The sequence below is a fragment of the Cyprinus carpio genome, chromosome A5, assembly GCF_018340385.1.
Source record: "Cyprinus carpio isolate SPL01 chromosome A5, ASM1834038v1, whole genome shotgun sequence".
Classification (NCBI taxonomy): domain Eukaryota; kingdom Metazoa; phylum Chordata; class Actinopteri; order Cypriniformes; family Cyprinidae; genus Cyprinus; species Cyprinus carpio.
Genome location: NC_056576.1, coordinates 19,555,260 through 19,829,045, shown reverse-complemented (window position 1 = coordinate 19,829,045; position 273,786 = coordinate 19,555,260). Strand labels below are relative to the sequence as shown.

At 36.8% G+C, this 273,786-nt stretch overlaps 5 protein-coding genes and 1 long non-coding RNA gene across 14 annotated transcripts in view; 3 read left to right on the top strand and 3 right to left on the bottom strand.

Annotated features, from left to right (window-relative positions):
• Window positions 1–60,333: 60,333 nt before the first annotated feature.
• LOC109080524 (protein CutA homolog) lies at window positions 60,334–66,755 on the top strand. The gene is made up of 6 exons (XM_019095577.2): window positions 60,334–60,642; window positions 61,451–61,599; window positions 64,404–64,463; window positions 64,785–64,830; window positions 65,032–65,081; window positions 66,469–66,755. Exons 1-6 carry the CDS (start codon window positions 60,547–60,549, stop codon window positions 66,569–66,571), a joined length of 504 nt encoding a protein of 167 aa, XP_018951122.1. The 5' UTR covers window positions 60,334–60,546; the 3' UTR covers window positions 66,572–66,755.
• Window positions 66,756–71,290: 4,535 nt separating this feature from the next.
• On the top strand, window positions 71,291–197,701 carry LOC109090709 (disabled homolog 2-interacting protein-like). Of its 9 annotated transcripts, none has more exons than XM_042756334.1 (20): window positions 71,291–71,427; window positions 72,372–72,568; window positions 92,356–92,477; window positions 97,676–97,781; window positions 141,696–141,808; window positions 146,008–146,126; window positions 151,302–151,496; window positions 165,975–166,128; window positions 166,989–167,087; window positions 169,165–169,719; window positions 181,029–181,173; window positions 183,025–183,169; window positions 183,455–183,691; window positions 183,948–184,149; window positions 186,267–186,445; window positions 188,117–189,002; window positions 190,443–190,565; window positions 192,825–193,027; window positions 193,552–193,639; window positions 195,119–197,701. In XM_042756334.1, exons 2-20 carry the CDS (start codon window positions 72,484–72,486, stop codon window positions 195,284–195,286), a joined length of 3,924 nt encoding a protein of 1,307 aa, XP_042612268.1. In that variant the 5' UTR covers window positions 71,291–71,427; window positions 72,372–72,483; the 3' UTR covers window positions 195,287–197,701. The 9 variants fall into 9 exon arrangements, with proteins under 9 accessions (XP_042612268.1, XP_042612265.1, XP_042612269.1 ...); XM_042756331.1 differs by having other exon boundaries at window positions 97,655–97,781; XM_042756332.1 differs by having other exon boundaries at window positions 71,426–71,499; window positions 97,655–97,781.
• Window positions 197,702–198,276: 575 nt separating this feature from the next.
• On the bottom strand, window positions 198,277–217,934 carry LOC109090156 (tubulin polyglutamylase TTLL11-like). Its single transcript, XM_042756341.1, has 9 exons — window positions 216,642–217,934; window positions 209,888–209,987; window positions 208,577–208,710; window positions 205,694–206,269; window positions 205,355–205,450; window positions 204,529–204,644; window positions 201,661–201,897; window positions 201,330–201,436; window positions 198,277–199,422 (listed from the first exon to the last, which is right to left on the bottom strand). The coding sequence occupies exons 1-9, from the start codon at window positions 217,161–217,163 to the stop codon at window positions 199,142–199,144; spliced, it is 2,169 nt and encodes a 722-aa protein (XP_042612275.1). The 5' UTR covers window positions 217,164–217,934; the 3' UTR covers window positions 198,277–199,141.
• A 972-nt stretch (window positions 217,935–218,906) lies between these two features.
• On the top strand, window positions 218,907–255,135 carry LOC109090712 (carboxyl-terminal PDZ ligand of neuronal nitric oxide synthase protein-like). Its single transcript, XM_019104545.2, is given in 12 exon segments — window positions 218,907–219,786; window positions 224,724–224,795; window positions 235,660–235,752; window positions 235,903–235,961; window positions 236,046–236,154; window positions 236,528–236,579; window positions 236,582–236,680; window positions 236,809–236,948; window positions 239,958–240,113; window positions 241,645–241,810; window positions 243,004–243,289; window positions 254,205–255,135. Coding segments are annotated over 12 exon segments (1,887 nt in total). The 5' UTR covers window positions 218,907–219,675; the 3' UTR covers window positions 254,749–255,135.
• Window positions 255,136–263,644: 8,509 nt separating this feature from the next.
• Window positions 263,645–273,786, bottom strand: part of LOC122134484 (membrane-spanning 4-domains subfamily A member 4A-like) — a 46,404-nt gene continuing 36,262 nt past the window's right edge. The window contains exons 3-6 of the mRNA XM_042756329.1: window positions 265,776–265,832; window positions 264,806–264,964; window positions 264,255–264,392; window positions 263,645–264,139 (exon numbers count right to left, since the gene is read on the bottom strand). Of these exons, the coding sequence (XP_042612263.1) occupies window positions 264,131–264,139; window positions 264,255–264,392; window positions 264,806–264,964; window positions 265,776–265,832 (363 nt within the window). The 3' untranslated portion in view covers window positions 263,645–264,130. The remainder of the gene's footprint in view (window positions 264,140–264,254; window positions 264,393–264,805; window positions 264,965–265,775; window positions 265,833–273,786) is intronic.
• On the bottom strand, window positions 265,938–267,181 carry LOC109090155. Its single transcript, XR_006160062.1, has 3 exons — window positions 267,023–267,181; window positions 266,242–266,410; window positions 265,938–266,057 (listed from the first exon to the last, which is right to left on the bottom strand). It is a non-coding gene; the product is annotated as an uncharacterized LOC109090155 (long non-coding RNA).

Sequence of the window (273,786 nt, the reverse complement as noted above, 5' to 3'; positions counted from 1 at the left end):
CCTGTTTCTGGAGGTGTGTGTATATAAATTCAAATATATTTAGAAATAAATATTTGTTTGTATATTGATGAATGTTTAAAAATTACTTTAAAAATCTCTTTATTAACTGGATAGTAGTGAGTGAAATTTGTGTGGGATGACAGTGATAGATGAGGAAGGGTGTTAACTGTACAAGCCGCATGTCAAAAACACAAGAACAAGACAACAGTGTTCTTTGTTCTTTCGAGATATGCATGCTTTCTCCTTGACAGGCCAGAAGTTTTGTTGTGATCCTGCATTCATAAAGGAATAGATGTATCATTCAAAAATGAAAAAAAAAAAAAACTTTAAACCTTGAACATCAAACAAGTTCACACTCATGCGCTTCTATGTCCATATAAACTAAAGATTACAAATCAAAAAGTGTTTTAAGAGATGACAAATCATTATCCAGTGTCTCGTTGTTTCAATATCATAACCTTTTCATGTTCACACTGAATCCAGTTTTGTTGTAGCGTGACTAGTTTTGTAGGTTGAGGGTGTAAAGGCTCTTGTCTTATTGCTGCCTCACATAGCATGTGTATCTGTGATTTTGCTGTTGGGATGATGAGAGGACGGGAAATGTCAGAGGAAAATTAAAGCGATTTTATTACCATGGCAGTTCCTTTTATGTCTTGCAGACCCGATGCCTGCGCAAGGGAACCTACATTAGCATAACAATCAATACCACCATGCAGAGGGAGTGAGGAAGAGACAGATTTATTATTATTATTCTTATTTTAGATTGAGTGTCGGTTTCTTTCACTCCGAATGTACCTGCTGGCTGTCTTTGTGGCAGAGGTAAATTAAGTCAATCATGGCGAGCACATCGAAAAGGATTTTTGTGTGTGTGTGTGTGTGTGTACATTTTATGTATTAACCTCTCTTCACCCTCTCTCTCAAACTCACTTTTTTCTCAATTTGACAGATTCTCATTTCCAGGGAGAAGAAAATGGCAAGATTAGTTAAACATTTGGTGAATCTAAAGATCTGTAAAGAGATTTTAATATCACATTTGCAAGCATATGATACATTTGCCACAATCTTGAGAACCTTGAAAAGAAAGCTCAGAAATGATGATGAATATTCATGAAGGAGTTTAGTTATATTCATTAGTTGCATTCATTCAATAAGAATTATCATGATAAATACATATTTCTAAAAACCTTTCCTTTTACTCTCTAAACACTTGTTTTTCTAGGTATTTCATAATTAATAGTTTTATTAAGGCCACTGTACAGCCACAATAAATCTGCTGGATGTTTTAGTTATTTCAAATATTTACAGCATTTAAAATCGAGTTATTAACAAACATTCCCCCAGAGAATAATGTTTAAATGATCACAGTCAGACTGAATAATCAAAATGCTTATACTAATACAGCAGTGACAAAAAAATTATATTTCAAATGAATGGTTCCTTTAAACTTAATATCCATTAAAGAAGCCTGAAAAATGTTTAGCAGTTTCCATCCAAATATTAAGCAGCAAAACCGTTTTCAAAATTGTATAAAAAGAAGAAATGTTCCTTGAACAATCAGCATATTAATGATTTCTGAAGGATCACGTGACACTGCTGAAAATTCAGCTTTGCTATCACAACAATAAATTACATTTTAAAATATATTAAAATAGTATATATATATATATATATATATATATATATATATATATATATATATATATATATATATATGGATTATCCCTTTAAATATTCTCAGATTTAGAGAAAATAATAAAAAAATGCATAATAATAATTTATAACACAAAAAATTTACTAATATTTGGTTTAAATTTGCACTTTTTTTTCAAAGCAGATGCCACTGTAAAGTAAAATTGGCTAATATTAATGATTGAGATGACAAAATATTGACTAAATTAAAATATTTTGGTCAAAAACTGACTAAAACAAAAACACAGTATAAAAATGAATACTGTTCCACACAAATGAATTACAGTAATTGAAATCAGTAAAGATTTATCTGCATGTTGCATCAAATGCTGTCATGTGATAATCTGCCACAGCAGGTACCACTGTCAGAGTAAAACAGCTCACATAAAGATGTCTGAAACTTCACCTTCCTGGCACTTTTTAGAGGAAAAGAGAAGTGTATATACATTTGTGTGTGTGCGTGTGACACGACTTCTATTTGAGCTTCCATCTCCAGCTGTCATGACTGGGTTTGATGTTCTTGGGGTGACATCCCCCCTTCATCTCCCCTGTCACAATCCCATCTCTCTGTCTTGCCTGCACTCACTTCGTTTTTCTTTAACGAGAGGAATGTGTCCATCACGACTCTCTCCTCCTTTCATTTCATCACCCCCCTGATGTGCCTTTCAGTCATTAGCTGAACATTCTCTGTGTGACTCTTTACTGTGAAAATATGCAGACCTGTTAATAAGCATATGTGTGACACACAGACCAAATGTAGGATTACATGCATTTGAACAGCATATTTTTGCTAATAGCTCACACAGTTATTAGTATTATCATTGGGCTGTGGTAGCCTGTTAAACTGGGGTGGTAATTGAAAGGTTGTAGGTTCAAACCCATCACGGGGCCATGAGCAGGACACTTAACACCAGATGAATTCAGAAAGACTGAACATGTAATAAGTAGTGGCGTTTCTACAGCAGATGCTGTTTAAAAATTAATTGCACATGATTATCGGTTTGAACAAATAATATCTGCAAACTATAAATATAGTATATACTACCATTCAAAAGTTGGAGATCAGTAAGATTTTTAAATGTCTTTGAAAAAGTCTCTTCTGCCACCAAGGCTGCATTTATTTGATCATAAATACAGTAAAAATGTAATTTATTCCTGTGATGGCAAAGCTAAATTTTCAGCAGCCAATTTCCAGTCTTCAGTGTCACATGATCCTTCAGAAATTATTCTAATATGCTTAATGACTTGGTGCCATCCTTTCTGCCATCTATTACAGCACATTTGAGTACTTTCTTCACTCTTATTCTCATTCATGTCCTTACTAATAGCAGATGAGATTGAAGGATGAATTGGGAAATGTAGGCCAGTAATCCTTTGTAAATATGAGATCTGTATATTGATTTAAGTAAATTTATTTTAATGATTGTAAAAGCAAAACTCCTAAAAATGTGTGCTTGACACTGATCAAATATGACCAAATTCAGCTTCATATTGTAATTTTCCTGTGCATGTAAACATTGTCAAAATTCTTAAAAATGTTTTTGAAATAAAATAATACAAAATATATTGAAATAAAATACCATGGGGAAAGAGGGGTTTAATGCCCTCACTATGAATTCAAATGAAAATGAATTCATCCATGAACTGCCAGATCTCAATAGGAAAATCACTGCCAAGTTTGCACAAATTCAAATTTATTTCTCAAGCACTGAGTAAAGCAACAGAAGTTGACCATAGTGCTGCACAAACAATAAAACAATTAGGAAGGGAAAACATTTAAAACCCATAACCAAATATCTACTTAAAAAATATACAAAAAGAAACAGTCTAAATGTATCCTAAATAAGGACAAAAAAGACACATTTAACAGTATAGCAACCTTCACACTTATCTCCATGTCTATCTATGTTTTCAAATGGCTTTTAAACTCCCTGAGTGTCGGTACATCCCCAGTATATAGCGGCAAGCTATTACATAGTTTAGGGGTGGCGACTGCAGAAGCGCGATCCCCTCTAGATTTCATATTCGACCGAGGGTCAACTAGAAGTTTCTGTCACTGAGATCGCAAAAGATCTCATTGGCTTTTGTTCCTGAATTAGATCTGAAATACACAAAGGAGCTTTACCATGTAGAGATTTAAAAAAAAGTAATAGGATTTTAAAATTATTCCTAAAAAACAGGCAACCAATGCAATAACTTAACTCCGGGGTGATATGATCTAATTTACACGTGCCTGTGAGCATTCTTGCAGCTGTATTTTGGACCATCTGCAATCTATCTAAAATTTTATTGCCGCACCATAATATAACGAGTTGCAGTAATCTAGTCTCTAAAAGATAAACGCATGAATAACCTTTTCCAAATCTTTCTGGGAGAGATAAAAAAAAGGCTTAAAGGGATAGTTCCCCCAAAAATGGCACCTATCTCTCAAGTGGGCCATTGACACTCCTAATTGAGACTATAGATAGAGTGTCAATGGTCCACTTGAGAGATAGGTGGTGTAATGCACTTATAAGTCTGCGATCTGCCGTAAAGCAAGAAGAAGAAGAAGATGTGTGAGGTGCTGGCTGTTGAGAACATGCCAGGGACAGTTCGGACATTGTGGTGAAAATCAGAGGTAAAAAACGATATACATACTGTTCAGTTTCTTGCACAGACCGATCATTTTGTGTCTTTACACATTGATATATCGTCACAAGCCGCAGGGTTTAATTTGGTTTTGTTTGTGTGTTTTTTTGACTCTCAAAGCCGTGATTCCCATCCATTTACATTATATGACTGAAAGACTGCAACGGTTTGAGTTAAAAATCTTCTACTGAAGAAACAAAGTCACCTACATCTTGGATGCCTTGGGGGTAAGCAGATAAACATCAAATTTTTATTTTTGGTTTATGTGTTTGTTCAATATGATATAATATGTATTTATTCAAAATCAGACCTATCAGAAGCATATAAAGAGAAAAGAAAACCGGTGCTAAAACAGAACCTTGCGGATTGCCACATGAAAAAGGTGCTGAAGCTGATGAACACTCACCCATACGAACAGCAAAACTTCTACTTAAAAGGTACGACTTAATCCAATTTAAGGCATTTCCAGAGATGTCGCTCATGTTTCAAGACGGGATATAAGAATATGGTGGTCAATTGTATCAAACGCTGCCATAACATCTAAAAGCAAATATATTGTCACATTACCAGCATCCGTTGCTAAAAAAAAAAAAATGTCAGATTAATGTTAACCTTAAAAACAATGTAATTAAAAGTGGATAGAGAGAGAGGCTCAAGTTCAGATAGCATAACAGAAGTTTCTGATGCATTCAGGGAAACATATGCACACTGCTGTATATTATTTCAAATCTCTGATACTCGACCGACAAAGAATTGTAAAAAGCTTTCACATAATTCAACAGACATATCATCCGGCACCTCTAATCTAGAATTCAAAACTCTCGGGTTTTAGCGATTTTTCTCAATAAAATTTGCGAAGTAGCTCGCCCTGGTAGATTTCACAGCCCATTGGAATTTAAACAATGAGTATTTTAACATATCATGGGAAATTTGTAAATTATCTTTCTTCCATTTTCATTCACATCTTCTACATACATTCCCTTCTAAAAGATCAGGTATGTTCATTTATCCATGGAGCTGGTTTATGCTTTCTATGCACCTGCCTCAGAGGTGCCACCTGTTTTAACGTGTCCAAACAGACAGAGTTAAAAATATTAATCGTCTCCTCCACACTAAGGTGGGGTGATAAGAGGTACGTTTTTCATTCTGCAATGATTACATAAAAGTTTAGCTAAAATCCATGTGTCGTTGATTTTATCGACGAACCAGTCTATTAATGGCACAAACTTTCTTTGGTTGACATGGAGGGAAGACAGTAAATAAAACAGGATTGTGATCAGCTACCAGGAGATTGTCTATGATTATGTCATTGACTGATAAACCAAGTGACAGAATCAAGTCCAGTGTGTGACCATGAATACATGTGGAACCATTAACCATTTGATGAACAAATGAACAATCAACTGCAATTTCTTTTCAAGTGAACTTCATTGGTGAGTCACCATGATTTCATTCAAAAACAAATGTAAAATTAAAATTATTGCTTTTAAAGTGTTTTAAATGATTCATCTTTTGACAATGTTCAGTATATTTCCTTTGTGGTTTTTGGGATACATTTGTTCATGAGTAATGAAATAATATAAACCACCTTAAGCCAATGTTGATGTTTTCAATGCTTAATCCATATTTAGTTTTTGCTTACTATGAAATAACTAGTGTCATTAGTCCATGCACTCATGGTGGGTTAGTCAACTAATTGATTGTACCCTACCAGAAATAAAAGCCTGGAGATGCCTTTGGATATAAGTGTTGGTATGGTTAAAATCATCAGCTAAATGACTAAATAGTAAGCTAATTGCTCTTTCATTCTTTCTGCCCTGCTTGATGCCTTCCATCCCTCTGTATCACATTCTTTAAAGCTTTAAATCTCAACCGATCTGTTACGAATGTCAGTTTCTGAAGTCCTGAAGGACATGAGCTAAAATGCTGGAACAGTGTAGGCTTTTCACAGCTGGTAGAGAAAGAACTGAAGAGTGAAGCGAATCTTCCATGTGAACAGCACAGTGGCAGCAGCTACAAATGGAAAGTGAGTGATAAGAAAGTGGAAAGGTGAGTGTGCCTGTTCATCCATCTTTGTGTGCTTGTGAGTGTATAACGCCGGCATGGGTGCATGACTCCATGATTGATTGTTGTCAGGTTTTGATCCTATCATCAAGATACTCTTATTCAGTCATTTGCATCTCCTTTCAGTAAATAAATGGCACGCTGTGGAAAATATGCACCAGCAATGCATAGGGGGCACTTGTGTCCAAATATAATGTTAAAGCGATTGTTCACCCAAAAATCATACTGTTCCAAACCTGTATGGCTTTCTTCTGTGTGCCACATAAGAATATATTTTGAAAATGTCTGTTTTTGTTGTTTTGGACTCCATTGATTTTGTACGGGCAATAGCAGCTGAAACTAAATATCTGCTTTTGTGTCCCAACATCCTCATTAACTAAAAGGAAAAGATGGATTTAAAATGGATGGCCTAGTGGTCAGGAGAGAGAAACAAAGAAGAAGTCAAGAGGATAGTTGGAAGCTGGAGACTAAAGAAGTGAGTTAATAAAGAAATTTAGCACCACAGGGACCAGTGGTATCTCATCAACACGGATTAAACCAACAGTGTCTGACAGGACAAGCTTCATTTCCCATATCAGCAAAGGTGCTTTTGTGCATCAGAAAGACCAAAGAGTCCAGGTGTCCAGGTTTTGATATCAACAATCCTGTCATTATTTATTAAGAAAATGAATATTGATGTAGATGCCTGAGTCACTTTGAGGCAAAATGAGTTTCTGGTCTCTGTAGACCCGGAGCTATTGACTGTGTGTGTTAGAGAGGATGATATTTTTCTTATAGGTTTGCTAAGTGTTAATGGTGTTTGCAGAGCTTTAGGCTCTCAAAAACACATGGGATTCGGTTTATTGAGGTTCTATGTTAAATCAACAGAATTCCTCGAATGGAGACCTTGTGTGAGGTGATTTTGTATTTGTAAATTTCAAGATGTTGACTTAGTGAAGCTGAAAAATTGGTTGCACTTTGTAATGTCTAAACAGATTAGACAGCTTGCACTGGTTAGTTTTCACTACAAACAAAAGACCGAAAACTATCAAATTATAAATAGTTAGTGATCTATATACCATTATATTTTTTGAAAGAAGTCTCTTATGCTCACCAAGGCTTCATTTATTTGATCAAAAAAAGTAAAACTGTATAATTGTGAAATATTATTACAATTTAAAATAACCGCTTTCTGTTTTACTATATTTTATTTATTCCTGTGAAGGCGAAGCTGAATTTTAGCAGCCATTACTCCAGTCTTCAGTCACATATGCTCTTTTAGAAATCATTCTAATATGCTGATTTTCTGCTCAAGAAACATTTATTATGATCATGTTTAAAACTATTGTGCTGCTTAATATTTGTGTGGAAATTATACTATTTTTCAAGATACTCTGATGAATAAAAAGTTCAAAAGAGCAGTATTTGAAATATAAATATTGTGTAACATTTATTTATTTATTTATTTAACCTTTATTTAACCAGGACAGCCTCTCTGAGATTAGAAATCTCTTTCACCGGAGTGTTCTGGCCAAAATGGGCAGCAATACAATCAGTTTCAACATAAATGTGTTTACTCTTACTTATGTTTACTCTCACTTTTGATGAATTTAATCCATTCTTGCTGAAGAAAAGTATTTGTGTGTGTGCGTGTGCAGGCGTATGTGGGTGGGTGGGTGTGGGGTGTATACATATATGTACATATATATGTGTGTGTTTGTACAGTCGTGGCCAAAAGTTTTGGCAGTGACATAAATTTTGTGTTTTGCAAAGTTTGCAGCTTAAGCTGTTGTAGTGTTCATTCACATTGTTTCTAGATTATTGTGTAGAGTGATCAGATGCATTTTATATAATTGCTAAAACCTTCATTGGCCAAAAAAAAAAAAAAAAAACCTTTTCACAAAATAAATAAATACATTTACTTTACTGACTTTCTTTAAAGGGATTTTGCTGTTACTCACTCCTGGACAGACTCTCAGCATATGCAATCAAGCCTCTGCAGCTGATCCGGACACCACCTAACTGGCCGATATTCAAAATTCATAGATACACGTAGCACCTGAGCTCCATTCCCTGCACTGGCTTCCATCCCTGCTCGGATCAAGTTCAAAATCACTACCATCAAAACCATACAAAGCATTTAACAGGAAAAAACCACTTTACATGCGGCTAATGTTGAACTCATCTTCTTTGTCCCAATATATTTATGCCATACACTCTCAAATCTGTGCCTACGGTTACTGCATTTCAATAATGCATTAATTACATAATGCATTAATAATGTGGGACCCATGATGAATTAACTATTAACTGGTACAGAAGAAATACATTACTGTGTGGTTTTTATAAAATACTACAGAAAACGTTTTTTTTTTTTTTTTTTTTTTTTTTTGCAGACTCCATTTAGTCTTCTCATCCTAAAACACACATTTACAAACATCCCCTATGGAGAACCACACTCTCATTAACATCTACTAACACTCTAAGATAAGTGTACACACAATTTGTGAGCTTGAAACATAACACAAATTGTAAGTAATTCTAGAAAGATTTTTTTTTTTGGATTCACAGTTAAATCCGTTTAATAATTTATGCCATTAAGCATGAAAATGTGGTCACATTGTGCACATGAAAATACTGAGTGACAGTTCACATGGATCACTACAGATGGAGATAACATCTTCTCCATATGGATCACCCACCTAAAAAAGCTGACACAGAGCAGAACAAGTTTAGCGCGTTTAGCCCATTCTTTCCCAACCCAGCAATTTGCAAACCATGTACTGTATGCATAATTTATGTGCGTATCTAAGGCTACCAGAAATTAAAGCAACAGTTGTGCGTTTATAACCAGATGCATTCAGTGCTACAGTATTTCAACAGTTTTGTAGTAAAACACTTCAAATACAGGCAAAGCAACAGCTAATTTCCAGAATAATAACAGTTTCAGTATTTGAATTAGCAGCTACAATGTAGCATGCAGTAAAACGGCCAGATAGACAGTATGTTTTGAGCAAATAGACAAGTGGATTGATACAGTGCCCCAGTGCTGTCAGTCTGTTTAGCCTGTTCAGCCAATCAAATTAGAGGAGTGGAACTAACTGTTATACAGTATAGTCAAGGGCAATCCTACACACACATACTGTGATGATAAGAATGAATGCCTGTTATGTGACTCTAACCTTTTTTTTTTTTTTTATCTGTTACTTTTACAGATAATCTGCCATATTGTACCATATTATCTTTGTAGGGCCAAATAACATTGCATTTTACTTTGTTGTTGTGTTAAAGATTCCTAATGTTAACTGTAATTGTAATTAATCTGTGCTGTAATTTGGTTTAATTTAATGTATTTGGCAGTATTGTTCTGGTCCAGAGCATTAGTGTGATGGGGGGCAGTGGATGTTAGTGGAACATCAGGACTAAAGCACTGGACCAGCTGAGAGAGGGGATTGCTTCCATTGCTCAACTCTTGGTATTGCAGGGCTTTATGATGGTAGTCAGGAAATTCAGTCGGGTCACTATGTTTTAAATGCTTCCAGAATTGAATTACCCTTTACTGCATTTTTATAATTATATTTGCCTAATTCTGGCCTGCATGCATTATTTGTTGTGTTCCCGTGGATGTGTAGAATTGTTTTTACAGATGTCTGCATGTAGGGTCACAGTTGGATGATTTACCCATTTGGTCTGTTCTTGATTAGAATTTGACAGTAGACTGCACACCTCACTGCCATAGAGGGCAATTTCCTCAATAACAGATTTGAATATTTTCATCCAAATTCTAACAGGGATCTCTTTTGGGCATTGTCATTTATGGCATAAAAGGCCCTGCATGCGTTATCTCTCAGCTCATTCACTGCCAGGTTAAAGTTACCTGTGGATGTGATTTTTAAACCCAGTTAATTGTAGTGTGATGTGTGTGTTATATGGTTAGTTCCTAATGTTAATATGTGTTGTATTCCCTGGGATCTGGATCTTTTCTGGAAGAATTTTAGTTTTCTTGAGGTTGACTGTCAGGGCCCAGGTCTGACAGTATTGCTCTAACAGGTCCAGATTCTGCATAATACACTTTTAATAATGATACAGCAGACGTTTGTTTTCTGAGTCCTGTAGAGTGAGGCCAGGAGCTGCGGATAACTCCAGACAGAGTGCCAGTTCGCTGATGTATGTATACTGTATGTTGAATAATGTTGGGCTTAAACAGCAACCTTGTCTCACTTCACACTCCTAGGAAATATTTTTTGCTGTTTTTGTGCTAATTTTCACACCACATTTGCTTTCAGTGTACACTGATTTGATAAGGTCATAGGTTTTACCACCTACACCACTTTCAGTTTGTAAAATACTCCTTGGTGCCAGATTGTATCAAATGTTGCTGTTTTTTTTAAGTCAATAAAGCATGCATGTGTTTTGCCTTTATTTTGGACAACATGTTTTTAAATTAAAGAGTGTAATTTGTAAGTATGGTCAGATGTACGGTAATTTGGTAAAAATCCAATTTGACTTCTGCTCAAGACACTATGTGCCACGAGGAAGTCCAGCAGTCTAGCGTTTATTATACCACAGAATAACTTTCCCATTTATCTCCATCTTTAAAAATGGGTGTTATCAAGCCTTGAGTCCAGATGTCAGGGAAGTGACCTGCACTCAAAACCACATTGAATAGTTTCAGAATGGCTGATAGGGCTAGTGTGTTTTATCATTTCATTTAGTATTCGATCAGGTCCAGATGCTTTTTTAGGTTTAAGGATTTTAATTTTGTCTTTAAGTTGTTGTTGTTTTGATTAACTTTTTATTGTCTTTATATTATTATATTTATATATATATTATATATATATATATATATATATATATATATATATATATATATATATATATATATATATATATATTTACTAACAAATATTCCAAACCCTTATGGTACCCAAACTACATTTCCCATAATTCCTTGCAAAGGATATAAAGGACATCAGGAAATGCTCCGCTCTTTTAATAAACCTTTGCTCCATGCTGCAGTCATGGATCCCGGCAGAACCACGGGTAAGATACACAATCATTCAAACAATTAAAGAAAATATTAACCCATATCTTGTCTAGTTGTGGTTTTATTCAATCACTAGTTTGCACTCTAGTGATGAATTATTATGTCGCTCTTTGATCTTCAATGCACGTATAAGAGACCACATACACAACTAACACAAAATGTTTTGGGTAAATAATATTAAAGAGACAAAATAATTACATAGAAATTTATAAACAAGCGAACAAACAATTAATCCCTTAAACAAAATCAATTTCTCCTACTAAGAAATGAAATAAAAAAAACAAAAAAATACAACACCCATCACACAGAGATAAGGATAAAAAAGAAAAAGTAGAAATGTTTTTTTCAGTCTCCTGATAAAATGAAAAAGTTTCCTCTTCAAAGTAACTGTTCTCAGACTTTTGATAGTGATGGTGGAATGGACTGTGATGAGGATTCTTTAGCCTCCTCACAGTCCTAGTCCTTTTAAAAACAAAAAAAAGTGGTTACTCTGTGTTGAGCATCAAGAAGTTTCTTAAAAATACCAAAGGAGCCAGGAATGTAAAAACTGAGAGTGTGTTTCCTGATCTTCAGCTGTTCGTATATAAAAATCCTAAAAGTGCTGGAGAGAAAGATTTATTGGTTAAAGAAACAGCTAGAAGAAGGTGAATATGTTTAGGTATTTTCTTTTCTTCTTCTTTTGTTTTTAAGAGGCTGTAAGGGATGTTATTAGAGATTGTAAAGATAGAGAGTTTTTGTTTATTGGTGAGGATTGGAATTGGACAGAAGATACAGTAATAGATTGGATAGAAATCATATGGAGACTCATCCTGCTTCTCGCACACGTTTGATTTATTTGATAAGGACTCATGATTTATGAGATGTCTGAACAAATTTTCATGGTAATCAAAGTCAGTACACCTAGAATCACTGTAAAGACAATCTATTGCCTATGGCCAGACTTGATCACTTTTATTGCTCTAAACATCAAATATATTTAAAAATTATTTCATTAGTTCATCAGGCTTTTCTGACCACTCTCTTGTTGTAATTTTTGTTTTGTTTTTGCCTACTGACATTTTAATATAGCACTTTTAGAGGATAAAATATTTAAAGATGGTTTTGTGTCTTTTTGGAAAAATCATCAAAAAACAAAAAGTTATTTTATGTCTCTACAGCAGTGGTAGGATTTTGGAAAAGTTCAAACAAAGCAGTTGTGTCAACAATAAAATAGGAATGTCACCAAAGTCTTGATGAATTCCATAAAAGAACTGGAGTCTAATCTCTGCAGGGCTCCAGCCCTCCAGGAATTGAGTTTGACACCCCTGGGATAGAGCGTAAAAATGGTCAAAAAAAGATTTATTCATAGTTTGAAGTTTGACTCTGCATGTGCTGTCTGATCATGCTGCTATTTATAAACATGCTGTCAGCTTTTATACTGATCTGTTCAAATGTGAATTTCGAGAAGAGCAAGCGATATATCAAGGTTTTTAAACTGGTCTTCCCCAGGTAAAAAAAAATACCTGGGGTGGGGGGGATACTTTGACTAGAATTTAATCCAACAAGCAAAGGGGTACAAATACTGGAATTTAGGAAGACATGTAACAGCCATATCAGACTCAGGGAAACACAGGGTTTAAATGCAAGGGACAAAAAAGATAATTAATCAAACATAGCTGGATACAAATTAACACAATGAGGGTAAGACTGGGTTAAAACAAGGAAACACAAGTCCACAACACTGACATTACTCCCCCCTCCCAGTAGGCACATCCTGCACAGTAACATATCCACCAGGGACAGGGGGTGGGCGCCCTGGAGGCTGGTACAGGACGGAGACACGGGAGGCATCCAGGGCGGAGCAGGGAGCTCTGGGAGCCAAGGCGGAGCAGGCAGTTCAAGGCACCATGGCGGAGCAGGTAGACTAGGAAGCCATGGTGGACCAGGCAGACTAAGAAGCCATGGCGGAGCAGACAGTTCAGGAGGCCATGGCGGAACAGGGAGCTTGGGGAGCCATGGTGGAAAAAGAAGCTCGGAGAGCCATGGCGGAACAGGGAACACAGAAGGCCATGGCTAGAAGGCCTCCATGGCCTTGGCCTCGCCACTCGGCCCATACTACCCCCCACCCCTCCCCCAAAAAAATCCTTAGGGAGAATATCGTCTTTAGAGGCCCTCCATAGGCCCAACTGGAGCCCTCACTGGGCTAAACTTGGGAACAGGAGCCCTCCGTGGGCTTAACTTGGGAACAGCAGCTCTCCGTGGGCTGGATTCTGGGGCTGGAGCCCAGACTGGAGCAAGCTCTGGGGCTGGAGCTGACACTGGAGTGAGGTCTGGGGCTGGAGCCGACAGTCTTTTCCTCCTCAGGTTTCTTTTTTGATTGGTGGTGAGGTAAGCAGTTGCTGTCAGCTGAGGGCTTGACATCAGCATGGCCGGCGGGCTTGTGTGAGCCGCAGCCAGTGGGCTTGACATCGGAGCAGCCGGCAGGCTTGTCATCTACGATGCCGGCGGGGTTGACTGAGGAATGGCTGGCAGACTTGACTCAGGAACAGCCGGTGGGCTTGAGAATGCCGCGACGGCAGGCTTGACTGTGGAACGTCCAGTAGAGGGGTTCCGGATCATGATCCGAGACTCTCCAGACACCGGATGACCACCTCCTTCCAGTTGAGGTTGGTGGTGTCTGGAAGCTCATTAGACAGATGGTATGTTATCCCGAGCCAGAACAGAGTCAAGAGGGTTTCCCCATCAAGGGAGCTGGCGAGGGCGAGCGGCATGAATGCCCTCGCATAGATGATAGGGTCGTGGCTTGCCTGAGCCACGGCGATGAACATCGCTCGTTACTCCATTTGGGCGGAGAGAAACACAAAACAAAACACTTTTCAAAAAACAAACACGGGTAGAAGGGGCGCCGCTTAAAGTCATGGTTGGCTGTTCTATCACAATCACTGTGGAAAGGAACGAGGAGACGCAGGAGAATACTTTGACTAGAATTTAATCCAACAAGCAAAGGTATACAAACACTGGAACTTAAGAAGACATATAACAGCTGACTCAGAGAAACAGGGTTTAAATGCAAGAGGCAAACGAAATAATTAATCAAACACAGCTGGATACAAATTAACACAATGAGGGCAGGAACAGGAAACATGACTAAGAAAAGGAAAACGGGAAGTAAGACAGGGTTAAAACAAGGAAACACAATTCCAAAACACTGACACACGGGTGAACTTTATGCAGCTCTGCAGAGTATGCAGAACAGAAAAATTCCTAGATGGACTGCCTGTTGATTTTTATAAATCCTTTTGGCCTGTAACTGGGGAAGATCTTTTGGCAGTATTGAATGATACCTTTGATAAAGAATGTTTACCTTTAAGCAAAAGGGTGGTCCTTACATTACTGCCAAAAAAAGGTAACTTCTAACTAAAAAAAAAAAAAAAAAAATGGAGACCAGTGTCTTTACTTTGTACTGATCATAAACTCTTCATCCTGATCAGACTTACTGCATCTGTGGAAGGTTAATTTCTGATAATAATATTTCTTATTCAAGATTTATTTGAAATCTCTAAGCTTTCTGGTCTATAAGTGTATTGTGAGATTCAGAGAGGTCCAACGAGGAGTCATACAGGGTTGCGCCCTGTCTGGTGTGTTATATTCTCTGGCTTTTGAACTGTTATTAAATAAGCTTAGATCTGACTTTCAAGGTCTGAACATACCAGGGTGTAATACACTTTTAAAGTTATCAGCATAAGCTGATGATTTAGTTTTCTGATTGATAGTCAGCAAGATATTGATGTGCTAACAAATGCTGTAGACCAATTTGGCTTAATTTCTTCAGTCACTTAAACTGGGACAAAAGCGAAGCTCTCAGTATAGGGGGAGTGTTGAAGAAAAAGCTTAAGTTGCCTACTGGGTTGATTAGGAAAGCAGAGGGGGGCTAAAATATTTAGGTGTTTTGTGTTTTTCTACTAAAAAAAATGGGATCATGTCCTTGAGAAGGTTTAAAGTCATATAGCCAAATAGAAGTGGATTTCACCAAAAATGTCTTATAGAAGTCGTGTTCTTGTTATTAATAATTAGATTTAATCTATTTCAATGCACAGACTTTGGCACAACTAAAACGAGCCAGTCGTACATGGGACTCGTTTGAGTACAACATGTCAAATGGGTCCTGGTCTACTCAAGAAGTTTTGTTTGTCCAATGTAGTGACTTTGGGACATGTAATTCAGTTTACAGGTGCAAACATGGACAATTCTCATCTCCTTGCCTCTCATTTAAAGGTGCACTCCACTCGTGTAATCACATTATTACTCAGTAAGTGGAGAGTTGCTGCATCTGTATTAACAGTTCTGTTTAACTCAGTGATAATGATCTTTTTTTTTTTCTATAAGGTTTCTTACAGATTTTAAGGATTGTACAGGACTAGTTTTAGAAAAATTTGTCCGCTGTTAATTCCACGGGGTCAAATTTGTCCACAGCAAAATGGAAACAACAATTAAAGTTCTGCACATAGACAATTTAAATGGTAAAATTGACACTCCTTGGAGAGCTTGCTTAAGTCTGATAGTTTTGGGCCTGAATGGAGAGCACTGTAGAAACCATCATTGTTGAGGAAGGTTGCAGCAGAGGGTTTTACATGCAGCTGTGGCTGTTATGCTTTTATTACTGTTTTAAAAACTCTTATGTTAATCAAAACTGTAAATTCTCTACCCTGTGTGAAACAGTTTTTCATTGTTTTATGGATAGTTGCTGTCTCTTGCCTCTGTTTGCCATGGTGGAGAATCTTTTTAATTTGTTTGGTGTTGTTTATTTCAAACAGTTGTTTGTTCTAGGTTATAGGTATTCCCAGAAAAAAAAGAGAGCAGTGTAAGCTTTTTTATTTTATTTTCAGAAAAGCAAAGATGGCTGTATATATGAGTAGACGAAATAGGGATCTACAGATGATTATGTAGTATTCATATTTGTTAAAATGTTGAAAGCTCATTTAAAAATAGAATTTAATTACTATTGTTTGATGAATGATCTGAAAAATTCTCTAGTATTTGATGCTACAAAAATGTACTTTGCTCTGTTGTAGAGGATGAATTAATTTTTAATAACATGTTGATTTTAATGGTATTTGATCAATTGTTTTTGTGATAATTGGTTTATCGTAATATGGTAAAATCTAAAATCTCCCCCTCCCCCTCTCCCTCTGTCTCTCTCTCTGTGTGTGTGTGTGTGTGTGTGTGTGTGTGTGTGTGTGTGTGTGTGTGTGTGTGTGTGTGTGTGTGTGTGTGTGTGGCAGACAGCACTCTCTCAGATATTCAAATGAAAAATCACTATGGCATTATGTATTTCTTTACATCTTGTACTGTACTCATTTCAATATTTCAATAAGAGATAAGAGTCACAATAATGTACGCTTGTCCTCACCAGAGCCCAAATGACAAACAACCAAAATGTGATTTCATGTTTTACACTGAGGTCCAAAATGCTGAGATGAAGATCAATTTGCGATTCAAAACATAAAGAGTGTCTCACACAGACTTTAGCTCATGTTTTACACTGAGGTCCAAAATGCTGAGATGAAGATCAATTTGGGATTCAAAATCTAATTTAAAACTGGAAAAAGTATGTTCTCGTATTACGTTGGAGAACATGATCATTAAGTTTTAGTAAAACCTGTGAAGTCCATGCAGTATAGCTCTGCTGTCATTAAAGCTAAAGGAAGATGAGCCAAATGCTCATTCTGAAACAGTTCAGTTCTGCTTTTACATAAATTGTTATGCAGATAATATAATTTTTAATGAAAACATTTATTACATCAGAAAAATGCAAAGCATGATGCCTTTTCATATTTGTAGCAGACATTTTGGACCCCATGCGTTCAGCACTTTTACATTAACATGGAAATAGAGTTGTTTCTACACTACAGGAAGAATTAAAATAGAGGGGAGTAAAACAACACACACACACAGAGATGAATGGAAAAGGACACCTGGAGAGAGATGGGGTAATTATGGCGAAATTTCCATGAAGCTCTTTATTCATGCTGAGTCAGTCAGCACTAGAAATCATGACTGCTGTGTGTGTTGTTACGGAGCTCGATTTACTGCCAGCAAAACACACTGGCCTTTGATACAGAAGAAAAGACAACAAAAGCTTAGCCCTTTAGCCTTGTAATATATGTGCACAAGTGTATAAGTGTGTGTGAGTCTCTTATGCTCACTAAGGTTGCATTTGTTCATTCATTCATTCATTATTTATTTATTTGTTTGTTTGTTCTTTTTGTTTGGTTGTTTTCATATCTTATGCAAATGTGGTGAATAACAGGATGATGTATAGAGAGGAATAGCAAATGACTGAGTGCCTCCCCCTTCACATCAGTCTGTAATAAACATCAGCATAACCACAGGCAGTCTGAGCTTTCAAGGGATTCACTCAATACACAATGAACACATACGCTTAATATTTACAGTCCATAGACTATATAAATACAATGCATAAACTAAAGCCTGATAGCCTGAAAGAAAAGATTAGTTATTATAGCAAATATTATTTTGTACAGTATCTGGCTGTGGAGGAACCCTAACAAAAGATTTTGCAGTTGTTTTTTGTTTTAGGCAGAAAGAATTAATTGAAAGTACACACTATTGGAAGGCTTTTGGCGATCACAGTAAAAGTGTTGCTGATGAATGAAAGGCAGTACCAACCCCCCCACCCCACCAAAGTGGTTCTGCAGAGCTAACGGAAAAAATACTGTCAATACACAGAGCGAATGATGGGAAATTTCTGTGCTGCTCTACACTCACAAAAGCATCACAAAATCATTTCATGAACACATGGTACTTCCTTTAAGAGCCTAACCCTCACCCAATTCTCTTGTAGCAAATATGTGACAAAAATACACAAGTGAGCGCACCTGCCTGCCTATCTCCTTCATAAATATGCCTTGTACACACAGTTTTTTCTTTCTGCATTACTCTTTTGCCTATGTCACCTTTGCTGAAGGTTAAATAGCATTCAGGCTAAAGTTTATACAAATTGATTGGGTTTGAATTAAGCAGGCACGACAAACAGGGTTAGATGGGGAAAAAAATAAGAAAAAAAAGAGAAAGGGGGGTTGCAGGGGGGCTAATAAACTGAAGTCGAGGATGAATGAATTTCAGGCAAAGTGTCTCAGCCTCAATTCAAAAGCACATAAGCTTTAAAATACTAACTCTTTGTTCTGCAAATTTAAAGTTTTTGTGCACAGGTGTATTTGTGTATGTGTGTGATCATCTCTATTCATGCTGTATTTTAAGTTTCAATAAAGATTTCCTGATAATTTACTCACCCCCATGTCATCCAAGATGTTCATGTCTTTCTTTCTTCAGTCAAAAAGAAATTAAGGTTTTTAATGAAAACATTCCAGGATTTTTCGCCATATAGTGGATTTCAATGGAGACCAACGGGTTTAAAGTCCAAATTGCAGTTTCTGTTCTTAATTTCATTTTCTCCTCCAACTTCAAAATCGTCCAACATCGTTGTTTTACCTTTTTTGTAAAGGGCATTTGACTTTCTTTGCATGTTCGCTTTGTAAATACTTCCGCCTTTCCAACGTGACTATGTAATGGGTGAAGTCCAGCTAGTGCAAAATGATATATGTATCTAAAAGTATTTCCATATTTTTTTATTTTTTTTTTGTTAGAAAATAACCAATCGTTTCATTAAATATGACCATTATTCCTTGGCTGGGATTGTGTAGAGCCCTTTGAAGCTGCATTGCAACTGCTATTTGGACCTTCAGGCCTTTGTCCACTATATAGAGAAAAAGGAATGTTTTCCTCAAAAATCTTCATTTCTTTTTGAGTAAAGATAGAAAGTAATGAACATCTTAGATGACATGGGGGTGAGTAAATTATCAGGAAATTTTTATTCTAGAAGTGAACTAATCCTTTAATTTCATTAGTTCAGTTTCATAATCAAAGCCATTAAACCCCATGAACGCATTTGTTTTTGTATTAGTGATCAATTTTTCTTCATTAATCAGAGTAAATTATGTTTTAACACTCCTTTTTTCTGTCAATCAATTTTCTGTCTTACACTTCCAGGATGTTCTTCACTAATAACCTTTGTGAGCATAATATTGTGTGTTTATTATCTATTAAATGTGTATCCTTGAAAATAGCTGATATTTATAAATCACATTAGGCTAGCAGAAATGTTTTTACTACAGTAGGACCAGAACATCCTTCTTCTTGATATTTCAAATACCCAGTTAATGTGATTATTCTGCACCTTCAATAATATTGTGACCAAATATGACTATTATAATCAAATGCAAAGCTAGAGGACCACATCTGAGATTGGATTTAATGCTGACGCATACAGATTTTATTTAGCGCTGCTAATCATATTAACAGTGAGCCTGTCCTAAAATCAGGCTACATAAAAGTGTTAAAGAGGGACATGTGACAGAAAGGCTTTATAGATAGGCTTGATATTATACTAATACCAATTATTATAATACTGGAAGCAATGGTAAGTAAAATGTGTTAGAATAGATGTGTGGTGTGTTTGTGAACACTATCACTGAGTTGTTCAGTGATTTTTAGAGGGTGTCCAGTGATCTGTGAAGTCAAGTTATTTTCACAGTTGATAGTCAAGTCACAGCACACACACTGTTTTCCCCAAGTAGTCTGTTTTCAGTGTCACCGGATGGAAAAGCATGACAAACATCATAGAAGATTTTCAGTACAATCAAACTATTTCTTATGTCTCAGGGGTTTTTCATTAAAACATATTTCAAAAGTTATTTTTTATATGAAGGTCATATCATTTATCTTTTGCATAATGCATATAATGTATTATTTTAGCCTTCTCCCATACCTAGACTTTCAGTCTTAAACTATGAAAATCAATTATAAAGATACTTGTTATTGCACGTTTGAAATTATGATGACCTTCACCATAGATATAGCGGACATGGCACTATGGTGGGAATGATTATTGAAACATGACAGACACATTCTTGTGATGTGTGTGTCTATTGTTTGACATTGTTATTGGACAAATCAGCCTGTGATTTGAAGGAGTTTCTCTTCTATAATCCCCACATATAAATATAATTGTTTGAGACCTTGACGCTGATTTTTTTGGCTCAACTATAGGCCAAATGCAGCAGAAACAGATTTATTTTCTGCAATACTTCGGAACGAGTTCTGATTTCCTGACTCACCAGTAAATTTTTAAGATATATTTTTGGGCTTTTTTACTTTTATTTTTGCAGGGCAGTATGAGACAAACAGGACAGGAAGCAATGCAAGAGGAGACAGGAGCAGGATAATGAAAGGCACTGCCACACCATATGTCAGAGCTCTGCCCACAAGACTATGGTTCTATCTTTATTTTATTATTAATATATTAGGGCCTGAGCACCGATGGTGTGAGGACCCTCTTGTATCTGCTTTGTTTATTATTATTATTATTATTATTAGGGCCCGAGCACCGATGGTGTGAGGACCCTATTGTGAATGCTTCGTTTATTATTATTATTATTCTTCTTCTCCAAAATGAATCGCATTTTTGAGGGCCTAAACATACTCGAAAAGTCATGAAACTTTGCATACGCATCAGAACTGGCGAAAATTTACATCTGATAAGGGTTTCAGAAATGGGAGTGGCAAAATGGCTCAACAGCGCCACCTATAAATGTTCAACGGTGTGCGCCTCGAGCTACGTTTCACGTACATGTACGAAAATTGGTCCACACATGTATCACACCAATACCTACAAAAAAGTCTCTGGGTACCATATCTGAAATCCCAACAGGAAGTCGGTTATTTTTAATTTTATGAGCAAATTTTGTGTATTTTTTGCCATTTCCATGCGTTGTACTTTAACGAACTCCTCCTAGAGATTTATTCAGATCAACACCAAACTTGGTATGCCTAATCTAAAGGCCGTTGCGATGTTAAATTGCGAAGATCTTGAGTTTTCATTGAAGGGCGTGTCCATGTCGGCCTGATGAATTTCGATGATTCGCCATGAAAAAGGAAGTTGCTATAACTCAGACATACAATGTCCAATCTGCCCCAAACTTCACATGTTTGATAATACTCCTGACCTGAACAGATCAACATGCCCATATTCAGTTATAGTCATAGCGCCACCTATTGGCAACAGGAAGTGACATATTTTACACTGCGACAAACTACTCATAGAAATTTTATGACATCAATGTCTTTTTTGTGGTCAGTCCAATCTAAAGGCCTGTGCAATGTTAAATTGTGAAGATCTTGAGTTTTCGTTAAAAGGCGTGTCCATGGCGCCGTGACGAAGTTCGATGTCTCGCCATGGAAATAAAAGATGTTATAACTCAGGCATAAAATGTCCGATCTTCCCCAAACTTCACATGCTTAATAAGATTCCTGGCCTCAACACATCTGAAGGCCAATATTCCATCGGGTGTGGAAAAATGGCTCGATAGCGCCACCTATACAGTTTCAACGGAGTGTGCCTTGAGCTATGTTTCACATACATGTACGAAAATCGGTACACACATGTAACACACCAATACCTACAAAAAAGTCTCTTGGTACGAAATCCGAATCCCAACAGGAAGTCAGTCATTTTGAATTTTCCCTGCAAAATTGGTGTTGTTTTTGCCATTTTCAGGGGTTGTACTTTAACGAACTCCTCCTAGAGATTTATTCAGATCAACACCAAAAGTGGTCAGTGTAATCTAAAGCCCTTTGCGATGTTAAATTGCGAAGATCTTGAGGTTTCGGTTAAACGGCGTGTCCATGGCAGCCTGACAAATTTCGATGTTTCGCCATGAAAAAGGAAAATGCTCTAACTCAGACATACAATGTCCAATCTGCCCCAAACTTCACATGTTAGAGATGACTTCTAACCTGAAAAGATCTACGTGCCCATATTCAGTTATAGTCATAGCGCCACCTGCTGGCAACAGGAAGTGTCATGTTTTATGCTGTAACGAACTACTCCTAGAAATTTTATGACATCAATATTTTTTTCTGGTCAGTCTAGTCTAAAGGCCTTTGCAATAGTGAATTGTGGAGATATTGAGTTTTTGTTAAAGGGCGTGTCCATGGCGCTGTGGCACAATTTTATGTCTCGCCAAAGGAAGAGAAGTTGGTGTAACTCAGGCATAAAATGTTTGATCTTCCCCAAACTTCACATGCTCGATAAGAGTCCTGGCCTGAACAAATCTGAAGGCCAATATTCCATTATAATGATAGCGCCACCTGCTGGCAACAGGAAAATTGTCACATATAAATGACTTTGACATATTCCACTTATATTTACGACTTTAAATGCATATTTCTCACCGTTCACCTTTTTACTAAAGCCACACGATGGCGGTGAGCCCGGGTGCGAGGGCCCGTTCATCGCTGCTTGCAGCTTTAATTCTTCTTCTTCTTCTTCTTCTCCAAAATGAATCGCATTTTTGAGGGCCTAAACATGCTCGAAAAGTCCTGAAACTTTGCACACGCATCAGACCTGGTGAAAATTTACGTCTGATATAGGTTTCAGAAGAAGGTGTGGCAAAATGGCTCGACAGCGCCACCTACCGTAAAGAAATCAACAATCCCTCGAGCTGTGTTTCACGTACATGCACGAAAATTGGCACACATATGTAAAGCATCAGTACCTACAAAAAAAGACTCTTGGAGCAATATCCGAAACCCAACAGGAAGTCAGTTATTTTTAATTTTATGAGCAAATTTTGCATCATTTTTGTCATTTTCATGCCTTGTATTTTAACGAACTCCTCCTAGAGATTTATTCAGATCAACACCAAATTTGGTATGCCTAATCTAAAGGCCTTTGCGATGTTAAATTGCGAAGATCTTGAGTTTTCGTTGAAGGGCGTGTCCGTGGCGGCCTGACGAATTTCGATGATTCGCCATGAAAAATAAAGCTGCTATAACTCAGACATACAATGTCCAATCTGCCCCAAACTTCACATGTTTGATAAGACTCCTGACCTGAACAGATTGACATGCCAATATTCAGTCATAGTCATAGCGCCACCTACTGGCAACAGGAAGTGACATATTTTACACTGTAACAAACTACTCCAATAAATTTTATGACATCAATTGTTTTTTTTCAGTCACTCTATTCTAAAGGCCTGTGCGATGTTAAATTGTGAAGATCTTGAGTTTTCGTTAAAGGGCGTGTCCATGGCGCCATCACAAAGTTCGATGTCTCGCCATGCGAATAAAAGTTATTGTAACTCAGGCATAAAATGTCCGATCTTGCCCAAACTTCTCATGTTTGATAAGAGTCCTGGCCTGAACACATCTGATGGCCAATATTCCATCGGGTGTGGCAAAATGCCTCAATAGCGCCACCTATACACTTTCAACGGAGTGTGCCTCGAGCTACGTTTCACATACATGTACAAAAATCGGTACACACATGTAACACACCAATACCTACAAAAAAGTCTCTTGGTATGAAATTTGAATCCCAACAGGAAGTCGGTTATTTTGAATTTTCTCTGCAAAATTTGTGTCATTTTTGCCATTTTCAGGGGTGTACTTTAACGAACTCCTCCTAGAGATTTATTCAGATCAACACCAAAACTTGGTCAGTGTAATCTAAAGGCCTGTGCGATGTTAAATTGCGAAGATCTTGAGGTTTCGTTGAAGGGCGTGTCTGTGGCGGCCATACAAATTTCGAAGTTTCGCCATGAGAAAGGAAGTTGCTATAACTCAGACATACAATGTCCAATCTGCCTCAAACTTCACATGTTTGATATGACTCCTGACCTGAACATATCTACATGCCCATATTCAGTTATCGTTATAGCGCCACCTGCTGGCAACAGGAAGTGACATGTTTTACACTGTAACGAACTACTCCTAGAAATTTTATGACACTTTATAATTTTTTTTTTGGTCAGTCCAATCTAAAGGCCTTTGCGATGTTAAATTGTGAACATCTTGAGTTTTCATTAAAGGGTGTGGCCATGGCGCCATGACAAAGTTCGATGTCTCGCCATGGGAAAATAAGTTTTTGTAACTCAGGCATAAGATGTCCGATCTTCCCCAAACTTCACATGTTCGAAAACAGTCTTGGCCTGAACACATCTGAAGGTCAATATTCCACTATAATAATAGCGCCACCTGCTGGCAACAAGAAATGGCTGGTTTTACACTAACTTTAAACATGCAATGTCCAATCTGCACCAAACTTTAAATATTTGAAAAGAGTCATGGCCTGAAGATATCTAAAGGCCAATATTCAGTTATAATCATAGCGCCACCTGTTGGCAATAGGACACCTCATGCTTTATACTAACTCAAACATACCATGTTCAATCTGCACTAAATTTCATATGCTTGATAAAAGTGCTGGACTGAAGAAATCTACATGACAAAATCCAGTTATAGTCATAGCGCCACCAGCTGGCAGCAGGAAGATTGGCACATATAAATGACTTTGACATATTCCTCTTATATTTACCACATTAAACCGCATATTTCTCGCCGTTAGCTCTTTTACTAAAGCCACCCGCTGGCAGTGAGCCCGGGTGCGAGGGCCCGTTCATAACTAAATGCACCAATAATACGTGTCAAAAATTAGTCATCAATCAACCATTAATAACAATAAATGAAATGTTCTAATTTTACGTGTCAAAAATTAGTCATCAATCCAACCTCCTTAAGAATATTGAAAGTGCAAAAGTCATGCATTCTTTACATGAGAAATGCATCCATTAGAACTTAATTAAAAATGCATAACATTAACCTATTAATAATATAGATGTCACGTTTCACAAGGAGCGGGCAGCGAGGAGATGCAGGATGAACTCAAAACAAACAGACTTTAATAAATCACCGGGCATACAAAACAGGCAGGCGAATCAATCAATCAAATACATACATACATACAATGTAAAAATATAAATGATAGCTTACCCAACCTGTTGCTGCTGTTTCCTAGGCTAACATTCATATTCTAGTTTTCCACAATTTTTAAGAAATGTGTGGTTTTGATCAAGTATTTTAAAAGATATTTATGATTATTAAACTCCAGATTTTCCACTTCTCATTCAAATTCATATTAATTGAAACGCATAAAACTGGAAGGGTATTAGGTCATAAAAGACCTAAATATAATTTGAATATATTGTGTCCAATAGAATCCCTAAAGCTCTCATTATGGTACACACAGGGTTAACTACAAAAGCAATAGGCCTACCAATTCAAGGACTTGTCCTTCAGCCATGCGTCAGACTGTGCCGGAGATGAAAATGCCCAAATCAAACTTGAAACATTTTTTAATAATTTCTCTGAACACAAAAAAGGTCACGGTTAGGCACATGTAGTGCATTGTTCAGTGAAGTCCTGCATCTGTCTGGCCATGTGAGTAGAGATAAGAGGACACAGCAGCCCTCTCCTTCATTTTAATGCACTGGTTGATAATTGATTCTCCCCACAATGTCTGTGCTCTAGTTGAAGATACAGCTCACGCAAACACATTCACACACACGTACATGTTGTTTATCTTTATCATCATTAGCATCATCTACCTTTTTCTTTATTTGACCCCTGCAGTGACTAACAAGACATAGCAAACACACCACACAGCGCTAAGAAAAGAAAACTTCTTTTTTACATGCAAACACATGCACACAGTGTTCTTGTGTATAACAGAAGGTTTACTTTAGTTTGAGATGAGAATGTGTAGCGATCGTGTGCCTTTGCTGAGGGGTTTTAATAAAGCTTGTCAGCCGGCAATACGCCACTGGAATTAAGAAAATGGGATTTTTGATGCATCCTCACACACACACACTTCTCTTCACTAAGAGTGGGAAGCATTCGCCGTTTCTGTTGTTTGTAGTCCCCAAGCAGCATTTTGGAGGATAAAACTGGCATCCAGTGATATTATGTAAACATAGATATACATGTTCTCGCACAGATGTACATTTTTATTTACACTAAAGGAGACCTAGGAAATGAAATATTGCACTGAGCTGTACAGAGAAAGAAAAACAACATCCATCAAAAGAGAAAAAAAATATATATGCAAAAATAAAAAAGGAAGGCGATAAGAGGACAAAAGTTTGTGTTTGGTGTGCCTGAACAACACTGCGCTTAAACCTCCCACATCTCTCAATGAATCCATCAGCAAAGTCATTAACAATCATTACCACAGTAATTAAATATACCAGTCGGAGATTTGATTTAGTCCCACATCTCATAATTACTTTTTAGCTTCAGAACTGTATTCGAGCAGGAGCAGCTGAGATGTATGGAGACTTAGTTAATTGAACTAATTATGCAATTATGCAAAGAGAGTGAACTTCCACTGGAACTGAACTGTAGTGTTCAGAGGGAGAGGAGAAGAGAGGACACTTACTCAGACAGTGGAAATAGATTGACAGGAACAAGAGTGGGCGGAGCAATGTGCTCATGACACATTACAGCTTTTATTTCAGTCTGGCCTACATCAAGTCTTGATCCTAATCTTCCACAACTTTCATGTTGCTTTACACTATTCTATAAACAGGCACACATGTCTGTCACATGTTGCTTACATTGCCTATTCTAAAAAAGAAAATTTGGCATTTTAAAGGCACACATGTATTAAAATTGACTTACCTTAGGTCCACACAACTCCAGTCCATTGGTAAAAATCTAATCAACAAAAAATAACATCAACTTCACATCGAAAATTTGAATCCACAAGTAATCCACACAACTCCAGTCCATTGGTTAACATCTTGTGAAGTGAAAAGTTCATGTGTTTGTCATTAACAAATCCGCATTAAGATGTTTTAACTTAACTTTAACATTGCATCTGGCCAACAAAGTCCATAATCCATAATAACATTATAATTACAAAATTTTGATTCCAGTGTTAAAACATTCATGTACAACATTAATTGTAAATGCCTTTTTCATGGTATACAGTGGAGTTAACAAGTCTAAGAACACACTAAATAAATGTATATATTTATATATTTATTTAGAACTGAAAATAAAGTTTTAATATTTCTGAAGTTGTAGAGAAAAAAAATTAAAATAAAAAAGAAATAAATAATGTAATATTCCATACATTTTATAGGACCCTAAAATTAATAAACAAATCTAAAATTAATGCATCACAGTTAAATGCATTACTTTCCATAACTGTACGAATGCAACACAATTGGTTATTTTTTTTTATTGATTTTAACACAATTATGTAGGACATTACATTTAAACGTAGCATTTCATAACACTGCTGAAATTAAGATTTAAGAATGCAAATAAAGGTATAAAATCTGTCAGCAGCTAACAAGAAAATTAATGCAATGTAGAGAAGAAAACTAAAGGCACTAAAACAAATTAAACCAACAATAAAAAAGCAGAAAATAGGGAAGTGAAAATCAATATTACCCTTCCTCAACAGAAATGGTTGTGGTCATGATCCAGTTTGTCCAGTGCTGAGCTTTACCAGCTGATGTGTGTTGGCTTTGGTCCACTTTCACAAACAAACAGCTGTTTTAGCTCTGTGTCTCTTATTGATCAGTTTGCTCTGGATAAATAGCCTTGAGGAAAGCTGCAGAGAGAGTTTTGAGCATGTGACCTCACCTATCTATCTATCTATCTATCTATCTATCTATCTATCTATCTATCTATCTATCTATCTATCTATCTATCTATCTATCTATCTATCTATCTATCTGTCTATCTATCTATCTATCTATCTATATTTCTATCTAACTATCTAGCTATCTATTGCATATGAGTTATATTGTGTACATGACAGGATAATCTAAGAGAATTATAAACATCATGTGTTTGGATTAGTTCTATTTGAAATAATTTAAATATGTGGATGTGTTTATATCCAAGCATTTTATAGATTCTCCATTCAATTCAAGAATGTGACTAAAATTATATTGTAACATTATCACACTAACTGACTCGATAACGGTAGGGAATGTCAAACCAGCTGAAATCTTGCCCTCCTCTGTATGTGGGTCTGTCACACTTACCAATTAAGCATTGAGGAAGGGTGACAAATTTAACGACTGCCTCTAAAATTTTCCTGTCAAGTATTGCACCACCCGATTGTGTCAGCAAATCAACTTGAAGCTCACTGAAATAAGAGCAGGAGCACTCTGTAAATGAAAACAGTTGTCATAGACTGAATTAGGACACAGTTTGTGGAGTGCTTTTGCCCTGTGACTGTGTTTGTGTCCCTTCAGGGCTTGCCGTAGAAAATATATGTAATTGTCAGCTTCTATGAGAAAAAAAGACATTCTTTTAGTAAACACAGACTGTTACTTTCTTATTTAATTAGTCATTAAATTTAGCCAAACTCTTGGTTTCACAATCACAATGCATCGCATTCTGCCTTACTGTTGCATTTGCAGTATGCGCCTTTGGGTTTGCAGAAGAAAAATGGCTTGTCAGTACTTCAGTGCAAATCAGAGGTGAGAAGGAGCTCACTGGTCAGTGCTAAAAGGGTGTGAGAGCATGGACCACCGACTGCCACTAATAAATTCCAACCTGCTGGATGTTCTAAGAGGCAGTGAAGACAGTCAGTAGGAGACCATTAACAGGTATTGAGTTGATGCTATTAACATTTATCTGTTCTTTTTCTTTATACAGAGAACAGAACACACCACACCACTAATGTGGTCTGAGACAGCTCAATAAACACTGAAAGACTGTTTTGCATGTATTGACTGGAATGTATTCAGAACAGCAAAAATACAACAGTTGAATATGCTTCTACTGTTACAGCATATATCAGCATATGCATAGATAATATCATAGCACAGAGGACCGTTTGCACATATCCAAATCAGAAACCATGTGTTACTGCACAGGTGCATTACAGTCTATGTGCTCGCTCTAAGGCAATGAAGTCTGGGGACTCTGAAGCCTCCAAAAAGTCAAGAAGCATTAAATCTGCCAAAGCATCCTACAATTAGAGACTGGAAACTTACTATACTGCACATGACTCAAGGAAAATGTGGCTAGCACACATAACAGACTTCAAAGGCCGGACATCCGCAAACAGCTCTGCATCTCTGCCTGATGAGTTCATCCTCTTTTATGCACGGTTTTTGAACACAGAGCCCTTGGCAACACTGGAAGTGACTCCTGATAGGGGGGACCGGGCACTGATGCTAACACCCACACAGGTTTACATGTCACTGAGCACTGAGTGAACACATGCAAGGCAGCAGGTCCAGATAACAGGCCAGGATGCATACTCAGGCTATGTGCTTTCTCTTTAAGTGTTTTGAGAGTCTTAAAAAATACATTCTAAGAATTATACCAGCCACTCTGGACCCATTGCAGTTTGCGTACAGGACTAATAGATCAACAGAGGATGCCATTTAATTTGCCCTTCACAAAATTCTAACTCACCTGGAAAAAAAAGACAGCTATGCCAGACTGCTTTTCATTGATTACAGTTCGGCATTCAACGCTTTCATTCCCACAAAACTCATAAACAAGCTGCTTAACCTGGTCCTGCCTTCTGCACTGTGTAACTGGATACTGAGCTTCCTCACCAGTAGACCTCAACATATCCGCCTTGGAAAACAGCCCTCCAGCACCATTATAATGAACACACCCCAGGGCTGTGTACTCAGCCCTATGCTGTACACTCTTTTCACATTGCTACCCATCCTAACAACGTCATCATAAAATTTACAGATGACACCACAGTCATTGGTCTTATTACAAACAATGAGGAGACTGCATACCAGAAAGAAGTGTCTGAACTGGTCACATGGTGTTAGGCTAAAAATCTCACACTGAATATCAGAAAGACAGTGAACACAGTGAAATGAGTAAGGAAGGCTAATCAAAGGGAGAGAATGTCTTTTAGGAGACTTCACAAATACTCCATAACTTCTACAGATACACTGTGGAGAGTGTGCTAACTTGCTGTATTGCTGTGTGGTTTGGCAACAGCACAAAAAATGACAGAAAGGCACTACAGAGGGTGATAAAGCTGGCTTTTTCTTTCTGGTTTATACTTTATTGTATATTCTATATTTTTATTTGTATTGTCCTAGAATGTTATGCTTGTTCCCCCACCCTGTCATTCTCGTAAGGAGTAAACAAAGGAAGAATTTCATTCGTTCAAAGCTCTTAATTCTTGAATCAGTTTTATTTAGCATGACATCTATTTATTTCTATTACAATAATATATTCAAATTATATAAGAAAATAATATAATTCACACTTTTCAGTTTTCAGTGGCTCTTTCTACTGGTTTACATAGTTATGCCAGTAGGTGGCAGTGAGTGAAAAAGTGTTTTTATTAGTGAGTTTGTTTAACTGATTGGTTCAAAACCACTGATTTATTAAGAGGTTAAAGAACCAAGCTGTCTTTATGGCTGCATCTGGAATTGCATATTGTCTGAGTTGGTACTTCTTTTGAATAAGTACAAACCTGATTCCAAAAAAGTTGGGACACTGTACAAATTGTGAATAAAAACAGAATGCAATGATGTGGAAGTTTAGATGACATATCAAATGTTTAAACTGAGAAAATGTATCATTTTAAGGGAAAAATAAGTTTACTTTAAATTTCATGGCATCAACACATCTCAAAAAAGTTGGGACAAGGCCAAGTTTACCACTGTGTGGCATCCCCTCTTCTTTTTATAACATTCTGCAAATGTCTGGGAACTGAGGAGACAAGTTGCTCAAGTTTAGGAATAGGAATGTTGTCCCATTCTTGTCTAATACAGACTTCTAGTTGCTCAACTGTCTTAGGTCTTCTTTGTCACATCTTCCTCTTTATGATGCGGCAAATGTTTTCTATGGGTGAAAGATCTAGACTGCAGGCTGGCCATTTCAGTACCCGGATCCTTCTTCTACGAAGCCATGATGTTGTAATTGATGCAGTATGTGGTCTGCCATTGTCATGTTGGAAAATGCATGGTCTTCCCTGAAAGAGACGACGTCTGGATAGGAGCATATGTTGTTCTAGAACTTGGATATACCTTTCAGCATTGATGGTGCCTTTCCAGACGTGTAAGCTGCCCATGCCACACACACTCATGCAACCCCATACCATCAGAGATGCAGGCTTCTGAACCGAGCGCTGATAACAACTTGGGTTGTCCTTGTCCTCTTTAGTCCGGATGACATGGTGTCCCAGTTTCCCAAAAAATAACTTCAAATTTTGATTCGTCTGACCACAGAACAGTTTTCCACTTTGCCACAGTCCATTTTAAATAAGCCTTGGCCCAGAGAAAACGCCTGCACTTCTGGATCATGTTTAGATATGGCTTCTTTTTTGGCCTATAGAGTTTTAGCCGGCAACGGTGAATGGCACAGTGGATTGTGTTCACCGACAATGTTTTCTGGAAGTATTCCTGAGCCCATGTTGTGATTTCCATTACAGTAGCATTCCTGTATGTGATGCAGTGCTGTCTAAGGGCCCGAAGATCACGGGCATTCAGTATGGTTTTCCAGCCTTGACCCTTACGCACAGAGATTGTTCCAGATTCTCTGAATCTTTGGATGATATTATGCACTGTAGATGATGATAACTTCAAACTCTTTGCAATTTTTCTCTGAGAAACTCCTTTCTGATATTGCTCCACTATTTTTTGCCGCAGCATTGGGGAAATTGGTGATACTCTGCCCATCTTTACTTCTGAGAGACACTGCCACTCTGAGAGGCTCTTTTTATACCCAATCATGTTGCCAATTGACCTAATAAGTTGCAAATTGGTCCCCAGCTGTTCCTTATATGTACATTTAACTTTTCTGGACTCTTATTGCTACCTGTCCCAACTTTTTTGGAATGTGTAGCTCTCATGAAATCCAAAATGAGCAAATATTTGGCATGACATTTCAAAATGTTTCACTTTCAACATTTGATATGTTATTTATATTCTATTGTGAATAAAATATAAGTTTATGAGATTTGTAAATTATTCCATTCCTTTTTTACTCACAATTTGTACAGTGTCACAACTTTTTTGGAATCGGGTTTGTAATTACTTGTGTGTTCTATGTTGTATGAATGTGTGTAGTATGAAGGTATTCCAACGCTATCTCATGACCAATTTGTACGTATTTTACGAGGTGGCTAATTCATTCGAATTTGTACCACCTCACTCATACTATTTTGTACGATATGTCTAGACCCCAGTGACGGGTAGGTTTATGGGCGGGGTTAGGTGTAGGTCATTCGTACAAATTCATACTCAGTATGAGACTTTGGATGCAGCCTATAAGCCTATTCATTCAAAAATAGGAATTAAACTCCACTAGCTGTATTATCATTCGCTGCTGCAATGGGTCTACTTTATTTGGGAATAAATTGTAAAATAGTGAAAGTGACGTGACATAAAGCCAAGTATGGGGACCCAAACTCAGAATTTGTTCTCTGCATTTAACCCATCCAAAGTGCACACACACAGCAGTGAACACACACACACCGTGAACACACACCCGGAGCAGTGGGCAGCCATTTATGCTGCAGCACCCGGGGAGCAGTTGGGGGTTCAGTGCCTTGCTCAAGGGCACCTCAGTTGTGGTATTGCCGGCCCGAGACTCAAACCCACAACCTTAGGTTTAGGAGTCAAACTCTCTAACCATTAGGCCACAACTTCCCCTAAAATAGACAAGGTAACTGGCCATTCTTTTTTATCAAACTGTTGTATAAAAGCATTCTCAAAATCATGCCTCCTAATCCAATAACTGCTCAGAAAAATACTCCATCTTTTGAACTAGCAACAGAAGATCCTGAATTTTTCTATTGTCTTTCCCTTTCCCTATCTTTGGAATGAACATCCATCTTTCACATATCAATTTATTCCAAAATATTTCTATAGACATGTTTTAATACTTGGAGATTCAGCTGACTCAGCTTCATTGGATAAACATTACTAACATCAGGGCTGTCCTTAGGGAGGGTGCAACTGGTGTGGAGATTAGTAAATGAGTAGATGCTACAGTCCATCTACATAGGTGAGCAGGTTGTAGTTGTGTGTGAGTGAAATAATGATAGATTAATTACAACAGTTAATAGAGGCAGTAATTAAGGAAACAGCAGGATGTGGATGTGTGTGCGTTGATTTATGACCTGTGCCTGAGGGGTTGCTCTCCAGTGATAGCGTGCATGTGTGTGTGTGTGTGTGTGTGTGTGTGTGTTTGTGTGTGTGTGTCTGCACGTGCATGTGTGTTTCTGTGTCTATGTGTATCACCAGGTTTATGACTCATACATCAGATTCTGTCCTTCCTTTTGCTGGTGTCATAAAACAGCTTATATTGTCACAGTGAGGTTGATAACTCACTGCTCACCCTCTGTGGAGATCTGGGTTTAGAGAGACGAGTATACACTGTTGCTGTTTTTAGTTTAGTGTGTGTGTATGTGTGTGTGTGCATCTGAGAACCAGAAATAAAGTTTTCTTAGAGAAATTTACATTTATCACTGCATGCTAAAAGTGTTGCTTGCATGGCTCTTCCGCTGAGGATGTGACCTGACAGGTGTATATTACTCTAGTTTACTCTGTAGTTAGTGATGTTATACTCTGTGTGCCAGCAAAAGAAGAAAATAATGGCTATAAAAAGCATCTGGTTTTTGGTCTAATTAATTTGATGAATTTTTTTAAATATTGGTTGAATTGCTTGTTTTGTTGCTTTATATGCTTCCCTCAGTTCCCGACGTTTATGTATTATGAATAATTGTGCACTCTTGCTTTCTCTCCCTCATTAGCTCAGCAACATCTGTGTGTTTTTAGAACAAAGAGGATCTCTAGAGAAAAACTCTGAGGAGGACACACCAGGCTAATCGGCCCACAGATGCCTTCGTATTTCTGCACATCACAAAGACCACAGCAGGGCTCCAGACAGTGACTAAAATATGCAACCAAAATAAGAATGTGGAACAAAAAATTTAAACCGGGGGAGGTTTAAATGTGTCTGTATGTGTTTTTGTCCGATATCTCGTTATCTGGTAAGCACTCGCCAGCGTAGAACAATGAACACAGTGTGAGTCGTTTCCATTTTTTTGAAAAAATGTCTCTTATGGACCAACTGTTTTTAACGAATCAGTCAAAAGAGATTCATAAAACAGTCAAACTTACTCATGCGTTGGTGGTTACAATCAGACAGTCAGTGAATCATATATTTTGGGTTGATGAGATTCAGTACTGAAGTTGTGTAAAAGAATTATTAAAAAAAAGTAATAATTAATTAAATAATAGAGTTTTGTTGTGATAAATCAATATTGGTGTTTTTTGAAGTATACAAATATTTTACAAAAAAAAATTAATATGTAATTATTAATTATTGCTTTACATATGAGAGATTCTGTAATTTGTCAGCAAAAACCTTTTTTATGCACCACAACAGTGTTTCTTTTTTGATTACATAAAAACACTTTTTATTAGTGTTAATGTACACCATGAATGTTTGTGTGCAGAACTTACCTCTCTCTCTCTCTCTCTCAAGTGTCACTTCATTATTGTGGAGGAGTGAGACAAAGTCACAGTGCATGATTGTGTTTGTATTACTTTCATTAATGAATTCTCACAGAATATTATTGTATCTAATTGTGTTTTCTGACACCTCCATCCTCAGCATGTTCTCACAGGTATGTCTAAGTGTTAATTGAACTGCAAACCAAACAAAACAAAATCTCCAAGCGATCATGACCACCTACAAAGGATCAGACATCAAGGAAAATTGAGCTAAAATGAACTTGGCAGTGCTATGGGCAATATTTTTTTCTTTTTGTTTTGTGGTCTTCATTTGGAGTATTTTGAAATAAGAAAGAATCCTAACCATCCACAGATCCTTATATCAAATATTAAGAAAGTCGTGATAAACATTTGGAGTATTTTGAAGGGTGTATTAAATATATCCTTCACATCACCCACAATTCTTTCCATATTCCAGTTCACAAGTCAGCACTGTTTTCAGATATAAAAACATTCATGATTTCATTTGTTTGTCTTTATATCAGTAAATAAAAAGGTTTTGCATAGTCTTTATGAGTGAGTCATCATTCAGTCAGCCGTTTTGTTCAAAAACATTGATTCATTCAGGAAAGAAACCAGATGAGTAAATCATTCAGTCACTGAATTCTACTTTTGAACGTCCACATCACCTACGTTTTTTGTTTAATTCGGCACTCTATTTATCTGCGATCTTGTCATATGTTCTGGTTGTTTAGAGACAACTAGCCATGCCACAATGGTGAATGATTCACCTGAGTCTGTTCTTTTCGAAGAATCTGCCAAACCAGTTATTAAAAAAGATTTTCCAGTTTGAATCATTTCGACAGCAAAGTAGAGCGGAAAACTACAACGCAATACAAACATAAATAAATGTTGGAATATTGAAAAAAGACAGGACAGGAATTTTTATGATAAACACTTACAGCATGTTGATGTCTGAGTTAAAGTCATTCTCACTACATGAAACTGCACCGTGCCTTTATACACCAAAAATTATGACAGAGAAAACATGAAATGTTTTTGGATATGTTTTACAATTTTACTTCTGCTGGAAATGTCATGGAAATAGCTTAAATGAAGCAAACATGTAGCTTGTAGTGTAATTTGCTAGTGTTTATTTATTTTTATTTTTTATTTTATTTTTATCTTACTTTCCTTTTTTTGAGTGGCTTGCCAACTTGCCAAAACTGGTGTTGTTTTGTGAGACTCGCTTTACTTCAAAAATCCAGTTCAACTTAATACTTTTCCTGGAGACCTCACAACACCACACATTGTACTCTGTACACCTCCCTTAACAGATTTTACAGATTTTAAACTTTATACAAACATATATATATATATAACACATAACAAACATATATATATATATATATATATATATATATATATATATCATATATATATATATATATATATATATATAACACATAACACTTTAATTAAACAATTCATGGCAATGAGGTGTAATGAAAATAAAACAGTTTTATACCATGCATATAAATATAAATGCTTCATGTCCATATGTTACAGTCAGCATTAAAACTCTTGAAGTATGTACCACAGTGAATAACAAGGCAAATATCTTACAAAGCATAAATCTGTATTCAGATTTCAGAATTAACACTTTGACATTTGTAAAATATATTTAAAGGTGTTTCATTCGTCCACTGATTGTACGCTACTGTAATTAAGAAAACTTGTTCACACTTTTTTAGGCAGGGGCAAATCCCAACTTTAAACAATCACATGGTTAGGATGTTTGCATAAGAATGTACAGGGAAACTTCAGATATATTTAATCCTGGCTTGTTAGGTAATGTTTATTCATGGAAATAAGATCCAATCTGTTCTTCCATCCCCATGGTGAGAGGTATTGATGTAGTGGCTTAAAAGTTGTGGTTTCTGTCCTACGGGGATGAATCACTTTGATTAATATTAGAACCTCCTTTTATAAGAACAGAATCCGATGGAGAGCAAACCAGGTGCTAATGGTCAGAAACTGCTGTCACATATGGCTCTGCAGCACTGCAGATGGACATATCTTGGTCTGTTTGCTATAGGTTGCTATACTGTCATTGCTGGAAAAAATTAATAATTTTTCTTGCTGCTAAAATCTAACATTTTCCAGGGGAAAGCCATTGTATGTATGTTGCAGCAGTGCATAATACATCATATCATGTACAGTATTAGCGATTACAAATGCATGAATCAAGCTCACTCAGAATACACTCAAGTTCTGACACAGTGTTCCATGCATATTTTTTAAATTGCTGTATGTAGGCAGAGGCACATCATAGAGATCAGTGAAATCACTCACAGTAACATTACCTTCTCTTCCATCTTGCCCACATTTTAATGTGTGTAGGCTCCTTAATGCAGAATGAAAAGTCAATGAAAAGGCACAAACATCTGTTGTGTTCTTTAACACATTTGATATTAGATATAATGAGACACTATAAGTAAAACATTTACTCTGCAGCCCACCTTTACTTACCACTGATTCAGATATTACAGTGTTCATAATCACCTCAGTTTCACTAAATGTTGAGTATGAGCAGTATTTGTTTATCAGCATTTGTACAGACATACTGCAATGTTTATTAGTGAAGCACAATGTTACATTCTGAGCTACCATCCTGTTCTTCATTTCTGAAATAAAAGTATTTCAGTCTTATAAGGAACACTTTTGATTTCTTCAGCTATTACGTCAATTTAGAAGATTTCTTGAGTAACGTGTGAACTAAATACAAACAAGTCCATTTGACCAGAAATAGCCAGTAATTATGTACGAGGCATGAAAAGTATGTAAGGTACAGTATTGTGAAAAAGTATTCACCCCCAACCAGCATTATTTCATATTTGCTACACTACATGTTTATTGATCTTTCAACAATCATGTTTGACATTAAGGAGACTTGTGTAATGACGAGTAATAAGAACTCTGAAGTTATTAATTCTCACAGGTGTTATTCTCAGGTAAAAGTTTTAACTCCCTCATTAAATCAAACTTATAGAAAAAACAAATAAAGTCATCTAACAGAACACTGTCAAGTTTGATTAGAGCTAGTCATGCTAAATATATACCTCAGTCACTAAACTGGTTGTCATTCCAATTAACCTTTTTTTTATAATGATTAAGGACAAGGAGAAACAAACATTATAGTGGACTAATTGACAATACAATTCTTCTATAATCAAGATTTAGATACCAGCCATTTTATGTACCAGAATAAAATATTTAGTTGCTATCTCTCATGTTTAATGAATGCAGAGCTGAAATAAAAAGACTTTGAAGCAGTTACAGTTTACACTTTCTCCTTTCCTAAATTTATTTAATCTGAAATGTTGATTAAACTTGGCTTTTCACCAGATGGAAAATCCTAGGAAAAGCTTGGCAAACATGGGGATATTTAGGTCACCAACTAATCCAAGAGAGGATTTTGTCAGATTTCACAGCTAATCCTGTTGCAATAAAAGGTGCACCTTTATCTGGCTTTGTAGGCAATAATGAATGACATGAATTATATATAACCTTTGGCATGAAATTATATCTCTGGGACTCCTAATACACCCTGAAAAGCAGCTAAATTTGCCATTTTCATTTTTCACTAATTCACTAATGCTGATAGCAGCTCTGTCATCTCACGTTGGTATTTAATTAGAGCCAATTCAAATTAAGCTTTAACTAAACTGCAGAACAAGATAACAAGATGGGGACAATTGTGTCACATTTTAGGACAATAAGTCTGAGCATTCTCTAAAAATCTCTAAGAAGTATGTCCCAAGCAAAGGCCCATTCACAACTGCTCTAATGGCAAAAAAAAAAAAAGAAAAAAAAAACTGTTTCTTTTCTTTTCAGAGATCTCAGCAGATTTTCCTTGATGTGAATTTTATATGTGAGATGTTTTGGCTAATTACCAGGATGGTGCATTTTTCCTCAGTGTGATGAAATTGTACATTTTCAGCCAAAAATAAATAAATAAACCAACATTACTCTACAGTCAGAAATAATCTTTACACTAGCATCATATTGCATTCAATTACATTAACTGCTTTATTACATTTTCAATCTATACAGAAGGTAAGCCAATTATTTCTTCCTCTTTTTTTCAGTCACTACACTGTGAATCATGTTTTGTAAAACGTGCTATAGAAATACAACCTCCTCATTTTGTAAAATTATTAATAGAGATTGTGTGAATATGTGTGAGCATATGCGCAGAAATATGTTTAGAACAGTTTGACAGAATGTCATGAAGTCGTGGAATTTCTCACTGCAGATGTGGAGACCTTGCAAATGGCATTTTAAAGCTTTTTGCGCACATACACACACTTACGTTCAGAAAATATTGGATGACAGGTTTTTATTTTTTTTGTGTGTGCAAAATAGAAATAATACAAGGTCACCAGAAGGTTAATTTCTCTCACCTTCATGAAAGCTAAAATTGATGACATATGTGAGGGAGAAAGAAAAAAGAAGAAAAAGAGTGTTTGATAGCATGAAAGCAGTGCTACAGATGAAGCCTAAATAAAGCCTTTTTAGTCTAAATTAGTCCATCACACATCTGCACACCAGGAATGCTGATTTTTTTTTGACAGTGCCGGGTTTCTCTCAGTGTCAAGCTGATCCTGACTGCACATTTATCACATGATAACCTTTATTTAACCAGGAGGTATGTTAGCCCACATTTTTAAAAGATGGCTGGATTTGACAGACAGATCAAATGACTGATCAAATTTTACACCCCCATCAATGAGAATATTCGCACCTAATCAATCACTGTCTGGTTTGGGGCCATGTCTGGCCACACCAAGGACAAGCCACGGCACATTATTAAATCTGTAGAGCGCATTATTAGTTTCACCTGCCTTCTCTCAACAACCTTAGGGCAAGGAAGAGTGTGAGGAGGTCCAAAGCCCACCCGTCCTCCCCCACACCAAGCGTCTTCTTTTCCAAGCTGTTCCCTCAGGCCAGTCAGAAAAAAAGGTGAGTAAAACTGCTACTTTCACAAGAACAGTGACTCATAGATACTCTCCTTTACAGTTGACATTGCTACAATCCCCTCACTTATGTGAGGCTAATATGTTCAAATAAATATACATTCAACATACTGATAAGCTCTTTTTTATCAAGGCCACTCTAGCTAAACAAAAATATGTTTTAAGAACATTTTGCTAACATTCCCATTATGAAAACATGAGATCTGAATATTCTCAAAACGTTTATCATTTTGCATTTTGGGAACATTAATTTTGAATGTTCTCTGTTTTATTAGATTTTCTAACCTTACCAAAATGTTAGCCAAAGAGCTGACAATGTTCCCTGTTAGCTGGGTTGTGTGTTTGTTTCACCACCATCACAACTAATTCCTGCATGTAAACAAGGTTGATATTAAGATTGAGATTACTGTGAAGTGGAATGATGAATGGATGCAGGTCAGAGAGTCCTCCAATCAGTCAGATACCTGAGATGATCAAAGAGATGAAAAGACCAAAGAGTTCATGGAACATTACAGCACAGGGAAGGTGCATTAGTTTCACCAGTGCTGCAGCACAGCTGCTTCAGCTTTTATGTGGCTTTTCCTTGTATTTTGATCATATTTAGCATGTTATTTATTTCTACTACTTTTCTAGCTCCATCTAGTTGTGGCCTCTTTTCATTTGGATTGATTAGATCTATAATGGACTATCTGGAAACAGCTATCTGTTAATCTTCCCCCGTATCTCTATAGCCGGAAATATGCAACCTGCCAGGATATTTTTGCTCTTGGACAGATTTTTTTTTTAAGTCAATCATCTTATACCTAAATGCAACTAATTACTCTAGCGATGCAGAAAAATTATGCAATCACTACACTGATTGACTGACAGCACTATAATTATGTGCACAGTCTCAAACCCTTCACCACCGACTTTCTTGAACATGAGTAACATCAAAACCAATGGACATGCAAAAAATCTTAAAGTCTATGTGATGGATTTAAGAGCCCTTCATAACTGGCCACATGTGAAACATCTACTACAGTATAATACAATGAAATATGAAATTCAAGATTTGATGTTGCGTGCAAAATGAGTCAGTCTTTTTAATGTGTTTATGATGCTAAAAATATCTACATTTTAAACTGTCATTAAAAATGGATTTTTATATATTTGTAATTTTACTAGGACTTTTGAAGGAATTACATGATATGTTGATAAATCAAATTAATCACATGTATAAATATTTACTGAGGAAACTGTAATGTAATTGCGATGAGAATATTGTAGTATATAGTCTGAGGCACAAATAGAGTACTGGTCTGTTCCACTCTGTCTTCAGAAAAAGTTCCTCATTACCCAGCTTTAGTGCAATCCAATATGCACAGAAATTAGATCACATATGAAATCTTGAGATGGAATGGAACTTGAAAGAGAAGTGTGCATGTGTGTGTGTGGGTGGGTGGGTGTGTTTGTGTTCTGTTCTAGAAACTAGAATATTGAATATTAATAAATAATAATTGTTTGTGTTTAGGCTGAGTAGAGCATTTAATGCCTTGTTGAATTAATATTTATAAGGAACATAGCAATGATGAAAACATTATGTTTACAAGTGAAATTATTAAATTAAATGAACAACATCTACTTACTACTTTCATATTTTACTTTCATATTTTCTATGGATTTTCATATAAGACTACAGATGCTTATTGGAATTTGATCAGATATGGTAATTATTTCTGAGAATTTGAAAAAAAAAAACTATGCAAAATATGAAGGACAATACTAAACAACATAAAAACCATTTAATGTAAGTTGTGTCAAGCTATAGCATATTACATGACATGAATAATATGTAGGCAAATAACCTTTTGAATTCAGTTTTGTTCTACTTGTTTAAATCAGTAGAAATAAGGCTAATGCAGGCTAATAGGACTTTTTGTGCCTTCTCTCATTGTAAATATAAAGTGTACATATTTTTTGCAATATATTTTGCTCATTTTGTAAAGCAGAGCTGCACACTTAGATGTACAACAACTAACTGTTTTAGTCTTTGTTGTTCATTGTTTTACCGCATTTGTTGTCCTTTTGACTGAGTTATAATGTTGGGTGTTACTGTCATAGTTGTTTGTGTGCTGGGTGTTAAATACTCTGCAAAGAAATCAGTGGTAGATACTGTTTGCACTAAGTATAGCAACAAATAGCATCTGGTTTACACTAAGCAGGTGCAGATAGGGATAGATGCTATTGACACCAAGTGTAAATTGAAGTAATACACTATTTGTGCTAAAGGTGGAATGTCTGAGCAATCCTGAAGTGAAGTAATGAATATAGCCTTTGACAACAAGTATCCATTTTTATTGGGGGGATCTGTATTTATAATGATTACTTTTTGCAAGGTCCAGGCAGACTAATCATATAATGCAGGTATAATGAAACCTGATGTATTTAAATACTGAGGTTGTAGTTGATTTGTAGATCAATAATGGTTCAAAAAAAGGCCATTATGCTTTTTTTTCAGCTTCTCAGTTCTTGCATCTGTTGGTAGGTCTAAATGAAAGTGAACTGAGAGGACATGCTCAATCAGTGGCCAAATAAATCACATTTAACCTACTTGTGCTGTGTTCACACCAGCCCTCTCATACTCTCCATTAAGACTCAGTTAGCACAATCCATCGGATTTGCCATCACTGTGCTTTTCACTTAAACTTGTGCTAAACAGATCATTACATTTTTATGAGTTTTTACAGGAGAAACAAACATTAAGGGCACTTACAGTATGACATTAATAGAATGTTCTGTCAAAGTTATATATATATCAGATCACTTACAGGTGGAATTAATGGCTAACCTTGACTCTTTTTTTTTCTTAAATACTGAGAAATGTATTCAAGTTCTACACAGCAAGCAGGGGAGGTGGTTAGTGCCATGTAGTTGGATGTCTCCTGCTGTGTCCACAGTGCATTCTGGGTAACTCCCACGATGCGTCTATGAGAGGGCAGCTGCTTCTAGTAGTTTGGAGCAAGCAGATGGTTGTGATTGTCTCTGTCAGTTATGCTCGGGTGGAAAAGGTAAAGTGGATGCTTAGCGAGTGAACAGCGATGTGCTGATCTTTTGTTCGAATACACACAGCACGCCTCCACATATTTACTCCCTACTGTTCACTAGACTCACGCAGGGAGACATCTATGTGCATGTAATACAAAAACTTCCCTTTTCTCTGTAGTTGAACACATCGCAAGGACCTGATGGTCCTCTCAGAGTGATACCACACATGCTGTTACATTGCAGTCTACAACGTTCTTCATTGTGCTAATGGAGTTTGACTTTGATACACAAACTGTATAAGGTCTGGACCCACATCAGAGGAATCAAATTTATTCTCATTTATTCTAAATTTAGATTTGCATTTTATCCAACATTTATAATTCCGGTTCTTTGATTGGCTGAGCGGCTTTTCGGAGTGCTGGTAGGCAATGCATTACTGACATTTATATTATTAGAATGTATATGTACTTGAAACCCAAATGTATAATCCACTTTCACACATGAAAGCTGTTAAATTACAGTAAAATTGCCAGATTACCTTTCCCAGTTTGTGATTCAAAGTGACAGTGTGTATCTTCTGTTCACACATGCAACTGCTTTTCCTCTCTTTCAAATACAGCAAAGCTTTTTTCGTTTTCAATATCTGTCTAATTTTACATTTTTTCCCCAATATAGAAAATCACGTTTTTCAACTCCCGTGTCACAGGTTTACAACCACTAACTGGTATCAATAATTGCATCAGCTCTTCAGAACTTGACTGGCTTAATCTCTTTGACAGTAGACCTCTTGCTTCAAAGCATCCCAATCACATGTTCTCAAAATGTAAATTTTTGATCATACATGGCAACGACACAGAACAATACAATAAATGTTCATTTACTTCTAAAACTATTGGAGCTGACACAGCTTTGAGTCCTCACCTCTAAACAGAAAAATGTGATTAATTAAATTAAATTTAAACCAATAGTTTACCAGGAAAGGATACTTCCATGTGCATTCTTTGGAGAACACCAAAAGAAGATATTTAAAAGGTCTCTGTGTTTTTGTCTACAATGAATGTAGTTTTGGACCCCATTGCCTTTCATTGTACTGTATGAACAAAAAAAGAGCTGAAACAGTCTTCAAAATCAAAGTCACCAAACTATCATGATCTGTGGGTGTGGGTGTAAAGCAGATTAGTCCACAGATCAAAGAAAATCATACAGGTTTTATTTATTTATTTTTATTTTTATTATTATGACATGAGTAAATGACCATTCAAATGATTCATTTGTGGGTGAACTATCCCTTTAAGGAAAAGGCTGTATGTGTGAAAGCATCTGTCAAGGTTTCAGAACTACCACCTCCAAAACTCGCTTGTGGTGCTACCTGTTATAGCTGTTTGTACTTTGTTTGGACATGAGAGTGTCTCAAAGGGAATCATTTATTGTGTTTGTTTATTTATTTTTATTTTTTTAACCCCACGAAAAGATTGTTCATCAGGGTAGAAACACACTGGAGACATACAGCTCCATTGCCCCCATTTTGCCCATCAATGGAGCAAAGACACCCTCCTGAGAGAAAGTGGGAGAAATTAAGGCTTTGATGTAGAAGGTGGATTTGCATCTGAGACAGTGTGAGGGTTTGTTTTAATAGAGAACTAAAAAGAGAAGTGCACATACGTGATTCCATTTAGGAAGTAATATGCACTAATTTAGTGAACATGTCCCGGTCTGCTGGTAGACTAAATGGTTTATGACAAATACATTGGTCTGCAACCATACTGTACATGCATTTAAACGTACATACAGATGAGCATTTGATTTTTCACACATGGATATTTCACACATGTATTGCCTATAAGAATATGAATATCACAGTTGTAGGTGCCATAGAAACAAATCCTTTTCCTACTGCATTCACATTTACTGCATTCACATATGCCATATTACACTCCCGTCCTATATATAGTTGAGCTCATCACTTCTCTCTGGATGATTTCGTGTGTGTGTGTGTGTGGGGGGGGGGGGGGGGGGGGGGGGGGGAGGGGGGGGGGGGGGGGGGGGGGGGGGGGGGGGTAAAGTGGGTAAGAATGTGTGAGAGAGACAGAGAGCAATGAACAGAGTGGTGTTGGGCTACAGAGTCTCCAAGGAGAAAAGAAACCTGCGATACAGCAGCAGTGTGCACACCCTTGTTTGATCTGCTTCTCTCCTTTTTTTTCTCGGTCTTCTCTTTGTCTCATTCTGTTTGTCTTTTTTCAGAAGTGAGAGAGGAAAGCAAGACTGAAGAAAACGGGTGAAGGAATTTTCTCGATATGAGACGGGTAGATTGAACTGCACACAAATATTAGCATGAACAAACAGACAATCTCAGACATGCTTTGAGACCAGGCACTAGACATGGAGTGCTAACAATGTCTAAATATACATTTGTTCAGCCTGTAACACACTTCAATGCTAATACCGTGAGGGGATTTTTCAGTGTTAATACTTTCTCAGAATTTATTTGTAGAAACAACTTTAAATGAGTTTTGAAATTGACTTCCATCATGTCAGTTGCCTTATGAAAGCTGTTTTGCTCTAATGAGTGAATTAAACATGCCTGGCAAATAACAGCAAGTTTCTTCAGTGGTTTCTTCAATGGCTTCAAAAGGTTTTGTGTGATGCTGCCACTAGGTGTCCCCATAAGTCCTCTATTTATAAAATTACTAATTCAAAAAATGACTTCTTAAATGATGATTTAAAAAAAAGTAATTTGTCCAAACTCAGAGATGCAACAACACAATTTGTATCGCAAAAATAAAATGTATGTCTCTTTCCAAATACACAGTGTTTATAAAAAAATAGTATTAAAAAAATACTTGTAGCAGCCTTCTTTCTTTTTTCTAGTGGCTAAGAAATTACGCACATGATCTTTAAATACATATAAATCAGCAAGATGCTTTATTCACTGTTCTAAGAGGCACTGACAGAAGCAAAACCACAGGGAAACCTTAAGCTTGTTTAGTTGACAACAGATTTATAAATGATTCTCTTTACAAAATTTTGCCGTTGTTTAGTAATTAAGTACATTTTGCCAATTATTGGGTCATACATCTGTCGTCATACGTCGGAAAATACAGACATCCATTTAAATAATCAATAACCACGTGCCTGCAAAAAGACTTGATTCAGTCATTATATTCATTGGTTCATGTCTCTATTTTTACTGAAACTATCTGTTCTTGTCACACACCATTCTCTTATTTAGTCATATGAAACAAAGAAAGCTGGAGCTTCTCTGAAATCTCACTGAATTTTCTATTTGATATTTTGTATGAAGACGACATTTGTGATGTAGTGGAACATTTTAATAACAGACCCCCGATCTTTATTGTTTGCCATTTTGACTGTTACCATCATTTGATAACAGAATATGCATGCATTCCAACTATATAAATATCCAAAGTCAAAGTCAGTTTATGCTGAATCTCCAGAATACCTGTATTGTCTTCTGCGTTTAATTGCATTCATGAAACATCTTCTGACCGGCTCACTCTCTAATCACTGATGTTCTCAGATCCAATTTCTATGGTCTTTTGCACTCTCTCTCTCTCTCTCTCTCTCTCTCTCTCTCTCTCTCTCTCTCTTTTCTTTTTCTTTTTCTTTTTCTTTTTTTCAGGAGTGTGGTTACCTGGGCTTGTCATTATTCCATTAACCATTAATCGCTCTCTTGTTATCAGCTTCCACTGCCATGCTAGTCTCCCTCATTAACATTGATTTCCCTCCCAAACACGGAAGGAATGAGGTCCGGCTCACAACACCACTCATCCATCTCTTTCTCACAAACACACACTCATTTGACATTTATCTTCTGCTTTTTTTCTTCCTGTGTGGCTCTTAGGCAAATGTATGCCTTGACGCAAACCTGGGCATCATTTACCTTGAACTTCTTCACTCACATACAGTGCATCATTGGATTCAGATGTGTGTATACACGTGCACACACACAGCTTTCTTTAATCACCCATCTCATTCTCGCCCCGTTCATGTTGGTATCCATATACTATGCAGATACTAATAATGTCTCTGTTCATTTCAACCCTTGCACAATTCTTTTGGCTTCCTCATTTTTGGATTCACCCCTTCTGTTGTTTTCTTCTCCCTCTGTATTCGTTTATTCATTTATTCTTCCTCCTGCTCTGTCTCTCTCTCTCTCTGTCTTTCTTCCCTCTCTCTGTACCGATGTAAAGGTTATCAGTTCCTGGCAAAGCCTCTCTGCATTATAAATGAACAGCTGAAAAACCACTCCAGGGACAATTAAACCTGAGGCTGTTTAGCATGCAGAAAGAAAAAGAGGGAGGGATTGAAGAGGCTGATGCTGGGCGAATAAGAGAAGGCTGGCAATTGAGCAGAGGATTTAGTTTGTTTGTTAGCCCTGAGTCTGCTTTGAACACAGACACCTACATTGCCCTGAACTCACCGTCCATGTGAATCATGTCTCCTTTCAGTATATGTTTACTGGAGTATTTGTGCACTCTGATTTGCAAAAATGCCAACAGTAATGATTGCATCAGTCTTGATTATATTCCAGCTATGTCTCCATCACACCATCCTCCTCTCTGCTCCAGCATCCTCATTTTTCTTCTCTCTGTTCTTCTCTAAGCATTGCTCCTACTCTCTCCACAGTGAATTCTGGGTAAATCCCACAATGTACTTATCTACCACTGGTAGTTTAGAAACCCTTGTGATTATAAAGCAGGCTTCACCCTTCTCCAAAGTTTTCTATTTGTTATGTCAATTTTAGGCTCTCGGAGGTGATGAAACTATGGAGGCCAAAGGAGGCTATGTAATATTACTCATTATTTTTCTGTATTGTTTTCCCATGATGACGTGACATGACATACAGCCAAGTACGGTGACCCATACTCAGAATTTGTGCTCTGCATTTAACCCATCCAAAGGGTTTGGTGCCTTGCTCAAGGGCACCTCAGTCAAGGTATTGCCGGCCCGAGACTTGAACCCACAACCTTGGGGTTAGGAGTCAAACTCTCTAACCATTAGGCCACGACTTCCCAAATCATGGCTTAAATGGGACCTATTTTGCAAAACTCACTTTTTACTTGGTGTTTTAACATAAATGTGAGTTGGCAGTTGTGTACACAACCACCCTATAATGATGAAAATCCACCCATTCCTTTTTTTTTAATCCCCATAAAAATAAGCAGTGTCTCGGAACAAGCCATTCGCAGAATCTGTACAATGTGACATCACATTGTACTGTACAGGCCCAACCCACAAATGTTGACAGACACTGCCCTATTAGCATAGATCCTACCCCGAGTGAGCTGCATGCAATCCGCAATATTTATCTCCACAATAGCCCTACACTCCATTCGGAAGGGTTCATCCCTATACCCTAATCCCTTCAAAGGGTTTATCCTCCAGAGTGAAGGCTTCGAAGGGATGAAGGGTGTAGGGGTCAAAAAAATTCTTTTTTTGGAATGCGCTTCTGTGTCATCTTAATGACACGATCAAGGAGGCGGCTTTGGCACACATTTTGTGTGCTGGCTGACCCCCAATCATCTTTTACGTTCAATATAATGTATATTTGTATATGTAATGTAATATGTATTTATAATGTATATTGTGTCTATGTATTGGAAACATTTGAATGGACTGATAAAGGTAGCGTAAAGTATTCTTTGTTGAAGTACGATGTCGTTTTGACCATAATAATATACCAAATCTAACTAGTATAAATATCACAGTAGTATAGAAAAATTCTATACATACATTTATAAGTGAAGGATCATAGAGGCCCGAAGTGTCCATCTGTTGTACCCTTCGAAATCCGTTTTTTTCCGAAGGTCTCTTTGAAGTGGCCAGTTTTGAGCACTTCAGTTTTAAAAGACCCTTCAGTATGGCGGCCATGATTGTTTTCACTCTGAAGTGCCCTTCGGAGGGCAATGTATCCCATTTGGAATGCACTGTAGATCATTTAAAAGCATCATTCAGGTCAGAAATGTCTTCTTATTAAAGCTACAGAAGTTATACAGTCAAGAGCAATGAGGTCATATTAATTGTTTAGGTCATATTTACATTATTGTTTAGGTCATTTATGTAACTTATGTGTGTTTTTGACACAACCTTGTGTTTGACAGTTTAAGCACAATAAGACATGAAAGAAAACTTAGTTTAGTGCTTACATGCCATGTGACAGCTGTTTTCTGCGTGCATGATTTGGATGTTTGTGCTCAGAAAACCGCATGCCAGAAGTTTAAAACTGATATAACTTTAAAACACATGCAAATAAGTTCTCAACATGATTGACATGGTAATCTAAACCAAACAGATATTTTGTTTTGTCAGAGTATCCAAGGTATCAGCTGTAAAGGCACAGCCCTATTCTAGAACAGGGAGCAGGGAACAGCAGCTCATTTGCATTTATAATACATACACAAAAACAGCGTGTTTTTGCTTCCACTCAAAATGGGTATCTTCAAAATGATATAATAAATTATCTGTGTGGTATTTTGAGCTGAAACTTCATGGACACATTCTGAGGACACCTGAGACTTATATTACATCTTTTAAAAAAAGGGGCATAGGTCCCCTTTAATGTTCTTGTTATCTCAACATAAAAGCTCTCATCCAGGTAAATCAAGCACTTTGTTTTCATATTACTTTAAGACATGATTAAAGTGATTAAAGTGTAGTAGTGTCATTTTTGTTTAGTATACAATGGGACAAAATAGACCAATATATTTAGTTAATCGCAGCAGCTGTAATTATATTTGCATTTCAACAACTCCAAATGTATAATACTTATTTGCAAAGATGTTACCCAATCATATCACAGCATTTCCATTACCATTTTAAATCAGGGGGCCTTTTATTTCTAAATTACGACTGTTTTTGGATAAAAAACCTGGACCTCAGGAAATATAAATATTATTTAAAAAAAGTGCATGACCCCTTTCCATTAGCCTTCTAGGCCACTTAGGAGTAAACATCACAGTTACATCACTTTAGTTGCATGTGAACTATGGTGGCAGAAATATGGAAGACGAATGGGGCCAAAAGTCTTTAAACAGAACATCTGAAATTTGAATGTGTCAGCACACACTGTGTCAGACTCTGTCCCATGTTTTGTGTTTTGCTCCACACGTGTTCCATATCCTGGTTTTCCCATGTGTTATGTTTATGTCCTTATTTGGTCCTTCCCATTCCTGTAGTTATTATGATTATTTATGTGCTTCCAGGTTTTCCCCATTTATTTATATGTATCCCAGGTGTGTCCCATAGCTCCCTTATTATTTAAGCTGTGTGTGTTTCCATGTTTCCTCATCCGGTATTATGATTGTCAACCTCCTCAGCTACATGTGTTTTCCTGGTACCCTTGATTTCATTAAAATCTCCTTGTTGATGTACTCCACATCTCCTAATTCCTCGCTCGGTGCTCCAACACAGTAGCTAATGTGACACACTGTTTGTTCATGTAAACGTGAAAACACGTACAGCAGCCAATGAGGTTGCTGTATTTAAGAATTAAGTTGAATATATGCTATATTTTGTTGGTTTATTGCAGGGGTAGGCAACGTCGGTCCTGGAGTCCCAATGTCCTGCAGAGTTTAGCTCCAACCTCACCTGCCTGCAGCCTTACCCTTACCAAAAAGTAGTATACTTATTAAGTATACTTAAGTAAAGTTCAAGTTTTTTTTAAAGTATACTTTATGTAGCAAGTATACAAATATCAGTATTCTAGTAGTATACTTGTAAGTGTAGTGTTTCAATACTCCTTGGGACTAATTTGGCCCACTTTCTGGTATATAAAAGTATACTTTTAAGTATACTTTAAGTATAACAGTAGCAAACATTGAGTACACAACTAGTTTACCTCTATGTTTGTAGTTTGTACTGCAATTATACTAAAAGAGAACTTATAGTCTCAGTAAACTTGTTTAGTAGATTTATACTGCAAGTATACTCATAAGTTTTCTTTAAGTGAACTTTACATCATACTTTAAGTATGCTACTATATCCCTATGTAGGTTTTAATTTGTATATATTTTGTTATATAAATATCTGAACATCCAAAACATCCAAAGAAAGAACAGGGTATCTGCTTGTAAACAAAAACATTTTATTCTAGCTTCATGCATTCTTTTTTAAAACACTTTAATGTTGGTAAGTTTCATAAAACAAGAAAGAAAGAAAGAAAGAAAGAAAGAACATTTTGAACAAAAAGCTGTGAATTGGATTCAGAATGATAATCAAAACGTAGATGGAGTCGTTCAACATTATTATTAACATTATTACCTCTTCATCAGTCAACATTTTATTCTATAACATTACAGTTTTGATGCTGTTTCATGTCAGATGATCATGTTAGATTACATGTGTTAGTAGCTGTTGTCTCTTTTTCTTCTTCACTTTTTTTTTTTTTTTGGAAATTCTGTACAGAAGATTACCTCTACCGTGTAAGAATGAAAACACGGATTCTAGGAGCATAAGTATAGTTTGAATATGTGTAGACTTTTTGTAAGTATAAGTTAAGTATACGTAAATGTCATTTTAAGTATATTTCTGAGAAGTACATAAAAAGTAAACTAAAGGCATACTTTCCTATTTTTAGTGTAAAAGAAGTATACTAATAGCACACTTGAATAAACTTCGAAACTACTTTTCGTAAGGGTAGTAATCCTGAAGATATTGATTAGCTTGTTCAGGTGTGTTTGATTAGGGTTGGAGCTAAACTCTGCAGGGCAGTGACATTCCAGGACTGACTATGCCTATCCCTGGTACATGGGTATACAACACACCAGACATCATGATTATTCATCAAGGATGTTGTAATGGTACACTGGTATGCATGTATGCAAACATCAGACGTTATATTTGTTCATGAGGGGTAATGCATCTGTACATTGTGTGTGATGTCAATCTTTTGTCACGATTTGTCATGTCCCTTTTAGTTGTTTAGTTCAACATTCTTTCTTAGGTAGAAAAGTCTTAATTTAAACTGTAACATTAATTCATTTACTCTTGCACAGTAGCTATCAGTAAAGCAATGTTGCAATAAACTTAAGAATTTTAAAGATTAATATGTGAATAAATCTAGAGGTAAATCTGCTTTAAAAAGTATTACATGTTCAAACATGGCCAAAATGTGCCTCTTAACATGTAAAACTATGCATCTTTACACATACAATGGATGCAGGAAAAAATTATGACTTAACAGGACCAGATTGTGTTAAAAATTGCCACATTAATGCAGACAAACAGTTAGTGTTGACACGGTCAAATTTCATGCGTTGTATTTGTTTAAAGACTTTTGGCCCTGTCTGCCTTCCAAACAGAGAATCAGTGGTAACAAATGGAGGAAATCAGGCGATATCTATGCAATAAGGGGGGGGGGGGGGGGGGGGGGGGGGGGGGGTGGGGGGGGGGGGGGGGGGGGGGTGGGGGGGGGGGGGGGGGAATGTCTTCTTGTGCCTTCGGATGTCAGAATCGGAATGCAAAAAAAAATAAAAAAATAAATAAAAATATAACAATAATTTTTATAGAATACCATTGTCAAAAAATGCCCTTTACGTTATAACATTAGAGTTTTAACATTTTGCTTAGTAGTTCTAGTGCAGGGGTCACCAAAATTGATTATAATAGCCTTTCCACAGGTATACGAATATGTCCGGTAACTGTAATTTTGGCCATTTAGTTGGATCCTGACCCATAGACCAGACACTGACTACGCGTCATAAAACCTCACCCCAGTGCTAAGTGTTTGCTTATAAGTGTAAGACAACCTGTCTTTTCTGCTGACAAACCATTAAAATAATTGGAGAAGGCATCCAGTTGATCTATGCTGTAAATATTTTTGGCACTCACATCTGACTGCTACTGCAGAACTGTCACTTTGCGCCACCAGGTAGGCTCTGCCCACAAAACACGTCATCACTGTCTACAAACATCTGATATTCCTAGGTAAAAATTTTTTTTAAAATAAATAAAAATACATTCAGTTGCTTTAAAAAAACAACTACAACAAAAAAAATCACGTAAATGGCATATTTTAATTTTGGATTCAAAATAGCAAGTATTCCTTTTGTTGTTGTTTTTTATAGGGTCAAAATAAGTTTATATTCCAACACAAAAACTTAACTTAGGTCAAGATCATGATAAAGTTAAATGGATCATGCCACAACAATACAGAAAAATGAATAACGCATGTCCTTTTCTATCCATAGTATTGTTCACTTGGCGTAATTAAAGCTATAATGTCCAGCTCCCCTCAATCCTGTTGGATAAACTCATTTGGCTAGAAAGGCAGGTTTGTGTTTGTGAGCAGAATCAACAAGAAGTACCCAGAAAAGCTGCACAGTGTAATGCTGTCGGCTGCCAGGAAAAAATATTGATTATACTACAAAAAACACCAGGAGTGAGCCAGGATTGCTTCAGTAGGAAAAAGACAGAAAATGAGCAGATCAGCTCTGAATGGGATGGACATTTTTGTCTTCTTTTTGGTTTCATATATGCAGCCCACACTGCAGCATCATGTTTCTGAGGTTATGCAGCATTTGAAGAAAGAAATCTCAAATCTGTAATCAATGTAATGAAAATGCCAAGCACAATCGATTTAAGTGAAATAATTAATGATCAACTGTGTTGATCATTTTATCTTTCATCTTTTTCATCTCTCTATGGTCTGTCTTCCAGTAGTCAGTTATCTTGTAAATGGGTATGTGGGCATTTTGAACTGAAATACTCTGGCATTTCCAGCATGGATTGCCACTGAACCGCAGGGCTGTCTGCCACTGTAAGTGTCCAGGGAACAGTGTGCTCAACTGGGGCTGGAGATGATGAATGCAGCCCTCGCACCACTGGAGGAAGCCTCCATGTGTTTCAAGCTCCATAATGCACCTACTCATTCATCTCTCTCCCTCTTTTCTCTCTCCCTCCCATCCAGCACAACATTCCCATATGCTCTCGGTTATAACGTCTTGTATTTTCTCTCTGATGCACAGTTAAGAGAGGAACACTCTGTGGATGCATCTGTGAAGGTGCGTATAAACGGTCTCCTCAAGCCACTCTTCCTCTTGAGTAAGTAGCAGCAGCGCTCGTTCCCTCTTCTTATTTTAGACCTGCTATCTCATTACAAGGCTCTTGGTGAATTTTAAAGTCTCAATTGGACAAGTTTAAAAAGGAATGACTAAAACTGAATGTCAGACCATTTTTCTTTTTCTTCTTCCACCTCGCAAACACACCGCAAGAGTGGCCGCCGAGCCTGGTTAAGTCTCTTAGCATCTCACCCTCCTGCTGAGAGACACGACAGATCAAAAAACCTTCTCTCTGCACTCTCTCCCTCTCTCATCCCCTCCCTTAATCCCTGTCTCTTTCTTTCTTCCACTTATTCCAATTCTCTCTTTTAATTTCTTTCCATCCCTCTTAGTCAATCCTCTCTTATTTTGGTCATCTGCTTTCATGTCGCAGTTTGAGAGACTGACTGGATAGCGTTCCTGGAGGGTGGAGGGGTGTAAACGTAAAAAAGGATGATGGATTGGTTTGTTATGCAAACCCAAGCATGTCTCATCTCTCCACCCCAGATATGCAATGTCCTTTCTGTAGTTTCTTAAACTGACTAATTATTAAAAAAACATGCAAATCCATTAAAATGTAGACAAGGCATTTGTGTAATTAATTTAACCCTTTCTTCAGGTATTTTTCCAATTTCTTTTTTTTTTTTTTTAATGCCATCAAGCTTGTTTTCCTGAGAAATAGTGGCTCAAGGAAGATTTCACTTTTTTTGTTGACACATGCTTCCATCTAGTGGCTGATGGATGGTACTAGCCTGCAGAACTATAATAAATTATCGATTTATTGTTTTTAGTTATATATATTCCAGTTAAATCCTGTATTTTACCAGTTAGGCACATTGTTAAACAATTCATGTTAAGAACAAAGTACAGCATAACCTTCAATTATTTTGACAATTCTGAGGGGGGGGGGGGGAGAAAAGAAAAGAAAAGAAAAGAAAAGAAAAGAAAAGAAAAGAAAAGAAAAGAAAAGAAAAGAAAAGAAAAGAAAGATATTAGACAGAACATCTTTATCTGGTCACTATTTATGTTTATCATCACACTAATGTGATTAATATTAATAACATGATTGGGTCTTTATATTTACTGTACGTTAATATAGAAAAGATCGATGTCCACAGTAGTGCAGAAGACTTCATGTGCTGAATGTTTGGTGGTGTTAGGGGATGGAAAGTCAATGAGATTTCCATCTTTCGTGTCATTTCACATGATAAAACCTTTTATAACTGACACTTACATTCATTCCTCAAAGTTTTTTTTTTTTTATTAGTTTAATTTAATTATTTATTTAAATTTTTGTGCAAGTTCTTTATTTTATCAGTTCTTTTCAGATAATATTCTTTATGTAATGTAGTACTTCGTATATAAGATCATGTAATTATCATGTAATTATCCTCAAGATATGATATATATATGTGTGTGTGCGTGTGTGTGTGTGTGTGTGTGTGTACAGTATATATATGTAAAAATCTTTTGTAAGGATTTTTTTTTTTTTTAATTTTGTTTGTTTTTAACCATAGGTTATGTGCTTTATTTAAAAAAAAAGAATTGCAATAATTGTTTTGTTACACCACTACATTCACTGACCCCCAGAATTTGAATGGAAACATCTGAAGCTGTAAGATGTAAGATGAAGGAAGTGAGCAGCTGAAATGGGGTCAGTGAAATGGGATCTGAATGTCACATATGTTCCATTTGCAAAACAAAGATTATCCACTTCATTTTCTGTGTAATGCACAGAAGAATACTTTTTTTTTTTTTTCTAAGTAATGCTGGTTTTGGTGAACTTGTTTGCTTGAATACACAAAACCTGCCTAATGTGGTATACTGTACAGTAGGTATTGTCATGGGAGGAATTTAAACTACTAAATATTTCATAATTGTGAATCAATTTGAAGACCGAGGTCCAGCAAAACTTCAAAACTATTGTAAATACTGGTCTAAAAACAAATATAAATAATAATAATCTTTGGAAGATTGCAAAATGAAACACTTGAGTATAAATGAAGTACTGTTTTAAAATAACACTGCTGAAAATTAAAAAAGTGAAATAACTGTTTATATTACAAACAAATGTAATAGGCATACTCTGGGGCTGACGTTAGCTGTGTGTTTGAGATTACATTTGATGCCAGTCATCAGATCATGTATTATAACAAAATTAAAAATTACTGTACTGTACATAAACGTTGTCTTCTTAATTTCACCCCAGTTTATATTGTAATAATAAAAATAATAATTTACAAAAAGAAGTTTTTATTGATGTCATTTTAGGAATAAAAAGCCTGCTTGACAAAAGCTTGGATTAACTTTGGTATTTAAGCAGCTGACAGTACATTATCCTTTACCTTAGTGTGAATTTTTATACCATTGTACACACTGAAGTCAGAGCATTGCACTCGGTGGCTCCTTGTCCGTTTGCTTCCTCGTTTGGGGATGTTCAGTGATGCATAGCAAACTTCTTTATGGACATCCTGTGGAAATTTTTTTATTTTGAAGTGGATAATAATTTTGTGATTGTAAAACTATTTTGAGTTTGCGTGAATCCTTCCCTGTTTTTGTCTTTTTAACTTTTAGAAGGAAATCAAGACTAATACATTGTTTGTTTGTTTGTTTTTGTTTTGAGGTTGCAGACTCTGCTGTGTTGATAAATTAATGCAAATGTGCAACGTATAGATGAACCAATTTCAGACTTATGTCTTTGCACTTTCAGACTTATGTCTTTGCACTTTTCTGCATATTTGTGGGCTGAGTTTGAGTCTGAGTTTACCTGTTCTTGGCTCAACTGTCTTTGCATTTCAGAACTGCTTTGATGACCTTCAGACTCCTTCAGCACTGTGAATGGCAGAATCAGAGGCTTATCTCTTATGACAGTTATTTAAAAAAAAAAAACTCCTTTTAATATAGACCTACAGGAAGCATAAACTAATCTAGCTGACTGTAACTATTAAGTTTAAAACTTTAAAAAAAAAAAAAATTAAAAAAAAAAAAACTTTTTTTTTTTACATTTAAATCTTACCTGCGTTGTGGCAAATCTGTAGCCACAAACAAAAGCCAAAATCGCAGCGAGTAGATACAATGGGGGACGTGCTGTTAGCAGTATCAGCCAGCACTGCCAGCAGTCACAGACTGGTTCAGGGAGGCTTTCTGAGGGGATAATAAATGAAAATAAATGCTAATTAATGACCATTACTTTTTAATTTAATGAATTAGCTTGATGATATGAAGTTGTTCTTTAGTTTTATTTACTGTGCTACAGTTACATTTATATGTACTGTACTCACTCAATGCAGAAGGTTTACTGTCACAGAATCCCTGACCTCCATTTGCCTTTTTAGCTTAAAGTTTTAATATCTTTTTAATCCATTTCAGAACAGCACTTTGTTTTCTGTGCAAAGTCTATTTGAAAAAAGACATGACCTACATTTATTTGAAAGCAATCTATTTATGTTGGCTCCCCCACTTTCAAAATGGTATAAAAGCTGTCACTGGGGCGATATCTTTATAAAAAGGTACACTTTTGTTCCTTTTAGGTAAATATGTACAATAATAGGTACCAATATGCACACTTCAGGTATAAGGTGTACCTTTTGAAAGGTACCAGTAACAACTTTTGTACCTTTTTTTTCTGAGAGTGTAATGAATCATTCTTCTGAAAACTCTTTGTAGATGTAATTACACCTGCTTGTTTATGTGAATATTTATATTATATCTGTAAAATATAGATATTGGCATGAGATATATAGAATTAATTATATTTTATAGTATTTTGTTTTAAACATTAGCTTTAGTCTCAGTGCCTGAATGACCTCAATGCTGCTTAAATAAAATATTCAATTTATCACAACTATTCTTTAATGCATGTAGAACAATGAAAGTGAAAGTCGTGACTTTTGCCAAGTATGGTAACCCATACTCGGAATTGGTGCCCTGCATTTAACCCATCCAAGTGCACACACAGAGCAGTGAGAAGTAAACACACACACAGAGCAGTGGGCAGCTATATATCCAGCAACTCAGGGTTCAGTGCCTTGCTCAAGGGCACTTCAGCCATGGGTATTGAGGGTTGAAGAGAGCACTGTTTATTCACTCCCTCCCACCTTCAACTCCTGCCAGCACCAAGACTCGAACCTGTGACCTTCAGGTTACAAGTCCAAATCTCTAACCATTAGGCCACAGCTGGCCATAATGGCCACAATGATTGACATTTTAACTGTAAAAGACTAAAAAGATTTGACCTGTTAATTGGTTAATGTTAATGCTTACTAATTGTTTAAGAAGACTTGTTTGAACAAATGATGTGTATCCTGAAGAAGACTGTGTAGCCGAAACGTGTAGATCTACACTTTTAACTTTTTAATGATTTAGCCTGGTTAATTAAAGGCTTTTTACCTGTATATGAGTGCCTTGGAGTATTTCATCTTTGATGTATATTAGGGTTTAATTTTTATTGCAATATTTTAGTGTAGTGTGTTTTACCATGATAATGTTTTGTATGTGTGTGCATAACCGTGCAGTGCCTTCTATATATACTGTATGTATTTAAATTTTAATAGCAGCATGTCATTGCTAAATTAGCAAGAGATGAAAATGATAGTACCCACCTTGTTGGCAAAATTAGGTCATCATAAAGTAAACAAATTTATATAAGTATTTTACATTTCTCTAATTCTTACACCAAGTGTTTTTAGGACTATAAGTCTTCTTTTAGTATATTCATGTTTTGCTTCAGCAGATTATTCAGTGCTCTTTATTTTACATTGTTTGCAGTGTGTGAAACAAGCTTACCGTATGTGAGCTTTATGAGAGTATCACCAGTGTGGTACACATCTTCCTCAAAGATTATTCCATTCTTTGTAATCTTCCTGGCCTCTACCCTTGAGCAATAGTAAAGACCGAGATCTGCTTTAGTGATGTTCTTGATCGCTAAGTCATAGGATTTTGAAGTATCATTATAGAACAGAGTGAATGGGTTGCAATAGGCTATTGTATGCAGAGATTATCAAAGGTGGTCAGATTTGTGAAGAGCAGATCTTGACCCAATGAAAGTCCTTTCCAATGACAATCTCACAGTCACAGGAACTTGCATTATCTCCAGGCCTGACCACCACCTCCACCAGCGTTCCCCAGACTCAGTGCAACTACATTCAAACCGAAATGATGGGTTACTCAGAGAAAAACTGTAGGGTAGAAATAATGCACAGTCCTTGATGCACATCTACTTAGAAAACAATATATACACTACAAATGAAATATGCATATTTAACTGAGAAATATGAGGAGAAATCACTTATTGAATGCAGTGATATTCTTTTTAATTTTAATTTGCTCTCACATACTTACAGAACACACAAAATAGCACAATTAATGTTTTAAAAATGTTTCAATGTTTGTATCGTAAACAATGTTGTTATTGTTTTTATTTTTGTTTTTCGAAATAAAAAGACAAGCCTATAATGTCTTCAATACCAGCAGATTTTGAATTTATTTAATGTTGTTTTTCTTGTTTAGTTTAATTTAATTTAGCTAATTACTGTATAATACAATGGTGTGAGAAGAAGGCAAAACTAATATAACATTCTACCTCAAAGGGTTTTGATGTATAAATAGGAGACTGTAAGTTGGTTTGAAGATGGTGGGAGGCCGAGGGTGAAATTGGGTCATTGGTTTGAGTGGCATACATGCATATGTGGACCACTCAGTAGATACACAGGCGTCAAATATTTTCCATGTTTCTGTCTGACGCACAAAGAAACCTAACCGCTGAAATTTTAACAAGAATCAGCATTTTTTTAGTCCAAGTCTACTTGCTTCAGTTAAGGTTTCTTGAAATAATACAGTTGCCATTTATTTGTGCTGTACAGTACATCAATGTTATCGACAGGCTGTTATGCTTGAATTATATGGCTGATATTGTAGTAGTAAGGTCTGACCTGCATAGTTTTAGCCTATATAAATACTACCATAGTATAGGTCTGTTTTATTATCTAATTTGAAAAGAGTGCACTAGAAGAGAGAGAGAAAATCGTTAAGCTCTTGCGTAGTAAGCTCTCCGCAACAACGTTAAAACATTACACAAAAATTTATTAACAAATCGCCAAAATTAAATATTTGTTAATTTGTTTATCGTGCTATTTTTTTATTATATTCCTTAAAAAGAGTTTATATATATATATATATATATATATATATATATATATATATTAGGTTTTAGCCTGCAGGTAGTCTGTTTTAGCAGTATTCTGTAGGAGGTGAGTATGCAAGTTTTGTAATTTTTTGAATTCTTTCGAAGGCGAATTTATATAATCAAAAAAGCCACCGTGACTTTACTTGTATGGCTGCAGTCCATAACAAACTACCAACAGTCAGCAGCAGCACTTAAGTTTATTAGGTTTCCAATCCTCTTATGATGAAACCCGTGCACCGCTCTTGATTGGAAGCCCCGGTATCCGGATATGAGCGTCACTCAATCAGCATCAAGTGCAACAGCAGCCGCTCTGGGAAATGCCCACAGAATATCCAATCTGGACTTTGATGCGAGTGAGATGAACTTGCTGGACACCTGAAGAGATGATCTTCGTATAAGTTGCGTACAGTCGCCTGCACTTCAGCGGCGATGTAACTTCTAGTGCTGTGAAATAATTATGCAAGAGAACAAACGGGATTGCTTGTACCTGCTGTACTTCAAGGACATAATGTCTTCGGCTGTTCCTCGATCGGGTTTTGTGGTCTTTTGCGTGGTAAATCCAGTTTTATTTCTCTCGATACGTGACATTTATACTGAGAGACTGAAACAGCACGTGCTCGGCAAGTTGAACACTGCTGCAGACTGTTGACAAGCTTTAACTTTATTGCTGTTATTTTGCCTTATAAAACTACGCAAACATGTTGACCTGCTTTTGGACACCAAAATAGCCGTGTGTTAACAATCAGCTGACAAACTATTAAATATAAAGAAAAAAACTGGAAAGAAAGAGCTATAGATGTGAACTGTGCTTGGTGTAGAGTTTCAGCACTTACAGTAGGCTATATCTCCATCTGCTTCTATTTTGTCAGAAACGTGTTAATAAGAAAAAATTATGGTGAAATGTAGTATTTAAATGCAATTCCATCTTCTGAACTAAATAGCAAGCCTTGTTTCTCAAAGAGCTGAGCAAGCACACTGCATTCTTGTGGCAAATACAATCTGTTATCAGGTCATCACAGGATAATCCCTCACTGTTCTTTTCACATGGAACACAATAATGCATGTTCAAGTCCCTCTGTGCTTCTGAAAGATGTGGTTGTGCATTCAGCAGTAATTCTTACTCAAGATCAGCTGCTGAGTGCCTTACAATCCTTATATTAAAGGAATAGGTCACTCAAAAAATTTACATTACAGACACATTACTGCAATTGTTGGCTGTTTTTACTCGATTTGGTTAACGGAAATAGATTCAAACGAAGATATTCATACATTCTAGAAATTCTAATATTTTAGTGTAGCATGCATTACTGCATTAATGCTCTCTGTTTACCCCCCGATTCGTTTGTGTGTTTTTTGTGTAGATTTTAGTCCTGACTTGTTCCATGTACCCTGTGCTCAAGACACTGTGTGTTCAGATTCACTCTGCTGTCACAGGAAGCTATGTGGCTGGATACCACTCTGTGCTGCTTGTGAACTGTCCCACAGAACAGACTGCTAGAGACATTGGCAGGTATTGTACTTGCATACAGTGATACAAACACAAACTCACACAAGGAAATAAATATACTAGAACCAAGAATAAGCTTCATTGTAGCTAATAAGTGACATACTTTGTCATCAGCCAACAGATGACAAGGGTGTGTAATGTTTACATAAATCCAATAGTGATGGGAAGTTTGGATCATTTTACTGACTCCGATCTTTGAATCTCATTCAGCAAAATTAACGAATCCTTTTTTAAGTAATTTTGGTCATTTCAGCAGAATATAATTAAAATGTTACATGTTCATATCCAAAGTTTCTAAACCAAAAACAGTGAAAAACCCAGACTGATTTGTAGTACTGACATAAGCAAATGCTCCACCGTTTTATGGTTGTTACACACAGTGCAGTCTTTTAAACTATTAAGCGATCCACTGTAACTTGGAAGTTTTTTGTTTGTTTGTTTGTTTGTTTTTTGTTTATCATAATCTTTAAAAAATAAACAACACAACAATTTGACAAAAGAAGGCATCTCTTCTTTTATTGGATGCATGGATGTAGAAGACAAATCTTGTACCAACCTAAGTACAAAAATACCCACTTGCTTGTTCTTTTCTCAAGCTAGAGTTTAAAAGAATCACACTTTTTGTGACAATAGGAACAATACTTGGTAAAATATATAGCTTTCATTTAAAAACAAACAAACAAAAAAAAAAAAACTAATTTGTCATGTTGCCATTATCATACTACTTACCAGCGTTAGTTGTGTTAGTGTTATTGATAACTCTCCCATAGCCTGCAGTTCTGTGGGCTACACTTCGTTCACCTGTAAAATTGTCAGAACTCAACATTTTTTTAAATGTTGTACATCTTGCCATGTTTAGTGACAAAACTGCACATTGTTGTAGAAATGTATTACTGTAATTGAGTAACATTGCCTCTTAAATAGCTTTCCCCTTTTGACAGCTTCCTTGATATGGCCAGCAGCAAGATAAATACATTGTTGTCTGCACCCATATTTCCTCTGAAGTACAATATTTGTTTGTGGATGCCATGTGGTTTGTGTCAACAGACAATTAATTGCAATAATAAGATTTAAATATCAGATGCAAAGTTTCTAGTGCCCCCAGATTGTTTTTATTATCAGAGTAATACTGTATGTAGTTATATAAAGTAATATAGTACTCTGCAATATAGTCCAGCCTTGTTTCCATGGAAATTATTACAGTAAGCTATCTGTTGCATAAACATTAATATTTTCTTTAATTACTAGGCTGTCCAATACATTTAACAATAGTTTTTGCAGAACTTGCAAAACTTCACCATGATTCATGTCATATAGCATCTCAACCTGAGCTTCATATTCCCTCTCAGTTAAATAAGGATTAATTTTCCCGTTATACTCTTGTTAAAGAGCACTTTACAGTTGTTAAGTCGTTAGAGTGCACTCCAGATGAGTAACCTCATCAAAGTGGAGCAGTCCGAGGTTCAGAACCAACCAAGTATGAGGGCCCTTTTGCTTCTTTCTGATCCAGGAGTAATAATCCATGCAGTTTCTTTAATAAAGCATGAATCAGGAACATAAATGAGGCAAAAACAGGCAAAAAAATGAGATCTTTTGAGAGTGCACTCTTGAGGTCTGGAGTACAGAATTATATGTTGCCATGGTCGGAAAATCCTGCATAGGCCATGTTGATCAAGTGAGGGAATATAAAGAGAAGGGAGGATGATCAGCACAGTGTAGTTTGGTAGGTACAGTAGTATGAGGTAATGGCAGATGCATCAGGAAAGAGGAGAGGCAGCAGGTACATTTTCAGTTGACTAGGCCGCGGCTGCACTGCACAACTAAGGGATGATGCCAAAGTGAGCTGAAAAACACAAATCAACCATAGTCCAGCATAACACATTCTAGTCCACCTCCACACCATCTGTAGATACAGATAGTGTATCTTTTTATGCAAAATGTAAGTTTTCGGTTCAAGTGTATGGAAGCTTATGTCTGCCACAAAATAGGTAATTGTGACTTTTTATCTCACAAGTATGTCTCTTGTTTCTCTCTCTCTCTCTCTCTCTCTCTCTCTCTCTCTCTCTCTCACAGTTCTGAGTTTTCTCTCACAATTTAGACTGTTTCTCACAATTCTGAGAATTGCAAGATATAAGCTCTATTCATGCTTTTTCACGTAGTTTATATCTCACAATTCAGACTTTTTAGCAGTTCTGAGTGAGACAAGACTCTAAGTCCAAATGGTAAGAAATAAACTAAGAATTGTGGGGGAAAAGTCAGAATTGTATATATTTATTTATGTATTTATTTAACCTGTGGCGGAAACAAGCTTCCATTCAAGGTTGTGTTTGTGTTAGTATGCAAGTCTGAGTGAGGTATCAAAATCTGATAATCACCCTGTCAGTAATGGATGCCTGACACTGATTTTTAATTGGTGAAATAGGCAATTGTATATTGCTGCGTAGGTTCATGTTTGGCAAATTTAAAGCTGAGTAGATTTAAGTTTTTTTTTTTTTTTTTTTTTTTTTTTTTTTTTAAAGGGTTTTTTTTTTTTTTGGTATGTGCTGCATTGCTGCTGTAGATTCTATGTCTTTCATTTTAGTTTTTTTTTTTTTTTTTTTTTTTTTAAACACTGAGTTTAAATTTATTTTAATTGAATTTCACTGTTAAAACTAAATTTTGCCCCTACGGTATTACACTTGCATTCAGATGAGCTGTGTGTGTGTCTATATATTTGAAAGAGCACAGAGTGCCTTTGACTTGTGATGCAGTCATATGCAAATACAGAGATGCTAAATTCTCTCTCTCTCTCCCTCTCTCTTTGTTAGGAGCATCATGGAAAAAAGGCTGGCAGCATGCGTGAATATATTTCCTCGCACTACCACTATGTAAGACCAGCGAGTTTAACCTTTCACCCATTATGAGTTCTGAATTCAAAACTCTGCAGCCTGAAGTTTTACTTTAGCAACAACATGCAGAGATACTAAATTGACAGTTAATATACTGTAGGTAGGATAACCTTGTCTGGACTGCAGAACTGGATTGTTGCGTCTGGTCAGCATGCACAGCAGAAAAACCTAGCTATTGATCTTTTTATTTCCTGTAAAATATCAATTAAACAAATGAATATATAAAATTATTCCAATAAGTATTAAATGCATGTATGCATTTACAAAATGTAATTTACCAAAATTGTGTATTGATTTCAGGTACTACTGGAAAGGAGAGATACGGGATACCTCAGAAATACTGCTGGTCTGTTATTTAAACTTCAGGTTTCTTATTCAAATCAAAATTCTTTTTTTTTACTATGTTGATGCTTTAATGAGAAGTTAATGAGAAATTGTCTTTATCATTTATTGTATACAGCATCTGTAGTAATCTGTATCTCTTATTATGGTTATGCTATTTTTTTTTTAAATGTTATGTATACTGAATTAATAATTTCTTTAACAGCTTGTGAGAACAAAATCGTCTCTGGTGCAGAGAATTGTGGCTTATATAAAGTAAGTACATTTCTTATAACAATTGCTTGAAAACTTCTACATATTCACCCAACATGCACAGTCGTGATTAACAATCATACACATGAATGCTTAAATGTTTGATTATTTCAGTTTGTAATAGACAATATATAGTGTGTGTAGTGTTATTCACAGTATATAGTGATGTATCACTAATCCAGGGTTCAAAATCAGATCGGCTGTTATATGAAACAAATTGAGTGACTGTTGTATGAGACTTTCTCGATTGGTGTAACCGTTTCCATGACAACAAATCATCTCAGCCTGAAGAAAATTGTGTGGATCTAATAAAATGCTCCCTTTGTGGTACCTGTAGGAGGTCAGAAGACATGTACCACTTACCTCACATACTGAGTGACACTTTTACTTTCTTTTACTTCCTGGATTGTTGCAGGAAATGTGCCATCCTGAGAACAACAGCTACCTTATTATCAATAAGCAGCAAATTAGGAGCTTATTTAGGGAAAACTCCAGTTAAAAGTGAAAATGTGTTCCCTAATCTAAAGTGTTACTGATGATACATTTATTTTCTGAATGTATGTCTGACTTAACCAAATTGTGGAACACATTTGTCCAGAGCTTTCAAAGAGCCTAAAAAGATTTAATGCCCAGTGGAACCCTCGGTGCATGTGAACACGAAGCTTTTAAGACTCAAGCTGTGGTATAGAAGCTGGCTCCTTATGGTGAAACTTCAATTTACACACCTAGAAGATGTGAAGAAAGGAAGCAGTTTCTGAATACCTTTTCTGAATTAACAAAAACTGACCAGTTTCAATGAACTTTCTGAGTTTCACTGTCATTGTACACAATCATACAAATGTTTGGGGTTGGTAAAATTTTCTGATGTTTTTAAAAATAAGTCTCTTATGCTCCCCCTGGCTGCATTTATTTGAACAAGCATACAGTAAAAAGAAGAATATTGTGACATAACAATTTAAAATAACTGTTTTCTGTTTTAATGTATTGTAAGATGTAATTTCTTCCTGTGATGGCAAAGCTTAATTTTCAGCAGGCATTCAGTGTCACATGATCCTTCAGAAATCATTCTAATTGCTTTTAATTTATTTGGTGCTCAAGAGACATTTATTATTATCCATGTTGAAAGCAGTTTTGATGCTTAATATTTTTGTGGAAAAATGTAATGCTTTTTTTGGGATATGCAGAAGGTTCAAAAGAACAGTGTTTATTTGAAAAATAAATTCGCTAAATAAAAGTATTAATTACTTTTTAAAAAATCTTACTGACCCCCAAACTTTTGAATGATAGTGTACAATAGAGAACATTATAGCTTTTTCATTTGCATTCATTTTGTTGTTGTTATAATGTTCAAATCTGTTATTTTGACGGGGACTCATTTGTGTTCCCTCAGAGCTGTGCATCCATATGACATTCCAGAAATAATCAGTTTTCCTATTGATGATGGAAGCCAGCATTACTTGAAGTGGATGGAAGATGCAGTCACTGATATTTGACACATCAGTGTCTGCAATCCAGTGGAGAAGCTCTCCTTTTGGAAGCTCACTATACAGAAACATTGAGGGGATATGAGAACATGAGCACAAATTCTCAGGTTAATGGGAACCCTGGCCCACCCAATGAATGTCTGTTAATATAAAGATCAGTGGATAGACTGTTATTGTGGTGTTTCAGTGACCATTATGGCTAATATCCACAAACCAATCTATTGACGTGGATCACTTTATTATGAAGAGTATAACTTAAAGCTCATATGAATTCATTCAATTGTTAAAATATGCTTTTTTATAATATATATATAAACACTTGAACAACCATTAGAAATAATATATATATTAGATTTTTATATTATATATATATATATAAACACTTGAACAACCATTAGAAATAATATATATATATATATATATATATATTTTCTAATGGTTGTTCAAGTGTTTATGTAGTGGTTGAGCAGAATTTGAGTTTTTATTTTGTTTTCTCCAAATATTCATTTCAAAATAAATGAATGGGACCTCTTCAACTTTGCCATCATCACTTTTTATTATTAAATGTGGTACAGTATATGACACATTAAGTTCATTATTTTGCAATATTGCTATAGAATGTAAATATCGATGTTCCTGACACTACATAAGAGCAAACAAAACATAAATCTGTTTAAAAATCATATTTAGCTCCAGAAGTTGTGTTCAGACTTCTTTTTTTTTCTTTTCACATACATGCCTAAACAAAAATGACAATATTAGGAATGACTGTAAGTTTAATTATTAAGTTTTAGCAGCAATTGTATGTAATTAGTGCCAACACATTTGTTATGAATATCTCATAAAAAATAATCACAGAGATTTGTAACTGTTGCTATAATATTTATGTAATTGTTTGGTCCATGTGGATTTAACAAAACAGATTTTTTTTTTTTTTTAATCTACACAAAACAATATGTTGTACAGTTGGTTTAGCAATCATGAGCAGATCTGAATCTTTCTGTTCCCTCAAATAATCTAAATCTTATAATTGTCACATTTTCACTGTGTGCAACTGAATAGCAAATTTTGTTTTGTTGAATGGGTTTATGTCTGCATTCTTCTTGCTTTTGAAATGATGTTTCCGGAACGGTGAAAACACAATAGAAGTGCAGAGGTAAGGAAGGGCTTTTGTATGTAGGGATTTGTTGAGATCCAGTCGTGATGAAGTCATCTATCTGACCTCTCATCTAACCAGCTATACCTAGCAAGCTTCAGTGACATACTGATTTTAAAGTATAGATACTCTCCTCTTTTTATAACGTATACAGTATATTTTACATATTGTGTATACAGCACATATTACTCCTGTTTTAAAATAACTTCACTTCTTGTCTATAATATCAAGGATAGATGTCTAGGTTGTTTTTAAAGCTGCTTATGTCTGTTTCTGTATGTTCTTTCATATGCCACATGAGCAAGAATAGTGGAGAGTGTGTTAATTGTGTGTTATTGTGCTATATGGAAGGCTGAAACAGGTATCCATTGTTTGATTAGGCTTTTGTCCCCTGCAAATTCTCATGTTTAAAATCAGCTTTCAAATAAGTAAATATATTTATTATATTTTAATATATTTATTACTAGATTATTTATAGAAATTTATGATACTTTTGCGGTTTAAAATGTTCTATTTAAGGTGCATAATTTATATTTATATTAAATCTGACTAAAATTTTACATTTTATTATGAGCCAGTGTTCATGGCTCATATTGCTTGATTGTCAAACCATTTATCAAAGACAACATCGATTATAGGACCTACTGCTCAAACGTGCTGACAGATAGTATCTTGGAACAAGGTCACTACTTTTTATACATACTTGACTTTAAGATCAACATTACCATCTTTTAAGAACAAGAACACACAGCTTATGTCAATAATATAAAATGTGAGGCTCTTTAATTGTTTCAGAAGGATGGCATGGCATAAATAGCTTGATAATCTAATTCAACTTCATTATTTACTAGGTGAGCAGGCAGTTTCAGTTATTTAATCATTGAGCGTACTCAATAAACGTGCAATTAAGAAGCTGGTTGCGCAGGAAACAAAAAGGGGGTTATAATAACACTATAGTACAAAGCTCTGCCAGATACAAATTTGCAAGCTCTGCTTTGAGATTGAAGACACTGATTTATTACTTCAGCAATGTAACACTCCCTTTTAAACTATTCAGCCTTTAAACCTGTTTTCTGATTTAACTGGAATTAAAAGCTTATGATGAAATTTTATTTAATTTGTATAAATTTGGGAAAGGCCATAAAATCATATTTGAAATATATGAATGTTCCTGCAGGCTCTGTTTGTTAAGTTTTAGAATGTGAAAGCAAGAAGCAGCTTCCATTCCCAGAGGAACAATGTATAGATTGTTAAAACAGAAGGGAGAATGTGAAGAGACTAATGACTGATGACTCCAAATAACCGTACAAGGCTTCATGCATTTAGAGGCTAGTTTCTCAAAGGAAAATCAGACAGGATGTTCCCAACAGTGCTACTGATGAACAGGGCGTGAATGCAAAAGGACACTGTCCATTCCATCACCATCTGTGACGACAACACCACTGAGGTTTCTACACAGTTATTTGCAGTGTTGGGGGTAATGCATTACAAGTAACGCGAGTTACGTAATCAGATTACTTTTTTCAAGTAACTAGTAAAGTAACGCATTACTTTTTAATTCACAAGAAAATATCTGAGTTACTTTTTTCAAAAAAGTAATGCCAATTCCCATTTTTTGACTGACAAGACTCCTGTTCCCATATTGGGAGAAATTGGAAGTATGGAGGCGTTGTGTGCGCTGTGTGAAATGATGTTACTGTAGTTCTAGACTAAATGTGAATGTGCATAAATTCATCCCACTCACAAAAAAACAAAAAACAAAACAGATTTAGTATTCATCAAAATTAATCAAAACAGTGAAATATGAATATGACGCAAACCTGCAATAACTAAATATATTAAATAACACAAATGTATCTACCTTTTTATTAACAGTGTCACCTTTAATGATCCAGTTCAACCATACTAATAATCAAAAATGACTTTAGATAAACTAACAATTGTGCTTCATTGTTTTTTTTTTTTATTGAAGAGTGTTGAACCTTCTTCTCCCGTGTTCTACTGTACAGACGTTAATTTACTTTTACTTCAGCCTGAGGTTTTAGTCATTACACTTTTTGGTGTGAAAGGGCTTTTACATTTGCTTAGAACTTCTATATTAAAAACAATCAAGCCCTGCTCATATTTAAAAAGTAATGTGAAAGTAACACACAAAAGTAATGTAACACATTACTTTCCATAAAAAAGTAACTAAGTAACGTATTTAGTTACTTTTTTAGGGAGTAACGCAATATTGTAAGGCATTACTTTTAAAAGTAACTTTCCCCAAACACTGGTTATTTGATAGAAGTGATCAGTTCTTGTTCAATGAGTAGTTCAGCCATGAAACTCTATTGGCGCTTTAATTGGGTAATTCAAAATCACGTTCCCAGCCAATCTTGTTCTAATTACAATTACCGTGTGCCTATAAATCAGACACATTCCATGCTCACCACACCTGCGTGCAGTGCATATCCTCTTCTTAGCCCACCACCTCGCCTGAATCTGCTACAGGGGGATCTTCCTCTCTTTCTAGCAGCAGCAGCAGCAGCAGCAGCAGCAGCATGTTTCCTTTTATTTAATGTGCATTTAGCCAGAGCAAGTCTACTTGTTTTGCAGCAGCAGCTAACCAAGTTTACTGAGTTTTATGATAAACTGGCCAAATAGCAAAGTTGTATAATCTATCTAATAATTCAAAGTTTCTCAAGATCAAATAAGAATTCATAATTATTCTATAAATGTTACTTTAACAGTTGCCAGAAATAGCCTAACAGGCTTTATAGTCTTCATAGTCATAGTCTTTCATGTAGATGCTCACACCCTAAAAAACAAACTCAGTACTGACTGATGGGGTCATTGTCATACTAAAAGCAAGACGTAATGCCAACAATAACATTATCTTTCAATATGGATCTTGATGTTTGCATCATAATAGTGACAAAGAAATAGCCTTTGTTTTCTCTGTGGTCTTTCTTACCAAACTACTCAAATATCTGTATCTCATGTATTGTATTAATAGAATAGAGTCTATAGACTATGGCTGCGGTCTCTTGTGGATGTTAGTGATACTACCAGAATTTTTATTTGTCTATAATAATTTTAATTAGTCTCCTTTAGGATTGGCTTTGGAAGAAGGACGTATCATCTGTGGTCATAGAAAAGTCCCTACAACAAATGCCTGCTATTCAGACAATAAATAAATAAATAAAACAATGAATTGCATGGTACCAGGAGAATATTTAATATTTAATATTTAATAAACTCAGGTTACCATAAACTGCATTCACGCCATGTCGTAATTACGTTACCATAATTCCGAGAAGCTGTTCCACTCGAAACTGTAGTTTTAAACAGTCCTTTTAAAAAAAAAAAAAAATAAATAAACCAAGTTGTAGCTCTCAGAAAACTCCCAGTTCACAAGTTGTAATTACAAGTTCTACAAGGACGTGAACGCTTTTTATAAGTTGGTATCTCATAATCAGGATAATTACGATATGGCGTGAACGTACATTCACAGCGCGAGAACACTTTCGGGTTGATAGTGTTGCCACAGAAACGCATATCTGAGAACGTCACGTGTTGTCATCTCGCAAATACACTTGATGTCTCATTGGTGGCGGTGGCTGTCAATCATTTTTACGCAGCGGTAGGCGTTGGGCGAGCCGAACTAATGTGTACGCAACTAACTTACCTTCGTGCGCGGCTGAGTTTGAACGTGCATTTTAATCAGGTAAATCCTCGGTCGTTACAAACTGTTCACATAGAAACAAGTTCTCAAGAAAATGTGAAGCCCCTGCCGATGGTATATTACACGTTTACTTCATAAAGTCTTTTAAATTAAGTCATTCAATTTTCTCAACACGCACTTGGATAAACGGGAAAATGTGGTAACTTAACATTAACGTGTTGAATGTAGTCATTTAGAAGTAACACGTTTAAGGACAATGTTTTGGCACTACAGTATGTGCCTCAAACTTAGGTATTATTGCAATATTTATTGTCTGCTATAAATTAAAATAGTTTAGAAATCTACAGCGTGTCCTGAAACTGTAAATTAATGTTTGTGCAGAGATGTTTTTGTCAATCTTAAGTTACCTCGGGATGAGTTGTGGTTGTAACACTAATTGAAAGAATTAACATTTTAAATTCTCTGCATAAATTAATTGTGCTTGTTAAATTTATGTATTAATGATGAAATAATTAAATGTATTTAAAATGATTATGGTTTACCCAATAGCCATCCCCATTTCATTTTGTATATTTTAATTCAGTTTGTAAATAAATAGGAAATAGCAGGTTGTTAGCTTATGTTATTTAAAATACTCTAAAACATAACTCTAATAACTCTAAAAATATAAGTGCATGTGTGTCTAGCCTATAGCCTAGTCACTCTAACAATTGTGGCAAATGTAGTATACACACTGTTGTGTGTGCGTGTGTGTTTTCTTTTTTCTTTTTTTTTTCAGGTAAGACATAATATTTCTGTTTACAGTACATAATAGGCACTCATTTTTAGATGAAAACCTAGTGGGGATGTTAAATCAAACTAAACAGGAAAGCCTGCTGCTTCAGATGATACCAGTTTTGTTTTTTAACTTTGATCTGCATCATTACAAATTAAATTATCAGATTCTTTGCACCCCCACCTCTCTCTCTCTCTCTCTCTCTCTCAAGCATACACACGCTGCAGTTGAGAGGACTGTACATCGGTCAGTAGCAGATAGAGGGATGCACGCCTCTCTCAGTAGATTATCCTCATGCATATTGGTCCAGGTTACCAATTACAATGATGCAAAGGAGAAGAAACACAATGGAGAACCCTTTATTCTATTCATCTCACAGCCAACATCACGGATGGATTCAAGTCTCAGGTAGGACTGTCCCGTAAGAGGGGTGGAGAGTCAGTGCTTACAGTGAGAACAAGAGGAGAAAATCTGCAACACTTTAACTTAAGCACTACTTTTAGTAATGCAACAAGATGTGATTACTTATTTGCGCTTTTTGCCCTGAAATACTTATTTGAGGAATTGTGAAGAAACACTTGATTTGATAAAAAATGTAAAACAGGAAATCTACACTGAAACAGGCAAGCTAGATTAGTGTGTTTATCAAGAGTAACCTGCTCAAGCATTTTCTACATTAGAGAAATGAGATTGGAACTCTGGGCCATGGCAACACAGTCATTTATTGTATTTTAAACAGATGTGTTAGTTGAGGCATGGCTCTACATGATACTTGTTGATGAGCTTTTTGAGCAGATCTTCTGTCAAGATCAGTTAAGACCACAGTTCAAAGAATTATGAGGATTTGGAATTTATGATATAAGCCAGATAAAACAGCTGCCCAGTAAGTCCTTGTAGGAAAGAAACTTGAAAATAGGTCTGTTTAATACTGAGCCAATTCAAAATACTTCCACTTCAGAACAAGAATGTTGGGTTGTAGAGTTGTTGTTTGATGTGTTTTTTCACTGTGTCTACATATCGAGTACAAAGACATTGAGTGCTCATAACCTATTCCTTTTTTCTCCATTTACATACATGTTTTTACTCATTCAAATGTCAGACATTTACAGCTGGTGGGTATTTTCCCTCCAGACAGGCACTCTGACACATGGTCATGTGCTGTGAATAATCACAATGACAAAAATGTATACGGAACAAGTCACATGATTACATGGTAACAGTGGCATATTATTTACTCATGTTGCACTTAAAAAGTTGCCAGGTTTATGCTTAATTAATTAGTAAAGCATATTTAATGCACTGCTGGTTGCATCTATAGGTTTGATACCAAAATATACATTTATGCCATCATTTTTTTTAACACTCCTATTGTGTTATGGTCAGCCCAGCAGTGTTCAGTGCATTGGTTTCACTCTCCATGTAGCCGTCGTCACTGCGCTGTGTGACGCCCTGCTCAATAATCTGCTCTATGAATGTGCGTTCCGCTCATGTACCTCTCATGCTCACCGGAAAAGCAGTCCGCTCAATTAACGCACCGACAGGAAATTTCTATGTAGTATAATTGTTCCTGATGGTTAGGGTTAGGTGTACAGCTGTACTGGGCAACACTGGTAAAATGATGATACCCTCTCATTCACTGATCTGCTCCCCGCTATGCTCTGCTCACATGCTCTGATAATAATGTAGGACTATTCATTATTTGGATATTAGTCAAAAAAAAAAAAAAAAACATATTCTTTTGCACAGAACTGAATAAAATTCATCTTAGAAAAGTAATGCACACCCGAGGTGTAACGGCCACTCCGCTTCGTGTCGTGGTCGCATCACCTCCTTGGGTGTGCATTATTTTTCTAATAATTCAACAGCCCGTCATCAATTATTCCTTATGTAATATCACTTTTAGCTTTTAAAACTATTTAAATTATTTTGGATTTAGCCTTTAGTATTTTATTTTAATATTGGACATAACAATCTAGTTCTTTGTGAATAAGGCTGGTCGACAGTGTTATTTACTGTATTAGAATTCCATGCTTTTTCTTTTAATTTTGTTATTCTGAATGTATCACAACTATTCAACGTTCCAAGCATTAGTAATCCTTAATTACTTAGTCCTGCTCCCCTCGATCCCATTGTTTTTTAAAACAGCACATAAAATGAAGCACAAGTGTTTGCTGTGCCAGGCTGTGTTTTATTAGCGGAAGCTGTGTTTTTCTTGTGCATGCTCTATCTAGAGTGTGTTTGATCATGTTTTTGTTGTTGTGGTGTGTGTGTGTGCTTGTGCATGTGTTCTGCAATGCTATCTCAGTTACTGTTTAAGAGCCTTGGGACTCTGTCACACACAGCTTCTCTTTAATGCCCTGCTAATTGATTTGTCCTCTGGAAAATGTCAGTGGGTGTGAATGAAGCTCTCATGCTTCCCTCAGGCTCCTTCAGGTTCTTTCCTAAAGCAGCCTTCCCCTCTCTTTAAACTTAATGACCCGTCATAAATATCCCATCATTCCGTTCTTTGCTCAGGTGAACATGCTCTTGAATTCCACTTCTGGTTAAAAGTCACTGCCACCAAAGATTAAAGACAGGGTTTGTAATTCCAAAGCAGACATCCTCTCTTTTTGTAATATGATGAGATGTATGTACTTCCATATAGCAATGGACTCATATTGCAAACTCAGATTAAACCTGAGTGTAGATGAGATTGTGTACGTAGAAAAACTAGGTAGTATTCTGGGGCCGTTTACAAAAACTTCCCATCTTGTTTACACAAAAGAAACAAGATGACTTTGAAACAAGATGAGGGTGAGTAAATGACAGAATTATCTTTTTTATTAGAATTTTCATATATATATATATATATAAATATACATACAGTGGGTACGGAAAGTATTCAGACCACCTTAAATTTTTTCACTCTTTGTTATATTGCAGCCATTTGCTAAAATCATTTAAGTTCATTTTTTTCCTCAATGTACACACAGCACCCCATATTGACAGAAAAACACAGAATTGTTGACATTTTTGCACATTTATTAAAAAAGAAAAACTGAAATATCAAATGTTCATAAGTATTCAGAACCTTTGCTCAGTATTTAGTAGAAGCACCCTTTTGATCTAATACAGCCATGAGTCTTTTTGGGAAAGATGCAACAACGTTTTTACACCTGGATTTGGGGATCCTCTGCCATTCTTCCTTGCAGATCTTCTCCAGTTCTGTCAGGTTAAATGGTAAACGTTGGTGGACAGCCATTTTCAGGTCTCTCCAGAGATGCTCAGTTGGGTTTAAGTCAGGGCTCTGTCTGGTCCATTCAGGAACAGTCACGGAGTTGTTGTGAAGCCACCCCTTCGTTATTTTAGCTGTGTGTTTAGGGTCATTGTCTTGTTGGAAGGTGAACCTTCGGCCCAGTCTGAGGTCCTGAGCACTCTGGAGAAGGTTTTCGTCTAGGATATCCATGTACTTGGCCGCATTCATCTTTCCCTCGATTGCAACCAGTCGTCCTGTCCTTGCAGCTGAAAAACACCCCCACAGCATGATGCTGCCACCACCATGATTCACTGTTTGGGACTGTATTGGACAGGTGAAGAGTAGTGCCTGGTTTTCTCCACACATACCCCTTAGAATTAAGGCCAAAAAGTTCTATCTTGGTCTCATCAGACCAGAGAATCTTATTTCTGTTTTTTAGCAAACTTCATGCGGGCTTTCATGTGTCTTGCACTGAGGAGAGGCTTCCGTCAGGCCACTCTGCCATAAAGCCCCGACTGGTGGAGGGCTGCAGTGATGGTTGACTTTCTACAACTTTCTCCCATCTCCCGACTGCATCTCTGGAGATCAGCTACAGTGATCTTTGGGTTCTTCTTTACCTCTCTCACCAAGGCTCTTCTCCCCCGATAGCTCAGTTTGGCCAGACGGCCAGCTCTAGGAAGGGTTCTGGTCGTCCCAAACGTCTTCCATTTAAGGATTATTGAGGCCACTGTGCTGTTAGGAACTTTAAGTGCAGCAGAAATTTTTTTGTAACCTTGGCCAGATCTGTGCCTTGCCACAATTCTGTCTCTGAGCTTTTCAGGCAGTTCCTTTGAACTCATGATTCTCATTTGCTCTGACATGCACTGTGAGCTGTAAGGTCTTATATAGACAGGTGTGTGGCTTTCCTAATCAAGTCCAATCAGTATAATCAAACACAGCTGGACTCAAATAAAGGTGTAGAACCATCTCAAGGATGATCAGAAGAAATGGACAGCACCTGAGTTAAATATATGAGTGTCACAGCAAAGGGTCTGAATACTTAGGACCATGTGATATTTCATGTATGTATGTGAATTATCCCCTTACATTCATGTTCTAAATTAGATCCTGAAAACACCATGGTTACTAACCAGATAAAATAAGATTGTGATAGTTGGGATGCTTCTGTAATATGGTCCCAGAAAGTTACTACACTCATTGAAGATTCACTTCAGAGCATGAAAATAAATTCAAGATTTTCCAACATGGAAAGTTTTCGAGCAATCTTGTAAATTGTAGATGTTCTTAATGCAGTCAATTGCACCCACTTCCTGCAAATATGTATATTGAATTACAGTAAGTATTCGAAACTACCTGTTTACTTAGCAAATCAGATATTAGACACATGCTTGAATTACATGCATTGTGACTTCACCATGTATGTTGAATCTACATTTACATTTAGTCATTTAGCAGATGCTTTTATCCAAGTGACTGACAAATGAGGACAATGGAAGCAATCAAAATCAACAAATTTTGAATTTTAATAAATATTAAAGGGGTGGTTGATCAGCTTTTTTCTAATGGTTAATTGTGTTTATAGGGTGCAGTGTAACGTGTTCATGCTTTGATTGTAAACATAACAAAAAACAACTAAAAATTTTTCACATATTTTACCTTTATTCTACACCGATGTTTCCGTTCTCATCAAAGTGGTCTGTTGAGTTCCTGGTTCTTTGAAGCCCCTCCATCAGAATTACGCAGTCGGGCTCAGATTGGTTAGCTGGCCCAGTGTGTTGTGATTCTCTAACCTATTGCACATTGCCTGGAAATGTCATGCCCCCTTGCCATTATGTGTAGTTGCATGTTCCCGGGGGCAGGTTTTATGTAAACATTGAGTTTAGTGATGTCACAAACCCAGGAAGAATCTTGTTGTAGTCCCTACCAGCCTTTTTTTGTAGTCCTTAAAGAGCGATTTCTTTAAAAGATATTTTCCTTTGCATTGAACTTTGAGCGTTGTATATTTGCAGACGTTATTCATGCTCTAACAGCAACAATACACACTAAGTAAAATTAAAAAAGTGAAATCATAATTGACCGCCCCAGTGGAACAATATAGCACATATAATACTCGGAGGTTATGTTAGACTTTCGCATTGTCCGTCGTTTTGGCGGACAGTGTGTTGTAAAAATTCCATCATAATCTATCACTACCTGTCATATTAATTTTCATATTTATTGATAAGACATTTAATAGATTATATTTTTGTACACCTTTTCATTTTTAATCATGAATTTACAGGACGAGCATATAGGCTAGATTATGCATTTATTTATTTATGAAGAGAACAGATGAACAGAATCTCTGTGTCACTTTTTGTGTTCAACGCCACACAAAGAAGATGAATCAATCTTTTGGTCTATGCAGTTTTCAGTTAATGAATGAACAGAGCCTCCCATCCAATAAATCGCTTTGTTACTTTTGTTATGAAACAAGTCTCAGATTTTAAATTATGTCCATTTCATAAATTAAATTTTATTTCATAACGTAAATTCAAACAATTTTGGCATTTTCTAATGTGGCGTGACAGAGCCTAATGGATCAATCAGTGTTCCAACCACAGAAAAACATCAATAAAACAGCTAGTAAACAATGTCAAATAATGTTATATTACATCAGAAAAGCCATTCGGTGGCTATCAGATGACTTCTCGTAACAGTTTTAATTTTGTTTTGGAGGCTGAACTCACGCTCTGCTGTGGCTGCCATAGTGAAGCGCACTCGCTAAAAACTGGACAGGAGTGGGAATTACAGTTCCCTCTGAGTCGGTCTCTCACGAGCATGGAGAATGCAGCTAGGGTTCTCATGCCAGCACAGGTCCCGCATTGGCCCCTTAATCTAGACCTAGAGTGGCAATCTGCTATGTACAAAGTATAAATCACTTCAACCCCTCATTCACATGATATAAACAGGCCCCTGTCTCAGTGCAGTGGTCTTTTGCATACAGAAGACAAAATTCCCAGCACTCACATGACATAAACAGCCCCCTGTCACAGTGCAGTGGTCATTCGTGTACAGAAGACAAAATGCCTGGCACTTACACAATATAAACAGCTCCTGTCTCAGTGTAGCGGTTGGTCTGTCTCAAAGCAGCGGTCTGCCATGTTCAGACTCAGGGCATGGGGAAAAGATCCAGTTGCTCACTCAAGAACACGATAACAAGCAGCCCACTGTCTCAGAGCAGCTGTCTTCTGTGTTCGGGGCATGGAAAAGCTCCAGTTGCCCTCTCTTCATGCGATAAGCAAGCCCCCGCCTCAGGGCAGCAGTCTGCTGTGTACAGAAGTAAAGTAGCCCCTGCCTCAGAGCAGTGGTTTGCACCAATCTCAGTGCTGTGACCTGCTATGCTCAGAAAAGGAATCGATTCGATCCCTCACTCACTTATAAGCAGTAAGCAGGCTCAGAACTGCGGTCTGCCTTCCATAAAGCATTGAGCTTTGGCTGCTCACTACCTTTCATAATATCCAGCTCCCCGCCTCAGAGCGGTGATTGGTCATGTATGTATGGTCATGTATTAAATTGCTTATGCAATATAAGCACCCACTAGTCTCAAAGTGTCTGTCTGTATTATATAAAATGCTTCGGCCACTCGCTTCCGTTGCCTTCTGTGTTGAACACCTGCTTTGCCGCTGTTTTCTCATACGAGTGTGAAGTATTGCTTACACTATCCATAATGAATGTCGGCGTGGCTGCCGTTCATTGCCCCCTGTGATAAGTACCGCCACTGCAGCTGTTGTTTATGTGGTTGTGGTTAGTGGTTAGATACTGTGCATGCTGGCACTGCCGCTGTTCATCGCTTTCTATACAAGCACTGGCTGTGCTGCTGCTTTTGTGAGGAGGTGTGTTGTGTACGCTACTGCTACTTATGCTGGTGCTGTGATATTCTTCTCCTTTCTACTGTGTTAAATACTGACTGGTCGTTGTTTTTCATAAAGGGGTGTAGTGTCGCTTACACTAGTCACGGTACACTCTGGTGCTGATGCCGGCCATAGCCCTCATATGTCTCTTTACACTCCCTCTATGTGACTGTTATCTAGCCCTGCCTTAGCCCCTTGCATAGGGCCTGGACCAGCAATGAATCCAAGGAATGATTGTGGCCAAAACGCTGTCTTTTGTAATCAAAAATTAGTTGCCCTTGAGCAATTACTGTTCTGTTGTGTGGCATGACAGCTGTAAGACAGAATACAGAAAGTTCTTCTGTACTGGAACTCTTTTCTCTGGTAAGATAAAGTTCCAAATAAAAGCATAAAGTGCTTCTATCCATGTCGGATTGTACAGAGGAGTGACATGCTCACTCCAGAGAGTGCATTATCAGAACGCTCCCCTGGACTGTTTGTGCTGAAACAGATCCTCTCACAGGCTGGCCAGAGGACTGTTATTTCAGTGAATCTGGAGAATGCCTGCCTCTATGTTCAGAGCATCAGATGTCGCTTCATAGAGTTGACTTCATAGAGGTTACGACAGTGGCATTCAGTTTCACCTTATAGTGCAGGGGAGCCTGCCTCTACACTCTCAGAAAAAAAGGTACAGTTTTGTACCAAAGAAACCCTTGTCACTGGGGCAGTACCTTTTTAAGGGTACAGAATTGTACCTTAATATAAAGGAACACATTTTTACCATTCAAATTCGTACCTTAAAGGACATGATTTGTACCATGGGGAACCAAAATGTACCTTTTCGTTTTTAAAACTTGTTGGTACAATATTGTACCTTCATCAAAGGTACAAATCTTGTTCTTTAAGGTACCACCCTTACAAGCCCATTTGTACCTTAACTGTGGCAAATATGTTCCTTCAAGAACTATTAAAGGCCATTTTCCTATTGAATAACATGCACATTCAACAACTGAAAGCAAATTATATTTTAATATCAGTAAATGCAAATACAACTTAAATCAGTTACAGCATGCATTGGGACAATTTCCTGGAATAACTGAAATGCAGATTAGAAAAGAAGAGTTCATTGATTGTTAATGGTATTTCTTGTTTGCCATTGTATAAAATAGCAATTCCCACATTTGAGTATTTAAGTATTTTACATGACCATAAGTATTTAAGCATACCCATGGTGAACAGGCTTCTCTCATGCACTCTTGAATTTGCAGTATAGAGCTAGGGCTACTGTAAGGTGAAAGGTAAGATGTTCACTAAAAAATAAGATGGAAAAAGTCACTTGGATGTCATTTAATATAATTGTTTACTCACCCTCATGTCATTCCAAACCCATAAGACTTTAGTTACTCATCAAAACACATAAAGATCTTTTGAATGAAATCTGACAGATTTCTGTCCCTTCACTGACAGTCCACGCAACTGCCACTTTGATGCTTTAAAATTCATAAAGCGATTATAAAACGAATCCATATGAATAGAGTAGTTTAGTCCAAATTTTCTGAAGAGACTCAATTGCTTTATAGTATGAACAAACTGAACTTAAATCTTTTATTCACATAGAAACACTGAACAAACTGATGCTGCCAGTGTATAGACATCAGCAAAAGAGACTTACTGGTTGTCTTCTTCTGGTCCTGCAAAGTCTTCAAATGGGCATGAAATAGCATCCACCCCAACAGTAGACACAGTCTTCACCTGCATATAAATGCAAAATACACATGTAATGTCAATATTACACTGCAAGATTCTATCATATTTAATGTGAATGACTTGTTTCTTTAGTGTAAAGCTTCATAAATCCCCGACAGTAAACTGCTACCGCATTCTATTTATGACGTACTGACACAAAGTTCAAATTATTTTTAACGGTCACTTTGTCGCATCCAGTGTAGACAGACTTTAGCTGTTGTTGGCGCGCCCAGTGTAGACACGGTGTTATACATTTTTGATTCAGTTAAATGCAAGCATAAAACTCACCTTTGAATTTCCTCCTTTGTTCTGATAATTCAAGTCGTGCCTCTCTTAAGCTTACGAAATTCCTCTGACAATAAAGAAGCTGAAGTCCTGCTGGTTGTGCTGGCGCTGTAGCCGCTCTCCGCTGTTTGAAAATTCCATTAATGGCTGCTGCGACTTGCACAGTAATTTCCACCTAACTTGTACGTTTGACTTGAGAACTTTTATGTACCTTCATTTCAGTTGTACCTTGAAAGGTACTAAACAGTATCATCAGAGGTCTTTACTGTACCATTAAAGGTACAGTTATTGAAAAGGTACAAAACTGTTCTTTGAGGAGCATTATTTGTACCATTGTGTACCTTTTTTTCTGAGAGTGTATTTTGTGTGCTTGAACGTCATTTGTGGGCAAATTCTCCCCCGTGAGATTTCATAAGGCTTCAGTAGATTTGAGGAAGTGAATCTTCAATGCCATATTGTCTCGTTCCCTCCTCTTAGGGAACCGAGGTTACGTAAGGTAACTGGAGAAGTTACAAATTTCAGAATTACTTCACATAACTACATGATGGTAATTAAAGGATGACAGAAGTTTTTGGGGTGAACTTTGTGATTTATGTATTTGTAATGTTTGATCAAAATTGACAGACTTCTCTCTGGTGATGCATAAAAGACTTCTCCAGCCATTTTATTCTGCTTAACCCCACCCCTTCACAATCTCCCACATCTCAAAATCCAATCAACAACCAAAGGATAGAACCAAGTTCACACACTGCTTTTTTTTTTCAATAATTTGTTATATTTGGATGTATATCACAAATGAAAGAAAAAATAATAATCTGTCGCTACTTCCATGTGGCCATATGCTGCATAAGAAAATTAGTACACTTCACCCTATCCTGATGTAGAGGTGGGTAAATGATGATAGAACCCATGATCTTGGCATTGTTAGTGCCATGCTTAACTGTTTGAGCTACATGAATGTATATTTCTTTCCGTTACTCATGTTAACATTTGTCATTGTTACTATAGTAAAGTGAGATGTGTCTCTCTGAGATGTTTATCACAACTGCCAGTGGAAGAGTAATATCCCTTCTGCTTTGATCCTTACATATAACCTATAATGATGGAGAGCTAGACACATTCTCTCTTTCTCAACTCTTAGAGCTATCAGGGAAAAAGTCGTGATCAATGTAAAGCGCCACAGTTGTCACACACTCTACAAAGAAGCGTACTTGTGCTCACTCATTCATGGACTGTCAGAGCTGCTGTATATCTTAGACATCATGGTCACACCAAACGGACAGCGACTTCATTTCAATCTTGGATAATCAAAGCATGCAAGAGAGTGAGAGGAATGACTTAAAGGGCTGCAAAGAAAGAAATAGAGAAGGAGTGAGATGCCATGAAAGTCATGAGGAATCGATCATGTCATGTTGTCAGTGCACTGTGAAATGAGTGAGTGCACATCTCATCATCATGCATATTATTCACTTTTAGCAGAAATAAACCACCATCTTCCCGTATACTCAAGCCACACAGAATGTTTACTTTTTCCTCGGAGCTGCTGCACAAATACTGACCATTGTTGTGTGTTGCTTGAATAATGTAGTTTGCTGTCAGGGTTCTGTAGCTTCGGGCAGCAATTTTGTTTTCATTGTGACTCGATAAATAGGAAAGCTGTGGAGGTTCTTTGAAAAGAACAATTAATCTGTATTCACTGCCAAAAATGACAAATATAGTCCTCATCACACCTGTCATGTCACTTTTGTTAGCTCGGACTATTGTGTAATCTTGGCTCCAGCTCAATAATAGAACACAAGCCATTCAAATGTAGGCTATATTTGCTATTTTATTTAGGCTTTTATTGAATAAGGTAAAGTTGTTAATGCAGTCTAGAAGAAAATCTGCCATAGTTTGACCTCAATACAGATAAAACAAGCATGAATTAATATTTTTGTTATTCTATGAGACAGTTGTGCTAGCTTTAATTTTTGCCAATTGTTGTAGGCTACAGATAATTTCACTGATATTTAACCCTTTAGCGCGTACGATCACACCGGTGTGATCAGTTTTGGCTGGTCCCTGAAGCGTACGATCACACCGGTGTGATTAGAACTTTCAGTGCATCACGTCATCAACTGCTAAATTTAAATCCGCTTTCACGCTTTGGCTGGCGCAGAGCCAGATCGGATGCGCTGAGCGCTGAACATATTATCACAAATATTCTGTGTTTTCAACCATATAATGCTTATTTTAGGTTTCAGATATTTAAAAACACATAAGTACTTGCAAAACCATACATTTACAGTTTGTAAAATACACGCTGATGTCTATGGAAACGGCAATAATGACCCTTTAGGGGAGTCGTGGCCTAATGGTTAGAGATTGATATCATATACAGATTGTGTAGGTAACTATAAAGTTTACTCTGCCCTTCTCCGAGTTTACCGGAGACCTACTTTAATGTGTTTCGGGAGGAAAGGATGAATTTGCGTGTTGTAAATCCCACAGCTCGGATTCAGCGCGAACTAACATGGCGGCGCCCATCACCCGGTATAGATTAACTAACACGGTCGATATAAAAGTGTTTAAACTACCAAATATATTTACTTGCATATATTTTAGAATCGGAATATCAGATAAACCATAATATAGTGAGCATGTTTGTGAATATTTTGAATAAAACAGGAAAAACGAAATAAAAGCGATCCATGTGTCATACAGATCTATTTTGGCTTTGGTGTGTCACATGACAAGCATGACGCGTCGCCATGGAAACAGTAAGGCGGCACAATGTAAATAACGGTCGCCTGAAAAAGAACTCACGCCGGGGTCTCAGCTTGAATATTTTAAACTCACGTGCGAAAGGGTTAAACTAAAAATAAAATAAAAATAAGAAACCCCCAGAAATGCAATCAATTTGAAATCATTAATCTACTATATGAATGAATACCCTTGAAAAACAAGCATTTACTTGATGTCAGCCACTACACTGTAAGCATATTATTGTTACATGTTCCCCTGTCGTGTTTTATTGACTCTTACTTTAAAATATTGTTCCTGTGTTCTGTCTTCCTGTGTTTAGTTCCTGTTTTCTTTTCCCCTTGTTCCCTGTGCTATGCTGTGCGGGCTGCACACTCCTCTCCAGTCCATAATTCCTCTCCAGATCCCTCACCAGTTTGACTCTTACTTTAAAATATTGTTCCTGTGTTCTGTCTTCCTGTGTTTAGTTCCTGTTTTCCCCCATTCCCTTTGCTGTCTGGGTTGCTCCCTCATCTGTTTCTATCTGCTTGGTCGCTGATGGCAGACTTGGGTGGGTGGGGGTTATACCCTGATGGCTGAGGTGGCCATTCCTGAAGTTAATGCTGACCTAATCTCTTTTACTCCTAGTTCCCTCGTAACAGCCATGGAGACTGATCGAACCTCCTGTTCTCTTAGTTCCCTCGTCATGGCCACAAAGGCTGATCGAATCCCACATCCTGCACTCTTCTCTCACGCACATTGACAGCCATAACGGGAACTATGTAAGGCTGCTATTTATCGACTATAGCTCAGCTTTCAATACTATAGTCCCCATCAAGCTTGCTTGTAAACTCGAAGACCTCGGTCTAAACTCTTCACTCTATGACTGGATTCAAGACTTCCTCACCGGCAGACCTCAAGTGGTGAAAGTAGGCCAGTTCATCTCCAGCTCCATCACCCAGAACGTAGGAGCCCGACAGGGCTGTGTCCTGAGTCCCCTGCTCTACTCTCTCTACACACATGACTGTGTGTCTTCCCACAGCTTCACATCTATTATCAAATTTGCTGATGATACTGTGGTTCTGGGCCTCATTTCCAACCATAATGAGACCACATACCTGGATGAGGTAGAGAAACTTGCGTCATGGTGCCAGGACAATTGTCTCTCTCTGAATGTGAGCAAAACTAAAGAGCTGATTGTTGACTTCAGAAAGAGACAGCTGCAGCCCTATACTCCTCTTATGATCAGCGGGACCCCTGTGGAGCGGGTGAGCAGCTTCAAGTACCTTGGTGTAAACATCTCCGAGGACCTGACTTGAACTACCCACATTCAAACACAGGTTAATAAAGCCAGGCAAAGACTGTACCACCTGCGACAGCTGAGAAAATTCAGGGTCTCACCAGCAATCCTGAAAACTTTCTATTCAGGGACCATAGAAAGTGTACTGACTCAGTGTATCTCAGTGTGGTATGGGAACATCTCCAGTCAAGACTGCAATCCCTGCAGAGAGTTGTGCGCTTAGCTGAGCGCATCTCAGGGTCTGCTCTTCCATCACCGCAGGACATCTATCTCAAACGCTGCAAAAGCAGAGCTGTTAAAATCATCAAGGACTCAAACCACCCTAGTAACGTCTTTTCACTTTGCTGCCATCAGAATAAAAATCTTGAATCTTGAATCTCCTGCTCTCCTAGTTCCCTTATCTCGGCCACGTAGGCCGCTTCCTTCTCGCTCGTCATTGCCATGGAGGCTGTTTTCTGTTTCCCCACCTCTCAGCCGAACCACTTGAGGTCATCAAATCTGCCAGGTCGCCAAAAGCTTTTAAATCTGCTGGCCTACCCAAAACTCATCATTGCTGCAGACACTTACCTGGTGGCTTCTTAAAGACTCTACTCTTCCATTGTCTCCTGTATCACAGGAGCCGCCCTGGAGGACCCCTATCCTACTGGCACTACCCTGGTCACCTGCCCTCTACCTATCAAAGTCCTACCTACCAAAATCCAGGGATGGACTGTGTTTGGCGCAAGGGGGGAGTACTGTCATGATCTCATTATCACCAGACACCTCTGCACTTCATTTCCCATCACCTTTCCTGGCCATCACCTGCACTTGCTCGTTCATCCCCTACACATGTCACTGATCATCACGTCATCACCACCTCCATATAAACTGTCACACACAATCCCATTGTCTGGACTACTCCTGTTACTCCCGTGATCTACTCACCTGGATACTCACCTTGTGGATTCTTCCTCATCTCTGAAGCTCCAGTCTCCTCCTCCAATCTCCAGTGCTCCCCTTGTGTTCTCCATCTCCCTGTAAGAAAATACTGCCATTTATTATCATTCTGATACTGATATCCATAAGTGTGTGGTGCTACTAACCTCCTTCCATTGACATTACTGCTCACCCTTGCTCTGTTTTCATTTCATATACTCGCCTTGTTCTCTGTTTCCCTCAATAAATCATCCACTGTTGTTTTACCGTAAAAAGTCAATAAGTCAAAACATTTTGAATTGTTGTTAGGTACCTCCTACCTTGTTGTTAGGTAGGGGGCAGTCATGGCCTAATGGTTAGAGAGTCAGGCTTGTAACCTGAAGGCTGCAGGTTCGAGTCTCGAAAGGTGCAATGAAGAAAGATTGATGCCCAATAGAGGCACAGGATCTCATGGGTGCCCTTTATTTTTGCCATTGGAGCTTGGCATTAGTATGTTGTGATGTTTAGTTTGTAAAATGGCACATGTGACTATTTTGTTGTGTACAACAGAATGTTTAATCTTGAACTGAAGCTGTGTGTTTGTAATAGACTTTGCATACCTTTTAGTTCATTTCTGAAGTGTGAGCTTCATTGCTGTGGTAGAGATGACCACACACACATCACGTCTGTGTGGCCATACTGATTGGCTAATGGAGGAGACCAATGGTGAATCTCTAGAGGCAGAGATTGTGCCTGCACAGATCTGAGGGACAGATGGAATAAATGGATGCTTGCACAACAGGCATACGCATTAACACTTCCAAGTCGCACAATCGCTAGAATGACCGTGATTCTTACAGATTCACTCTGTTCCTCCATTGTCTTCACTCCATCTTTAAAAATATACTTGCTCTTTTTTTTTCCATATGTGAGTTTACCTTGGACTCCGAGGCTCTTTTTGAAGAATTGAAAAGATGGAGAAAAACATCCTCCTACTCTGCTTTCTCTGTAAAATTAATCAACATTTGCTGCCATCTGCAATTTGAAATGTATGACAAGTGATGCACCTTGTGTTGACCAACTTTGACTGCCTTTCTACAAAACAAAAAAGGGAAAGAGAACGTAAAAATATGTTGACAGTTATGCTGCCAGAGAGCAAAACTCAGTTGACTGCAAATAGTCTACAGAAAGAACAGCACGCAAAACTCACTCTTGCTCTCACGCATATGGTAACGGCATGTTCTCACACACTGTTAGCATATGTTGCTCACGCACTGAAAGACTAACTACAGAAACTGGCAATGAACCGGAAAAAGAGCACATCCACCGATTTCTTCTCAGGTAAACACCTCTGAGTGCTCCCTCAGTCTGCTTTTTCTCCCTCTGTGTATCCTTCTTTTTAGTTTTTGCTGGCTCACCTTGTCTTTGTCTATAACAGGCTATCATTTTGTTGAACTGGCTAGTCTTTGTGGGTGTATTTTTGTGAGTTCAGTGTTTATACAGTATTGATATTGCAAGACGGTTTCTTCTCAATGCCTTGGCTGCACATTTTCAACAGGTGCGTGTTCTTTTCATCATGTATTTAAATTGCCGATTTTCTTTACTGTAAAAAAAATAAAATAAAAAAATTTTTGTACATGTATGGTAAAACTGTAAATGGTTAACATTTTTAGAAGTCCCTGTGTGTGTCCCATATGAGATTATATTTTGTTTCATGTAGTTTGTAGTTTGTAGTCATGTAGTTTGTAGTTTGCATTAGGGCTTTCTTAGTGTTTTGTTTCTGTTTGTTTTTAGTTCATGTTTATTGCATGATTTTAGTGACATGTTCTACCCTGATGATGTTTTGTGTTTGTGTGTATGACCTGCGCACTGTCTATATATGAGTATTGGCCATGTTTTATGGACAGGCCAATCTTATTCATCATGTCTTATTATTCTTCTACCTTTATTATCAGTGTATTTTAATTATATATTATAATTTGTTATAATGTGTATTTTACATGATATGAATATCTGGTTATAATTTGTAAAATATACAGGCACCAAATACTGTCCTGTAATGCATATAACATTGTCACTGTAGTTTTTACAGTGAATTTCTGGCAACCACAGCTGCTTATTTTTAAAATGTTAAATTTAACATGATATTTTTTTTTACAGTGTTTAGTAGCTGGTGTTGTTTGTGCTGACATTAAATAAGATTGATTGGATGGCAGAAAAACTTGGGAAAACAGTAAATGATCCATATGCATGTGAAGCATGTGTTTGTGTGTGTAAATGCATGAAGAAATAAGAGTTGATGTCTTATCAAGGAAACATGCATTATGAATATCAGTAATCAGTAGTGATGGATGTAGTAACAATGTGAGTGTGTGCACATTAAATTTTTGTCCACACATTCTGTAGACAAATATACCTGATCTTTGGAGCCTAAAATACAGTAGAGCAGAACACATGCAGACCTGAGCAGCTGGAGGAAAAGAGAGAGGGCGAGAAAACTGATCAGCTGCTGTATTACTCTCTGACCTACTTAGAAGAATTTATCATAGATTTTTTTTTCCCCCAGTCATTTTAGTAATTGGTTACATACAATCATATAATGAAGTTATTAAACTATGGCTCTCTTGTGCTTAAGGTCCGCTTGAACTGTAGTAAAACAGAAAGCTTTTTTTTATTAGCTTCTATAGGACTGGGAAAAAAATTTAATTTTGTTGTGAATGATCATGTAATGTTCTTCATATTTTGATAAAATCAAATGAAATGGCACATTTGTGTAAAGAACATTTCTAGTGATCATCTTTGGTTTATTTCAAAGATATTGAAATGTTAGATTTAGAAACAATGGCAAGTAAAGTTTTGTCCCATGTCATACATGCTTTGAATGTCTGTCTATAAATGAGACGGCTCGTAAAAGAGGAGGAAGGATGGCTTTTTTAATGCAATATTGTATGATGTCAGATAACACTTAATCAGAGTTGAACTGTGTCAGAACAAATTCATCTTGATAATGTCAGATAACACTTAAAAAAAAAACATGGTCAGGTCAATGTGTCTGAATAATTTTTGGTCCCAAATTTTTTTTATCAGTTTTACTGGTAGTCCACTGAATTAAGATTTTTCTGGTATAACATCACACTTTACTTTACTAACCTAACCTAAATAAAATAAATGAACTGTACTGCACCCAACACTAAAAAAAAAAAAAAAACAAAATCTGGATCCTGAATCAGAATAAATGATTTTGGGTTCGACTGTGTGTGTGTGTGTGTGTGTGTGTGTGTGTGTTTAGGTATGTATGTGTGTTTTTTTTTTTTTTTTTTTTTTTTTTTTTTTTTTTTAAGGAGTTCCTCTTTTCATGCAGTAACACATTATTTAGGCCTAGAGCTTACGGTGTTAATGATGGGCCACAGAGACAATTTCAGCCAATGTTGGTGAAAGACACTCGTCTGTGTCTCCTTCATGTCACACTTGCAATAATCTCTTTTTTTTCCCCTCTCTTGTGCCATTTGTGTTTTGGTCCCTCTCTCCTCCCATCCCTTGTGTGCATGTTATTGCACTGATGAGGGCTTTACTTTGGCAGTGGCATAAAGTAATCTCCTTTTTGATGTGACCACATCATGGATTCATTAGATTAAATGGAAAAGGCAATAATTCTAAAAATTATTAACGTCTTCTAACAGAAAATGCTATAAATAATTTGATAAAATCAAAGCAGTGGTCATTACGAAGTGATTATTTAGAGAAGTAGAAAACAGCCTGCAAAGATTAAGAGACCAATTGCCCTCTCGATAATAACATGAAGCCGTGAGCCAGTAAATGACACGTTGAAGTAACTGAGAATAAAACAAGGCCCTAATTTCTTGACCGAAGGAATGAAGCAGCAGATCACATTTAATTGCCCACCTCGTGTACTGCGTAACAACATCCTGTCAGGGATCCAGGAACTGAAATACTTAGGAGTTACAGAAACTGAAAGACTGTCTTTTCTTACTTATCTGAAGACACAAGTTTTGCTGATTTCGCTGATATTTCCCCCCCCCCAAGAAACATTAGACCTATAGACCCAACGCTATAGGCACACTGTCAATGTGAAGGCCTTTCAAGTTTTCTTTGTTTATTTTATGATATAAATAAAATATAATTAACAGTTTTATTATACATTTTCCAAATTTATTGTTACACTTTAATTTGTCTTGATAATTTTATTTTATTTTTACCGATGGTGGTTTGTTTTTCTTGGTCCATGTAGGCATTTGTGCTTTGAGGAGAACAGATTGGCCACTTCAGAGCTACCTCTATTTTGGGAGAAAAGTTACTGCTTCTACCAATTTGTATCTAGCCATATGTTCATCTTTCTAAAGCTGTGTGTGGGTTTGTGTACATGATAGACTTGTAGTGGTTGCCTTAAATGTTCTCTGAGATGTGTGTATATTCCTTTGAGGGGGCTATTAAGTGTTTTGCTCATTATCTAGCAGGCATTGATTGTGCACAGTGTCCGACATTCAAAATGCTTCTGCACTGCTAATTGCTTCTGCACAATCACACTGAATTAAAATATAAGACTTCTCTCATTGGAAGATAACAGGATTTAAATGCGTTGTATACAGTCTCACATACTCTTACAGAAATACACACTATTGCTTATGGTTACAATAATGGAGATAGTAGTGCAGTTGACTAAGACATGAGAGACAAAGCAAAGTTACTGATCTTTTTTTTTTTTTACAAGCACACATTAACACATCTGTTCTGAATGATTGCATGTGCAAGAGTTCAGTACAGTCAAATGAATCTTAAGCAGGATTTGTCTTTGTATTCCATGTTTTTACAAAACTAGTAGTTTTTAAAGGCAGGAGGTCGTGTGACATCTTTTGTTGATAGACTTATTTCCTGAATTCAGTTTCTGTGTTGTAAGTCTAATCTCTCTCTGTATTACTGCATCTCTGGAGTTTCTGAAAATAAATTAATATATTTATATTCAGCGAGGAGGGATTAAGCTGATTGAAAGTGACAGTAAAGAATTATAATGTTACAAAAAAAAAAACATTTTATTTTCAAATAAATTGTGTTCTTTTGAAGTTCCTTTTCATCAAAGAATCCTGAAAAAAATGTATCACAAAAAAATATTAAGCAGCACAACTGTTTTTTTAACAATAATAAGAAATGCTTCTTGAGCACCAAATCAGCACATTAAAATGATTTCTGAAGGATCACGTGACACTGATGACTGGAGTAATGATGCTGAAAATTCAGCTTTGCCATAACAGGAATTAATCTTCTTTCAAAAACTTGAGCAGTAGTGTAGGTTAATTGTATATTACTACTAATAATACCTCACATACCTTATGTTTCCTTAGACTTCCTGAACCCTGAACCTGTGCTCACCATTGGATGGTGTTAAAGTTGCTGTTTAATATGCAACCTTGTGTTTTGGCCTTTTCATATTCACTGTTACACTAAGATGTTATTAAACAATACATTAATCTATAATATTTCACAGTTGCTGTGCTGTGAGAGCACCCATGGACACAGATTCCAATTGTAAAGCACACTAAGTGTAACAGCTAAAATTCAACTCATGATTATTTTTTTTTTTTTGGCTGTAAAAGGCGTTTTACCTTCATTCAGCATGAGAAGCAGAGCTGAGACTGTTCTCAATGAGATTGAGAACAGTCCAGCAGGCTTGTTCAATGTTCTGAAACAAGATGAGATTGTTAACGTTCCATGTGGCACGTCAGTGTCTCCATATGACATACAAAAAAGCAAAACTATGACAGAGTTGTAATTCACTTTACTTACATTCTCTATATCAAACTCAGATTAACATGGCAATATTTCTTGGTGAAATTGGGAAATCTCATTGCCGCAATAGCTGGTGCACATGGGGCTCATTACCATATAAATGTGTTCCATGCACTCTTGTTTCATTGGGAAGACTTGTCTGCTACAGGTTCAGGAGCTGTTTGCTTTGCAGATCTGTGAGTGGAATGGCATAGGCCAGTGGCCAGTCTTTAAACACATGGTCCAGACAGGGAGTTGTGGAAATCCCTTCACCTCGGTTCTCTTCTGATTTTCCAGATGCTTTTTTTTTTGTTGTCATTCTTATCATTCTCTATTTCTGGTCTTCTTTTTGTCTTGTCAGATATGAGGGGTCCTCCAGGCCACTGGATGTCATGTGGTCACCCATGTGCTGAACATGCTGTGTGGAACCCCAAATTCTGTGTTGTCACAGACTATCAAATGCTGCTGCTGGACAAAGAGGAGGTATCATACACACTGACACAGAAAGAGCCTTTTCTCATGGTTCACACGTCCGTACAATTTTTCTTAACTGGCTATGGTATTTACATCCATTTCAGGTGATCTGATCAACTGGACAGTGATAAATATAGGTGTAAACAGGGTTCGAAACTTTTTGTCATCGGGTTACTGAACCCAGATTAGGTGGTGGTTTATGGCAAATATTTTGCTGTAAATGTCTTATGCTAAGATTTAAGCTAAAAAGTATATTTGGGAGTAACAGTGGCTATTTGTTTTGTACTTTTTTGCACGTAATAAAGATGAAAATGACTTTTTTTGCTTTAAGCTGTCAGCAAAATCAAGTTTTTTGAATTGAATACTTTTAGTAACTTAATAAAAAAATATATTTTTATATGATATATCTATTATTATTATTATCTGAATCTGTATATGTATATATAAATATACATACACACATACTATATATATATAGTGTAAGAGTATTCATACTGTAACTGTATTAAAATAATAGAAGCTAATCTGTAACTGTGCTAAATATGCATACCACAATGTGTTTTTTTTTTTTTTTTAAACATAGTTTTGCACATTTTTGGCTTCTGAAAATTATATTCATATGTTTTCTTTTAGTTTTATCGTTATTTATTTATTTATTTGGTAACACTTTCTTTTAAGGATCAATTCTCACTATTAGCTGCTTGCTTATTAGCATTTGTGTTTTACTATAATATTGGCTAATTATTAGCACTTACAAAGCACATAAAAATGTGTTATCGGCATGAGCATATTTTAGATCCCTAAATCCTACCCCATACCTGAACTTTGATTGTTTGATAAACTAAAGATTGTTTTTAGCCTTCAAAATATAATTTCTGCGGAGCCCTTTAGCACTGTATGTTGTTTCATTTAATTCAGATCCCTCCAAAGGGTACGTCAAGAAAAGAATCCGCTTACAGGCGAGTGCTAATATGAAAAGTAATATTATGAATCAAATTTCACTCCACCTTGACTTCAGACCTAAATTATATTTAGTATTTGGAAAAAATCTCAGTTATGAAACTAAAATGTCAGTGTCATTAAATTGGTTTGAATTGTCAGGAAACCAGATTGCTGTAGCTGAAATTGAATGTGGACTCTTTCTTGATGGCAAATTCACAGTTGGTAATAACAACAAAAGCACACAGGCTCAAGAGAATACACATTCTGAGTGTTTGGTTATAACACCATGAGTCAAGTCAAGTCTGCTTTGTCAATTCTTCCACATGTACAGTACATACATACAGATAATTGAAATTGTGTTACTCTCAGAACCTTGGTGCATGAACACAAAAACAACAACATAAAATAAAAAACAAATCCAAAATAAAACAAAACAAATACAAAAATAAAAACAAGTAAAAAAAAAAAAAAAAGATAAGTAAAGCAGCACAAGGCACATGGCAGATAGAGTGCAAAACAGTGCAGATATAATTGTAGTGCAAAAGAGCTTATTCAGTCTGATTAAAGTGACAAAAATCTCAGAGAGCATCTTTATTTAAACTGACTGAAGAAGTAGTTGAATGAAGTCAGTTAAATGCTGAATGAGGTAGTGAGCAGACTAGTGCTGCACAAAGTGTCTGGTGCAGGTCACAGTGTGTTAGTGGGAGTGAGGTTCAGAGTTCAGTGGTGCATGGGGTAAAAGAGGGAGGAAGTTCAGCTTCCTGACAGCCTGATGAAAGAAGCTGTCCTTCAGTCTGATGGTCCTGGCCTGGAGACTCCGCAGTCTCCTCCCTGATGGCAGCAGACTGAAGAAGCTGTATGATGGGTGGGTGGGATCACCTGCAATGCAGAGGGCTTTATGGGGTTGGGACGAGTTCCATAAATGTGTTGCTGCCGACCCGTACTGCCTGAGGTCTTCCAGTCTAAAAAGTCCAAGAGCCAGTTGCACAGCGAAGTGTTGAGCCCCAGCTGGACCAGTTTGTGAATGAGTTGTTGAGGGATGATTGTGTTGAATGCTGAACTGAAGTCTATGAACTGCATTTTGACATATGAGTCTTTTTTGTCCAGATGTGTGAGTGCTGAGTGAAGGGTAGTGGCGATGGCATCATCGGTCGAGCGGTTGGACCGATATGCAAACTGGAAGGGGTCCAGAGAGGTTGGGAGGGCAGACTTGATGTGGTGCATGACTAGCTGTTCAAAGCACTTCATGAGAATAGGGGTAAGTGCAACTGGATGGTAGTCATTGAAGCAGGATGGAGATGGCTTCTTCTGGACTGGAATGATGGTGGTAGCTTTGAAGCATGTGGGAACAACAGCCTGACTAAGTGAGATGATGAAAATGTCTGTGAAGACATCAGTGAGTTCCACTGCACAGTCTCTCAGTTCACGCCCAGGAATTTTGACAGGACCCGGAGCTTTGTGTGCACTGATCCTGCTGAGGGATCTCCTCACACTGTCTGAGGACAGCGTCATTACCTGGTCGCCGGGAGGTGGTGGAGTCTTCTGTGCAGTGGTGCTGTTTTGTGCCTCAAAGCGAGCGGAGATGAGGATCAGCTCGTTCAGCAGGGAGATGGTGCTGTCACAGGTCCGCGGTAGGGGGTTGTAGTCCGTAATAGTCTGTATCCCCTGCCACAGGCTCCGAGTGTCTCTGCTGTCGCTGAAACGATGGGCTATCCTCCTGGAGTACTGTCTCTTACCCTCTCTGATGCCGCGGGATAGGTTGGCCCTAGACATCCTCAGGCCCACCTCATCTCCAGCTCTGAAGGCAGAATTCCGTGTCTTTAAGCGATAGTTCACCCAAAAATTAAAATTTGATGTTTATCTGCTTACACCCAGGACATCCAAGATATAGGTGACTTTGTTTCTTCAGTAGAACACAAATTATGATTTTTAGTTTCAGGCGTTGCAGTCTTTCAGCTGTACAATGCTTGGCAAATGGTAACAGAATCTATAAGATAGAAAAAAACATGCACTGACAAATCCAAATTAAACCATGCGGCTCGTGATGATACATTGATTGACCCTTCTGGCCACACTTGTATTTGTTTGTGAACTGGTTTGGCGACTTTAATGAGTGGTCTGTATGCAGGCCGAGGGTTAGGAATGGAAGGAGAGCATGGTCATATTGGCAGTCAGACCTGCCCAGATCTGACGCTGCATTCCCCAGACTTGAGTTCTTCTCTCTTCCTATTTCTCCTTCTGTATTCTTCTCAATAGAACTTTTTTGCCATACCTAACAATAGTGAGTAAATTAAGAAAACATTTACAGACTTTTCAGACCGATGAGCCTTGTAAAAATCGACGCGTTTCAGAAGGCGAGGCATAGAGGAGAAACAATAATGTACAGTCGTGGCCAAAAGTTTTGAGAATTACATAAATATTAGTTTTCAAAAAGTTTGCTGCTAAACTGTTTTAAATCTTTGTTTCAGTTGTTTCTGTGATGTACTGAAATATAATTACAACTTCAATGTTTCAAAGGCTTTTATCGACAATTACATGACATTTATGCAAAGAGTCAGTATTTGCAGTGTTGGCCCTTCTTTTTCAGGATCCTGCAATTCGACTGGGCATGCTCTCAATCAACTTCTGGGCCAAATCCCGACTGATAGCAACCCATTCTTTCATAATAACTTCTTGGAGTTTGTCAGAATTAGTGGGTTTTTGTTTGTCCACCCGCCTCTAGAGGATTGACCACAAGTTCTCAATGGGATTAAGATCTGGGGAGTTTCCAGGCCATGGACCCAAAATTTCAACATTCTGGTCCCCGAGCCACTTAGTTATCACTTTTGCCTTATGGCACGGTGCTCCATCGTGCTGGAAAATGCGTTGTTCTTCACCAAACTGTTGTTGGAAGAAGTTGCTGTTGGAGGGTGTTTTGGTACCATTCTTTATTCATGGCTGTGTTTTTTGGGCAGAATTGTGAGTGAGCCCCTCTCCCTTGGATGAGAAGCAACCCCACACATGAATGGTGTCAGGATGCTTTACTGTTGGCATGACACAGGACTGATGGTAGCGCTCACCTTTTCTTCTCCGGACAAGCCTTTTTTCCAGATGCCCCAAACAATCGGAAAGGGGCTTCATCGGAGAATATGACTTTGCCCCAGTCCCCAGCAGTCCATTCACTATACTTTCTGCAGAAGATCAATCTGTCCCTGATGTGTTTTTTGGAGAGAAGTGGCTTCTTTGCTGCCCTTCTTGACACCAGGCCATCTTCAAAAGTCTTGGCCTCACTGTGCGTGCAGATGCGCTCACACCTGCCTGCTGCCATTCCTGAGCAAGCTCTGCACTGGTGGCACTCCGATCCCGCAGCTGAATCCTCTTTAGGAGACGATCCTGGCGCTTGCTGGACTTTTTGGATGCCCTGAAGCCTTCTTTACAAGAATTGAACTCTTTCCTTGAAGTTCTTATGAACCTATACATTGTTTTGATTTAGGTGCAATCTTAGTAGCCACAATATCCTTTGCCTGTGAAGCCATTTTTATGCAACGCAATGAGGCTGCACGCGTTTCTTTGCAGGTCACCATGGTTAACAATGGAAGAACAATGATTTCAAGCATCACCCTCCTTTAAACATGTCAAGTCTGCCATTCTAAGCCAATCAGCCTGACATAATGATCTCCAGCCTTGTGCTCGTCAACATTCTCACCTTAGTTAACAAGATGATTACTGAAATGATCTCCGCAGGTCCTGTAATGACAGCAATGAAATGCAGTGGAAAGGTTTTTTTGGGATTAAGTTAATTTTCATGGCAAAGAAGGACTATGCAATTCATCTGATCACTCTTCATAACATTCTGGAGTATATGCAAATTGCTATTATAAAAACTTAAGCAGCAACTTTTCCAATTTCCAATATTTATGTAATTCTCAAAACTTTTGGCCACGACTGTACAGTACGTGAAAATATATATATTTTTTTTAACCTTAAACCGCATAAACAACTTTCATTACACCAAATATACAAAATAATGTTCTATTTAGCGACAACATATGACCCCTTTAAGGCGCTAGAAGCCCTTTGATTAATATATTCACACTCTGTCCGTGTGTGTGCTTGTTTTATTTGAATTCTTTATGTCTTGCTGCCTCTGATTGCCAGACTTGAGTCTGTTCAATTCAGATGGAATATATTAATTATGAGATGAGAGGCAGGTTAATATGTGCACAATAGTGTCTTTCTTTGTCTTTCATGTGTTCCGCTCTCAGATACACCCTCTGCTTCTACAGAAGAAGAGGGCCGACACCTGCAAATCCAGACTGCTGCGTCGCACCATCAGTGTTCCTGTGGAGACACAGTTCCCAGAATTCCAGTGTCATCTCTCAGTGGACAATGGTGAGTGTACTACTGTTACTCAATATTGTTTACAACACGGACCAGGCCAGGGGTCAAGGTCTCTCATGGTCATGCGAAAACCTAGAAATATCTGGAAAACCTAGAAATATAAGGAAATGTAGAACTTTTATTCATACTTTTGTAGTTATGCTTGACTCTCAAAGTATTTTATCCGCTAGAATTAACTCTTTGTGTATGGGTTTATAAAGTCTTAGTCAAAATATGTTTCCTACCCCACAAAAAAAACTTTATAGTTATTTTTATTTATTTATTTATTTATTTATTTATTTATTTATAATTATGAGGTATTGGGCAAACTTTTGGTCACTTTATGTGCAGATGAACACATTTGTTGTTGTGATTAACGAAGAGAGCAAATGCAAATTGTACTAGTAATATACTAATACACATATACACACATACACATATACACATTTACTTGAGCCATGTCATTTCCATTGAGGCCAGCAGAGGAGGATGTTGGCTGCAAAATTATTTTCTTCAGGCAAAGGATGTTTCTTCCAGTGCTGCGTTCTTCCAGTTTGGACTAGCTTTTATACTCTGTGTTTTTATTTTGTTCACATTTTTACCTATTATCTATCATGTGTGCATACTGTACTTTATTTGGCTAATGTTGATTTGTCCAATTTGACTGGCCTACCAATGCATGTATATTTTCCCATGAACATGCTACTGCAAAATGGGCCCTGTCAAATGAATAAATTTTTAGTGAAATCCCTTTAAATGTGTGTTGAGTGGTTGTTCATGTGAGACTAATGCTTTTAGCATGTGTGGAGCATCAATTTTGGTCACACCTATATTACCTGGATTTAAAATACAGAACACATTTCTAGGAAATTGATTTAAAATCAGATGTTTTCAGTAGTGAATATAGACAAGCCTGATCTAGGATCATTGGAGATTTAAAGTAATATTCTGGGTTAAATACTATTTAAACATTTCTTACATGCTCTTGAAATTAAATAATTAAGTAGCCTAATGTTTTTATTAAGTTGTGATCACGTTAATTAGCCTACAGTTTCTGGTGTATTGAAAACATTTCATGACACACATTATCTGGTACTTGCCTAAAAAGACGGGTTTATGTTGTATGTTAGATTACAGGCTACATGATACAATATGATTTTGCTCATTTTGGTGCTTGATACGCTGCTGTTCCGAGGTTTACTGCTACAGTATGCTGCAGTGTTACTGATGTGAAACCTGCAAATGTGACAAAAGAGGAACAAGCTGTAATTGTGATGCTGATGATATAAAATAAGTTAATATATAATGTTACTGCTCTTGTGTGTATTTGTGTGAGCACTCTGTGATGAGTGTGAAAGGTTTCTATTTACAGTGTGTTTTTGCAGTGTTGAGCATTGTAGCCAATCATACACATCTCTACTGAGCGTGTGAATGTAATGAACAGACAGATTAAGTGTTTAAGATGGTCTGAATTCACTCGACACTGCTGAAAGAGCATGAGTTTGTTTAATAACCTGCCCAACCTAAATCCGAGCAGCTGAGTCCTTAGCCATCTTCAAGAATCAGCTTAAAACACATCTCTTCCATCTTTATTTGACCCTCTAACTTTAGCACTCACTATTCTAATTCTATTCTATAGCATAGAATAGTTACATTATTTTCAGGACATGTAACTTTATATTCAGATTTATGTTTTTTATATTTATATTTTATATCCAGTATATTACAGTATACTCAAATTCATAACGCATATATTAAAAGTGATTAACATATGATCAGATTTATAAATGTATTTCCAGATTTACTTTGAAAGTGTTTCTTGTTTGCCCCCACCCTGTACTGAATAACTGGTTGAAGATAAAAGCAAAACTGAAGTAAATCGCCTAGCTCACTCTTTTGCTCCCTTTGAGAACTGGAGCACCTTCTGTTGGATGTTTTGAACCAGAGGGTGAGAGCAGGAACAACCCCACTAACTAAAACAAATTCCTTTTATGCGAAGAGTGTAAATCATGTACTGTAACTCAAAACTGCAAATCGAAAGCTCAAATAATCAAATCAATACGGTACTCGTCAGAGAGCCTTTATAAAATATCTCTCAAATTCTTAATAATAGTATTGTTAACTTCTTTTTCTGTATAATCTGTTCTCTGTTGGTTAACACAGCTTCTGCACAGCACTGTAGTGCTGAATGCTGTGTACTGATGTCAAAATTCCTATAAATCACTATTAGTGCATGTAGCTTGTTAACCTCACAGACAAACATCAAAGAGAGATGTTGTCCTATTACTTATTCATGTTTATCAATGGTGTGTAGCAAAATAAAGATAAATTAATGGCTCATTAAAATGCTTAGACTGATGGTATGCTAGTAGCTCATTAATGCTCATGCACACTAATCTGGTAGTGTGCAGTTTGATACTTAGTATGTGTCATGGGGAATTTCAGAATGAGATCATAATGAATGTGAGCACATTTTTTTTTATTGTGGTCACCAGTGTTTACTTGACTCATTAGTGGGATTAGGTGTCCATAAATATTGTGCGTTTTATTTGTCCTTCTATAAACAGACAGACTGTGAATAAAAACTGCAGGCTTGTGAAAAGTCGTGTCACTGATACTGTGTCTTTAAGTAGCATGAGAAAAGTAGGAGCAAAAGAGAGATGGCAACTTACAGGAATAGTCGATCTACATGCACACCACATGCGTCCATTCTGTCTCTGTTTTTCTCCCTCTGTCTCTCTTTCTGAAGCTGTAGACAAACATAGAACAGCAGCTGGGGCACAGAGCGCATAGGGTGAAGGGAGAAGCTCTTCTCTCTCTCTCTCTTCTGTCTCCTTTCAGCACTGGTGTTCTGTTGTTGGACAGCAGTTCAGCATTCTGTGAAGTTATGGAGTCTGAGACGAGCCCTGAGTCGGAGGGTCAGTCTGGTAAGTGCTTGTGCAGGAAAGATGCTCTCGGACCTTGCCTCAGTATTGGTGGACTGGAGATGGATTGCTGTCATAATGTTTGAAATGCTGTAAGAGTACATGTATGAGTTTGGTGAAAACTAGTGTCAGCCTCAAACGGCACGCCTAGACCACCCGCAGTCCGTTCACTGAACGCCTGATTGCATATTGAACAGAAACTAGAAAACGCTTACAAATCAACACTGAATGTGCCAAAGTTCACCATATTAGTGGCTTTACAATCTTTGAAACTGTGGCAAGTTGCAGAGTTGGCAAGATTCAGAGTTGTGTTTAAAGCACTTAGTAGCATGTAAATGAGATTTTCAGGAGCTGAACTGTATGTTCTGCTATGTTTCTGAGTTTATGTGAAATAATCTGTATTTAATACTTTTGGTATTACATTTTTGCAGCTTTTTTATGTGTTTTTGTGCCGCCTATCTCTCTCTCTCTCTCTCTCTTTTTAATTATCTGTCTGTCTGTCTGTTCTTTCGTTTTATTCTATTATTGTGGTACAATACATTTTAGGTAAACCCGGTGCTAAAAGGCCCATAAAAAAAAAATAAATAAATAAAAAACCTTGGTTGATGTCTATCAGCTAGTCTATCTCCGGTCTAAGTGGGTGCATTCTGACCAAAAAAACTGCAGTGTGAGGCAGACTTCAGTAAAAAATTCTCCCTATGACTACACTTAAGAACTATGCATGTCTATATTTACAATAATCATAGTGATTCCAAAGATTGACTAAAAGTTCTTGAAGGAGTGCATGTGTGAAACTGTACTAAGGTGCTTCTATTTTCTGATTTGACTATTGTATTTCTTGAAGGAGTGCATGTGTGAGTTGTGGGTGACTGGAGTGTGCTGTGCAGACTTGATTATGTTAGGGGGAGTTTCACATTTTAAAGGAATTGTGTGTCTTGTGGGTTGTGGCTTTAGTTTGAGAGGGGGAAAGAGTAGATGTATCTGTGTGTGTGGGAGAGAGACAGAGAGAAAGTGTGAGTGAGCAGGACGGGACGGAAGGTTGACTTATGTACACAAATAAATCTCGCTTTCTCCTCTCCTTCACAGTCTCCCTCTTCTTTTCCGCTCACATATTTCAATCCCCCCTATCAGAGCTCTCTTAAAACCTAATGATTAAATGATTATTTGACTATTTTGTCCATTGTGTGTATGCACAGAGAGTACGGTGCAGGTCTAGATAAGGAGCTCTGGAAGAATGCGGTTAGCTGAATGAGCCGACCGCTAAAGTATTTCAGGGAAACAGGACATTCAGGGTCCAACTGGGTCGATTTGCTAAACCGAGAGAGATGGAGAGCTTGCAAAGAAAGCTAGCAAGAAAAAAAGGGAATCCAAATCCATGACACAGTAGTTGAGCCCAACATCTGTCTTAAACGCAGGCCAAACCTCAAAATATCCCAGAATAGCCCCAAATAACACAGTGCAACCGTCCTGCCCTGGCAGAATAGATACCCTCCCATAATCCTCAGTCATGGAAATGTATCACCATGCGATTCAAAGCAGTTAAACCCTTATACTGAGACCAATTCATAGACAGGACTCTTGATGTACCCATAATCAGTTAGTGTTGTGATAAGCGTTTCTTTTGAATGTGCAGTTTAACAGCCGAATGAAGGAATTAAAAGCTTTAGGATCCAGTGCAGCGCTGGCATTTTGCTTCATAATAGGATGAGAGATGCACTTATCCTTAGAGATAAATCAATTTATATCAGCAGAGCAAAACAGCTCTGAATGTTCATATCTGTGTATTTAAACCAATTACAGGAGTTGAAGAAAGAAAACATTTTATGAAAACAGGACTGGACTCATTCTTGTTATTCGGTGCATCTTGTGTCATCTGCTGCAGGGATAAAGTGGAGGACTATCTCTAATGTAGTGGGCATTCAGAAGAGAGGAGTAATTAAAGATAAGAGAGTGCAAGCGACAAGGGCAATGAAAGGGATAGACATAATTTGGATACTTCTCTCCCCTGCCATTCCAGGGAATCTAATCTTCTTTCTGATATTATTTCGAGTGTATGTTAGCAGGGTGCTAATTCCACACTTTACCGTCTGATTCTTAACCTACAGGGGCTTCTTGAATCCTTTGTGCTGTTTTAAAGTTGAGAGATTTCTGTGTTTCATTGACAGAGGCATGATGAAAAGCTATTTGGTAAAATTGCTGTAATGATAGGCCTCGAGTGGCTTATTGCTTTTAAAAAATGACAGTGACGGCAATAAAGATACCAATGACCATGATTAAAGAACCATTTCTGCATGACTTGACCCTTAAAAATGACTTTTGTTGGTGTTACCTAATGTTTTCAGTTTGATTCAGTCATTAAATACAATTGTTTGACTTTAATAAAACCAGTTAATTTAGATATTATCACAAGAAAAACATTGTTAACCTGAAAATAAATGCATTTATTAATAAAAATAATAATCAAAATAAGCTGTTGTAAAGCAGGTTTGCATATTAATGTAGAATCCAACGGATGTACGGACACAGTTGTACATGCTAATAAAAAAGTGATACATTTATTGGATTTATTCAAAGAAAAAATATAATGTAATAATTCTGTTTAGATTAAACTAATGAAAAGAATTATTCATTATTTATAATTTTTTTTATATTTTGCTTATTTTACATGTTTCAAGCATGGCTTGTCCGATCATATTTTAAAATAAGAACCACACTAACATTTAAAAGTTCAGGCTTGGTAAGATTAATTAATTAATTGTTATTATTATATATATATATTTTTTTATGTTTTTGCAAGTCTCTTTTGCTCATCAAGGCTGCATTTATTTAATAAATACAGTAATAGTACTGTAATATTGCTGTAAAATACTGTAATATTGTGAATATTATTATAATTTAAAATAATTGTTTGCTATTGTAATATATTTTAAAATATTGCTTATTCCGGTGATGGCAAAGCTGATTTCCAGACTTTAGTGTCACATGATCCTTCAGAAATCATTCGGATATGCTGATTTGATGCTCAAAAGACATTATCAGTGTTGAAAATAGTTATATAAACTTTTTGTTTTAACCATTATACCTTTTTTTCAGGATTCTTTGATAAATTGAAAGTTCAAAAGACAAGCATTTATTTGAAATGACAATTGTACGGTAATGTACCTGTTTTGAAAATTACAAGCTTAAAATACATATATTAAAATCTTGCTTTGGGCAAAAAATAGCAGGCCTTATTAATATCAGTGTGGGGAGATTTTGCAATTAGGTGTTAACGTGAGAGTCTTTTACTATGTAAAAGTCCTTATCAAGGCAGGTTCCTTGTCCATACAGTGCTGTATGTTCTGTTCAGCCGTGAAAACATCTGAAATAAAGCAGTTTTGGCTTCACAGTGGTTGTCAGGAAGTTGCATACGTCTGTAATTAAACAATTAAATCTAATTAGCTACTCTATGCAAAATTAGCTCATGGAGTATTTGGACTTGATGCCAAGAATGTATAGATCAGTTCTAACCAAGAAATCACTTAATGAGGGCAGTTTGCTTTCCTGTGTTGATGCATTTCCTAGTCCGAACAAGAAGTTTAAGCCCATAATGTTTGGTAATGTTGTGTAGTGGACAGCAGTTACTGACTGGAAAAGCTCATGTTGTGGACAACAAATTAAGCCTTTTGTCTTCAGATAAAATAACACTACCTCTTGTGGAGATGGGGGAGGGTGTAACATTAACATATGATAACCCCCGCTCAGGAACCGCTTTGTCTCTGTTACTCTTATCAAAGTGTGAATGATCGTAAATCCCCCTCACAGGCGAAACAAGTTTTGCCAGGTGGCCAGAGACAAAGGAAAAACTCATCTTCACATGCATTCACACAAAATAGACACAAAAGTGAATAAACCTTCTTCAAATCCATTTACAAAATGGTATATACTTAATGAGTGCTGCGTGTGATACAACAATGTATGCAACCTTACCTATTAAGTATACTGTATATATGAATGCATGGGTCAATGTTCAGCATTACCTAATGATGTCTGATCTTCATATTTACAGCACAATGTGTAGGTTAATCTTGAATTGGTTTGGAAAGTGAATTCTGCATAGGAAAAACCTTAAAGACATTGTACTAAACTTGGACTTTAAATCATGCAAATAGACCTAATGTCAGAGGGGCCATACCTTGGCCACCTCCGACAACATCGGCCAGTCAAAACGCTGGAACTGAAAGGCGCCAACTTGCAAATCCCTCCTTCTCAGGAAAGATTAAAAGGTTCTCTTCAACACAAAGAAGTGTGCCAAGCTGTTGTTGCTAAGAGAAATGTGGCAAGCCAAGATGTGCTAAGCGGCTGTTGTTGTACTACTGAGAAACAAGGAAATTCTGCAAGGAGTGAATTTGGGGAGTTTGGAAACTGCCACAGCAACAACGACAACAAGCTTAGTGCCCCCATCTTCTGCAGCAACTTCAGAACCTTCTCTTCAGTGATCCTCCGTTTGCGAGTTCCAGACTGCTAGGATCTTTTCCCACAACTTCAGAATCGTCTCGTCAAGTGATCCTTCTCCTGCATGTTCCAAGTTGTTCGGATCTTCTGTAAAGACTTCAGAACCTTCACCTTCAAGGTTCCTTCTTTTGCGTGTTTTCAGGAGTTCATCGTTCACCAGTGCTTCGTGTTCAAAACTGTGAAAGGGATCCGACTCCTTTCTTCCCACTGCAGCGTGGCCATGGTCAACAAGTGAAAGATGTCGCGGCCCAGACTCAGAACGTAACTATCACTCTTCCAAACCTCTTTCCAGAGACCATTGGCATTAGAGTGTATTTTCAGTTTATGATTATCTAATTTGCATTAGATTTTAAATAGCTCATGTCAGTAAATAACAAATAATCTCTTGATTTATTTGTTGAATCTTAATAAGGTTTACCTTATTAATTCCAGGAAACTAGTTCTAGATCTTTACATAAGATAACGTCCAAAGTAACATCCAACTCAGTTACTATCATCTATCAATCTTTTGCACTTTATCCATTCATTGTACCCCTTTAGTAGTTGTTAGTTACTGTTGTCTAGCCTTTTGTTAATAAAACCTCTTTTATTCCACTTGTGTCTTCCTTGTGTTGATAATTCAGTAAGAGGCTCTACAAGTTAACGATTCTCTAAAATCCTTCTGATTGGTCAGACTGCAATTTAATATATATTATTTATTCAACAATCTTCAATGATTGTTCTTTACTGTCAAGGTGGAATTCCTGGCTGGTGCCCCATAAAATAGTGTGACCAAAACCTAATATTAATATTAATATTAAAAGCCAAAGCCATTACACTTGTGGTGCTGCTTAGATTTGAAATCACTACATTTAATGGTACCCCATGTGAGGCTACCTAACATCTGAAAATCACTACAGTTGGTTAGGTTGGATTTGCTGCTTTCTAATCAGCTGTAGTTGCTAGAAGTGTGAGGGGCATTCTCATTCTAGAGGGCATTTGATTGGATGAAAATCTGTGTAGTGCAGGATGAGTCAACAATATTTAGCGTCTGTTTTCCTGGAAGAGAAAGGCATTTTTTAAAATGGAAATACAGTATCTTCCATATAAGACTTCCAGAATATGCTTCAAAGCTAATGAACGTGGATTAAAAGCAACTAAACTCCTACCTCGTGGGGTCTTTAAAGCATTTTAGGAGAGAGAGACCGAGAGTGAGAAAGTCATTTCTTAGGAGGTAGAACACAGAATCCCAAACCCTCATTGAGATGGAAATAGGTCTGGATGTTTGTCGTCCTACTTCACTCTTCCTTTTCTTTGAGGAGAGGAGAGAGCAAGTGGAGCAGGAGAGGGAGGAAGGGAGGGCGGGAGGATTACAAATTTTTTTCCCGAAGTGATAAACAAGAGAATCTCTCAATCATTCTCTCTGAGTCACTTCTGGCCTATGGGAACTGCATACATGTCTGCTTTGACTGGAGGGGGCTCTATTATTAGACCAAAGACAAAAGAGCATGGGTATGCATGCTCCTATCTAACTCAATATCTTGTGAGAAGAATGTCTTTATATTATCTTTAGTCTTTTGGGTGTTTCTATGAAAGAAAGTTTCATGCTTCGTCTCTAGAGTTGCTCAAAGGAGGTTTTTGTTACAGAAGCCCATGAGAACAGTAAGGGAACAGATCAAGTTTGATGTTCTATCCTTCAGCTTTTGCTAGCGTCTTATTAAGACTCTCTGGGATCCTTTGCCACCATCTGCTTGTCCAGCAGCAATGTCTTTGTATGTGTGCCAAGTATGCTGGTATTTGAAACTTTCAGAGTTATTTTTATGTGTCCATATGTCTGCCTTTATGTGTGTTGCGTGTGTGCATATTTGCATATGCTGCGCTGTGACATTTGTATTCTGAGCGCTTGAAGATCGACTTCAAAAGTCTGTGCGAAACAACAAACTTTTGCGATGTTGCTTAGTAATAAGCTGAGAGAGTGAGTGAAAGAGTGAGAAAAAGAGGGGTTTAATCAACACTGCTCTGCTTCAGTGTGGCAGTGCTATCTCATTCCTCTTCAGAAACAAATCTAATCTCCATCTGGGCAACCTTCCATTTATGCAAAGCAGTTTTCATTTCTGGAGAATAACAAACTCAAATAGGGGATCAGATTGCGTGGAGTATTGCTGCCGGTGCTCCAAAATAATCCAAATGCATTTTTAATAGGTGATTGTAGGATTTATTCAGTAAGAAGTACACTTTTTAAATCTATGAGAAGTCATCGGTTTAGAATGATAATTGTGAATCCTCAGTGCACAATTGGAAGGGTTTTCTTTTAATAGTAATAGCAAGTTAATAGCAAGTCTTTTACATCTGTCACAGTTATGGACCTTTTTATTCTTTGTTTGCATTGAGTTTGGTCATCCTGCCTGTTTAGTTTTATTGCCTTTCAGGTTATTCCCTCATTTGTCTCCTTAGTACTTAATTAGCTCCTCACCTGTTCTGTTATTCCTTGATTACATTTGTTGTGTATTTAGTCTCCCTCCACAGTTTATTCTGTGCTGGATATTATTTGTGTATGCTCATGCTGCTTATGTTTCCCTGTGTTTTGAATGGATCTTCATCATCATGGATTATTATTAAATGTTATATTGGATTACCTTTGTCTTCGTGTGCCTATCTTCTACACGAACGTGACAACATTGTTATTTTTCCCAGTTTAATGCATAAAAGATTGAGTAGTACTACTCGTTTCATCTTTATTTTCATGTTTTTAATTTTCTGCTTTTTGAATAAGTACGACCCTTCTGCAATGGGAATATGTCCCGGTTTCTGGAACTTTGGACCCTTTGATATCCGTAGACTCTTCGCAGAAGATATGACCTTCATTTGGATTCTGTTGATTAAAGATTGTAAAAGTTAGAATGAATCACAGTTTCAGAACTTAAGAATGAGTGGTGGAAGCAGTAATATATTGTTAAAGTGAATTTATACAGACAAGTTTGTCACAGAGAAATTTAGTTACAGAACAATGGAGGATTGTGTCATTCACAGGCTTTTAAATGTCTCGAGGGTTTTGGCATGGAGCTTGTAGAGCTAGTCTGTTTTCCGAAGACGCTCTCTGATCTGAGTGCTTATGTAGAGTTTCAGTTTGTTTGTTGGTGATGGGAACCCTGCTGCGTGAGTGTGTGTTTCTGTGTGTGAAGGAGAAGAGAGACTCAGAGTTCATACGAGATGCAGCTATCAGATGTTTCCTGCCTTGTATAAAGTAACATTGAGAAGAAAATATTGCGAAGGAAAAAGAAATAATATTGTTTTCTTTCACTTAAATCTCAGCTAAAGTAATAACTTAAACTAAATCTGAAACTTTATGGCCTGAAACTCATTAAAATGACAAGCTGCAGTATTTACAGTATAACCATCTGTGTCTCTGGATGTGTTTGTCTGTGTTGTACTCTGCTGTTTCACATACTGTATTCTTAGAAGGAAAGGAGTGTTGTTTTGGACTCTTGTGTTCCATACAAGAGAGGAAATCATAAAGGTTTGGAACGATATGAGGGTGAGATTTTAGGGCAAATAAGAGTTTTTTTGTTGTTGTTGTTTTTTTTTTTTTTTTTTTTTTTGTAATTGAACCAATTAACACTTAAGCAAGGATGCATTAAATTGATCCAAAGTAAAAAAATAAATAAATAAAAGCTGTTCTTTTGAACTTTATATTCATCAAAGAATCCTGCATAAGGTGCCATGGATTCCACAAAATTATTATTATATTTTATTTATTTTTGAATATTGATCATAAAGTTTCTTGCACACTTAATCAGCATATTGGAATGATTTCTGAAGGATCATGTGACACTAAAGACTGGAGAAATACTGCTGAAAATTCAGCTTTGCCATAACAGGGATAAATTATATTTTAAAGTGCCCCTGTTATGCCATTTTTAAGGTTCCTAATATTGTTTTGGGAGGCTCCTACAACAGGTTTACATACAAGCAGGGTCAAAAACGCTTTAATTTTCTCATAATATACATTTAATTTCACCGCATTTCTCAATGATTCATAAACGATTCATACAAAACAGTTTGAAGAATCAGGCTTTCTAAACCCTTCCTTTCTGTGAGCCTACTCTGCTCTGATTGGTCAGATGGCCCAGTCCTTTGTTATTGGCCTACTGCCTACAGCACGTGTCGTAAAACGAAATGCCTATTGCCATAACTGAATCACAGCTCCAGAGAGATGTATAGAGAGAAAAGATGGTATTGATTTTACCATATAAATCCCGAGTTCAATGATAAAACGTCTGATGTAGCTGATCAACCAGAGACTGATTTGTGGGGGGAAAAAAGGTACTGTGATCACAGGCTTTCCTATCCAAATGGGAGTTGGTAAAAAATAGTATACAAAGTGCTCTGTAATTTTTCTGAGGCTGTGTGCAGAAACAAAGTGTTCCATTCAGATGATTTAAAAGACAAAGTATATTATGAAACACAAATTTACCAAACCTCCTTCAGGAAAACTAGTCCCGTTAAAATAGAGCTTTACACATTGAGCTCTGTAGCTTTGTGTGCATGTGTTTAGAAATAGCATCGCTGGAAGGGACTCTACAAATTCCAATCCGTTTTACATGTTGAGATCAAAAGGCCTGAGAAGACACTTTTGTGGAGCAGTCTAAGCACTGTTGAATGGAGCAAGCATTGATTTGGATTCTTGTGAAAAGAACTTGTATGACTACTAAACGCTTCACAGATGTGGAGCTAATCACTTTTGGGAACAGCAAGTGAACAGACTCTAATCCATCTTTCATCTGACCAGTTTTCCTTTATTGTTTAGTTGATGAAAATGCAGAGGTGAAGTGAGAGCTGAGTTGTAGAAGTTCCTTATTGAATTCTGTCCTTTCATAGATCCAGTGTGGAATTCCATTCTGAATTTTTGTGCAACAACATTTTTTGACCATGTCAAGCATCTGTCATGAGCCTTGTTGGAGAATGCAAGACCTATTTTGAGGGTGTTTTAAGCCAGACCTCCTCTTGGAGGGCTTTTCTGTCTCCCCTTTTTCAGATTCTGGAATGTTGCACTTGTTCAGTTCCAGGCGGGAATTCAGGTGCTCTGTCATTTTTCAGCTTTCAGAACAGGCACTCATGAGAACCACTGGCCTTTCTCATTCAGGCTCATCCCGGACCTCCCATGGGTCATTCACAGAGTGTGCTTTGTCTCTGTGGTGACAGCTGTTGACATTCTTCCTCAGTGCTGTGGTGTTTTCTCCAAAACCTGCATTCTGGCTCTTGTGTGAGATTTCAGCTAAAGTAATGATGCAGAGTTTCTCATTTTTGTATATCATCTATGTGATGGGGTGTAATGTTACACAAAAATTACGGTTCGGTACCTTGGTTTTTGACGTCACGGTTTGGTACAGCAGAGTGAAAAAACTAAACATAAAATTGCTTCTCTTGTCTGTTTTTGTTAGAACTAGTAGTAAAGAGGAAAGGGATGATCGCACTAAAGTGTGCCTATACAGTGATCTGTCACTCTTAAAGAGCATTTCTATTTTTAATTTCCTGGAAAAATGGACTGAACTTGAAAGGTGAGACCTTGTTTTTTTTTTCTTAAAAGTAGCAACATTTAAAACATCTGAAGTTTCAAATTAAGTTCAGCACATGCAGTGGTTAAACCAACACTGTATGTTTGGCACACATGTATATACTGGACTGAAAGACAAAAAAATTTGGTATGAATATGTGTAACATTACACCCCTACTATGTGATGTTTGAAAACTATGAAAGACTCTTTTTCTTTTTTCTTCTTCTTCAGTTTCAGTGTGAATGAGCTCTGAATAGGACATGAAATCAGCACTTTAAAGGTGCAGTTTCCTTATTAATTATTTATTTATAATAAAACAATACAAATATAAAATATGTACAGATAATAATACGTTTAGAATTCTTTATAATAAATTATTCTTCTAAAATAAACAATATGCATACTAAAGTAACTTTATTACTAAAAGGAAAGGGTGCTTTTCAGCAGATCGCAATAAACAATCTTGACAATTTTTAATTGCGTTTCTGAACTGTAAGCACCTTATTTAACCCTTGGTCTAAATGTGGCACTATCAAAGTAACTGACTGTGCAGTGACTGTATACAGACTGTATAAAGGTCTGTTTTAAATGGTCTGCCACCTTAGCAGGTTAGTGTTAACTCTTTTCACTGCAACTGGATGCAATCATTAGATGCGCAATAGTTCCATTTCCTCAATGTCATTCGAGGCATTCTTGTAGACGTTTGCAAGTGATTTACTCAGCATGTAGAAACAAAACATGAAACAATGAAGCTACAGAGAAAAGAGGTGATTATTAGTGCTGAGTGCAGAGCTTGTTAGTAAGGATGAAGTTAATAATACTGAATGAGAGTATGAAGTGGTTCTGTAGGAATAATAACTGTCCTGTGATGCTGTTGGAGCATTGTCGTCAATGCGAATCTTAAATTTGTCTTAAATTTGTCTTTTGTTCCTTTCTCTTGGTAAGATTAGCTCTTTATTTTCATTGTACAGAGACAAAATATTTTAAAAAAAAAATGCACTGTTAAAAAAAAAAAAAAAAAAAAAATCAGTGACATTTACAGTAAAATACAGGCAGCTGTGGTTGCCAGAACTTCACCGTAAAAAATATGCTAGCAACATTTTAGGTTTTTTCAGACTTTATTTAAATTCACCAAAAAACAAACAAACAAACAAAAAAACTGTTTCATTAACTGATGTTATGTTAATATGCCAACCTATTGAAGTACTAATAATTGTTTTGAGCCATTGTAATACACTGATAACCACCAAAAGCAGGTGGTGATGAGAAAGTCACATGATTAATCAAAGCTCATCACAAACAACTTTTCCACAAGCTGAGGAAGGAAATACTTTTATATAGAAGGTGCACACAGTCATTCACACAAACACCATCATGGTAACACACATCATACTGAAATAATGCAATAAACATTCATTTAACAACATTAGATGTAAGATAAAATGCTAATGTACGCAACTGAGAAGGAAAAAAAATTATGGGAGTGTCAATTTCCATTTTTTTCACTGCATACAATGACTTTCTTTTTCACATCCAAATATGTAACAATTCTTCTTATGTATTTAGGCAAAAATGTCCTGCACTAGATGTTTAAATTAAAACATAGATACAAATTGGGTGATTTTTCTTATTAAATAATGTTGTAATAAATTATAATATTATTCTAATTATTTTAAATACATTTTACTTTACAAATATAATATGTCTTCAAGTTAAAGGGATAATCCACCCCAAAATGAATATTTTGTCATTAATCACTTACCCCCATGTCGTTCCAAACCAGTAAAAGCTCTGTTCGTCTTCAGAACACAATTTAAGAATTTTTGGATGAAAACCTGGATGCCTGTGACTGTCCCATAGACTGCCAAATAAATAACAGTGTCAAGGTCCATAAAAGGAATGAAAGTCATCGTCAGAATACTCCATCTGCCATCAGAAGTGCAATCTGGGTTACATGAAGCGACGGGAACACTTTTTGTAAGTCGAAAGAAGAGCATACACAGCATACGGTGATATGGAGAGACAAAGTGTTCCCGTCGCTGTGTTCTGAAGATGAATGGAGCTTTTACGGGTTTGGTACGACATGGGGGTAAGTGATTAATGACAAAATTTTCATTTTGGGGTGTAGTATCCCTTTAAACCAAACTTTCATTTTGGTGGTTTGTGTTTTTGTGTGTATAGTTTTTATCAAATGAAATGAATGGTGAAATGCTGACGAAGTGACTCTCATAGAAGCTCTGGAGAGGAAGTTCATGTGACTGTCCTCATGTAGTGAGACAGCAGACACTGAAATCAACATGAGCATCATGAGCATTCCTTCACACAGAGATCCACAGAACATGCATGCATATTTAAATAGCAGCCTTTTGCAGTTTAATATTCACAGAAACTGGTCCATATCGCATTTGATTAATTGTACAGCACTACTTTTGATTTCTATTTTGCAAAATGTGCCAAATTCTGTGACATTGCGTTTTATGCTGTAAATCCCATTTTTATGACTGGACTCCACAGTCCCATCTGCATGTTTTTACATCATGGAAATAATAGGGCCATACAAATGGGTAAAAAAAATAAAATAAAATAAAAAAAGTAATGGTATAATAGGACCTGTATGTCAGAAAAAAAAATAATTCTATAACACAAACTAAAATCCTTCTCATTTGCTCTGATGTCTTTTTCTCAAACTAAAATCCAAAAATATTTTGGGTACATGGTGCGACTTTTTCTGTGCCATTTGTTGGTGCTGGATGGATGGAACCAGAGTGGACTTTATTTTCTTTATTTGAATAGAATTCAAGTCAGTCACATTAGATCAGCGTCTAACACAAACTTTGAGACAGGTAGACTTGAACAAAAATATTGTACACCCGTTGTTAGATAAAAAATGCGTCATAGGAAAAAACATCAAATTCAGGGCTTTAAAAAAGTTATTTGGGGAAGACCCCACAAAAAGATGCTTAGCTCCCCTGTCCATGAATCTCTAGTGACGTTCCTGCTTGGACTTGCTGTTGTGTAGAGTCCTCCACACATTGGTTTCTTCTAAGCTTTATGAGCGTGTAATGATTTTTTAATGGGAGCTTGGCTTCTGTTCTGTTCTTTGTGTAGTGTGCTGCTTCTCGGCTGTAGCAGAACCCAGTCCTGATGTCTTTGCCTTCCCGACCACAGCCTGACGTCTGATTGGTCCAGTATCCGTCTGGAATTTTGCTTTCCCTGCTCTTGACCCCACCCTCCCTCTGCCCTAAGGGTGTCAATGAACAACGGCATTCCCTTACACAGCCGCGTGTGCATGTGTGTGTGTGTGTGTATGTGTGTGTCATCTATAGTGCGAGAAGAACAGTGGGAAAGGGAAATACAAGTGCTTTTCTTCCTTTTAAACACATATAAATTCACATAATCATACCTAATGACAAAATGACCTGGAAAAGTTTTGTTTTTCTAGAAATGTCTGCATGTGCTTTTAATTTGGCATATTATTTGAGCTTCTATTATTGTAATCCATGAAGGAAAGACAATCCTTTTCCTTTTGCTCTCTCTTTCACACATGACATACCTACACACATTCTCTCTCTCTTGCTCTCGCCCCCTCTTTTCTTGCATGGCTTAGATCTTGTGTAAAGGGGAGTCTCAAAACTCTTTTCACAGAAAACCCCCCCCCCAGACTATAAAAATAACACACACTCTCCCACACACACACAAAAATGCTACTACCCCCGCTAGAAAGAGTGTGTGTGAATGAAAAAAGAAAAAGAGGAAAAAGAAAGAGTTTGGATGTAGCTGGACTGTTACTGGACAGTGGAATGTGTTACTGTTGGCTCTCCATGTGCTGATGAAGTGATGTTGTGCGGTGTTTCTGCACTGTTGGAGTGATTGAGGTAAGGGATTACTTTTCATTCTCCCGCCGCTGTTTGTGGATCACTGATCAGTCTGAGTGTGTGCGTGTGTATGTGGACAGGTGAAAACTTAAACCAGAACTTACCAGAAACTAGAGGGAGTGCTTTAACATTCTGGGGTCGTGGATTGGAGTGGTGCCGTACTCAGTGTTTCATCAGCAAGTTCCTCCTGCAATGTTTTGTTACTGTAAAAGTTATCATTTTCATTCTGAAATTTGAGAGTAGGAGCAGATTTATATAGGCTTCACCCAAAACTATAACTGATGTTTCTAAACTTGTCTCTGCTCAGTGAAGGTCTACATCTACTAGCACCAGCAGAGAGCAGTTCAGAATCGTGAACCTATATTAAAGACATTAAGTATAATTTACAATCAGTGAGGTCAATTTAATTTATTAAAAACCAATTGTATTAAAAATTGAATTTGAAATTAATTGCAAATATGATTATTTGCTAAAAATAGATGATTCAAAGACATCGCATAGGTTTGGCAAGTGAGTACATTTTTAAATAGAATTAAAAAGTGGCTCTGGAAGGCAATTTATGATATAAATCTAATATAAAGTTTTTTTTTTTTTGTCATTATTTTATATTGGGGCCTTATTATTTATTGTATCCTGTTATTTATTTTTAATAATTTAGGCCTGTCATGATAATTAAATCTAATCGCGTCTAATCGCGATTATTTGATCTAACCGCGATTGTTTCAGACAACCGCGATTATTGTGCTTTTTATACGGCACAAGGGGGAGTCATACACCAAAAGAGCACCAGTTTGCTTTTCATGCACTGTATATAATCGGTAGCCATTCCATATCTTAATGTGAGGAAAATAATTATATTTACATTGTTAAATGTAAGTTTACAGAAATTGAAATCTGCTCAGCATTCAAACAGCACGTCACATTCACATTCAGTTATGACAGTCAGCACGGTAAAACTCTCTCTCCAAGATGATATATTCTCATTATAATACTTGATGTGTAGATAAAGGTCTGGGGATCTTGCTGGATTTCTCTACTCTTCTCTTTGTTTGTACCGTGTGGAGTGCAGCGCGCTGCGACTTATGTTGCTTCAAGCACATCATTCTGCACCCTAAATGTGCATAAGCGCTGCGACTCCATATTGCTTCAAGTGCATTATTCTGCACCCTGGATGTGCATAAGAGCTTTGTGCCGTTCTGTTTGGAGTGTTTCACAGTATCAAAGTTTTGCACACAGAAGGTTATCATTAGCTTTTATTGTTCTCATGATTTCTATCTTATTTTCATGAATGTATTTTGTAAGAATACAAATAGTTAACAGAATAAACATATATAAATTGTATGTGCCCCAAAGATTTTTTTTTCAAGATATTGTTTTTGCCGCTTAATTATACAGTCAGCTAGTTTAATTTCATAGCTTATATATTTTTGTTCAAATGTAGTTTTTCTCTGTAATGAGGAAGTGAGTATTTAGTGGATTACGTTTATCAAAGGGTTTAAAAAAAGAGTGACCATTAGTTCCACAAACACAATATTGATATTCTGTAGTGAAAAATAGCGCTGGTGTTGGATCGGTATTGGCCGATTCTTAGAATTTGGAATACTCTTTGTAATCTTACACTGCAAAATAATAACTCAAAAAGATTAAAAGCTGACATCATAATTATTTCCCAAACCCTTAAATTAATCACAATTATATAATGAAAGCCATAAAAAACTAACAATTAATCGTGCTAATTGGCGTAATCGTCATAATCGCCAAAGCCCTAAAACAGACAATTAATCGCAATAACCGTGACTATTTTTAGACAATTAATCGCCAGCCAAATTTAATAATCGTGCCAATCACACTAATAGGAATGCACAACATATTCAATATATTAGGCATACATATTGAAAATATTCATTGTTGATCTATTAATAGATTGAGACAGGGCAGGGAGTGAGGCTGCAGCTGAAGGGAAGGAAGTGGGCCTGGAGAGCACAGGGATTACCAGGGGTCACTGCACTAGAGGCCCCACAACAGCCATTCCCTGGAATCAGGCTGTTTCGGAATGCTAGAGTGATTGGTCTCAGTTTGAAATACTGCTTTTCTTTGCACAACTACATGTTTTCATCTAGGTTCCATGCCCCTACTGTTGTCTAACAGAACTAAACCAGAATAAAGGAAGCCATGAATAAAACTAAAGAGACAGACAGGAAGCCAGGGAGAAAGAACAACAGCATAATGCAGTACCGTCACAGCTGTGACGATATGTACGGTCAATCACGGTCTGAATAGGGGAAGGTATGAATGAAAATGAATAACTAGATCCTCAGAAAGAGAGACTAGATAAGACATTCTCATTTCACTTGCAAAACACCCGTTTCGAGCACTTTGAGAGTTTTTTCCTCATGTGAGAGTTATGACAGTACAGACTTTATGGGTTTATTCAGTAGGGGACTTTACCTGTGGAATGTTAACTGCCTGTCACACTCTCTTTCTCCTCCCGCTGGTGAAACTCTCTCATCCCCTTCTCCACACGTCTGTTTCCAGCACCACTTCTATCAGTCAGAGCTCAACCCAGCACCCGACGCTTTGACCCGCACCGTTCCTGAAATTTTTACTGTTTCTGGTGACTATATTTTATGCATTCAACAAACACTTTTATCCGAAGTGACTGACAGTACTGTTCAAAAGTTTAGGGTCAGTAAATTTTTTTTAAAAATACTTCAAGACTGTATTATGTTGATCAAAAGTGACAGTAAAGACTTTTACATTGTTACAAATGATTGCTATTTTAAATAAATTTTAAACTTTCTATTCGTCAAGAAATCCTGAAAAAAAGGAAACACAATGTGTTCAACATCATTTTCAACAAAAATGAAGCACAACTGTTTTCATCATTAATAATATGAAATGTTTCTTGAGCACAAAGTCAGCATGTTAGAGTCATTTATGAAGGATCATTTGACACTTAAAGGGATAGTTCCCCCAAAAATGAAAATTGGCCCATGATTTACTCACCCTTTAGGCATTCTAGGTGTATATGACTTTCTTCTTTCAAACGGATCCAGTCAGAGTTATATAAAAAATTGCCCTGGCTCTTCCATGCTTTGTAATGGCAGTGGGCGGGTGTTTTTGTTAAACAGTTCAAAAGAAGTTCAATAAAGCACATTCATCCATAATAAAAAAAGTGCCTCACATGGCTCCGGGGGGTGAATAAAAAACCTCCTATAGAGAATCGATGCATTCTTTTAAGAAACACATCCATATTTAAAACGTTATAACCACTTTTCTGTAGCTTGCGCTAACTGTTGTACGTGGAAGCCGTTCCGAGCAGATGACGTAGGATGTATGCGCCAGTGAGAATATGCTAATCTCGTGAAAACCAACGTTTGTTTACAGGAGCAAAGTTTCCATACTTGAGCAATTTTTATAAGACTTATTTTGGACTGTTGAACAGAAATACCCACCCACTGCAATTCTAAAGCTTGGAAGAGCTTTATAAGTCATACACACCTAGGACGGCTTGAGGGTGAGTAAATCATGGGCTAATTTTCACTGTTGGGTGAACTATCCCTTTATGGAGTAATGGCTGCTGAAAATTCAGCTTTGCCATCACAGGAATAATACATATGAAAATAAATGAAGCCTTGATGAACCCAAGACACGTCTTTCAAAAAGAAATCCTACTGACTCCAATTTTTTATTTTTTGAATGGTAGTGTACATCACATTCAAAATATGTGACACTGCTATTAGAAGAACTTTGGGGGTTTTTTTTGCAAAAACTTAAACCTTATTATACTCTTTGAAGCAGTTCTTGGCTCTTTCTTAGTGTTCTGCTCTCCTAATGTGAAAACTGACACTGCATGCTGTTTTGACATGTAGTCACATTTAAGAAACAGTATCCCATTAATTATTTTACTGGATGACATTTCAAATATCTCATTTCTGTCCCCAAATCCCTTACATCTTTCTCGTAGTGCATGTTTCAAGGACAATTATTTTCTCCCCTTCACTTCTATTCTTTATTAGCATCCTTTACTCTAGAAATGTTTCAGAAATGTAATATACATGTTTTTTGTTTGTTTTTATATATATATATATTTTTTTCTGTGAAATAGTAAAAACATTTTGAATAGGTCAACCTTTTTTTTTTTTTTTTTTAATTTGCTAGTTGACTAATGCAACCTAATGCAAGGTTTAAATGCAATCTGCCTAAAACTTTCAAGATACTATCTGGATTTGAAGCACTTGTTAATCCTAGGTGTAAATGGGGCCTTAGTTTTAGTAGTTTACGCACTGTAATATGTGCTTTCACATATGTGTAGTGTGTTTAGACTTGCCTTGTTAATGTTGGCTGAAGAAGAGGATGTGGAATTTGTCATTCTTCAAAATGACTTCTTGAAGTATTTGTTATAGATGTGGCTAAAAAAAAAGCAATCTGTGTGAAACAAAAAGCACACTCATCTCTCCCCACTAAAAACAAACAATTGGTTGGTCATCTGAACTTTTTATGATTGGTCAAACAGAATCTGTTAATGAAGTTCCGCTAATACAGAGCTAGTGAAAGAGTTATGAAAGAGTTAGTCACATGTGCACTCACACACACAGAAGCTGATGATGACAAGTATCTGTTTGTATTTAACAAATCCAGTGCTTTATGATGTGCTCTAAACAAATTTCTATCCAAAACTGTGTTTCTGTTAAAGAAAACCCCAATTTAAACCAAAAACCAAGGGACTTTCTACAGAATTTCCCCAGCAGCTGAAGTGCAGATTGTTTGTCACTGTCATGGTAACAGCGTGTTAGGGAGGCAGAGGAAGCTCCGATCGCTGCTGTGTCATGCTGTGAGTGATGTGTGCTTGAAACTTTGACCTGGGCATACACACAATGCCCAGTGTGTTTGTCCTTGAACAAAACAGGAACATACATTCATGCTTAGTTCACTCACCTCGACAAATACATATAGACTTCAACACATGTTTCTGACTCAGTAATGACTGTCAGAGTGCAGACTGTGAATTCCTCAAGGAGTGTTTGTACTTAAAAAAAAAAAAAAAAAACAATTCAAGTTTAATAGCTTAAATTTATTTAGGGAAACATGCACCCTCTCCTTACCAAACACACACGTTATTGTCGCAAACATGGGTACAAGTACAAGCACGTATGTATACTGACATACTTTACATTTTACTGCATACACACATACACTGTGTGAGGTCACAACAGGAAAACAAAATCATTTCCACTGCTGCCATCAGACTTCCTTCATCGTAGACACACAAACACCCAGACGCCCGAACAGGCATTCAGTCATACACATTAAGGCATGTGGTATGTTATGAGCTCTGACGGTAACAATAGGCTGAGAAAAAAGCGTGTCACTATAGTTAAACAAAGGGTCTGTTCCAATCAGCCAGTATTGGCCTCATGAAGTGGATTTCATGGGATGTTTGGCCATTTCTAGTGAGATTCCCAATACAAAGGATACTATAGATGGCATAGTATGAGGAGTAAGAAGTTTGGCTAATATTTACATAAAAAAAAAAAAAAAAAAAAAAAAATGTATTCTACCTGAAATGTGTTTGCTGTGCAGTCAGTATGGAGTATATGACCCCATTTAATGGAATTAATGGGGTGCATAGTCATTTATAATTTAATATAAGGGTTAATTGTAATTTTTATTCATGTAAGCACATAAAATATAATTTTGCATATGAATATGTATTTTAATTTTATGTTAAAGTATGTTAAAGTGTATATATATATGTGTATATATATATATATATATATATATATATATATATATATATATATATATATAAAAGTGCTATATTTTATTAATTTTTATTTAAATGATTTTATTTATTTACATTTACATGTAATCATCTAGCAGACGCTTTTATCCAAAGTAACTTACAAATAAGTAAATTATGAATTATAGCAATTTGTATAAGTTATATTTATTTACACCAATATATAATATCATCATGTTGAAACTAATCATCTGTGTGACTCAAGTGTTTGGTGATGGTGCAGGTTAATCCAGGTGCTCTGATTTTGTCCAGTGATCTGAACTTGCACTGTTGAGTGTATAGGGAGAGGTGAACACTGCATAGAGTGCAGCTGAAAACAAAGGCCAAGGACCAGTTTGTCAGATGTCTTATATTGCTTAGTCTGGTCCAGTATTGTAATAGAAATTTAGCGTTAAGCCATGATCCAAGTGTGTGTGTGTGTGTGTGTGTGTGTGTGTGAATGTGAAATAGTGTGTGTGTGTGTGTGTCTTTGAGTGTCATTTCAGGCTTCTACCAAGCTATTTGAGGTCTTCGTAACTTCCTCCTCCCAAAAAATACATCAAGGTGAAATATTTATGTGGCAGAACTTTTGCTTTTTACTTAAAATAAGACTTTGAAATTTCCTATGATATTTTACTGGAGTGAGACTATGTATGAATATTTATTAAGATTCTGTATATGATAAACAAACATGGTTGAGATCTATTTCTCTAATTTAGAGTTAAAATATGAAACTTGCCCAAAGCTGAAATACTTATGATTGAGATTTGTGTATTGAGTTCTGAAAAACAAAGATCATGTTTTTTTTTTTTTTTTTTTTTTTTTTTTTTGGAAAGTACCAGTAACTTACTTTCTCAGTATCTGAATATTTCATTGCGTAATACTTTAAACAGTGACATCAGAGATCTTGTTGCCTTCTTCAGTGTGACCAGATCTCTCTTTCTGCCTGCACTGCATCAGTGACTCCAGCATGTGACAGTGCTGGTCATGAGTGACTCAGTGCTTCTATTCATTCAGTCTGTTATTTTGTGCACAGTTTACAGTTCCATCATTTCAGTTACAACATGACTGTTTCAAGTGTTGTGCAACCTGTTCCTTTTAGATCAAATTTAATTTTAAAGTTCAAATTATTTTATTGGCTTTGGAAACTTGCAGACGGACAATATATCTAATAGAAAAAGCACTAAACATGTCTCTATAAATCTAATATTGCATGATGTTAGAAATAACGAGGCAGCATTGTCATCTGTGTAAAGCGCCGAAGATATAAAATATATTAAAACAATAATTGCGGCAGGTACCATTTAAAAATAGCATGAAATCATAATCAAAAAGGCTGATATGCCGACATTTTTACAGGCCTACAATAGAGCTTATATTATTCTGTGGCTTTTACCAAGGAAATAAATCTAGACACCTTTGCATCATGTTACTTTTTTTCCATAATTTAATTCACTCAAGGATCTGTGTATGATGTACTGTGTCTTTTTGCCTCTGGCATGTTTGTATGAGTGTGCAGGTGCATGTGAGCGCAAGTGTGTCTGTGAGCACATGTACAGGATTGTTGCCGTATTGCAGAGCATTGCATAACAATCTGTCAGAGATATTGATACATGACTCAGATTATCAAAGCTCTTCATCTCATCTGCATAAAGAAAAGACAGACAGATAAAAGTTTGCTCTGATTTTGCTCTGGGTAGAGATAAGAAATTAAAATTTCAAAGATACTGACAAGAGCAAAGGTTTTTGAATAGTGCATGTACACATTTCATAAAGGAAGACTGCAGCTTGGTGGGCTTAATTGAAGAAGCTGAAATGCTTGCCACTTCTTCTTGCTCTCTTGTTGTTATTTAATAGATGGATAGATGTTATGTCAAACCTGTTTGACCAACCTTAAACCTTGGATTGAATCTGAAGTAATTCTACAAAAGTGCGATTTTAAAAATGAGATATATTTAGCCTATATAAAATCAGCTTTCTGCAGGTTTTAAATGTGAGGTGCATCATTATAGAAAGGATAATAATGTCTGTCCAACAAATATAAATAAAGAGTACACTTGTTGGTATAACCTGAGGCTGTTTCTTTAAGAGTGTTGAAGTGTTTAGGATTTGGACACCTAAAATTGCTTTTAACGCCTCCTCAAAACATCGCAAAATCTTTGGGGAGACTGTGCAGAGAAAACTGGGTCAGCTGCTACTGTGAGTATGTCAATGGATTTGGGGTTTATTGTCATTCTTTCTTTTGTATAGAAACACACACATATACTGTGTAACAAATGATGACATCATCCTACAGGTTATTCTCTCTGTTTGTATGTTCTGATACACACATACATACACTTTCAGTGTTTCCTTAGGTAATGGGGATTGATAAACAAATTTATTTCCGACTTGACAGAGAGGCAACAACAGCAAAGAAACAAACAGGATTATCAGGCAAGGAAGCACATAATCTGTTGCAGAACCCATGTATGTTTTCAGTGTGCTCGATGAGTAGGAGTTGATGAGCTCATCACATCACATCACAAAATTGTCCAAATTTACCAGCTCTCCAAATTTAAAGAACGCTCTGAGCCCATTTTTAAATGCTGTCTATTTGATACATTTTTGACATATTTTTTTTAAAAGGGGCCTTTTAAAATTGTTTTATTATTATAAAATGATTGCTATTTGTTTTATTAGGCAAAGGCCATATGCACTCACTATGAACAAGCTATTTGAAGCAGATACAAGAAACAACAGTGGTTTAATCCATTTACCCTACTTTTCCAAAGGCTTTTTTTTTTGAGTCAGGTTTTGGATTATCATGATTATGCTGATCATGGGTCAAGTTTGGACTTTCTTTGTGACAGATATACAGCATCATATGATGCGAGAGGAAACAGGAAGAAATAGGAACTGATTAATGCCACAGGTCTAAAAATAAAAGCCTGAGAAAGGAAGGGTGGGTTTAAGTTTATAAAAAGGTCAAGAGCAGAGATGAAGATGATTTTTAAACTGATCAATCATTCACTGTATCTGATTATAACAGTCAGGAGGCAGTCAAGAGTGAGAAATGGACACCTGTTTACTAGATCCTCAGAGATACAGACCAGACATAAATATTTGCGCATATACATAGAAGTGTTTTGTAAAAAAAAAAAAATAATAATAATAAAAACAAATACTCATAAAAATACAAACCTACTGCTATAGTTGAACCAGTAATGGTACAGCAGATTATTCTAATGTTTACCGCTGTAGCTAGGCAATGAGCCTTTGGCACACACAGAGTCATATGTGCATATTTTTTATAGTGCCGTCTAGTGATAAAAGGAACCTTCAGAGAAGCATTTCACCTTTAACTACATTTTCAATGCAAATCTTTTAGGAGAAGTTGGCTTTTTCAGTTGTTAACAGCAGATTACGAAAAGTTTAGATATTGGGATCTGATGTTAAATTCTTGAGATTAACTCTTCGCATCTGTCTGCTTTAGGTTTCTGTAATGTATTATTACACTACTGTGCAAACGTTTGGGAGTTTTTCAAAGTCTCTTATGCTTACCAAGTCTGAATTTATTTGATCAAAAATACAATAAAAACACTTATGTTGTGAAATAGTATTATTAATTTAGCTGTTTTCTGGTTGAATGTATTTTAAAATGGACTTTATTCCTGTGAAGGCAAAACAGAATTTTCAGCAGCCATTACTCCAGTCTCAGTCTTCTGAGAGTCCTTCAGGGATCATTCAAATGCCTATTATAGAGTCCTTATTTTTTTATCAATGTTGAAAACATTTATCCTGCTTAATATGTTGTGGGAACCATAATGCAGAACATGATTTTCAGGATTCTTTGATAAATAGACAGTTCAAAAGAAAAGCATTAATCTTATACATGCAAATGTATTTACTGTTACGATTTAATGCATACTTGCTGAATTAATAAAAAAATATATATATATATATATACATATATATCCCTGACGCCTGCAAATTAGATACAAACTCCAAAAAAATATATATATATATATATACCAGACATCCCACCTCTCCAGGAAGCTCCCTGACGCCTGCAAATTAGATACAATGTCCCGGAAATCATGGAAGCACGGGCGAGAATGAGCAAGAAGAAAAAGCACCACTTAAGCAAGAGAGAGACACGTGTAGTGATACAGAAGCATAACTGTAGCCAACTATGAGATCACCATATGAGTGTATGCACGTATAATTCAGTTTAGACAGTTTGCAAGAATGTTTAGCGTACGTGGTATAAAAACGATCACTGCAAAGTGCTGGCGGAGTGAACGAACCTTTAGGGCGCGGGCGCAGCCTCGCTGTATTGCCAGATCCATTGATTATAGGCGTATGTGGACTTGTCTTTTCCACGTAATTTGACACTTTAGAAAGTTAATAGAGTGGGAAGTTGCAATTTAGGGTCAGCGATATCCTTATCTTATCTTATTTGCAAAATATTTGAAATAATTTCGGTTTATTTTTTATTTTTCAGTTTTTTTGTTTTAATGGCAATATCTGCCAATACTGCATCGCTTGATAGTATAGTTATAGTTGATCATCATTATAGGCTACCTGCTCAGATGGTCACATAAACAAGCTGTCTCTCAGTTGGATCAGATCAGCATCTGAATTGATCTTTCTCATCTTTAGTTTTATTTTTTATCTCGGCTCATTCCAAATCACTGTGTTTCTATATATGCGTGCATGAGCTAAGTCTTTGCATATTTGATCATATAATGACTCTTTCTGTTATTCATGATGACAGAAGCATAACAATACACTGAAAGAGTCGGATTAAGGGTGATATAATGCAGGTGTGTTTATGGGTGTGCATATTTATGCTTTGCATGTGTTTCTTCAAACAGCCTTTTTTTGTCTCCAGAAGATGGCGCTGTGTGCACAGTGCAGAATTGCCAAAATCCTCTCCAAGGATTTAATATAAAAAAAAGACAAGAACAAACACATCTGTTTAGTACACAAACTCAACCCCATTGCCTACAGTATAAGGGTGGATAGAGGATTGATTATACCTGTGAGGACCAGATGTTTGAAAATGTCCTCTCAAATACAGGTTGAAAACTAACTTGTGAGGGCATCCTCACTATTTTTTAAGGCTAATGAATCATGTTTTGCTTCAGATCTAACAATGTCAGCAGGTGTGGTTGAGGAGTAGTAGTTAGTAGTTGTGGTAGTGACTTACAACCATCACTGCTGCTCAATACTTAATTGTATTTTGGATGCTGGTGTACCGGCAGGCTTCTTAACTTTACCAGCAAGGTTGATCTGTTTTTGTTTTTGTTTTTTTCATAACTATGCTAACCAGTTTGGGCTAGCATGAACCTTCAGGCTGGTGTAAGCTGGTTTTCTCTCTGTGAAGCGCGGCCACATGCTGCAGCACACACAGGAAGCCATCAGGAGTCAGTGGAAGTGGACACATACATCTATCTGCTCTCACCTAATTATCCCAATTCTCTTTTTTTCACATTCTTTGAAGAGCACATGAGTTATATGTTATCCATACCTCTCCGCCACCACTTTTTCTACCTTTGTTCTTTCCTCTGCGGCAGTTAAATAACATGGTGTGTGGGAGTTTTTTTTCATTATGGAGTGGGGTGAGAGGAGGAATGCTCTTATAGCACTACCCACTCTTTCAACCTCTCACCCTCTCATTGCCCCCTTGTTTCTCTCTTTGACCTTCCCCTCTTCTCATATTGTGTCTTTCATGTGTTCTCCACTATCTCACATCTCGCTGTGTGTGCAGTTGTGATTTCTCAACAGTCATATCTGTACTACCTTTAAGGCAACAAGTTAAAGGGATAGCTCATCCAAAAATTTTCATAATTTACTCAACCTCAGACTCGACACCCATTCTGACATTCAACACAAAATACTACATCTATATAAATTTATAAATCCATTTTTATACTTATTAATCCACTTTTATATTTTTTTTTTTTTGTCTATTTAATGGAAGTCAGTAAACTGTTAGGTTGCCAACATTCTTCAAAGTACTGGTTTCAGTATTTCAGTTTTAGGTGAATTGTCCCTTTAATACAGATCAGCAAAGTCATTTTTTTAAAGTTGTGTCTATTTGTTCAACATTTATTTGAACGTTGAAACGAGTGAATATAAACACTGAAGAAAGATTATGTAAAATCAGTTATATTGAGCCAATATACAGTATAGTACTTAAAAAGGTCACTCTAAAACACTCTAAAGTTTGAAGTTTTTATCTATCCTTTTTTTTTCTTTGTTCCAGTATGTCCTACTTTGGATCTTTTGGTGATGTTATGCCCTTTTGTTCCTTCTGCAGCTTTTGTTGGAGAGTGTTTGGGGCTGAAACAGACTGTCAATAGAAAGACAGATGGCAAATCTTTTTCAGCAAAGATTTGTCTTCTGTCTGTCTGCTCTCATTCTTCTTGTCCTTTCTTTTTCTTTGGTGAAGTAGATCTTTTGATACACTTCACATACAAGGTCAGATAACTAAGTCTCTCATCAGATTAGTTGAAAACTTTATGCTTACTTTTTCTGAAACACCTCAAACACGCACACAGGGATAATAAAGGCACATAAAGAAGAAAATAATGCCACTGACCTTCACTGATCCTAAAAAAATTAGGATCAAACGAGTCTTGATTTCTGTATAGTACAAATCACACATACACCAATAAAGTCAGACAGTCCCTCTTTTTTAAAGGAGTATACCCATCAAAAAAAAAAAAAAAAAAAGTGAAATGTTTACTCACTAATAATAGCTTGACGTGCCAAACAGACTGATATTTAAGTCATTATTCACTGATAATTTTCCGCTCCAGAGAGATTAGTGGGATCATTGCATTTTTTTATTTAATTATTTTTTCTGGAAGAAGTCTCTTATGCTCACCAAGGCTGCATTCATTTGATCAAAAAATACAGTAAAACAGCAATATAATTGTTTTCATATTTAATATATTTTAAAATGTAATTTATTCCTGTGATAGCAAAGCTAAATTTCTAGCATCATTATCTCAGTCTTCAGTTTCACATGATCTTTCAGAAATTATCCTAAGTTGTTGATTCGATGCTCAGGAAACATACAGTATATTATTGTTATGCTGCTGAATATATTTGTAGAAACAATTTTTTTTTTTCTTTTTTTTTTTTTTTTATTTGGCTTGTTTGATATGTACAAATTTCAAAAGAACAGCATTTATTTGAAATATAAACCGTTTTATACATTATAAATGACTTTAACTCATAATTTTTATAAACAATTTTATGGTGTTTTTTTTTTTTTTAAACTTAACTTATGTTGCCACTATGACCCGTTGTTCTATGAAAACCATGAAAAATTTCTACTTTTATCCCACTAACGAAATAAAATAATTGTTAAGAATGATATAATTTACCCTTTTGGCCGAACTATCCTTTTGAGACTGTTCTCCAGGAGTCTAGATGTGTTTTACCTACTGTATCTGTGTGTGTGTGTTTGTGTGTGTGTTGTTCCTATTATGGCATCTGGAAGGGCAAGATTGAGCATGCAAGATATACAGTCCTTCAGAAAGTTCTCCAGTGTCCATCTCTTTTCTCTCACACTCATACTCATGCACACAATCTTGCACACAAAACTGTGGTGAAAGAAATCCCAAGAGTCACAAGTGTCTAGGTCTAGCAAAGTCATGAGAACAGGAAATGACCTTGATTCTGAGTTTGCCCCAAGTGTGACCTCGAGCAAACAGCTTGTGTTCACTGTTCAAGCAAAGAACAGTGGACCTATGTGTGTTGCTGTGAGTGTGTTACATATTTTCAGTATGTCTACAGGGACACAAGGGGGAATATCCAGCCGTAATCCTGATGCTCGGTCATAACAAGGGCTGAATTGAAGTATTTTTTCGTGTGATTCTCAGTTCAACTGCTTTATGGCACTGGGCTTATTGTCACCTGGGGAGTTACAGCAGTCAAACAGAAGGGGGTTGGGAAGGGAATCATTTGAAAGCAGGGAGGTTGAATGGATAACAATAGGCGAGTTGAATTTCTGTGTATTCAGCATTCCCTGAAAGAGGCTTGATACTCATACAGACGGCCCAACAGGTGGTGCAACGTGTGTTGCATTGTATTCACAGATATTGAGACCCTGATATTACCTTTCCCCAGAGATTTTAATGGGATAGTTTACTCGAAAATGAAAATGGTGCTATCACTTATTTCACCCTCTTGTCTTTAAAACTGGTATGTATTTTTTATTGTAATTTTTTCTGTTGCAAATAAAAGAAGGTGATTTAAAGAAATGTCTCAATGTCTTTTTGTGTGTGTCTCGGATCCCACTGACTTTCAGTAAATGGACAAAAACAGTTGAGACATTGTTCAAAATGTGTTCCACAGACGAAAGAAAATTATACATGTTTGGAATGACATGAGGCTGAGAACATGATGACAGAGTTTTCATTTTTGTTGAATCACCTCTTGTACTAAAACACACCTACTGTGATGTCACTCCGTATGTAACCACAAGAACTTGTTTAATTTCATAATTTTTTGGCCATAATCTCTAATTGTTGGTAGTACATAATTTGTAAATGAATGTGCATGTGTGTCTTTGTGTCCATCTGTTCTGCTGTATTACAGCTGCTTGACCCATACCCTCAGCCCTGGCTCCTGATTGGCTGGTGAGAATCATGTCTGGAGAAGCTAGTTTGGGCCCCTTATGAGGATTCACATCTAAAACCTGGACTGGACTTTCTTTGAGACTGGAATAGAGTCTTGATTGGGACTGTAGTGTTTTAATTTGTGTCAGCCTTGTTTTTATCTTTGACACAAACTGTATAATGGAATCCATTCAGCCCATGGAAGAGGCATGCCAGCTTATAGTAGGACTCACTGTCCATATTTGTTGAAAAGACAACACACAGTTATTGGCACAGCTCCAGGCTATCAGTTGGACAGGTTTCAAACCTCCAGCCTCTGGCTAAGCCTTTTATCTCCTAGACATCTTTGGTTTCTCTTCGCACCTGGACTGGTTTTTCCAAATTTGTCGGTTGAGGGGTTGAACTGGATAGTTCACGGTGGTAGTGCTGTAAGGATGACTTATGAGGCAGTTGTGTGTTTAGAAATACATATTTGTATTTGTTTTTATTGTATTTTTTATTATAATTGTTTTATTATAAATTTTTTTTTTTTAAATTAAAATGTGACTGAGAAATGTTGCTTACAAGTTTCATCCGATTCACGCTATATATGTTCCACCTTCTCCTGATCCAGCCCTGGTTTTCACACAGACTCTTCATACAAACTTTGTCTTCTGGCTCTCTCTCTGTGTTCAATGGCATAACTCTTCCTTCCCACTACTTAGAGACAGAGTGTGTGTTATAGAGAGAGAGAGCATGTGGCACTGAAGAGCCTTTTGAGCTTTTCCCCTCTCAGTGAGAAATCAAGCAACAGAGAGAGAGAGACAGAGAATGCAAACTTTCCCTCCTACTTTTGGACTTCTCCCAGACTTGAGTGCTGGAATGGATTTCTTCTGATACTTTGGATGTCACTGCACAACTATGGGGTTTATGCAGAGAAGGGATCTTTCAAGTTTTGTTGACTGAGCGTGTGTATGTGAGGCGTGTGTGTGACAGGAGCGTGCTCGGAGCTATGTCAGGTGTTACACGGAAAGGTTCTGGGAGACCAGGATATTACTACAGACTCCTGGGTCGCACGAGGCTACAGAGACAGCGCAGCCGCTCCAGGAGTAGAAGCAGAGCCACAAACAATAGGGGTAAACATCTCGTTATAACTTTGCTACATTGTTTCTGAAATATTCCCTCCAGCCTTTTAAAGTACTTTTATATGTTGTTAACAGTGCAGTATATAGTAATAATACCCATAACTGTTACATTTTGCCACACTTAGCTGCAGTATGTTAAGCTTGTGTGTAAGATTTCTGCTGTTGCCACAGTAGTAAAACATCATAACAGCCCGTTTATAAGAGTGCAGCTGCCATAAACAGTTATTATTACCATTTTGTTTATGGCAGCACTCTTCTGAGTACTTTTTATAAAAGCTGTTTTTTGCCTAACCCCCCCCACACACACACTTTTTACACTTCATTTTAATTCTGAATAAGAACATCATTGAATGAATGAACTCTAAGAAATGTAAATCACTTTATTTTGCATTTCTTTTTAGATTTAAAGGGGCCATATGATGCGATTTCAATTTTTCCTTTCTCTTTGGAGTGTTACAAGCTCTTGGTGCATAAAGAAGATCTGTAAAGTTGCAAAGACTAGAGTCTCAAATCCAAAGAGATATTCTTTATAAAAGTTAAGAGTCACCCACTCCTACCTAAAACGGCTCATTCTAACACGCCCCCACGTCTACATCACAATGTGGGGAGATTTGCATAACACCGCCCAAATGTTCACGGAAAGAAAGAAGGCGTTAACTTTTATTCTTGCTTTTGCTGCCAGTGCCATGTTGCGGAGACGCTGTGTGTTTCATTGTGAAAGAAAAACTATTTTGTTTGGCCTTCCAAAAGAGGATTAAGTTGTTAAGTGGTTAAGTTGTATTTATAACACTGTTCCAGAACAGTTCAACCCAAATATTTAGATGTGTGCAGCGCATTTTACGGAGGACAAGGACTGTTTCCTGAACCAGTAGCCTACAATGCTTCTGTGCCCAAACTAAATATCTATAAAGTGGGGCAGTTCCAAATTTGCAAGGACAGTCTGGCGCTTCTGACACACAGCCTGCAAGTACGTTTTCATATGTAAGGAATTTGCCACTGATGATTCAAAAGCAAATTTTGAGCAGTGTAGAGTAGCGCTTTTTGTTTTTCGTTTCTTCAATCACAAATGCAGATATGGTTTTATGTTTATGCAGCGCGATACGCAACACAACTCATTATAATCAGTAATTATGTCTCCACTGGATGCAACAAATGCCTATAATGGGTTTTATTGGTTTTGTCTCGTCGTGCCGGGAGACAGCATCACAGTATGTTAAGGGGTGTAACAATTCCGTCACATGCTTGAGGCATTCAGCCAATCACAAAGCACTGGATAGCTGGCCAATCAGAGCACACCTCGCTTTTCAGAACGATGAGCTTTGTAAAAATCGACGCGTTTAAGAAAGGCGGGGCATAGAGGAGCAACAATAATGTACAGTATGTGGAAAATAATGCATTTTTTTTTACCTTAAACTGTATAAACACATTGCATTGCACCAAATACACAAAATATTGTTCTTTTTAGCAACTTCATATGACCCCTTTAAAAAAAAAACTGGATGCAAGCACTTCCTCTTTAACCATTAACCATTTTAGAGTTGCTATTAATGTGTTGAATCTGTTGAAATATTGTTTGGGTGTGGGTGTGGGTGTGTTAAAGAGAAACATGATGTGAAAATGTGAGTGATGATCAGACATTGTTGTCTAATCACAGTTTGAAAGTTTTCAAACTATGAGTCTGTGCATTAGTAGTGGGATTCTTTTGGAGATTAAATTATGGCAGTAGGTGACAGTGTTTTTGTGTATCATTAAAAAGTAATTGAAACATTCACGCAGCCAGTTCATTCAAAAACAACAAATTCCTACAGGAACCAAGTGCCACTACTATGTGTTGCTTGGGAATGCTGAATGACAGATTTTTTTTGACTTTGGAACTATTTTCTTTTGTTTAATATAATTTCAGTCCACAAAAAAAGGTAGTAGTGACAAACACTCGTCCAAAAATCCATAGATCTAAAATATACAAAGATACAAAGATGAAAGATACAGCTCAAAAAGCTTATTCCATTAATTGTTCAGAGGTCACAAAATATGTGGAAAGAAGTGCAAAAGTGCAAATGCAGAATGTTTTCGGGTATTAACCCTTCCTCAGTGCCATGTTTAATATAATATCAAATTTGACAAATGTATTTATACATAAAGACATAGTACTGTGATGTTAGTGATGTTATGTGACAGTAGTGTTAACTTCTTTTTCATAGAAATGTATAAAAGAACCATCAACATGAACGGATCATATCTCATGTCTGTGGCCTTTTTTTAATATTAGTTACAAATGCATATCGTATTTAATGCTAATGTATTATTTTTACGTATTATTATTTTCTTCAATGTTTGTTTCCATCCGATCTGGAATATTTGGTTAAGTCCCCTCTATAAAAAAACTCTCTTGTCAGTCACTCTGTTAGTTTAATGTTAGTCGTAACACCTAAGTATGACCGGATAATACTGGAGAAGGGGTTATTATCAACTGTAACTTTACGGTTTAACAACAAGACAGGTGACCAACCACAATTATTGAACATGACACACCAAACGCTCTTACTCACACAATTTTCCAAACCAGTCAAGCAGGAACTCAGTACTTCTGCCCAACAAGCTCCTGCGCTTTCTCTCTCTCTCTCTCTCTCTCTCTCTCTCTCCCCCCCGTCTCTCACACACAAAACACACACACACACACACACACACACACACACACACACACTGAGTAATTTCAGAAGTGATGGCTGTGAATGGCTTCTTTATACTCTCCTCTAGATTATGGCTAACTGGGCTCATTACACAGGGGGTCGATCGAGATCCCTGAGTCATTCAAACTTAATTCAGTCACTGAGAGAATCGATTCATGTTGTAGATGTGGTGCTTTGTGATGGGGCTTTTTTAATGGTACAGCTGTTTTGGGGACTTGGCAGGTTCAAGGTGACATCACTGTGGTAAACTTTTGAAGTAAAATGTATGAGCAAACAGAAGCAGGGATTTATAGAGAGATTATAAAATTTTGGATAGATTTCTTAAACTCAGTATGTTGGTTTATTTGCTTCAATGCTAATGATATTTTCTGTTCAGTGAAGCATACCAAAGTATGTGTGGGTTTTACTTTAGCAAGATTTTTGTTTGACTGAGAGAATCAGGAAGTTTTCCAGTGGAATGATTGTCATAGAATATTTGACATGTTTTGTGGGTGTTATCTTTCAAGCTGAATGTTAAAAGATTAGTTCTTGTTTAGTGTTCGACCATTATTCATGTTAAGCAGGGATAATGTTGCAATGTCTATGTGGGCATGGGACATCTCTGTTACTATTATTATTATTAATAGTATTATTATTTATCTTGTCCTCCAATATGTAACCAGTATTTCAGAGAGCCAAATAAAAAGTAAAACATACACACTCATTGTTACTAGTCTGAAGATGCACGTCACTGGTGGGATCATGCAAATTGAGTGTACATGGAACAGAATTATGAGCTTTGTTATCTGTGGTGCTTGTTTGGGTTCAGCTGACTGATAGCTTATCAGGTTATGCATGACAGAACATGGTGGCACTTTGGATCTGAATATTCAAATACGGCACCAGTATGAGGTAATGGTGCCTCCATGAGCTCACCTGAGCTCATCTCTATTACACAACCAATTACACGCACACCCCTCACATGGGGTAGATAAACACACATACTGTAATAACCATGTTTGAGCACGTTTGAGAACATGCATAGGAACTGGAGAGAAAATTGTAGCCTATGTATTTACGTCCACCACAGCCAGCTGCATGTGAGTGTGTGTGGAGTGTGTTCTCTTTCTAGCTCTCCCTTCCTTCCTCCCCTCTGTTCATTTTTGATAATACAGCATTACATCACCACTATATCAGCTGTTAAATTGACAACTTATGAACCACACACACTGACACAGCTGTGTGAAGAATAACCTGTTCTGGGAACAGTCTTCCCACAGTCGATGTGTTTTGCTATGCTGTGGTTTTTAATGTCTGATTGGGAAACACATGGGATCGTGATAAGTGGGCTTAGTGGTGACTGACAGTTGCATGCAGCTGTGATTTTTACATGTTTGCTCTGCATTATCTTACAGGAACGCTACGTATGTCAGAAGATCATGGTGGAGGTTGTGCTGTACTACTGTCCTTGCTACTCTTAAAGTGGCTACTGTCACTCCTCTTCTCAAGAAGCCTGGACTAAATCCTTCTATTCTGAATAACATCTGTCCCATTTCTGTTTTACCATTTATTTTAAAGGTTTTAGAAAAAAATAAAAAATTGACCAAATGCAGTTCTTTCTAAATCTTAATTGTATTACTGAAATTTTTCAATCTGGTTTTAAATCTGCTCAAAGTACTGAAACAGCCTATCTCAGAGTGTTAAATGATACCCTTTTAGCAACCGACTCTGGTGTTTCTGTGGTCCTGGTTCTCTTAGCTTTATCATCAGCATTTGATACTGTGGACCACTCTATTTTGATATCTAGATTAGAGTCGGACGTGGGCCTAAAAGGTATGGTCCTTAAGTGGTTTCAGTCATTTTTATCCAACAGAATTTTTTTTTGTCAAACTAGGTGACTTCTCTTCCTCTGTTGCTCCTCTCACATGTGGCCTCCCTCAAGGCTCGATATTGGTGCCCTCCCTTTTCCCCCCATACATGCTTCCTCTGGGTTCCATTCTAAGAAGACATGGGGTGTCTTTTCATTTCTACGCTGACAATACCCAGATTCATTTACATATTAAGAGAAATGATCCTTCAGCACTTAGTACTTACCAAGGTGCTTAGACAAGGTCAAACTCTCGCTAGATCAAAAAAATTTTTTACGTTAAATGAAGAAAAAACAGAGGTGATTGTTTTCAGTCCTACTGATCATTCTCAGGCTACCAGCCTAGATCTGGGCAGCTTATCGGCCTTCAAATCTTCTCGTGTGTGAAATCTGAGTGTCCTTCTTGATGATTCATTAAAATTGGACAAACATATCTCTTCTGTAATTGGTTCCGGTTTTTACCAACTCGGTTTGCTGTCTAAAGTCAAACACTTTTTAAATGCTACGACGTTAGAGTTGGATGTACACACTTTTATTACTTCACAATTAGATTACTGCAACTCACTATATTGCAGTATTTCAAAGTCACAAACTACTTGCCTACAATTGGTCCAAAATGCTGCTGCTAGATTTCTTCAAAATAGTCGCAAATGTGAGCACATTTCCCCCATACTGAGGGCCCTCCATTGGCTGCCTGTTCAATGTAGAACGATTATAAAGTTCTCTTACTGGTGTATAAACCTTCACATAACCAAGCCCCTAGTTATCTCTCAGAGCTGTTGCATTTTTATTCTCCCACTAGAAGTCTAAAATCCTGTGACCAGAATCTCCTTTTAGTTCCTCAGTCCAGACTAAATCGTAAAAGGGATCAAGCCTTTTCTGTGGTTAAGCCTCGGTTATGGAACAATCTGCCTCTTGTGATTAGAGCGACACCTTCCCTATCCATTTTTAAGTCTCTTTTAAAGACACACTTGTTTGATCTGGCCTATTTATATTCCATTCTTATTACATTGTATTATGATTTATCTGTCATTCCTTGGGTTTTAAATTAATATGTTTTTTTTCTTTCTGTTTTATGTGTTTATGGTTTGATTTTAATGTTCAGCACTTTGGTCAGTCTTGTGGCTGTTTTTAAATGTGTTTTATTAATAAATGAACTTGAACTTGTTATAGGGCTAGTTTCACAGTTTCTTATTCTAGATGCGACCGAGTTTTAAACTGAGAAATTGGTCACTATGTTGGAGCTGTGACACATTGTGCAATGGTGTTAGGGGAAACAACACTTCTTGAGCCCATTCTCACCTCCTCTAATCATCATTTCCTATCTGCTGCTGTGGCCTAGTAGGTGCTAGTATTTGATGCATTGTGCCATTCTGCCCATTTGAGGGCAACATGATGTTGAATCCGGCTTTGCAGTCCCATTTTTACCTCTTCTCATCATCATCATCATCATTAATGTTAGCCGTGGTCTAGTGGCTAGTGCTTGTGATTTGATGCATTAAACTGTGGCGCTCATGTGGAAAGCATGAGTTTGAGTCTGGCTTGCAACACTTTCTGATCCCAATTCCATTACTTCTTCCCATCATTTCTAGTCATGTCTTCACTATATTTGTTGTCATGTCTCTACAGGGCTGTGCTCTGGTAGATACATTGGGCCATGGTAATCATGTAGGAAATATGTGGTTGAATCCAGTTCACGTTACTTTCTAATCCCATTCACACCTCTTCATATCTTCATTTCTGTCAACTGTGGCTTAGTAGTTGGTGCATATGATTTAATACATTGCACCATGGTGCTTTCCCATTTCTTCTCCCCATCCTTTCTTGTCATCTTCTCACAAGAATTGTTGTCACATCACTACAAAACTGTAGCTAAGGAACTGGTGCATGTGATTTGATACATTGTGCTGTGGTACTCTTATAGGCAACTTCCAGCTCCCAACATGTTCCTTTACCACCTCTTCTACTCATCATTTTCTGTAATCATTATTCATAGTTAAAAAAATAAAATAAAAAAAATTGTGATGTGGTCACACAATCTGATATGATTCACTTTTTGCACCCTCATCACGGATGAATTTATCATACTCTGTGCAGAGAAGTGAGGAAATACAGCTGCTTTACAGAATGCTGTAGGGAATGTTGATGGGTTTGAACCGGAATTCTGCTGGAGTTTCCATTAAACGTGACATCTCATCTATTTATACAGGAAACTAGGGTAAATACCATTGTAAAAAAAAACTTGCCAAGGTTACAATATGTCAGAGTGTTCTGATAAAAATGTCTGTAGTAAACTTAACAACAGATCTAGGTCAGGCTGGAAAGTCAAAACAGACAAAGGAAGAGAGTGAAAAAATGGGAAAAAGAGAGTGATGAAGACATGAAAGACAGGAAATGAAGAGAACGAAGAAGGTGAAAGGACAACAGAGATAACGTGATAAAACAGGCAGGAAAGCAGATAGCTTTGTCAGAATGGTCTGATAGCTGGATGTTGTGCTAGAGTCTGTCGGTCAGTGAAATATTTTTAACTAGTTCATGGTTCTGTTGTTGATTTGCAATAGTCGCTGTTTATATGTGCGTAGTAGGTCTCTCTTTCTGTGCGTGTTTGTGTATGTGTGTTACCTCTTGGAATGTCTGAGTTTACTTCAACCTTCCGCCTTTCAAAGTTGCAAAACAGCAACTTTCTTTTGCTGTGCTTCCCACACACATATCTAGGGATGTAACGATTAACAGCGAGCCAGTTGAAAATCGATTCAAATATGTATTGGAGTAGGAGTTTATATGAATGTATCTCTGACAGGAACTGACTATTTTCAGAAAAGTTTGTGGTATTTTCTTTTCATCTTGCCTCTGAACAATGCATATTAAAGTAGTGTTCATAAGTGCAGCTCTGCTTTGTTTACAGCAGTTACCCAGAAAACACTGTATCATTGCTGTTCATTAGCACCCCCTGCTGTCAGAGAGTGAATCTGCGTCTCATTCAGCTCATCTGCTCTTTCGTTCAGAAATGCTATTTTTTATGTAGTATAGTTTCACAAAACTAAAGTCAGACCATTCTGTTTTTGCTTCAAATTTCGAAATTATCTTATTTAGATTAAAAACTACTCATGCTGCATGTATGCTACATCTTTGTTTGGATCATGATTAAAATCCAGTCTCTAATTTTAAATGGAAAGAGCACAGACACAGCCTTAGTTCATTCATATTAAGAGATTTCTTTTATTTGTCTAGCTTAATTGTTTGATTTGGGGTTTGTTTTAAAATTTCAATTTAGTTTTATTATATTTCAATTTCACAAAGAAACGTGCAGCATTAGCCCAATAAAACAACACCTTTTCATTTACTGTATAATGTCTTCAATCTCATTTTGTTAAAAAAAAAATGTGTGAAGATCGAATCGTGAGATCAAATTCGTGAGTTGAGTGAATCCCTACATCCCTACACATATCACACATCCACAGACACATTCACAGTCTCTGTCTCTCACTCACATAGACATCTGACCATAAAAAAAAAAAAAAAAAAAGATTTTGTTAGACAAAAAAGAAGCAGATTTTTTTCAGACAAGATGTGTATTTTTTGTAAAGCCTGTGGTCTGCAGCTTGAATACCGCATTGGTTAAAATCTTTCCCTTTTTGATGTGCTGCATAATTTAATAGAGAGAGGTTTTTAGAGCTTATTTGCATTAGTTGTGCTGAACTACTCTTTTGTTGTTCTTTTAGTTACTAAAGGCTTGAAAGAGTTATACTTTCAGTTGTATCCTTTCCTATTTACCTTAGTGGAAGTGGTATTTCAATGGATCTGGGCCACTGATATAAAGGTTTCATGTTCAGTCACTTTGTAGGGATGATCCAGGAACTGAGCAGATACTGAGATAACAATTCAGCACTGAGCAAAGCACTAAACCAGATTCTGCTCCAGATGGATTGTCCCTGTTATTAGTGTTCTGTAAGTTGTTTTGGGCAGAAAGCATGCGGTGAGTGGTTTGTTTATAGGATTCGCTTCAATCATGAGTAGCCTGACGTACCACAGACCCCTGCAGAGAACATATCGAGCTCATAATGTGCCTTTACTCATTATGGACTACTGTTGACTCGTTTTATCCTCTGCATTATATTGCATAACAAATGGTCATTACTCATACAGCTAACCGGATGAGATGGTATAATGCTGCATTGTTATAATGCACACACTGGACTCTTTGGAAAAAGTTGTCTGGCTAAACAAAGATCTGAAACAAGTTTGGAAAAAAAAAAAAAAAAACCCCAGAGAAAATAGGCCTTCTGACAGACAGTTTTACTGTCTCATAGTAATAATAATGTTTTCAAAGAGCTGACAGGTGGGCATCTCTTTTGCGTATGTGTGCACTCTTTTTTTCATGGCTGTAAAGTCATTCAAGCACAGTGAGCTTTAGGAGCAGATGCAGAGAGAGTTTGATTAGAAAAAGGAGGTACTGGACTGTAACCACACACACCCTTTGCATGCGAAAACTGTCCCTATTGTTTGTTTTTTGCTCCTCATATTTGCCACATTGTTGAGATCACATGATAACGTGCTATTCTTCTCAGTAACCCTCCTGTTATTAGATTTTTCCAGTTGCAGAGTAAGCAAATCAAAGCAAATTAGCTTTGTAAAAATTGTCCAGTTTCAGAAAGGCGGGGGCGTAGATGAGCAACAATAATGTACGGTATATGGAAAATAATGTATTTTTTAACCTTAAACCGTGTAAAAACATTGCATTGCACCAAATACACAAAATAATGTTCTTTTTAGCAACGTCATATGACCCCTTTAAGTAACCTTCATTAATACCCATATTTAGACATACTTCAATACATTTTTTCCAAGGTTTGGACTTTACAATTATGTGTTTGTCTGCATGTAACAGTGTGTTTCAGTTCTTGATGTAGTCAGGTTTTGTGCAGTTGATTGTTCAGTGCTCTTATGTGTGTTAGATCATCATTCTCACGGAGGATTGTCCTCTACAGGAAAACCTGGAAACATTGTGTCCCAGCCCACAGCTCAGGAAATGTGTTTTCTGACCCGTGTGTGTGTGTGACATGCGCTGATAGTTGGTCTTACATCTGTAAGAGAGTATTCTAAGACTGGCCGAATTCTCAGCAGGTTTGAGATGTGGTTGCTATGGGAACAGCAGAGGGAGGTGATTGTTCTGTATAACCACTGGGAAGGTGCCTGTCAATCATGGTGTCGGCAAGGACAGCCGGGTCTAATGGAAACACATGTTTAGCTCAAGGAGAGAGACAGTTCTGCAGCTGTTGGTGTGTGTGGGTGGTCACATCTTCTTGCCTTATTGCACTGTTCTTCAGAGGTAACATTATAATGCTGGTTTTAGTTTTGTTTAGACAACAAAAGATATTCAACAGCAAACACCTTTTTATCAACATCTAAGGATAAATGAAATAAATTGCTGTTTGACATCTCTGACTGAAAAACATGATCTGTGGTGAAGGACGTGTTTTCATTGAAATAAAAGTAAAACTTTGTACATCAATAAAGCAGAAATAATTTAAAATGAATGAATAAATTATTTATTATTATTATTATTATTATTATTATTATTATTATTATTTTTCTAATTAATCAGTCTAAAAATTACATGATACAGTTTTTGTCAACATTGCACCATGGTAATAATTTGCAAAAAATATATTTCAATTTAAATTTAGGGTATTTATATTTAAATTGTTAAAAAATAATTATAATCACATTTTAAATTCTAAAATGTATATTTAAAAATAATTTTGTGCCATATTTTGTCAAATACTTTATATAAATAAGAATTATAATCATATCATAAATTCTAAAATGTATATTTAAAAATAATTTTGTGCCATATTTTGTCAAATACTTTATATAAATAAAAATTATAATCATATCATAAATTCTAAAATTAAATGTATTTAAAAATTATTTTGCTATATTTTTTGTCAAATACTTGTTTAATGAATTCATTGTGAATTCAATTTTCAAAAAAAAAAAAAAAAAAAAATAGATGTAATAGGTTACATGTAAATAAATGTTGTCTTATAAGACCTGTGTGTGTGTTTGTGGGTTTTGCATTTATTTATTTTTTCTGTCTGAACACACAGGTGGTTGACACCTGTGAAACGGTCTTCTCCTGAGGGGAGCAGGATGAAACCACACTCATCCTCACATTAATCTAGAACCACACACAGAGCAGCCACAAGGACTGTTTTTGGATGTCAATTCAAGCAGACACTCACTCTTACTCTCTCACAGCTGCGTTCCTTCACATCTTATATCTTTAACAAGCAGACACTCACACACTAAGAGAAAGTCAAAGCCACCTCTCCCAGATCAAACTACACCGCTCCTCACTGTTGAATTCTCATTACACATCGCCACTGGGCTTGATGGAAACTTGATTGAAGTTTAATAATCTGCGGTTGAAAGGGTTTTAGCAGAATAATGTGAGAACTTTGCTCTTCCACCTGCTTTTTTTCATTCATTTTTGTGTTAACTTTTTAAAATCTGTTTTGAAAGTGATCATGATCTGAGAGAAGATGTGTTTAGGTATGCTAGGTTAACAGTATGACAGATTATAATATACTATAGTTCATAGTTCATAATTCATTTGTCCTATTTGCCATGAGCAAAATACACAGAGCAACTTTTTAAATTCATTAATATAGGCAAAATTAATGACTTATTGACCATTGTTCAATAAATGCTTTTGGTTTTCATTTCAAAATTCTGTTTATATTAGTGTGTAGTTGTCCAGCAGTGTTAAAATGGTATATATGGTATAAATAATTAAATGAATAGTGAACAGTCATAGGACTTTCGTTATAAATTTGACACTATAGTACAATCTTGAACTTGAAGAAAGTTCATGTCCATGTTATTTCCCAGTCCACACAACATTCCAGATTTGGGAAATTGGGTGAAACAATGCTTCATGCTTTCACCTTTATATATATAAAACGGTGCAGAAACTTTTATATATGGGACAGTCATTTTAATAAATACATTTCTCCCTGTCCCTCTTGTCTCACAGACTCTCCACCTGAGAAAACAGGGCGGAGACGCAGCATGCCAGGCTCTGCCCCTGACAAACCCCCGCCCACAATGGAGCCCACTGCCGCTGCTGCTACACCCTTCAGGGTCACAGTGAGTATTATATGTGTGTTTGTCATGTGTAAGAGTGTGTGCATCTGATCAAACACAGTCTGGAATCCAGATGCGATACATACTGTGTGCACATGTATCTTATCTTTATTGCTACTACTACTTCAGATCTTTAGTATTAAAAATCTGCAGTTCTAATAACTGTTAGGTTTCAAGTCATTTTGTCAAATGCTAATTTCCTACTTGAGGCAATAAATGTGAGCTGTGGTGTTATTTTTAGTTAAAAAGCAAAAATCCAGTGCACATTCAACCAAATAACCAAACAGCTGAAACGCAAGATGAAGATCCAGCCCAAAACCACAGGCTTAAGACCAAGTCTAATATTCAAAGTATTAAGTTGAGGTCTGGATCAAGGCTATATTTATAGGCTAGATTATGCATCAGGATATTACACACAATTGCAGACAAATGTATCCCGAACAAGCTCAATTTGAAGAGAATGTTTTATTGATGGGCATCAGGGAAGATTTAACAGCGTTGAAATGCTCACTGTAATTGGCATGAAGTTGTAATGATATGTTTATGAGCCTGAGCTCTATTAGCAAAGGATGAAAAACTTCTCATGATTGAAAGGCAGTCTGTTAGCAGTCGTTTCAGATTGAGTCTCACATTATATGCCGGTTGTGGAAGTGAATCATTAGCAATCAACAGCAGGTGGTATTCAGTAGTTTCACCCTCTGTATAAAATTTAGTTCTACAAAGTGTCCATATGGGCTTTTTATGTGTGTTTGTGGCTTATCATTTCCTGAATGCAAATGTAATTAGATTCAAATGAGATCTCGGAGGTGACTCGAGGGCCACTTGACCTCTGAGCTTCTGCAGTTCCAGGCCCAATTACTTGTCTAGCCTAGAGCATAGTTTGCAAAAATCTCCTGTGAAATCAAAACATCTATGAACACTCAAGCTTCACCATAGTTCTTCCAAGTGCTGTACATGTTTGAACAGGTTCAATGTGAAGAATGGAAGCCTTAGATGTCATTGTTTTAGGTGAATGAATGGAAGATGGCACATACCTTGATTGGTAGCTCAGTACATGGGCAATTAGGGAAGTAATTATAATCCCCCTGCTCCCCCCACTGGTAGGCAATGGCACTGTACCCTTCAGAATCAGGAGCTTGTGCAATTTTTACCCCTTTCTTTCTATGAGTGCATTATTTTATCCTCCTTTCTGAAGTCTTATTCACTGTGCATGAATAACACCATTAATACAAGGTCTGGTTTTGACCGTGAGGCATGAGCAGATGTATCGAATGACCCTGAACATTCTTATATGAGAGAAATAGTGATATAATTACTGTACATGTCAAGAAAGAAGGAAGAATAGATTTGTTTTGTGAATGCTTTCAAATGTTTCTATGGTAGTATAAAACCCACTCTGTGAACTAATCGATGTGGTGTGTGTTCGTGCTAAAGATGGAGTGTGGGAAAAGCACAAGAACACAGAGAAAGTTTACTGGTGTTTTTTTTTCTTTGGATCGACTAGTTACTCAGTAGCCTCAGGTTTGTTGTGTGTTAAACTGTATCTGACGCTTTAGCGGAGTTTCAGTGGATGCCTGACATACTGTATACAGTTGAATGAAGTGACAAGGCATTGGGACATATATTTAAAGTGGTATTATTTAGCTAGATATCATATGAATAAGCTATTATAATAAAAAAAAAATGGCTTCAGCCAAGTATATTTCAAGTCATTTTCCATTGATTTGCTCCTTTCGGGTATTTGATAAAGGCTTTATTTAATTTCTGCCACTTGCACCTAACCCAGGCTTTCCCATCTGCTTTCACTTTGTGAAAAGGTGAAATGAGTCTAGAAATTTCTTTAGCCAAAGCATCCTTGATGGATGATGATGGAATCCTGTAAAAATGTGTGCCTGAGGGCCACATGGGACCTTGATCCGGCCCTGGATATTGACTGTCAACATCCATGACCTATTTGACAGACCTGCTCAATAGTTGCTTATTAACACGGTTTGACATTGCATACCATGTCTGAATTGTTTACTAGGGCTGCAGCGAACACTGTTTTGATAACTGATTCGATTATTTTTCTTTTGATCTGATTTTATTTTTAACATCTGTGTGCGTATAATATTGTGTGTGCAATAATTTAAATAAAATGCTTAAGGCCCATTTACACCCAAATTTTTATTTTATTTTTTTATTGCAGAAAATATATTATTTAGATACTTTCTTTATTACCTGGAGATTACTTGAAAAACACACACAAACTATATATTGTCGTAACTTTACGTATTTTGTTCAGCTCAGCTACAGTGATAGCTGGATGCCTTTGTCCATATTAGGGATTTCCTGGCACATCATAAGTTATTATGTCTATGAGACCCTTTTGGACTTTCTGCACGAGAGCGGCCTCTGGCTTTGGGTATGAATGAAACATACACTGCAGGAGAGTTTTTACCGCTCCATAATGTTCATTTTAGATACAAAGAAAACACCAGGTCATGCATAGACTATCTTTTTTCTTTAAATTTAAATCTAGATTTATTCACACTGGCCCCTGAACACACATGGCCGAAAAAGTGTAGGCTATTCTACGCCCATGCTGTATGGCAGAGGCAGGATAAATGGACAAAAAAAATCTTCCGCCTGTAACACGATTTTTGCCTCTGTCCATCCCTTGTGAAGATGGTCGAAATGGCCGGTGTGCCCTAATGTGCCTCCGCTGCACGATTGAGCCATTCTGATTTAATGTGCTGAGTAACGTTATATAAGACAAGCCCACTTTGGAGCTTCTTTTTTGGGGGAAGTCGTGGCCTAATAGTTAGAGAGTTTCACTCCTAACCCTAAGGTTGTGGGTTCGAATCTCAGGGCGGCAATACCACGACTGAGGTGCCCTTGAGCAAGGCACTGAACCCCCAACTGCTCCCTGGGCGCTGCAGCATAAATGGCTGCCCACTGCTCCGGGTGTGTGTTCAGGGTGTGTGTGTGTGTTCACTGCTGTGTGCACTTTGGATGGGATAAATGCAGAGCACGAATTCTGAGTATGGGTCACCATACTACTCTGCATTACACAACACCACAAAACAAAAAACCCGTGTCTGATATTAAAATCAGTGCAGCACACTCTGCAAAAGGCGTGGGCATTGTCAATATGGCTTCGAGACATGAAATTAAATTCTTCCGTCCAGCTGTTGTTAAATTTACACGTATATTTTGTTTGTTCACATATATTTTTATATTTGTAAATCTCATCTAAAAATCGTTGTTTGATGCTGTTCTTCAGAGATCCACCAAATCCTGAAAATCAATTAATTTAGGAAATATCTGTCAAACCGATAATCAATTTACTCTTGACTCTATTCAGAGCACTTGACATGACAACCTGGCAACATGAAATTATAAACTCATGACCTGCTTTGAAGCTTACTGCTTCAATATTTTTGCAATTCATGTTATGTTTGGACAGGGGAGCTTGTTTATTATTCAGATGTCTTCTTGTCATTGTCTCTCAGTCCTCTTCTGATTTGATTTTGTTTTCTTTCGATGCTAGTGAGCGGTAGGCTGCAATACTCTGATTGATTGCTCTGTGATTAAGAGATGTCTGTGTGTAATAATTTGCATATATTGTGAATAGTAATCAGTAGGGTGCTTTAATTATGTAGAATATGCAGATGTGTTAATTGGTAAGAGGGAACGGCCAGCTTTCTGTTTGTTTACTAACAGTTTTTGTCAGAAACTTCTCATGTCTCTTGACTCGCCTCTCTTTTCCTCCAGGAACTCTTTCCACACCTTTTCTTATTCTTTCTCTGCTACATTTCTCACACTCACTTTCCCACAAGGTTTTTTTTTTTCTTTTCTACTAAAGCAGCGTTACAGTGAGGATGAGCGGATCGTATTTTGTCCTTGACTCTTATTCTTGTCTTACGGTCCTTCATGCTCTTGCTTTCATTTTTTCTTTTTCACTCTTTCTCACTTTATGTCTTCCTTTCCTTTCCATGGCCTTGATGCCAAACTGCTGTCTCCATGGTAACTGGTGCCTAAAGGAAGTTGACTCTTGAGCTGCAAAAATGTGACAGGTGCTTTCACAGAAAAAGGGTGTATAATGTGGGATAATTAACAAGAGAGTGAATGTATGCAATGGTGGTGAAAGATCAATATGAAAAAAGGTTGTTTTTTTCTGTCTGTGATTATTATAATGTCTCATGTCATTTCCTCTTTAGGGTTTTTTGAGTCGCAGGTTAAAGGGCTCAATAAAGCGGACTAAGAGTCAGCCTAAACTGGACAGAAACAGCAGTTTCAGACACATCCTGCCAGGCTTCAGACCAGTGGACAACGACAGGTAAACAACAATTTTCCATCTTATTCCAGTCTTTATTAAAGCTGAATTGTTTAATTTCTACACCTCTAATGTCATCTTGAAGAACCCATTAAGACAAACATTTGCTCTATAGAGTCTGTAGAGGACCTGTGTGTTTTAAACCAGTGCTTCTCAACTGTTTTGACTGCAAGGCCCCATGTAAGCTTTTCTGTAATAACAAAGCTGCTTGTTTTCAAATATGTATTACTAAAACTAGGAGTGACAATGTATTAAAATAATGTAAAAAAAAAAAAATAATAAAATTAAATTTATATAAAATTAAAATAATGATGTTCCATAATTACATGAATTTTACAAGCTGAATATATTTCAGAATTTTTCACAATTTTTATGACCAATGAGTTTACATGATGTTTGCTGTTTTTTATCAAGAATATTATTCTTAATATTATTCATAAATCACTGCCAATTTCTGCCAAATAAAATATTTTAGAGCCTGAGATAAATAGAAAAATTCATAATTTAATTTAATAAATTTAATATTAAAGTTGTTGAAATAAGTCTTTGTTTTATTTATTTATTTATTTTAACTTGTTTTGTCTTATTTTTAATAATTTTAAGCCTTTTTGCGGCCCACTTGGAAATGAGTTGAGGCCCTCTAACGGGTCCCGGCCCCGTGGTTAAGAACCATTGTTTTAAACTAGTTAAAATGATCTTTAAAAATGGTATTAAAATGTCAGCTTTAATCTTTTAGTCACTGTCTTGACTGGAGATCAGTTTTACAGTCATGGCACCATGTGTTGTTGGAGACAATAAAAAGGCAGTTGGTTCTGACCTATTTTAAAACTTCACTGGTTGTGAATAGAGATGTACTGTATGAGCGGCTGAATGTGGCAGTTCAGTCTTAGTATGAATGTTTTTGCATGTGTTTGCATTCGGTGTGCTAATTCCTATGGAATAACACCATATGTAAATGTGAGATTTGCATTTCCTCATGTCCGTGCTGCATAACATGCTTCAAAGTGAACAATGACGTGTGAAGAGTGTGCGTGGTCTGAAAGTTTGTGTGTCTGTTTGACAGACTGGTTATTGAGGTCACTTTTGACATGCCTTTGTTGTCAGTGAAAACCGGCAGAGCTTTGCAGTCCAATCTGTCATCTGCCTCTTTCTCTGATATGATCCTTCACGCACCTTCTCTTTTCCTTATCCTATAAATATCCCTCACTTTAAACAGACTGCAGTTGTGCTCTGCTCTTGAGTTTTTGCTCATTTCTAAGCAAATTTCTGGTTCGGAAAGTTTCGCTGTACTTTATTTTACCATATATTTGATGCACTTTCTGTCACTTTCAATTTGCAGAACAATAACATTTTGGTAGTGCTACTAGAAATAGACTGATGTGACACATTTCAGGTGTAGCTGTCTATTCCTATTTTCTTTTCTAGTTTAAATCTTTAAAGTGGACATTAATTGAGGTGTTGTGAAATAGGAGTCTGCTGTAATACTAAATGTTAATCATAAAGAGAAGTCCGGCTTCCAGGTAGGCACTGTCTAATAAACAATTAATAGCTTTTTTTTTCCAGTGCAAACAGCAGTCATGATAGACTGCCAGTGAAACACAATTTATATATAGATAAATTGCATTGTTGGAAAAGCAGGATTCCATTAATTTTCAACATTTTCAAAGCAGTCATCATTTATTTTACCAGGTTGATGAAAGCGCAACCAGCCAGTTGATCAACCAGACTGAACTATAGAGAGGGAGAGAATATAAAGAGATATAGAGAGAGTGGTTTTACTCAATCAGTACAACCCTAGTTTGTACTTTATCTGCGCTTAGCATCGATTCCTTCGTTAATCTGGGCATTAGCTGGCAGTGTTTTCACAGTTTAGCTTTAGCCATTAGCTTAGACTCTAAGAATTCCCAGACGGTCACAGCCCTCGTTTTACCTTCTATCAGCAGCATTTACATCAGCCGCTGCTCTAAACCCACGGCCTGAGCTACTCATCCATCCTTTACACAAATGAGATTATATGTGCGGATGCTGCTAATCCAAAAAGCATCTCATTTGATTGGATTAAGTGTTGTAATTGTCTTTGCTTTCAGCATGGCTTGGCTGGAGCAGACTATGAATGGTTGTGCTTGTACAGATAGGGGATGAGTACTCTCGACTTCTGTGGGGCCAAATGGATTTTTGTTGAATTTGTGTGCCCGATGCCCCGGCTGATGTGAGTGCAGTTTGCTTTTGTGCCACTTACAATCTGTGCTTGAATGTTTGTGTCTGTATCTCTCTGTCTGTTCTGCATTGTCACATTCATTTGGCTGAAAATGACCCTGCGTTACCAGACAGTCTGATTGTGGCTTCTATTAGAAAGAGTCAAGAGCGCTAAATAGAAAACAACTCTGCTGTTGAAAGCACTTCAATTAAGGGATATACATATACAAAGGCAGTTACATCTAATTGAACATTCATTATATGTAGTATCAACATGCACACAATTTTCTCTGCACCATTTTTTGTAGAAAGCCAATATACAGATGAGGTTTAGTTTGATCAATATCTGAAATCTTTTTATTTATTTATTTATTTTTATTTTATTTTTAATGTTCACCCATAATGCACTGAAACATTTAGTTTGTGCTTTTTGTCCTCTTGGCACCAAATGGCACTTTGGGAGACATAGGAAACATGATACCAGCCGTAAGTTGAGCCATTTACTAACAAACCAGGCTGTTCTGTTCCGGTGGATGGAGAAGAGGGTTGTTTTTAGTGTGGAAACTGGATTTCAAATCAAATGAATGTCAAAAATAGACGTATTTAGGGGATTTCTACTAAATGTTGATTGTTTCAGAAGGACTATTAATCTGCTTTGTCTAATTTTAGTTTTATAGTTTTTTGAGTCTAATTTTATGTGACCATTTTCTACCCACTGTCTGACCTTAGAGAGCATTTCTGTATTTATTTGTTTGCTACTGTACCATTTTTGTTTTTTATATGTAAATGACTTCTGTTATGATTGGCTATTGACCGGCAGAATGCTGAATATTAAGCAATAAAAAAAATATGCAGTCATATACACACTCATGTTATTAAATAAAAAACAAAAACAATTATCAAAAAAAAGTATTTACATTCAGTTTTTCATAAATAAATGATTAATGAAATTAAAATAGTTATCGCATATCTTTATCTGCTGCATTATAGTATGCAAAATTCTTCTTCTTTTTTTTTTTGGATTAAATGTTAACTTTAAAAGCCAAAATTACCCAGTGATAACTATGCATTTTTTTAATGTGTATTTTGTTGAAAGAAAGTGTCATGCATGTACATGGTGGGAAGCAAATATTTAAATGATAAAGAGTGCCTCAAACAGGCATGTGGACAGAATTGGAGCAAAACATTTTTTCTCTTTAAACACTCGTGTCATAGACACAAAATGACTTTAATAAAGTTCATAGACATTTGATGCTCTTAGATAGTGCTCATAGATTCTAATTACTTTACAGGGTCAGATCTAAATTAAAAGCATTTGAACATTTGAGTCAATTTTTTTCTACACTCATTTTATTGTTCTCTCACGTATCCTCTGTTTCTCTCCCTCGTGAGCAGGAAAGAGGTGATGTTGTCAAGGAAACTGTCATATCGGAAAACAATCGCAGCGTTGCTTTATTGCTCAGTAAATTTCATTTGGTATAAAGGAACTAATTCCTAAGGAAAGCATGAAGTATGAAGATTGAACTAGAGCCACTTTTAATCAAACTGTCAAGCTCAATATGAATGTTTTGTGGTGAGTGATTCTAATAAAGCCTTAAAGACGGCCGTTGGGTCTGCTTGGACAAAACAAAATCAGCTGACTTGAATGTGCAGGCTTTAAAATACTGAAGATGTTTTTGAAACTAAAATGTCTAATTTTCACGTGTTCATAATGCATTCGATGAATTTGAATTGTTACAGTTATTAACAGTGGCGTACTCAAATGACTAAAACAAATAATTATTATAAAAATTAAACTATAATAACTATTTATTCTAGCCATTTGAGTAAACAGTTCTTCTTAACACTTGTACAGTTACACAACAGTTCATTCTTGTCCTTGAATTTAATTGGCTAAGCAATGTTTCAAGAGTGCTAATATGCAGTCTAGAAGCACTGGGACTTTTCACAGTATATCACTCCGCTTGTCTGCATTTGCACAATTCAGATCTCGGTCTGTGTGTGGTGGGGATTGTTCTGTAGGTTATGGTGTTACCCCAGTAGGTGGCAGTAAGCGAGTAATGTGCTCAAACAACCCAGCGTTCAAAACTTTGATTAATTAAGAAATGAAATAAGTGACTGTCTTTAAGTCATCTAATCATTGACCCTAAAGATTTGTTCAAAAATAGTTCTTATTGATTGGTTTTAACTTCAAACTTAGCTCTTCAAATGAGTGTGTTTTACATTACATTTTACAGTATTTTAAAGTATGCATTGCAATTTTCTTTACTTTATATTTGAACAAATAAATGCAGCTGTGGTATGCAGAAGAGTTTTCTTTTTAAAAAACCTTTTAAAAAAAATCCTATACCAACATTAAACCTTTAAATGATAGTTTATATGAAGTTTTCATTCTCCCAACTCTTAGCTAAGAGTAAAAAAAAAAAAACAAACAAAAAAAAAACCTCTTTATTTTGAGCAGGCTCAGACCTGCTGTGAACATTTCAGACTGTTTACATGCTGATTTCTGGGTTTAAGTCTGGAAGATGACTGTTGACAAAGCCAGGGCTGCTTCTAAAATTGCTCGTTTTATTTAGTATTGGAGGAAATTTTGTTTTGGTTGATTATATGCTGTGTACTCTCTCACAGCCATCTGTGAGTATTGATTTGGGATGAAAGGGAATCATCTGACTAACAAAGTCATGCATATGAGGTTTACATTTTTGTGCAGTTCTGGTTTTGTCTGCGGGAGAGAGTAAAGCCATTTATACGAGCACACGCACATCCAAACTCTGACAGAGAGAGATACAGAAAACAGAGGAAGTAGGACAGTGGAAAAAAATATGTAAGGAAAGGAAGGATGAGTAACGGAGAGCGCAAGAGGGCAGTAGAGAGAGAGAGAGAGAGAGGGGGTGAAATAAAGGGCTGAACGAGTGAATGAATGAGAGAGAGAGAGAGAGAGAGAAAGAGAGGAGAGATTTTTCTTTGCTCCGCCTTTCCCAGAAAACCGGCAGCGGTTGGGCTGCTCAGGTCTGAGCGAGCAAGAGAGAGAGAAGCAGGGAGAAGCACTCAGTGCTGGAAAAGGGAAAAATGGAGCTGTGAGAGCCGCCCAACAGACCCTTCCCCTCCAGAGTTATCTCCTGTCCTCCCTCGTTCTCTCCAGTGTCCGACTGCTGCGCTGAATTCACATGATGAATGGTGAGTGATCAGTCTGATTCCTGATCCTGAAATATAATGTGATTATGCAAACTAGAAGTCTCACACACACTACTGTATTCACATGCTGTGATCTGAGACTGTTTTGTAAGGTTTTTTTTTTTATTGTTTTTTTGTAATTGTTCCTAACAGTGTCTGTTATGGGTGATGTTGGTCACATTAGATGTTCTGGGTCACTGGACTCATGTGGTTAAATTCAGATGCCATTTTAGTGTGGAGTCACTGTGGCCAGCAACAGCACATCTGCATTAAGATTTTTCAATGGCTGCATCTGATTAAATTTAACTTCAATATAAAGTTTATTCTGTATGATGGAGGGTGTGTCGTTCTTGTGGTTATTAAAATGATTTGTAAAGGATGACGCCTGTTCAACGGAGACTGCCTGTCACTTGTGGTTGTTTCGTTTTTGTTTTTATGATGAGTTGAGGTTATGAACTTCTCTCGACCTGTCAGCTTGTGTGTGTCTGTAATTATATTTCAGTTGAACAGCTGCTCTTATTCATAACACTGAGGCTCACCGTGTCTCAAGAGCTTGTCCACGATCTCATCGCCCTCTCTGGATTTATAGATTTAAGGATTGATTAATAATTAATTACTTCTGCATACCATGCTAGTGAGTCACACCGCAATTGAATATTAGAAAGTAAAGTGGTGGTGTTGTTTTCTCAAGGAGCTTTTTCTGCCTCATTTGAAATGACTGTCATTGGTGGAACCTAATACCTGCATAACATTTTAAAGTTGTGTTTTCTAGATATACTAGCTGTATGTTGTAAAATAATTAATTTTATAAGTATTGTGCCTAGTGTGGAGTCAGATTTGCTTGCAAGTCTGTCTTGCATTTCCGTTTTGTAAGACAAAATCCTTTTTGAACAGCAATCGCAAATGATTGGAACAGTCATGGAAAAGCCGTGGACATTCATTGGTCAAACCTGGAGTTGATTAATATTAATATTCATATTAATATAAATATATTAATATTTATTATTTTATTCTATGCTGTTTCCCACATTTTGTGAATGTTAACATTTTACTGTATACATTTTGAAGGCTTCTTTTTTGTGTGTAAAATTATTCATAGTGATTCTCCAATCACGATTTTTACAGAATCACCGATACTTTTCTTTTTGAAGGCTTCTTTTTTGTGTGTAAAATTATTCATAGTGATTCTCCAATCACGATTTTTACAGACATTTTACAGACATTTTTCAAAAATACATAATTATCTCGCCTAAATGTTTAATGCAGTGCAGTTTTTACAATGGGGCAGTTGCTGCACAATAGCTTACACACAGCACAAGCCTGATTCTGTGAGCTGTATGCGAGGCGGCCTTATGTGTGTGCGCTTTGAGCGTGCATGAACGCACCGTCTGTAGTACAGCGTGCGAGTGCTGAATGCTTTAAACACTGGCAAGACTTCAAAAGAAATGCAAACTATAAACTTTAGTGACGATGCCACACTGCCTCGATTGTGCAAGTGACAATTCCTGTGTCAACTGTGCAGTGTGCAGCTCGCTTATAGTGCAGATGCGATGTGGTGGTTTGAATCCATTTTTGCATTTTGAGAGGAAAAGAGAGAGAGCGTTTGATGATTTACTCACACTATTACGTCGCACAGAAAGTTTTCAGATTATTTTGTTAGTTATGTAAAAAAAGAAATATGAATTGTACATCACCTTCAGCATTATAATTATTTTACCCATGCCATGCCCCTGCATATCATGCCTAACCTCTCACGACAGGTTTGAGATTGACCTTTATAGAGACCGCCAATCAAACTTCCCAAAGCCATTATCGGCTGCACCCCTAAAATGTTTATATATTTACCACAATTTATGAATACAAAACTTTGTGTTGTGTTCAGTTCTACTTCAGTTGCATGATAAACACATGGTTAAAACCAATCAAAAAGAAATGCATAAGAAATCTGATTGTTTATGGCATCATGTACATAGACGGAGAAAGTGAATGCTCTTATATTATATCAGAGATTGTGTAAGGAAATCCAAATTTATTTATTTTACAAACACTTCTAAACTGAGTAGAGAAAATGAGAGATTGTGTGAAAAAAGAGGGAGGAATGAGAGGAGAGTGTCTCCTCAGTACCAGCTGTTGTTCAACGTCTCTTCAGCTGTGCTGCAACAGAAAATTAAAGACGGATAACGGATTTGATTGGAGGATAAAAAAAGACAAGAAAAAACAGTGTAGTGTGCAAAAATGTTTTCGAAACTTTCAATAGACTCTGCAGATTAAGCCCATCTCTCTTTTGCCCTGCCTGCTTTTCTCTCAGTCACTCTCTAATTGCACTGTCATGACCAATCCCTCTCATCTATTGATTTGTTGTGCGCTGCTGAGGCATGTCTACTGCTCTGCTCTCTTGGAACATAAGGAGGGTGGGTGGTAGGGCATCTTCTCCTCAGGAGAGGGTCACCTCTGAATGCTCTGGATAACGATGTCTCAGAGGTGAATGCTTCCGAGACAGTTATATCAGAACAGGAGCATAAACTTCCAAAGGACAGAAAGGCTCTGTGTTAGTTGCTGGCATAGAAAGCCTGTTTATTTTCTCTCATCTGTGTTGCATGTAGGACACACTCAGAATGGAATGCTACCATATTTGTAAGTGTTATGCATCAAGATAAAAATGGAGGAATCTTAACAAGACTATTTAGAGCTGTTATTCCTGTCCTATGAGACAGGGACGTATATGGCCAGGACAGACAATAAAAGTTCAGGGAACAAAGATGAGAAATGCACAATGTAAAGTCATTCAGGATGCAGTTTCTATTATTTTTACAATTTCCTAATTTTTTTTCTCTCTCTCTCTCTGTAAGAAACCACAGATTTTTTTTTTCCTGGAATGTCTGCTAGTTAAAGTAATAAATAGTCATCTTATCAATTGTCCAGCTGGAGTCTGAGGTGAGTTATATCCCTACACGACACATCAGATCTTACCACAAAACCGCATTTGTGTGCAGCTTCTCTATAGTACAAGAAACACATTTGCCGCTGTATACTTGTGTTGTGCTGGTAGTAACTGGCAGATTGTCATAGTCCCTTTATATCGTGACTTGTCCCTTTAAGTGGCAACATGAATAAAATATGTGTGTGCTGTAAGTTGAGAGCTTTTCTCTACAGCTGTGCTGCTTCTCCAATGGTTTTGCTGAGAGCCAGATTTTTCAGTGGACATCAATTGGTGACCCAACACTGTACCTTCTCTACTTAAAAGATAAAGATGACATTTATTAATACTACTGTGCGAGCCACACAGGAACAGCAATATTCACAATAATTAACGTTAGACAACAGAGTACATAGGAAAATAATTCAATGAAATTGAAAAGATAATTAAATAATATTAAAGTTCTCAACTATGGAAACATGTTTCCCCATCATAGAAAAATATATATATATTGCAACATTCTATCTCACAATGTGAGATTTTATTGTAATCTCTGAGAAATACACTTTTAGGTTTTTTTTTTTTTTTTTTTTTTTTATTTTTTTTTTTATTTTTTTTTTTTCAACTTTTTTTTTTTTCTTCGCTGAGGCAAAAACAGGATTCGATGCTCAACAGACTTTAATTGAAAACACAAAACAAATTGTGGTTGGCACAATCCTTGTTGCGAGTTATATTCACTTACAGTACATTCAGTGTAGTTGTTTTTTTATATATACCTTGCATACTTTTCTTCATGGTTTTCGGGGGTGAGAGCATGTGTCACAATCTGTCTATCCTGGCATATGTGTAATTTGGTTAGTGTAAACCAAGTGACAAATGAATATTTTGTGTCAAAATATTAACAACAACAGATACGGAAAGTGTTTCTCCTCTCTTTTAAATATGTATATGATTATTTATTTTGCTACCTTAACTATGCACAATTATATAGTTAGTATGAATGTGTGTGGGAGCGTGTGTGTGTGTCTGTGTGTGTGTACACGTGTTTTCTCATGCTATTTTCTCCTTTGGCCTAGTGTGTGTAAGCGGCTTTTCCAGGCGGGTAGACAGAGGGATGGATGGTTGGACAAGGGAGGAGGAGTGAGGGATGAGAGATGAATAGATGGATGGATGGCATAGTTAATGGCCTGGCTTGGACAGGGTGCCGACTGCGGTTATGTAATTCTTAAATTGAACACATAAAGGAGAGAGAGAGTACAGACAAATGCAGAGAAATGAAGCATGCTATACAATTGTGACTATTTTCTTCTCTTCAGTTTCAGATTAATGTGTTTTATTGACATGACAACTAAATAATTTAGTTGGTATTTATTATTTATATAATGTTAAATATATAATTATCTTACCAATGAAACTATTTTATAATAATATATGTTAAACAGTTTTTGATCTTTTGAGTTTTATTTAGTGTGTTAGCATTCTGTTGGCCAATGCTGCAAATTCACACACACACACACACACACACACACACACACACACACACACACACACACACACACACACACACACACACACACAAACACAAAATGGATGCGAAATCCATGCAGGGAAATAATTAGCTAATAATTCTTATGTACATACCTGATCATGTGAGATTACTGGATTTTACAGAGTGCACACTCCTTGCAAGTATAATATTAAAAACATAAATTTGGACATGAATTATAATGATGAAATAACATGAATAATAAAAATAATTAACAAAATAATAAGATGGTAATAATAAGTGCAATAGTGCAAGGGCCTATTCAGATCACTCACTGTACATCATGTCTTCAGCACTAGGCTGTTTTGTCTTCATATTCTATGCTGGAGTTCATCAAAGCATCCTGGAGTCAAAGCCAGTAACCAAACAGGTACAGTGCATGCTCACAAGCCAAGTATAAAAATATAAGCTTCTACAGAAGTCAGACTCCTGTCTTTATATAAAAAAAGCATGATGGCTAAAAAAAGAAATCCTCCTCTGACATGTCTGTTCTCTATATAAGTCCTGTTCTTTTTTAAGGTCAGTGAGGACTTCATGCATCAACCTCATCACGTCCTGCTTCTCTCTCTCTCTCTCTCTCCTTTTTTATGTTCCCCTTTTTATGTTTTCATGAGCATGAAATAACTTGTCTGGAATGTTTCCTTTCCAAGGTTGCATGTTTGTGCATGTGCTTTGTTTTCATCCATAGAAAAAGTATTTTAGAGAAAAGTGTTTCAGAAAAAGAAACAAATCACTGAAGTGTGCAAAAAAAAAAAAATCCTTCTTTGGTTTTACATGAATTTGACACTCAGTGTAAACAAATTTGCGCATGTACACAAATGAATGATTTACATTAGCAAGAGAAAACAACGACAAGCACTTTTATTTAAACGTTTATAATCATATCATAGTCTGACAACTGTAATCAGTTTGATTGTGTGATTGAGTGATTCTTTATGTAGTTATTCTATATGTAAATGAGGATTTCCCAGTATGAAGACCAGGGTCATAGATTTATGTTCCATAATCTCTTTTAGTTTGGCAAGTCATTTAGTGTGTGTGTGTGTCTGTCTGTTTATTTATGTGTGTATGAAACAAGGAAGTGGTCAGTCCAGAACAACCTTTGGTTAGCCTTTAACCAGATGCCCAGTAAACACCAAGGGCTCAACTCTTTTCTTGTAATAAAACAAAGCCGTGTGTGTTTGTGTGGTATTTCCTTATTCAGACAGGATTTGTTCAGGCCAAGGCTAAATTGTTTGCTGTTTAGCACATTTAGCCCATTTCTCTTGAGAATGACAAGTCCCTCAGTCTGTCATTGTGTTTAATTTTCCCACCATCCTTCACTCTCTGTTTTCCATCCTGGCACCAACTGCATCTTTATTTCCTTTTTATATGCATATGGAGCGGCTGTATATGCCTGTGTGTTTCTCTGCCATGATATAACTGTGAAATCGTCCATTTGGCCCATGTGTTAATGTTAGATGCGAGGGCAGGAGATTGTGTGTAAAGCATTTGCATGAAAGCTGAATCATATCCTCCCTCTCTTGCTTTATGCAAAAAATGTAATAAAAATGAAATGTTGGAGAGGTCTGTTTTTCACTATGTTCAAAATCCTAAAGTAAATGTTGGGTGTGAAATGGGGGTCAGCGGCGGTATGTGGGGAATCCACCAAGTGTTGTCTGATCTCCAAATAATTGTTAAAAATCCCAAAATATATGTTAAACAAAAATAAAACATTTAATATTACGTTAATGTTAAGTTAATTTCAACCATGCAAAAAAAAAAAAAAAAAAAAAATGTTTTGCTGTCTCTATCAATTAAAATGAAAATTTACAAATACACCATTAATGGTTATTTTAATGGAATTGCATCGTAACAAAAATGTAAATATTTGCTCTGCTCTGTTTTCTATGTATAGAAGACCTCCGGGCTATTATGTTAGTGCTAACTGAAACACCTGCTAGTTATGAATCTGATATTCTAATATATCTAACTAGTGTCAGTTTTGTAAGTGTGTTTGATCCCAACTCCCCGTCCCACCCCCCAACCCCAAATATTGAACGCCTGAATGACCTTTTGACTCCTTCAAACATTATTTTGTCTCGCTGTGCCTTTCCCTCCTCTTGTTCCGCATATTTTAGTCTTGATGTCATGTCCTTTCTTGCTAGGCACACAATAATAGATCAGGGAATGCTTTATGTCCTGGACCCTGCACGCTTCCTTTTTTCTGTTACAAATCTATGTCTATAATCTCTAACTTCAGCTAATAATTCTTATGCTGTAGTCTGCATAATTTGGGAGAATACAACTAAACATGCTTAGTAAATGATCGTGAAGATTGAAACTTTAAAAGAGGCATGTGATGTGACACTGGAAAGTTAAAATTTTATCGAGTTTGATATGGGGAGCGCTATTTGTTTAAATGGGGCATGTGAGGGAGGAGGTGTGTTATCAGTTATCCCATGGGAAGTTCCCTCTCCAGCATGCGGCGCGAAAGCAAAAGATCCCACAGAATTCCTCTTAACGGTCCATGTGGCAAAATGCAAATTCAGATCAGAAACACAGAAATGTGCTTGAATACAGTAGTGGCATGAGAATGGATTGATGGAGCTGGGTTTCCTCACAGTTCAATGTAAGTGAATCTATCTATTCTTTAGGCTTTGGATTTGGGCTTGTTTTGAACACTGTCCAGTGTTTTATGAAATTCTAAATATGAATGGTTTTGAAATGGAATTTATGAAACGGTTTATAGCTCATTTTAGTGGCTGCATTTTGGTTTTCATAAACTGTTACCTTTGTTCATCTGGTTTAGTAAAAAATATTTGAGCAGGCCTATCTTTTATGCGTAAAATGCACATCTATGTAAACTGCTTATATTCAGTAAAGAAAAATACTCATTTGAAACCAACCTATGATATCTTCCTTATCAAACTGTAAAATCATATTGCTGCTGTCATTTGCCATAAACACTGTTTGCATTTTTTTCTTCTTTTTTTTTCTTATATAGATGTGCAATTTAAATATGATATTTTATTGATATGTTAATCTTTTATTTTTGAGCATGTCATTCTGTCAGTGAATTTTGTAAGTTATATTTGCCTAAGAAATTTATTCTTTTTTTTTCTGTCTCTGACCTCAAATATTTTAGTTAACAAAATATGAAATATTCAGTTTGGGGAAACGAATGTGATTATTTGGAAATTAATTAATGAAAGTCACATTATTGAACCACAAATGTGAATATAGATTGGTTACTGTCCTTAGGGTCAGATTTCAACTGTTTATTTTTTTGAACCGCTGTTACCCTTCATCACACACACCTACAGTACAGCAAAGATTCACAGCCTGATAACGGTTTACAAACCATCCAAATGACAGCTAAAAACAGAATAGATTCATCAAAAGTTCTTATTTTCATCTTCACTAAATGTGAAGATTTGTAGTGCTGTAGATCGTTATGGGCTGTGTTCTTTTTTTGGTGGGCTAAAATTGTACCTGTCGACTAGTTGCCATGGAAACACTCACCTTTCCGTAGTTGCGGTCCATTCAAGGGTAGAGCCAAACCCAAGCAATGAAAGAGCCTAGTACATTGATCCCTCATTCTCTCTCTCTCTCTCTCTCTCTCTCTCTCTCTGTCTCTAAATGGGAACACAGTGATGACAGCAAAGCCTCAGGCTGCATGATTAATCATATACTGCATTAATTGACATTGTGATTTTAGCCATAGCAGTATGCAGTGATTAAAGGCTATTTTAATGTCTTCAATGTCTTATGAATTCTTCATCAGACCAGTTACTTTTGATGCATCTTGTGTTTTTTGTTGTGTCAGCTGACATGGTTGATTGAAGCACTCACACGTGTGGTGTGTCACATGTTGTGTTCAGGTGGGTTACTTAAAATTTTAAAGAAATAATTTGTGTGTGTGTGTGTCCTGGATAGTTTTAAAAAGCCTACATTGTCAACTGTAACATTTGTCATTCTGTCAGCTGTGACATCACTGTTATCAGTGACCTCACATAACTTATCATTTATCAGACCAGAGAAATGTCTTTATTGTGAGTGTAAAGATACGTACATGTGTGGCTGTACGGTCCCATTTCAGTCTCCAGCCACCCTGCTAGATGTGTTTGTGAGTCCATGACCTTAACTTTTGGCTTCTATGTGAGCTCCATACACCCACACTCCATGCATTTGAAAAGAGCCTGTGATGTGCGCTCTGAAAGGCTGAATTGTGTATCAAGCAGTGTGTGTAAGAGCTGTGATGGCCTGTGTGTTTGGGAGCATATCCCTGCACATCATCCTGTTTTTCTTTCTCCTCCCATTTCTTTCATGTCTGTGTTCAAGGTTGCTTTGATTTGTGAACTGTATTTTGTTGTAAGTGTTTCTCCCCTTGCTAAGGTCATTGTGACAATATGATGAGTGCAGGGGATGAAGAGTTTCTTGATTAATTGAAATGTGCTAAGAGCACATTTGGCTTTTTTGTTATCTTTTCCACATTATTCATCCCTGAACAGTTCAGTTGTAAATTCACACTTGCAGTTAGAGATGGATCTTTAGTGGATTTTCTTTACACCAAGATTAATCCAAGTTGTACTATTTCTGACTTCAGTGTGGGATCAGCTGGGCTTTATAGTTGAATTAGCTTGGCTTCTGTTTTCAGTGTCTGGAAAACTGGCCCTATCGGTTCAGCGGTGTTTCCCAAAAACTTACTTGGCATGAAAGCCCACCTAACTCATTCTACTGGGAGGTCAGTGTGGAGAACTGGGGTTTGTTGCAAGAGTGCATTTCATATAATTGCTAATTATTAGGGATGCACAATAACAGTGGTTATCAGCCAAGGTTTTTTCTTTTTTAATCTGTCTTTTTTTTTCTCCATCGTATCAGTCGATATTGGATATTTGGATAATTGTTCATACTCATTTCTTCAGTTTTTATCTTCGTCACCATTTAATGTGAAGACTAATCCTTAAAAACTTAAGGAAAAAATTTAATAAAAATTTAATAACACCGTTAAATGTAATCTTTAGCAAATCTTGAAAAATAAATATCCATTTTTGCATACTGTACATTACAATGTTGTGTTGCCTAAATAAATGATTTTATTGTTTTATTTTTATTTTTTTGACGAAATATTAGATATAATCATATTTTTTATATTTTAATGGTAAAATTTTAATACTGCCTTTTATCAGTGATAATTAGCCATAATGAGCAGCTTATCATATTTGTTAGAATTATAATAACAGCGTGTTGCTACTGGCTAGTGAATATCTTTATTAAAGGCGCAGTAATTATTGTGAAAAATACATCTCATATATTTGTGTATAATGTTTTTTTTAAGTGACAGTGTGAGTTGTTCATCAAGAATTAAATCTTTAAATTAATTGATTTTCTTTTTGTTTCGAGCAGCTCTTGTAGAGTTATTGATGTATGAATAGATTCTTCTAGATTTATTATTGATTATATGTTGAATTATTAAGATGTTAAGTGGCATCACAGACAGTCTCTAATTTGTCAGATGTGTTTAGTCTTCTGATCCATAGCAGGAGATCTAACATGACAGGTCAGGGTGTGAACTCTCTTCACGCTCTCACTAAGATGATGACAAGGGATTGCCATCTTTTTTCCCTCATGGGCTATAAATCTTTTGTTAAATTTAGAGAACAAGACAAATGACTTTCTCCTGGTTCTCCCTTAAATAAAAAGCTACATATTGATTTTAAGTCTGGTACTGCTGGGTGACCTCATTGCATGTATTTGTTGTTTAGCCACAGGTTGCTATGTTTCTCTTCTCTGACTTTGATACAGATTTTAATTTGATGGTCTGTTCTCTCTGTCTTTTGCTTATGTACCAGACAGAACAGTGCAGGAATTTTATCCAGTGAAGCTTTTGAGACTTAAATCAGTGTAGTTACTGAATAATTGATTGAAATTAAATGTTTTAGTTTATTTGTTATTGTTATAAATTATATAGTTAGGCCTATTATTGAGTTGAATTTATGCTGCTAATTTGTTCATTGTCTTCAATAGACAATGGAATAAATAATCAAGAATCCAGAATCATGATTCTCATCCCAAATATTGTCACAAATATTTTTTTTTCTGCCTTAGTTGTAGTCTGTAGCCCTGAGAGTTTAATCTTCTTTTCTTATATCAGTCTGTCTGTTATTTTTAGAGCATCTCTATCTCTGTTCTCCTTTCTCACTTTTACATTCTGTCAAGGAAATTAAAATAATAATAATAATAATAATAATAACCCATTTGCAATACGTTTTTATCATGGAACTGTCATATCTTTTTCATGTCTATTTTCAGACTCAAATATCTTTTTTTTTTTTCATTGATTTATTTTTTGAAGATATGGCCTAGGAACGAAAAATGAAGCGGTCTGAGTTAAAAAAAGAACAGAAATGGAGTGATGGAGGGTGAAGTGTGACTTATGTCTGGTGCAGTGACTGAAATATTTACAGAGACAGAGATACAGAGTGCTGTGAAGACAGGAAGTGTGTGCGCAGGGGATGAATCCATTTGGGAAGAAGAGGATTCTGGGTAAATGTGGAGGGAAAAAAATGAGTAAATGAAAGATAAAGAGAGAAAACATGGCAAAGTGTAATGAAAAGGATTCCTTTCCAAGGACAAACAGGTCATTTCTTCTCAGCAGACTGGATGTGCGTGCTGCTCTGTTTGAGGTGATAAGTATGTTGGAGGTGAGCTGTTCACAGTTCAGTTTTTGTGTTAATACCTCCCCACCTCTAAAGCACACTCATACACACTCACTTTCATTGGTAGATGCATAACATGAAAGAGCTTGTAACACATGCCATTAAGCATGCACATCACATCGCTGAGCACGCTAACATCACACTAACAGGCTAAAATACACTCTCTCTTTCACACACACACAGTAAACACAGAGCAAATGTATTATCATTCATACGGTGTCGTTCATTGCCTCCAATGCTGGCATTAACATTCATTCTGCTAGACTTATGTGACAGTTAACCTTCTAGAGGCGCACTCCATGTGGAGTAGTGGGTGTTATTCCATGTGTTGCTGTTCTACATCCATCTCCTTATTAGTTTCACTTGCCTTTAAATCAGACGTATTTCAACAGATAGACAGCCAATGATGAGGAAACACACACACATTCCTTACAAGGTACACCTCAGCACGTCTCTTCTTGTCTGAACATGTCTTTTTCCACTCTTAGGCTCACCTTTAAGTCCCAGAATACACTTCACTCTGATTTGCCCAGTGGCAATATTTAGATGATCCAGAATGTGTTACATCATATTAGTACTAATGAGAAAGTGTTTTTCTTGAGTGTCCTTTAAAAGCATTATTTCTAAAATTAGATACGAGTTTTTATGAGAAATGAAGGATAATGTGATTTTTATGTAGTTTCATGCACAAGACATGACATCCATGCATGTAGGTTTCTCTAACAAATCACAGAATAAAAATGAGGTTTTGAGTTCATTCGATTGGTTGTACTGTCTTAAAGGTACAGTGTGTAATTTCTGCACTACGAGTGGCACTGATATGAGCATCCCAACTGGGCTGGTGTTGTGACATATTGTATTCCCCCTCAAAACTGGTCTCTATCGACTATAGAGAACACTACTGAACCACACAACATCTGTTCTTCTCAGTCATATTTTCATTTAGCATCAAATTAAATGTGCCGTCTACCCTAATTGGTGGGTAAGTGAGTTTGTCATTGAGCACACTGTTCCGTAATCTTTAATTTTACTTAATGCATTGGTATAGCCCTTCATATTCATGGTTCAAAAGTGAATGAGGTATTGTCTCCTTTGCATAGAAAGTTCTAAATTCATGATGAGATCTTCTCCTCAAAACGAAAGATAAGCTTTAGATGAGTCCATGGAAAGTGCTGAACTGTTCTCTCTTTGCTTCAGTGGCACTTGATCCCCTTCTTAACTTGCTGACCAAAAGTATTTTCACTCCTGATCCCTTCTTCTCTCAAGACACAGTCTTGAAGAGCTATTATTAGGTCCTACTCAAGGAAACTTGTCTGTTTCATTCGGAATCAAGAATTTCATCTTTAGAGAACATTCTTTTGATGTTGAAAGTTTCATATCCAGTAACTAAGTGATTGACGACCGTTCAGATGAACCCCCAGCACACAGATTTCCTTTTGATTTTTCCTTCTCTCTTCTAAAATCCTTTCGCTCAAGCTGGTTTTTGACAGCTATTCCCAGTGCTTCCTGTCAGTGTCATCCCATCAATGTTTCCCGGTCAGGAAAACTGATGCTGGTTTCTCCTCATTCTGAAACTCAACCTGTCGTTTGGACTGCTAGTTTGATACTCTGTCTCTCCAAGGCCGCTTCAAGCATGGATCAATCCCACAATCCCCTTTGCTCCAATTACTCTGAGTCCTCTGCTTCGTTTCACCTCAGCCAATCAGAAATAAACCAGTTTGTGTACACACACACACACACACACACACACACACACACGTTTTGTGTGCTTTGAAGCCTCAATGGTTAGGAGACAAGGCTGGTCTCAGGAGTATAGTCTAACCTCTGAAGATCTTTATGGAGGAGAAAAAGGAGGAGAGTGGAAGAAACAAGGAAAGGAAAACAAAGGAGGGGGGAAGGGAGGTAAATAAAGAGTTCAGGGTAATAGAGAATAGTAAATAATTTATGAAATACACACAGCAACAAAAGGTTTATGATGATTGTTTATGGAGAGAGACGCTTCCTAGCATGTACATACTATATTTAAATAAAATATATGTCATAAAAATATTATAAATAAAATATGTAAATAATATAATTTCTATGAATAATGATCAGTAAAAAATATGATACAAAAATATTGGTTATTGAGCTCCAGTTATAATTAAATTTATACTAAATACAACTAGAAAGCATTGTAGTTTATATAACTGAAACCTTACCTAACATACTAAACCTTCATCACAGCCAGATACACAGCAACCCAGTTTTACACAGCACAACAGCACTGGGGTGTGTAACTAATGACAGAATTTTCAGTTTTGTGTGATGTATTCCTTCTGTGCACATCTCTCTCCAGCTGACATAAAGGGACGAGTAGTGGAACTGTTTCCAAATCAGATCTGCTTTGTAGCAAATACTAATTAACGTCAGTTCAGACCAACACAGGCTTCATCTTAGATGAGATCTCCCACTCTAATTACAGCTGTAAACATGTTGGATTTTCAAATGATATGCTTGATATCTCCCATCACTGTTTATTATGGATGCAGAACGTGTTGAATTGATGTGACACAAGTGGTATTGGCATCTTAAATGGCTTGATTCTTCACACATGCATGCAAGCACACCCAACTTCCTTTATGATCTACCTTTCTAACTTTTTTTTTTCCTTTGCAAGTTAACAGATATTGAAATGTTTGGCAGAGATTTGCTAAACTCTATTTTAGATTATTAGGAGATAATTAGCAATTTGAAGAAGGCACTAATTATGTTATTAGAGAACGCAAACACCTAAGACCCCTTTAGCTGTTATAAATTCACTGTAAACCACAGCTTCACGGGGCTTATTGCTTTTATAAAACGGTTATTCCATATACGTAGTAAGGTTTCACAAAATGAAACCGAGCAAATAAAGGGTAATGATATAAGTAAAAACCGTATTCTTCCAACAAACAATGTAGTTCCGCAGAAACAGTTGTGGTTCCAACAAAGTGAAGTACACACAGAAGTACACAAAGATGTATATTTGCAGTGTAATTTACAACTGCTGCGAACGATGCTCAACCAATCAGAATCTGTAGCCTGCCTACAGAGTCTGTCGTCTCAGCATACTGTATGCTGTGTGAATGTCTTTGAATAGGACCAGAACATGTGTCCTCATAATACCCCTGCAATTTAGGCGGTGATAATACTTGCTTTGTGGTTACCGTAAATAATCCCATTCGATTATCTTATCTTGTTTTCAAGATAAAGGATTATGTGTGTATTGAAAAGCTTGAGAGTGTGTGTACAAGAGAGTCACTTGTGTCATTGGTGGGTGTGTGTTCCTGTTTCAGGTCTCATCTGATGCCCAGGCTGAAGGAGTCGCGCTCTCACGAGTCTTTGCTCAGTCCCAGCAGTGCAGTAGAAGCTCTGGACCTCAGCATGGAGGAGGAGGTCCTTATTAAACCAGTGCACAGCTCCATCCTCGGACAAGATTACTGCTTTGAGGTATAGACATAACCCTTTCACTTGCTTTACATTATATACATCAATAAATTCACTGATCTGATCTCTCTCAAATCCTCAGTACATGTTCATTTGAATTCAGTATTACAGTATAGCATCATTCATAAGACAGTGGTTCTAACCAGGCAAGTTTCCGGCAAAAAAAAGCAATTTGTCTGATTATATTGAATTCCATATTAAAAAAGTGATTTCAGCTTAATTGAGATCTTGATTTTTATAATATTGTATTTATATATATAATAAATTGAATAATTTGAATTTTATTGGAGAACAATTTTTGCACAAAATGAAAAAAAAAGAAAAAAAGAATTGTATACGAAATAGGTATTATACCTAAAATATATACAATAACTGGAATTTAATCAGAAACAAATCAAGAGTTAGTATATTAAGCCAGAATTTAATTAAAATCAGAATTGCATCAAATCAAATCAAGAGCTTGTGGATTAAACCAGAACTGAATCAAATTCATAATCGAATCAAGATCCTGTGAATCGAACCAGAATTTAATCAAACCAGGAAATCTGGATAGAGCAGAATCTATTCAGTTTAATTCAATTTTGATTCAATTCACAAGCTCTCTTTTTTAAAGTTTCTTTATAGCTTGTGATTCCTGGTCAGAACGTGTGTGATTGTCTATATCCAGATTTCTGAACACATATTTTAAATGCTGTATTTGTACCTAAAATATCAGTCAGTAAATGTGATTCAGTTTTGCATTTTGTTTCCTGTCAGTAACATATTTTCCAATGATGTTAAAACATGGCACATGTTTGCTTTTGATGTAAGAAAAAGCCGTGAGATTTCAGTAGTAAGCTGACAATTATCAACCCTTTTTCCAGGTGAGCACCTCCACAGGTAGTAAGTGCTTTTCTTGTCGTTCGGCCGCAGAGAGAGACAAATGGATGGAGAACCTGCGACGGGCCATCCACCCTAATAAGGTAAACTTGCCTTCCTGCAGAGGCGCTTTTATTCCTGCATAGACTAAAATCATACCTGACGCAGATGTTCTGATTTATTACTGAAGAAATGTAACTCAGTGCAAAGGAAGAAGAGACATCAAATAATGTTTCTGTTTCTGTAAGAATGATGAAATTCAGGGCAGTTTTTTCCCTCTCTCTTTGATACAAGCACACGAGATACAGGAGAGAAACAGCTAAACATATGGTAGCTTTGAGTGCGCCAAGAAAAAAGATCTCATCCGACAGCTCATTTCACCAATCAATGATTAAGCAAATTAATTATTAATTAAAAAAAAAATTCAAGCACACCCTTCAAGTTATATTTGCCTTCTTCACAGCTTGCCTGGGGATGTGTTTAATGTCTCCCCTTCACTTCACTCAGTCTTACATTTGAATTACTGAGATGAACATCAGAGCCAGGCTTTACAGAGCTTTGCCTAAACAGATGATTCTTTCAGACAGAAGTTGATGCTGTAGTAGTGTGGAGAGGATCATAGCTCAGGCATTAGCTTCTGCAGCAGAGGCCCATTTCTGTCTGCCTGCCTAATTAGTTCATTATCTGTGATGAGGGCGCACAATGGAGCACCTCAATACCAAGATGAGAAATCAATTGCCTTAGTGGATGTTTATTTCTGTGGGAATATCCGTGAGCACTAGAGCCCTACACAATGCCTACAGTAGTTCATAGTACAGTCAACTGCTGTTATAGAGCAATTCATCAGTCAAGCCTTGAAGGCATAGTTCACTCAAAAATGGAAGCTGTATTGTTATTTACTCTAGAATTTTCCCAGAAGCTATGATTTAACCAGATCAATATATGTGCTACATGTTTCAGAGTGAACATGTGATCCAGTGTTTTCAGCGTTTCAGAGCGACTCAACAAGTGCTAGCCATCTCCCCAAAACTAAAATGAGAAAAGAAAGCTTTAAGGCAGAAATATTAGTATTGTGAATTTACAGTTGTACTGTAAAATGATTATTGTTATTGTTGTATTTCAGTGGAATATTACAATAGTTTAACTGTATATTTGTACATACAGAACACATTTTAATTTACTACTATTACTAATACATTTATTATTATCAGTATGTGTGTGTGTGTGTGTGTGTGTGTGTGTATATATATACACTATATACAATATATATATATATTTTTTTATTTTTATTTTTTTTTTACAGTAGCTGTCATGCAGCCTTTTTTCATGCAACAGTTCTTAGTAACCTACATAACCGGCTTTAAATCTACACCACTAACCAGCTGTAGACCTCTTAAAACCTGCCAAATATATACTTTCTACATGCCAGAAACCTAAAAAAAGGGACAAAAATATATATCCACACAGAAAATGATAAATGAAGTGTTTAGGAGAGGGCTGAATTGCTGAGATATCATCACTATTCATCTGTGTGTCCATCAATGGTAATATTTGACCCCAGATACAGATGCTTCTGCATGACATCACTAATTGTGGGCGGGGCACTGTGCAGTGGCTTGTGGGTGGGGGACAAGAATTGCTGTATACTGCTGGTGAGCGAGGGCTTTAGTATGTTCAGCTCAGTGATTCATGGTGGTCTGTGGCCTCAGAAATAACTGTGACATTTAGTTTTATTCTGATCTCATCCTCCATTTCCTCCTAAGTTATACTGTAAGAGGAAGGAGGGATGTCTATAAATTAACTTCTTAAACTATTAAACCTAACTACAGCATGATGCAGGTCAACTTTATGGCCATCCCTCGTATATTAAACCACATGACTTCACACTGGAAAGACTATATTAAAAAAAGGCCAGTGAATGACATTGTGCTGAATGAAGTCACACAGTATTTACAGCACTGTCCTGCTATCTTTATGGGAAGGACATGAAGTGATCTAAAATAAAAGGCCTTTTAATTTCCAGCCAAGGGTGGGTGATATGAAGCAGAGGGTATTTAATCACTGAGTTGAAAAGCACGTCATCTCTAAATCACTGACCCTGTTAGATGCCACACTGATGTGGTAATAATCCACCACAGCCATGACATGTCCACTGACCTCACAATGCCTTTCCGTCTCTAGGACAACAGTCGGCGGGTGGAGAATACGCTTCAGCTGTGGATCATCGAAGCTAAGGACCTTCCGGCCAAGAAAAAGTACTTCTGTGAGCTCTGCCTGGACGACAGCCTCTATGCCCGCACCACCTGCAAGCTGAAGACGGATAACGTCTTCTGGGGTGAACACTTTGAGTTCAATAACCTCCCTACAGTCCAGAACATCACCGTCCATCTCTATAGGGACTCAGACAAGAAGAAGAAAAGGGACAAGAACAACTACGTGGGGCTGGTGAGCATTCCTGTGGTGAATGTCACGAGCAGGCAGCTAGTCGAGAAATGGTACCCAGTTAGCCAACCCAATCCAGGTAAAGGGAAAACAGCGGGTCCCATGGTCCGCATCAAGGCCCGGTACCAGAGCATGAACATCCTGCCCATGGAGCTTTACAAAGAGTTTGCCGAGTACATCACCAACAACTACATGCTGCTCTGCTCTGTGCTGGAGCCGGTCATCAGCGTCAAGAACAAAGAGGAGATGGCCTGCGCTCTGGTGCACATCTTACAGAGCACCGGGAAAGCCAAGGTATTGTGAAAGTCTAACAGATTTTGTCATTTAGAAAAGGGTTTTCAAACTGTGCTCCAGGAAAGTGCTATGGGGTCTACATAAAAGGAAATATTAAAGAATAATATTAGAGAATATGGAAGAATATAATAATGTTCATGAAAATAACAGTAGTAGTAATAATAATAATATATATTAAAAAAAAACTTTTTCATTCTGCCTCTAAAGACACAAGTTTTTGTAATTTTTTTTTACAGTATAAATTGGATCTTTATACATGAAAATATATAGACACCTTTATTCAGAGAATTCAGAGACAGTGACAATACAGGTGTTAAATGCATTGCTAAAAGACACAATGGCATTAGTTGACCGTAACAAGGTTCATATCCACAGCGTCGTGGTTTAATTTCCAGATGTTTAACCAGTTTGCTTCATCATCATAAGCTGAAAGACATATTTATCTACTGCACACTTACAATCCATTATTCTAATAGATGGAGACTTTGATACGTGAATACTGGCTTTTGCTACACCAAATGTGCATATATTCATCTGGAAAAGCCTGTCACATGACTCAGTGTGTTATAGTGTTTTAGCTGCATAAATAACAGCTTATGTAATTCTTTATACAGCTTAAAATTATTTTGTGATTCAGTGAAACCAATGAACAAAATGTTATGTATATATATATATGAATTAACATTTAAATTAATAGTTTATGTGACTGTTTACTTTTTGCATTCAATTTTGGCCTTTTTTTTCTGACCATTGTGTGTTTTTCTTGTGCATTTTGTTTTTCATTGATGCTCTTATTGAATTTCAGAGGTCACAGTGAATCAAAATCAAACCAATTCCAGTTTTTTATCTCTGCTGTAGTATCCCATTGTTATTCCTTGCTGTTTGGGTTAACAAAGGATTACTACATTTAAGAGACTGAGTGTAGTTTGTATTGGCTACATCTGTGAATCTTTGTATTTATGTTTGTTGGATTTCACATGTTGAACATGTTTCACAGGTATTTCGGAGGGATAATCTCCCCGGTTCTCACAGCCTACTGCAGGATCCAAAGAGCAAAATAGCAAATCTTCCCATTATATCATAAGGGAGGTATTAAAGGGTTAGTTCATTCAAAAATGAAAATTACCTTGCGTTTTACTCACCCTCGACGAGTCATTCTAGGTGTATATGACTTTCTTCTTTCAGACGAATCCAGTCGGAGTTATATTCAAAATTGTCCTGGCTATTCCAAGCTCTATCATTGCAGTCAGCGAGTGTTGCTGTCTAACAAACAACAAACAATCAAACAAATAATCCTACCAACAATAAAAAAACCCTCCCATACGCATAAGCAGAACCGGCTCATGCATATGAAGTGTAGTACGTCATGTTGCGTGATAAGTGACGAATGCGGAGAGAGAACAAAACAAAACGCTGGTCACGAATTAGAAGTACAAACTGAGGATTTGCAAAGAAAAATGTTGGAGGATTTCAACATAAACCAAGAGGAGACCGGTTTTCCTTCACTAAAGTATGGAAACTTTGCTTCCTTTGCTCCTATAAATAAACTCGCGAGACTAGCATATTTCAGAGGCGCGCGGGCTGCGGATACATGCTACATCATCCACCGGAACGGCTTCCGTGTGTGACAGATAACTGAAGTGAGAGAAAAGTGTTTGTTACATTTGAAATATGGATATTTTTTTTACAAAAACGCATGCAGAAGGCCTTTATTCATCCCCCGTTTTATTATGATTGCACACGCTTTATTTGACGACATGTGGACTGTTCAACTGCAACACCGCTGACGGCAATGAGCTTGGAATAGCCAGGACCATTTTTTATATAACTCTGACTGGATTCGTCTGAAAGAAGAAAGTCATATACACCTAGGATGACTCCAGGGTGAGAAAAACACAAGCTAATTTTCAATTTTGGGTGAACTAGCGCTTTAATGTGGCTGTTCTTATCTGTATTGGCTTTTAAGTCTGTCTGGCCCTGATTGGCAGATCCAGGGTTGTTGTAGATGGTATGTTTGCAGTGACTCACAGGATGGTATAAACACAAAGGCAAAATGACCTTAGATGGAGGTGGATACGCCTGGATTGTGTGTATATATATATATATATATATATATATATATATATATATATATATATATATATATATATATATATATATGGAATTTAGTGAAGAGTGTGTTTAGACTGCACTAATGTCACTGTTCACTGGAAGAACAGGAGAGATGAAAGACAATTTTGCTGGTTATTTTTTAGATATGTAGTTGAGCTGAATGGTCTCATTATTGTAACCTGTGTGTGGAGTCCAATTAGACAAACTAAGCATGAAACAAGATTTTCAATCTACCATAATGTTTTTAATCAGTGTCTGGGCATAAGGGTAATTTCAGTGGCCACCTCTCAAGAAACTGAATTTTTGCTGCCTTACACTCCAGTATTTTTAATCCAACATCTTGCCCATCAAGTAGTTAATCTGGTGCCATTACCTCTAGCCATGGAGAATCAGTAAAATGAGGCGTGAAAGAGGTTTTTTTTTTATTTTTATTTTTATTTTACTTTTTATACTATAGGGGAGGTCCTCTATTCAGTTGTTCATTTGGGATGTCAGTGCAAATCTTAAGTTAATTGCTGTGTATATAAGGTATTCGGCTTCAGCAGAGGTCAGAGGTTTTTGTTGGCATCATTTCAGCAGTACATCAGCAGTCATCTTAGAAACATCTATTGCTCGTTGAGAATTTAGAGGCACAAAGAGTATCCTTTATTAGTCCCTATGCTTCCAGGCTACAAAATCAATTGAGAATAAAAACTTGTAACGTTTAGAGCCAAATGATTTTTATTAATTAACAGAATGAAAATACGTCAGATTGATCAGTCAGTTTAGGCTGTTGTTCAAATGTGATGTCATGAATTTGTGCCTTACATTTTCCACATGGAATTTGAGGGTTCATTAAAACTAGGATATGCACCAATTCCTTTAAAAAGTTTGTAGATTAATGCTACACAGAGCCATGAACAGTACATACAACAGGACAGGAACTGTACAACTCCCATTAGTTCTTACAGTGTTTATGAATTATAGTGTGTATATATTTATATATCCTATTCTCTCCTTGTTGCCTGACCATGGCTAGCTGGGCCAGGTTTCTGGGCACCTGCATTGTTGATGTATAAGTGTAGCTGTAGCCTGTCAGACACTAATTTTCAGTATTTATAAAGTCAGACGTTCAAGGATATTTTAGAACAAACAATTTTGAAAATGTCATTTGAATAAATGAGCTCTTTTTTGTTTTGTTTTTTGCAGGGAGTTCTAAAAGTTGAGGTGTGTTTACATGCATTTAACTCTTTTATTTCTAAAGATATGGGAAAACTTTATTTTTCACGATAAGACCTTTTTGAGAGCCCTGATAATGACCAGTCCAGACGTCCTACAGTCACCCACAAAGTGTCAGGAAAAAAGTATTCTAGAAAAAGTCAAGGTAAAAGCTTGATCATGATAAAGTCATTGAATTTTAATGTAGTGAATTTTTTTTTGTTTGTTTTTTTCTATTTTTCACACCCTGCTGTAATTTATTTTTTTCGAGATTGATATATATCTGCTAGATAGCCTGTTGCTCTTGTTTAGTATAGAACTTAATCATGCAACAATGTGCCATTTGTGAGCAAATTGCTCATCTGAGTCATTTGTCAAACTGGTTCAAAAATTGGTCTAAATGATTCATTAATGAATCCTCCTCAATCAAAAGGATTTTGTAAAAACCTTCATCCAGTAATCACAAATGACTGGAGATTTGTTGGAAATGACACGGGAATTAAATGGTCAGTTTGTAACGGTTCTTATCAGTGATGCCATCCTTTATTCTAATATCCTCATGTTGAATGAACTGCAGTGTAAGTTGTGAACCACCACATTGTCATTAGAGATGGTCACTGGTCCACGAACGACTTACAGATGATCTGCATCATTATCCTGTGAGTGCTGACTCTGAGATTGGGCGCTCTTTCCATTATTAAAAGTCATTAGTGTCTTTTACTGTTGAGCTGCACTTCACCTCTTTAACTGGATAAAGGCGGGAACGGGAGGGGGGAGTCTGCTATTACTAAACTAACTAGTGTTCACAGAGGGTCATCATACCCGGGCAGTTGTGCCACTCATATCCTATCTGGCCCTCATCCGCTGTCCCCTGGGTCCTGTGGGGGGAGATCAGATTCAGATGCTGTTAATTACTGCTTCTTAATTACTCTGCTTCTCAAAGAAGCCCTGAGGGATATGAGCTGTAGAAACTGTAACGCCGATGGAATCATCCAGGCTGTCCAAGGTCATTTGTTTTGAGGACAGCTTTAAAATCTAGTCTACTTGCTTTTGTGAGATGAATGTGTTATTTACAGTATCAATGTTTTGGATTAAACCAGCTGATCATATGCACTTTAATACAGATGCCTTTTATGAGACAAAGGTGACAATTATGAGGCTTATGCTTTCTGATTTCTTTTTTAAAAATTTAGTGTTACATTCGGTCCAAATTGAAAGCAGCTCCTGAGCAGAATCTCATTAGAGGATAGTGGTTTACAAAATAGTCCCAATATACTTACAGTACCAGCGATAAATAATATCACAATGATTTAAAAACATTTTATGTAGTCATTAATTCCCTGTTAAGATTGAGTGTTAAGACAAAGGTTTTAAAAGTTAAATCTAATTCGAACTTTGGTAGTAAAAATTTGGAACTAAAGACTGACAGCTTTGCCATCACAGGAATAAATTGTATTTTAAAATATACTAAAAGAAAAAAACTGTTAAGTTGCTACTGTTAAATAAATGCAGGCTTGGTGAGCAAAAGATTTCTTCAGTGATGGCTCTACACCGGGGCTAGGTGGGGCTATAGCCCCGTCAGAATTATTAATAGCCCCATTTCTTTATGAAGTAACTCTGACATCATCAATATCATTTATTTTCTTAGCACCCCCACATATTGGTCTAGCCCCCTCCTTAGCACCAGTAGAGAAAAAAAAATTAGCGCCGTGCCTGGATTTCTTTCAAAAACATTAAACTTTTTAACACACGTTGAATGGTGTATATTTCAGTAAAATGTTGAAGTATAAATAGTACTATATTGATACATTGGTGTATATGTACCAGTCATGGCTCCTCCTTTACAACACTCCTTTACAAATGAAGATGTAGATTGAATACCTCCAAAATGCTTGAAAATACCAAGATATTTTAGCTATATTGCCCAACCCTAGTTCTGACTTAAATGAGCATTTCATACAAAAAGTGAAGACTCAGTTTAGTGCTTTACTTTCCTATCATCATGCATCTGCCTTAAGTGTCTATTCTCAGTGTGAATAAAGCACTCAATTAGTTGAATAGTCATTTTATGAGCACTTAAAGCAGATTTAGTAGAAGATTTGTATTTTGGGAGTTCTTTGTTCTACTTCAGCTGGCGTGTCTGTTTCTGACAGATGCATAAGTTGACAGAACAAAATTAAATTGGACTAAATTAGTTTCAAATTAAGATGAAGCAGACTCGTCTGTGTGGATAACAGAGCTTGTCTGTTTATGTTCCTTTGAAAAGTCTGGACACGGTTAGTTGAGCCACCAAACAGAGCCTGCAGTGACAGATTCACTGGGAAGGATTATCTGATGGAATCTTGACAGCCGAATGTCTCTCACTCTGGTAATGCACTCAGTCTGTTAAGGTAATGTTGCTGCAGTGGTCACATTAGAGGGTCACTGTATTCCCTTGACTGAACCTGAGACCAGTGTGCTCGTGATGTAAAATATGGAGAAAAGATCTATTTAAACCACGAGCCCAAGAGGATACAATAACACTCATTTATCCCTTGCTTGAGTTTCATGTGGGTGTGATTTTTATCGTACAATCTTTTTTTTTTTTTCTCCACCACTAAATAAACTTTGGAAGAAGATTTAACATACAATCCATTGAGGAGAATTCTATCTCACTCACTTTGATTCCCACAGTCATGGAAAATGATTTAAAATTCTAAAATTGTTTTAGTAGTGCTCTTTAAATATTTCATCAGCTAGGTACTGTTATGTGAAAATAATTAACTTTCTTGCCACATTCAAATGTAAGGATTTTGTGTGTGTGTGATTTGTGCACTTAAGTAAACACAATTAATTAAAAATTAAGTATACCAAATTTAAGTATTCCAAAATCTTAAACCACAAATTATCCCTTTTCTTTCTGGTCAAAAGTTTGGGGTCGTAAGATTTTAAAATTGTTTTTGAAAATCTTCAGTGTCACATTATCCTTCAGAAATCATTCTAATATGATGATTTGGTGCTTAAGAACAGTTGCACTACTTAATATTTTTACGGACACTGATTTTCGGAATTCTCTGTTGAATTATTTATTTATTTTTCAAAGAACAGCATTAGAGACACGAGACGTGAGTCATTATCTGCATTTTCCTTCAGCACCCTTATCTTTCCTCTCCTCTTCCGTCACCCTTTCCTTTTTCTTGCTTTCTTTCCATCCTCCTTCTCTCCATCACCTCTCTATCTCCTTATCTTGTCTTAGACTCATGCTCAGCCATTCTCTCTCTCTCTATCTCGCTTGGCTGCACTTAAAGGCAGGCTGGCTCTGAAAGGATGTCATTTCTGGTCTGAAGCAGCACATTGCCTTGACAGCTATTACAGAAGTCGTGCTTTGCTGTAGAAATGGCATCCACTTCAGCGGAATCTCCATGCACACACACTTTAACACTTTTTCATGCATCTCAAAAGTTTGAGGTTAGAAGGTATTAATCTGTTTTGTGATATGATCTAAATGTGGTATAATTTCTGTCCCTGATTGCAACATGTGATTATGCCTGGCAAGAGATGATCACATAGACTGCCATTTTTGAGACCCAGTATGCAGATGTTGACTTCACAATACATAACACAGGCCTGTAGCAATCATTACATAATCATATGATTACAATTATTTAATAACTGATGACTTGAATTGATCCTTGTACAAAAGTATAAAGTGCTTACAGACCCCATGAAATACACAAATAATATGAATAAAATTAACATAAAGATATTAGAAAATAGTTAAATAAAGCCATTTCATAATGAAAAAAAAGATTTAATGTATATATGTATTAAGTTAACATTAACATAGCAAATATGACATTAATTACATGTTTGTCTGAGAATAAATAATCAGGCAAAATTTCATGATTGTGATAGCCCTATACAAAACAAACAATTAATACAGAATACATAGTTAAATTGATGTCTTTAAATCAGTAAATCAGATAATAAATCTTCAAATCAGCCTTTTCATTTTCTAGACGGTGTTGATGAGATGCAGACAGTTTAAAAGCATAAGAAGGTAAATGTTGAGGACATATGTTGTATGATTCGTGAAGTGATGTCTGTTTGACCCACTTTAGTCCAACAGCACAACAATCAGTCTTATCTCAGAAAGCACGCTGGATAAAGCTGCCCCACAGCCTTGCATTTTATTAGCAGAGCATTTCTACATTTCACTGAGGGTCGTGAGCGCACACATAAACATACACATTTGCACCGAACAGAATCATATGCACATATTTGCACAAATGCAGTAGAGAAAACTCAAGGTTATAGAGTGTGGGTAGACTGAGAGCTTAATTCAGCGCTTCTGTGATATTTGACTTCTTTTTCTCTCACACGTGTTACAGCATTCGCTCTCTCACTTGACCCTCCTGCCGTCTGTCTGCTAAATAGCGTCTGACCTTCTCTGACCTCTATTTTTTGAAGATGGAGAGGGAGCGAGATAACGGTGAGATAACAGTGTTTCAGCTTACAGCTTGGCTTTAGATCAAAAGAGAAATGTGCTGAGAATGACACACAAGTAATGATGAAATTGGAGGAAAGGTATTCATCTTTGACATTTAACGATCGCTGCCTTTTGTTTTTCAGTAGGTCATGTTGAATTATTGTGTGTCTGACAGAGTTTACCAGCCATTTGGAGTGTTTGGGAGAGAAAAACTGTTTGGCTAGATATAAATGGCTCACGTGGAACACATGGGATTAAATGGTACCCATGCACTTTGTAAGCCCACTTTGGACATTTCACATTTGCAAAGGAAATAAAGATATTTATTAATTTGTTCCATCGTCTAGCATTAATAATGAGGGATATTGATAGATTTAACCTCATAATCTCGTCAAGAGCATCTGCCTTTTAAGAGCTTTTAAGTCAGCAGCACTTACACGCGTTTGTATATAAAATTAGTTCATTTCCTTGAAAAAAAAAACACTTTATTAATGTTACTTTACATTAACACATTTCTGTTTAACCAAGTAGGAAAGGATATCATCTGTTCATCAGCTATTAAACAAATTAATTAATTGAATTTAATTAATAATTCAATTATTTATTATCTTATCTGTAAGTCAGAATTTCAGTATCATTACATTGCTAGAAATTTCTGTTGTTAACAAGGATTGTTTAGCTCTAAAATATTTATTCATAATTCTGTCAACTATTTTCCTATGCATTAATGGCAAAGTCATGGAAAAGCTAAATGATCAAATGGTGTAGGAATTCTGTAGCTTTTTTGCAACAAGCTCTGTTTCTCTCTCTCTCCCTTTTGTTTGTATTGTCGCTCACTCCCTCAGAACATCATATCAAAACTTATGTGTGTGCGTGTGTGTGTGTGTGTGTGTGTGTGTGTGCTGCATTCTTATTTACCTTAATTTTTATTTAAGTGTGTGTGTGTGTGTGTTTGTTTTTGTGACATATCAGGACACAACTTTGTATAATGACATGGGTATGACACAGGTATTACAAGGAGAGGGTGACTTATGAGGACATAACCCATGTCCCCATTTTTCAAAATGCCCATAATACCATCAGTATTAGTTTTTTTGAGAAAGTAAAAATGCACAAAGTTTCCTGTAAGGGGTAGGGTTAGGTGTAGGGTTGGTGTAGGGCGATAGAATATACAGTTCGTACAGTATAAAAACCATTAAGCCTATGGGATGTCCCACTTTTCACAAAAACAAACGTGTGTGTGTGTGTGTGCTGTAGTCTTAGTGACCTTAAGTTTTATTTAAGGGCCTTTGATAGCAAGGCCCTTAAATCTATCTATCTATCTATCTATCTATCTATCTATCTATCTATCTATCTATCTATCTATCTATCTATCTATCTATCTATCTATCTATCTATCTATCTATCTATCTATCTCAATCTTTTTTCAGAGCTTATCATATTTTCTAACCCTGAACTCAACCCTCACACAAAGCATTTTTATGTTTTCATTAAAACATTATTTAATATATTTATTAAGCTGTTTTCCAATGGGGGGCCATTGGCTGCTTCCCACAATGTAGGTGATTTCAGGTTTTACTATCCTTGTGGGGACATTTGATCCAGACAATGTAGGCAAAACCTCTCTCTCTCTCTCTCTCTCTCTCTCTCTCTCCCTCTCTCTCTCTCTCTCTGTCTCTCTCTCTCTCTCTCTCTCTCTCTTCTCTCTCTCTCTCTCTCTCTCTCTCTCTCTCTCTCTCTCTCTCTCTCTCTCTCCATCCCTCCATCCCTCCCTCCTTCAGTAGAGCACACAAACTTCTGTCTCGGTCAGATGGTTCCTCCTTTATGAGTTTTTGTTTCCAGGGAATGCAGTGAATCCTGAGGGTTTTTATATCTTCTTTTTAATCCCTCAGTCCTCTCTTTATCATTTTTTCCTGTGTGCTACAGTACATATCTTTTTGTTTTCCTCTTGTTGTCCCCTGTGCAATGGCTTTGCTTTCCTGTGCACCACCTATTTTTAAGCACCCATTTTATTTGTATTTTTCTGCTTTCCTTTCCATTTCAGATTTATGTTTATGTCTTACTTTGCTTAATGTTTTCTCGCTCTCTCTCTCGTCTCTATTGTTTCCTGTGTTTCTCTCTCGTCTCGTTCTGATTAAGGGTGAGCTATAGTCTAGCTGATTAACTCTGACAGTAATGGACAATTTTCTTAATAGTGCCCACTACTGTGTGTGCGTGTAAGGGGAGGATCTCAAGGCTTATGAGATCTTCCTCTGTGTGACTAGTCTCATATCTTAATGGATCTGAGTATTTATTTATTTGTATTTTTTTCATGATCCGACTCTGCTGATCATACCTTTTATAACTTGAAGTGTGGATTTAATTGATGTGGAAATGCTTGAATACTGAGGTTTGTGGCATAGGCTGTGTCCAAAATTAACTTTTTGGCAACACCTACCATTGGCGAAAATTTGCAAAGCAATAATATTTTTTACCCTGCATGAAACAGAATTTTGCATTATTTTTTATTATCATTTAGCTGTCAGTTTTAACATCCCTATATGTGCAATCTGTAAAATGGCACATCATTTTGTTTCTCATGTTTTTGGTTTAATGGCACAATGCGAGGATTAGGAAACATGCTACTGATAGAATTCTATGCAAAAAAAAAAAAAAAAAAAGTTTTTACATTTTTATAGATACACTTACGATTGTAAAATAAGGTTAAAGTTGTTAGAAGATGTGGACTTAAATGTGTTAGAAGATTGTTAGATTTAAAGGTTTTAATTGTTATACTGTAATGTTTTAACTGAAATGTCCTTGTTGAATCATGCAAAGTGTGGGGAAAAACAAAAAAAACATTATAATTTTGGCATAGGACATGGATTTTAAATGGTCATTATATGTCTGTTTATTTAGCCAGTTGCCTATGATGGGCAAAACAACACAAAAGTGTGGGGAAAAAGAAATAAAACATTATACATTATCTCCACTGAGTCAAATATGATTTGAGGAGAGTGGCTAAAAAAAAAAAAAAAAAAAAAAAATTTAAAGGTGTTTTGTGTGAAGGACAAGAGATTTTTGTTACATGAATTATGAGGTTGTATAGTATGTTCTGTAATGAGAAATATATGATGGTAGTTTTTTCACAGACAAAAGGCTTTCAGCCACAGTCTAAATGGAGCCAGTCATGACTCACTGCTGTAAAAAGAGACTGAGATGCACACACACTCTGAATCATATTTGGGACGCTGGGCTGAACTCTGGACTGTGTGTGTGTGTGTGCGCATGTGAACAGCGAATAGACTGATTTTTCAAACTCCTATTTGCAGGTTTTGATAGGCTCCCTGCCAGATAGCTTTGAGCGGAGCAGCTTTCACTTCAGCACTAGCATCTCTTTCCTTGTTTCTTTCTTTTCTTTCATGTCCTGACAGACATCAGCGGCACAACCGCTTTGATTACAATGACAGACTCTCCATGCAATCTACTCTTCTCTCTTTTTCTACTAATAGTGCTCACACATCAGCATGTTTTTATTTTTTTTTTGGCATAGGACTTCCTGACAGATCTGATGATGTCGGAGGTGGATCGGTGCGGGGAGAACGAGCACCTGATCTTCAGAGAGAACACACTGGGCACTAAAGCTATTGAAGAGTACCTCAAACTGGTCGGACAGAAATACCTGCAAGACGCACTGGGTAATATTGAACAGATATTTCCCAAGTTTATTTTGTCCTAAGTTCTCTGTATTAATTTTAGATAAGATTCAACAGCCGCGAAAACACACACACAAACAAACATGCACACAAACACTTGGACACTTTTGCTGTTGGCTTACTCTGTGTCCGATAAGGCTTGTGTTTATTAATACCGCCATAGTTTAGGAATAACATGTCTAAATGTCTGGACTAGCAATTTATCTGGAAAACCAAAATACATGCTGCAAATTTCACACTGTATATAAATATCGACTTTGGGGGGATCAAATAAGCAAACGTGTGAATGTGAGTGAATACACCATAGAGAGTGAATCTCTCTTTAGATTTGCATTAAGAAACCATTTGGTGGTGCTGAATAATGTATAGTTGTTTTTCTTAGATGAATGTGACTTGTGAAGTGCTGCTAAATTATTAAATGGTTCACTCCTAAAGACTGACTAAGTCCCTCAGAAATCATAGCAAGAGAGGGACAGCAAAGAGAGTGGATTACACCACATGGTTACATAAACAGCACATATGCACCAGAGACAAACCTTTTGGTCATTTCATCTACTCAAGAGGTAGAGTACTTAAGTGCTCTCATTTTCAGATCAGATTGCAAGATACCCCTGAAAAAGTGATAACCTATCACTAAGGCTCTGTTGGTGTATATGTACATGTTGTATTACATAGAATGGTAAATTGGTTTATATTCAAGATGTGCTTTATTTTTACCATTAAAGAACTCTTGTGTTGCAGCAGATGTTGATGTTGGGGAAAGCAGGAAACATTTTATCTGCTTTTCAGCAGCAAGAGTGACATCCAGCATGCTCTTCTGCTGGTGCGCCCCACCAGACTGATTAGTTTTGTATTTGTGGCCTTGAATGAGTTTTCTGGCTTCTCCTTTGACCTTTTCAAACAAAATGGGGTTTACCGTACAGAACTGCCACGCTGCATGTAGTGAGATAAGAGTGTGTGGCAGTACTGTGATGTCAGCTGTATTCAACTGCTGGAATGGAATCGCTACTTCAACCATTTTCAACAATCATACCTAACTGAGTTATCTGTGTTCCCAGTGCTGAAGTTATTTCACATTGTCATAACATTTCCCAATATCCCTGTTTTAACTGATTAAATAAATGCAGCCTTTGTAAGCATAAGAGACTTATTTCAAAACATTTAAAAAATCTTACTGAACTGTAGTGTTTGTTTTCTATTGGTCTGAATCCTTGTAATAATGTGGCCACTGAGTGTCTCTTTAGTCTCTAACAGGAAGATGAAGAACAAGGAGTCCACTTCCATTCTGAATCAGTTGGACGTCCACATGGTTTATGCTACACTAGTTTGATTTTCCCTGATGCTTTCATGCGCAAACAGAACAGAGGGGGAAAATCGACCAGTACCTGCTCTGAGTCTCTGTGGAGAGGGATCTGGCTGTGCTGTTTGTTTGGGATCAACAGAAAGTTTATTGTATATTCCCAGGACAGGTTCTTTCATTAGTTCTGAGTCAGAAAACTTCAGAACTTTCACTAGTTGCTTCATAGTGGAAAGAGATTAGAATGGGGACGAACTCTGGGGTGCTGATTTTCATTCTTGATATTAATTGTGAGGCGGTTCGTTTGAAGGATAGTTGATGGGGGTCCGTACGACAGGTTGCCTTGCTTACATTCGGGAATGCAAGCATTCATCTGTGTAATACAGAATCATCTCAAGATTAATCAATAGATGACACCCTTCTTTATTGATTTCCTGAAAAATACTATTTATGTTGAAACAGCTAGACTTTTAACAGCTAGGATGAATTTCAAAACGCCAGTGTGTTTAATGTATTTTCTCTTTCTTCCACTGTAGGTGAGTTCATAAAGGCTCTGTATGAGTCTGATGAGAACTGTGAGGTGGACCCATCCAAATGTTCATCTAGCGATCTAGCTGAACATCAGAGCAACCTCAGGATGTGCTGTGAGCTAGCCTTCTGCAAGATCATTGAGTCTTACCGGTAACTACAGTGTGCTGTTGTTGCCAGTGATGCATTTTATTGCTCAGATGTGTTTTTGCTTCTTATTTTCTCAGTTGTGTTTCAGTTAAGCTTTATTTCAGGTGTTTCAAACTAGAAAGACAATATATGAGTGTAGAGGTATAAAACGAAGCAGGGGAGATAAGCAATAATAATAATAATGAATGGGATGAAAGGATAATAAATCATTTGTGAAACCTCTTACCAATAGGAATATTTTTTTGGTTTCCATCAAAATTCAATGTTCAACTCTCCACTCCTCAACAGTGTGTTTCCACGGGAACTTAAGGAGGTGTTTGCATCTTGGAGACATGAATGTGGTAACCGAGGGCGACCAGATATCAGCGAGCGTCTTATCAGCGCCTCATTGTTTTTGCGTTTTCTGTGTCCGGCCATCATGTCGCCTTCTCTCTTCAACTTGACGCAGGAGTACCCAGACGACCGCACTGCACGCACACTCACTCTTATCGCCAAGGTTACGCAGAACCTCGCAAACTTTACCAAGTAAGCATTTCATTTACTCCAGTGTGAGTGTGTGTGAATGAGTAGGGAGAGAGTGCGTCAATGTTTCATGATGGAGCTGACAAATGAGTTTAGAAGGGCCTTAGTTTGATAGCTTGTCATGTTGTTATGAGCACAAAGACTATTCATAAGAATGAAATTAAGTTAATAGATATAATAATGATTATAGAGTCATTAGCGTGGTTAATTGAGTTATTAAACGCATCAACGAGTCATTCTTATTCCTGCGTTCTGTCAGGTTTGGTAATAAGGAGGAGTACATGTCCTTCATGAATCAGTTCTTGGAGCAGGAGTGGACCAACATGCAGCGCTTCCTGCTGGAGATCTCCAACCCAGAGACCATCTCAACTACTGCTGGCTTCGAGGGCTATATTGATCTGGGCCGTGAGCTCTCCACCTTGCACTCCCTTCTAGCTGAGGTGGTGTCCCAAATGGACCAGGTTAGTCTTTTCACCCTGTAGTTGGCTCCAGTTGTTCGTTTTTTTGTAGTGTAAAAGAGTTTCAGCAGGAATGCATTGTGCTGTTTCACTTGAGACCTGCAGAAACTGCAAAAATCTTTTTCTAATCAGTATTTTGGAAAGACAGAAAAAAAACCTATATATCTTAAAAAAAAAGGTCAATTTTTTTTTTTTTTTATGTCCATTGACTTGAATAAATAATTAATATTTTCAAAATTGTGTATATTATAAATTTGTGTAAAGTATAATATTATTGTATAAAGAATAATATCAATATAAGTTTTTTTTTTTTTTTATGAAGATATGTCATGCATTTTTGTTTTCAAGTAAGCTTTTGCAGAGATCATTTATTCGCTGATGGTCAGACATTCAGATTTCACCATGTCTTCAGTGTAGTGTTTGCTGTTGAGTGGTAGGTGAACCCAGGATAGCACTGTGACGAGGCAGTTCAGCACTTTGATGCCACAGAAGGTTCTAAAGTTGTGCCCCAGTTTTCAGCGTTTTTTGAGTAGGAGGACTGATGTGAGCAATTGCCTTCAGGCTGTAACAGTCAGACTTTAAAATCCTTCATTTTGTTGCTTTTAATGTTCATACCTTAAAAGAAGTGTTGTTCATTTATATCTTACTTTATACATATTTTTGGAAGAAAACTGCTAAATAAAGCCTAGCTTGTGTTTGCCCAGATTTTCCAGGCTAAGAGAAAACTTCCAGTCAAAATGCGTCTAAACAAAGTTGCATTTATTTTCAGCCTGTGCCTGTATGCCGGTACAGACACTGCCTACAGCTATACAAACATTACTAATTAAATTTATACATCTTGAATATTCTCATGGCAGCACTTTATGTTGAATTATTCAGATCACGTTAGGTGGACATTCTCTGAAAGCTCGTGCCCTCTCCAAGTTTGAGTTCTACATGGGAAGTCCATTAGTCCCCAAGGCCGCCACAGACTGATAGTGGTCATATAGTGGTCAGACACAGTTGCCTTCTGGGAACCATGTGCCTAAGAACTGTTAATTGATGTTTCACAGATAATTTGTAGCCATACATCCATGAGCATGCTGTGATCATGAAAAATAATTCTTTTTAAAGTGTCATGAAACCCCCTGCTGCAGCAGTGTATTTCACACCTCCGATTTGAAAAGGGTTCCAAAAAGGAGTGTGGTCAGACAGATTCAGCCAACCAGAATGTCACAGAATCAGCCAATTATCAAAGATTTAAATCAGTCAAATTTGAATTCATCTAGGTCTTGTCTGTTCCATTATTAATTGCTTTTGGAAAAGAGCAGTCTAAAAAAATTTGTCTGCAGAAAGAGTGTCTCTTGCCATGTTTCTTCATTTTTGTCACATGAATACATGACACAAGTTCGTTTCCACCAATTTTAATTGGGGCTCCGTGAAGTTATTATAAAACATAAATTTACAGAATACAATCTAGTTATAGATCAATTATAATTATCTTGGTGAGTATTATACTGCTGCTCAAAAGTTGGTAAGATTTTTAAATGTTTTTAAAAGAAGTCTCTTGTGCTCACCGAGCTGCATTTATTTAAAAATAAAATAAATGTTTTTACAATTTAATATAACTTTTCTTTTTTAATATATTTTAAAATGTCATTTATTCCTGTGATGGCACAGCTGAATTTCTATAATCTTCACTGTCACAAAAGAGTGTCATTTATGAAATAGAAATAGTAAGTCTTTGCTTTTGTATTTGATCAATTTAATATATGTATTAATTAAATTAATCGGTCACACACTTATGTACTGTAGCTCTTTAGGAGGTAATAAGGTTGAATTTTTTTATTGTTGAGTGATGGATACACCGTTTACATTTAAAACATTGCCTGATGCTTTGTTTTATCCAAAACAGCTTTTAGTGCAGTAAAGTTACACTATACATTTATCAGTAACCCTGTTCCTTTGCTAGCTCCATGCTCTACCAGCTCAGCTACAGGATCTCATTTCCACACAGTCACTGATGTTCTGTTGTCTTCTACCTCCATTCTCAGGGGCGCTAATAGAGAGTCCTGCACATATATAAGAGATTTTGGGGTATGTGTTAATTTTAATTTGGAATCTTTCATCTATGTCCTCAGAGTGCTACCTCCAAGCTTGGCCCGTTACCTAGAATACTGAGGGACGTACATGGAGCACTAACAAACCCATCGAATGTACAGATGAGCATTCCTTCTGATCGTGTGCCGTCCCCTCCAACCCCTGGATGCAGCATCTCCAGTGGATTACAAAAGATGGCCATCGACAGCGACCTACCAGGGTAAGCCACGAATCAGATCCACCGCATCAAATAATTTTTTTAACTGTTACCAATCAGAATCAAATATGTCCATAATTGCAAAGTCAATATGTACATGGCTGTGCAAAAAAACATGCTGTAGATTTCATGATGAATAGGTATTCTGACAATTCAGCTTCAAGCTCAGTGTTACTTAAGGCAATGACACAAAGTAGTGAAGTACAGCTCATCGTTATCTGTCACTTTCAGCCACAAAGACTGTCCTCATTCCTGTTCTTCAGAGTGTGGCCTTACTTTATCCAGCAGACTGCTAGCTCTTCTTAAGAGAGCGGCTCATCTTTATCTGTCTAGCTCGCTGCTAATTCCCCACCGACATTTATGAGAACCAGAGAGAATGAGAGGCCTGTAATTGTAGTTCACACACACACACACACACACACACACACACACACACACACACACACACACACACACACATTCAGGGAAAGGGAAGATAAATATACTGGGGGATCAAAAGAGATGGAGGCTGCAAGGAGAAAGCATCGAGTGAAACTTGTTGGTTGGTGTCTGGATGGAGATTATCATGAAATAAATTAGCTTTTTTTTTCAGAGATCCAGACCATAAACAGTCTGGGTGGAAGTACAGACAGAAAGAGATGCATAATAGCATGGCATTTATGCATGTTTGAGGAAATCTTGTGGGTTATGAAAGATTTTGTTTCTCAAACACTACACTACTACATTATTAGGTTCTTGTGATTGATATGTTTATAGATAATAGCTCTGTTCCACAGCCTGAGCTGCATAGGTAGGGAGCATTTTAAGAAATCTGGCTTATTCCCAATGCTGTTCCAAAAAGTCAGCAGCAAAATAATGCTGACTTCTAAGATACCATCTTGGACAGCATCACATGCAGATACGGCAATCTTAGAATGCATTGCTGTAATTAAAGTATAAAATCCACAGACTAAGCTCTCAGTAAAAAAAAATAAAATAAAATAAAATACTATTTTACTCAATATTTGGGTGTGCTAGCTATTTTGTGCTAGTTAAATTATAAATGTTATCATAGCAACATTCTAACCAGTGTTTGGTAACACATCTCAACTAACTAGTCAGTTTGGCGGGTTATGGTTCTAAATGTCTATCAACCAGTTCCATGTCTTTACTTTTTTTTAAATAACCAAGAAATAAATTAATTAAATAAATGCTGTTTTGTAAGCGAATGTCAATGAGATTTTTTTTTTGCAATATATTAACATCAGCATTGTGAGTCAAGTCTCTCATGCTCTTCACAAAAGGAGTGATGGATGACACACTAAATTGCTGCCTATATGGGGTATTTCAAATCAGTCCATTAGAAGGCTGTTTCAGCTAGGATGCTGTCTGTGTGTAGACAACAAGGCAGCACACTAGAGTTGAACAGAGCTAATGTTTTGTCTTTCTTCTGTTAGCTTCTTTTAACCCAACATTTATGTATGCATGGTATTTCAGAGCTTAGAGTGTTAAGGTGTTAGCTTAGAAGGTTCCATTTCAGCTAGGATGCTGCCTTAATAGGGGAGCTGCCTATGTAGACAACAAGGCAGCAGCATGATTTGCAACAGAGCAATCTGTGTACTGTTCTTCTATACTGTGCATGTTTAATTATTTATGCTCTGCCTGCTCCTTGTCTCTATCTCTTCTCTTTACAAGCCCGATGGACTTCACTCGCCTTCCTTCCCCCACCCCTGAAAACAAAGATCTTTTCTTCGTCACACGCTCTTCTGGCCTCCAGGGCTCCCCTGCCCGCAGCTCTAGCTACTCCGAGACCAACGAACCCGAGCTGGGCCTGGCCAATGGTGGCAAGAGCTTGTCCATGGTAGACCTGCAGGAAGCGGCCAGGGCGTTAGAACCCGTCGCCATCCCGACAGGGATCACTTCAGAAGGTTTGGGTGATGGTACCATGGTTCCCTGGAATGCACGGACTCCCCAAGGCAATGTTGCCGGAGGCCCTACTCTTCACAGGCCAGGACAGACTCCCACTACCCCAGGAACAGAAGGGGCCCCAGGCAGGCCTACACAGCTCTTGGCCCCACTATCCTTTCAGAATCCAGTGTACCAGATGGCAGCAGGGTTGCCCGTGTCAGCTAGAGGGAATGCGAGTGGGGACTCTGGGTCAGAGTGTCACAGCTCCGTCAGTTCCCATAGCAACAACGAGGAGGGTCTTGGAGGAACCAAACACACGTTCCTTACCCAGGGAGCTTCGGTGGGGGAGGAGTTTGGAAGGCGTTCAGGAGATTTCTCGAGACGACAGCTATCGCTTACTGACGCGCAGCATGGAAACCAGCCTACGGTTCCTCGACAGAGCAGCGCTGGTCCTCAGCGGCGGATTGACCAGCCACCACCACCCACACAGACTGCACCCAGAGGACGAACTCCACCCAACCTATTGAACTCCACACCCTACCCACGGCCTCCTAATAACACTGTGATGTCATCATCACCTGACTGGCCTGGAAGTGGCGCACGGCTTCGACAGCAGAGCTCCTCCTCTAAAGGGGACAGTCCGGAAATGAAGCACCGCGCAACACATAAACAGGTGCGTATATGTTTATAAAGTTAAAAGTACATACTACAGTAATAATTCACATTTGTTTGTTTGGGAATGTTTAAACTGACCATGAAATAAAAAGTGACCTTTCTTAATTTTTAAAGGAGTATTGCCAGTGTTTATTGTCAAAAATGTATACATGCACTTTTTTTTTTTTTTTTTTTTGAGATTTCATGATGGAAAAAATAAATGCGGGTATACATTAAAAAAGAGAAGAAAAGACGATCACGATTTCTGCTTCATACAAATCTGTTCAGGCGAATATGTATGCAATCTGTATCATTTATCATGTATATTTATTTCAACCTAGTAATTTTAATATATCTTGCGGCAAGTCTGAGTTATTGATTCTAATAAGAATCAGAGGGCTTCGCTTGCTACCAATCATCAACCCCGACATTGACTGTAGCTACTGGCATTCATTTTTCTCAACGATTTGACAATGAAGTGGACAGGAAAGGCATTTCCCATATCCACAATGCATTATTCTCTCTCTTGGGATTTGATTGATTGCTTGAAGTGATTGCTGGAAGCGTGTCTATGGAAACCACATGTTGTGCACACTTTTATTACATCGCAGAGCACCTTCAGGCTCTTTCTCTGACTGTGAAAGTCACATCTGTGGACTTTCTGTGAATACTGTAGTTGATTTTAGAATCAGTTACATTATACGTTTGCTGAAAGATCTTCCTGAACTATTGTTTTTCTAACTTCACTGGCAAATTGTCTATGTTTTAAAGTCACAATGAAATGGCAGTCGTGTCAGATCTTTTCCTTCTGTATTGTGAAGTACATCAGAATGAAACAGAGTACTGAATAAAATGTAGGGCAGGGACTCCAAGTATAAATCTAACAAATGATGCTTAAAAAACACACAACAATTTGAAAATAAACCTAATGTAAGATGTTTTCTCTGAAAACTAATCTTAATGCCTTGCATATTTTCACTTCAATTTCAGTTGTCAATTTATTTAGTAAATAAAGGATGTTTCAATATTTTTGTTGGGAAATATGTAGTTCAGAGCTATGATTTCAAATTCAAGATACAGGCCCCGAAAGTCTTATCTTAAATTTACTTCTGAGATAAATGTATTTTATTTTCAGGGTGTTTAAGTATTTTTATTTGGGAAAACAACAAAATGCTGATTAAGAAAATTGAGGACTATAATTGCAATTGTATGGTGTCATGATAAACAATTTGCATGAACTAAGTTTCTAAAGTATCCTAGCTTATTATATATAATTATGCTCATATTTCATACATGTTCTTTTTTTATTCAACCTTATGTCATGCTAAATGTCATCACGTCCATGTTGCCTGTTAAGAATGTGATGCCCCTGGCATTACTTCTTTGTGTGTGTGTGTGTATCTTGTTTCATCTTCAGTTTATTCATGCGTATGTGTGTGTTTGTATGTGCGTCCCACAGGCCCCATCCCCAGTGAACCCCAGTGCACTGGACCGCACCGCTGCCTGGTTGATGAATGTGCCATATATAGAGCAGGAGTCTGAGGCGGAGCTTTGCAGAGATGAGCACACACAAGCTGAAAAGGTAACTGACCGCCCACACACCATAGCGGCAGACATATCGGCTCATGCAAACACACTCTGGAAGGGAAATGAATCATCATCCTGCACTAATTTCACTCAGACAGGAGGATTCTCTCAGTGTCAGCAATCCAGCATTCAGTTGGGTGTTTTTGCATGCAGACTTAAGGTTGAAATGTGTAGGTTTTTTATGTTAAACTCCCAGTTTAATGAGCAGAGACTCTAAGTAAGCCATCTGTAGTTTGGCCTTCTGTCCTGAAGAATTCTGTTTCAGCGATGGCAGATATTGAATGGGCAGAAGAGGTGGTAGAAATGTTTGTAATTATGTTTAATGCCACAAGTGGTGCAGAAATTTCACACTTCTTAGAATCAGTTTCTACAAGTACTCTCAGACTTTTGTGCGTGTGAAAGAGAAAGAGACATACTGTAATACTCAGTTCCTTTTTGCTGTTCTAACTCTTTGTACATCTGTCATTCTTTCTATTTCCTTTGTCCTGTTACTGGTATGGAACTAGCAGTGTTATTTTAGTGTTATTTATTTACTATTATAGTATTTATTCATATTTTTAATTAGCAGTTTTTAATTTTAATACTTTAATATTTTCAATTTTAATTTAGTTGTAGTAATTAAATGTGTTTTTGTCATTTTTATTAAAGTAGTTTTTAAATATTTATATTAGCTTCCATTTATCTTTATTTCTGTTGTAGTAATTTAGTAGATAAACTTATTTTGGTTAGTTGTCAAGGCAACATTTCTATTTTTGTTTTTCACCGAATATTTAAATTGTATTTAAGGTGTATTTCATATACTGCAAGCAATTTTTACTAGTTTAAGTTAACAACATAACAACACTAGTAATTCTGTGCCTCATACAAATATTTTATAGTCATCGAGAGACTCGACTAACAATTGATGTTATCATGTTCCTACACTAACATAACTTACAGCATTTATTCTATATCTAGGTTAATGTTAATTTCTACATATATTAAAGGGATAGTTCACCCAAAAATGAAAATTTGATGTTTATCTGCTTACCCCCAGGACATCCGAGATGTAGGTGACTTTGTTTCTTCAGTAGAACACAAATTATGATTTTTAGCTCCAGTCATTGCAGTCTCTCAGTTGTACAATGCTTGGCAATGGTAACAGAATCTATGAGAGAGATAAAAAATGCACAGAAAAATCCAAATAAAACCCTGTGGCTCGTGACGATACCTTGATGTGCAAAGACACAAAACGATCGGTCAGGGCAAGAAACTGAATAGTAGTTTTATATTTTTTTTTCCCTCTGATTCATGCAGTGTCCGAACTGTTAGAACTCTTGTGAACGCGCTTCACAGCAGCTGCGCGTGAGACATCATCTTCTTCTTCTTGCTTTACGGCGGATCGCAGACTTATAAGTGCATTACCGCAACCTATCTCTCAATTGGACAACTGACAATTCTAATTGATTTTGTAGATGGAGTGTCAATGGTCCATTTGAGAGATTGATCGCAGTAATGCACTTATAAGTCTGTGATCCGCCATAAAGCCAAAAGAAGAAGATGATTTCTCACACGCAGCTGCTGTGAAGCACATTCACAAGAGTTCTAAATGTTTGGACATTGCATGAATCAGAGGGGAAAAAACAATAAAAATACTGTTCAGTTTCTTGGACAGACCGATTGTTTTGTGTCTTTACACATCAGTGTATCGTCACGAGCCACAGGGTTTAATTTGGATTTTTCTGTGCATGTTTTTTTTTTCTCTCATAGATTCTGTTACCATTGCCAAGCATTGTACGGCTGAGGCTAAAAATCATAATTTGTGTTCTACTGAAGAAACAAAGTCACCTACATCTTGGATGCCCTGGGGGTAAGCAGATAAACATCAAATTTTAATTTTTGGGTAAACTATCCCTTTAATGCATTTTTAACTTTGCAAGATTTATAAATTAACATAAGTAAATATATTATGAATGAACAGAAATTAACAATGAACAAAAGAATATTTATAAGTGCTGTAAAAGATTTAGTTTGTTGTTAATTTATGACACCTAATGCATTTTTTAACTAATGTTAACAAATTGAACCTTACTGTAAAAAGTTGCCTGTAGTCTTCAATAGCATATTTTTGGCATGCCACACGTGATGCACAAATAGAAAACAAAAATTTCACAGATATTTATTTTATTATTATTTTTTATGCCTTTTGAATTTTTTTTTATGACGGTTAAAATGAGGTGAAAGACCAAAAGATGAATGTTGTTGTCTCTTGCAGTACCAGGCGGAGATCAGTATGCTGCAGGAGCGACTGCGTGTGTCGGTGCAGAGGCTGGAGGAATACGAGGTCCGGATTAAAGGACAGGAGGAACAAGCGCAGAAGATGTTGCTGGAGTATCAGGCCCGACTGGACGAGTCTGAGGAGAGATTGAGACGGCAACAGGAAGACAAAGATCTGCAGATGAAGGGTATCATAAGCAGGTGGGAAATACTTGTGTTATAAAGGCTAAACCAGAATTAAGGCAGATGGGCTGTTAAGGGGACGGAAATAAAAAAGAAAGAAAGAAAAAAAAAACAGTCAGTGTAATAATGCCTGCCTATCTAGTTCACAACCAATCCACAAATTGGCCTGAATGGGTGAAATTGGTTGAAATGAATGACACAAGTTCACCTTTTCATATAGTCCTTGAGTCAGATAAAAGTACCAAGAATTTACATTTAACAAACACAGAGAGAGCACTTTGCCTTTCAGGAGTCTACCACAAGCCTCTGATGCAAATTGTCATTTTGCTTTCAGCTGATAGTGTATAAGTGGCAATCTTAGAAGACTTTTAAGCTTTTAGAAGACTTTTAGCCTTCTTCAAGGCAGAATTTACTGAGAGCTGCTTTCCTCCAAGACTGTTGTTATGGGGCAGCTATTTATGTCCTCGAGCTCTAGATCAAAGACAGAATGGGAGGATGTATGAAGGCTGGACTGAGTGTGTGTTTGTTTTGTGTTGATGCAGGTTGATGTCTGTGGAGGAAGAGCTGAAGAAGGATCATGCTGATATGCAGGCAGTGATTGACTCCAAACAGAAGATCATTGATGCGCAGGTATGTCTATATAGAGGTATGTCAGTGTGGATGTCTTAGGTATGTCAGTTAAACGTTGATTCCCAAATTACTTCCTAAAATGTAATCTACTACTTTTTTTCTAAAAAGTTCTTTTTATGTACTAATTTTAAATGTTAACATTTCAACAAATCAAACGAATTTCACAGATCTTTGCCTGAAGGTTGTCATCACACCAAAATTTCAGAAGTTCAGTAAAATACCATATTTAGTTGAATGAACCATATAGATGAACCAAGAAATGAATTAATAGCAGTTGTTAGTTTCCTTGTTAGTATTTTATCTTGCCTCATTTTCGTCACCCTGTCTCCTTTTTTCCTCTCTGTACATAAGACATGTTTATGCTGATGGCAAAGCTGAATTCTCAGCAGTCATTACACCAGTCTTCAGTGTCACATGATTTCTTTTTATTGACCCCCAAACTTTTGAGCGATGCATTTTTGGCATTTAAATCTCACAACCTCCCGTTGTTTGATTGGAAGCCCTAGGGAAACTATGCTGTAGTTTTTCTAAAGAAACAAATGTTTTTTTTTATTAAATTGTAAGTGTGGCTGCCATATACAATACGCATCATTAATCATCATTAATGTTAATATTCACTGTCCTACAGTGAGGGCAGTGGAAATCTCTGCTCTGCAGATTAAACCGACACCAACCCAGCCTAACATCAGTATTCCTGGCAGATGTCTACTTTCTGAAATCTAAACAACACTCCACACTTCCTAATACTACAACACAGTGTGAATTCAATATACATTTCATTTATATATTTACATTCAAGAAAACCAAATGGTTTGTTTCCTCTCCTTTCATGTACTCTTTAGGAAAGACATAAACAATTAAATACTCGAGATTAAGTGTTGCTACAAATAACATCACAGCTGGGATTTGGTCACAGACACAAGCCAGATCATCACAGTCGTGATGTTATTTATGATTACCCTCCAGCACAGTTTAATCGATGATGTACAGCAATTTTGCGAAGTAAAACAAATCATAAATTTAGTATCAATCCCTTTTGCCAAAAAAAGTAGTCCAGAACTCAATACACGTTTTCATTCTATAAAATGATCCACATTCAGCTGTTATTGAACAATATGGGTCAGTGCTTCTCAGCTAATCAGATTGTGTGGTCAGAATTATTGGCGTTGCTTAGCTGGAGATCAACCAAACTGAATATCATGTTCAGTAAATATATGCATAATTATGCATTCTCTTTGAATAGCCTTGAACAACAACCAGAAACATGGATGTGTCAGTTAATATGAGAACCTAAAAGGCCAAAATTGCCCCTAAAAATCACCTGATCTGTCTCTGTCTGGGCTGGATTCACTGTTTCCCATTCTCTACCTGTTAACATCCAAACAATTACTCTTAAAAATTCTTAGCTGAAATTGCTGGTGTTGGTATTTTCATAGGACTTATGATTTGTATAGATGCTGAAATTGTCTCTCTCTGCAGGAGAAACGGATAGCATCTCTGGACGCGGCTAACGCGAGGCTAATGAGCGCCCTGTCACAGCTGAAGGAGCGCTACAGCATGCAGACGCGGAACGGCATCTCTCCCACCAACCCCACCAAGCTGCAGATCACAGAGAACGGGGAGTTTCGCAACAGCTCCAACTGCTGAACGAAGACCCCCGGATCCACAGAGAGACAGAATGAAGAGAGAGAGGACGTGAGCAAGTGTGCAGGTATTCTACAAGTGAACACAGGTGAGGATACTGAACACTGAACTTTGACGGTCCGCAAAGCCATTGTTTGGAAATGTGGAGCAAGATCCACTTTAAACATCCACTGGTGAGACTACTGTTCAAGTACTTCATGTTAGGACACACCACTAGACATTCATTCGTGTTTCACAACAACTAACTGTAAAAGAAAAGAAGAGAAAACAATAATACAGCTAACATGGTGACATTATACTGATACTAGGACCTTCTAGCCTGCAAAAAAAGTCATTTCACTTGATTTACTATAATAGATGTTCTCCACACAGCCTTTGGGGAAAAAATAAACTAGATTTTGTCACATTCATTTATAATGGTCTCTGCTTTAATATGGAACTACAGAATGAGCAACTCTTTGTGGAGAAATTAGCATTCTCTTCCTGTTTCTGTTTCTCCCTACATAGTGCACTTTGTCTCTCCATCATGAGAAGCCTTAAAATGTTGCATCTGAAATATCCCTCAGTCCTTGTTTTTATTTTATTTTTACAGTTCAGATGAACATCTGTGATCGATTATAATGTGCATAGATTTTAACAAGTTCCACAAGTTTTCTGTTTATTTTTATTTGCTGTTTTAGGGTTTTTTTTAATTTATTTTGTATTTTTTTGGGCAAAATGTTCTAGTCTGTAACAAACACATTTTGGATATGCCAAGATTATGAATTAGCTCAGACGGAGCAGAGTGAATGTTTTGGATTGACATGATTTTAGTTGGAAGTTTTGAAAACTGCCTTGTGTAGCTCATGTTTTCTTCCTATATTGTTTGGGAGAGTTTTGCTTTTCTTTTTTTTCTTCCTTTTTTTGCATGTTCTCTTCATGGGTTTTTCTTCAGTCTAATTTGTAAGCCTTTTTAAGTCATTTGTACAAGTGTGTTTGTTTTTGTATATGTTGGTCCAAATTGCTGCACACTTTACATTTCAGCATTTAGAGTTTGTATATTTTTGTATTTAATAGCGTGTGTGAAGACTCTTCTGCATTTATCATGTTCAGCACTGAGGTGTTTTCCTTTAATTCTTTGGTCATTGAGGAAGTGAGACACACGACATGTCTTTATTTTGATGCAAAGAGATACAGATAAATTATAGAACTGCCTGTCATTGGACGTGTAAGATAGAGATGTTATTATAAAAAGGGGAAACCTCTCTGAATATGGGCTCTGTGATGGAGTATTATGAAAATAAGTTAATGTTATATATAAAGCAAGCTTCAGAGTGAATGAGGATGTTACATCGGCTGAATGTGGGATTAGATTGAGACCCAGCGATCTTAAAAAGCACAAAGCACATCTCTCGCCCCAGCTTCTCAAAGGCTTTGAAGACTATGCACTTTTTCCCTTTGTTGTGTCCACTTGGGTTTACTTCACTCTACAAACACGTAGCAAACTCAAAGTGTTCATTATTATTGTTAAGCTAGGGAAGTGGAAGTAATTTGTTATTCAGTTTCATTTGTAGCATTATCATTTGTGCCACTGTAGCCAAACGCTATAAACCCTTCCACACAAAGGTACACATGCAGTGTAAATGTCACGAGATTAACTACTGGACTGTGTAACATACCTCAGCCAATCACATGCTCTTTTGATGCCCTGGTAAAGTAGTTTTGCATGTACTAAATGCTTCAGCACTGTCTGTATAAGGCAGATTAGTATCTAGAGTCATTTAAAATTCATTTGATCAACTTTTAAACTTGGCTTGGGGCTCGTGTGGGTGCACAAAAGGGAATCAATATTTATTTTTCACAAGTTTTCTCTCACAGACCTGGATGTCAGCTTCTCTGTTCGTTCATGTTCTGTTTTTAATGAGGTCTGAGGTTTTGCAGAATCGTTACGTCTATTTCCATCCACATGAGAAGCTACTAGTGAGTCAAAGAAAAATGAAATAGAAGTTTAGAACTTTATTGAATGAAAAGGACTTTTGCTGTCGTCTCGGTTCTTTTCATCAGATGTGTCTTTATCGGGCTTCATTTCAGTTCTCAAAGTTTAGCTATTTGCGCATCGTTTCATTTTTTTTTTTCTCCAAGCAGTCAATGTGAAATAGTAGCTACATGTATGTGAAATAAATATATAAAGATATAAAGATATAAAAATCTATAAATGAATACCTAAAATATGTTGTACGTTTTATAATCCTTGTAGAAATGATTTTTTGTAAGTATGTTTAAAGTAAAGTATTGGCTGGACTCTTACCTTGTTTTAGGACAATGACAAGAACAATAATGTACAGAGACATTTGTCCATGTTAAGAACTATACAATTGTGGCTGTGCAATTTATGTACATTTGCAACTAGAGTAATTAAAGTTTTATTTAGTTATTTCATATGCCTGCTTTGTTGTCTTCATTACTCAAGCATAATGTGAGAGGTCAAGATCAATGAAATGTGCTTGGATATGGTCATCCTACTGATGGTCCATTTCTGATCCCAAAGTCCAACATCTTATGGACATTATTACAAATATATTACGAGTCAATCATAACTTACAAAAACTGTGCTATTATGATAAATACAAATAATTTTATTATGCTTAATTGATCCCAGATATGTATATAAATATCCCTTTATGTATGAAAATATAAAAAATAAGCAGCGCAACACTTTTCAGCATTGTTTAAAATAATGTTTCTTGAGCACCAAATCAACATATTAAAATGCTTTCTGAAGGATCATGTGACACTAAAGACTGGAGTAATAATGACTGCTGAAAATTTAGCTTTGTCATCAGGGGAATAAGAATACCTTGCTAAGTATTTGAGATTTGTTCTCTCTCTCTCTCTCTCTCTCTCTCTCTCTCTCTCTCTCTCTCTCTCTATATATATATGTATATAACATTTTGAATGGTAGTGTATATGTGTGCACGTGTATGTAACTAAAAAAGTAAAAACATACAAAATGATATTTTCATATGCAATGTTTATTCAACATGCCCATAAAAAGTACATCTCAGTCAAGCCTAATTTGTATATGTAGATGCCTGCAGTTGCAGTGTGATATTAAATGAGGGTTAAGTGATCTGTGTAAATATGTGCTAGTCCTGTGAGATGTCCACTTGCATTAAACCACAGCAAACCCCTTTTTTTCCTTCTGTCTTAATTTCTACATGCAAGAGCAATTCAGTCAGTTCACAGCCACAGCGAATGACTCAGTGAAGTGAAAAACAATAAATATTAAATCTCTACGGGTATAAATAAAACTACTTAGTAAACTTTGAGTGCACTTGGTGCCATGTCCTGGTGTTAACACCATTTCCTAACAAAAGGCCACCGTGTTGTTCAGTTCAAGGTGGCCATTTGAGAAAATTAGCTGCTTTTCTGAAGTGGTGTTATGACAATATTTCATCCCTTTAAGAAACACTGAATCTTGTGACATTAATCCCTGCAGTGATTGATTAACTACCCACATTACCTGAAGGTAAGCATACTTTATGAGCAACACACACATTTAGCACTGAAACAAGTGTCTGGAGTGTCAGTGTACTGGCATCAGAACACACACACATGAACATCTTCGGTTACTTTTGTCTGTGTAGTGTGGTGAAAGAAATATCTTTATCTGAGCGGTGTATAAACAACTCAACTTGAGCTATATTGCACACAGCTTAGAGTGAATGATTTAAGGTCCTCTTCTATTCTGGCTTCTATATGTTATAAAATTCAGTTCATTATTCTACCTTCTTTGTTTATTTATTCAAAAGCCCATTGCGTTGCCCTCTGGAAGTTCCTCAGAAGACATGGAAGTGTTTGTTTGTGTGTGTGAGATTGTCAGTTCTCTGTGTTTGCTTTAGCAGAGAGTTGCAGCGGCCGTTGGCGTCGGCGTGTCAGTGCAGGGGAGCTGAACGTGGTTGGTGCTGAAGTTTGAGAAGAGGCGGGGTTTGGGTGTGTGTGCGATCGGTGTGTCCGTGGCTTCTCACTGTGGCTCTGGCCCTCGAGGGCCCCCTCACACACCTCCAGCAGCAAGACCACCTGCTCCCGCAGAGGTAAAGCCTTGAACCTGCGTGCTGCCAGGTAAAAGAAGGCCTCAATAAACGCCTGAAGACACATTCCTGAAAGAGAGACAGCTTTGTTTCACTTGATGCTCAAAAAGAACCAATCACTTTCTTAGTTAAAGGAGACAGCTGTGTGTTTGTTTACTGTCAAAGTTAATCATGCATTAGCTGGACTGGTCTGAAAAATATGCTTTTATTTTTGGGGGGAGATTTGAGTTAAAAGCAACACGATTTATGATACCATTGTTATCAGGTTGTATTTATTTCTGATTCAGTCTATGGGACTTTGTTGCCCATTTTATCTGCTAACTATAGGTGAAATTTACCTGAAGTGAGTTATTTGAGCAATATTATGAGTATACTGAGAGATTTGAAGAAAAGCAATTAGTGACATTATTTCTGAGCTCTAAGATACTTCATTAAGAATTGTCCATTTGGCAGATTTTGCCTTCTGCTTGTTTATTAATTAATAGGTTCATCTGTGTGTTATTTAGCACAGTCGTATCTCCACGCTGATGAAAACGTCATTACAGTACATTATTGTTCCTGCTAAAAACTTCTGCAAGCTCAAATCAGCAGCAGCATATTTCTCAAGGTCACGTCTGAGCCTGAGAGCCGAGGGAGAGAAATACAGACAGCTTCTTTCTAAAGAGGAAAACTTTGTACATTTGAAACATGAAGAGAGAGAGAGAGAGAGAGAGAGAGAGAGAGAGAGAGCAGTGAAATTCTCTCCACACATTTCAACAGGAAGGCACTTGATATTAAGGGTCCCTGGGACCCTCAGGGGGTTTGAGTCTGAAAGTGGATGCAGATCACTTGTCTGACTACATATACAGAGCATTAATGAGCCCTCGCTGCGGACAAAATGGAGCCATGAAAAACATCTAGAGAGAAAAGCGAGGTGGCCTGCTGCGCCGGACAGAAATATGTGTACATTGAGAATGGATGGCCACAATTAATAAACAATGCTGTTCTCCAGAAGGAGGAAATGGGTTTCATTAAGCAGACTAATGAAGAGCGCTGAAAGAATTCAGCATTATCATATCAAGTGAAGCAGATTGAACTCTGGGGTGGACAGGAGGGTAAAGAAGATTCCGTCTTTAGGCATTCTGTCCGAGTGTCAAGTCAGCATTCCTCAAAAGTAAACGTATTACTATTAATGAAGATCATGGCAGCACTATCTCTCCTCTTCCTCCTCGGGGATAAACAGTCCGATCCCTTCCTTTTAAGCAGCCACTTCTATTATTTATAAATATCAACCTTATCCACCAGTTATTACTTTCCTCTCACCACACAGTCTGTCTTCTGTGAGTATGTGTGTTGATACCCCGCTGCAAGGCACTAATGACCAAATTCAGTGCAACCTTCCGAAACGTTCCAGAATGCAGATCACATCTTTCCACTCTGGCCATTCAGGAGCACAGAGACTCAAGTATATATTTATTCTCTCTTTTGATTAGGAGAAGCAAGGCCTGGCATGCATTATTCATTTCATACGTTCCTCCAAGAAAATGATGCTAGCATGACCCAACCTAATGCACCATCACAAGAATATTACCAGTGCTCATTTAAAAGCAGAAATGACTTGTGGGCACATTAGCTTTGACACACACACAGACACGTTCCCATTTACCAAAGTATCTTTTCAAAGTGAAAGCAAAAAAAAAAAAATTAAATAGAAAAGATTGAGGCAGAACTTAAAAATTTGGTTATGTGGCATAAATTGATTGGCCATCTATTTTTCCAATTTACAAGTACTGGGCAAATGAACGAAGTAGTGAATTTATTTGTCAATTATCACCCCAGACGATCTCATTTATGACTGCATGCAAGGGGAAATGCACTATGATGAATAGTTGCAAATGTGTCTTTTATCGGAGGCTTTTTAACAGCTTTTTGATTGTGTGTTGGCCTCGGGAGTGAAGATGTGCTGTAAATTGCATCATGATTGGTGGGCCGCTTGCCTGCCTCTCTGGAGTCAGGGAGCATTCCAGCCCAGCGACGGGTGATGTCGATGTACAGGATGTCCGCTGAAGCCATCGAGAAGCTGCTGTTACTCAGCTTGCAGTTCCTAAAGGAGACACTCGATTAATGTGGTACGTGATTGCAGATGTTGCTTAAAAAATAAAAAAGAATCACACTGATTCCATTTCATTTAGCCATAATGATATATCTAATATGTTTTTGTTACATTTGCATGTATTCATTTTGCAGATGTTGCTTTCAAGGTTTACATTTTACCAGCTTGACCCTGGTCACGCTCTACCAGTTGAGCTACAGGAACTAATGACTTGCCTGATGAAGGTGCGAAAGCTGGTCGGACCAAGTCTCATGGTTCCTTTTACGCCAAGGAAGCGCAGGAAAATGGCAGCGATGCGTTCCACGACCCGCAAGTAATGAAACTGCTTGGTGTATTTAGGGAAGACTTGCTTTAAACACAAAGATGGAAGAGAATCCGCCATGCCTTCTTTCTCATCACTTCCTGTCTCCACAACAATAGCTTCTTCTGGTGAACCGCCCCCTGTATTTGACCTGTTGGCACAGAGAGGTTAAACTCAACACACACACATTTTATTATTATTTTTATAATATATATTTATATAATATATTTTAAGTGCCCTGCCAATATTTTCAATGGCACCAACATACTTTTTATATACATTTATATATTTTCTACAAGTAACAGAAAAATAGATAAACGTTTGAAAAACTATGAAAATATATATATATATATATATATATATATATATATATATATATATATATATATATATATATATATATAAAATGTCTGTTTTATGAATAGTTTTAACTAATATTACATTTTACAACTTGATAAACACCTTTGTTAAATTATGGTATATGATGCAAACCATTTTAATTTTCAAGTTACTCTCTCTTTGTCTCGTTCCCTTACAGAATATGTATCTCTGCTATTGTATAATTTGTCACATTTTAGACAGAAGATGAGGGAAAGGAAAGTCAAGGTCACTTAAAAATGGCTAAATAAGAACAACAAACACTCAAATCATCTGTAAAGTTTGTGGATTGATTTTGTGATAACAGCATAATGCCTAAAAGAAAATCTGTCAAGTAGGAGAATGGAGGACTACAAACCAAAGGACTAAAAAAAAAAAAAAAACAGAAATCCTCAGTGAATAGCATCACAAACCACAAGCCTTACAATCTTCTCTCATTAAATCCCTCTTTCTCTCTCACTTACCCAAGGACAACATAATGAAAAACAATTATTTAACAATCACAAAACCACCCGAGCGAACTGCAGTCCTCTCATACGTGCACTGAGCCCAGATGGCCGAGGAACCAAAGCAGTTTGTTGTGTGTCGATTATTACTGCAGTTCAGCAGTGCTGTAAGTAACTCTGCACTTTTAGTCCAAGTAGATGTACTTCATGGCTTCTGACCTGAAGGTTGCGGCTTGAAAATTACAGGGTAAAAGTGCTAACGAGATACGACTTAACTAACACACTTAATGGGTTTACCCAAAGACTGCAGAGTCTTCTCTCTCACATACAACCTTTAGCACGACTTACACAAATGCATCAACTTTTGTGAGATGACCGTCTTCACAATCTATTACTGTTGTTATTACAGCAAATAGCTGTACAAGTGTATTTATTGCTGCCATAAAATTTTGTAACTGCTCATCAAACTTATATACTCCCAGAAAAGTTGTATGAGGGGAACTGAGCTTAACTTGTAATGAACCTGGAATATTCCTTTAAAATATCACACCTGTCTCTGTGACTGCCGGAGGCTCTATAAACAGCCAAACAGTGTCGAGGGAGCAGCCCATTATTAATAAAATCTAATAACATATTCACACATGACATAGAATAATATAAACATCAATTTCCCACAGAAGCCTCTGGAAACGTGCAAGATGAACTGGTCCAACACGACAGCAATAGAGGAGCAGCACAAATCTAACTGGAGAGCCCTGCGAGGAATAGGCTGTCATTATACAACACTAGTGAAGACGTTCTGGCTTTGTAAAGCCTTAGTGACTTTGTACTTGTCAGTATTAGCTGTGACAATTGTACTCAGGACAGAATAGCTTCAAAAAGCATCAAAGGCCTTGAATCAGAAGATTTTGTGAGCGGTGTTAATTCAGACTGTCATTGCAGTCGCTGAAGGTTTGTTATTTCAGGTTCACTGAAAGGAGGACACGAGATGAAAGAGATCGTGACTGAGTATGAAGAACTTTCTCTCTGAGTGGCCTTCATTTATTTTATTTATTCAATCTTTTGTGCCGATATGAGCTTATGTTTGCAGGGGAGATTATTTATGTACATTTATTTCTGACACACTTACTTTCTCCTTGTAGGAACTGAAAAAAAAAAATTAAGACAAATAAAAGTACACAAATTAACCTAATGAAATTTTACATTTATTTAAATGTATTGTGACAGTAAAGATATTTATAAGGTTAGCTACAAAATATTTCTATTTCAAATAAACGTTCTTTTGAGCTTTGTATTCATCGAGGAATACTTAGAAAATGTATCTTGGTTTACAACAAAATATTAGTCAGCAAAATTCTTTTCAATGTTGATAATAGCAAGAAAGGTTTTCTGATCAAAATGATTTCACCAGATTTTACACTTTTTTTTTGCAAGAATTCATAATCAAGAACTGAAACAAGACACACACAAAGAAAACCTTGATTAAACTGTTTTTCATTTCTCAAACACCACAACTGTGCTATATCATTAAAAATGCACATCTAAAGGTTAAATTAGCAGATATTAAACAAAAATGTGCACATGCAAGTCTCAATTAAACTCTGCTGACTCCACACTTTCCTCAAAACCAGTGGCTGTCTGAGTTTTATTTCCCCCCAGGCCCAGACGATGAAGTGTGTCTGTGTACAATGAGCAGCAATAAAAGCTGAATGCATGAGACACACAAACTTGCTCATGGGGCATGAGAGTCTCTGCATTTCCATGACTGAGAGAGATAGAGGAAGAGTGGCCACACAAGTGTGAAATTCCATCACTGGAATTCCTGAATTTAATTTCTCCGTCTGAAAGGCTTATAACTGCAGCTCAGCAGACCATTATTTCAGCTCCACAAAGCTGAGGCGCGGAAGACAACACGCACTGGTAGGCATGCACACAAACACACACGGCCTATGACTCACGTTGCGTGTTGTTTCCTCTGAGCGGGGTCCATGAGCCGCAGCGTGTCTCTGATCACACCCACTTTCACCTCTTCATCTACTGGACTCGGTACATATTCAAACACACCAGGTGACACCTGCAACACAGGATGGCAATGATCAGCATCGTAACAGACTCAGGTTTAGTCTGTAAACACAAATATATTCATTATCAGCTTAGCGTCAGAAAGACCAAATGTTAATCATTTTGAGAGAAGTTTCTTATGCTTACCAAGGCTGTTTTTATTTGGGCAAAAATACAGTTAAAAAATCAGCAATGTTGTGAAATATTACTACAATCTAAATTAACTTTTGCCATTTAAAAATAAGTTTATATTTTTAAATATTCCTGGGATGGCAAAACTGTATTTTCAGCAGCAACTACTCCATTCTTCGGTGTCCTATAATCAAAAAGAACTGCATTTATTTGAAATGCAAATAAAAATAAATTTCTTTTCAATCAATTAATTAAATTAATCCATCCAAAAAAAAAATAAACAAAAAAAATATACAACTTACTGACCCCGAACTTTTGAACAGTAGTGTGTACTATGGTTTTTGGACATGTACTGTGGCAATACCATGTTTATTATTATTACTGTTGTTATTATTGTTATTATTATTATTATATACTGTATTAAACACTTTTTTACATGTACAATGGTATTTTTGAAATACGTAACCACCTAAATAATGATATCAAAACATATCAAAGATATCTTTATCTTTAGTACTGCCACAGTATATTGTTAAGGTACCAGTTTATTTGAATAATCACATCACGCTAAAAGAGCATCTGCACCCTCACCTCATGTTCATGTTCAATCCTCATGCTGGGATTTGCATTGACCTCTAGTAATATAGGCTTCAAGTTTTTCATCAGCAGGATATCAAAGCCCAGGATCTAAAATTGTGACACATCATATTCTGTTATTTATTATTTATTGACTTTGAAAAACAATGAAATGCACAGGATTAGGGGTCACCTGGTGAAAGCAAAACAAAGTTAACAGCATTTGGGTTTGTGCTCATTTTTCTCATTTGACTGACTATAGCGATGCAGGCCACCTAAATACCAAACACAACACACACACACACACACACACACACACACACACACACACAAAATAATTCATTGTAAATATACCTGAAAACATGTCGGTCCTGGTTTTCCAGGTGGTATATCTGCCTGGTAGTACACCTTCAGTTCAGGTACAAGTGCAATTACCGTCTTGATAACCAAAGCAATAATGTCTGACCAGACCTTCTTGATGTCCACTCCTTTAGATGCCAGGCGATAGAGAATGCTAGAGAAGGTGCGTTTACTGCCCGTGCTGCAGCTGTCGGAGTGGACAAAGTTCCCGCTGTGCACATTAAGGGAGTAGTTGGTAAGGTGCATAAAAACATGACTGAGGTTCTTCTGGCTGGGTTCTTGGTAGGGTTCTGTGCAGAACCTGGACAGACCCTCTTTAGCAATGTAGATCTCTAGAGGCTCCAATGAACGGACCAGAACATAGAGGCGGATATCAAACTTGAGTTTATCAATGAGCAGGGGTTTCTGGATATAGTCTTGAACAACTGCTTGTTTGATCTGAGCACCTGAGATGACCCGAAGATCAGCGGGGTCACGGATGAGGTAGATACCGTCGCCCTGGGATCCACTGTCCGGTTTAACAATGTAAGTGGGTTTGAGAGTTGAATCGTTGTCCTTCAGAAGACGGATTTAAAAAATAGGACAAAAGCGGAAGGTGAACAGTCACTTTTTTTTCTAATATGCTTGGAAAAGAACTTGAAGAGGACCATCCCTTGAAAAAATGAACCCTTTCAGATCTGGATTACATTTCAGTGACACAAAAATATGGTCATGCTTTATTTATCTATTTCTACTCTAAATGCAGTCCTTAAAATAAAAAAAAATAATTTATAGCAAACATTTAACTTCTAACAGCCATTTTAATGGCTAAATATTGAAATACATATGGATATTTCAACAAAACCATAAATTAAAAGTTGACACAAAATCATTGTTTTACTAATATGATATCCACAGTCCACACAAGTGTCTGAAAGGGTTAACATGAACAGTCAAATTATGGTGTTATGGTGTCTGGTTAACTAGGGGTGAAAAAGACACACACATAGTTTGGTGCCAATCAAACTGCAAAATCATTGCAGAAATACAGCCATAGATCCATTTTGGCATTTTTCATATCTCCTGACCACTAGGTGGCACTGTGCTGAAACTGTGCAAGTAAACTCAGGACATGGTTGTCAAAACAAACAAAATTAAAATGATAAAGCATTGAGGAGATATTTCCTCATGTCAACTTTGGCAAACTCTTCTAATTATTCGACAATGGTTGGGTCTATCAAAAAGCGTTTGATAAATTTTTGTTAGGATCATCGGAAGATGGTCTATATCAATTTTGGTGAAAATAAGATGAACTGTCTAGGATGAGTTTGAAAAAATGTGTTTTTACATAATGTCAAATATTTAACAAACAGTTTGATTGACAGCAGTGGTTCTAGAGGCAAAGTTTTTCAGAATATGGAAATCTAATTGTGTGTATTTGTGAAAATGTGTAATCTGCAAGGCATAAAACATGATAGCGCCACCTAGTGGGCAATTTCTTTCAAATTTCTCACTGACCTCTAGGACCATGAGTCAAACAGGCCCATTGAGTTTTGCTCTGATCAGCCTTCGTTAACCTTGTCTAATGGGTGCTCAAACTTGTTTGGCCGATGGCGGCCGTGCTTTTTGAGATACACCAATACTCTCATAGATATCGGTGGCACCTCGGATAAAAACATCTCAGTTGGAATCAAATGTTTGCATAAATACAGCCATTTTCATGTTTTTTGCCCTGTTATACTGCCACCAAGTGATCAAGCCTTTGGATTAGGCTTTGTGAAAACTTCAAAATAGTAGAAAATTTTTCATGAAGCTATTATGCTTATCTTGAGTCAAGGAATCCATTGAAATAAGACACTTGAGTCTACAACAAACGGTCTAGGAGCTACGAACGATTTTGCATTTTTGATCACTGTAGTGCCCCTTATTGGCCGATTGGGGAGAGTCTTTGCCAGTGCCTCCCCAAACTGTGCTGTACCATCTGGCCAAGTTTCAAATCTCTAGGCTTTACGGTTTGGTCTGCAATAAAAATCCTTACAAATACAATAGGGTTTCAGCACTTCATGCTTGAACCCCTAACAATCAATCACACAACTGATCCAACTGTTCATTTAAAAACAAAAAAACAAAAAGTTTATATAAGGCTTGTGAGTGCTTGTGACTATCCATTAATAACATTATGGTTATTAGGGTTGGTAAACAAAGACTCATATTTCCGATTAATGCAATGATTTCAGTCAGCATGCATCAGCAAATTATATATTATATTATTTTTTTTTCTTTTTCCTTCCACAGATCTCTGCTGCCCTCTGCAGATTTTCTAGTAAAATAAAATGTTATTGTGTCAAACACAAGCCCACAAAAGTATTGTCCGTCTCCTGCTCAAAAGAAAAATATGTAATATTTAAGTAATAATTAATCTCAAAAAGAGAAATAAGTAAAAACACTCCACAATTTTTTAAATAAATAAATTGAAGCACAAACTGTTTTTAACCTACTGGAGTGTGTAAGATAAAATCCCCTTTAAGCAGCCCATCTGTACAAATAAAGCGCAAAGCTAAAGTACCTGTAATATGTAGGAGATTGACTGTGTAAATCCAGTAACTACTGTACAAGATCTTGTAACAATCTTGTCATTCACAATTAGTTGTTGCTGGCCACTAAATTGCTTAACCTGGTTTTACTGTGATTCTGTCCTGACCAATTACTTCTACAGCAATCTACCTATAGATACACCACTGAGAGAAATACTGCTGGACGAAGAAAGAAAAAAAAGACGATTTGTCAGCAAGAAGACATGGTTTCTTTAAATGGTCTCTTTGTGATTTCACAAATTGATACCATGTCCTGAACAAGCACAATATCTTCGCTGAGGAGTTTCCCTCATTGAGCTTGTACCTGTGTGGAGAAGAGTTGGTATTCCTCAGGCAGTATCCAGGAGCGTGGGTAGAAGTTGTACTCCTCTGGAAACAGCTCCTGCATGGTACGCACGGCACGACTCAGGTTTATCTTCCGCAGCATCTCTATCATTCCTGCTGACCGACAGGATAGTTGATGAGAAAACAGAGTGAAGTCAAAGAGAAACAGCACAGAGGCCAGAGAAAGGCTGCAGTTCCTCATCAGTCTATGGTCCTACAGAGGTATTATTCTCTCAAAACATGACACATTTTAGAGCCGCATTTCCCAGCAGTTTCATTAAATTACTTGATCATTTCATTTCAGTGGCTCAACAGTGTGCACACAGGCACACATCTTGGAAAGGCTGACCGTGTGACAGCAACTGTCAATACAGCTATGAAAACAGCCATATTACACCCAACCCATGAGTCAGCAGCACTTGAGGCTCCTTTATGACTCCACTGCTGAAAAATATTCCAGTGAACAAAACTCACCATAAAGTATGATTAATAACCTTCCACTAAAAGTAAGTACAGAATGAAGCCTATACTAACTAACTAATGCAAATGTGACAAAGTTTAGTACTGGTTTTCAAGTTTCAGATTTGTTTAGTTTCAGCAATGGTTTTAATAGTTGCATGGATGTATTTTGTTTTTATTATTTTAAGCCTCAGTTTTAGTAATTATGTAGTTAAGGAAACAACAAAAACACTGTTCTAGTTTATCAAAATCATTGAAAGAAGAAACTTTATATGTATTTACAAAGGAATCAGAAACACAGGATACAGTATATCACCATGTCGAACCACACAAACAGGACCGATCATTCTACTTTGTGATCCAATGATTTTAGTTTAGTTTTTCTTATACTTTAAGTTTTCAAATCATTTGTTTTCATCTTTATTTACTATAACAACCCTGTATTTAACAGCCCCAGCCCCATCCTTAACACTTTAAAGAATACATTTAATGTTGGTAATCTCCTGCTTGCCAGGTCAACTGACCAAAGCTATTTATATAATTATAGTTGAATAGGCTTGCTATGGTATACTTTTCATACACGAGATGCAGTTGCCATGATAAGAAACAACATAATACCTGCTTGTAATTGCAAATGAAAAAATCTCACATCTGAGACTATCACTAAACACTGAAAATAAGATTAGGAAAATCAGCAACAGTGCATTTTAAATCATTTTAATTCTTAGATTCATTTATTTTTATTTTTATTTTATTATTCCTATTAAACATATGAAAGATAATGTTTCCACTATGTCAAGATCTCTAAAGACTGACTTTTTATGACGTTTACCTGGGAATTTGTTGACTTGCCCAGAGACGATGTTCTCATTGTCATGAAAAGAGACGCCATGCCAGTAGATATCACAGGCTGTCCGCCTACCTATCGGAAACTGCAGGATCAAGAGACAGAAAACTGAGGCAAAGTAGAGGAGGAAAACTATCAATCATAACACAATAAACATGTCAAGCATGCAAAACCCAACATGTTTATGACTAACTGTACCAGAAAAATAACAGCTCACTTCTGCAGGACTTTTTTCCCCAATAATTATTTTAGTAAACAATTTCTACTCCTTCCTATGGCAGTGGCTACTCGTAAATTTTGAGGTGAAAATGGGAGGAAGACTTAAAGGGGTCATGTGATGTGATTTCAAGTTTTCCTTTCTCTTTGGAGTGTTTTGGAGTGTTACAAGTGAATAGATAAGATCTGTAAAGTTGCAAAGACTAAAGTCTCAAACCCAAAGAGATATTCTTTATAAAAGTTAAGACTTGTCCACACCCTCTTAAAACGCCTCATTTAAACAAGCCCCAACATGTCTACTTCACAATGTGGCAAGATTTGCATAACACCGCCCAAATTTTCACGCAAAGAAAGAAGGTGTAACATTGATTTTAGCTTTTGCCGATGGCGCCATGTCTTGGAGACGCTGTTTCGTTGTGAAAGCAAAAATACTTTGTTTGGCCTTCCAAAAGATGACACAACTAGAAATCAGTGGTTAAGTTGTATTTACAACACTGTTCCAGAACAAGTCAACCCAAATATTTAGTGTGCAGCACATTTTATGGAGGACTGTTTCCTGATCCTGGGAAAGAAGACTATAATGCTGGCTGTTCTGACTCACAGTCTGTAAGTATGTTTACATATTTAAAGGATTTGCCACTGATGATTCAAATGCGAGTTTTGAACAGTGTAGAGCAGCAGTTCTCAATTCCAGTCCTCGCGTCCCCCTGCTCTGAACATTTTGTATGTTTCCATTATGGCTTAAGACATTTGTTCTATTCGAACGTAAGTGCACTGCGAAGTGGACCTCACAGGATATTCCACCATGATTCCAGTTCGAAGCGAACGTTTATGTTCCATTCAAAGTGCATTAAAGTGTGCGAGATGCAAATTTAAATTGTTTTTATTTACAGAGGTATTTGATGTCACACTTCTCAGTGTGTGAAGATGTTGCGCAGTGCAAATCCGTGAATGAATGTTCCGAAGTGAGGTAAACTTCAACAGATTTCCCCTGCTCAGGGTGTAGGGAGCAATGAACATGGTGTAGGGACCATGTCAGTTAGAACATAGTTCATGCACGGAGCTCACTTCTAATGAGCTGATAATCTTGGTGCAAAATATGCAGAGCTGGGGGGGAGCGTGCTGGGGGGGAGCTGGGGGGGGCGCGAGGACTGGAATTGAGAACTGCTTGTGTAGAGTAGAGCTTGTTGTTTGTCATTTCTCCGATCACAAATGCAGACATGGTTTTATGTTTACGCGGCGCGATGCAACACAACGCGTAAAAACACAGTATAAATCATTATAATCCGTAATTATGTCCCCACTGCATGCAACAACTGACTCGTTTGTAATGGGTTTTATTGTTTTTGTCTTGTCTCAGCAGTGTTCTGACCAGCACACGCACCACAGTATGTTAAGGGGCGTAACATTTCCGTCACACGCTTGAGGCATTTGGCCAATCACAAAGCACTGGATAGCTGGCCAATCAGAGCACACCTCGTTTTTCAGACCGATGAGCTTTGTAAAAAACGACGTGATTTCAGAAAGGCGGGGCATAGAGGAGAAACAATAATGCACAGTATGTGGAACATAATGTGTTTTTTTACCTTAAACCACGTAAACACATTTCATTACACCAAATACACAAAATTATGTTCTTTTTAGCAACTTCATATGACCCTTTTAGATTGCACAACAGACAGCTCTCTTTTAACAAAGACTTTTAAGAAGGGATCAATGTTTGCTTCAAGTGATAGGCCAGGTAAGTGAAATTATATTATATTGTTGAATGTGTTGTTTTCTTTACATTTTCTGACTAAAAGCAACCAAAAAAACATTTTAAAGTGGTTAAACAAATAATAATAATAATAATAATAATTATAATAATAATAATAATAATAATCAGCAGGGATCCCAGACCAATACAATTAGTGTGCCTCCTCTATTTTAAAACCCACGAGCCGCCACTGTCCTATGGTATGCACATCCTGGCTGAGGGCCATATTCTCAATGAATAGTTATACTTCTACAACAGTAGTAGAGTCAGTTCCAGAGGCAGGGTTAAGATATGTTACTACCATCATTAATTTACAGGTGAAAATGCATTTGAGTTTATGTGTGCAGACCAGTGTTTCAGGTTTTGGTCCATTATACTATGCTTCATATACATTTCTGAGACCCTGTATGTGATGACTAGCCTACATTATAGGCTGAGCGTGAAGTAGGTTATCAAATTGGTTATCAAAGTTATCAATCAGGATGCAGGTAGTGTGCTTAGTATAGGCTATAGGTAACGTGTCTTGGGCTGGATTTTGGGAGGATTATATCACTGTTTAACAGGTTAATGGAATGTGGGGAGGTGCTTCTATATTGGTCACTTGGCACACAGAGGAAACCAGAAATCTGTGATCAGATTAGGAGTTCACGCAGATTTACAGGTATAGCTACAGCTGTGTGGGCCAATTTTTAGGAAAAGTCCTCACAGATATAGTGTAACCGGTCAACAACGACAGACGTTTAAGTGCCCCTTGCTATTTCAGAGGCTCAGGATTCATTTAAAAGTAGCAAATTATTAGCAAATATAAAACATATATACCATCATTCATAAAGTGAAACCAAAGTGTGCATGTTTTCAAAAAACACAGACACAATTAAAAAAAAAAAAAAAAAAAAAAAAAAAAGATTGAAGCAGGGTAAAACTAAACTGGGCAGTTTAATTAGATCTGCCTTCTTTGAATAAATATTGATATACATCTGTCAGATTAAGTGGTCAAAACCAAAAATTCTATGATTATTTACTCATCCTCATGCTGTTCCAAACTTGTATGACTTTCTTTTTATTCTGCGGCTAACAAAAGTAGATATTTTGAAGAATGCTGGTAACCAAAAACGTTTGAAACCAAAAACCATTGACTTCCAATATACATTTTTCAATATATCTTATTTTGTAATCAGCAGGAGTAAGAAAATCATACAGGTTTGGAATGGCATGAAGATGAGTAAATGATGATAGAATTTTAATTTTTGTGTGAACTGGGAAGAATCTTTTAAAATAACACAAATTGGTTTATACAGTTTGAGTCAATATATTAACACCTTATCTCTGTTTGATGCAACGTAATATATTGTTCTAACCTTAACCCTGTAGGGTTGGCAAAGATCTCTTAAACATGAACAAGGTTTCATCGCTATATCAGAGTTGCCGTGGAGAAGGTCAGAAAACGAGGACATGCCTTTTCAATCCAATCACCTTGAGCCCTAACTAAATGAAGTTACTTGGAATCATGTAGCAGGTACAAGACACGTGAAAATTGTCACGAAACACTGAAGAGAAAACTTGTGCACCAAGAACTTCCAAAAAAACAAAAAACAGAATACATTTTAAAGGTTTACCTGAAGCAAAACCTTGTATAGGTTTTTAAATTGCTCTTTTATGTTATTTTAAGTTATCAACCAACCAATCTTCTCTCTCCACGGAGGATCATTACCCTTGTCACATCAGCCTGGACCCCCTTTAGATATTTATCGTGTTACAGACAAATGGATGTGTTTACCTGTTCTGGCTGAGCCCCTGTGTGGTGCATGCATGTGCTTGTGTGCTGAGTTGTGTAACCTATGTGCAGTGTGGAGAATCTGTATTAAATCCTTACTAGACTAATCTTAATTTACAGATTACAACAACCACACATGTAGCTCTGCACCGGAGCACTGGTGTCCTACTCTTCTGTTCCATACAGGCATGGAGAGCAGTGGGAATACAGGCATATGGGATTATCCCAGATTGAGCTTAATCATTTACCACTGTGAAAGCACAACCATATGGTGAAAGTCAGCATTCAACTGTATTACTAGACCGTTATGTGTCTTTGCAACCACACATCAAAAATGTAAATGCACTTATCTCAGATTTAGATGATGGCAAATTAGATAATGGTGTAAGACCTTTTTTTGAGCCAAACAGAAACATAGATCCAAATATTGAAATGGTTGATTTTTCTACAAGCACAAATGCAACTAAATTGTTTACGATATTTACAACACTACCAGTTACTACAGACCTCAGATCACAGATGATCTACTGTGATAAGTCTGCCTTACAGATTGCAGCATCCAGTTTCACAAAGGCCCATCTTAGTTGCACAGAAAACTTCAGCTGAACCCAATAAAGATATTGAATGGGTAATGACAACAACTGCCATCAGTTTGCCAGCTTGTCTCTTTAGCTCATGTAGCGGGTCTTAAACCTAATGAGTCCATATCAAGTGCTTACAGATTATATCATACCTTGTTTCTAACTGTCATAATTAGATCTTTGGATCTATGTTTCTAACTTCAGGGACTGATAGTCCTCTAAACATTTTTAAAACCACAGGTGGGAAACTTTTGCCCTTGAATCAGTCTTTGGTGTAGCAGACAGGATAAAAGATATAATTGACACGCTTAAACTTGAAACCGACCTTTAACAAGGCAGCTTTGAATTACAAAGGCTCATAATATTTCAGTGGAGACAGGTAGAAGGGGGTGTAGACATTCACTCAGCAGAACTATATCTCCAGCCTGCCAGGTGTTGTGCACCGTATAGGTTGACATCTTATCAATGTATTAATAAGTGTTTCTTTTTTAATGCAGAGTGACTTCACATAGACAGTCAAGTGTAACCATATGTGCGTTACTCACATGGTGTTGAAGGACAAGGTTAAAGACTGGCAATGGCTGTTGAAATATTAAGCCTACAAGTCATGAGTAAGTGTTTGTTTACATTGCAGAAGCATAAAGAAAGGGTAGATAAGTCCAATGGATTCATCGAATGTAGATGTATAAGAATCACAGCTGCATTAAAAAAGTATAGCAAATCTATTTTGTTACAGTGGGATTTTTCGGTCGCATAAAAAAGGCTGGAATACACTACGGTTTTTAAAATCTGAATAGGTTTTAAAACACTAGGCATCATACAGTTCCGTACAGTTCTGTATACTTGCCGAGTTGGTTACAGAGGAAAAACTGCATCATACACTACCAGATCTGACTAGATATAATTACACAGACCATATCACCAGATATAATTACACATCAAACACATCAATGCAAAAGTTCTGTGTCCTTCATACACAATCCAATCTATGCAAAAGTAATGGAGTGTATAATTCTTTTATGAATAAATGAGGGCTAAAAAGGTCTACTATACTTACTGCAGTGGGTCTGATAAGGGTCTTGAGATGTGAGGTTAAGGGTGATATCAGGGTAACTAGCCAGCATGATAAGGATTAGATCTGATACTAGTTTTTTCATTACAGCAGTGAGCTTCTGTAGAATTGTATCCATTGGTTCTTACACTTTTTGACCAAAACAATGCCACTACTCCTCTGTGGAATATTAAAGGATAAGGTTTTACAAAAAAAAACATTTTGACTGATTCGCCAAAGAATCATTCAAACAAATGTGTGAATCAGTTTGACTGATGCCTTCAGTACTCACAAATTAGACATAATTTTGCATATTGCAAGCGCGTTTTACTCTACAGTACACAAGAAATACCTAGTCAATGAAATATTTTAGAACAGAGATAACTCCAAACACACACACACTCAAAATCATTTTACACTAGGACTAAGAATTTATTCATTTCCAATATAGGCCTACTTTTACACTCAAAAAAATGACTCTTTGGCTGAACATGATTCTATCATGGACAGTGTTTCCACATGTTTGTACCATGTTATTTGGACATGAATAAATCAAGTTATTAATACATGTCTACTTTTAGTTGAGTTAACTTAATTTGCTTTAGTTCATCCTACATGAAATATCTGAGTAGAGATAATATTTTACATCATGTAGAACCACTGTCCATGCAAGTAAGCCAAAGTATTATAAAAACTTTAGCAAGTAAGATAACTTTTCTTTACACATATGATGTTAGTTGTTGGCAGTTTAAGGATGGTACTACAGTATGTGTACATCATGCACTAGCACTCTCATTGGAGTTGTTTTTTTTTTTTTAATTAAGTATTTTTGACTTTCTTTTAGCCAGGTCCTCAACCCAACCACAAGCTCCACGCTTCACCACAATGGTAACTCGCACTAAATACACCAATAGAAAGTCTTTTAAAATGCCCACATAATAGAGCATTATACATGAAAATACTCAATACTCAATATAACTAAAAATGGCATAAAATAACACTTTATTTCAACATTTTCTCTCCCCATGTCCAGTCCTGTGCAAAGCATGACGGGAAGTGTAAAACTTATTTTGAGGTACTTGATTGAAACATGTTCTTTCAAAATGAAAACATCCAGTTAAGCCAACAAGCAACCATTTCAAGTCAGTTTAACAAGATGCAGTCATGTTTGAATGACAAACTTGATATATGGTGTTAAATCAAAATAAATTGTTTAAATAAAGTAAAAAGCAGATTTGAGTGTACCCAAATCCAATAATAGCCAGGGATGACATGCTACAAACTTATTAGTCCTTGTAATCGGAATGACAGGTAGATAAAGTCTAAGGTTTGTGGTGCTCAGGACACAGGGGTTCTCTCACCTCTTTCCACTTCAGCTGTCTGATGCTCATCTTCAGCGCCTCGAGAGACGTCTTTGCCTTGGAGGTGTCCACCGTCACAGCTCTCCTCTTTTTGGCCGCTTTACTCCCGTCCTCTTTGCCATGATGCTCACATTTCCCATCTGTCTGTCTAACACATGTCTCAACGTGACCGTTTGCTGCCGTTTTACCCTTTAAAAGCCTTGCCGTTCCTTTAATGTGAAGGTTTGGCTCGTTGCTCACACGGCTCTGTCCTTGTGAAGAGTTCGACTTCTGCGCAGTCGGATCGGGAAGCTCTTTATCGTTCACCTGTCTCTCGTGACCGTCTGCTTTGCTCCTACTTTTACTCCTACTTCTCCCGTTAACGCTACTTCTGGACAGGTCTCTCCGTGCCGTAAAGGAAACTTCAGCGGGAATTGAAGAGACTGAGGCCGGGGACAGCTGCTCCCCGTCAGCCGCGGCCTCGTTCTCCACCTCCTTCATCTGCTGGAGCTCAATCTTCACTCTCTCATAGTGATCGCTCATAGTGTTAGTTAATGGTTGGATTGTTTATGTCATCTAGGTTTGGTGAATATGTCAGGACAATCTACTAGCATGAGGTGCTAACGTGGACCAGCTGCTGCTGTCTTAACTAAGGCACAAAAACAGAAAACTAGTCTATAAAAGCTAACTATATTCTGATAAATTAGCGTGAAGACGCACCGACTCCATAATTACAGTATGAAAATTATATAAACCTTATTAACACTGGCAGATAGCACATCACTACAGTGTGCTGAATGTTTTTGATGTTGATCTGACGGGGCAGGAGTGGCTCGGGGCACAAGAGCTGTCCAGTGTCCTTTTAATGGGAAAAAGAGGTTCTTAACCGCCTATAATAATACCACAAGCTGCATATAAACACATCTGTGCCTAATTCATCCCATTCTCTATAAGGCAATTCTCAACTAACAGCACATATCACGGCATATATACGGAGAAGACGAGCGCAGGGCATGGCTGGGCGCATCTCCGCATTCCTCCTGTCATTTTCGGTCAGTTAAAGTGCCGGTGAAGTGCACCGACTGCTCTCGGGCTTTTAAACGGACGTCGTGTCTCCAAATGAAAACGTCGGGTGAGTTCCGTTTACCGGCTGTTTGCTAAGACGTGGCATTAAGAGTTAATGCAGCCGGACAGGTAAGGTGTCAGCTGATGGCCAGCGGACAGTCCAGGAGTGAAGCTCCCGTGTGCTGTTGCTGCTGGTGTTTTGGTTCTGTTGACAACGCAACGCAGCAGACGGAAGCCGCAGAGGCACACGGCAGCAACATATTGCTCTGAACTCGAGCTGTAGGCGAAGCGAAAAATCAGTGACCAGAATGACTGTGACGGTGGACGGGAACAGAATATTTTGTTTCTCTTTCCCTCAGTGTATGTGTATATACAGTAGGGTCCACAAGTCAGATCCCATTCGTGAAAAAGTTCATATTTTGCATTATTTTATCATTTATTTGTATTCATTTATTTAGTTATTTATTTTTATTTTATTATTATTTTCCATTACAGTCTAACAGCAAGAATGGAACAAAAACATGAATTTCAGAATTTCTTAGTATTTGGTATGTCCCCTTGCTATAATGCAAAAATTGCCTGTTTTTCATCTTAATCATAGTCGTACAGTAGCCTATGTCTGTATTTCAGTGTGATCCAATGAATGGGAAAACCTTACAAAAATCGTAGTTTATTACCGACTTGACGACTGTCACGTGATAAAGATAATTGTTTTCTGAGAAATCTGACATCCTAGTCTTTAATCTGAAAACCCATATTGTGCCCATAACGCCTCTGTGATGCAGCAGAGGGAGCACTTGTGTCAGTATTGAAAAAAGAAATTCTCACTTTCTCTCATTAACAGTCTCTCTGTAATGTTTTGCAGTACCCAGTGATTTGAACACAGACTCATCTCCACATATGTATGAAGAGAGATGCAGGATTCAACCAAAAGGGAAAATACTGTCATCATTTAGGCTACTCACTCATGTCATTCCAAACCAGTATGACATTATTTCTTCTGCGGAATACAAAATATTATGTTTGTAAGAATGTTTATAAAAATTTATTGTATGGAGACATTTCTGAAAACGTTGAAGAATGTTTAGAATGACATGAGGGTGAGTAGCTAAATGATGGCAGATTTTTTTTTTTTTTTTTTTTTTCGTGAACCATCCCTTTAAGATAAAATAATGTTTGACAACACAATAATTGTTTTTTTATTAATAATTAATTTATTTGTAAGATTTCCTTGGCAATAATGGTGCAGATATCCAATTTTATTTATTGTTTGTTTGTTTGTAACTAAAAAAATCAAACGTGTGTCCAGACGGAAACTAACATACTCTGAAAAAAATATTGGTCCAAAAAGTGTGACTAAATAGCCTCATTCTCCCCTACATAACGTCTCCAGTAAAACTCTCCTCTGGAAATTCTCCTTACTGAGGAGTTGGACCACACCTGTTTGCAAACTTTTTTTTTTTTTTTTTTTGCATACATTGGAACTTGTATTCTATTGTTATTCATCTATGAACTATAAGGAAGTACTGCTTTTATTATGCTGTATGTAGTGTTTGAAAGTCTTGAAGGTTGTTAAAGCAGACGGAACTTTGCTCCATGAGAACTGCATCAGAGGTTGAAGAGAGCAACGCAAATAAAGCATGTCATTAGGAGGATACGAGACGTGCAGAATTCATCCATAGCGCCTCTTTTAATAAACTTCTCCTTGAACAACTTGATCCGAAGCCAGAGTTGTATAAACGCAGCTGATGTCTGCGGGTTGAGAAGGGGAAACAGGCGCCCAACCCATTTCTTTTGTGCTGAAGCGTCTGTGATTTCATTGAGCTTTTCCCGGGCTGCTATTATAATGGGCTCCCTCGCTTTGAATCGCTCTTGTATACGCGATGTGTTTTCGGCTGGTTAAACTAGAACAATCTTTTTAGCTGGCAGTAGTTTTGAAGCTTTGGGACTGGCTGAAGGAATTTCTTGTCGATCATCCGGACGGGTCCCAATGAAAATGCACGGAAGAAACAGGTACAACCTGGTGGACGATGTGGCGGATTCGCGAGTCCCGCTTCACAACGAGGAAGCGTATCAACACGGAATACACTTCCAAGCTAAGGTGAAACAGACTATATCTACTGTAAACATTGCCATTGTTATTATTGCTGGTTATATTAACCAATACATTAATGTAGTCAAATGGAATAGCCCACATACGCGTAAAGTGGGTCATTCAATGTTGTGTGTGCAGAAAGAGTAATTCCACATGAGACAGAGTAAGGATCATGTAATGGCTAATCATGATTTTAGACACAAACAAATGAAAATGTCACCGAATAGAAAAAAAGGATACATCTTTTTACATGTGGTTTAAAACATGTGCACAGTTCTTAGAAATGTAATTTTAATATTCATTTTAGTTTGGTTGTAATATTTTCTTTACAAAAATTTAGGCATTTTGATTACGGTTTTTTGTAGGGTTACTCGATTTGCTCTGTAAAGCATTTAAGATATTTAAAATAATCTCACTATTTAATTGTTTTCTTTTTACATGACAACACATGCTTTCTAGATATTGATTGTGCCATGCTATCTTAGATCAGGCGATCACTGTGTTTAGATTGTAATCTAATATACTATATATATATATCTTTTTCTCAATAATTACAGCCTTTATTCTTTTGCAAGCAAGAGTTTTTTTTTTCTTGTTTTTTCTTTTTCTTTTTTACTTTAGGCCTCCAAAATATAAAAATCAAAAACTGAAAACATGTTCACGTCGTCTGTAGGAAGTTACTTTTTAATTAATGCCTTTTTGATTAACTTAATAGATCCAGATGAGAAATGTCACTGACCTGTACGGAGGTTTTTATTTTATTTAATTTTTTTTGCATAAACAATTTTTGGTTTCTGGTACAACTTTCCTAGTAATGGCTGCATGGCTGGTCACACTGGTACTTTAACTGAGCCGAGACGTCTTTTAAACTCTGAAGGGTATTTGGTTTCTTCAGAAGCTGTGGTTCAGAAGCAGATTTGACTGGGACATTGGGTCATTAACATTTCATTGAATAAATTTAGCTCTACTCTGTGGCTGTCTCAAAACACATTCAGCCGCCTTGGTAGCGAGAGCATTGGACATCAATTCTGAATCAGTGGTTGAGGTTTTGGGATAATCAGTGTATTTTGTCCACCACTATAAATCACAAAACTCCGCTAGATTTTCTGCTGGATAAACATTATTTTTAATATTATACAATGGTTTTCTTTATTGCTTAAATTCATATAGCCTACAGCAACCAATGTCCTGTTCGGCATACAGCATTTCTGACCTGCCTGGTTATGACCAATTGATAAATATTTAATTTGTGCCCATTAATAAAAGCCAGGACATCCTTTAAGGTCCCAGATAACTCCTCTATCTAATTTTAACATTAAAAAAAACTAAAAAACCTAAAGCTTTTTACACTGAGCCACTCAGAAGCCTATCGCTGAGTAATTTTAGCTCCAATTTGTGATGCAGGATTATCTTCCAGGAATTTTATTGGCCAAAGCTGGAAAGCCAAGACCTAGAACCACTCACAATCGCAGTCACACATTCTGACTGCAGTCTTGCAGTCTTGTCTTTCACAGCTTAAATCAGCTGTATAAATTGCTAGAACTGCTGATCTGTTGTCAGTTTTGCTGTCCATCTCTGTCAGATTTAGACAGTGGAAGCACCAAAACCAGGACCTGATCCTCGTCCACCCAGACTCACTGGGGATGACGCATACTTGCGCACAGGGCCATCCTTAGTGGGGTGCAACTAGCCCCGGACCCCCCCTAGACCCCCCCCCCCATCGAATGCAAACCTGTGCTAGCATAAGCCAATCGTTGAGATAGTTGAGGATGTGAACACCTTGCTCTCTGAGGGGAGCAAGAGTGACTTGCGCAAATTTTTCGTGAAGACACGAAAAGACAGGCACAGCCCAAAGGGCAGGACCTTGTACTGATATGCATCCTGCATCAACATCAATAACGGTTACCGGTGAATGGCCTGGTTCAAGACATGCAGGTCCAAGATTGGTTGTAACCCACCGCGTTTCTTGGGTACAATGAAGTAGGGGCTGTAAAACCCCATCTTCATATCAGCTGAAGGGAAGGGCCTTATCGCATCCTTTGCCAGAAGGACTGCGATCTCCCTACGCAGGACAGAAGCATTAGCCACCTTCACTGCCATGAAGCAGATGCTCCAGGCGAACTGAGTCGCACAGCTGAGGCTGATGGTCCGCCAAAGCTCAAGGGCACCTCAGTCGTGGTATTGAAGGTGGAGAGAGCGCTGTACATTCACTCCCCCCACCTACAATTCCTGCCGGCCCGAGGCTCGAACTCACAATCCTTGGATTGCAAGTCCAACACTCTAACCATTAGGCCACGACTTCCCCCACAAAGCAGGACCAGCGGAACCACCACCGCATCCGCAGTGGGGCAGCGAGGTGGAACGCAGGGACCCATCTCGGGCGGCTTGTGGGCTGAAGTTTGTGTAAATCCTAATAACATCCATGGCAAAAACAGAGAAACAAATAGAGACATAATTAGCATAGCTGCTGTTCCAAACAAGTAAAACTGATTTGTTTAACCCAAGCTAAAGAATAATAATGTGCATTTGATCAGACATAACTGCAGTACAAGATCATGAGTTACATTATTTGAATGCTTGGCCAAAGAGATGTGTCTTCAATCTAGATTTAAACAGAGAGAGTGAATGTTATCAGGAAGGCTATTCCAGAGTTTGGGAGCCAAATGTGAAAAAAGCTCTACCTCCTTTAGTGGACTTTGCTATCCTAGATACTACCAAAAGTCCAGAGTTTTGCAACCTTAGGTAGTGTGATGGATTGATGTGTGGTAGAAGACTAGTTAGGTACGCAGGAGCTAACCCATTAAGGGCCTTATAGTACTAACATAATATGCGCAACACAGTGCACTAACAATAATATGCGCAACACTTACCTGGTTCCACGGTTTGGCAGTGGGTGCGTGAGTAGGGCCTTTGATGACACTCTTGAACCGCTCGCTGCTACGTGCTGGCGAGAGAGGAGGATGAGTGTGGTCCGGTGTTGGTCCATCAGTTACTCTTCGTGCCTTCTTGGGAGCCAGAGACATAGGAAATTGCACTCTCGTCAAGATTTTTAGAAACCAGATTCTCCACCCGGCCTTCCTCCTGGGCAGGGAGAGGTGCATTCTCCACCCCCCAAAGAGCCGATTCCTCCCTATTAGGGTCGCCTGTATCGGGGCCTCTTGCTCTTCCGCTCACCGTCAGGGGGGCCTGGACGGGCGGGGCGGCCTGCCTACGCCCAGCTCAACGGAGCCACTTACTCAAGGCTGCTGTGGATGTGGCATGGGAGCATGGGCAGATGCAGGGGGCCACCCTCGGCGACGAGCAAGCTGGAGCACTGTGGCCGGTGGATGGGTGGAGGCAGCAGCTGGCCACCAGGGCAGGATGTGACGAATCGCCTCAGTCTGCTTCTGTGCAGCCGAGAACTGCCGGGCAAAACTCTCGACCGCGTCGCCAACGAGGCCAGTCTGGGACACAGGGGCATTGAGGAACCAAACTTTTTCAGCGTCTGCCATGTCAGCCAGACACAGCCAGAGATGGTGCTCCTGGACCACAAGTGTGGACATCGCACGACCTAGAGAACTTGCAGTGACCTTCGTCGCTTGGAGCGCAAGGTCAGTAGCGGTTCAGAGCTCTTTCAGAACTTCCGGATCGTGACCACACTCGTGCAGCTAAGCAAGCGAAAAAGGTAAAGCAAGCAGGCAGGGAATGTGGATCTAAATGCAGGTAGTTTTAATGACAAAACAAGAACAAACAATAAACCAAAAACACTATGAGTAATGAACAAAAAACCAAAACAGGAGCAGAATGGCACCATTACATACAACAACTGACAAGTCACAAGGGAAACACAAGGGCTATTTATACACAGGAAAACAAAAGGAACCAATGAGTTGCTATGGGAATGATTGAGAACAACTGATTTAGGTTAACATTTAAAGGGGTCATCCGATGCTACATGCATTTTTACAAGTTGTTTGAACTGAAATATGTGTTGGCAGTGTGTGTACACAACCACCCTATAATGATAAAAATCCACTCAGTGTTTTTTTTTAATCTACTAAATTTTTTACCCCTTTCTCAAATCGAGCCAATCTGCGATCTTAGTGACATCACACAGACAGCCCCCCCCCACGATAGTTTGATTGACAGTAGCGTTTCAGCACAGACTGGACTGGCGTCTTACCTTAGACCTGCCCTGAGTGAGCTGTCATCAGTCCACCATTGTTTCGACGCTGGACCAGATGTAATGTCTCCTAAGCGGTTTTGTTGTTGGATGTAATAATGAACATAGCAGTCATCATTTACTCCTGACATTTGAGCCACTGAAGTCACAGTGGATTACATTTGTTTCTGAAGGAAATGCGCCCCCAATCCACCTAAATTCGCCTATCTTAGTGCGAATCATTCGTGGCCCAGCTTCACCTACAGAAAAGGTGAGTATAAGGCTTTTTAATGAATCTTTGCAAATCGCCTTTCCTAATAATGTGCTAATTAGCAAGTTTCACGATGAATGCGGCTAAAGTAAACAGACCCTCAGAGAGCGGCTTGGAAGAGAGGGGCGGGGTCAGCAGAGCTCATTAACATTTAAAGGAAAATACTACAAAATGGCTTGCTCTGAAAAGAGCTGTTTTTGACAGGGTAAAAATGTTTTTTTTTACACTACCTTTGAGAAATTGTAACCAAACTATGTTACAGACTTTTCCTTCAGACACTAAAGAATCATATCAACTTGTGGAAAATGGGCATCCAATGACCCCTTTAAGCATAAATAGAGTTTGAGAAATGAGGCTTCCAGTGTCCTGCCAATGCAAAAGTAACTCGGCATTCGTTAACATAAAAAGTGTGTTTGTGCAAATGAAGCTGCCTCATTAATTTTAGACTGGATGATTCTTCTGTTGCAGTTAATAACAGAGTATAAACAGAACACTTTTTATCTAACATTCAAGCATGTGTTTCTTTTGCAGTATGTTGGCAGCCTGGATGTCCCAAGACCCAACAGTCGTATGGAGATTGTTGCTGCTATGAGAAGAATAAGGGTAAGATCAGACACTTTCTTTATATATATATATATATATATATATATATAAAAATATATATATATATATATGTGTGGACAGTATAAATTTAGATTGGAAATGTATACAAATGACCAAGGAGGTTGGGGTACATCCCCTTTTGACATCTAGGGGATGTTGGACTTGCTTGTGGGTGTAAAATAGTGAGAAACATGTATATGTCTAAATAGGACCTGCTAATAGAGTTGTTCTGGGGTTTAGAGGAATGTCAGTGTCAGTTTGTTTAATATGTTTCACTGCTGATATTTTCTGGGTTAGTGGTTTTCCTCAGAGACAAATCTAAAATTCATGCCGTTGTTGTGTTAGATTCTGCTGAAAACAACAGTAAATAATTTTTACTGACCTTCTTTGCAGCATATTTTCTTCTCTCTTTTCTCACTTAAACATTTTCTCCTCATGTTATTGAGTAAATGAGCTTTTAATAACTGTCATCGGATGAAGTTTTGCCTGGCAATTCAGCCCTTTAAATCGAGGCCTGACGAGCAGCTTTTCTTGCGCACCAGCTGTGAATGTTTATTTGAGTGTGTGTACATGAAACCACAAAGTAATACTTAAAATAGCTTAGTTTACACAATGGAAAATAAGCTTTCCATGATGGGGCTTCATAGAAGCATGTCTGAATGAACAGTTGTTACAGCTCAAAGTTGATTGTTCAGGATGGATGCATTTAATAATCAAAAGTGACAGTAAAGACATTTATTATTTTACAAAATATTTTTTCTGTTTCAAATAAATGCTTTCTATTCATCAAATAATTCTAAGAAAATCTATCACATTTCCACAAAAATGTTAAGCATCACAACAGTTTTCAACATTGATAATAACAATAAATGATTATTGAGCACCAGATCAGCATTTTAGAATGATTTGTGAAGGATCATGCTATCTTTCCTGCACTGAAATTGTCCCTTGTCTTGAATTGTTTGGTATTCGTTCCGCTATATTTATTCACTTAAATGTCCGAAGGCAGTCCCTCCTACTCATAGGCATGTGCATATATATTCATGTGAACAATATTCATACATTTCTGCTGTTGCACTGTGAACACATTCATACAACACAGATGTTAAGTGTGTAAGAGTATAAGAGGATAATGTTGATGATGAAGATTGAGTCGATCTTTCACAGACTCGCTCTGAGATCATTCAGCATTGGGCAGCAGATACATAACTTGACAGTGTTCTCTTTCTGTTAGTCTCTCTGTGATGATTGGGTGAAAGGTCAGCTTGCAGAATGTCTTTTAAGAATGCCAGTATGTGATTGACAGCTCCTTAGGTCTTGCGTTATCAGACCTAATTGGAAAGTGGTCTGCTTCCAATGAAGGAAACAACACATAACCATGTCTCTAATCTTCTGAGACCCTTTCCCTTTTTATTTTCTCTCTTTTTTTCATTTACTTCTTCATTCTGTCACTTCCATTTGGGAAACATTTCAGTCAGGGAATACTATAGGCTAACATAATTAAGACTTTAATTGTTTTGTGCCTTCATTTCTCAGCAGGTCTAATCTGTAGAACGAAGCTATGAAAAGTGCAGTGTGTGTCTTTGAAAGATGAATGTGTAATGTAATGTTATTATATATAGTGTCTATTATGAAATCTCACTAATGAAGTTTTAGTTTATTCCCAGGTATGCTTAGTAGAGTTAGCCAGAATTTCAATATTTTTATGGTTGACCAAATAAGAAAAAGCAAACACAAGAAAGATCTGTATGTAATGTAAAGGAAAAGCCTGTAGACGATAAAGCAGCTTATTAGGCTGTATTAGTTCTGATGCATCTCTTTAGAGCAAATCAATTCAGGATGACTGCCAGATGAAACTGCGTCATTTATTTTCCTTGTAGTGCATATGGATTTTTTGATATATGCAAAATTACACGATAGCAACAGTGATGTCTGCTGAGCCCTCACACATCTTTACTTATCTGTCTAAATGTGCTAATACTGTAGATGTCTATTGTTTTATATAATTAAGCAAGTTCCACATTCACTTGTCACCATTCACATGCTCCAGCTTCTGTCTGGAACACAGTGGGACACAGACCGGTGGAGTGATGCAAACTCTTGAACTCTGCTTGTCCAATCAGATTAGAGGACTGGAACTGAATTTTGGATTGAATTTATTATAATGACTTAGAGATTATAATGAATTGTATATTCCTGTTTGTAAAAGTCACTTTTTTGTTATTTTTTAAAATGTAAATTTAGATTTCTTTTATTTATGAATCATCTTTGTAATTGAAAATTTGTCAGTCGGATGTAACCAAAGGGAGATTTCACTAAGGTTTAGCTAGGTTCGGCTAAATGAGTAAACCCACACACACTGTCCTTATTTTTTTCTGCATCTTTTCTTTTACTACAGTATATTGTGTATGGGGGTTTATATGTTAATTTTTGTGTGTTTGTTTGTGTGTAAGTAGCCTATCTTTATGCAGCGACTGATATTGACATTTGTAGAAACTGATACATACAATATCAACAATGAATTTTGAGAATGAATAGTTTGATGTATTGATCCAGAGATCAGGTCTGTAATAATTGCTAATTTCCAAATGCTGTTCAGTTCATATTTAATTTGATAACTGCCATTGTCCGCCTAGGATTTTATAGGTCAGTGAATGAATGCATGAATGAGCAAATATAAGTTAAGTATGACTCATTGGTTAAGTGGTAATGTTTTCACTTTTATTTCAGCGGGTTCTAGTTTCTCATCTGCCTTTATATAACATTTTAATATTACATCATAATGATGGATGAATATTTTCCTTAAATATTATATCAGTTGAGCTCTGATCCACCATACAAAAACCACACATCACTTAATGAAATATCCTGTTTGGAATAAATTTTCCATTAAAATCTTTTTTTTTTTTTTTTTTTTTTTTTCAGACAAAGTTTGTGTAAAAGAATATATGTTTTAGAATCTATCCTTTGTTGATATTGTATGTATCTTGAATCATCATGTGCTCGTGTTCGACTTTGAAGCTGATGTTATGGCAGTCTCACAAAACCATGAGAGAATGTGATAAAGAGGTCAGGAGGAGAGGAGAGGAGAGGAGAGGAGAGGAGAGGAGAGGAAAAAGGAGGTAGTAGGGGTTAGGGAGTAGATGACGTGTGTGTGTGTGTGTGTGTGTGTGTGTGTGTCTAATGGGGAGGGGGCTGATATGGGGCTACAGAGAGAATGAAAGGCTTCATTGTTGTGCAGTAGCTCAGGGACAGATGCAGTAATGGCCTACATGGACTAGCATCCATGAGCTTGACATCTCTCCCTTCAAACTAAACTACAAGCTGTCAAGATTCACATTTAAATCACATTAAACGTGAGATAAATGAATGAATAATTAACATCATCGAGACAACTACATACATTTTAATGCATGCATGTATATACAGGGACACAGGCTTTTCACTCCCTTTTCACTCCAGAGAACAATAAATACACATAAAACAGTCTCAAAATGTATGTGTTTTCATTTTTGAAAATCTTATGGAAAGAACCCTTGAGTAAATCCTCTGTCCCACCACACTCAGCAGGGTTCCTCCCTCTTTCGCTGCTTTTCTTCTATTCTCATTCACTGTCTTCTCTCTCACACTCTCTCTCACTTTTTAGGACTATTTCTGTCAGTGTTGACCAGTTACGCAAGACCAGGACCCCCATATTACCATGGCAACCCCTAACTCTGCCAAAACACGTCTTGAGTCCTGAAACTTTCAGGGTGTTTGAGCACCAAGCGCATTTGGCCAAGCTCCACCCGCACAAACATGGCACACTTTTAACGTTCACCTGCACTCACTGGCATGCTGAAACACACTCTAAGTGAACTCCATCTGTTGGGTTTTAGTTTGTTTTGTGATTGGGAAAACTGCCTCAGGGCTTGAGAAAAAGAAACTGAGAGAGGGAGAGATGGTTGCTCTACTTTAGGGATATTGTATCTCTCTCTCTCTCTCTCTTTGGGAGTGTCTCTCATTCCCTGTTTCTGTGCCTGTCATTTCTCATCTTCTTGTGTTTCCCGCCATTCCTCCTCTATTCCCTGATCTACACCCTCTTTGCTTCTTCCTCTCATTTCTACTTTGTCACGGAAAGCCATTTGGCCTAACTGAGACCATTGTTTGTTTGTGTGTGTGTGTGTGTGTGTGTGTGTGTGTGTGTGTGTGTGTGTGTGTGTGTGTGTGTGTGTGTATGTGTGTGTGTTTATAAAAGAGAGACTGAAAGGGAATGTGTGTGAGCCTGTAATTTCCAATTAAAATGTCATTGCCGAGTAAACTTAAAATGACATCATAAGTGTTTGTCTGAGTCATTTTATGAAACAATGACTTTTTCACTTTGGAAAGGTGATTTTTAAAACAAATTTCTGTCAGATGTGAAAATTACATTAAGATAAATGTGTAAAAAAGTGATATGAACTTGTATGAAAGATTTCAAACTAAATTGGCTCTGCACCTCCTGTTATCAAGGTTATGGGGAATATAATTTTCATTTAAGAGCCAGCAATGTAAATTTCAAATAAAGATCAAATAAACACAGGTTTCTTGTCTATTAAATGTTATAATGTATTTATATATGACCATTCGGCATGTGACATCAAAATCAATTCTAATGTGCTGATTTGGTGCTCAGAAAACATTTATTATTCTTATCAATATTAAAAACAGTTTTTCTGCTCAATATGTTTGTGGAAATCAATATAAAAAATGCAGGATTCTTTAATGAATGGAAGAACAGCATTCATTAGAAGTATTTTTTTTTTTTGTTTTTGTTTTTTACATCGTAAAATACATATCTGTTAAATACATACTGTCTTGTTTTGATCAACTTAAGTCATCCTTGCTGAATAAAAATATTAATTTCTTTCAGAAAACAAATCCCACTGACCTCACTTTTGAATGGTAGTGTATGACGGGTGCTTGTACTTGTTTATTTAACAAAGATCTGCCCTTAATCTATAAAACCATAATCTTTTATATTTAATCTTTGCACAATCCATATGACTCGGAAGCTGGAGTGTTGACATTGTTGTTCAAACACAAACTCAGACATGCACAGGGGACAGATGGTGCCCTCATACTTGGCCCTGTTTTTTGAGTTGCCATTCTGTGTGGACAAACGTCCAAACACCACACTACATTAAACAGAATGAAGGAGTCATTTTGAACTGCTCTCACACCTGTTACTGTGCTGTTTATGCTCATGAAGTCCAGGTCATTCACTGACGGGTCTGAAATGGCAACAATGTTGTTAGGCCCAAACTAATTGTTGGCTAATATGGATTTTTCAAAGCCCAGTTCTAACATCTACACAGTAGACAGAATCAGAAAGTCTGCAATCTCTTTAACTTCATTTCTATAACACACACACAAATGCACACATAAACTCAACTCTAATGGTTGAGGTTGTGAGATGGTACTACAGGGAGTTCCTGTCACGTCTTGTCATCTTTTCAGTCAAGTACATGCCCTTGAGAACCTAAACAAGGTTGCATTGATGAACACACCAAAAAAAAATCTAATATTTTTTTTTTAACCCACATACATTACAAATTTAGTAAGAAGTAAGGACAATGAAGTAATGAAGTAGGAACAGTGTTAAACTTTAATCTTTAGAAAATATATATTCTCTGAAAGGAAGTCTTAATATTTTATTCAGATATACATCTATATATAAATTTATCATGTCTCAAGTTTGTGCAAGCTTGAAACCTGATTGATGTTTTCCCAGCGTGTTTTTTTTGCACAGTCTGACAGATGCAACATGTAAAGCATATATAAAAGCCTACAAAAATTGACAACAGCTTTTTGGAGCAAGCCTTAATGCTTCATGTAATATTGTTCATGGTCTCTCTCACCATTTTTCACATAGACACATGCACACTATGAAATGTCAAGCCATTCTAGAGCGCCAGCAGCACAGTAAAGGTTATTAAATCCCGCCCATTGGGTGCGTGACATCAACTGATTGGCCCTCGACCCACTCCCAGCAGGTAGCTCTGCCAACTCAGCTTCCAAGAAATGAGTTCGGAAGTCTGTTCAGTGTTCCCTCTCTCCCTGTCTGTCTCTCTCGCTCACTTCCTCAAGTACACGCTCTGTCAAAATGACACACACTCCCCATTGGTCTGAAGTCAAGCGGAAATCCTAATCAAGCAGAGACACAAACTCGCTCTCAGCATCCCACGCAGGTCAAGGTCATTTCCAATGGCAGTGTCTAGTGGAAGTAGTTCTAACATCCCTAGTGCCAAAGGTGAAATTCCTAAGACAAACAACAAAAATTTTTCAAACACAAATTGTGTGTGTGATGGAAGCAGTGGTATAACAACAGACATTATATGTAGTGTATTTATTTCATATTTATTTAATAACTGATCTCACTTTTTCCCTCTCTGTCTTGGGTTTTCTGCTTTTCATTCAGTTGTTTTTCTCCATTTACCAAAAAAATGTCACCATGTTGTCAATGAAAAAGTTCATTTAATTTATCCTGATTAGTGTTGTCATGATGTTTTAATTATGTATAAAATAACTTTTTTAATACAATACCTTGAACAATATCCATATTCAGTACCATTTTTAATACCACAGTTAAAAACAACAACAATAAAATATAATCTGAATATATTAGTATTTTAGTAGCAAGTATGTTAATTATTTTACACAAAGAGCATGTTGACACGCTTCGCTCTGAAACACGCAGCTCAATGGACCATATACTTATTTAATTAAAATACTGATGGAGAGAAGAACGAGCAGCTGATATGAATATGGAGTATTGAATCTTTAAATTTTTTTTAAATATTTTCACTATATATTGATAAATCTATATATCACTTCACTATTGCACTATCACTACAATAGCGGGACATTCTGACAAAATACAGTTTGACCAAAAATTGCTCATTTTTATTTTTAGACCCCTTTTTTTACTCTATTTGTGGAAATTGCTTCATATAATTTTCCCCCTAGTATAGTCTTAGTAATACAAGTGCACTTGTGTTTTGAGTTTTAAAACTTAAAAAACAAATGGAGATGTCACTTGTTATTTTTTTCTCTCATATTCTGGCATCTAAATTCACTTGCAAGCCGAGAGAGAGAGATCAGTAACGAATGTCATTAAGTGCTGAGTATGTTGGCTTAGTCAACTTTAAGCCCACTATACAGATGCTTTTTAACAAAATGGAAATTAGACATAAAAGCAAGACAGGTTTATAGATGATGTTTGGATTCAACTTTATCCCAAATTTGAAGTCTGACCCCCATGTTTCCTGGGAGATTTCTTTAGCTTTAATTGTTTTTTATTATTATTATTGTTATTAATGTCAATTGCAGGTTTAAACTTTTCACTGAAAATGTGTATGCACAGAGAACAATGGCTGTGCAATGTATCTTAAATATTTCAATGCACTTTGCACTTGAGCAATAAGAAAGATTAAAATTTAATTCACTCCTTTTGTCCTTTAAGAAGTGACATTTTGTGATCTTGACTTTTTTGCACAAATGGAGCAAAAGTGGAGCAGTTTTAAGTGAACTGTTTTCATGGGACAAGCAAAACTTGAAGGAGTTCAGTCATAAACTGCTACACATATTGATTGGATTTGTATTTGTTGGATTTAAGATGCTAAATAAATGTATTAAAGTGCCCCTATTATGCATTTTCGAATATTACCTGTCATGCAGTGTAATGTAGCTGTCTGTAAATGTAAACGATCTGCAAAGTTGTGAAGGCAACAGTGTACAATAAAGTTACTGTTTCTCAAAAAAAAAAAAAAAAAAAAGAATCGACTCTGAACAGCCTAAACGAGTCATCAGTCTCACTTCCATGATGGCTACACGTCACTGTGTTACACGTTTGTATATGTTCTACATTGTCTGGCCCGCGAACAACTTGACCAAACCTCAAACAATAGCATGCGCTGTATGCGGCATACCAATCAGAGCAGTTTAGGCTCATGGAAAGAAGGTTTTAGATTAGACTCATTCTTCAAACTGCTTCGAGCGAATTGTTTACGAATCATTGAGAACTGAGGTGAAATTAAATGTATATTATGAGAAAAGCCTCCCAAAACTATATTAGGAACCTCGAAAATGGCATAAAATGGACACTTTAAAATAATTGTGTGCATGCTGTACTATTTTAAAAATAGTGTGCAGTATGAAGTATACACTGTGTAGTATGTAGTAATCAGTATGCCACACTGGTATACTAGTATATCAAATGTCACAATCAGAGTATTTTTTGTAAAATATAAAATCTAATTTTGGGGGGATAACCACATCACCTTATCCAGGAAGGACTGAGGTCCCTCTAGAGATCTTGATGCATGTGTATAAACATACTTTAAAGGAAGGATGCATTAATATTTAGTGTGGCCTTTGGATGCTGACATCCACTGCTAATTATACAGAAGATCACATCATGCAGTCAGGAGCTGTTTCAAGACATGACAGGTGAAAGTGTTCAAGGAAAAGCAAGTGAACGCAAAGAGGAGGCACAAGAAAGCAAGATACAGTATATTATACTATATAGTGTTATATTTTATTTTTGTTCAATGTTTTTATTTATTGATTGGTTGTTATGGTGGGTCCCTTATATATTATTACCTTTCTCACTGTATATGCACTAGTATGCCATAGAAAAGATAGAGCTAATCTACAGTGTCTTTTTTGTTTGGTGCAGTTTTGGTATGGTTGTGTTAAGAGTGATATGAATGAGAAACCATGAAGGCTGAATGGTCAATTTCTGTGGAGCATTTGACAAGCAGACTTATTTTGTATTCACTCCCAGCCATGTCTTGTCCCTCGACTCCCAACTTCTTTCCTTTTGCTTTTATTTTGTTTGGTCTAGAGCTGTCCTTGGTCCTAAATGGCTGCACACATACTAAGTAATGTGCATCTCCGGTCAGAGGACATTCGTTTCAGTGCTTTTGACGTTCTGGTTATAGTATGAATTTTTAGAAGGCTGTAGTTTTCCTAGTTAAATTATTAATATAAAATAATATTAACCAGTAAATAGAATGTGGCAAAGTTGAGATGTCGCCATTGTCTTTGGGACATTATGTTGTGTCTTCAGTTTATGTGCTTAACCTTCTAATAAATAAGAAATTAAGTATGGATAATGTACATTTCCTGAAGGAAATAGAATAGTGCAAAAGAATAGTGTTCAGCCTAGATAAACTCAGATTTGAAGCTCTGTCTTCTTTATTCCATATTACAGCGTGACTACAAATATTTAAAAACAGTATATGCCTAGAAGACAAGACCATCACAATTCATTATGTAAACAGGTGTAAGAATGAAGACCAGTTACAGTTTTCAACAATGTTAGTCAATGGGAGATTTATAAACTTTTAACATTTATTGTGCTTGTTAAATTCATTCTAAATGCCTATATGTTTGAAACAAATAAATTGTATTCCTGTGAATATGAATTCTTTAAACTAAAATGTTTTTCCTGAATTCTCCATAAACTGCAACCATTAAAACTAGCACATTGGCAAGACAAGGTTGGCTGCTACTTGCAAAAAAACACTTTGAGACACTAACCTCTTAACTTCCATTTATTCATTGCATTTGCAATCAAGATAATACAGTTAACCAAACAGATGAGCCATTGCCATTGATTTCCATAAAGTAAATGATGGCAGAATTTTCATTTTTGGGTGAACTATCCCTTTAACAGATACTATTGCCTAAAGTGAATTACAAATTGATGAGTAATTTAACATGTGTGGTCTAAGTGAATATAAGCACATCTTCTTGTTTTAAGAGAGAGCCATGATGATGATTAACTCTGACAGGGTAGTTTAAAGTTTTAGCAACTTCAACACACTCAAGCTCTTCAGCAAGACTAAAGGTTTGTCATCTGCACTTGTGGACAGACCTGTCATGTCCTTTTTCTGTAGTACATCTCATACAGTCTTTATGCTTCCACCATCACTCCTTGTTTTCCTCTAGCCTACAAGAGATGGACAGATCAGCGTAATGTTCCTGCGAATGAGTGTTGCTCTTTCAGTTCAGTCCAGGACTTGACTTCAATAATGAATAGGTAGTCTTTCAGCAAAAATGATTCATATCCAACTCAAAAGAGTTTCAAAGAACCCAAAAACTCAAATAGCGTCAATCTGAATCATTCAGACTGAAGACATTTGGAATAAATAATTATTGGAATCATTTCATGCAAAGTTGATAAAACAGTTTTTGCAATACATAAATGTAAACAAAGTATAAAGGCTATTAAAATGTATAAGAGCAAGTAAGAGAGAGCGAGTCAAATAGGAAACTTGAGATACAATTTTTAAATAAATTAATAATGTTATTAACCAAGGATGTGTTAAATTGATCAAAAGTGACAGTTAAAGCATTTAGAATATTACAAAAGATTTCTATGAATAAATAAATACTGTTCTTTTGAACTTTTATTCATTAAGGATCATTTGGCACTGAAGACTGTAATGCCAGTAAACGGAAGCTAAAAAATCAGCTTTGCCATCACAGGAATAAATTACACACCATAAAAGATACCAGTCGCATGTTCCTACATCAATTTCAGCTCTTTAAGAAAGTTGTTGTTTATTGTAAATACTTCATTATAGTATAATTTGAATAGGCTCTCAGGGAATGATTCATCTGTTTCCATAATTTAGCAGTTTAGGTGCTAATGAGTGCTAACTGATTTAGGATTGGTCCCAGTACTTCAGTTTGCATCTTAAAGTTTTGGACATTGGATGTTTAGTTTGATCTTTTAATGGAAACATTAGAATAGGCAGCTGTGTTTTGATTCTATGATTGGTCTTTGAAAACGTCTCTTAAATCACATTTAAATCACTCTGCTTTTTCCTTGCAGTATGAGTTCAAGGCTAAGAACGTGAAGAAGAAGAAAGTGAGCATAGTGGTCTCAGTAGACGGGGTCAAAGTGGTGCTGCGCAAGAAACCCAAGGCATGTGTGATGTCATCAGCTCTACACCTCTGACATGACACATGAACATCATTATTCTGTATCAGAATTACAGTACTAAAAATCAGAAGTTTATATTTTTGTCCACATTAATAATGAGAGTCCCTGACATTTGCCTTGTTTTGACCTCAAAGAAAAGAGTGGACATGGGATGAGAGGAAGATGCTGGTTATGCATGACCCCATATACAGGTGAGAGACGGAGAACATATAACAAAATAAATTGTATTTTGTATTTTTCACCTATGTTTACCGTTTTCTCTTCTGTTTACTCTAGATCTTCTATGTATCCCATGATTCTCAGGATCTGAAGATTTTCAGCTACATTGCCCGTGATGGATCCAGCAACTTGTTCAGATGCAATGTATTTAAGTCCAAAAAAAAGGTAGAGCAGTCTCCTTTCACATAGAAGGAAAAATATTAGTCTTGTGTTACTCTCTTTCTCTCTTCAGCTTTGCCTCAGACCAAGGATTAATATCATGCATACCATTTTTTTTAAGTCTGTCTTGTCCTTGAGCAAGTGATGAAATTTGTAGAGGGCCTTAACCTTGATACTCTTCACCTATTTGTCTCTGTTGTCTCTGCTCTTCCTGTCATTCTCTGACCTTTTTCATGATATATATGCACCCCACATATAGTTTTTATTTTAGAATTATCAAATGTAAAAATTTGGATTATTCATATATTGTATGTTATGTGTATATAAGATTCTACATTTCTCTAAATCTCTGTAATCTTTTAACTTTCTCCTCTCTCAGAGTCAGGCCATGCGCATAGTGCGGACGGTCGGTCAGGCGTTTGAGGTGTGCCATAACTGAGTCTGCAGCACGCTGAGCAGAATGTAGATGAACAGCCAGACGGCCCTGCAGACGGCCAGAGCGATCAGTCTGGAGAAGAGCCCAGCCCTGAAGGTGAGACCATGCCATCGCATCAGAGCATTAATGCCTAAAACACATGTCATAATAGAGTGAACACATTGTTGTGTAACTGGTTTCCCAAAGTGTGCATCATATTCTTGAAATCCTGCTGTTGTTTACAGCTCGTCATCTGACAGGCATGGAGCACGGAATGGATGATGTCACTGGAACACGTTCCACAAAGCTCAGTGAGCAAGCTGTGGATGACATTCTTCAGAGTCTGTCAGAGCTCAGCATGGTGAAACCTGGACAAACCCTCCAGGTGAGAGCGATCTGGACTATGAGCATGACTGAGTGGTTTGTCCAGAAAAGAAGCTCTTGCATCATTTCTCCCCACAGACGTCTGTCAAATATCGCTCGTCAGCTGGAAATAAGGCTGTTTATAAATGGAAGAAACTTCTGTTTTTCCCCCTTTATCTCAACCTTATTCCTCCTTCTGGGTATTCAGTGATACTGTAATGTTGCCCCTGACCTGCACACTATTTTCAAAATATTTGCCTGACTTGAACCACTTAACTGTGGATAAATAATATCATACAGCTCCGTTGAGACACAGATTTCACTTAGCCAGCAACACACAAAAATCTCTATATTACTTAAGTTTAAAACCCACTACGTGAGCAGTTTTACAAACTTATGTAGGCTAGAAATCATGTTGTTATGTCAGGATAAAAAGATTTTATATCCCTTTCACTGAGATTTTTTTAGCATTGTGACGTTATTTAATTTCACTTCTCATTAGTGTAATGCATCTGCATGTGTAACTTTTCTTCATTATTCTCAGTGGTGATTATCATTATTTTAGGCCTTATTTGGACCACTCTAATAGTGTAAAAGATTACATATTTTTTTATCTACTAGTGGCTCATTAATAGGTAGGTTGACACACTAGCTCCAGTAAAACAGTAATATTGTCAAATATTATTTCAATTTAAAATAACCGTTTTCTATATTTTGAAATCTATTTTATTCCTGTAATGGAAAAGCTGAATTTTCAGTAGCCATTACTCCAGTCTGTCACATGATCCTACAGAAATCATTCAAATATGATTTGGTGCTTAAGAAACATTTTTATTATTATCAATGTTGAAAGAAGTAGTGCTCCTTAATATTTTTGTGAAAACCATGATACTATTTTTTCCAAGGATTCTTTGATTAATGCATCCTTGCCTAATAAAATGGTTAATTTCAAAACAAATTCTACTGACCCAAAACTTTTGAGCTGTAGTGTATTATTAAAGTAAATAAAAGCAAAAACATTAATCTAAAAAAAATAAAAAAATAATGGCATTTAAACATATTTAAACAAATGAATTCAACAGATATTACCATGATATATAAATGTTTTTTTGTTTTTTTTTATTTGAATAATATATTTTTATTGTTTTACATAAGTATTATTATTTATTGTTTATTTGTGCATTATGAGATTAATGAGATTAAGGGGTTGGGGGGTACTTGTCATGAATTTATAGTCATTTAAAGGCAAACTGTGGTCAGTCAGGTTGATTTGGCTGCATGTCTGTGTTTAAAAGTTCAAATTTCATATGAGAGAGCCATAAGGATTATTAAATAAATTCAAATTAAAAAAAATTGTTTGATGTTTGATATCTCTTCATCGTTCATTACAGAAATTCCAAGTGCAGAAAGGCTGGCTAGCATGAAAGCAGATAATGCATTCAGTCCTGTTATATGTATTCATTTAGCAGCAATCAAATTCATAACGTGTGTTCCTTGTCTAGCAAACATCAAAGATCCAGTGGTGTTCCATTAGCTTTGTAGCTGATGTTCATGACAAATGAATCTACTGGATAAATGAAGACAGAGTGGGAACATTCATTGTTGCAGCTTCCGTTTTTATGCTTTTTTAAAATGTAGTCGTAAATTGTTATCTCTTTGCCATGATCCTACTTATGGAAGGCATTCCTGTGTGCACAGTGGAGATAATGGACATGGAAAGATTTCATGAACGTTTTCATTTTGGCAGTCTATCTAGCTTTTGCTGACTTGCTCTCTCTGATAGACCCCTGAAATTAAACCTCCAGCTCCTCCTGGTGGTTAACATCAGAAATCACACAAATGGAGGAATTGTGAAGATACTCTACTACTTTATAGATCATGTCATGCAAATTAACTTTAATGAATAGTATATAAACTATAATAGGCACATTTCTGAGTGATAAACAAACTTGAGAATAGCACTGTGGAGAAGTGTTTATTGTTTTTCTTTTCCAGGGACAATAGTCAAAATTTATTTAGTTTAGTAACTGAACAAAAAATTATACATAAATATTATAGAACAGAATGCCTCAAGTTATCAATTAGAATATCTAAATACATTTTGTTCAAAATTTTATAATATTTCTGTAATATGCAAAGTATTTCAGGGAGCTGAATATTAAAGGGATAGTTCACTCAAAAATGAACATTTTGTTATAATTTGCTACCCTCAGTTGTTCCAGATCTGTATGAGTTTCTTTCTTCTGCTGAACACAGACTAAGTTTTGATGACTGTGGTTAGCCAATCAGTCTCTGGTCCCCACTGAGTCTCTGAAGAAAGAAATTATACAGGTTTGGAACTTGGGGCGTGTAAATGGTGACAGAATTTTCATGTTGGGGTGAACTATTCCTTAAATGTCTAAATATTGTCTATGGAAATCTTTAAATGTATAAAGGTTTGAGTGATGGTAAATGCTTAGGGATAGAAAAAAGGTTTCATTAGGTAATGCATTAACTAGAATAAAAAATGAAATTGATAACGTTAATTAAAAAATACAACTGTTCATTGTTAGTAAATGCATTGCAACCATATTGTAAAGTGTTATCCAAAATATAATTAGGTGAGAAAGCAGAGAGAGTTTTGGTGTTCAAATCCATAGAGCCATGTTTCTGTCTCAGTTTTCAACAGACAGGGTAAAGCTACTTAGAGAAAATTAGATTCTAACTTTAGTTTCTCTCTCTCTCTCTCTCTCTCTCTCTCTCTCTGTCTCTCTCTCTCTCTCTGTGTGTGTGTGTGTGTGTGTGTGTGTGTGTGTGTGTGTGTGCTTAGTTGTGTCTAAGTGTATGTGATCCTCTTCTCATGAAAGCACTTGATGTGTCCTTTTCTCCTATGGATCCACATATTAAAGTGCTCTCCCAATGCAAACACATGCACACTAATCAACCCTTTACTATGCTTTCAAAGATGATGTTTCAAATGATAATGTTTTAGGACCCAAATAGTTTGTTACATTGGTTTCCCTCTCTGATTTTCTCGTTCTTTATCTCTCAGTCTTTACAAGACCTGGAGGGTGTCTCTCTCCACACACTATCTCCCAGCAGCCCTTGCTCTCCTACTCTCACACCTTTGGCCACCCAACACCACCTGCAGTTACTCCAACAACAACTGCTACAGCAGCAACAACAAACACAGATCGCTGTAGCACAGGTAAGACATTGTTTCTACCCTTTTCAAGCTCTAGGAGGCGCTACAGCTCTATGGAACATGCAGCAGTTGATTCCGTAATTTGTGGCTGTTTCACTATCATTTGCTCTCCACCTAGAGTACAGATCTATTCACATACTCCAGCAATTTGAGAGGCCCATTTTCTTTATATGCCTATTTTCTCTCTATTTAAATAATTTCTACTAGCCATTGTTAAAAAGCACTCACATACCCTATAAGCCCAAATCATTGAGGAAGCAAAGATAAATATAGAGGAGACAGAACAAGAAGCTGATAGAGGCAATCATCTCCATGCATTTGCCTGTTCATATATTGAGTCATTTTTATCATTCTGTCTCCGACTAATGATATTAGTTCTCATTTGGGATACTGTATAGGGTTCAGATGCTGTTATGGTTATAATGTCCTGTCAGAGAGAGAGGAAGCTGATGAGCTCTCAACTCTGATTTAGCACAGTCATGCTACTGCATAGCAATGTCTTGGATAAAGATATTGACGTACAATCACCATCCACCCGGAGGAAAATGTTGTTGCTCAGAGATTGCTCTTTCATATCTCAGGAGATTTAGATTTTAGTTTCTTTCGGGTGTTAACCTGGTCTCAGATGTTTCTCCTAAAATTCTTTAGAGGATTTCTTAACAAATGAGACAAAATTAAGCAGAGTTAAATTATAGCAGAGTTTATAATTAAACTTTGAAATTTGATTGCATTGTTTATTTGTTTGTTTGTTTATTGGCAAATCTGAGCACAGTTTTTAATATTGTTGAGATCTCTTTTAAAAGTCTAGAGGACTGGTTTTCTACCAGGGGGCCTCAGCACACTTGCAATAATACACCGTGAACCAATAATAAACCATGAAGAACATTCAGTTTTTGGGATTATGGAATTTAATTATCTTAATTTTGCCATTCCTATTTTAAGTAATTATAAAAGTTTGAAAATAAGCAGCTATGTCAATAATTTATTTATTTATTTACATTAATACGACTCCTAGTTTAAGTAATAAAAAGTTTGAGAAATGTCTTTTGTTGACCTTTAAATGTTGTCATTGACAATAGGGGGCCATAGAGACAAAAAGCTGGAAAACCACTGCTCCAGAGGAGATTACTGGGCTGTTTTCTCACAATATGTTTCTGTTTGCTCTCCATTTATCTTGCTATCTAGGAGAAGCAAATGAGATATTAAAGAGATGTTGTTTTCTTTCCTTTGAACTGAATTTCCCAAAAAGTTGCACAAATGATGAAGACAACAAATAAAGCCACTACCGAAAGCCATTTGAAAATTATCGATTAATAGAATAATAAATTAAAAGCTTGATTACTGTCATTGCTACTGATACACCAAAAACTCAGGTTAGAAGTTGGGGAATCAACTCTATATGACTAGGATTACCTGAACTAAGAGTCGTTTCACTCACTATAATCCTCAACTCATATCCTAACTGTAGGTTAAGATATCTTTCAGTACGACTGGCAAGATTCCCTTGTCTTGACTGATTGTGTTTCTGCTGTAGGTGCAGCTCTTGAAGGACCAGCTGGGCGCAGAGACGGCTGCCCGCATGGAGGCACAGGCCAGAACTCACCAGCTGCTGCTGCAGAACCGGGACTTACTACAACATACTGCCCTGCTGGTGAAACACCTCAGCCAACTGGAGATCAGAGTCAGTGGAGCCACACAGAGTAAGACACACATGTGCAAACACAACACTACCCATAATCCTGAAGGGAGCTCCTCCAGTTGGAGAAATCACTCCCATAAAACATCACAAGTTATTCCATAAAATTAGTCTCTCTACACTCTAAAACAAATTAAATATTTGAATATTTTTGCAGTCAACTTAAAAATAGAATGTATTTTAAATTGATAATCAACATAATTCATAGTTTAATATTGTACCATTATTTATGATTTGGTTATTGTCAGTGCTTCATGAGATGAGTATTTCATTCTGTCAATTACACTACCGTTCAAAAGTTTGGGGTCAATAAGATTTATTTTGAAGAAATTAATACTTTTATTCAGCTAGTGACAGTAAATACATTCATAATTTATTTATTGCTAAAAAAAATTTATTCCATCAAATAAAAAAAAAAAAAAACAAATATTTCTTTACTTAATTTATTTTTGTTTTAATGTTGTTGTTGTATGCACTTTTTAATGGTAGTGTATATTAAAAAGAATTTTAAGCACATCTTTTTTTCCCCTAATTTTATTTGCTTAAAAGTATTTTTGTGATTTCTGAAAATACCTTTTTGTTTTTAGTCAACCATTATGTTGCTGTGATTCATCTCTTAGCTACTTAGTTTGGTTCATAGCTAAGAACTTTTTATAAGATATTTCTACAAAAGAAATGAATGGCAAAATTACTTCCAGAATTCAGGCTGCTGAAAAAGTGGGTGGTCACTGTTACGCTCTATTACAGTCATAAACACACACACATTTTTTGGCAGGCTGGTGTACACTAATCTATTTCATAGTTTAGTTCAGGAGCTTATTGAGTTTGATTCATCAGCACTGGGCTCCATGCCGACTTTCACTTTCAGAAAGTGTGTGTGTGTGTACAGTATGTGTGCATACATATGCTTATGCCTGGTGGGATGATGGTGGTGTACTTGCTGGATGGTATGACCAGTCATTTGGAGAGTTATTGAAATCTGTCACTATAATGCCCTTAAGTGTTTGTCACTGAAGGGCTACTGTTTGGCCAGTCTCCCAATAGCAGTTTTTTCAATCGTAAACTTCATTTACATAAGCGTTGAAATTCAAAACATTTGGTAGGTATGATATCCCCATCCTCTATTGTTATTGACTGTTTCAAGTTGGCTATTAAGACCTTGACTTTATGTCTCAAATTTGAATTTGTATCTTCTAGAAGAAGAATCAGCATGGAGTAGCGTGCCCCCTTGTTCTCTCAACCTGAAGAGCCTCTACACCCCTTGCCCAAACCAGCCCATCACCTCCACTCCAGCAGGACAGCCAGAAAATCCTCCTGTTTCCTCCCACGCTGAGTCCTACCTCAATCTGTTCAACCTATGTGGTGCTCCCACCATTACAGCCAACGGGAAGCCAGCGAGTGCAAGAAGTGAAGCAGGACTAGATGTAGCGAGAAGAGAAGTTGCTAAGCTAGAAACTCGGAATTCAACAGCACTTGATGAGAGGTAACGACACAAGATAATAGCACTTAAATGGACTTAATTTGTTTTAGTCTGCCATACAAAGATTTACAAATAAGGGTGACCCTTATTAGGGGGTAATTTTTTTTATTGGAAATGTTAACCTATCACCCCCTCAATAATTTAAATAAGCTTCGTGCTTTGTTACATTTTAATAAACAAAGTATCAGCAAAATTCATAACGAAATTTAAATTGAAATAAAAATACAGTTTTGGTGCTCTTTAATGCTGCATAAGCGATCGCTTTAGCACCTCAGTTCAAGCGGCATGTGAACCCTTCAAATCTTTCTCTTTACTACTATAGTATGAAGTAAACATGAATGGACATCAAAAGGTATTTTATAAGATACAGTACATCTTACTGAAATGTCTCATGTAATCGCTCATTCAGTGTTTCAAACTGCGGAAAATGTGTAAAGCTTGTAAACGATGCAACGTAACAATATTTACTTCAGAATAACCATTCGGCGTCCATAAGCTCATCTGTCATCAGCTAAAAAAATAACTATAAAGAGGAGCATTTTGCTAAATTTATGCACTATATTGCATATTCATAGTTTTATTTAACTTGTTACATGAAAGAATGCATGGAGCTAATAGTAAAATTCAACACCTCCTATATAATTGCATGTTACTTATGAAGAAAAACAGACCAGATGTGCAGGACATATGACAACATTTATAAGATGCGTTGAGGAGGAGCCCAAACTACATTCAAAAGTGATGATGAATTTAATTACGGTCTGCGACATTGACACAGATTGTGTATAATAATAAATTCTTTGTAGCTGTATAGTTCAGGGGTCGGCAACCTACCGGCACGCATGCCAACAGTGGCACGCAGAGGGATAATCGCTGGCACGCTAGCAAAAACTAAAAACTCACACACACTTAGATGTAATAACTTCTCAGTCACACAGCCTGTTAGGAGCTATAAATACTATTAAAATATTAAAATGTTAAAATTAACTTGCACTAGTCTACGGATGCGCGCGCGACCGCTGCACATAGGCACTTCAGATCAAAGCCTCAAAAGATCAAAGGACTAACAGCGCTCGTCAATATCAAAATGACTGAGATGGCCAATCAAATCAAAGTAGGCGGGGTTTACTGTTGCCAGAAGTAGAGCGCAAAGCATCAGATTAATGTTGAAGAGAGCAAGGTAAGAAATATAATGTAGCGATTCAGATTTGAGTAATCACAGTCGCGTGGCAGCACTGACAACAAGTTTATGAGCTTCTGAATGCGCGTGCATCAATTAAAGCAGCACATTGATATTGAACGGTGATTAACTGAACGGTTTTAATGCATTGGCCTAGTCACACACACAGTGGTGTTCAGTAGGTTCACACTGTATATCTTTTATTCAAGAATTTTTGGAAAGTTTAAAAAAACAATTTATGAAAAAAAAATCTTCAGAAACTATTTGCATGAAAATCAAAGATGCCTATTTTTTATCGTTTCATTTAAAAATGTGTATGTACTGTACAAAGCATTAATGCATTCTGTAATGGGGGGAGTGTATGTCGAACAATTGACATACACCCCCTCTTTCTATAGGGTGTATGTCAAACGTCACCTGACCAAACTCGGAAAACAGGTCTCATCGCTTCTGCTGGTCGAAGAACGTGTTAACAGCCGTAATAAAAAATAGCCATATCCATGGACTTATAAGATAATCAGTTAAACTAACTAGCTGTTTTTATTGTTGACGTTTTATTAAATTTTTTATATAAATGTTAGTGAAAAAAAATACAAATTAAACCTTTTAGATTTAATTCCGCAGATATGATGGACATTGGTTATGATCATCTTTGGTATCTACTTTGAAGGCACCTTGAGTAAAACTGCTTCATATTTAACAAATCATATGCAAAATGCTTGAACCGGAAGCGGCGGGACCAGAATACAGAAGTCTGTTGCGCATAACCCCTATTCTTTTCTGTCACAGCACTGCTGTTTTAAACATTAATTATAGTAAGAATGTTTCTTGAGCACAAAACAAGCATATTAAAATGATTTCTGAAGGACACTGAAGACTTGAGTAATGTCTGCTGAAAATTCAGCTTTACCATCACAGGAATAAACAATATTTGAAAATATATTGAAATATAAAAATAGATATTTTCAATGGTAAAAATCTTATAAAATAATAATGTTTTTCTGTATATTTGATTAAATAAATGCTGCCTTGGTGAGGTTTTAAAATCATAACTCCCAGACTTTAGAAACTGAAGTATATAAAAAAGAATAAAAAGAATGTGACAAAAAAAAAAAGAAATAAGTGCAGGAAGGCAATGTTAGAGTACTGATGACCGTGTTGAAAGTTTCCTTTTTCTTAGTCAGTCGAGTTGCTCCTTTCCAGTCTGTAATTTAAACACTGAAATTTGAGCTGCAACATCTGGACAAAATAATCACAGTGTGTCAGTGTGTGGAACAGAGTAGAGCAGCACCAAAACAAACCCAGAAATACAACAGAACTACTAAACTTTTCAGCCATTATGGGTCTCAGACTCTCTAAAATGTTGAAAACAATTGAGCAGATGTTTGTTTGTGAAGATTTGACTTTTTTAACACACTTGGCAGGTGTTTGGGTTTTCTTAAACTAGTTCACATAATCCCACCTCCTCTCTGACCTCTTTCTTTCCTCTCTCTACCCTCTCCTCACTCCATACACACACAGCAGACCTGTTGGAATGGATATTGGTTGTGAGCAATGTAAACATGTCTAATAAAAGTGTATTAGAAGGCAGAAAGCAATCTTTCCACTGACTTTTGGCTGGCAAGTTTCCTTGAATAGTAATGGAAAAATTTGACCTTTGTTCAGTACTGCATATTCATCGCTCTCTGTGTGTGTGTGTGGGGGGGGGGGTTACCACCAACAGTAAACAGTTGTTGAGCTTAGCAACACACACCTACACACATACCTTCTCAAGCACATCTGCTAGAGATGTTTTCTTGCTTTGATTGGTAAGTTGTTTGTCATCGATTGCCTAATTTTTACTGTAACTAAAAGAGTGAAAGCATGTAAATATGTGTTTTTGTGATTGTATGCGTATATGCTTGCTTCTCGATCTGCTTGTGTGTCTATAAATGTATTCAAGAGTATGTGTGCATGTGTCTGGGAGAGTGATTTATTTTACAGTTATAGTGGATAGCTGCAGTCTCTCGCACACAGAAAACATTCATTTTCACACTTTATTAGAGCAATTTAGAGCTTGCAGAAAACCTCACACTTGTGTACACACACACACACACGCGTAAAAAAACACTTACTGATTTATATACACTGACAAAACACTCACGGGTCCAGGGAAAAACTCAAAAATATGCACAGTCACTGTAACACATATTCACATTATGAATAATTTGCTGTGAAAATACATAAGGGCAGTCCTTCCTTTTTTTTTTTTTTTTTTTTTTTATTAGCGTGTATTGTTTTCAGTATGCACTATAAGTGTATTTTGGTTAAGAAGAACGTTCAGATTGATCCAGCCCAGCACTGAGCACAACTGCATTTTATTAAGGGAAAATGAAAACAAAACAAGATATAAGAAGACCTCTGATTAGACTTGACTTGAAAGACAATTCTCAAAACACTTACCAAAAACAGCTTGGGTAAAATAATCAAGGCATGTGCAGGAAATACTTGTGGCTGTATTCAGAATGAAATGTTAATTTACTGATTATTGCATTTTGTGCAGTATAAGAAACCAAACCTTTTAATGTAGAATGCAAATGAACAAACAAGTAGTAGTAGTAGAAAACTTTAATGTCCTCAGAGAGGCAATTTGTTATGCAGTACAGACATATTGACACATAATCCACAACACAAACATTATCCACATGCACAATATCATAAATAAAAAATACAAATAAAAACTACTTCACATATGTTCTCCAGTCATACCCCTCCCCATACCTTATTTGATTAGGGTATTGCCATGGGAATTAATGAGTTTTTTGCTCGGTTGGTTTTAACCTTAGGGTATCTATATCTACGACCAGAAGGGAGAGGCTTGAACTCCACTGAAAGTGGATGGGTTGTATCCATGCAAACCTTGTCTGCCTTCTGTGCCAATCTCATCAGATATAGTTGGTCAAGTCTACCTGTTGTTTACCAATGATTCTTCCACAGGTTTTAACAATCTTAACCAATTTGTTCCTGTGGGTGATTTTTGAATGTCCATACCAGCATACAATACAGTAGGAGAGAATACTCTCAATAAAAGACATAAAAAAGAGACAACATTTTGTTATCAACATTAAAATAATAAGTTTTCTAAGAAAATATAAACGTTGTTGGCCCTTTTTAAAAAACGGCATCAGCACACTGATCCCAGGATAATTTACGGTCAATGAAAGACCGAGATATTTATACTCCGTCACCATCTCTATCTCCTCTCCTTTTATCAGAGTTGGAGTGGGTGAGGGAGCCCCATGTCTAAAATCAAAGACCAACTCTTTGGTCTTGGACATATTCAAATGCAACTGGGAGGCTTCACACCAGTCAACAAATTCATGCAACACTGGACCGTGTTCAATAACAACTCTCAAATGATGTCACTATGATAATTCATTGTCTTTATTCTGGTCAACTCTTTACTTTGCTCCATCTAATATCTCCCAGAATTATCTTTTATTTGTACATGCAGCTAAACAGTAAACACATATTCAATTCAGGTAGATATTCACAATAAGGTGTTTTCGTGACACAAAATTAATGCAAATATATGCCTGTAAATTTGTCTCTGATTTCATGGCTGGCTTCAGACAGGTTAATGCGTTAAATGCCACTTTCATAGATATTAGTGCAGTCCAGTTCATTGGGGTCAGTATGATTTTTTTTTTTATTATTAATAAATTAATACTTTTATTCAGCAAAGACTAGAAAAAATTAAATTGCTCAAAAGTGACAGTAAAGAGATTTATTTTACAAACTATTTTTATTATTTCAATTTCAACATTTATAAAAAAATTAAACAAAAAACAACTTTCTTTTAATTCAAGAATCATGAAAAAAAAGGTTAACAACCATTTCAACATTGATATAAAATTTAAACATATATTAAAAAATATTAAACATTTTTGAACAGTAGTATATTATACACTCTCAGAAATAAAGGTACAGAAGCTGTCACTGGTGTGGTGATCCTGTTATGTTCTAATATTTACACTTTAAGTACTAAAATGTACCTTTAAGGTACCAAAATGGACCCTTTAGGTACAAACATGCACCTTTTGAAGGTACCGCCCCAGTGACAGCTTTTGTACCTTTATTTCTGAGAGTGATATGCTGGAGAGAGAGAGGTGAATTGTACTGTTATTGTTATATTTGTACTGTAGTGTGGCATTTCATAATTTCATTTAACTTTCTGAATAATATGCAGTCTATGAATGAGCTATTTTACGGTATACTTCAAAACTCTCCAGCATTACAGTCACAAATAATGAGGAAGAAGTGCCACATTGTAGGAACTGGCAGACAGGACTTCAGTGTGTGTCGTGTGTGTGTGTGTGTGTGTGTGTGTGTGTGTGTGTGTGTGTGTGTGTGTGTGTGTGTGTGTGCTGGGGCTCAGTGTGTGTCCATCACTGACTCCTCACTATGACTGTGGTTTTATGCACCTGCCCATCATTTATTCATTTATCTGTCACTCCTGGTGTTAATGTCAGCGTGAACTCTACTTGAGATGGAAACTGTCCATCCCTCCTATGCCAGTTATGAGTGCCATTTCTTTCTTTATTACTTTGAAACTCTGCATCTTGCTCCCCTCTGTTTGTGTCTGTTCTCTTCTTTTGTCCCTCTCTACATGCGCTGTTGCTTATTTATTATCTGCCTTTCCAGAAACTGTCTCCGCTGATTTAAGATGAATTCAGCGCTGTGGGTCAGTATTGATGGCCTCAGAACCGTGTGATCTCGAGCTTGTTTTTGTGTCTGTGTGTGTGTTTGTGTTAATGCGAGAGGGATGAATCCATGGACAGATTTAATATCATGGATTAGTCTATCTGCTGTTGTACTGATCTTCCATAATCTCCACTAATCACACGTGTCTCCGTGTGTGTGAAAGGGTTTAATTAAAGTTGGAATACAGTACATAACCAAGATTTTTGTCCCAATGATCAGTTTGCATGCATCAACATTAGTTGCCGAAAGTCAGTCAGCAGTCTTTGTTTATATATTTAGCAGAAAATTGCATAGTGTATGATGGGCACAGATTCCAATTTTTTAGTTTTAGACTGTGATTCCATCGTGTCAGTGGAAATTTTAGAACATATAATGTTTTCTTTTGTCATGTGTCTTAATGAGGCACATGTTTCTGTGTGAGTTTGTAATGATTTGGAAGTCTGGTAGTGTGTGATCCTCTTTTGTTTAGTGTATGATCTTCTTCTTTTCCTCAGTTACCATTTACACAGTCTGCAAGTGTACGATGCTTAGAGTTTTCAAATTTGTTCATGTAGTGTATTCCAGCCTTTATGTAAACTTTAGGGGCAAAATTGTACACAAGTCAGCTAAATATGACAAAGCCTCCCTTTAATGATGTTCGGGATCATTTGGTCTTCAGCTGAAAAAAAATTATTCATAAGAAAGCAAACTATGTATGTTTTCAATTCTCAAATGCAAAACAATAGAAATTTCCTTAATAAACATACTAAATAATGTCTATAAAAATGTGAAAATACAAAAAGATGATGTTAGAATTAATTTATGGGCTGTGGGATAGATTAAATCAGCTTTGTATAAGAACAATAGAAGTAAATGGAAAGTGCATTTGGCAGAATTATACAATGATAGTAATTGCAGTGTTGCAGTGGGAGTCAGATCGGATTCTTTTCTAGATGGTTTTCTCAGTGTTTAGGTGAAGAGGTTTGTTTAAGTGTGAGATTGAAAGGGAGAGAGACTTATTTTTGTTTTCCTCTGCTCAGGTGCACATGTGAGGAGCCTCCCCTTCTGATTATCCACTTCTTCCTGTAACAGGCTTCTTCATCCTCTCTAATCTTCTAACCCTCTATGATGCTCTCTCTCCATCTCATGCCCTCACCTGACCTATCTTCCTCTAGATCTACTTTCCTCTCCACTCCTCTCCTCTCTTCTACACTTTACCAACCTTCTGTGAGTATAACTGTAATTGTACTTTCTTTAATTACTCTGGCATGCTAAATGAATGATGAATGATGATAACATTGGTGTGTGTGTGTGTGTGTTTGCTCAGATGTCCAGAATAATGGATTTACTCTGTGTGCTTGTGTGGTCAGGTTTTACCTACATTGTGCTAAAGCTGAAATCACCTTGCGAGGCTTCTACAATAAAAACATAAGGGAGGCACTGAAATGAAAATATTTTATTTTATGCCTGATATTAAAATTCTGTACTATTTGTCTATATGATTCTATACTATTTAAATACATATTAAACATAAACATTTAACAGGTATATTCATCTTTTATTAATCACTTTAACACTCACCTAATGTGAGTGCAAACACACAAAAAAAACTTTTCTTAAATCCACTTTGCTAATGAAAGTGAGTGTGTGTGTGTGTGTGTGTGGTGTGTGTCTGTGTATAACATATAATGTTTTTGTAAATAAATATTTATATATATATATATTGCATTTAGAATGAGGAATGAGAATGAACAATTAAGTATTATTTATAATAATAACAAAATTTAAATGAATGCATTTTAAAATATGTCTAATATTGACTGATGTGGTACCAATACACACTATGGTGCATCTCTAAAAAAGGCTGTTCCATATTATAAACTGTCTTTATAAAAATCTAAAAGAAAAAATTGTAGTGAGTGTAGGGAGTGAAAAACTGTAAAAAACTTCTGTTGTTTTTATAGTGTTTTTTCATTTCCTACTTCTAAACCTAATTATGGAAAGTCTTAACCATGACAGAAAAACAAAACTTGTTTTGTTTTCTATTCCTAAATTGGTGAAATCCTGTTTTGATGGAAATCAGGTTTGTGTGATGGTTAGGTTTAAGGGAAGGATGAAGTACTGTAAATATCATTATCTTAGTATGAAATCCATTGTGTCTGTGACAACCCAACTAATAATGGGGGGGGGGGGGGGTTGTGTGTGTGGTACTGTATGCTACTGTATGTTAGGGCTTGCATCATGTAGTACACTGGCATACACTCTCATTAGCAAAGTGAATTTATTAAGTAAATTTTATTGTTTGTGTGTTTGTGCTCTCTTACTGTCGAATGTCAATGGGGTTTAATACTTTATTAAATACTTTATTTTGCACATACTGTATATGGACTTCACACACACTAAATTCCCCTTCAAAAAAAAAAATAGTACCTATCTACACATACACACACATTACCATTATCAGGAGCAAGTCTAATGCTCACCCTCAGGGAGCTTTTAATATTTCATCTGATGAACACAATATATCAGCAGCAGCTCCCATCCACAGCTCCTGTGCCTTCGCAATGGCTTAACAAGTGCAATATTGAATAATGAGATTTTGTATTATAAGAAGTAAATTAAGCTCATTGGCATTTTACCTAAGACTTAAGGTTATATTATTAGACTTATTAAATGGCTGGTGCAACATTTCATCGCAAGAGCTCCACTGCTATTCAAGATATCACTCCAGTGAGGGCTTTTCACATTTACAAAAATACACATATATAACAGTACATGTACACCGAAAATCATTGCAATACTAGACAGGAGAGGCATACAGTATATTATGGAAAAATATTGAAAATGAAATTACTGAGATTTGCACACCCACAGGAAGATGAGTTAATATAAGATCCCCTGGGACGAGGGGATGGCAGGAAGCAGAGTGGAGGAGGAGATGTGACAGCGTTTGGTTGGGGGCCAGACAGAATTGCTGATGTGATCACATGCTAATTGGAGGAAAGAACGAATATAGAAAAGAAACAGAAAATATTTAAACTCGCAGCCAAAGTCCAAGATTAAAAAGGGCTGTAGCTTTGTATGTGAAGTTACACTGAATGTGTTGGATTGTATGCGTATTTATTAGTGTATCACTGTAGTATTGTTAATGTAGGATTAGGGATTTGACCAAAAAAACCTAACACCATTTAGATGATTCAGAAAAAAAAAGTGTAATCACTCAGTCTAAGAGATCAGACTTTAAATTTTGATAAAACAGACAAAAAATATAGACTTAGACCCATAGACTTACAATAAAGGTAGCTCTTAAGTCGTGTCTAGAGAGCAGAACGTAGAGACTTAAGGGTGGGCTCTTTTAACTTGAAATGATAACCAATCACTGACCAGCCACCTAGCAACTGCATAGCAACACATGAAAAAACACTCCATCCCTCTTAGACACTGCATAGCAACACCCTGACAACCACCCACGAGAATAAAAGCAATTTTTATGCAGGCAGAAAATGTACAGTATACATCTACCTTATGTAGACTGCTATGTATTATGAGTTTAATGTATTTATTTACATTTTTGTGCATCATGTAGCTTGTCCTTGCATGCATTGAATGTGTATGAGTGAGGGAAGGAGACAGATAGAGAAACTTATGTTGTGCTTTCTCTGTTCTATGCTGAACAACTGCATTGCAGTTATTTTTAGTAGAGCCATCAATACAAGAACCTGCAGCTCCATCTCCCATTTTCTCTCTCCCCCTCTCTTTCTTTACTTAATTCACCCAGCAGGGGAACTGTGGGACAGAGATAAGTGCATGCGCACACACACACACACACACGCACATGCAGAATGGAGAATGTGCCTTAAAGAATTTTGTATGAGCTCTTTTTGATGAATCAGCAATGTGCACCACACAAGCCCGTCTCCCTCCTGTGATTTTCCTACAGTTCTGACACAATGTTCTAACCAGACACACCATCATAAGTGATAAAATGCTTTCTTCCATGTATCAACTGTTAATTATCTGCAATCATGACAAGCAATGGGATATTTTGACTGGGTTCTCTTTCTACAGCGATGTGCTGTGTGGCCCTACCCACTGAAATTTCATTGGTCATGGTCACATATCCACATAACTGTACATTTAATCATTAAATACTTTCTTATTGGCTGTGGGTGTGTCATATTGCATAGCAGTTGTGGTGGGGAAGTTTGATTGATCCCTGATATTTGAATTTAATTTTTTTCACTAAAAAGATTAGTTCACTTATTTTTCATTTAAGTCTCTTGTTATCAGTAACTGAAACATTAACTTAACTGATTCATTAAGAGTCATATTATAATTTATTATTATTTGCAGGCCTATAGATTTAGTAAAAGACTCCAGAAAGCATAAATTTAAGCATCATAAATGTTTTTCCCACAAATGACAAGCAGATCTATCATATTTATTTTATATTGTCCTCTGCCTTCTGTTCATGATATTTATCAAGTAATAAAAAAGACAACAAAATCCTAATATATATATATATATACACATACAAACCCGATTCCAAAAAAGTTGGGACACTGTACAAATTGTGAATAAAAACTGAATGCAATGATGAATTTTGATATTTTATTCAGAATACAACATAGATGACGTATCAAATGTTTAAACTGAGAAAATTTATCATTTTAAGGGAAAAATAAGTTTCATTAATTTCATGGCATCAACATCTCAAAAAAGTTGGAACAAGTCCAGGTTTACCACTGTGTGACATCCCCTCTTCTTTTTATAACAGTCTGCAAACGTCTGGGGACTGAGGAGACAAGTCGCTCAAGTTTAGGAATAGGAATGTTGTCCCACTCTTGTCTAATACAGACTTCTAGTTGCTCAGCTGTCAACTGCTGCATTGTGCCTGGTTAGGACAGCTGCACTGTAACACTTTTATGTTATGTAATGTTTTTCGTTGTCAATATTTTTATACAATAATTTTAAGTCCACTGACTGACAAAATTTGTTTCCTTTTTTTGTCCGTAGGTATAAACAAACCATCCCTAAACTGGACCCTCCTCCTCAGCCCCTGAACCTCAAGCGTTCAAACAGGACACTTTCTCAGGGTGTCGAGGCAGAGTCGAGATCTTCAGCTGTAGCCACACCTGTCAATGGAAACATACTTACAAATGTGAGTGGTAGCTCCTCGTTTCCTGACATCACTCTATGCTCTGTTTCACCTGGGGATTTCTATTCTCACACCAACGGCAGCAGTGTGTCATGTTCAGTCAGTGAGGATTCTGGCGTGCGCACGGATGACAAATCCCTTATATCCCCCCATTCCCGGGATGACCCCTCTGATGACCAGAGCTCTGCGTTCATCTCCACTTCCAGTACTTGCAGCAGCTTACCAGAGGATCATCCAACTGTGGATGGTGCGACCCCACTGCATTCTACCACAACGTTGGGATATGAGCAAACCATCCTGTTCCCTTCACCTGTCAATGACACCTGCCTTCATATAAGCCTAAGTGAAGATGAGTTTCTGGAGGACGGCACCTATAATGTCGCCACCACATGCAGGAGTTAGAATCCCATGCAAAATACATGAGAAAACTCAGTAATCACAGCTTCACAGTGTTGAGAAACTCCAAAGAACACAAACATAATGAAGAAAGGAGGCATATTTGACAAATTAACTGTGTGATATTAGCCACAAGCTCACACTGTTATTTTGCATATAATGTCACACAGGTTTTTCGGATCTTTCTTTATCTTCAATGCCCTCAAATGATTTTATCTATAAAATTTGCTGAAATAATATTTAGTATAATACAGAGTAGACTACTATTGTCAGATGGATAGTGTATTTTTTTAGACTGAAAATTAAAAGTTATTTTTAGCAATAAATGAAATGCACTGGCTCCTACTAAGCTGAATAGAAACTAATTCTGTTAGTGCTACTGATGAGTGTTTTTTATATCATAAGTTCAGTCCAATTTTTTTATTATTATTATTAGCGCAAATTGATTTATATATTGTTTCAATGTTATTTATGTAGCTAAGAAACAGAAGTATGTTAGCATAAGAGACATGACTGGTGAGAAATAGTTGAGGAACATATAGAAATATACAGAAATTGAGGTGAAAAAAATTTTTTTTTGCAAAAATTCACAAACTGTGCACATTTTGTTTCATACGGTACGCTATGTGACTAAATAACTAAGTATGGCAGCTTGAATGGATAGATAAATGAAGACAAAAAAGGGACTTGATTATGTCTAGACATCTTGAAGGCCTGAACCTTTCTGATTTTAACGCTTCACCAATCAAGGTAAAATTAGGGAAGATAATTATCACCTTTCCAGGTGGAAAGGCTGCAAAGAAAAAAACTGAGAGGGAAAGTAAAGCTGTTGCATTAGCAATAAATGCAATAATTTTCACATTCTGTGAATGTGTACTCACTACACAGATCTCACCACTTTTCTCAGTTAGCTAGTGTCACACTGTTGTCCTTATGATCCCTTCTTCAAATAAACCACTAGATTATCTACTTAGGAACTTTAAAACAAAATTGAGCGTTCATAGTAAAACAAGTCCAAATGTCCATTGTCAGTTCAACTCTCAATGCTTTTTCTTAATATTGAAACAGGATCTAATCCAAACACACAGTAGAAGTATTATACATATATATTGTCTACAGATCATGGTCAGCTTTATTTTAAACAGACTGGAACACTCAAAGACTTCTATGACCTAAAACTGTGAAATAAGTGTACCAGTTAATGAAAAACAAATAGTTTTTCATGGTTTTGTATTGAGACATGCAGTTCACAAAGCCATGGATTTTTGGAACACACAAAAGTATAATGTACCAGAGTGAATAATAATGAAAAGAGGCAGATTAGAGGAGGGTTGGACAGAAGGAAGAACAGGAGGGATTTATGTCATTATGAAACCAATGGTGTGAGCAGGTGCTTTTTGCTGATATGGGTTAGCATGACACTTCAAGAAGAGAAGGGAAGGAAAGGAGAAAGGGGTAAGATGGAAGTAGAGGAAGGAGATAGAAAAGAGAAAATAAATTATATTTTACATGTATTGTTAAAAAAGCAGCAGTTATGGCAATAAAATTGTTAAATGAATAAACAAATTTTGTTTTTGGACCAAAATGTAAAATATTTATTTATTTATCATTCTTTATTTATTTATTCATTTATTATGACTTATTTATTTATTTATCATTTATTTATCATTCTGAAACAAGTTTAGTTTTTTCCCCCCAAATTATCCACAGACCAAAAATCTACTGATCTCAAATATTTAATATTACTAAATTATTCTATGCAAAGACCTTCAGCATTTCATTTAACTCTTTCCTCTCTGGTGTATTGATTTCAAAAGCAATTTCAGAAGATGAATCTTGAGTGTTTTATCTTTAAAATGATGAATAGTTTATGATAGCTGATTGAGTATTTTTATAAAACAAAGGTAATTAAAAGTACAGACACACCTAAATGCTCTTCGGTAGGTTGGTGCAGGTTAAGATGTTAAATAATGCAAACTAAAATAATGCACCTGGATATTTTTTAATGGCTAATCTCCTCCCTGACAGCATTTTTTCATCTTAGCAGTATTTATTTTTCTTATTATATACTGTCATGCTCAGAAATGAAAAATGACAGTATAAAATCTGTTTTCTGGTAGTCTGTGGGACCCTCCCTGCTTCCCACTCCACTTACAGCAGAGAGGAAATCCATTTCCTGCAGGGTACTCATTTCACAAATGACATGGGATATTCCTCTTACTTCATCCTCCTTGAGAGAGGAAGAGGGCAGAGGGGAATGGTAATTAAGGATAAATGGAGAGGGAGACTCTTCAGTCTTATTGATTTTTAGGCACATGTGAGCCTCTCACTATTAGTGCAATTCTGGGCCCTTGACTGCTGCACTAAAGATACTCACCATACTTTCACTAAAACAGCAATACACACATACCTGCAATGGATTTAGATACATATGAATAAGAGAAAGAGGCAAAAAAAAAAAATAAACAAACAAACAAAAAAAAGACTAGGCTATTTCCTGAAAGAAAAGGTTTTTTTTTTACAATAAGTATTAATATTGTAACTTAATATTACTTAAACTTTAAAATAGATTAATTTGAAAATTATTTTTAAAATTAATTTATCTCTAACTAGAATCATTTTTACAATACCTGTAGAATATAAGCAAATAAATTTCTCAAGGCCAGGGTCTATATCAATGAAAACCTTTTCCAATAAAATAACACATTAAAAAATGAGACCCAGGGTCGCAAGGCTGGTGTCTATGTCAACGAAAAACCCTTTCCACTCATATAGGGGATTAGGGTGTTTATGCAATTAGGTGACTCCTGAAGACATTTCATATCATCTGAACCACCTGGACATGTAGTCTCCATTCCCCAAGAAACACATTACCCCAAGACAACATGTCCATTCCTTGGTTCAGCCTGCCCAGCACGTGAACTGCCCTCAGTGAGTGCAGGCTGCACTATGCCCATAGAAAGAGGTGTCTCGCCATCCTGTAGAGCAGGGGTTCCCAAACTTTTCCATTCCACGACCCACCTAGACAAGTATAATCTATTTCACGACCCACCAAAATATTTGCGATTTAAAAAAAAAAAAAAAAAAGACATTATTTTAAGCCTCATCTTAATTAAAAGTTTGACAGAAATTAAGTATTTAAGAAAAATAACCATTTTATTTTAGTGTACAACTGTAAAATTTCCCTATAATATTTAAGTTTTAATTTCTTTGTTAACAGATGTTAAAATATGAAGCGTCCATAAAAACGTGAAACATACTCACTCCAGTGAACTGTTATCTGCGCTGCGTGTTGTTAAACTCATTGCGGGGTTCAGCGCAGAAAATGCATTCATGTTCCTTCCGTGTGTGTGTGTGTGTGAGGGAGAGCAGCGCAAAATTTCAACACTTGTTTAGGAAAGCATAATAAGTAAAGCAGAACTAACTAAAGCAGTTTGGAGATTAAAATAATTGTGAAATAGGTAAAAATAATAAACAGATGCATCTCATTTTAAATAAACACTAAAAAACGAGATGACAAATTTACTTCAGTCAGAAATTTGCTTTTGCAATGGTTAAATAAATGGTCAGCAATATCTTCAAAAGATTTTTGAACTTTGGCACATTTTGTTCTCTATATAGAGATGATATGTCAAGGAAATATTGTGAAATTTTGTTATGTGGAAATGTTTAAATCTTGTAGTGTTACAATTAACCCTACGTTTACGCCCTGCTCACCCCGTACATGTGAAATGCTTTTTACAGACCGTTTCCCGAACGAATACAGAGCAGTTCAAACAGACGATAGAAATGAATGAACATAGCCTACCTGAAACCATTTCCGTAACATTTGAATTTTCTGGTGTATGCAATCTCATGCAGAATACAGCGCATTGAAGTGAGCGAGTTTTTTCTCATTAATAATACGGACCGATTGAACCTTTTAATAATGACGTTGCTCTGAGACCCTCACTGTAATTACAACTTGTGCGCGCCCGTGCTTCAAAACACACAACGCATGTTTTAAATCGCGGACTTAATTGCAATTCGAAAAATCACACTAAGGATATCGCAATTCGTAATTAATGTTGGTAGGCTATATCGTGCAGCCCTAGACTGAACTGTGTGAGTGTGTGTGTCATTTAAACGCAAATTTAGCTGCAGCCAGCCAAGTGACTGTGGGACCCACCTTGCTCCATTCTGCGACCCACAGTTTGAAAACCCCTGCTGTAGAGGGACCATGACCTGAATGTGGCCTGAAACACTTGAAGCACCACCATCATGTGAAGGGCCGAGCCAGCCTGACCAGCTGCTGAATAAGCCCAGCCCGCTAGGGCTGAGATGGTCCTGAAGGGCTTGGATGGGTGTATGGCCTTGGCTTTCAGTCCTATGGGCGATGAAGTGCAGGGATGTCCAGCTACTGCCTCTTCCAGAGGGGGGAGCTTGTAATATCCCTTTTCTTCAGCACTGTCAGTGGAGCTGAGGGCATCAGAGTCAGAAGAGGGGACATGTGCTGAGTAGGGAGAGCACCACGACTTGGTGAATTCATCATGAACTTCTGAAGCATGTGAGAGTGAAGCATGTGAGACCTGTGCCAGTATGAGATCACTCAAGCCTGATTGCTCAGCCCCGTGACTCTGCTGTTTCTTCCTCTGAGGTTCCTGGGAGGTAAGAAATGGGAGAGCAGGAGGGGTGGGGCCGTCTTCATGAAAAAAGGCGTTACATGAGCGAAAAAGGAAAAAACATCTTTCCACTGCTGGGGCTCTTCAGTGAATAAGCAGGCTTCTACGTTCTTCTTCTTCTTCAGATTCCAATAAGGAGATAATCTTCACGCTCAAGGAGAAAATTCTGATGAAATGACATTCGCCGCCAACTTTTATAGGCAGTTGGCTCTGTCCGTTTGGCAGGCAGAAATCCATTTGTTTGTGCAGCTAGATGAATGTTAAAAACTGAGATAAGAGTGAAGCTTTTAATCACTGGCAGCTTAAACAGTAAATATATTGCTTGGTCACCATGGTTAGAAAACAGTGTCACACACCGCGGCCTTGAGTGAGTGGAGGCCAGAGGCCTAGAGTGAGCCGCGGCCGGCTTGAGGCGGATTCTACGAAGGACCATACCTTGTGCTTGTGGCAACCACATGTGACAACCCTGGGCTGTACTCCACTTCATCCACAGTGAAAGCCGATTCGGCGATCCACAGTGCAAAGTTGATGTATTTCCTCAGCGACCAGCACGGATCAATCCCAGGCATGACGAAGAGGATATCGTCCTCTTTTGGAAGGCCAAACAAAGTAGTTTCGCTTTCACAGTGAAACACACAGCGTCTATACGGCATGGCGGTGGCGGCAACAACAACACTACAATGAGAATAAAAGGTATGCCTTCTTTCTTTGCGTGAACATCTCTTCCCACATACTGACGTAGAGATGTGGGGGCGTGTTAGAACGAGCCGTTTCAGGGGGGTGTGGACGAGTCTTAACTTTTATAAAGAATATCTCTTTGGATTTGAGACTTCAGTCTTTGCAACTTTACAGATCTTCTTTATTCACCAAGAGCTTGTAACACTCCAAAGAGAAAGGAAAATTTGAAATCGCATCATATGACCCCTTTAAGTATCTTTGAAACCCACCATCCAAAAAGAAAATAATCTTGTATTTTAAAGAAATGTTGTGACAAAGTAATTTATTATAACATAAATATAAATAAAATACTAAAACTAAAAACCATGTTTCATATATGCCATCAGATGAAAAGTAGCACCACACCATGCTACGTTTTCTTTCTGCCATTCTCTCTGACTGTATCCGAAATCATTTACTTCCCTACTATATAGACAAAAGAATTATGTCCAAACTCACAATACTCATGAAACAGTACAGGCAAAAAGTAACTGGATGACCTACTACTATCGGCAAGATTCTGAAGTGTGTATACGATGGAGACTTTGGCCCTGTCCCAAATGGCACAGTTCACGTGCACATGTGGACTCACAGTGCATGTGATCCGCGTTTTTCCTCAGGATGCTTATCTACATCCGGTGATGCACTGGCATTTCATAACAAAGAGCTTTCAAAATGACAGAGGAGAAGATGAGTTTTCATCTTACAAGAACTTTCCCGGATTACTGTAAATGTTGTTTATAGCATTGCAAGTCTGTCAGCTGCCATACCAAAACGGAGAACTTGGGCATTTTCAAAGGTCTGAAGTTACATCAACAACTTTAGGGTGAGTATTGTGCTATCGTCTTCTAGCAAATCTAGCTAATAAGGCTGCATAATGCTGCATGACATTTATGCCGATTTGATCAGCATTTAGTGTTTAACTTTAAATGGTATCAAAGAATCGTATATTTACATATTTAGATTACACTGGTGAGCAAGAAACCCTATTGTAATTGTTAGAATGGCCAAAGATCAGCAATCTCCATGTAAAACTGATTGGGCAAACCAAACCGTATGTCGTGGAGACTTGAAACTTAGTGGGATGGTAGTACGCACACTGTCTACATGTCATCAAGGCTCGTGGCCCAATCGGCCTGACAGGAGCGTTACAGCAATCAAAACTATGAAATCTTTCATAACTCCTAAATCATTAGTCACAGGCTCAAATGCCTTACGTCTTTGGAATCCTTGGCTCACAATGGACCAAATGCATTCGATCAGAGTTGATCGTCAATCTCAAAAACCACTGCAGTACAATTCTCTGGACTCTCTAGGTCAATAATTATCAAATAAAAAAAATAACTTTACCCTTTTGGTAGCTATAATGGGGTCGTTTAGAAAAGGGGTGTATTAAAAATACCCAAAAGCCTATAAAGCCTAAATGAAAACACAAATCTATGTGAGCACATGCAACAGGTGATTTTAAACAAGGATGCACAATTTTATAGAGACCACAGGTAGCACTATAACAGTCATATATGTTAAATATCAAAATTTTTCTATGGTAAATAAACTGGCTTTGCCAAAAATGCTTTATTTCGTCATTGATTTAGTTGGTTACAGGCTTGCTAAATAATATGTAATGTCTTCTCTCATATGTGCTTAAAGGGTCATGAAACCCCAGACTACTTTTTCTGAGATTTTAGCAGAGGTGTTTATGTTGCACCTCATAGAAGACAATGTTAGCATCCGATAATTTTAACTGTTGGAGAAAACTGGTTAATTTTAAGCTTTTTTGCGCTATTTTCATCTTCCGGGTTTAAAATCTACATTGTGTTGACGTCACAATTTGTGACGTGGCAGTGGACTATAGTACATAGATGACGCGTCGGTGTCTATTAAATTATTCATGAGACTGCGTATTCTTATCCTATGAGAAGACGCTTCGCTTAATTATTCACAACAGCATATGTTGATTCGCTATGACAGACGTTTCATACTGTGACATGACATCGCACACATCATCTGAGAGAAACATTCATGGATTGAAGAAGAGTGTTTGTTTTTGTTCTGTAATAAGAGTTCGAGCACAAACACAATTCATTCACTTGGTGAGCATAACCATTTTTCCGTCAAAAGGCTTATATAAACACCACAGAATAAGCCTTAAAAGTTCTCAGAGGTGCAACAGTGCGTTCATATATATGTTTTCGATGCAGAGTGCAAATGTCTGTGCATTTAAGTAAATGTGAAACTGATGATGCATCGATGCCATGTTATGTCTCTGTGAAAAACTGATCTCGGTTTTCCCAAGGGATAAGAGAGGACAGGACCGGTAAACTTAGATATTACTGTATTTACAATGATAATTTATTTGATAGAATTATTATTTTGAAATGTAGAAGCACAGCAACTAAGCCAGTAACCTGTTATTTGACAAAATATGTTGAAACTGCGTTTTGTAGGCTGCTTGACAAACAGTCTACATGTATGCAGACTGGAATAAATTTGGAATTTGAGTGAATTTATGTTTTGAAATTGTAAAATAAATATAATTGCAGTGCAAACAACTGTGTTTGCATAAAAACAGATTTCTTTGTTTTTAGTTTCTGATGAAGATTATGCACCACCAGTGGTTGGCACAGAGGGGCCTCACATCTCCAGAAGGCAGGCCAAAGGAAGGTGATGCTCATCATAGGGGACAAAATCCTAGTGATGCACAGAAGTGAAGTGATAGAAATTTGGAGGATGTGGAACATGTTCTATACTTTAATAGAACACATACATTTTATAAGTTATAGAGTCTTGTGTCTCCTGAAAGGAGAATAAAATTGTGTAAAACACAAAAATGATATTTGGTTTCATTCTTTTATGCCATTTTGCATATTATTTGTTGTTTATCTCAGAGACAAAGATACAATTGAAGTAAATCAAGCAATAATGAAGAAAACTGCTATAGCATATAGAAAATTAGATTATTGGGGGTAATGTAGTTTATAAAGCCTGTTATTGCAAAGGACACTTGTAGACACTAAATAGGACAATTCGCCCCCCTTCAGTTATATTTCATTAACTCCTATTTAGAAGATGACAGAGGAAAAATTCTTTTTTCTATTATATTCAGCCACTTAGGGGAATCAAACAAAATATTCAACAGGTCCCTAGAGCACCCAGAACCTGAATAACTGCAAAAACAGGAATCTGGAGGGAAAAAGTATATATCAAAAAGCGCCTATTTTTAATGTTTATTATAATATTTTAAATGCATATAACATTATTTATTAAGTAAATATTAAATCTGATTTTGTTAGTTTGAGGGGTTTTCTGTACATTGCCACCAACATTTTACATGTCTTTTACTGTATGTGTGTATGGTGAACATTTAAAATGGGGTATGTAAACTTTCGGTGGAATTTTAAAATCTGCCCCAGAGTGGAAGGGGTTAAATCTACCATCGTTTGAGGGCCAGCAGTATTATGCAAATGTATTTAATGTTGACATAGCTACACCACAGAAATAATGGCAGACAAACTTTGCAGGACTGAGGATATTTGAAGTGGTCACCTTTATTTAAAAGACATATATATTAGTCTAATCATTGTTGACTTTAAAAATAATGTAAATATGTGGTTGACAACTCTGGCTATACAACTCTGAGGTGTATGGTCCTGCAGAGTTTAGCTCCAACCCTGATCAACTCACCTGCCTATCATTTTCTTTTTAGAAATCCTGAAGACTAATACATTTTTGAGTCCTATTTGTCACATGTAAATATTAAAACATTCCTTGTTTGCATCATACAAAAGAAAGAAAGAAAGAAAGAAAGAAAGAAAGAAAGAAAGAAAGAAAGAAAGAAAGCAAAAGAAATCCTGAAGACGGATTGATTCATTAGCTTCATGTGTGTTTGATCAGGGTTTGGAGGTAAATTTTCCAATAATTATAAAATATGTATTCTCTCACAAAAAAAAAAAAAAAAAAAAAGATTAATTCCTTGCAACCTTTGGATGATAGGATCTCCTCACTGTGGCTCAGTATCCCTGGGAAGTAACAGACATGTTAGATATGTTAGTACACAAGAGACTAACAAGATCCACAAAAAAAAAAAAAAAAAAAAGCATATAGCAACTACATCGTCACCACTAAATCATTTACCTGGTTTAGTGCCACATTAACCACTGTAGAGTCTGTATTGCAGGTGGCTTTGCAAGCAAATCCTGAGATAAAGATGGATATGATGAACTGAAGGATGAAGAACACCAGCAATATTCCAGTGATCCCCATTTCATATACCTAAATAAACACATTCAACATGCCCATATATGAAAGCAGTTCCACAAATAACATCCCAGCAGTTATATTAAGTTTATTCTGATGATAAGGGTATATCTCAAAAATCAGGATATAAGTTCACAAACGTAAAATGTTGTCATTATTTACTCACCCTCTTGTCATTTTATGATTTTTTTTTTCTTCAAAAGAAGATATTTTAATGATTTCTTTAATGAAATTACAAATAATTTTAAAGCATCCAATATCTTTATGTAAGGAACAAACTGAGGTTTATGTCAAGATTTTCAATGTAATGACTTAAAAGTAAATTATAAAAGAATCTTCATTTTGGGAGAAGTTTTAAGTGAATAAAATAGCTAAAAATTAATTAAAAAAACATTAAAATAAAATATTGCACATTGTACATTTAGTACCTGAGATCTTTTACAGTCATTGGCGTAGTAGCTATTGTAGCTATTGTAGTTGCAATTTCGATGTAACCTTACGGAAGTTCCTATTTCTATGCCCATCAGAAGAATGGATATTGCTGCAGTAATGGCACTGATCACATTCATTCCAAGAGAGGCTTTCACCTACAGGAAGAAAAGCATTTAACAAGACAAGAATTTTAATGGAATACACTTGTACAACTCTGTAAAGTTCAGTATCTTTATCTGTTAAGGATAAATGTCTCATTGTGCTAAAAAACAAACAAACAAACAAACAAAAAAAAAAACCTGAAATTGATGTCCCAGAAGAAACAACAGCTACACAGTTTGTTTTTCACTGACTGTACTAACAGGTGTTTCTCATGTAGTAACAGAATATACTAGTTTCAGACCACTGAGGTATTTTTTTATTCCCAAAATATATGGTGATCTTTTTTTCATGAACATATGAGCAACATAATTTGTTTTATGTAGTAAAATAGTTTTTGTTTAAAATCAATTAAATATAAATGCAGCTATATTAAATCAACAACAAAAAAGTAGATATAGAAAAATACTGTGGTGGTATTTGTTGCTATTTGTGTGCTTAAGAAAAAAAAAAAAACTAAGTGGTCACTTACCCTATGGCCCCATTGTATCTGACTGCATACAGTCTTTACTTAAAGAACAGATGATTGAAAGGGCTTTGTGCTTATAACTATTGAATATAATGAGTTAGCCAAGGTCAGTTGTGTATCTGATGCAAATCTTGATCAGATAATCTTTTACCAATCTAAAGATACAGAGTTTTACTGCTAACAGATGGTTATTTCTGGACTGCTGCTCATTTGTTGACAGCTTGTGGTGATTTAAATTGCACACCAGTTAGTTGAGAAATGTAGTGATGTACAAATAAGGAACAAGAAGTGACAGAAGCGTTCTCACCCACTGATTTCAGAACATTATATGTACATACCACACACGGATGAAGTTTATTCTGCGCAGCAACAGAGAGAGAGCCAGTACTGATGTACTGAGAAAGAAACATTGGACATGTTAAACATGTTACATATTAGAAGTTAATTGTGGAAATTAAAATGAAAAGGGAAATAAAGCAAAACCATTAAATGAAACTTACAATTAAAGATCCCCAGTAGGTGATGCCGCTAAAGACAAAAATACTATGAAATCCGACTAAACTTGCGGAGAGCACAATACCAAGTAAGAAGACCATCACTCCAGTCATTATCTGTACAGACTAGAGAGCAGATGTGTTTTATTCATAATGGCATAACATTTATGTTTGTAAACACAAAAATATAAGATATATTGATGTTTAATGCCATAAGGGAATCAGACCAGCACACATCTTTGCAAAATGTCTTATGACAAAAGACTGCTCTCATTTTAAGTGATTTAGAAGAAATTATAAAATGCATTACCCCCAGTGCCTTTGGTTGTGCTTTGAAAAATCCTTTAAGAGCCGTATTGTTATATGCTCCTCTGACCTGCTGTCCATCATCACAAATAACAGTATCTTGTGCCACCTGTGGATTTACTTGGATGATAACTGTAGCTTTTTCAGATGCCAGGACTTTGCTGTTTTCCATTCTAAGAAAAATCTAACCCAAAGTTTTCAAATTCATCATCAAAATCATTAATTAATAATATGATTTAATAATCTTATTAGTAGAGTTTTTGGGGCAGTTGTTGCTTAATGGTTAGAGCGTTGGACTTGTAACCCAAAGGTTGTGGGTTCAATTTTCAATACCGTCAGGTAATTTACTGTATATATAGGCTACTCATATATAATAATATTTTGATTGTCTGGGATAATCAGTAGAAGTACATGTAAATACATACTGTATTTTTGACAAGTATGCCTTTGGAGTTTTTCCTCTTTTGAAAGATCAGAATGTAAAATTTACATTTTTCACAAATATTTTGTATTATTGCACATTTCATTTGATTATAAAAAAAAAATTTAAGTTATGAATTATATTAATACTATTTTTGTAGCTGAATGCCCAAATAAATCTCAAAACCTTTAAATGGAATTTTATGTATCAAAGTATAACAATAAATAAACAACTTACAGTAAAACAATCAAAAGAACAAAACATCACAAAAGTCAAAAGATGGTGGTTATTTTTAAATTATGTATATCAAAATGTGAATATAAATACAGGCTTTATAATTAAAATGATCATTGAACATTTTTACCTGAAGTGAAATGAGTTGTGTTGAAGGATGTCTGATAACTCTTCTGATGTATGTTTGTGTGTGTGGAGTGTGAAGAACCGCTAAGGAGGAGCTTGAGTCATATGAGTTTGAGTTATACTTTTAAGGATTATGTTGATTTCCTTCCTCCTAAAATATAGTGACTGATGGCAAGATTATCTTTGATTGTAGGATTTTTTTTTTTATTATTGTTGCTTACAATTTCTGAAACTATGGACTCTAAACTGAACACAAAACCACAAAACATGCACACAAGATGGAAAACTTTACGCATCTCTTGCAAAAAGTTTGTCATAGCATTCACACCTACATGTACTGTATGTATAAAAGTTGACTGTTTATAAAAGTGTGTATGCACAACTGATTAACTTTACAGTTACTAAAGTGAACAATCAACACTGAACTGACTTGAGCTGTATAATGACACTATCGAGTATCGAGCATCTAGAACTGCTTTACAGCAGATATAGAATTTCTTACTACTGCTGATATATAAAGCGTTATAGAATTAAAGCTGACTTGAGGTGACTTGTATGCATAATCAACATACTGTATATTTACAAAATACTTTAAACAGAAATGCAAGGATGAAAAATGTTTTTCAAAACATTGAGTTTTAATTTATAAGTGATCAAATTAGGTATATTAGCACTATAAGAAAGAAATGCAAGGGGGTAAAAATAATATACTTCTTCCTCAAAACATTGAGATCTCCGTCCCCACCCCTCAGGTGAACAAATTATGTATAAATGAGTCTAATGTACAGATGTTTAGCATTTTGCAAAAAGTTTGTTTTACAATTTCAGTAAATAAGATAATGTGCTTAAAGTTTTGCAGACTTGTCTGAGGATTTGGTGTATGAGTGAATGACACTGACACTGAGTGTGCCTCAAGTACAACTCTTAGTGTGTAAAAAAAAAAAAAACTATAAAAGCACCATCAGACGTGTATATGTTCAGAACACACACAATAATTCTGTAGTTGGATATTCATTTATCAGAAAATGATTGAGATGGGCCTTAAATTGTTTATACCTTTACCACTGTTTATGTAGTGCTTTATTTAAAAGATATTGTTTCTAAGCAACTTCATAATAAGCAAAGTAACAGAATCCATGAGGCAAATGCAAAGAGCACAAACACAGAGAGACAGATACGCACAGGAGTCTATCGTGAGGTGGTTGCTGCTTACTTTCATTTTGTTGTTTATGTTTATTTTGTTATTAAAGTTACATTTGCTGGTTCCTGCTTCCTTTTCCCTGACTATTAAACTTTGTTAGATTCATATATACTTTTTCCTTATCACCCTGAAGTCTTGCGACCTGAGGTTTGAAAATCATTGCCCTAGATTCACACCAATCAAGTGTCAGGCAGTTTACCATTGTGGTTGATATTTCCTTTCCATTCTTCTAACTGAACTTTTGCTTTTGTCAAAGATGTGGAGAGCGGCTTTATCTGACAAGAGCCAGACTGCAGTATTGTACTTGTACAATTCAGAGGTTTTTGATTGCCACACTGCATGACCATACTTCTATCCAGGTTATGGTTGTCATAAAACCAACACCAAAATAATTTAATTTGTTTAGTGAAACATTGGTCACTAGAGGCAGGTAGCTGTGAAGATACTGAGATCAGATGCATAGGATGAATTGACCACTTACCATTAATGTGTTTTGTTGTTGTCATGCCCTGGGAAGGTTTCTTGTTTATTAAACTCAACTTGGTTTTAACCAACAGTAACATCAAATTTTTGATTCCAGACATTACAAATGTGCCTAGTCCCACAGTTGAATGTTATAACAGTAAAACCAATGGTTATTGTCAAAGCAGCTTTACAGTGTCAAACATGAAAATAGTTTGTCAAAATTGCAAGAGGACAATAATAGACAGTCAATTTTTCAGCTAAGGTCAGTTCATTGATGATTCAGTGATGTCATCATCCAGTTTAGGGGCCCGTTCTTTGTACCTAGCTTATTAAATGTGAGATGATTTGAAAGATGCCAGATCTTCTAATCGTGATAACTGATCTCTGGCTAATTTGGTTCTTCAAACAAATTTGTGGATTTGATTAAAATTTCTGGATTAAGTTGTCTAAGATTACTGTGCATTCTCGTGTTCCCCCGAAAAGGGCAGGTGTATTGTGAAGGAGAGGATGAAGTGGATGCCACCCTGACCATATCCTTCCTTCTGATATTAATTATTTAATTAATATATTGTGTGATTATTAATCAAGTTATTGATCAGTATTTAACCACTTGGTTTGATGCAAGAGTGGAATGTGTAACAGTAAGCCTTTACAGGGCTGACTCTATTTTCTTCCCAGGTCACAGGGCCATGTCAAAGAGGTCAGGATGAACTTCCAACTATGTGAGACACGAGAGATTGGACAACAGACTGTGATATTAATGTATCTGCTTGATATTAAGAAATCCTATTTTACCCTGTATTTCTACTCTCTAAGATGAGACTTGCATAGTGTGTGTAACAAACCATACTGAAAAAAATTATAGCAAGGGCTAGGCAGCCTTGAAGTTCTGATAAGTTCTCTGTGTATGTGTGTTAGTATCTGTCTGTACAAGGAGAAGCTCAGACAGTCCCAGGACAAACGTTCAACTGCCGATGTCCAGCGTATCAGAAAAAAAACGTATCACATACTTGTCACCAATATAGTTGTCAGAAGATATGCTTCAAGCTTGTGTCCACATGTGGAAACTGTCTAAGTTTATCTAGGTTTTGGAACCAATCAGAATTTTGCTGACTTATGCATTGATGCAATTAGTATCTTCTGTCAGGGTATAATTGTTGGTGATTTTGAGTTGTACGCAGAGCGGCCTACGAACTCCGTCGAGAGTACTGAAGCTGACTTCTGCTGATTAAACTGCAATCTATTTTCTTCAAGTAAAATTATTATTAATTGAACACATCTCTGACTCCTGGTCTTCATTGTGACACATCTGGTCCTTGAGTTATAATTGTAATTCCCCTACAATTGATACTCGAAACCACAATCAGCAATGCAGCGATTGGCTGGTGGCAAGACAGCAACGTCATAACATCATATAATTAAAAAAGACACCTGACAAAAAAATGGACAAATTTCTGGACTTTTAAGAAGGAAACAGCCAAGCGAACAAAACTGCATAAATGGTATAAAAGATTAATGAAATGTGCACTGTTTTTATTTTATTTAAAATGGTTTTACATGCTTTACATTTTTATTTCAATGTTGTAATTAGCAGTTCATTTAATTTTATCTTTGAAATGTGATTTGTTACATGACAGCATTAATTAAAGTTTCTTAAGGGTCAAGATCAAATAATCTGCATCTCCTGCGCTCAGTCAAGCCACTCCTATAATAGCTGTCACCATTCAAATTAATCCACGTATGGGTTAGATTAACTGTATAGCATGTGTGTAAGACTCCAATACGATTATAAAGTAATTATTTTATATTGAATAAATCTTTCAATGAGTAAAACTGGCTGTGTCTAGTATTATAGACTGCACAACATTTTTTTAAATAAATTTTTTCATTATTATTATCGTAAATTACTGTCCCTGGATCAGTAGGGTACTCTTCTAATAAAGTAGCAGTGGCTGGGATGGAATTCTAAGGATCAGTGCTGCTTAAAAAGGAGCGATCTAATACTGTTTACATGAAATAAGCCTTTTCCCTGACAATTAAACTTTGTTACATACATATATACTTTTTCCTTATCACCCTGAAGTATTGCGACCCAAGGTTTAAAAACCATTGCCCTAGATTCACACCAATCAAGTGTCAGGCAGTTTACCATTGTGGTTTATATTTCCTTTCCATTCTGCTAACTGAACTTTTGCTCTTGTCAAAGATGTGGAGAGCGGCTTTATCTGACATGAGCCAGACTGCAGTATTGTACTTGTACAATTCAGAGGTTTTTGATTGCCATACTGCATGAGCAAACTGTAGATAACTATATAGATAACATTGTCTTCTATCCAGGTTATGGTTGTCATAAAACCAACACTAAAATAATTTAATTTGTTAAGTGAAACATTGGTCTAGAGGCGGGTAGCTGTGAAGACACTGAGATCAGATGCAGAGGATGAATTGACCACTTACCACTTACCATTAATGTGTTTTGTTGTTGTTGTTGTTGTTGTTGTTTTTGTCATGCCCTGGGAAGGCTTCTTGTTTATTAAACTCAACCTGGTTTTAACCAACAGTAACATCAACTTTTTGATTCCAGACATTACAAATGTGCCTGGTCCCACAGTTTAATGTTATAACAATAAAACCAATGGTTAAACTTTGTTGCAATTCCTTTTTTTTTTTTTTTTTTTTTGGTTAAAATCAAAAAAGATGAAAAGTCAAGTCACGTCACCTTTATATAGCACTTTATACAATACAGATTGTGTCAAAGCAGCTTTACAGTTTCAAACAGGAAAATAGTTTGTCAAAATTGCAAGAGGACAATAACAGATAGTCAATTTTTCAGCTAAGGTTAGTTCATTGATGATTCAGTGAATCATAACTGAAACCTTGCAGGTTTAAGGTTAAATCAATCAGTGACACAAATGGAGAAAGGAGCCTGATTTGATTGCAGATCTTATAGATGACGTCTTCTCCAAAGACCTCGAGTCCCATGGTCTTGTCCCGATGACCATCTAGTTGACAAGATCTTTGCAGGGGATCTGTCTCTGGGGCTCATCTGGTTGACATGGTCTCCTCTGACATCCAGGGGTGTAGATGTAGATCTGTTCCGTAAACAGCATGGATCTAGGTGGCTACAGTGACTTTGGTATAAGAATGAAACAGACTAATATTAGAGTAGATGCCATTATTCTTATGATGTAACAAGTACATCAGGTGTGATGGAAAGTTTTTCCGGTTGCCCTAATTAATGCAGCCTAACAATCCTATAACAAATCTGAATTATAGAATTGTGATAGTGTGTTATGTGTACGCCAGGTAATGCCTCCCTAACAATGTTAGGTAGATTGTTCCAGAGTTTGAGCAGAGTTTGGAAAATGATCTGCCGCCTGCAGTTGATTTTTATATTCTAGGTTTTCTGGGTTTTAATATTCAAATGGCCAGAGTTTTAAGACTGCTACAAACATGAAGGACTATAATGTGATATGAGCTCGCTCAAGTACTGAGGAGCTAAACCATTCAGGGCTTTATAAGTAATTAGCAAGATTTTAAAATGTATAAGATATTCGATAGAGAGCTAGTGAAGAGCTGACAGAACCAGCCTAGTATGGTCATACTTCCCGTTTTTAGTAAGAACTCTAGCTGCTGCATTTTGTACCAGCTGGAGTTTATTCATTAAAGGGGTCATATGACGTTGCTAAAAAGAACATTATTTTGTGTATTTGGTGTAATGCAATGTGTTTATGCGGTTTAAGATAAAAAATGTACATTATTGTTGCTCCTCTATGCCCCGCCTTTCTGAAACGCTTTGATTTTTACAAAGCTCATCTCTCTGAAAAGCGAGGTGTACGCTTATTGGCCAGCTATCCAGTGCATTGTGATTGGCCAAATTCCTCAAGCATGTGACAGAAATGTTACGCCCCTTACCATACTGTGATGCCATGTCCCAGTGTTCTGACAAATGATGCTATCTATCAGATTATGCTACCAACACTGTATTTATCCTACTGTAAGGGTAGGTTTAGGGTTGGGGTAGGTGTACATGTTAATAAAGCCTCACACCTTAGTGATATCATGTTGGAAGCAAAATCTGACAAGTAGTACTTTTCGCTATCGAATTATGCTACAATCTGTTTTAATGGGAGGTAGTAAAATCTGACAAGGTAGCACAAATCGGTGCGACAAGTCAAAAACAATAAAACCCATTATAAACGAGGCATGTGTTGCATCCAGTGGGGACATAGTTACTGATTAAAATTACTTCTACTGTCTTTTTATCTCGCTGTGTAAACATAAAACCATGTCTGCATTTGTGATCGGAGAAACGACAAACAACAAGCATTACTCTACACTACTCAAAACTCACGTTTGAATCATCAGTGGCAAATTCTCTAAAGATGAAAGGTCTCGGTTATGTATGGTAACCCTCATTCCCTGATGGAGGGAATGGAGATGTCACGTTGGTGACCGACGAATTGGGATATCGCTTCCATAGACCAATCTACTTTGAGTATAAACTAAACGAGCCAATGCACATTGGCATGCAGTTATTACATCCAGCTGCCGCTGATCACAGCGTGAGTATAAGAAGGCAGCAGGTGCAATGCATACCAGGTTTTCGGTGAGGCGCCGAGTCGGTGACCCGGCCGCTTAGCGGTGGTACAGCAACCGTGGTGACGGGATGTAACGTCTCCATTCCCTCCTTCAGGGAATGAGGGTTATCATATTTAACCGAGACGTTCCCTTTCAGTCGGTCACTCTCAACATCACGTCGGCGAGCAATGATTTGGGATCCCTACCAAAGGGCCATGGGTGCTGCCCCTTCCAGTGCCCTGTGCGAGCCGCCTGCACCCCTATTTGGTGTAGGCCAGGGGCTCGGAACAAGTAGTTCCACTCACCACTGTCAAAGCACTACCTCACTGGATGAAATTGGTTAACACTGGGAAAACATACCCGTTCTGCTTGGAACAGGGATGCTGCAGAAGCCCCATCGTTCCCGAAGGAGATTTCTGAAGCAAATACACATATAGCATACGTTTAGGTGTATATGGAGAAATTTGAGGTGATTAAAACCCTCTTGGGAAGGCAGAAGTCTGCCGGGGAAACTCAGGCTC

Excerpts from the sequence above, each read along its gene's own strand:
- LOC109080524 (XM_019095577.2), top strand. The coding sequence starts at position 60,547 with ATGCAAGAGAACAAACGGGATTGCTTGTACCTGCTGTACTTCAAGGAC. Across the intron at positions 61,600-64,403 it reads ACTGCTAGAGACATTGGCAG|GAGCATCATGGAAAAAAGGC; the intron begins GTATTGTACTTG and ends TCTCTTTGTTAG. Across the intron at positions 64,464-64,784 it reads TTTCCTCGCACTACCACTAT|GTACTACTGGAAAGGAGAGA; the intron begins GTAAGACCAGCG and ends TATTGATTTCAG.
- LOC109090709 (XM_042756331.1), top strand. The coding sequence starts at position 72,484 with ATGATGCAAAGGAGAAGAAACACAATGGAGAACCCTTTATTCTATTCA. Across the intron at positions 167,088-169,164 it reads GGGCCATCCACCCTAATAAG|GACAACAGTCGGCGGGTGGA; the intron begins GTAAACTTGCCT and ends TTCCGTCTCTAG. Across the intron at positions 186,446-188,116 it reads ATCGACAGCGACCTACCAGG|CCCGATGGACTTCACTCGCC; the intron begins GTAAGCCACGAA and ends TCTCTTTACAAG.
- LOC109090156 (XM_042756341.1), bottom strand. The coding sequence starts at position 217,163 with ATGAGCGATCACTATGAGAGAGTGAAGATTGAGCTCCAGCAGATGAAG. Across the intron at positions 206,270-208,576 it reads ACCAACTCTTCTCCACACAG|ATCCGTCTTCTGAAGGACAA; the intron begins GTACAAGCTCAA and ends CCTATTTTTTAA. Across the intron at positions 205,451-205,693 it reads CAGGACCGACATGTTTTCAG|ATCCTGGGCTTTGATATCCT; the intron begins GTATATTTACAA and ends TCACAATTTTAG.